Genomic DNA, 288,358 nt, shown 5'->3' with positions numbered 1-288,358 from the left:
TTCATACTTTGACTTCTATCGATGATTATGTCTTCTTATCTTCTTTGATCTCAAGGCCTAAATATACTAGTTCTACAATCATAAGCTTTGTGTTCAAAATTGTTGCACTTGAAACATCCAACATAATCTCAAAAGGCATGAAAATGAATTGTAATCTTTGATATCATTCTCATCAAAAATTATTTGATTACTTCTCATAAAATCATTCATTGAGATCTTATATGATCCCATGCTTCCATTCCTCATATAGTCATTTCTCACATAGGACCTACAATTTATTTCCTTATGACCGAAATTATTGCATGAAAAGAAACACCCATAAAATAAATTTTGATACGTGGATGTGATGATCCTTCTTCGTGGAGAATTTTTTTTGAATCCATTGCTAGGTCTTGGTTGGTCTTCACTTCCTTGCTTAGTGCTACTTTCTTCCATTTAAGGATTACATCTTTGTTGGTCCTCTCTTTCTTTCCTCTTGATGTTTATGTTGTTGATAGGGCCATGTCTCTACTGATCCTTAGCTTAATTTCTGATTATGTTTGTGTTGCTACTTGAAACTTTTAGCACAATGGTATAGCTTTTAGATTCTTCTTCTTATGGTGTATTTTAGATTGATTCTCCTTTGAATGTCTAATGATCTTCTCTAAGACCAAGTCATGTTTTGATGGTTGGTGATCTTTGCGAACTGAGAACGTTATCTAATGATTCAATTCCTTTTTCAAACTTTAAGTTCATATTCAATTGAACATTTGCCTTCTCTAGATTCTTTCTTAATGATACAACCTATGCTTCTAATATTTTACAATTTTTCCTTTTCTTCCATTTGGCTTGTCACAACTTATTTCATTATCCTTGCTTCTTCTATTTGACTTTTAAGGATACAACCATTTTCTCTATTTCATAATTATCATGATCCTTGTATCCATACTTCTGCGATAACTCCTTCTGAATTTTGTTTATTATTGTGAGTATCTTTATCTCTTCTAAGGCTGTAAAGGGTTCACCGTGAAATATTTTCTTATCTTCAATTTCCTCCTCTACATTTAGCTTCTCTTCCTAGTTATCTTTATTTTTTTTATCAACAGTTTGAGCATTCATGACTAGAAAATCATATTCATCATCATTGCCTTCATATTATGCATATGGACATCTAGAAGGAAAATTACCTTCATTGCCACAACTAAAACAGAATGGAAGATTACCTTTGCCTCTATTGATTTCTTTTGAGATAGAGTGCATTGCATTTGATTTCTCTTAATCATTTCCCAAGGCCATGAGTGGGCATTATTCTTAATCATCATCAGATGCATCTTCATCACAATATTATAATGAGTTGTTATATTCATTGGATTATAATTTTTTCTTCGTGAGAGACCTTCCCTTTCTATGAAATATACCTTTGTTTCTATGTTATTGTTCATCATCATTGTCTTATGATTTTCCATACAAACATTTTGAAGCATAATGACCTATTCCACTACACTCGAAACATCTGAATGGTAGCTTACCTTTATGTTTTCCAAATCCTCTCTTTAGTTTTCTCATGAGTTTAGCTTCTTCTTCATTTTATCTAGGGCTGGAATGGTCATGGTCTTTGTGTTATTTTGTTTTCTTTAATACTTTGAAGGTTGTTTCCTTTAGTCTGAACTTCTCTTTTCCTATTCTCATCTAATATGTAGTGAGTATTCCATGTAGTTCATCCATAATCAAGTTTTCAAGATCTTTCATTTCTTCAATAGCCAAAACCTTTAGATTGAACCTCAATGGGATAGATTTTAGGACTTTATGAACACTTTTCGATTGTTCAATATTTTCATCCAATCCTTAATATCATCCACAAATTCATCTACTCGAATGAAGAAATACGTAATGTCTTATTTTTCATTCATCTTTAAACTTTAAAATTGTATCCTATGATTTTGAAGTTTAGCCCTTTTTAGCTTATCATCTCCTTCATAGATCCGTTGAAGCTTGTCCCAAACTTCTTCAATAGAGTCACAATGCATTAACTTGACAAAAACCAATGTACCAAGACCATTCAAAATGGCATTTGTTGCTTTGTAAATATTTACACAAATTTTCTTCTCATCCACATTTGTTGCAGGAATTTATGGAACTTTATAACCTTCTATAACTAAACGCCAAACATCAACATCAATCGATAATAAATGTGCCCTCATTCTTATCTTCTAGAAAGCATAATTTGATTCATTAAATAATGGAACTCTATTTGTGTAATATCCATCTTGGATAACCATGATTCCTTTGAGGTCTACCTTCTAGTCGTTAGATTGCTTATGAAGGATCCCACTCTAAAACCAATTATTGGAATTCACAATTACACTGAGAGGGGGCGTGAATTAATATAATGGCATTTTTTACTTATTTAATTCCATTCAAGCAACACAAAATATAAATCTCATAAATTGAACAAGTAACATAAGATATACCTAGAAACCATTACAAGAGAAAACCAAAAAACTCCTTAATATGAAATATTTTGTAGGCACCAACCTACTATTACATCACTAACCTACAAGAGACACCAATCCCCTTTATTGCTTAGTAGGTACTAGCCTACAGGAGACACCAATCTCCTTTGTTGCTTCATAGACACCAACCTACAGGACACAACAATCCCCTTTGCTTCTTTGTAGAAACCAACCTACAAGATACACCAATCCGCTATGTTTATTTGTAGGCACAAAACTACAAGAGAACCAATCCCCTCTGCTACAGTATTTGTACGCACCAACGTACTTGATTTCTTCTTCATAATGTTTGTTAGTTTCTTATATTTTTGCCAAATTTGCTTGTTGTTTTTGGCTTTACCGTATGTATTAGTCTCTTCTACATTAACCAAGACTACTTGTTGCTTATTCCTTCAACAAGTCTACTTCTCCTAAAACTTGTTGTTTTTGGTTGTTTGAAGAATATTTTAGGAGGATTCGGGAAGCATAACTTTATTCAGCCATATCTCCAAAATTATAGTGAATGAAGGTTTGAAACTTGAACCATAGGTACTTTAATATCTTCTCCATAATTCTCTAGGTCTCATGATTTGAAACATCACATAAAAAAAGTTATAGCGAAACTATCTAGCTCACTTGTTTGAAGAAGATTTCAAGAGCATTTAGGAAGCCTAACTTCCTTCGGCAATATCTCTGAAAATATAGTGAACCAAGATTTGAAAATTGAACGACAAGATATACTTATTATTGTACTAAAATATCTGACTTTTCTCAACTTAAGGAGGAGGTGCTCTATCACTTTATTGATTTGTACAGTGCCACGACCCTAGGTAGCTCTGAACTGGAATTGTAAATGTTGGAATAGATTACATAATTTGTATCTCGGGAGCATAACATTACTTTGATAAAAGAGCCCACCAAAGAAGAAATTCATCAGGTAATATTCTCCTTCAGCCTGAACAAAGTTCAAAGACTAGATGGATTTTCTACCCACTTCTATCATCAATTTTGGGAGGTGATGAAATTTTATTCTTGCCAAATGGTGGTTTACATTTAAGAGTAATTCCACGGGGGATAAAATGAACTCTTCCTTTTTAGAGTTGATTCCAAAATAATTAAGCCCTCCTTCTTTTTCAAGATTTAGGCGCTTTGTAATGTTTCATGTAAAGTGATTTCTAATATTTTAACCAAAAGACTTGATCCCCTTGATGGTGTAATTATATGTTATTGATCTTAATTAGGGTTTGAGATACACTCTGCATTTTGTTTGTTACACCAGGGCCAATAAGCTTGTGAGGCACTCCGTTCAATATACACAAGTATTACCATTTCCTAAATGATGTATACTACATAAAGGAAATCCTAATGTGACACAGAGTCTATGTGTAAGACATTTCTACAAGTTAGCCCCAAAGAACGACTATGTGGCACCCAACACATCCAAAGTTAAGATGTTTAACTCAGTTTCACCGTGGAATTAAACTTGGACAATTCTCCACTTGATAGCTACTACAAAGGTCTGTAGCAGCTCGATTCCATAGCAAAATAAACACACACTTTCAAGATAAAGTACAACTATGATATGAAACATCAAAAAGGAACTAATCAAGCACACAATAACTGAGTCATGAAATAAAATGTAACAATATACACTAACCAAACATAAAACTACAACATTCACTTAATATAAACAAAGGGCGTACACAATGCCTTCGCCTTGGAGTGGCCCCCTCAAAGACTTTAGCATGTGTGCCCAACTATGAAATTGATAGCACGAACTTCAATAAATAACAAAAAAATTCATGACCAAGACTATATTAAATTGGAATGTAGAAATTATTGAGGGGCACACAATGATAAATTCACCCTCTTTAAACAGAGAGTGATGCCTTGTTTATATAACATATGAAGGTATATTTTCTATCCATAATTATAAATAACAACACTCTTATATTCTTGGCTGGTTTGTTGTTGGTTACGAACTAAAATTTGTGCTGAAAAAATAGTAATGATTATGCCCAAAATAGTAATGCTATGCCTCTAAAATAAATATTTCAATAATTAAAATTAAAGCTTGTTGTTACATGTTGTGCAAAGTCGTGTTGATCCATAAATTCCACATCGGGCCCTTTCTTTGTGACTGGAAAAGCAAACCGATAAATAAGCTATAGGGTTCCTCGAGAATTCCTTCCATGCACTAGCTGTTAAAACAAACTTTCCTTCAATTCTTGTTGGTACGATAGTGCAATAATAACGGAATCTAGCTAATGCTATTGCAATTGTTTTGTTGAATGGGATCACACATGGCATATTTCATTAATTACACAACAGTTCACAATTCCTTATTTTTGTACATTAAATGCACCCAAGAGAACATTGTCATTGCTCTATTTCATGTGTTGAAGGTGCCTTTGTCACTAGATGTGAGAACCATGAGTCAAATTCAATAATAATTTGCTATAGGCCCGATTTCATATCAAACAAGCTGCTATAGGAACAATTTTGCAACAAACAGACCGTTACAGGTTTTCGTAGCAAACAATCACAATTTTGTAGCAAACAACCTGATATGGGTTTTCGGACCAAACAATCTCAGTTTCATAGCAAATTGTTACAAGAAATTTCCCAGCAGTTTGTTTCAAACATAAGAACCTTGTAGCTATAGCAAGAGATTTTAAATCTATTTCAAAGATGTGCAATGACCATGATTCAAGAATTCATAACATGTGAACGTTCAAAGAAGAACCCTATAAAAACTTGTCCACGTGTGAGTTGATACTTCAAAAGTAAATACATAGTACACTACTTCTCCTAATGTTAATTAGAAATTCACAAAAATACTAAGAAATATAAATGGAAGGAACTTTGAGTATAATTGTTGGAAATGAGCACTAAATGGCTAATTAGGCTTACAGGAAAATGAAAATGGATTAAAGATATGGAAAAGAAAGAGGTTAAATGATGGTAATTTTGTGGCTCATCATCTCTCCCAAACTCAATATGTTGAATGTCCACATGCAATCTTGTACCTCTATATCAACCAAGTTGTAAGGACGGATACTAAATGAAATTTCATAATGCATATTGCTTAATAAAATGGCTCCATCTTTGAAACATAGATCAAGTCATGGAGTCTTCTTCGAATTTGTTCAAGTGAATAAGGTGAGTGAACATAACAATACAATGTTGCCCTTGTAATCATTTATATTGCATGATGATCTTCAAAACACTGCGGGCTCTATACTTATGTGTTAGGCGAAGCACGAGTATTATGTTGATATAAGCTACCATGGAATACCCTTGATGGATATGAAACAAATGATAAATGGCTTATTTCTCGTTAGAACGTGCCAAAAGGAAATTTGAAACATGGGTGTTGTAATCTTTGTAGTTGTAGCCGCTAATGAAGATGTTGGCAACATAATTGATTTTTTTATTTTATTTTTTCTAAGACATTATCTGTAGTGCATAACACTTCTTATGAACTTATGAATTTCACAACCCATCAAGCTCCTTTGTAACATGTATACAATATATGAAATGATTTTCAATCCACATACCAAATGTAATACAACCTCCAATGAATATCAACTTGATTTTTTTCTTGATGGAAGCATGTTCCTCTTTCGATCATTTCCTTGGCTTGTCCATATTGGTTGCTTCTTTTATGTTGTTGGTTCTTGTGGAGCAACAACATTGTTTGATTAACAACACTCGTGTCTACTTTTTCCCTTGCTATTGGTTCTTGTGTGGTAGTAGCAAGAACTTCTATTGTTGGTTCTTATGGAGCAACAATAGGGCTTCCTTGATGTTGGTTCTTGTGTAGCAACATCAATGCTTGATGTAGCAATACTAGTTTCTTTCCTTGAGCAACTTCTAGTCCTTCTCATTGCTTAGATAAATAGGGAGGTGTTGGGATGGACATGAACCATGGAAATAAGGTAAGATGATGTCATGGTTTGGATGGTGTGGTGAAGGCTTTGGATTTTAACAAGGGTAATAATGGCATGATGATTTGCGGTGAATGATAAAGGTGAAAGTGTTCCCTCTCCCACAAACTCAAGAATGTTTTCATCCTAGAAAAATATAACAAATGGTGGGGAAGTGTGATAGAAAAGAAAAGAGGCTTAAGTGTTTTCCAGATACAAATCTAAAGTATTCAATGAATTTGATAACAAATAGAAAGGAGAAGCATACTTGTACCTACCTAAGAAGTTCATAAAATTTGCAGTAGGCATATGATCTTCTATGGAAAGTTCTTTGTAGGTTCTCATGGCGGAGAACAAACATATTTGAGCATGTGGGGCAAGGACTATTGACAAAGTTTCCTCCTGGTTCTGAAATATATTTCTTTAAAGCTTTGAGGGTAAGACTACTTCTACAAAAACTTGTTTTGCCACACGTTCTTATGAGGCAATAGTTTTTTCCTATTAGAGAATTTATTCAACTGATTTTTCTCTCTATTGTTGGTACTTCTGGAGCAACAATAGGGTTTTTTTAGGTTGGTAGGTGTTAGTTCTTGTCTGACAACACCTATTTCTTTATCAATCAAGTGGTTGGTTTTTGTGTGACAACCATTGAAATAATTGGTACTAGTTCTTATGTGACAATACCAATGTTCTCCTTAGAACTTTTGTTAATTTTTTTGCTTCTATAGCAATGGTAGACCCGTGAAGTGATAATGACAATAGAAACATACTTCAAGATATGTAGCAGATTATTAGACGTTTGAAGTTAAAGGAATTCTGTTAGACATGTTTAGTAGAGGTAGAAGGCACATTTGATGGATTGGTAGTAGCAAGCTCTCTTTATTCAACAACTAATGAAACTAGTAGGGTAACTTAGCATTGTAAGTGAACCAAGTTACTTTATTGGGTGGGTTAGGAGTGAGTGGAGTAGGAGGTTATGGAGGTGTTATGGAGAAAAGAAGAAATCCATAGTTGTGATGTTATAATAGTAGTTATATAAATGATATTTTGAGGCTTTAAAGTTAACCACATAGGCAAAGAAAACTTCATGAACTTCAATGAGCAATTTGAACTTGGGAAGATGTATGGGCATACCATGGTACTTCAAATATTTTTGAAGATGCCTTGTGCACCAATGGGATCAATAGTTTAGGCATGGGGCTAGACTTCTATTCAATATTCCATTTTTCTTGTATTATCTCCATTTGAAACTTTATTGAATGTCCTTGTAGGCCGATAGCTGGAACAATTCTGAAATGCATCCCTAGGAACTTGAACATTTTTGGCATGGCTTATCCAAGTAATCAACATCACATGGTAGCACACTTGTTTCAATGTCATGGTGACATGCCCATTTCGTCGAATTTAGCCTTCAAAAATCACTTGTTCATGGATTAACCTCCATGATCCTTCTTTAACATGCAAAAACTAACATTTTCCTTCCAACACATGGTGAAATTATGAAGGAAAAGAGCTATGAGGACTTCCCCCTCAAATAAACATCAAAATGTTTACAATAATGCATATAAAATAATTTTTCTGAAGGATTTATTGAAAAAAATTTGTTGTTACCTGCTAGGGAATGGTGGCTAGCCTTGACTACCTGATGGTATTTTGATGATACGTTTTTCCGTATGATGTTTGACTGGAGTGATTCCAAAGATAAATTGAATTATATTCAAAGGGATATATCCAGTATAAACAAGTTTTAGAAATGATTTGAAACAATATGTCAAACATTTTGAGAAACAAGTTGCAGGGTATGTTGTTTTCAATTTCTAGCCTAGTCCAACAGTCATGGGTTTTTCCATAACGTTCTCATTTCATGAAATATTGAATTGATTCCAATTGGAAATGAAATTATATTCATTTAAGCACCCTTGATAGAAGAAATTTTTGAAAAAAAATGAATAATTGATGACTCGAGCATACCAATGATCAACCTAGAAAACAAAGTTTTCTTAGTGCAAATTTATGATAGACAATGAGTAATTGAAGCATAAATTTTTCGTTTTGCAACAAATTGACTTGATTCCAAATGGATATGAAATAGATTCATTTAGGTATCTCCAATAGAAATAGGTTTTGCAAACTTGGGGAACTTATGGGTCAAGTACACCAATGAACAACGTAGGAAACACAATTTTTCTTAATGTAGATTTACGACAAACAACCAACAATAAGGGTGTAACTTTCTTGTATGATATCATAATAAAATGATTCAAGTTGCCTTATGATGCAGGAGCATCATCTCCGAAAAATACCTTGTATTTTACCTAAGATAGGGGGTTTCATGTTTTGAAGAAATATTAAAATTCCATGTAAATATTAATATTATTTTGAGTGATTAATTAATTGTTTGAGAGAAATTAGTTTCTAGGGAGCCTAAGTGGGAATTAGTTTCTAAGTTTTAGGGATGAGAATCTATCTTTTAGGGATGTTGAGAGATTTAAGGGTTTGTTGAGGAATTGAAGGGATAAAGCATTAAATTAGATTATTTTTAAAATTGTATAAATAGGATTGAGAATAGGAGAGGAGAGAGAGCTGGTTTGGAACAACCAAGGCTGTAAGCCTTTGGTAAATTGTAAGGGTCATCAATTTGGAATATCAGGCCAAATAAAATTTGTAAGTAATCTTGTTTTGATCTCAGATTATATATATATACATTTGGTGATTGGTTGTGAAAGTTATAGTTATTTCTGGTTAAATGTTTATATATGAGGAAATGATTGTTGGAAAATCGACCTAAGGAAACCCGAATGAAAGAAATTGTGAGATGTCCAAGCTAAAAGGGATTAATATAACATTTGTTATCTGTGCATGAATGATTTTGTTATATCGATCTGAATTCGATTAATTGCAAATGAAAAGAGGAGAGCACCAGCGTTTTAATACATTTTAAGTCTGCAGTGTCAAGCTTGTGTAATCTTGAGGGGTCAATAGCAGAATTGCTATTCGTTAGTGCGTTGAGAGTGCCCAGTAAATATAAAAAATCATAAGCTGATAAGCAATCAAAGGGAGTTCGATTTAAAGAACTGTGTGTTCAATTGACAGTGAATGCGTTGATGCAATGAACTGATTGCCGGAATAGTCTTATGTAAAAACTGAATTCAATATGTAGGAGGATCGATATTATCAGAGTTTGGAGGTGCTAACTGGTAAATCGATTAAGTGTTTAATCTGCAGTTTGTAAGGCGCAGGTTTGATTCAATGAGTGGAACAGAGACTCCAATGAAATTCGGTCTACTTTGCAGTGTTTGAGCTTGAGGTTACATCCAGAAGTTTTTATGTTGAAATCGATTGGTGAATTGGAGCGGAATGTTGATAATGTAATGCAGAAAGCGTTGAGTTAATAATGGACAGCGCTGAGCTAATAATGCAGTGCAGGAAGCGTTAAACACTGATTCGGTATATGGACAACGTTGAAGGCGTTAAGCACTGGAGATTCGTTGTTCTATCCAGGAATGTGTTAATGTTGAATGAGATTGCCGGATCGATTCTCATTTCTGTTATGAAATGACGGAGCACTATTCTTATGGTATTTTGTCTGCAAAGTAAGTATTAATTTGTGAATGAATTGCAGGGATTACGTAGCCCAGGACTGCGTTTTGGATAGTGCTGGAAGTGATCAGTGGATCGAAGTCTGAAATGATCAAGTGGAGTTGGGTCTTATTGCTGGGTCAGTCGATTTGAATATCGATTTGTTTTGCATAAATTTTTGATACAAATCTTGAGTGTTGTTGTGGTGATCGATTGTAATTACCAGAAATTTCTAAATTCCAGATCTATTTAGATGTGTGTTAAACGTTTGACATTGACTTTGTGTGAAAGTGCTGAGGATTTGATAATAGTATGTCAAAACGTAGTACAGCAAATGAAAGTAAAGGCAGAACGATGGCACGGCAATTGGTAACCATTGCAGATAAATTAACGCAGGTAAACAGAGTTTTGCATTAAAATTTGAATTGAGACCGCTAGTACACTGAAATGGAAGAGGCGCACATATATTTGGTGCTTTGGCTGGTTGAAACAGGTAATTTTGTGCATGCAAATGATATTAGTGTTGTTTGAGGTTGAAAAGCATAAGTTCATTCTTTTGACTGAACTCAGTTATAAGCCATATTGGAACATTGGTGTTAAATGGAATTGATGAGAAGAGATTTAATATGGAGATTGAAATGGTAGCAGGGCGCATCTTTTTATTGAGTTTGATGACAGTGTTAAAGCAGAGTTTGGACAACGCTTAATAACACAGGTATGTTTAAACCGAATGGAATTTGAACAGCGCTGGTATAATAAGTTGTGACTGAGGTTTATATTAGGTTCAAAAGTAGAACTTTGTTATAATGCAAATTGGTTTTTATTCAAATATTGAACTCACACTATGATCGGATCCTATATACTCATGTTTTTGAATTGAAACAAATAATGGAAGTAATGGGTGAGTAGTATGGGATTTATGTTGGAAGGATTCCGCAATTAAATGGTATTGTATGAATTTGCCAACTGTTGAGGTTTTGACTTGGGTATATAATGATGAATTCTTTGGATAAGAATAGAGTTGAAGTTCCTGGGTGTTGCAAGCTTTAGGTTTGCGTCATTTTTGGTATCAGAGCTTGGCTCTGTTGAAATATTTATTTTCTGAATGAGAACTGAAATGTATTTTTGACTGTATGATGAATGATGAAAGGAAGATCAGAGTTTTAAATTTGATATGCAAACTACACAAGTGAACAGGATTACAGTGAAGGAAATTACAGAGGCGAATGAAGGACAAAATCAGGCAGGTGAGATGATTTTCTGATTTGAAATTTATGATTGAGGTTTATGGTTGCAGAGAAGATGATGGCATTGAACCTGGCATTCAGCTAAAGGCTAAATAAGGAGGACAATTGCAGTGTCCTGAAGAAGAAGGCGAGTTGAAGAGATAACCTAAAGAGAGCAGAGAGAGTGCTCAAAGAGGTTCCAGAGGCAGTGAACCAGTACTTACCAAAAGACTGAGTGAGGAGGGCTTGGTGAGGTAAGTGACAGCAGAAGAGATTGTTGTCGTAGAGGCTAGTACAACTCATAGTGAGTGAACAACTCATGGAGAAAGTGATCATGGAGGATTAAAGAAGAGGTTCAGAGGAATGCCACAGCGATGAGATGACTGCAGAAGTCAGAGAAAGAGAGATTGCAGTAATGAAAGTGCAATTGCAGGTACTAGAGGAATGGCTGCAAGAGCAGGAAAACCAGAATAGAGGATGGATCTTTCCACTGAAGGGAAAGAAAGTGAAGTGGCAGAAGCTACAACAGAAAAGAGATCGACAGATAAACATGCAGTTAATGGAAGAGCTGAAGAAGCTCGAGCAGATGATGGATGTACAGTTGAAGTGTACGCAACTCAGAGCAGCTGAGTTGGAAGAGGAGGTTTCGATTGATCAAATAGAAGAGGAGATCATTGGCGGTTTCTTTAATTATTGGGCAGATCCAGATCAGCTGGATAATATGAACTCTTGTGTTTTTATAGCTGACAGTTGTGATGTGATTGCAGGTTTTGTTGAAGAGGAAGTTCATGTGAATGAAGAAGAGGATCAGCTGGAAGAGCTGTTATATGAACCAACGGTTAAGGTTGTTGAAACTTGTAGTTTTCAAATTGACAAGTTGTATATGAATGCAGGGATTGTAAGTGATGGTGATGTTATGCTTCAGCAATGTCACAAAGAAATTGCATTGCTAGAATATTTGTTGGAAAATTCGGAGTATGACAGGGAGATAGTTGAAGAAAGAGTTCAGTACAGTGAACAAGTGCAGAAAGATACCATGGAAGCAGATGATGTGGGAGAAAGACTGGTTGACAGTCTTGAGAATTCTTCAGAGGATTAGCTGCAACAACACTTGTTAGCTCGTGCATTCATCAACCATTCAAATACTTATCAAATCATGAACAAGATCCATAGCTAGAGCACATTATAGAACCATGCTTATAACCAACATATAACCATAATATTAACCTTGACAAAGCAACAATCAAATTAACATAATAGCAAGTATAAGTGCTCATAGATTACAATAGAAAAATAACTCTTATTAACTTATGCAAAAGCCAAACAAAGTTAGGGACTTCCATGTACCTCTCGACCATAGATTGAGTTGAACCAAATATTTCTTTCAGTCAATCACCCCCGTGTCATAGTCAATGCGTGAATGTGGGATCTCATGGGATAAACCAAGACATAATCAACCAAGGACTCCAGAGGTTAAACCTCCTCCACCCTCAAACTACCGTGATCTCACTTACATTGGTATTGAGATCACGAAACCAAACCGAGCATGGATGCCTCAGAGTTTCTTCAACTTACCTCGAGGAATTTGCCTCTCCACCCACCTGTCGAGGGCTTCCCATAGAAAACAAAAACCTTCTGGCAATGCAAAACTCAAGTAATAATGAATCCCATCACACCATGGCTATCCAGGAAATGGGAAGGCAAGATTGAAACCACTATCAAACCAGGAAAAACCCATGCCAAAGACAACAAAAGAACCAAATAAGCAAATGCTTGTACCATGCATTCACAGCTCGGTTAGGAAATCACACATGCAACCTGTTACCTGCAAAGTCTTCCTGGTGAAGTTTCTAGTCCAACCTTCTCCTTTCTCTCCTTGTTTGTCATTTTCCTTCCTTTGCTTCCCTTTTCTTGCTTGCTTGCTTTCTCCTCTTGGTGGTCTCTCTCTCTAACACTATTCTCAAGCCAAAATTTGACAAAAGTTGTAACCAAAGTATGAAAAGTTGTGAATTGATTCTTTGGTGCCTTTTTATTATTGATGTATCGTTTTTCTTCATTTTCCTTAATTTTCCTTCTAATTTCCTTAGCATACAAATTTGTGTCTCTTCACCTTCCTTTTCTCCTATTTTCCTTATTTCTCATAACTAAATGTCAATTAGTTCCTCTTTGCCTTTGCTAATTTCCATAGCCATAAATAACCAAAAGTGATGCCCACTATAGTGCTTGCCCATCATTCAACTTAGAATACGTGTCCTGTGAATTTGATCTTATTTTTCCTTTATTATCCTTTATTACATGAACTTTAATGTAGGGTTGTTACAATAGTGTACAATTGTATCTCAAAATTTGACTAATTTAGTTAGTCAATTTTGTGTAGTCGGTTATGCCATGGTTGAACTGAATCCGACTACATTCCTCAGTAGCAATTATCCTCTTTTACAATTGAAAATCCAATATTTTCTTGACTATATACACAACTCCAAGGGAAACATGGGAAACCACACTTTTTAGAGAGATAATGGGTATGGTGGGAAACACGTACTGACATACTGATGGATGATTTCCTTCTCAAGATAGTCAAGGGATTGTCGATGTACGACTTGGTAAATATGTTGAATATAAAATCCATTGCATATTTGAAAATGATGCATAACATTATCCTTTCTCAAAAGACTTTCTCGCATGCACTGTGTCAATGAAACTTTTGGTGTCCACAATAGATGCTACGAAGGATATCAATAGACAAGATTGTGTGATTACCCTGAGAAAGGCTAAATCCCCTAAGAACAACCTTAGCAAACCTGAGTTTGAAGCTCTCAAAGCTTTGGATAATAACATGGACAATGTTGTTCTTAAAGTTGATAAGGGGGGAGTTGTTGTTATCTTCGATAAGGAATATTACCAGAGAAAAATGCTAGATCACTTTTTTAATAATGGGAGCTACAAAAAAATCAATAAGAATCCCTTAAATAAGATTTCTAAAATAGTTTCTCTAGCCATAAAATCTAGTAGCACTGTTAGCTCCCTCAGCCATAAACTTATTGAGAGTAGCCCTCTCACTCCTAGGATTTATGGTCTTCCAAAGATCCATAAGGAAGGGGCTCCCCTACATCCCATTTTCAACACCATAGGAGGGTCGATCTATACTCTGGTTAAGTTTTTAGCCAATAAGCTAAAACCTCTTGTTGGTAGACCTGAATCCTTTGTCAAAGATTCGTCTTCAATTCTCAACGAGTTAAAGGGTATAACGCAGGATCTTGGAGATAATCTAGTGAGTTTAGATGTGGTCTCCTTGTACACTAATATCCCCATTAATGAGGTCGTTGAAGTCATCAAACGCATTATGGATCCATATACAACTTATTTGGTTGAAATCTGTCTTACATATACTTTCTTCAGTTTTGAAGGGGAATTTTATGAATTGTGGTGTTGCCATGGGTTCCCCCTTTTCCCCGTAGTGGTTAATTCGTTCATGGAGGATTTTGAATCTAAGGCCTTATCCTCAAATCTATTGCAACCTAAGTTTTGGAAAAGGTTTGTGGATGACACTTGCATCATCTGGTCTCGTGGCTAGGAAAAGTTGGAGCTCATTTTCCAGCATCTTAACAATCAATCTAGTTCCATAAAATTTACTATGGAATGTGAAATCAATGGTAGCTTTCCTTTCCTCAACGTTCTTATTTCAAAAAGAGATGATGGTTCTTTCTCCCACCAAGTTTTTTGGAGTAAAACTCACACTGAACAGTGTCTTCATGCTAATTCAAATCATTTTCGTACTCAAAAGCTAGGTGTTCTCAACACCTTAGCCACTTGGGTATTAGGAGTTTCTCATGAAAACCACCTTAATGATGAAAGAACCCATATCCTTAATGTTTTTAATAAAAATGGTTATAATCCTTAATGTTTTTAATAAAAATGGTTATAGTAGACGCCAGTGTCTTAGAGTTTTCCTCAAATATGTAAAAGGTCCTAGGATTAAAAAATATATTCAAGATCGGTTTTCAGGGATGCATCTTTTGTTTATCCAAAGGACCATAGACAAGATTGCCAAGATCCTAAAGAAGCATAAGGTTCCTTTCACATTTAGGCCCCTAAACATTATCTAAGGCTCCTTAAGATCAATGAAAGACCCTGTGAATCCTAAGGATGGGAAAGGTGTTTACGTAATCCCACTCTCCTGCGGGACTCCGTACATTGGTGAAACTCGCCACTCGATAAATCAGAGGATTCATGAGCACAAATCTGACATCAAACATGGAAGGTCCCTCTCCTCCGCTTTGGCAGAACATGCGGAAAAGACAAAACATTACATCTACATTGAAAGACCATGGTTATTACAAGGGTTGATCATTTTCATCACCATAAGTTTAGGGAGGTATTGGAAATTGAAAGGAGGCCTATCAATTTGAATGGAGACGATGGTTTGAGTATTAACATGTGTTGGATCCCTACCTTGTCTTCCTAGTTTATATATATATATATATATATATATATAGTTAAATTATTATTATTATTATTATTTCCATTCAGAATTTCTAGTATTTATTTATTTATTTTCTTATTATCTAATTGTAGTGTTTTTTTCATCCAAAGGTGGGAAAACCTATCATAACTTAGTTATCAAACCAATAGTGAGGACATCCATCTCTGGCTTCTATCCGCGAATGCAGGCTGACTCATCACCGTTATTTAAGGAAAACCACGCCACCTGGAATAACCCGCTGGTGGTCTGTAAGAGAGCAAACTTTCACTACTGCCAAATGCCTCTAGGTCTTGGGGCGTCAACCTGTTTTCTTACGTCTAAGGAAGACGAGCTCTTAGCTGAGCAAAAGCAGTTTTAGGGCATATTTCTATAGGACCTTCCTTTTGATTTAAATAATATAATTAATTTAATTCATTATTTTTATTTATTGTATATTTTATAATTTATTTATTTTCTTATTATTATTTATTTTATTTACTAGTTTTATTGTTTGGAATAATTAAGTTTAACCATAATATAATAATAATAGTCATAATAATAGAATTAATTTAATTCATTATTTACAACTATTTGTCATTTGTTACTTCATTTATATTGAAAAATTGTTTTTTAATAAATAATAATTCTTTAGTCAAAACTAGTTGTTAAATTATTACGGCTAGAAAACATCTCTCTACATCTATTTAATTTGATGCCAAGATCTTGCTCTTCATCTTGTCATGAAGATGAACCACACTAGATGGTTCAAACTCATTGACTAAAAGTTTATTATTTGATTTTTACTGAAAGATCTCTCAATATTCATAATATCAATCACAAAAGCCTGAATTCAGGTATGTCCACAATATTGTTAACATTAAGAAAACCCATCTCTCTCTGCAATGATTTAACATAAGCCCTTGTCGCTCTTGTACAATGCCATTTCCCTTCAACTTCAAATCAATAACACGTTGACCACTATCATTTTTCAGGAACTTCCAAGGAAGCAATTGGTAGTCTAATCGAGTAAGTTGACTCCTTCATATGTCGGTTTGAGCACATCGTTGACTTATGTTTTCCTTTGACCAAATATTCAGAAGTATTAAAAAAAATTATGTGAACAACACATCGATTATAAGTACAGCATAGCCAAGAATTCAAATCACGATTATTGCTCTTTACTGAAAGAATTTGCAAATCCTCCATAAGCGTTTTCATTGGACTCAAAGCATGAGCAAAAAAAATATTTTTTCATGCAATAGTAAAATTCCTTGATAAATATTGTAAGCACCTTCTCTTTTCTTCATGTAAGTTCTTTCACTTTCACTTCTTACATGTTCACACCGTCCTCTTTCAATGTTACTACAGCCTCAGACTCAAGTACTAACGACAACATAACCAAGATGTTGAAATCCTACCCTTCTAGCAACCAAATGGAATATATGATGAACAACACGAACATACACAAGAATACACAAAGGAGAATAGATTTTTGGGAGGAATTCCAACCAAGTTTCTATTAGACTTTATGCATATTTATACATGTATGATATGGTTGGAACAATTGTACCCGCTCTCAACCAACCCTTCATTCATGATCTGGATTGGATCATTATATTGTAAGTCATCCATCTCGATGCTTTCAAAGTGGAAAAAGTGGAGGAATCAACTCACAGGACCCTTTTTACTAACATGACCCAGTTTAGAAAATTGGGGTTTGAAACCCTTTCGGGAGCGTTTTGAGGAATCAAAAGATGTTTTTTGGGGTAAATAGTTGTTGCTTTAGCATCACACCTTCCTTTCATAATATACAAACAAATACATTTCCAAAGGCGCAATAATCACATCAATTAGAGTCTGTATGTGAAAGTTATTCCACTAAAGTTGACCTTCTTGTTTTCACCACCATAATTCAGAGGAAGCCGCATTAGCCCCCATTGTTCGTGAAACAAAGGGGCTAGACATGTGATTATGACGAAGAAGACTCTAGAAGAGTATATATTGTAATTGTGGTTAAAAATTGAGGTATTCAAACCTAACCACTAGTAGGCTAATGAGTTGTGTTATTATCGGGTCATTGGGAGGAAAAGGGGTTCCATTCTTTCGAGTGCATTTGTTCCATAATTAAGCAAAAATAACTGAGAGGAATAGGAGATAGAGAACAGAGAGAGGATTTGTGCACTATAGTAGCCCACATGCCACAAGCCTTACTTTTTTGTACTCGTAGACATTTTCTATTCAAAGAAAGAGAGCAAAGCAACCTCAGCTTTGAGATGTTTTTTTCTCCTTGAAGGGTTTCCCAGGTCATATCTTGTGTCAATATGTGTGAGAGCTTTTATATCATTATTTTATATTTTATACATAGTTTTAATTTGCATGCATATGTTATTAACAATTATATGCATATTTATAAATCTAAAGAGAAATAGAACTGTAATATTATAGATTTTGGATTTTTAAGTATAGTTTTATCAGTTATGTTGCGACAAACTATCAAGTGGAATGTCTATAGAAGTTTATAGATCATTTTACTTTACATTACATATTTACTAAGTGTTATTCACATTTATATAGAATAATATATATGATGACAAACATAGACTTGGGAGGCCCTCAACAATCCCTAATTAGAGTTAGATGTTTCCTGGAATTCACAATTATATTGAGAGGGGGGTCGAATTCGTATAATGCCACTTTTACTTATTTAAAAACATTCAAACATCTTAAAACATCATTCTCATAAACTAAACAAGTAACATAAGATATACATGGAAACCCTACGAGAGAAAATGACAAAACTTCTTAATATGAAAGAATTTGTAGGCACCAACCTACTATTACATCAATTCGTAGGCACCAACCTTCTCTTACATCAATTTGTAGGCACTAACCTACATGAGACACCAATACCCTCTTCTACTTTGTAGGCACCAATCTATAGGAGACACCAATCCCCTATGTTGCTTTGTAGGCACTAACCTATAGGAGACACCAATCCCCTCTGCTACTTTGTAGGCACCAACCTACATGATACACCAATCCCCTATGCTACTTTGTAGGCACCAACTTACAAGACACAACAATCCCATCTGCTAAAAGATTTGTAGACACCAACCTACTTGCTTGCTTCTTCACATTGTATTTTAGTTGTTTTTAAATTCACCAAGTTTACTTGTTGCTTCTATATTCACCAACTCTGTTAGTTGGTTATGCCTTCACTAGCTTTACCTATTGCTTCTTCCTTTACCTTGTTTACTTCTCCCAAAACTTGTTGCTTTTGGCTGTTTGAAGAAGATTTTAGGAACATTCAAGAAGACAAACATTCTTCAATCATATCTCCAAAATTATGACAAATCAAGATATGAAACTCTAACTACATGTATATGAAGATCTGCAAAGTAAGTATTAATTTGTGAATGAATTGCAGGGATTACGTAGCCCCGGACTGCGTTTTGGATAGTGCTGGAAGTGATCAGTGGATCGAAGTCTGAAATGATCAAGTGGAGTTGGGTCTTATTGCTGGGTCAGTCGATTTGAATATCGATTTGTTTTGCATAAATTTTTGATACAAATCTTGAGTGTTGCTGTGGTGATCGATTGTAATTACCAGAAATTTCTAGATTCCAGATCTATTTAGATGTGTGTTAAACGTTTGACATTGACTTTGTGTGAAAGTGCTGAGGATTTGATAACAGTATGTCAAAACGTAGTACAGCAAATGAAAGTAAAGGCAGAACGATGGCACGGCAATTGGTAACCATTGCAGATAAATTAACGCAGGTAAACAGAGTTTTGTATTAAAATTTGAAGTGAGACCGCTAGTACACTGAAATGGAAGAGGCGCACATATATTTGGTGCTTTGGCTGGTTGAAACAGGTAATTTTGTGCATGCAAATGATATTAGTGTTGTTTGAGGTTGAAAAGCATAAGTTCATTCTTTTGACTGAACTCAGTTATAAGCCATATTGGAACATTGGTGTTAAATGGAATTGATGAGAAGAGATTTAATATGGAGATTGAAATGGTAGCAGGGCGCATCTTTTTATTGAGTTTGATGACAGTGTTAAAGCAGAGTTTGGACAACGCTTAATAACACAGGTATGTTTAAACCGAATGGAATTTGAACAGCGCTGGTATAATAAGTTGTGACTGAGGTTTATATTGGGTTCAAAAGTAGAACTTTGTTATAATGCAAATTGGTTTTTATTCAAATATTGAACTCACACTATGATCGGATCCTATATACTCATGTTGTTGAATTGAAACAAATAATGGAAGTAATGGGTGAGTAGTATGGGATTTATGTTGGAAGGATTCCGCAATTAAATGGTATTGTATGAATTTGCCAACTGTTGAGGTTTTGACTTGGGTATATAATGATGAATTCTTTGGATAAGAATAGAGTTGAAGTTCCTGGGTGTTGCAAGCTTTAGGTTTGCGTCACCTTATAAACTAGATTCATAAGAAAGTATGACATGGAAACAATTTCGACTTATACTTCCATTTGGTTTCCCAAAAAATAGTTGTCCCAACTCTGTACCGAGTAGGATCATTGGCACAAAAATCCAATAACCAAGATATTTTTCTAAATAATGACCAAATTCTGTGAGAATTTTCATAGGTATATAGTTTTTAATACAAGGAATCCCAATGCCAAAACTTTAAAACACCCAATTTTCAAGTTTTGTGATATGCGATACCCGAAATGCAAAATCTACACTTGCAAGCACTCCATGGCAACCTGTCGCAGAATGTTGTATCTCTTAAAGTGTTAGTTGAGTATCATTGGATTTTTATGAGTGAATTTTTTCGATGTAATCCTATCTTTTACTAGACTCGTAATTTGTAAGATATGAATAAATTACTATGGGATAATTCCAATGTGCAAGCTTAATTATGAGAATTGTAGTTACAAATCTATAGGGATTTTTTCATGAACCGAATAATGTAAAAATAACCTCAATGAAGTAGAAGAAGCTTTATGATGCATCATGAACTTGTTATTTCAACCCATGGACCTTCAAGATTAAAGAGACTAGGGGCGTGGAAGATTTACTCAATGGTTAAGAGTAGAGGGTTATGGAGGGCATAAAGATGAAGGAAATAGATATGGATCAATGGGTGAAAAAGTGATCAAAACAATTAGGTAGATCATTGACAGCACAAGTTTTGAATGGAATGATTGTGGCGAGATATTTTAGCAACCCAAGCTAACAATAGAATGAATGCACAACCAGGTTATACCCATGTTCCTTTCACTTCTAGTATATCAAAGAAGATGAATTGAAAGAGGAATCAATAGAGGTTTGCTTACCAAAGAATTTGGTTCAAGTGTGGTACGAGAGGATGAGATCTTGACATAACCACTATGGGAACCCTAGAGAGTCCACATAGTGCCTCGTCATGTAAAGTATGAAATTGATATAATGAGAACCTAACATAACCACCATGGGAACTCTAGAGAGTCCATGGAGTGTGTCGTTATCCATGTAATTTTTCCACACAATATTTCAAAGAATGAAAATAGATATTCTTCACTACATACCAAAACTAATGGAAGGCTTAAATTTTTTTATGAAACATATCTTCTTGAAGTAACCTCTCCTTAACTTTTTATTCCAATGGAATCTTTATTGACCAAAACTTCTTCCTCCTATTGAGATTCCTACAAAAGCAATCAATATTATGGGTGGCTCTTAATGCACCACAAATGATACTTACAATTTGACTTAATTCATGCATCTATATGACTGTAACATACCCCCTTACATAACTAGGGATGATCACTATGTTAACCCAATATTCTTTGTGTGGTTCAGAGAGCGATCTCTTTTTCTTTGCTTAAGGATTTTCTTGATCATAACATTTCAAGAGTATTTACATTTCCTTGTGATAAAGTTATAACTTTCGTTCAATTTTTACATTTCAGCTAACATGTTCCTATTGTGTTGAACTTCTCTTTAATCAATATGTCTCCATGGAAGGTTGAGTTGTCATGTGCCAAAGAAGAATCTTGTGAAGGGGAGGTAATTGAAATTTGAATATCAAACTACATAAGTTAGATGCATTTAGTTGTACTTAAAAAATTAAATTTGCAACTTGATTCCAATTGAGCCCACACTTCAACATTATGAACAATGGTGTTTACTATTGGGGAGAAATAAATCAGTCATCAAAAAATATGCAATATAAATTAGCATCCTTGCCAATAGATGGTATTAATTGCACCTCTACAACAAGCATACAGTGATTGTGGGATTTTTTTCAATAAGGGTTACCTTTCCACAAAATGGGTACCATTAAATTCCCTTATCTTGGACAAAATTCGAGGTCAGGAAACATCCTAATGTGCAACATGATTAGAAAATAGTAGCTTAAGGAGCATATGACTTGAACCACATTAAGCTTAACATGCTCCCTTTTGTCCATTGTTGTTCTACCATGAGCACGACAAACAACTTAGAAATGGTCAACACCATTAGTTATGTTCCAATAAGGGTACTTTTGAACATTAATTTTGGGATCAGGCCTCAATGGCATGGATCAACTCAAACTATTGCAAGTAGGTTTTAACCCTGTATAAAAATTACCTGCATATGAATTCTAAAAATAGAAAATAAACAATGGTGAGAGCATAAAACATAAAACAGATATACACAAAGATTTTCCCCTGTATCCCAAAACCGGGACTACCAGATTGATAGTTCATTATGTTCCTTTTAATGTTACAATACATATATATAGATGCTAATACATCCATAAACCCCAATCCATTAACCCTGGATTAGAACATAAGCGTATCTCCCTTGACCGGATCTACAAAATACCATGGACAAAAAACCATAATGCCCAAAACTATGTGCGAAATACATGCACAAAGCCATAGGTAGGTCCGCCCACCTAATATAGTGTCAAAAAAAAATTACTGCAGCGCTGCACTGGACCCTCTTTAGGGGGGCAACCCCCCCCCTGTGACCCCCGCTAGTGCCCGACACAATGTACAGGGGGGGCTACCAACCCCCCTGTGACTAGTCATGGAAAGAATATAACACAACCCAACATTCTCCCACTTGTTGTTTTCTTTCCACACGGGGCCACATGAGAGCTTAGTCATTGATCCAACCCCTACAACGCCCATTGTTTCTCTACACCAAGAGAACTTCTCAATGCTCACAAACTTTATCAATGCATTTGCAGTATTATTCAAAGTGACCTCCTTTACCAGCAACACCTTTTTGTCCTCAACCATATCCCTCACAAAGTGATATTGAACATCAATATGCTTTGTATTTGAATGATAAGTAGGGTTCTTTGCTAAGAAAATTGCACTTTGGTTGTCACAATCTATCCTTATAGCTCGTTGTATTATCCCCATACTTGAACATAATCTTTGCAACCAAACTGTTCCTTGCTTGTATGAATGGCTGCTATGTATTATGCCTCTGTAGTTGAAAGTGCCACTAAAGACTGTCTCTTACTCATCCAATTGACTGCACCTCCAAATAGGTTAAACACATACCCACTTGTAGATCTTCTCTGATCCAGATCTCCAGCCCAGTTTGCATGAACAAAGCCATGGATGTCCAAAACTCTATCCAATCTTGGTCTTCCTTGGTAGCACAAACCATAATCGTTAGTGGTACGCAAATACCTGAAAACCTGCTTCATTGTTGTCCAATGCTCCTTCCCTAGTTTTGACATAAACATGTTCAATAATCCCACTGCATGTGCAATTTATCGTCTAGTACAGACCATTGCATACAATAGGCCACCGACTACACTTGCATATGGAACACGGGACATGTCCTCTTCCTTGCCTTGTGTCTTGGGACACTTTTCAACAGATAACTTTACACCTACAGGAATAAGAACCTTCACCGGTTTACTATTCTGCATATTAAACCTCTACAGTATTGTCTCGACATACTTCCTCTGGTTTAACCAGAGCTTCCTCTTTGCCCGATCTCGTTTAATTTCCATGCCCAAAATATAGTTTGCAACACCAAGATCTTTCATATTGAATTTGGAGGACAACTGGGTCTTCAAATCCTAGATAATTTTTGTCATTTCCAACCAACAACATATCATCCACATACAAGACCAGATAAATAACATGGTCACCAATTAATTTAAAATACACACAATGATCTGCTTTGCTTCTAGAGATGTCAAGTCCCCGTATAAATGTATCAAATTTCTGATACCACATCCTTGGTGACTGTTTTAACTATAGAGACTTTTTTAACTTGCATACTAGTTCTTTCTTACCCTTCACTGCAAATCCTTCAAGTTGTTTCATGTAGATATCTTCTTCTAGATCCCTGTGAAGAAATGTTGCCTTCACATCCATCTGCTCTACCTCAAAATCAAAATCAGCAGCAACAGATAACAGTAATCTAATATAAGCTACCTTGACATCAGGATAAAAAAAATATCACTAAAATCAATTCCCGACACCTGGGAATAACCTTTTGCTACCCACTAAGCTTTGTATTTCTCCACCTTTCCTTTTGCATTCATATTTTTCTTGAACACCCATTTGATGCCAATGGGTTTCCTTCCATCTGGCAACTCCACCAAATCCCAAGCCTCATTTTTGTGTAAATATGCCATTTCATCAACCATGGCCTCTTTCCAGAGTTTGCCATCCTCTGAATCTACTGCTTCCATCACAGTTCTCGGATCATAATCAGTAATAGATAAGGAAAAAATTGAACAAAAAGCAGATGGACGGTACCTTTCTAGCTGCCTCCTTTCTCGAACTGATATTCTCACAGCCAGAGTTTGTGGTTCTTCATCTTCTGATTCCTCTTCTGCTGTAGAGTTTGATTCTTTCTCCTTTAGCTCAAACTCTATCTTCTCAAGTTCTTTTGGTAGGGCTTCATGTTTAATAACATCTTTCACCTCTCTAAACACCACATCTCGGCTATACACAACCTTCCTTGTTTCTGGGTTCCAAATATTATAACCTTTTAAACCATCCTTATACCCAATAAAGATGCACTTTTCAGATTTACTATCCAACTTTGTTATTTTCTCCTTTGGAACATGTACATATGCTTCACATCCAAATACCCTTATATGTGAAAGAGAAGGTTTCTTACCATTCCATATCACTTGTAGAGTCTTATCCTCCAATGCTGATGAAGGTGATTTATTGACTAGGTAACATGCAGTCTCCACTACCTCTGCCCACAATTCATGTCCTAACCCGGCACCATTGAGCATGCTTCTTGCCCTTTCCATCAACGTCTTGTTCATTCTTTCTACAACTCCATTTTTCTCAAGTGTGTATGGTGTAGTCTTTTGTTGTGCTATACCACACTTCTTAGAGAACTCTTCAAATTCCTTCTTGCAAAACTCTCCACCATTATCTATCCTCAGCACGTTTATCTTCTTCTCTGTCTGGTTTTCCACCAGAGCCTTAAATTCTTTAAACATGTCAAAGACTTTAGATTTCTTCCTGAGGAAATATATCCATGTATTCCCTGACAAGTCATATATAAATGATACATAGTACATAGACTTTCCTAGTGAGGGAACCGACACAGGTCCAAACACATCACTATGCACAAGCTCTAATATCTGTTTTGCCCTCTTACCACCAGAGGGGAAACTCACCCAATTCTGCTCCCCATATACACAATTTTCACAGAAATCAAAATCCAAAGAGCTATTAGACATAACTTATACCATACCATTACCATGAAGTATTTGAAGGCACTTCTCTCCAATATGTCCAAGCCTTTGATTCCATAACATGGTCTTTTCTCCAGAGACCACTAGATTTTCTGCTCCACTTTCAGGAACCATAGAACTGTTATACCCATCCATAATAGTGCTAACTTGAAGCTTGTACAGATTTCCAATCTGAACCCCCCGCATCAATACCAATGCTCCTCGAACCATCTTGCAAGTATCTTTCTCAAACACTGTTTTTACACCTGCATCATCCATCTTGCTTATAGAAATCAGATTTCTGGCCAATGCAGGAATAGGCAGAACACCCGGAAGTGTTATAATCCTTCCACCTTGCAACTTCAACTCGACTTTTCCGCGACCAATGATTCTAGCCTTCCTTTCATCCCCTAAGAAGACATCACCACCATGATATTTCTCCTACTCACAGAACCACTCTCTATGGGGAGCGAAGTGAAAGGATGCACCGGAGTAAATCAACCATGCCTCATGATCTACATGTGTCCTTGAAGAAGAATCAAAGTACACATCCCTACCTTCATCTGAGGTGGTTTTCACCTCTGCAGAAGGAGCATCATCGGATCCCTTTCCTTTCTCAGGAGCTTTAGATTAACATTCCCTTTTGAAGTGCCCTTCCTTTCCGCATTTCCAACACGCCTTTATAGGTTTTCCTAGAGATTTAGATCTCCCACTCGAGGACTTATTTTTGTTTATGTTCTAGGATCGTCCTCGTACAAACAAGGCATCACCATTCTGATCCTCCATATTTTTTCGTCTCATCTCCTCTGACAACAAGGATGAGACTATTTCATCAAACTGCAAGGAAGTTGCATTGCTACCTATTGCAACAACTAGATTTTCCCACGAATCTGGTAGAGAGCACAACAATCTGATGCACTTATCTTCGTTTGAAATTTTAATATAAACAGATAATAGCTGGCTTACCACAATATTAAATGCGTTTAGATGCTCTGTCACCGAGTCTCCATCTTTCATCCTCAGGTTATACAACTTTTTTCATAGGAACAATTTATTCACTAAAGACTTAGATTGGTACAAAGTCCCTAACTTGTCCCACAAAGCCTTTGTCGAAGCTTCCCGTGATATATTCAACAATACTAAATTTGAGACACAATCATATTGTGCTCTTTGCCTTCCGATCCAACTTCGCCTAGTCTTCAGCTGACATTGATGTTGGTTTAGTACCCGGATCTACCATGATCCACCAGCAAATCCTCCATCTTGAGTTTCCACAACTCAAAAATTTGACCATTAAATTTCTCAATCTCTATCTTTCCACTACTCGCCATCTTCTTTCACCACAAGAATTGATCCCGCATATCTCCCACTGAATAGGATCTACCCTAGGCCCGAGAAAAAACCCCTCAGCAGCAAAGGCATCCCCTTGAAGCCAAAACAAATTTGATACCAAATGTAGGTTTTAACCCTGTACAGAAATTACCAGCATACAAATTCTAAAAACAAAAAAAATAAAAATTGGCGAGAGCATAAAACATAAAACATATATGCACAGAGATTTTCCCTTAGATCCCAAACTGGGACTACCAGATTGATTTTTCGTTATGTTCCTTTCAATGTTATAATACATATATATATGCGTCGAAACATCCATAAACCCCAATCCATTAACCCTAGATTAGAACATAACCGTAGTTCCCTTGACCGGATCTACAAAATACCATGGATAGAAAACCATCATGCTCAAAACCATGTGCGAAATCCATGCACAAAAGCATAGTTAGGTCCGCCCACCTAATATAGGATCCAAAAAAAAAATCGCAGGGCTCTGCCCCAGACCCAGTGCAAGGGGGCTACCACCCCCCCAGTGACTCCTCGACGCAATGTACAAGGGGAGCTACCACCCCCCATGTCAGTAGTCGTGGAAAGAATAAAACACAACCCAACATTGCAATGGTAATAAAAAATCATCAGGCAATAGTATTGGGCTAAAGCTTGCCAAAATGAGGGGTAATAGGATTAACAACGTGGTACAAGTTTGGAAGCTCTTGATACATATGTCTTTGTTATTATAGAAGATCAACAAACCATTTATGCAGATGAAAAACTTAGCAAGATCATTGGACTTACCAATAAGATGAATTCTAGTATTTCTCCCTAGGTAAGTAACAAGTATGATAGAGTTATTTATGATGATATTTTCCCATATTCAAATTCGAATTGATAAAAGCGAGACAGGTCTCTCGGACTACACTTTGATCACTTTCTTTTGCAAATGTCATGGATATGGGATAGTTATGTTTTAATGGGAGAAGGTGAAATACAAATGGAAGAACACATACAACTCTCTACAATTTTTTTGTGCCAAAAGAACAGTCAAATAACACTGAATATGATGAAGTTCTACCTGTAGATAAAAATACTAGTTTTTTATCTTCCTAATCCCTTTAAACTAGGGTTAGAATGTGAATAGGTTTTTGAAATTGAAAGGCCACTTTCTGACCATTCTAGTTGGGCGCAAAATGAATATGACAACAACCTTGGTGGTTGGGATAATATATTACTCAACTCAGACAGTCACAAGTCCTATGTATTATATCTTAACGACTCCCCCATCTTTGTTGACGATGACCATGACCAAATTGAATAAATGGTTGATCTTGCTCAAGATTCATTTCATGAGCCTAGAATAATACAACCAAAAAGTTGACAAGAGGATTGTTGCAATCATGGAACAAATGTTTCTATTGTTCAAACTATGAAAGATGCCTTGTTTGTGATGTGCCAAAAGAAAACCTCATTTCCCAATAGAGATATTTATGGACAAGGTTGAAGTAGTGCAATATATGGGTATACTTTTCGTATGACTGACATAAACCAAAGACATCAAATATAAGGTGACATAATTCTATATTCGGGTTACCTCACTATTCCAAGTACTAACCCCAAGTTCTTTATTAAGGGATGGAGTTGGTGTTGGCAATTTGACATGGTTGTTTGGAGAGACCCAGATATGAGCATTACAAGCTAGAAGGCCCTCATTAAAATCAAAGCAAAATCCAATTATAGTTTTCCTTTAGTTCACTAAATTCCAAGTTTGTCTTCAAACCAACTTCATTCTTTCTAATTACAACTAATCATCACGATTTCTTCAGAATAACTTCATTCTTTCTAATTCCAAACAATCATCATGATTGGGCTTCTCGAGTTTGAAAAAAACTATAGGTCTTCTAATACCAAACAAAGGTTTCACTAATATTACAAGGGAAGTACTTGCCTAGGCAATTTTAATTACAAATCAAACACTTAGGCGCCAACAAATGCGAGGTGCGCTTCAACCCGTGTGGGGTTGAAGTCCCTTATGGGTAATGGAGTACATAATCTATATAATGCAATGGGTACGTTCTTGCATGTGAACACTAGCATAAATCCATCTAAACCCATATTTTATAAGGACATTAGAGTTGTGAAGTTCCACATGTATATCATATCTCAATAATCTAACTTACCATATACTTTGGAATCCAGCAGCCAACCTACCCAATATTGGCATTCAAAATATGCAAGCATAAAAAGGATAAACAAGCTAGTATGCAACTTCGAAGCTGTAATTTGTGATGTACCTACTACACCATACACCAAGATAACCCAAAATTCGCTATATCCTTCAACCGTGTATCCAAATCACCTCAAACCTTGACACTACAACGCATAATCCTTTCTCTCTCGTAAGTCGAGATTATCCATTTACTGTACTAGGGAAGGATCTGGGTAAAAGGAATTATAAAAGTATGAAGGACAGACTGTCATTTAGCATGTCAGAAGCACATATAAATTGGCTTCTATGTCTCTGTGGAAGAATCTCTTCCGCTTCAGCAATGTGTTAACAACACCTAGGAGTTTGTCTATCTATAGTAGCACAAAAGATAGGTATTGAGGTGTGTGTGTTAGCTAATCCACAAGTCTAAAGGTGTAAGGAATTATGAAAACATATACCTATGCCTATTAATAGGTTGTCATTGTAGTACATGGATTAAACTGCAAGTTGCTCACATAAGAAGAGCCCCGCTATGCTTAGGATTTAGTTCCACGGGTCTATGATCGTCTTCCTTCATGGTGCAAGGGTATATACCTAAGCACCCATAATTTATAATCCAGGAAATTTCAGTTTTGTTCAAATCTCATATTCATTTAAGACAATATGAAACTACACACAATACCTTTAAAAATAGCAACCATGATACATATGCAACCACATTACATAATACAATTAACACCCTAATGGCATTAATACAATTCAATTAGAACAAGTAAGAAGGTCACTATTCATAATAATGTGAGAGGTACTTATCTCCAATGAGGATGGGAAATTAGCCGAGGACTAAAGCTCTCCTCCCAACCTTAGGCAAACTGTAAATAAAACACTATCATTCAACTGCCACCCCCGAGCCAGACTGCAGGGTGTAAGGACAGGGACCAACAACTACTATTAACCAAAACCCAGAATCTTAGAGGCACCATGAAACTAATAGAGATCCTCCTTCTTAGTTGAATGCTTCCTTCCCTCTTCCTCTGTTGGATTCCCCCAACATTACCTTCGGGGGGGAAATATATATGCCCTGTCCTCCCTCTCTCCCAATCAAATTTTGCACATGCTATCCTTTTCTAGCCTAACCAAAACATGTGAGAAAATCAATGCTACTCATTTGTCCATTCTATTCCCAAATGTTTGTGTAGTTGGCCTCATTGTTTTGTTTTTTTTGTTTTGTGTTTGCCTATCAAGTCTTGCTAGTCAATCACATTGTACCACTTAACTTTTTTGCCCCCTTATTTGCTAATTGTTACAAGAAGTAGGTCCACCACAACCCTGGAGTGAGTTATCCGTTTGACTCAACCCACAAGCATATATTTTATTTATTTATATATATATTTTTAAACGACCGAGGCTATCACAAACCCCTCCCCCTTAGGGGAACACCATCCTCGGTGTTCAATGACCACATATAATAAGAATAATTGTTTAAAATTACTAAACACAATTGATATGGACGTTTATATGTACAACTTGTTTCAGTATTTACAATGGGATTTATATACATAATGGCTCACCCAGCTGTAGAGCCTCAAACTTGCACTGGATTATCCATCATTACCTACAACTTTTCTTCACTTATCCATCTCTTTTGCTCTATTTTCCGCCCAGATCATTACATTTGATGTCGCTAAGCATAATTAGTTAACTTTGCTTATGTTTTACTGTTGGTTTAGATTTTTGACATATAAACAGAGTTTCCGCAGCTGTTCAGCAATTCCGCAACTGTTCAGCAATTCCGCAGCTGTTCAGAGATTCCGCAGCCTTTTTGTTGTTTGATATGCTCCACGTGTCTTCTCAAGGAACGAGCCACATGGGCATGTTGGGTTGGATGTACACATGGATCGTATGCTATTGGTTGAGCCAAACCAGTCACGTATGCCCTTGGTCAACGCAGGTACTCCCTCGGTCAAACGGTCAAGTTCTAAACGGTGGCATGAGAGCCGTGAACAGTTGGGACACGGAACCGTAGCTGGCACCTCCTCCACGCCACGAGGACAGCTAAAGACAGGATCCAAGCATAGATTTGTCTCCCATGATGACTGTTTCCCTTAAAAGTGCACGGAGTTACCTACGTGTTTGCTGCACAAGCTAATTAGCTAAGACTGCGTGTTGCTGCGAAGTTAATAGGTTAGGCTGTAGTTGCTTAGTTCACGCAGAGAGTAGTTGCCTCTGTGCTTATAAATAAAGCGTGTGCCAACGCTTATAGATTAGCTTTTTGAGTATTGTAATTGCTGCGCTGATTTTGTTATAAAAACTCTGTTTTAGAAGGCTGTTCCTACAGCACTTTTCACTGTATTTTGACATGCTGGTTTTATAAAAAGAAGACTGTTCTGTTCACCTTTTCGTAGCTGATCTTTTAAGTTGGTTGCGTGGATGGAGGGCCCCCATCTATGACAGCCCGTGTACATAGTGTTTGGTTTCATTTTCATGCTTTCAACAATCTTTATTTCTTTCATCATGTATGATAGTGTACCATTTGATCTTATGTCATTTCATTTCCAGCCTTTATTTTAAACTGATCAGTATTGTTCTTTTGCAGGTTTTTAACCCGGGATTGTTTTTGTCTTTGCGTATTTGCTTTATATCTGATGGTATTTTCAGTTGACAGATTCAAAGTTGCTGCCTTTACTCTATTTTCATAGCTGATTTCTAGTTTAGTTTCTCAAAGTTGTATGTTAACACCTGGATGGTCTCTTTATCATAAATTGTTCATCTTTAAGAGATCAGATTACTAATAAATTACAGCTGGATTTGAGTACTTTTTAGACTAATCTTTAACTACTTTCTAATCGTGCTTCACATAATTCCATGTGCTGAAAGCAGAGAGTTAGGAAGAGCTGAACATTATAACTAGTCTTTAAAGTAGATTTTTCTTATTTTTGATCACTTTTTAAACTCATCTCTAACTACTTCCTAATCGTGTTTTACATAGTACCATATGTTGGAAGCAGAGAGTTAGGAAGAGATAAACATTATCATTGGTTTTTAAAGTGATTTTCTTACCTTTTTATTTGCAGCAGCATGAATGGTGTCTAGTGCCATTAGAAAGTGGTTATTTGCTTTCAGTTCATTTCAAGTTATTTATTTCTTTCAAGCTTTTTCTTTGCAAGTTTAGAAGGTAGTTAGAAATCACCTGTAACACACACTCACTCATCTGTTTATAAAAACTCCATTCCATCTTAGGAAGATAAATTGACCACAAACAACACCCCCAAACGACAAAAAGATCTAAGAGGTTGCTTAAGTACATATAGTACACCTTCACTTCATCAGCTTACGAGCCCCGGGTTGACAATTAATGACATCAATTTAGAAACACTAAATTGACTAAACATTTTGGCGCCGTTGCCGGGGAAGTGAAATTAAGTAGCCATATTCTTAGAAAAAAAAACATAAAAATTTCAAGGAAAGAAGTTGATAACCTATCAAAGTATGCTCTCCTCTTGCACTTCAAGGTGATCTAGAGGATCAGAAAAGAGAAAGTTATTGATTTGGTAGTTTCTTGAGTATGCTCTCTTCTTTCACCTAGAGTGAACTGGAAGATCAGAAAAAGAACTATTAACTTGACTTGAAGAAAAATAATAAAAAATGACATGCATAGAGCTAGATATTCTAGGGGAAGGTTTTTAGCTAGAGCTCGAAGTTCAATTTTTACAAGTCCATCTGCTCCAAGGGATAGACAAGAGACACCTCCCTTATCTCCAACCGACACTCCTAGTCCTAGAATTTCTGGAATTCAAGAGCCAAGAGTTGACTCTCCTACACCTTCTATTGAATTTGAACCAGGAAGAGATTCTTCTCTTTCTCCTACAGAAAGACCAATTGTAATTGAGGAAGTGGAATCATCTGAAGAAGAAGGAGAAATCTCTTCTCATTCACCTTTTGTAGAGGAACCAGAAGATTTTGAAATCCCTAGGAGAACCATCATGGCAGAGGAAGAAGGAGGTGGTAGAGGTAGAGGTAGAGGAGGAGGAGGAAACAACAACAACAATAATGGAGGTAGAGGTCCCGTTGGAGGAGGAAATAGAGATGGGGATAATTCATTTGGGTTTCCCATTGTTAATGAGGATTCCCGAGCCACTATGAAAAACATATCACCATCTGTCCTCCCAAATTTCCATGGGTTAAGGACTGAGGACCCTGAAACATTTTTATTTGAGTTTGAAGTGGTGTGTCGAACTTATGACTACCTGGATGACTCTCAGAAACTCAAATTGTTCCCTTCAACACTGAAGGATCAAGCCTTGAAATGGTTCATGGGGTTACTCGCTCAATCCATTAGGTCTTGGGATGAAATGAAACAGACATTTTTGGATAGGTATTTGGACTATTGTATGCCTACTAATCACAAGGACGAGGTTTTTAAAATGATACAAAGAGAAGATGAGAGCTTAGAAGATTTACTTGAAAGATTTCAATATAACTTGAAAAGAGCAAAAATGAGTAGCTTGGATGAAGAGACCTTAAAAGCCCTCTTATTAAAAGCCATTAGGGATGAATGGATAGATATCTTAAACATGATGGGGAAAGGGGATTATTTTCAACTTTCACTCAATGATATAGCAGAACTTTGTATCCATCTCTCAAGAGGCAAATCAAAAACTCAAAAAGGGCCTAGAGATCCTTCTCTCCTTAGAGCAAATAAATCTGCAACAGGATCAGTAAGTAGGGCTGAAATCGGCAATATGCTTGATGAATTCAAAACTTACATCTTAGGGAGTCTTAGTGAACAACTAGATACCCTTAAGATTCACAATAAACAAAAAGCAGAAGCTGAGGCTTTGGCCATTTTTTGCCCGAAATGTAGAAAGAAACATGCTTTAAGGGAATGTCCCTTGGACACACACGTTGTAGAAACATGTGTAATTTGCTCAAAAACTCATGAGACTAAGGATTGTCCTTCAATACCTGGCCTCAAAGCAGTCTTTCAAGAGGATCCAGATACACTTGAATCTCTCTGTTTTATTGCAAGGAGACCTTGGCAAGGGCAACAGAATCAAGGGTTTAACAACTCTATGAATTCTCAATCCCAACCAAATTGGAATCCTTGGCAACAACCTTGGCCTCAACCTCAAAATGCTTTTCAAGCATGAATGCAAAGCATGCAAAATCCTTATGGGAGATTTGCTCAATTCTATCAATATCCTCCATCATTTCAGAATCAGCAGGCTCCACAACTTCCAAATCAAGGTCAACAACTATCATTGCCATACCCTCAACAACAACAACCTCCTCCACAAAATCAAAATTCTCAACTATCGCTTCAATCCCAGCAGAAATCAAATCAACTTCCCTCTCAGCCATTACCAAATCCAAATAATAGGAACCCTCAAAATGCTTACATGATGGAAGGTCAACCATTCCCTACCTATATGGTTGTTCCTCTCAATGAAGTACAACTCAGATCAGGTAAAATCTTAGATCAACCTTCTACAAGTGTTCAACAACCAAGCATTTCTGAGGAAGAATCTCTCAAAGTCAATAAGGGTTCTTAAGTATCACTTCAAAACCAAAATATCCAAAAAGAAAAAGAAAAAGAATCAACCTCTACAACTCCCATAGTTGAGCAACCTACACCTTTAGCTACACCTCCTTTTCCTGAAAGATTACAAATTGACAAAGGAGTGGAAAAGCAAATATGGGTGCCTAACTATAGTTTTCTAGATGAATTGAAGAATGTTTGTATCAAGATCCCCTTGTTACAAGCCATTAAGGAAATTCCCATTCTAGCGAAGACAATAAAGGAGTTGAGTTTGAAGAAAACAGGAAAGAGAACCAGAGATACCAAAAGGATACATCTAGTTGGAAAAATTGCAGACATTATGATGGGTAAGATTACCATGCAAAAGTATGTGGATCCCGGTAGCCCTATTGTCAAAACTCATATTAATGGGGTTGAAATCCCAAATACTTTGATTGACTTAGGAGCCGCGATCAACATCATGAGTAGACAGACCATGGATCAGTTAAAGCTTCCTAACCTTCTCTTTACACCTACTTTACTGCAGCTTGCAGATAGATCAATCATTAAACCTGATGGTGTATTGGAAGACATTCCAGTCTCCCTAGACTCTTGGGAATATCCAGTTGATTTTATGATTTTAACTCCCAAGAACAATCTAGGAGGACATCCTCTTATCTTAGGAAGACCTTGGTTAGCAACAGCTGATGCTTTTATCAGTTGTAGGTCTGGGGACATGTATATATCAGATGGTAATTCCACCAAGAAATTCAACTTGTATCCTCCAGCAAAGGCAATAACAGAAATAGGAGAAGATGAGTGGCTTGATGATGAGGATACTATTCAACCTGTTCTAACCATCTCTGAGATCAGTGAGGATAGTCAAATTCTAAATACATTAGAAAATTTTGAAATACCTTTAGAATATGACTCTACACAGTTTCAGTTAGATGCAGACATTGAATATCTCTCCTCTAGACAGATGTCTCTCTTCTCAATGGAAGAGTTTGGTAGTTCTACAGTTGAAATCCTTCCAGGAAAAACATTGAACATTAACAAAAACTTGGAAAGACCACAACAACAAGAATTAACTAAACTTTTGCAAAAACATTCCACTGCATTTGCATGGGAATACACTGACATGAAAGGAATCGATCCTAAGACTTGTATTCATCACATCTATATTGAAGAAAACAGCAGACCTATTAGGCAACCACAAAGAAGGATGAATCCAAACCTTAGGGAAATCGTGAAAGAAGAACTCCAGAAATTGCTCAAGGTAAACTTCATTTACCCCATTTCAGATAGCCAATGGGTCTCTCCCTTGGTTATAGTGCCCAAAAAGAATGGTAAATGGAGAGTTTGCATTGATTACCGAGAATTGAACAAGGCAACCTTAAAGGATCATTTCCCTCTACCTTTTATTGATCAGGTACTAGACACTTTAGCAGGTAAAAAGTATTTCTCATTCTTGGATGGTTTTAGTGGGTATAATCAAATTCAGGTAGCACCTGAAGATCAAGACAAAAGCACATTTACTTGTCCTTGGGGAACTTTTGCCTACCGAGTACTCCCTTTTGGATTGTGCAATGCACCCGCTACATTTCAAAGGGCTGTACTAGGAATCTTTTCAGATCTGATTCATGATTGTGTAGAGGTATACATGGACGATTTCACAGTTTGTGGTAATACATTTGAAGAAGCTTTGGAAAATTTGGAAAAAGTACTGATAAGATGTAAGGAAACAAATCTTTCTTTAAGTCATGAAGAGTGTTTTATGATGTTTACTGAAGGGATTGTTTTAGGACATCATATTTCAGGAGATGGGATTAAGGTTGATAGATCTAAAGTTGAAGTCATCTCTAAGTTACCTGTTCCAAATTGCCAGAAAGATGTTAGAAGTTTTCTTGGGTTTACTGGATACTACAGAAGATTTATTGAAAACTTCACTAAGATAGCATCTCCTCTTTTCAAATTACTTACCAAAGACTGTGAGTTCAAATGGGATCCTGAATGTCAATCTGCCTTTGAAGCTTTAAAGACTAGAATATCTAAAGCACCCATCTTAAGGGGGCCAAATTGGAAACTCCCTTTCCACATTTCTACTGATGCTTCAGATACAGCTCTAGGAGCTGTTTTGGGACAAAAGGATTTGATCCCTTATGTCATTTATTACACAAGTAAGAATTTGACTCCCACTGAGTTAAATTATACTGTTACAGAAAAAGAGTTCTTAGCTGTGGTACATGCGATCAATAAGTTTAGACACTACATAACCGGCTATGAAACCTTTGTCCATACTGATCACTCTGCCATAAGATATTTAATGAACAAACATGTTACCAATGATAGAGTTACAAGATGGCTTTTACTCTTACAAGAATTCAACATTACTGTGTTAGATAGACCTGGAAAACAAAACACAGTAGCTGATTTCTTGTCTAGAATCCAGAACACTAATGAGGATTCTCCAGTAGAATATAAGTTTCTAGATGAATACTTGTTTGCAGTAACTACCAAGACTCCTTGGTATGCAGATATGGCTAATTATCTAGTTACAGGGAAGCTACCTCTACACTTATTTCCTAATGAGAAAAGGAAAATCATTCAGGAGAGTTCACATTATTCTTGGATTTCTAATGAATTGTTCAAAACAGGGCCAGATTGTATAATCAGAAGGTGTGTTCGGGAAGATGAAATGCCTGACATCCTTAAGGCATGTCATGATGAACCATGCGGCGGGCACTTTGCTGACAAGAGGACAGCCTATAAAATCCTTTCTCTAGGATATTATTGGCCTTCTCTCTTTAAAGATGCAAAGCAGTATGTTAGAAGGTGTGACAGCTGCCAAAGAGTTGGGAGACCAACTCCTTCAAATGAAATGCCACTACAGCCTCAGATATGCATCGAACCCTTTGAGAAATGGGCTCTAGATTTCGTTGGACCAATTAATCCACCATCAAAGCAAAAGAAGTATATACTGGTTTGTACTGATTATGTTACTAAGTGGGTAGAAGCCAAGGCATTGCCTTCTGCCACTGAAAATTCAGTTGTTCAATTTCTTTTTGAGGATATTTTCACTCGTTTTGGTGTCCCAAGGGAAATTGTAACAGATCAGGGCAGCCAATTTACATCTAAATTGATGGAGAAGCTGATGGAGGAATATAAGATCAAGCACAGAACATCTACTCCCTACCATCCGCAATCCAATGGCCAAGTGGAATCTACCAATAAAGTTCTTGAAGGCATTATCACCAAGACTGTTCATCTTCATAGAAGAGATTGGGCGGAAAGGCTTCCTGAAGCCTTATGGGCCTATAGAACTACATGGAGGAACACAACAGGACATTCTCCCTATGAACTTGTTTATGGGAAGGAAGTCCTGTTCCCCATTGAGTTCCAAATCAAGACCTTCAAGATGGCAGTCCAATTGGGGATGAGCCTCACAGAAGCCCAAAGACACAGAATGGACCAGCTAAATGAGCTAGATGAAATAAGACAAGATGCAATTCTAAGGATCGATCTAGTTCAGCACCAAAGATCTAAATGGCATGATCGTCATATCAAAGAAAGAAAGTTTCAGAAAGGAGATTGGGCACTATTGTTTGATTCAAAGTTTAAGGACTTCAAAGGAAAATTTCAAACTCATTGGCTTGGGCCATATGAGGTTGATGAAGTCTTTAGTAATGGAGCAGTTCGAGTGAAAACTATTGATGAATTTCATACTCCTCTTATTGTGAATGGCCATAGATTGAAAGTCTACCAGAGGCCACTCTCAAAAGAGGAATTTGTCAAGTTGTTTAAAGAAGATTCTGCAATCAGGTTGGTGGAGAAGGATTCTTCTCCTCCATCAGCCTAATCTTTGGTTTTTGAAAAAAAAAAAAAAAGAATAAATGTATAAGCCTGAAAACCAATCTCTGATTGGCAGTCTTATGCAGAAAACCTGAGGTGAAAATCAGGGTCACCTGACACCTCATGTTTTCCAAAAAATATCTCTCTCTTCCATCTCATTTCGCCATTTCATCCACTTCATTCACCATCTCATTCATTCAATCACTCTCACTCCACCTCATTTCTTTTCATTCATCCATCCATTACATTCCATTCCACCAATAAAGTCATTGTCAGATTTATTTTTACACAGCTAAAGTTGTTTTGTGCAGTCAGAAGGGTATTTCTGCAGTTTCTGCAGCTGAGGAGCAATTCCGCAGCCAATATCCCAATTCCGCAGCCAATACACTTTCTGCACCTGCATAAAAAAAAACACAGTCTGTTTAAAGAAGGAATCTGCAGTCCAAAGGTCATCAGCAAAAATTGAAAGGTCATGTAGCAGCAACAAACAATGAAAGGTTGATTTCAGATAAGCAAAAGGAATCAAAACGCGGACACCTAAGGTATGATTTAATTTCTAAACCTACGGTTATAACATTTTGCATAGTTTACGGGTTGTGTTTTTTGCCATTCAATGTAATGATTGCCAATTCCTCTCCATTACTCGACCAGAATCCCCGTATCTCTCAACCTTAACAGCCACCATTCATCACGATTTAAAAGCCCACACACGGCTGCGTTTCCATTTAAATTTTCGTACCTAAGTGACGTAGACAATTGTACTACGACTCTCTGCGTTATGATTCCGCAGCCAAATGTACACTCATGACCGAAGTTGAAGGACTTAACCGTTTCTTTCCATCATTCATAACCCTCCTACGCATGTAGTATCTCACTCACGCAGTTGTTTCACTTCCGCATTTTCCTTGCTTTCCACTGCTCTGCCTTATTCACCATTCTGTCATCGTAACCATACTCTGTTTCGTTTCTCTCCTCTGCTAAACTTTGACCACTGTTGTGAATGTATTACGGCTGTTGTGTTGAAGCTGTAAGTCTACTGTGTGGAAACCACTTTTGAAGCCGTAAATCTGTTGAGTTAAAGCCACTGTTGAAACCGTATAACCCTTCCTCAAGAGTATTAAAACAGAGCCAAAGAATCAATGGGTAAACTTCTGAGGGCAGAGCCAGAGGGCTCCGAATTTCTGGAAGGATATCCCCAAGTCAAAGACCCTTTGCAAAAGGCAAATTGGCTCCAGTGCATTCAAAAATTCAAGGGTTATCATAGAGAGGTCACAAAGACTTTTGCACGTTCTTTCAAAGAGAAAGACAACCAAGTGGAGATAGGAGATCTGAAATTCACAATCACCGAGAGCAGTTTGGCACAGCCCACTTCACTACCACAAACTGGAGAGAGATGGTTCAAAAACCGATCAGTACAAGACCAGCAATGGAAGCAAATTCTGAAGAATCCAGGTATGGACACTAGCATCTTTACAAAAGGAATCCCTGTTAATCTTGTCAAAGAAGAATGGACAGCTCTGCTTCTACTAGTACAAAAATTCTTTACATGTGAGGGAAGGTTTGGAGTTCTATATGTTTATCATGCCAAAATTATGATGCATTTCTTAGGAGAGCATGACATTAACCTTCCATACTTTTTACTCTCAAGCCTTAGAAAAATGTGCTCAATAGTCCAAAGAAACCCAAGAAACATTGAGCCACATTTATACCATCATGGGCTTGTCAAAATACTAGTTGAAGAACAGTTAAAGGCCAAAAGGGATACCTGGGAAAGATTTCTTGTGAGAAACCACTTCGAAGAGGCAGGAGAAGCCTCTGTGCCTAGAAAGAGTAGAAGAAAAAGAGAAGAGGTTACCCCTGAAACTGCTGTCCAAGAAGAAACTGTCCAAGACCTTGTTGAAGAAGAAAATGTTGGCCATCATTCTGAACATGAAATTGACCCTGAACCTGCTGTAGACATTGATCAAACAGCCCAAGGAATCATTACAGAAACCCTGCAAGAAATTGTACAAGAAGCTGCTCAAAAGAAAAAGGAGAGTAGGAAGAAACAAAAGAAAGATAAAGGAAAAGCCATAGCCCAAGAAACCTACCTTACTCCTGAGAATTCTAGTGAAGAGGACACTCAGCCATTGGCACATAGGTTGGCCCAACTTCATGAGGCTACCCTTTCCAAGAAGATGCAAAAACAAAAACAGAAGCAACAAAAAGAAAAACAGAGCATCACCACCGTGAGAAGGAGCAGCAGGTTACAAAGCAAAATGGGGAACAAAGAGTCATTCTTTATTGACTTGAGCACACCTACAAAGGTTGCTACAAGACTTGACTTTGAGAAAAGCTCTCCACATGTTGAGCAGGTTGAGACTAGCCCTCCACGTGAGGAAAGTCCTTTTGAGCATGAGCCTAAATTTGAACATGAACCTGAATTTGAGCATGAGCCTAGTCCAAAGAGGTCACCAGAGATTGACCCAGATCAGCAAAGAGTATATAACTACTTGGAAACATTAGAACAAGCTGTTGCTGGTCCAAGCACTGTTCTACCTCTTGAACAGCAAGTTCAATCACTGAAGCAAGAAGTATTTGAGCTAGAGGTACTAAATCGCCACATCAAACAAGAAAATGAAAGACTGAAGGAACAGAGCAATGTGGACAAGATGGTCCAAGATAATACCATGCTTCATATGGGCCTTTGGCAAAAGGAAAACAAAAAGCTCAAGAAGAGATGCAGGAAGTTGAACAGAGCTTTGATCAATTTAAAATTCAGGTGTTTGATGAAAAGACCAAGAGTCAATGTGGCCACACAGAGGAAGAAGAGAAGACTAGATGTCTTAGCAGAGGCATCTCAGCAGGTGGATTGAACAATGTTTTCGTTGCATGAGGACATGCAACACCCTCGTAGTGGGGGTATGTAGAGCCTCAAACTTGCACTTGATTATCCATCATTACCTACAGCTTTTCTTCACTTATCCCTCTCTTTTGCTCTATTTTCCGTCCAGATCATTACATTTGATGTCGCTAAGCATAATTAGTTAACTTTGCTTATGTTTTACTGTTGATTTAGATTTTTGACATATAAACAGAGTTTCCGCAGCTGTTCAGCAATTCCGCAGCTGTTCAGCAATTCCGCAGCCTTTTTGTTGTTTGATATGCTCCACATGTCTTCTCAAGGAATGAGCCACATGGGCATGTTGGGTTGGATGTACACATGGACCGTATACTATTGGTTGAGCCAAACCAGTCACGTATGCCCTTGGTCAACGCAGGTACTCCCTCGGTCAAACGGTCAAGTTCTAAACGGTGGCATGAGAGCCGTGAACAGTTGGGACACAGAACCGTAGCTGGCACCTCCTCCACGCCACGAGGACAGCTAAAGACAGGATCCAAGCATAGATTTGTCTCCCATGATGACCGTTTCCCTTAAAAGTGCACGGAGTTACCTACGTGTTTGCTGCACAAGCTAATTAGCTAAGACTGCGTGTTGCTGCGAAGTTAATAGGTTAGGCTGTAGTTGCTTAGTTCACGCAGAGAGTAGTTGCCTCTGTGCTTATAAATAAAGTGTGTGCCAATGCTTATAGATTAGCTTTTTGAGTATTGTAATTGTTGCGCTGATTCTGTTATAAAAACTCTGTTTTAGAAGGCTGTTCCTACAGCACTTTTCACTGTATTTTGACATGCTGGTTTTATAAAAAGAAGACTGTTCTGTTCACCTTTTCGTAGCTGATCTTTTAAGTTGGTTGCGTGGATGGAGGGCCCCCATCTATGACAGCCCGTGTACATAGTGTTTGGTTTCATTTTCATGCTTTCAGCAATCTTTATTTCTTTCATCATGTATGATAGTGTACCATTTGATCTTATGTCATTTCATTTCCAGCCTTTATTTTAAACTAATCAGTATTGTTCTTTTGCAGGTTTTTAACCCGGGATTGTTTTTGTCTTTGTGTATTTGCTTTATATCTGATGGTATTTTCAGTTGACAGATTCAAAGTTGCTGCCTTTACTCTATTTTCATAGCTGATTTCTAGTTTAGTTTCTCAAAGTTGTATGTTAACACCTGGATGGTCTCTTTATCATAAATTGTTCATCTTTAAGAGATCAGATTACTAATAAATTACAGCTGGCTTTGAGTACTTTTTAGACTAATCTTTAACTACTTTCTAATCGTGCTTCACATAATTCCATGTGCTGAAAGCAGAGAGTTAGGAAGAGCTGAACATTATAACTAGTCTTTAAAGTAGATTTTTCTTATTTTTGATCACTTTTTAAACTCATCTCTAACTACTTCCTAATCGTGTTTTACATAGTACCATATGTTGGAAGCAGAGAGTTAGGAAGAGATAAACATTATCATTGGTTTTTAAAGTGATTTTCTTACCTTTTTATTTGCAGCAGCATGAATGGTGTCTAGTGCCATTAGAAAGTGGTTATTTGCTTTCAGTTCATTTCAAGTTATTTATTTCTTTCAAGCTTTTTCTTTGCAAGTTTAGAAGGTAGTTAGAAATCACCTGTAACACACACTCACTCATCTAGAAATCACCTTACACACGCACTCACTCATCTGTTTATAAAAACTCCATTCCATCTTAGGAAGATAAATTGACCACAAACAACACCCCTAAACGACAAAAAGATCTAAGAGGTTGCTTAAGTACATATAGTACACCTTCACTTCATCAGCTTACGAGCCCCGGGTTGACAATTAATGACATCAATTTAGAAACACTAAATTGACTAAACACCAGCCACTCGGTAATCATTACCTTATAAATTTAGGAATTTAGAAATCATCTTTTGCTTCAATCCAATCCTTGATTTGTTCTCTTTTCTTGGAGTTGCATGTCTCCAATATCCAACGTTGTTATCCTTATGTTCCCTATTCCTTCAGTGAATAGCTCTTGGCTCATTTTTTCTAGGCACACCACCAATGTGCTTCTGATCCCATCCTGCTATGCTCATGACCAAAAACTAATTCATTTTCTCGCCTTCCCTTCTCTTCTTCCTAGTCCCTCGGGCAATCCGGTCACCCCTTCTTCCGTGCTTCCTCACATCGGGGGGATCTAAAAAACAAGGCATATCCCTACCTCAAATACCATCAACCAGTCACTGCATGCTTATGGAAATCAATTGGCACCATTGATCTGAATTGGATCCTAAACACTCTCTAAGTTTTCATAAAATCTTTTAAGTTATGCCAAATGATTGAAGTCTTAGAAAGATCGAGCTATCAGAAGGAATCCTCGTGAGTGTTGCAATTTGTGATCAGCGCGAAGCAACGAGGACCCTCGGTTTAGCGCGCAGATCGTTGGCCCTTGGTAACGCGCGCTGGCTCAAACTGGTAAAACCAGAGGCTAATTCAAGAAACAGGGGTAGTTTCTGATATGTGATTAATACTAAAGCGCTAATCGCATATCGCAGGGCATCCCCCTCAATGAAGGAAAGGCCTGAGCGCTCAGACCCGAAATGACTATGAAATGCGGAAAAGTAATTAATTCAATTCCGTAGAGCTGGATTCCACAAAACCGACAGAATATCGGAAGGCCTCGAGGCAGTAAGCAGTTTCAACCGAGTCACGCCCGATGCCACACATTGAGTGACACGCATCCGGTGGAAGAGAGAGAGAACCGCTCACATCGGACGGGTAAACGTCATGCTACTTACCCGCGCGATATGAATGACGACCGTAGGATTTCGGGGCCCATGTCAATGGCGGAGGCACGTCTCGATAAATGACCGCATTTGACAAGGTTATAAAGCAAGATTACATGGGATTTGAAGTCCGACGTGGACGATGAGTTGGCAAAAGAAATGTGTTTCGCGGGAAACCTTGGAGCAAACGGAAATAACAGTCGTTCAAATGGGTCCAATGAACCTAACACACTCACCCGTTGTAGAATAAGTGGCCACCTCCCTATGAAGCGTTACACAATGATGATGACGCAAAACAGGGGAATTCAAACAGACAACGACAGAAGAACCAGAACGACAGGAAGCGGAAACAAACTGACAGAAAGCAGACTGGCTTTAAAGCCATGAAATGGCAGAAGCAAAAAACACACAGAGGAGAGTTAGTTAGACGTAGAAGCTAAGAGCAGAGAATGGAGAGAAGAAGTCGAGCTGACCTGAAGGCAGCATCGAGCCAGACAGAGCCAGAGAGAGTCAAAGAGTCTGGGTACTCCAGAGAAAGCTTGAGAGGTTCAAGCGAGCTCCTCGGCATAGGCCTGTCATGTATGAGTCTCATATTGGGCTCATACTATTGTGACCAGTGGAGGTCAAGTTTCAGTAAGGAGAGTCTGTGTACTCCAATACTACTGATTCATATCTATTGAGTGAGACTCAAATTGAGCTCACTGTTGTAAAAACTCTGCTTTGAAAACATAATATAGAGACCACCACTAAAGGCTGGACCAGGAGACGTAGCCTAGGAGCATCGGGTCAACTCCTTATTAAACTTGTTGTGTTTATATGTTTGCCTGTTATGTTTTCTCTAACTGCCTCAGTGTCTATGTATTTCGCAATATTATCGATCCATTGCATAAAGTAACACAGGCACATCCATGCACATGAGTCTATAGTACCTTTAATTCTTTGTCCTGGATAAATTCCAGATCAACCATTGGTGTTGGTGTCCCACAATGGCGTTGTTATTGAAACCTTTAGCTTTTGCATGTTGTAGTGATTCCATCTTGTCTAGGCAATTCCCATACTTTCTTGTAACATGACATACAATCTCTCATGAGATTCATCATAGGAAATTATCAAGGGAGTCTTGAGGTGTCCCACCTCCACCCTTTCCAAAACAAGGGAAACCAAAGGCTTTCACCTCCATCCTGAATCAATCATCTGAATTAGCAATAATAGAATCCAGAGGTTGACACCACTACCCTCAAAATTAGCAATGAGGGAATCCAGAGGTTGACACCTCCACCTTCAAGGGAATCTAGAGACTTCTGTCTCCACCCTGAAATTGTCAATAAGGGAATCCAAAGGTTGATACCTCCACCCTCAAGGGAATTTAGAGACTTATGTATCCACCTTGAAATCAAAAATAAGGCAATCCATAGGTTGATACATCCATCCTTAAGGGAATCCAAAGACTCATGTCTCCACTTTGAAATCAACAATAAGGGGATCCAAAGGTTGATACCTCCACCCTCAAGGGAATCCAGAGACTTATGTCTCCACCTTGAAATCAATAATAATGGAATCCAGAGATTGATACCTCCATCGTGAAGGGAATCTAGAGACTTATGTCTCAAAATTCCAAAACATAAGTACCTATATCAACATGATTGCTCATAATCAAATTATCATTGACACTTCCTGCCCTGACCTAATTACCTGAGTCACATTATATAATTGCTTTTACCACCATGCTAGAAGAATACTCCATACAGACCATGGGATTCCATAGAGACACAAGAATACTATACATATGCTCCTCATTCACTGAGTCAAGTAGTGTTATGCAGAACACATTACCCGAGATTGTTCCCAAAATCCTTAAATCACATGAACATCCTTATACATGATTTCCTAAATATACAATATCACATCACCCAACTAATGGTGATAACATACTACAACTAACCTTACTCGCCACCGTATATGCAGTCCTGTGCAAAATTAAAGAAAAGACAAACTTCCCAGGTCATAACCATAGGTTAGCAGACCTCCAAAATGTCAGGTAACACACACCTGCATTGTCAAGATATTTATCAAATAATATGTTGTACATCATTGTAGTTAATATGCAATCTGACCCACTGCCATGAGTAGGATACCACCATACTCATGGTCAATGGTTACACTCAGAGTGAGCTCCACCCCTAAGCCAGGGACCCAGGCATATTTACCATACCACATGCTTCACAATTTCAGACAATTGCATTAATTGATTACTTCTATCGAACTACAAGGATCATGCAGACATAAAATTACAAACACGATGCTAGTTGTATGGACAAGAATGGTCACTCTAAGAAAATGCTGACTGGTAACCCCAAGGTAGTACAACTATCGAAGGATTCAATATTGCTTCATAGTATTGTGTAGTGAAAGATAGAGATCTAGAAGACTTCCTCACAATGTTGGCATGGTTTTGATACATGGATAGATATGATCCACCTTCCAGACTCCTAACATTTGTTGTTATTTCAACTTTCACGAAGGAAATATTATGAGAAAACACGAACAACATTCAACAACGAGGAGTTGTGATTGAAATATGCACCATAGTCCACTGCAACTTAGCATTGACATCAATTACAATGGCTTAAACGTTTCCAGGTACATCTTTCATCCTTTAACACAAGGACCAACATGTCTTGACTAATAACTAGTTTTACTTGAAATGCGTACTCCATGAGGAATTTCAATATTATTGCATTCCATACTTGGCATTTTCCTAAAGCATGCAGAGAAAATTACAACATGAGTCCTAATAATAGATAATATTTCGACACTAAAGGTGGAAGACCTTTGTTAGATGAAACTGGTTACCGTACACCCTGATGTTGATTATAATATATTATAATAGCCTCATGGAAGTTATTGTCCTATATTATTATGAACAAATGTGAGTTAAACACTAGATGAGATTATGACTATAAGATACATTTACCTATGCAGATTTGACTTCATAATTTATATATTAGACAAAACAATCAAATGGGATTGACATGTAATTATTAGAAAGAATTATATAGCAATATACGACAGTAACCAAAGAAAGGGGCTATTTAGAAACATGGGAAAAAGAATAGATTACAAATGAATGAAAAATATATATATATTATTTGAGTGAGAAGTTAAGAATGATTAAGTGTTGCAACCCCAAAACCTCAACCAATATTAAATTGACATCATCAAGTGAGAAGAGGTAGCATATCACATCTAGAAAAGCATAAAATATTACATAAGAAAGACACGTTATCCAAGATAAGAAAGGATATCTTAGACCCAAAATACAACTTGCAATGAATGATGATCAAGGTTGGCATAAAATCATAGTGCTGAAATTGAGATTGACTAGGGAAGATGTTCCAGTTCGTGGATAGTGTAAACACATGTCGAAAAACCATGAATGCAACTTCTAAAGTGAAGGTGATTGGAATACTTTTCCACAACATATGTTTATGGACACCCAACTGCTAGAGTGATACTATTAGATCATGAAAACATGAAATTTGGAGAAGTAATTTCTCTCAAAAGTTTGTGTTTGTGCATTATATTAAAACACATTTAATAATAGAGACTAGAAGAAAATAGTTTGATTTGGTAGCAGGTAGTTCAAGTTTTTTTTTCCCCTATAGAATAATCCAATTGTCTCCCTCTTGCAAGTCAATCATGTTCCTTTTGATGCATTTCCTTTCAAAAACATTCTCAATGTTCTTCTTTTTCCTTTCTTTTCCAATGCATTCTTCAGTGGCATGGGAAACCTCCATGTTTCTAGTTCTTCATAGTACCAACCCATTTATAAGTTTTAAATCTCATTTAATAACTATTATTAAGCCCTAGAATGTGGTATATTAATGCTTTTCCCTTCAACCAAACCCAAAAGAAAACTTGAGATTGGACTATCTCATGATTTAATAAGGAGAAACACATGGTTAGGTTATGACATATAAGTGTAAGAAGACTTATGAGAAAAATCCTTCTCTAGAATGTTCCTATGAGGTAGATAGAACTATATAAATAAGTATAAATGATGTAATAAGGTGTCTTGTGAAGTGCATTGTAATAAGAACTTTGCTAATTGGAGGTTGCCCCCTTGAAGAGGTAAGCAAACATTTCTCTCACCAATAAAGGTAAAACATTTTATGGTATTTTGGTTCTTTTATTATTTATTGTTGTTGTAAGCTACCATTCTGCAGTTAATATGGATAAATTTTATTATTTTTGCTTCATGAATTCCAATGTACTAATAAAGAACACCATAGACATGGATCTGTATAGAGTAAAATTGCCACAAGTGGAAGAAATTAATGCCACCAATATTTGCAATGGATCAAAGAGCGTCCTTTAAAGTTATTAGAAATTTACTCGCTTACTTTTGAGCTTTACATGAGAAAACAAGACAATTTTTTCTCACTTTGTAGGCTTTGGAGAGACAACTTAATGTAGAGGTAGATCACTAAGATAGTTCATCGATGTTTGATAAGAGATTTCATAAAAGTTTGTAATCTACCTCCACCCAAGTCACCTTTGGAAAAGCTTGTCTGGAGAGTGAATAATACAGAGGACAAGACTTCGTGTGCCCTAGATTTCAACATACCATGGTCAGATCTTTCAGACATGGAGGATAGGAAAGTTGGATTGCTTATTGTTTTTTATGGTCACAATGTTGCTAAAGCAAGTGAACTAGCAACAAAATTCCTTCATGATTATTTTCCCCTCCACGTGCACTTCCTTATTTATAGGTTTCATTTTGGTGAATTTTCTGTTAGATTAAAGGATATTTATGAAGGGTTTCCATAAGCAGGGAAAATTCCTATAATGGGCCCAAATGTTATTATAAACATCTAAAATTATGCACATTCACCCAATGAAACTGGAAAAATCATTATTTTTCATAACAATGGTTGCCTCGTTGTTTGTACTTCACCAGTATGTGGATAGGAAGGCCATAATGTCTGAGTTGATCATACATGTTGTGTTAGAGGAAGAGAGAAAATGATGGAAATTGTATTCCAAGGAAAATCTCAGAAAATATTGATCCATTTAGTAGGCAAAACCACATCAAGTTGAGAGCATGATGGTTCAACTAAATGGCATTGGTGTAAATGCTCCAAAGAATGTTCATGACCAGAGGTTGTTCGCTCTAATACCAAAAGAACAATGTATAGAAAATTTATTTGGGAGAAGTGGTCAGTAATTTGTTCAAGCCAATGAATCCCTCTGCTAATATATATTAACAAGAAAAAAATGGGTAACATAAGTTGGCCCAGATTTATATTTAAATTTAAAGTTAGCACAAGGAAATTCAACATGCACCCACATAACAAGAATGAACCTCTTGCTGAAATGATATGTTAAATTTTCTATTCCGTAAGAAAATATTATTGAACTTTGGTAACTGAAGGATTCATGTTGTAATTAACGCAGAGGCATGTGAAATGCAAAAAAAAGGAATGTACACTCGTTATAGCAAGCAAAGGGTGGGCAGATACTGTAATATATTATGGGAGCGTATGTGTCTCTCTTTCTTAACAATAACTAGAACTAATTTTCAAAGAGGAAAGAACAAAAAAAAGGCCGCTAGTTAGAGAGTGACTTGAAATTCTTTTCCAATAGATTTGCTAGATACATCCACTATTTCTCCCTCCTTGAACAATGCCTAGAACTTCAATCTTTGATTTAGTTCAAATCCATCCACAAAAGTTAACCTCAATCCCTATAAATTCCTTGTACGAATGGTCCCCACCTTATTGAGATGGCCCATCTCAAGCTTAGTGAGCTTCTTGGCCCTAACTCACCTGTAACCTATGTGAACAACTTAGTACCCATCTGTTGATTCTGTCTTAATTTGTACAACAATATTTCCCTCATGAAAACCCACCACAGTCATAGGTACATACTTACCACCAGACTTGAAATATGACATCATCCCCAATTTGGTGCCCATTACTCCAACCCCTTCTTCATATGAGACCATTGAAATGAATCATCTGCAACCTATTGATGAATATGATGCCTTGTATTCTCTTATTGGAAGGGTAACTGTAGATTTGATATATGGTGACTGCCAAAGGGAAATCCAACCTTCAAACCTCACTGAAATGAATGAATGGCTACCTCCTTGGAACAAAACTATGCTCAATTCTCGTTGGTAATTACCAATGATAAAACCATCATCGTCTTAACTCATTGGTATGATTTTGACCCTCCCATCATTCTAGTAGTTAGGGAAGATTGTTAACTTTTAGGTTGTGCACACATCAGATGTTTAAGCCCTTAATCTTAATTCCTCTTGTGATAGAGCCCAATAGATCCAAGTGTTGAACCTGGAAGCTATGACACCACTTGTAACACACCCCCTTACATAATTAGGGATGGTCACTATGTTAACCCGAGATTATTTTTGTGGTTCAAAGAGCAATCTCTTTCCATTTGCTTGAGGATTTTCTTGACCATAACATTTCAAGAGTATTTACATTTCCTTGTGATAAAGTTATAACTTTGGTTCAATTTTTGCATTTCAACAAACATGCTCCTGTTGTGTTGACCTTCTCTTTAATCAGTATGTCTCCATGAAAGGCTGAGCTCTCATGTGCCAAAGAAGAATCTTGTGAAGGGTAGGTAATTGAAATTTGAATATCAAACTACATAAGTTAGCTACATTTAGTTGTACTTAAATATTTCAATTTGCAACTTGATTCCAATTGAGCCCACACTTCATCATTATGATCATGGTGTATAATATTGGGGACAAATAGATCAGTGATCAAAACAATATGTAGTACAAATCAACAGTCCAGTCTATATATGGTATTAATTGTACCTCTACAACAAGCATACATTGATTGTGGGATATTTTGCAATCAGGGTTATGTTTCTAGAGAATGGGTAACATTAAATTCCCTTATCTTGGGAAAAATTTAAGGTAAGGAAACATCCTTTTGTACAACATGACTAGAAAATAATAGCTTAAGGAGCGTACTACTTGAACCACATTAAGTTGAACATACTCCACTTTGTCCACTATTGTTCTACCAACAACACAACAAGCAACTTAGAAATTGTCAACACCATTAGTTATGTTCCAATAAGGGTACTTTTGACAATTAACTCTTGGATCATGGCTCAAAGGCATGGATTAGCTCAGACTATTGTAGTGGTCATAAAAAATCATCAAGAAAAAGTATTAGGTCAATGCCTGCCAAAATGAGTAATAGGATGAACAACATGGTACAAGGTTGGAAGCTCCCGATACAGATGTCTTTGTTATTACATAAGACAAACAAACCATTTATGTAGATGAAAATCTTGGCAAGATCATTGGACTTACCAGAAAGATGAATTATGGTATTTCTGCCTAGGTAAGTAACAAGTATGATAGAGTTATTTATGATGATATTTTCCCATATTCAAATGCAGAATTGACAAAAGCGAGATAGGTCTTTCAGACTACACTTTGATCACTTTCTTTTGACGAATGTCATAGATATGAGGATAGCTATGTTTTCATGGGAGAAGGTGAAATACAAATGGAAGAACACATACAACTCTCTACAATTTTGTTGTGTCAACATAATAGTCAAATAACATTGAATATGATGAAGACCTACATGTAGATAAAAATACTAATTTTTTATCTTCCTGATCCCTTTAAACTAGGGTTAGAATGTGAATAGGTTTCTGAAATTGAAAGACCACTTTCTGACCATTCTAGTTGGGCGCAAAATGAATATGACAACAACCCTAGTGGTTGGGATAGTATACTACTCAACACAAATAGTCACAAGTCCTGTGTATTATACCTTAACAGCTCCGCCATCTTTTATGACAATGACTGTGACCAAATTGAACATATGGTTGACCTTGCTCAAGATTCATTTCATGAGCCTGGAAGAATACAACCAAAAAGTTGGCAAGAGGACTATTGCAAGCATGGAACAAATGGTTCTACTATTAAAACTATGAAGGATGCCTTGTTCGTGATGTGCCAGAAGGAAACCTCATTCTCGAGCAGAGATATTTATGGACAAGGTTGGAGTAGTGCAATTTATCAGTATACTTTTGGTATGACTGACATATACCAAAGATATCAAATACCAGATGACATAATTCCATTTTCATGCTACCTTACTATTCCAGGTATTGACCTCGAGTTCTTTATTATGGGTTGGAGTTGGTGTCAGCAATTCAACAAGGTTGTTTGGAGAGAACCATTTATGAGCATTACACACTAGAATGCCCTCATTAAAATCAAAGCAAAACCACTCAAATTTTTCCTTTAGTTCACTAAATTACAATTTCGTCTTCAAACCAACTTCATTCTTCCCAATTACAATTAATCACCATGATTTCTTCAGAGCAGTTTAATTCTTTCCCATTACAAACAATCATCATGATCGGGCTTCTCAAATTTGAAAAAAACTATAGTACTTCTAGTACCAGGCAAAGATTTCACTAATATTATAAAGTAAGGACTTGCCTAGAAACATGGGCAATTGCGATTACAAATCAAACGCTTAGGCACCAACAAAAGCCAGGTGTGCTTCAACCCTTGTGGGGTTTGAAGTCCCTTGTGGGTAATGAAGTACGAAATCTATACAGTGCAATGGGTACATTCTTGAATGTGAACACTAGCACAAATCATTCTAAACCTAGATTTTATAAGGACATTGGAGTTGTAAAGTTCCACATGCATACCATATCTTGTTAAGCCAACTTACCATATATTTTAGAATCCAACAACCAACCTACCTAATATTGGCATTCGAAATATGCAAGGATACAAAGGATAAACAAGCCACTAGGTAGCTTTGAAGTTGTAAGCTCTAACGTACCTACCACACCATACACCAAGATAACTCAAAACCGTTTATATCCTTCAGCCCCTTATCCAAATCACCTAAAACTTGGACATTAAAACACAAAATCCTTTCTATCCCCTAAGTCGAGATTATCCGTTTACTATACTGGTGAAGGAGCTTAGAAAAAAAGAAGTATAAAAGTATGAAGGATTGATGGTCAGTTACCATGTCAGAAGCACACAAGAATTGGCTTCTATGCCTTTGTGGAAGAATCTTTTCTACTTCAGCAACGTGTTAACAACACCTAGGAGTTTGTCTATTTGTAGTAGTGCAAAAGATAGGTATTAAGGCGTGTGTGTCAGCTAATCAACAAGTCTAAAGGTGCAAGGAATTATGAAAACATATACATATGCTCGTTGATAGGTTGTCATTGTAATACATGGATTGAACCGAAAGTTGCTCACATAGGAAGAGCTTCGGTATGCTTAGAATTTAGTTCCATAGGTCTATGACCATCTTCCTCTATGGTGCGAGGATATATACCTAAGCACACATAATTTATAATCTAGGAAAGTTCAATTATGTTCAAATCTCATATTCATTTACAACAATATGAAACTACACACAATACCTTAAAAACCAAGAACTATGATATAGACGCATCCACATTACATAATACAATTAACAGCCTAATGGCACTAATACAGTTCAATTAGAATAGGTAAGAAGGTCACTATTTAGAATAACGCAAGAGGTACTTATCTTCACTGAGGATGGGCAATTGAGCCAAGGATTAAAGCTCTCCTCCCAATGTTAGGCAAACTGAAAAATAGACCCCTGTCATGCAAATGCCACCCCCAAGCTAGACTGCAGGGCGTAAGGGCAAGGACCAAAAGCTACTATCAATTGAAACCCAAAATCTCAAAGGCACTACGAAACCAGTAGAGCTCCTCCTTCTTAGTTGAATGCTTCCTTTCCTCTTCCTCCATTCGCTCCCCCTTACACTACCTTCAAGAGGAAAATATATTTTCCTTGTACTCCCTCTCTCCCCATCGAATTCTTCACATGCTATCATTTTCTTGCCTGGCCAAAACGTGTGAGAAAATCAATAACACCCATATGTCCATTTTGGTCCTAGATTTTTGTGTTGTTGGCCTCATTGGTTTTTTTTTGTGTTTGCCTATCAAGTCTTGCTAGCCAATCACATGGTGCCACTTAAATTTTTTGCTCCCTTATTTGCTAGTTGTCCCAAGCAGCAGGTTCACCTTAGATATGGAGTCAGTTATCCCTTTTACTCAGCCCAAGAGCATATATTTTATTTATTTATATATTTTTTTAAATGATCAAGGCAATCATAATGACCTAATGCAGAGTGTTAGGGACAAGGGTTATCAATGGGTAATCGACTTTTCCCTAGGTCTACTAGTTATCCATAACACTTTCTCTAAATTATAAGGCAAGAAACCCTAATTCTTTTGAGTGCCTCTCTCATAATGATGCTAAAGATGACAATGTTTTTATATGTTATTGATTTTAATCAGGGTTTGAGATACACTGCATTTTATTTATCACATCAGGGTTAGTAAGCTTGGGAGCCACTCCGTGCAATATATACAAGAAATTGAGTCTTACCATTTCTAAATGACCTACACTACAGAAAGAAAATTCTAATGTGACACAGGGTTTGCGTGGAGGATGTTTCTACAAGTTAGCCCTAAAACACAACTATGTGGCACCCCACACATCCAAAGATAGGGTGTTTAGCTCTATTTCACTGGTGGAATTAAACTTGGACAATTATCCATCTTTTAGATCCTGTTACAACTACTACAAAGATCTATAGCAGCTGGATTCCATAGGAATCATCACCTCAGACGAAAATAAGAAACAAAATACACACACACTTGTAGGATAAAGTAACAACTATGATATGCTACATAAGAAAGTAACTAATCAAGCACACAATAATTGAGTCATGAAATAAAATGTAACAACCTACACTAATCAAACACAAAACTACAACATACACTTAATATGAACAAAGGGTGTACATAGTGACTTGACCTTGGAGTGGGCCACCTCCAATACTTTTGCTTGTGTGCCCAACTATAAAACTGTCAACACGAACTTTAGTAAATAACATAGGATATTCATGGTCAAGTTTATATTAAACTGGAATACGTAAATTATAAAGGGGCACACAATAGCGAATTCACCCTCTCTAAATAGAGAGTGTTGCCTTGTTTATATAACATATGAAGGTACCTTTTCTTCCCAGAATTTGAAATAACAACACTCTTATATTTCTGGGTGGTTTGTTGTTGGCTATGAAGTAAAATTCAGAGCATTGTGCAATGAGGTTGCACTCACGCTCATGTGAAACACCAAAATAGTAATGTTCTGCTTCTAAAGTAAAGATTTTAATAATTAGAAATAAAACTTGTTATGTAATGTAAGAACTCATGTCGATCCCTAAATTTCCACGTTGGATCCTTTATTCGCGACAGGAAAAACAAACCAATAAATAACGCTACAAGGTTCCTCGTGAATTCGTTCCATATTTTGGTTGTTAAAATAGATTCCCTTTCAATTATTGCCAGTGTGATAATGCAATAATTCGGGAATCTAGCTAATTCTATTGCAATTGTTCTGTTGAACGGGCTGACATGTGGCATCTTTCGTTAATTACACAATTCTTACACAATTCCTTATTTATGTGCATTAAATGCGCCCAAAATAATACTATCATTGCTCTATTTCATGTGCTAAAGGTGCCTTGGTCAATGGATGGGAGCTCCATGAGTCATATTCTGTAATAATCCGCTATAAATCTGATTTCATAGCAAACAAACTATTAGAGGAACAATTTCATAACAAACAGGCTCTTATAGGTTTTTGTAGCAAACAGGCTATGACAAGTTTTCGTAGCAAATCGTCACAATTTCGTAGCAGACTGTTACATGCAAATTTTCAGTAGACTGTTTCGAACATAAGAACCTTATACCTATAGTAAGAAAGATTAAATATGTGGCAAGAGATGTGCAATGACCATGATTCAAGAATCCATAACATGTGAACCTTTAAAGGAGAACCCTGTAACAACTTGTCCACGTGTGAGTTAATACTTGAAAAGTAAATACATAGTACACTACTTCCCCTAACGTTAACCATAAATTTAATGAAATATTAAGAAATGTAAATGGAAAATACTTTGAGCATAATTCTCAAAGATGAGCATTAAAATGGCTAATCGGGGTTACCGGTAAAGGAAAATGGAGTAAATATAGGGAAAATAAGATGTTAAATGATGGTAATTTCATGGCTCAGCGCCTCTTCTTCCAAAAATAATATAAAAAATCAAGGAAGTTTGGTGCATGAGAGGCAAATATTTGATAAAATCATTCGTATTCAAGAGGCTATCAATTCCGGTCAAAACCAAGAAGACAAAGGCCTCCTTGTTAAGCATGATATGGCAAATGGCTTTGACAGAATGAGACATGAATGCTTATTTAAGGTGATGACAAAAATTGTCTTTGATGTTAAATTCATTCATTGACTTTCTCTTTGCATAAAATCACCTTGGGTTGTCCCCATGGTTACTAGGAGAGAAATTGGATTTTTCCGTGCCTTATGAGTCCTTCGCTAAGGTTATCCCTTGTCTCCCTCTTTGTATATCATTATGGAAAATTCCATCAAGCACATATTGGAATTTGAAAGAAGATGTGAACACCTCCTAGGAATCAAGTTTGTCAGAGGTATCAAGAGCATCAATCACTCTCAATTTGTTGATGATATGCTTTTGATGGGTGGAGCTTCCTCAATAATAGCAAGAAGATTCAAAAGGGTTATGGATAATTTTCTTGAAGCTTCAGGAGGTCAAACAAGTTATCAGAAATATAAGATTTATACATGGAATATTTCAATTAGAAAGCAAAGACCAAACGGGAGAATAAGGGGCTTTGAGTTATTGGAAACATGGAAAGAATTTAAGTATTTAGGCATTCCTATTTGCCTAAAATCACACTCAACCCAAGCTTGGGAAGGTGTTCTTTCAAAATTAAAAGGAAAATTTGTTGCTCGGGGGGTTAGATGGCTCAATCTTCTAGGGTGTGTTGTTCATATCAAAGTAGTCCTCTCCACCTTACCACTTTATCAATTCTTGACGCTTCTTGCTCCACAAAGCATTCTCTTCATTTTGGCAAAAGAAATTCACTAGTTTCTATGTGAAGGAGGCAAAGCAACTCTAAATATATTCCATCTCATTAAATGGGCTACTGTGAAACATCCTAAAATTCATGGAGGGCTTGACATTAGGGACTATATTCTAATGAATAAAGCAATAGGGAAAAACTGGTTTGGAGATTCGTCACCCAAGAAGAAGACTGGTGGAATGCATTTCTCAAGGCAAAGTACCTTCAAGGAGAATGAATAAAGAGTATAGATTCAATTCAAGCCTAAATAGGGTGCTCCTCGATATGGAAATAATTTGTATCAATGGGCCTTCTCATTTGTTTAAGTTTATATTGGAACTTAAGAAGTGGGGAAAATATAAACTTGTGGATTAATAAAATAATGGATCAGTAGCCCCTAGAACATTTCAAGGAGTTTCTTCCTCTAAGAGAATTCTCTTGTGCTCAAATAAAATTCACCCTAATTAATATTTCTAGACGAAACGAGGAAGGTAATTGGACTAGATGTAACCTTAGAAATATTCCATGGAATCTTTAACACTTAGTCTTCATGCTTCGTGATCGACTAGTGGGATGTGCACCATGGATATGAGAGGAAGAAAATCAAGTAGGATGGAATGCCTCTATTTATTCAGTGAAGGAGGGATATATTTCTTTGATCTTTTAGTCTCAAGTTCCCCCAATGCTCAATACTTGGAAAACAAATATGGAAGTTTAACGCCAATCCAAAGATAACATATTTTTGTTGGCTTCTTGCTCATAAAAAATTTATGACAATTGAGAATTTAAGAAAGAGAGGCATTCATGGCCCCTATTGGTGTCCTTTTTACTTGCATAAAGCAAAATACATCTCCCATATCTTTCTGGACTGTGATTATACTAGAGTGGTTTGGATGGAAGCAATTGCCCCACTCTTTAGTAGAGTGAAATGGCCCTTTAATTTTCAATTATTCTCTTCATTGACAAAAAAATATGCTAAAATCTTTATGAGGAAACCTCTCATAAAAAATTATTGGGAAGCTCTCCCAAAATTTATATGTTGGAAAGTATGGTTAGCAAGGAATAATGCAATATTTAATAACATGAATACTCCTCCCCACAAAAAAACGATATGTAATCTCATTGTGTGTTGAGTTTGGAGCTCAAAAGATAGACCACAACTCTTCTCAACAAACCTTAGACCAAATGGAATGGGATTGGCTTAGAAATTTTATATTTTTGGACAAATTGTGCTAAAACACAGGTGAAATAAGCCTAAAATAGATGAGCGTCAGAAGAAAAAACTGACAAAGGTAGAAATAAGAGCGTGGAAGAGCTCGCGACAAGGCTAGATTCTCTATTTTGATGGGGCATCCTAATTAAACCACAGGGTGGAGGGGGAAGGGTACTCTATGGCCTCAAGGAGGACGAAGTGTTCAATTACCCATGGGGTATTGGTCATATGATAAATAATAAAGCAAAGATATATGTTCTCTACCAGGGACTTCTGTTAGGTAAATAATATCAGGTGGACACAGTTATGGTTATGAAAGATTCTCTCAAAATTTTGCATCATATGGTCAAAGGATCCTTTCCAAAGGAGAAATCTATGGAAAACATTATGAAAATAATTAGGAAAATTTAGGAAGATATCCCAGGCAGAGCATATTTCCATGTCCTAAGAGACTTCAATAGAGAAGCATACAAGTATGCTAATGAGGTGTGTAAATTGAGATAGGCGAATTAAAGATTGACGGCCAAATCAGGTTTGTTATAATTCCCTAATGGTGGATGAAGTCTATAAAAAAAAATCCCTAGCAGTGTTCTGTGTTGCAACTTTTGTGTTTTGTTGGGGCAGTTTGTAATGTATTCACTTACAAAACCCCTTTTTTGTTGCTAAGATATTTTCTTTTTAGGAAATTAATGTATTCCTATTAGAATGGAGAAAAAAATGATAAATTAGCTTTGTAATGCCTAATGTATTTCATGTCAACCACACACATAATTATATAATACAAATACTCTTTCTGGGTCTCTCTTTTTTTTTCTTTTTTTCTTTTTTTTTTAAGTTTGATCGCAAAATAGAAAGGGTTAACTTGTACATACTAGATTTTTCCCGTTTGAATTTGCCTGAGCTTGACCTCCAATTTTGTGTAACAGCCAATGGATCCTCATTCTCTTTGGCAAAATGTTCAAGGAAATATTTATCAAAGAGCTTTTGAGGCTCTTGTAGATGGTACATTTGACGCAAATTATCTAGCGTGAAAGACCCCATGACCTCATGTCTTGCATTTCTGAAAGTTATGTCTGACATATTCACATTATCAATCACTAATTTCACCATATCTGTGTATGGTAATATCTTGGGACTTGCAACTATTCTGTGTAAAAATGTACACACTGACTCAAAGTAGGAAGCATCAGATGATTCTTCAGCATCAACTGTTGCCTTAGTTTCCAGTGGCCTCAGTTTCTCTTCTTCTAGTAAGTTATACATGGCTTCCCACGATATGGTTCCTCTGTCTTTGTTGCAGGTGGTATCAGAGAAGAGTGGTGTCATCTTTGATTTCTCAGATGTAGTAGCTTTTCCCTTCATCGCCATCTTTTCAAACATTGTTTTCTTCATATGCATATATTTTGTTCTAACATTACCTTACTATAAATATACCCGAGAATAAACTAAAATTTGTGATCTACAGAGATGTCTCAAAGCAACTAGTAATAAAGATTATTCAACTGCTAAGAGAAATGAAATTGTGAATGATAATTGTTTTGGCTAAATAGTTAGACAAAACAATTGAGAAAACTTTATCGCATATAGTAATTGTTCATGTATTCAAAAAGGAATCAGAGCTGAAACATCATGCAAAAGTGTAATAATGTAGAACTATAACTCAAATTTTCACACATAAGACAATCAAAGAAGAGTATTGCTAATGCATAAATAAAAAACGATCATAAGATAAAAGTACCATATATGAAAGGTCCTGCTCATGGGCTCGACAATATTGATCCTCTTTCATCCAATCAAATACACTCTAAGAGTACAAAAGTGTAATTTCAGTAGATTATGATTCGATATTCAAAAAATAGATCATGTTCAAATAATTTCATCAAAACCTTCACAAAAGTACAAAAGTGTAATGTCTTGCAAAGTGTTTTTGATAAAATCCCGAACCCTTCTCTAAATGCATGAGAGGGGTTTAAATACTATAATACATGCCTCAAAAATAGATTATTACAAACAAAAAAATGAGGAGGTTTCAAACAACCTTCCTCAGAGTAAGCAAAAATAAAACTAAAAATAGAACTAAACTAATGACAAGCTTCCTTCAACTCGAATTATCTTAGTCGACTACTTGATCTTTGAGATTGCAAATGTCAATCATTGGTTTGACCTGGGGCGGCTAGCCGATTGTGGATTTTAACTATCCTGCAAATATGGCATCTGATAGAGCTGGCACCATTTTTTGTGAAGAGCTAGTTAAGCATCGCAGAGTCATCCATTGGCTATGTGGTTTTACCAAATAGTACCAGTATGTCTCCCAATCTAGTTTGGTCAGCTGCCTGATTGCTTCCTCTTTGGTTTGAGTTGTTTGTTTCCACTGTTGCTCCAGTTGTTTGATATCTGGGAGAGCCCCTAGTATGCATTCTTTGACAAGGTTGGCACTGTGGAGGTTTTCATTAACGACCTCAATTATGTTGTTTGTTGCACCTGTTGTTGTCGTTGTCGCCCTTTATGCATGCTTTAACTGTGTATCCCAATATGCAAATAGAATGTCTTTATGGGTTCTTCTATTCTTGGTATAACCTTTCTTCCCTCATCTGATTCCTGCCAGGTAATAAATTCATAAATCTTTTTATGGATTTCTTCATATTCAAACCTTAGATCAATCACTTGATTTGTTAATTTATTACTTGTTTCACAGTAAGGATTGATCTGTGAGATTTTCCAGTAGAACATCTCTTGTTGTTGTATCAATAGGGAATTTAGCTCTATTGCTTCTTTGATGAACTCATCTATCTGAGGGTTATCTTTGAATCTATCTACCATGGCCTGCATTTGGCAAATCTGTAAGTCTTTTTTTCTTATGTGCCTGCCTGGCATTGTAACCTCATTTACTTGAATTCCCTCTGAAGTTGAGCTACCTATTATTCTGCTTGTTGATTGATACTATGTTTCTCTTGTTCTAATTATTGTTCAAGCAGAAGAATTCTCTGTTCTTTTTCTTTTAGCAACGGTCAGACTTTTGTTGCTTTATCAATGGTCGTTATGGCATAGGCGCCTGTAAACTGTGACAACTTCATAAGGTTCTCTGATGGGTCAGCAGGAATGTCTTTCCACACAACTTCAATCGATTCATTCTCTAGAGTTGCAACAGCCGTGGTTTCTAATTTCCTCTTCTTTCTTTGTCTTTTTAGCACAGCCTTATGTGTAGGGCTGTAGAATATGTCTTTTTTTTGTAAGTCAGAAATTTATATTAAGAAAAGGTAAATGTGGTACAAAAAATTTGCATTAGTAGATCGAGGGCCGCCAGATTGCAGGCCTACCTTCAAAATTGACCAAAAAGGGCTAACCAAAACTGTCATAAGCACACCACGCAGGGTGGCACCGTCACATATCTTAACATAGAATAAATACTTAAACTTCTGTCTACATGAGGCAGCAGCCAAATTACAGAAACCACAGACACACTTATCAGAATAATAGAAGGGAACAGCAACAGACCTACTAACCAACTTAACAGCCGAGCACCTAGAGAATTAACCAACCACAAACCGCACGATTCCCTTACATTTTGAGCACCACATAGTTTCTTGAGGTCTCCGGAGTAGGTTCAGAAATTGATATGCCAGCCTGCGCCGGCTTGGGATGCTGGCCTGAAGCTCTCCCATCGGTTCGTTCTTCGGATGCTCGGCTTGCCTCGATTCTTGACCAATAGTGTGCCTGAGGAGTTTGATGAGCACTGAGAGTTTCTCGGAGATGTTGTCGACCTCCTGCTCCAACGCACTAACCTTAAAGTCCAGGCTCTCTAAGATTGCGATGTGTTCCTCCAACTTGGCTTCAGAAATAGGCTGGTCTCTTTGCAGTTCATCGGCGTTGTTTGCCTGCATGCTCAAGGCTTGAGCAAGCAATTTTTTCATGCGCCAGCTCTCTGCCTGAGTTCTGACAAACTGAGTTGCCCGTTTGGTCATAGTGCCAGCGTCCTGCAGCCAATCCACTTCCTTTTCAATGTCCTGTTCCGATCGCTTCTTTTCCTCCTCCTGGACCATGGCTTCCAGGTCAATCATCTTATGTTTGTTCTTTAGCGAATCGCTTCTCATACATTTCTCTGGCATTCTTGAGATCTTTATTTGCTGACGTGTTGCGACTTCCTTCCCCTTCCATTATCGTGCTAACGCTCACGGAGAAATTCTGGAAGCTTACAGTAGAATGGATGGGCTCAGGTCTGCTACACGATAAAACATTAATTTTCCCTCTGCCTCTGGTTGTAGTTAAATAGCGGTTGTTGGGGATGTTACCGGTTGCATACCATCTAGCTCGATGCAACTTGCAAGTCCTTTCATAATAATTTTTGCGTGATGCTAGATTTTTTGTGTAATGGCACACAATCTTTTCATTACGGTCACCTCTTCTCACTCGCTCCAGAGTCTTCCAAGTGTCCTCCTTCTTGGTTTGGTCTCGGCGGCGCTTATCCTTACTTATCATATTTGGTTTCATTCCCTTATTCCTCTGCTCGTGCCAAATTGCGTCGAACTCGCATGTCCTTCTACCCCCTGCCACTTTTTAATGGCATCTGCCGTGCCAACGTGTCCCATCATAGAGTGACATAGTTGTGATCTCCCTCCCACTCATTCCCGATTGTCGTCACCCAGATCTTGCCTGGAGAGCTGGATGCACTTCTCTTTTAATTCCGGGCAGTTTATATTCTGCCAACAGCTGTCCCACATGGTGTTTGGGTGCTCGATTCCATAGTTCGCCAGGTGGTCCGCCACCGTATTAGCTCTTCGTCTCACCGCCTGGAAAACCATACCTTTCATTACTCCCAACATACCTGCTATGTTATCTGTAACCTTGGCAAGTCTCCAATGTTTGGTGACTTTGCTCGCTTTCGTTCCTCCGTAGAGCTTCCTTGCCGCTGTAATTGCTAACTCTGAGTCTCCCTCAACCACCGCAGTGCCACCCTGGATGCCTTTGAGAATCCGGAGCCCCTGTTCCATGGCCGCAAACTCCATCTCGTTATTCGTCCCTTCTCCCAAGGCTTTACTGTAAATGTGAATAATTTCCCCTGCGTGGTTCCTTATGATGCCTCCTATGCCCGCCAAACCAGGATTGCCTCTGGAGGCTCCGTCGAAATTCAGCTTCAGAAATCCTGCAGGGGGACGCTTCCAGCCACAGGACGCTGTGTTGGGGTTTTGCTGGCAATTTGTTGTGCTCAAACTTTGGCTGTTATCCAGTTTGAAGATTTTTAAAATGTGTAAGTCTTTAGCCGAAGGTTGTTCGTCTGTTTCCACTCTGCATTTGACTAGAATTAATTGTCTTATATTTTGGATTATAGTATCTAGCGAATTCTCTATATCTCTGTATTCATTTTGGAAGATTCTTCTATTTCGTTCCTTCCATATGGTCCAGGTTATAAAGCCCGACAAGGTTTTCCATATACCGTTAATTCTTAAATTATTTGAGTAATTGCTCTACCAATTCTGTATAGTATCTTGGATGGAGTCCCTGGTGCGATCTGTTTTTTGCATGATGTTTTCTGCCCATATCCACAGGTGACAAGCCCACTCACAGGTGTTGAAGAGATGGTTCATTGTCTCTTCATCTGAATTGCACATGGGGCATTGAGAAGGGCCATGGAACCCTTTTTTGCGAAGATTCTCCCACGTAAGGGTTTTTCTTCGCATTAGGAGCCATAGGAATGTTTTGATTTTTGGCCAAAACAGAGTGTCCCAGACCTTATTACTCCATTGAATCTCCTCCATTTGCTCTGCATTCTTGAGCTGTTCCCTGGCTTGCTTGAGCGTAAAATTACCACTTCCTTTCATGCCCCATCTTAGCTGGTCCTTTTCTTTAGCGTTTCTTATCTTCCTTTTGTTTAGTTGATCGAGCATAATTCTTGTATTGTTGTTTTCCTCACTTGGGCTTTCAGTGGTATTGATTAACCATTCTCTCCATTCCTGGTCCCTGCCGCTGTGGTTCCAGTATTGATGTACCGTGTATCTACCCCTGTCCTGGCATTGTCGCTTGAGGTCTGCGAGATCTGGTGTTTCAAGCTTCGGGAGTTGCTGCCAAGCATCTTCCCAAAATAATGTCGTTTCCCCATTTCGGATTTCCCAAAAACTGTGATCCTGCACAATGTCACGGTTCTTTCTTGCTAAATTCCATATAGGAGACCCTTCAGGAACCTCCTGCAGCCTTATTAATTCCTGATTGTTGCAGTCAGGGGTATATTTTTCTTTCCAATGTCTGGCCCATGGGAGATTGGGTTCCTTCAACCATCTCCACCAAAGTTTGGCTCCACATGTCATGTTGATGATGGAGGGATCGACAAGATTTAGGCCTCCTAAAACTTTCAATTTGCAGAGTTTGTTCCAAGCGACAAGTGCCCATTTTTTCTTTTCCGCATTGCCATTCCAAGCAAAGGATCTCTAGATCGCTCTTATCTACTGAAGGATTCCTTTAGGGGCAGGGATGATAGAGAGCAGGTACCTGAGGGATAGCCTGCAATACTGCTTTGGTGAGGACTAATCTTCCAGCAAAATTGAGTGCTCTGTGTGTCAAGTGCTGACATATTTTCTTCATGTTGGCCAGGATTTTCTCCTAGTGTATCTTTCGCAAGGGTTTGTCTATTAGAGGGGCTCCTAAATATCTTGAGGGTAGGCTGCCTCTTCAAAATCCAAGAATACTAGATAGATGCTTCTGAATGGCAAGATGAGTATTAAAGAAAAAAATAGTGGATTTTGAAAGATTAATTTCCATACTTGAGGCCTTGCTGAAGAGATCTAGGATTTTCTTGAAAGCCATGGCTTCTTTCATAGTTGGCGTTCCATGCAGCATTGTGTCATCCACAAATTGCTGGTGCGTTGTTGCAGGTATTGAGTGAAAGGGTTGAAGTCCTTTGATTTTCCCCTCGTTTTTTGCTTTGCTGATGAGTCTGCTCAGTCCTTCCATGAGGATTACAAAAAGGAAGGGAGACAGAGGGTCTCCTTGCCTGATGCCTCGGGAGGGAGAGAAAGGGTCGGAGGAGAGCCATTGACAAGGATGGAAAACTTAGTGGATTTAACCAGGGCGAGGATCCATTTAGTCCACTGCTCATCAAAGCCAAAAGCGTTTAGAATAGCCTCAAGGTAGTTCCAGCTGACCTTATCATAGGCTTTAGAGAGATCAAGTTGCATTAACATCCCTGCTATTTTCCTGGTTTGAAGAGTATGAACCATCTCCTGGGCTAGAAGAATATTATCCAAGATATGTCTGCCTTCAACATACCCCGACTGCTCTTCCGAATGAGGCCAGGAAGAATGGGCTTTAGTATGTTGGCTATGACTTTAGATATGATTTTATATATAACATTACACAGGGCTATAGGTCTAAATTTCTCAGGAGAGTTGGCCTCTTCTACCTTGGGAATTAGAGCGAGGAAGGTGGAATTTAGTGATTTAAGGATAGAACAGGATTGTCTAGAATCTTCTACTACTTCCCAAACTTCATTTTTCACAAGGCTCCAACAGGCTTTGTAAAAATTGATGGTAAAACCATCAGGCCCAGGTGCCTTATCATTTGGCATACTTCTAACCGCTTCTTCCACCTCCTCCAAAGAGATTTCTCTACTGAGAGCTAGGTTCTGTTCATTTGTGATGATTTTAGGAATAGCTTAAGTAAGCTCCTCAATAGCTTCTGTTCTGTTTGCTGGCGGCTCCTGTGCTATATGATTGAAGTGTCGTGTGAGCAAAGCTGCTATTTCTTGGTGACTTTGTAAAGTTTCCCCCCTTTCATTGTTGAGGCAGAGTATCTTATTAGCTCCTCTGTAGTCTAGCGCAGACCTATGGAAGAACTTGGTGTTTAGTTCCCCCTCCTTAAGCCATTGTATTCGGGATTTTTGTTTCCATAAGGTCTCTTCCTGTTGACAGCGTGCTTGCCATTGTTGCATCAGGACTTTTTCCTGCTCTACTGAGTCCTCACTATTGTGCCCTGTTGCCCAATCTTTGTGAATCTGTTCTAACCTTCCCTCTATGATAGCTTTCTCCTTAAAAATGTTCCCAAATTCCATTACATTCCATTCTTTTATTTTGTTTTTGATGTGCCTTAATTTGCTCTGAAGTTTAAACATTCTTTTTCCTCTGATGTCCCTTGGCTCGTTCCACCATTTCTCCACCAGTTGAATGAAATTAGGGTGATTCAGCCAGAACTTCTCGAATCTAAAAGGCTTGTTTCTGGGGGTTCCTTGAATGGCCGCTATCAAAGATATTGGCCAGTGATCCGATCCTCCACTAGGAAGGATGTCGGATTCCACTATTATTCCTTCAAGTATAAGGCTTTCAAAAATAAGGAATCTATCCAAACGAGAGGCTATCCGCCTCTCGCCTCCTCTCCTGTTATTCCATGTAAAAGTTCCACTTTTGGTTGGATGTCCACTAGTTTGGCAGAATCAATGAATTCAGCGAAGAGCTCAGCATCCTTATTGAGTTTTCTAATTCCTCCTTTCTTCTCCAAAAGAGAGGTTATAATATTAAAGTCTCCCCCCATGATGAACTTTGAGTTGGGATGTCTAGTCTTTAAACTTAAAATAGAGCACAGAAAGGAGAATTTATCTTCTAGCTTTTGCGGTCCATAAACATTTGTGCATAAGTAAGTTTCAGAATTACCTATCAATTGAGTCTCCATGGCTATGAAAGCTTTGGTGGCTTCTGCTGAGAGGATTTGAATCACTCGGGAGTCCCAAAAAGTGACTAAACATCCTTCCCATCCTTGACTGGTTACTTCCATAAATTCTATATGTTTTCCAATCCTTTTACAAATATTCGCCATGTTGCTGTTAGCACATTTGGTTTCCTGTATGAACATGATATCTAGTTTCTCTTTCTGGAATTTTCTCTTTAGAAGTCTTTGTTTCGCTTGGCTATTAAGTCCTCTTGCATTCCACGATATAACTTTCATTTTTAACTAGATAGATTGTTGGTAAGACGGGAAGGCATTCAAAGCCTTCATCTTGCCCGAGTTTAACATTAGAATCCCTAGTTCCTGCAATACTTCACCGTTTGTTCTTCGGCCTCTCTTCCTTTTCTGCTTCGAACTGGTTGAGTTGCATAGTAGGCTCTTTGAATGGCTACTTAATCCCTTTGCTATGCCTAACTTCCTACTTTTCCTATCCATCTCCGCCTTCTGCCTTGCAATGAATAGATTGTTGATTTTTCTGAGCTCCTCTTCCGGAATATTCTCTATACCTTGAGCTTTCCAGATCTCAGCCATGACTGGTAAGTTCATTCCTTCGTGCTCTAGAACCTCGTTTAGCTCCATTTCCTCACTGCCACCATCACTATTGAGCATGTCTGCATCTTCCTCTTGCTCTTCTATTGGTTCCTGCATTAGGACTACTGTGCTGAGGGGGTATTCCTCCCCTTCTTTTGTTACATGACCTGCCCCTTCTTTGTTCCCTTCACTTGTAATTGATACCTTATTCGGTTCTTCTGAGTCTGTATCTGTCTCCAAGATTCCAAAGGTGTTGCTGGTGTTTCCTTGTGCTGTCTCTATTCCGTTGGTTCTTTTTCTGTTAGCCCTTTGTCTTGCTTTTGGCTTTATAAAGGCATCCCTACTCTTTGCTGCTTGCTCTGGCTTAGGTTCTTCCCCTATATTGCTTAATGGGAACTCTCTTACTAAATGTCCATGCTCGTGACATTTTCGACAGCGAAGGGGGATTTGCTCATAGTCTATGGCCTGGAAATAGTCTTCATCGCTGTACTCCAGCCATATTCCTTCATGTAAAGCGCCTGATACATCCATTTCCACACAAATTCTCACACAGGACGTATATTTCCTTTGCATCGTTGCTTTTGAGGCTTTGATGAAAGTGCCTAGATGATCTCCTATTTGCTTAAGAGCCGCCAGGCCCCAGTAATCTATGGGAAGAGAGAAAAGACGGATCCACACAGGGACCTGTGTGAATGTCTCTTTTTCTGGTACAAATTTGGGTTTCCAGGGCCTCATGTAGAGCCCCGCCGAAGCGAAGAAGTAAGGACCCCCATCAAAAACTCTATCCTTGTCCTCTAAATTCGTAAAAACAACAGTGAAGAAACCTTTTGCTCCTAGGTGCAGTTTGACATCACCTTTGGGTTTCCATTGTTGCCTAATCCATTGGCATAGCGCTCTTTCAGTTGGCCACAGTCCCATGAATTTGCATATTACCGCATGTTCCGACATGTGTTCTCTATAGGCTTGTATCTCCGGATCTGTTATAACCACTCTTAGGGTTTCAGCTTTTTTTGGTTTGCATGCGCCTCTTGTTGCTGTGTTGTTGCTGGGGTTCGATACAGTCTCTTGCTTCTCTTCTTCTTTCGACTGAGTTCCTTCCTCCCGTTCCCCATCTTCCCTTACTTGTTTCTCTTTCTGGGCTGTGTGTTTTTGCCCTGTATTATCCTTCTTCTCACTGTTCTCCTTTCCATCGCTTTCTTTTTCTTTCATTTTTGGGTTTCTGTTTGTTTCTTTGAGTCCTTTTTGTTTCTTCTCTTTGCTTTTTTCGCTATCCTCCTTAAGCTTACCATATCCTGATATCTTTACTCCCTCCCACGCTGCTTGTTTTTGCATAACTATTTGTTTAAAGGATGGGGTCCCAATGGACCCCCCGTTTACCATTTGATGGGTCAGCCCTTGTCCTCTTATGAGCGGATCCTCTATTTTAATCCTGTGCGCTTCCAGAGCTGAGCCTGGTTCAGCAGGTCTGAAACAACTAAACCCTAAACCTCGAACCCGCAGCCTCCGACCAAGCTTCGAATCGATTATGGCTGTAGAATATGTTAAGTGGAGGTATCTCTTCAATTTTTAAGACAATTTGAGAAGTGGGAAATGTCGAAATAACCTCAATATCTTGAGTGTTTGTGGCCTCTTACTCTGTTGTCTCTAGATTTGCTCTTTGTGGACTCTATTTGGGGGTTTGAAATACAGATGTCTCCTCTAGACTTGTGCATGTTTCGAGCTTCTGATTGAATTACTCCCATTCCTTGTCTAGGTCAACGACTAGATTCTTCCTTGTTTGAGCTGAAGTGGAGCTGACCTTCGTATGTTTCTTGGCCAAAGCCTGCTCAGTCATTTCCTCAGCATTTCCTTTTGTATCTTTCTGAGAACCTCTCTTAGGACAGTCTTCTCCATTCTGAGATTGTTGCTCTGAATGTTCCAACTCGTGAGTTGATTTTTCTTGCGTTTCTTCATTAAAATTTTACTTAGAACTTCCCTCGAGGCTGACGCTAGGAGAAGGTTCTCTTATCTGTTCAATTTGTAATAGGTCCAATGGGACCTTTAACAATATTTTATTCCTATATACATGAAAAGCATTAATATCATCTGGGCTTAACTGTAGTGATGCTAAATGTAGGACCTATGCAAATGATTCGGCTCCTTGAAAGAGGTCATCAAATGGATCCTCTTCATGAGTAAACTGTCTGACTTTAACCATGGTGGTGAAGTCTTTAGCAACTTGATTTGGGTCATACTATCGCCCTGGAATCGTGGCCAATTTTAGAGATGTAATATTCTCTATTTATTTTACTGTGTGCCCATAATCATGTAGTGCGAAAGTGCCACACTACAACGGAAAGGTTGGCCAAATAAGATTTTTCATTTCCTTTAGGGATTTGGTTAAACCATCCCCTGCTCTCTGGTAAGTTATCTCTCTTGCTAATAACTTGTCTGGAACATAATATGGGAGGACATGTGGAGTTGAAATGCTCCCAAAAACTCTGATATAAGTGAATGTTTCTTCACCAAACCATATTGCGACTGGAAATATGTCTATCTTGGCTTCTTCGGAAAGCCTAGGGGTCATTTTATCAAAAATGGTTTTATAAATAGGTAACATAATACCATGGCAGATTTTGTAAAATGGGAACTGAATTGGGATTCCCACAAGATTTTATGATACACATGGATGGGGAGAGGGTTCTGTACAGTCCACTTCCAACCCATATTTGGAAATTGAGAGCAAAAACAAATGGCATCCATTACATAAGCGCTCATATAAAAAGGGGGAATAGTTATTGAGGAGATATTTCTCTTTTTCCTATATTCCCTAATAGCGATAGCTAAATTGTCTGATAAAATATGACTCCAATTCATAATCATTGTGTTAACCGCTGCATCAATCAATGGAAGCCATTCTATATAAAATTTGGTACTATCAACGTTCCCAAATAATATACACATCATCGCATCTGTGAAATTATGCGGAGCCGGGAGGGATGAAATTGGGTACATACCAGATTTCTCTCGTTTGAATTTGCCTAAGCCTGACCTCCAATTCTGTGTACTGTCCAATGGATCTTCATTCTCTTTGGAAAAATGTTCAAGGAAATATTTATCACAGAGCTTTTGAGGCTCTGGTAGATGGTACATTTGAAGCAAATTATCTAGAATGAAAGATCCCATGACCTCATGTCTTGCATTTCTGAAAGTTATTTCTGAAATATTCACATTATCAATCACTCATTTCACCATATCTATGTATGGTAATATCTTGGGCCTTGCAGCTATTCTGTGCAAAAATGAACACGCTGCCTCAAAGTAGGAAGCATCAGATGTTTCTTCAGCATCATCTGTTGCCTTAGTTTCTAGTGGCCTCTGTTTCTCTTCTTCCAGTAAGTTATACATGGCTTCCCACGAGGTGGTTCCTCCGTCTTTGCTGCAGGTGGTATCGGAGAAGAGTGGTATCATGTCTGATTTCTCAAATGTAGTAGCTTTTGCCTTCTTCGCCATCTTTTCAAACATTGTTTCCTTCGTATGCATCTATTTTATTCTAACATTACCTTACTATAAATATACCTGGGAATAAACTAAGATATGTGATCTACAGAGATGTCTCAAAGCAACTAGTAATAAAGATTATTCAACTGCTAAAAGAAAAGAAATTTCGAATGATAATTGTTTTGGCTAAATAGTTAGACAAAACAATTGAGAAAACTTTATCGCATATAGTAATTGTTCATGTATTCAATAAGGAATTAGAGCTGAAACATCATACAAAAGTGCAATAATGTAGAACTATAACTCAGATTTTCATACATAAGACAATCAAAGAAAGAGTATTGCTAATGCATAAATAAAACATGATCATAAGATAAAAGTACCATATATGAAAGGTCCTGCTCATGGGCTCAACAATATTGATCCACTTTCATCTAATCAAATACACTCTAAGAGTACAGAAGTGTAATTTCATAGGAGTATGCTTCGATATTCAAAAAATAGATCATGTTCCAATAATTTCATCAAAACCTTCACAAAAATACAGAAGTGTAATGTCTTGCAAAGTGTTCTTGATAAAATCCTGGACCCTTCTCTAAATGCATGAGAGGGGTTTAAATATTATAATACATGCCTCAAAAATAGATTATTACAAAAAAGAAATGAGGAGGTTTCAAACAATCTTCCTCAGCGTAAGCAAAAATAGAACTAAAATAGAACTAAACTAATGACAAGCTTCTTTCAACTTGAACTATCTTAGTCGACTACTTGATCTTTGAGATTGCAAATATCGATCATTGATTTGACCTCGGGCGGCTTGCCGATTGTGGATTTTAACTGCCCTACAAATATGGCATCTGATAGAGCTGGCACCATTTTTTGTGAAGAGCTAATTAAGCATCGCAGAGTCATCCACTTGCTATGTGGTTTTACCAAATACTGCCAGTATGTCTCCCAATCCAATTTGGTCAGCTGTCTGGTTGCTTTGTTTGTTTCCATTGTTGTTCTAGTTGTTTGATATCTAGGAGAACCCCTCGTATGCATTCTTTGACAAGGTTGGCATTGTGGAGGTTTTCATTAACAACCTCAATTATGTTGTTTGTTGCACCTGTTGCTGTCATTGTAGTCCTTTCTACCTACTTTAACGGTGTATCCCAATCTGCAAATAGAATGTTTTTATGGGATTCTTCTAATTTTGGTATATCAACCTTTCTTCCCTCATCAGATTCCTCGCAGGTAATAAATTCATAAATCCTTTTATGGATTTCTTCATATTCAAACCTTAGATTATCACTTGATTTGTCAATTTATTACTTGTTTCATAGTGAGGATTGATTTGTGAGATTTTCCGGCAGAACATCTCTTGTTGTTGTATCAATAGGGAATTTAGCTTGATTGCTTCTTTGATGAACTCATTTTTCTAAGGGTTATATTTGAATCTTTCTACCATGGCCTGTATCTGAAAATCTATGAGTCTTTTTCTAATATGCTTGCCTGGTGTTGTAACCTCATTTGTTTGAATTCCCTCTGAAGTTGAGCTACCTGTTGTTCTTCTTGCTGATTGGGACTCTGATTCTCTTATTCTAATTGTTGTTCAAGCAGAAGAATTCTCTGTTCTTTTTCTTTTAGGAGCACTTAGGCTTTTGTTGCTTTATCAATCGTCGTTGTGGCATAGGCGTCTGTCAACTGTGACAACTTTGTAAGGTTCTCTGATGGGTCAACAGGAATGTCTTTCCACATAATTTCCATTGATTCGTTCTCTAGAGTTGCAACAATCGTGGTTTATAATTTCCTCTTCTTTCTTTGTATCTTTACCACAACCTTATGTGTAGACCTATAGAATATGTCGAGTGGAGATATCTCTTTAATTTTTAAGACAATTTCAAAAGTGGGAAAAGTTGGAATAACCTCAATATCTTGAGTGTTTGTGGCCTCTTTCTCTGTTGTCTCTAGATTTGCTCTGTGTTGAGTCTGTTTGGGGGTCTGAAATCCAGATGTCTCCTCAAGACTTGTGCCTGTTTGGAGCTTCTGATTGAATTGCTCCCATTCCTTGTCTAGGTCAATGACTGGAATCTTCCCTGTTTGAGCTGAAGTGGAGCCAACCTCTATATGTTTCTTGGCCAAAGCTTGCTCGGTCGTTTCCTCAGTATTTCCTTCAATATCTTTCTCAAAACCTTTATTAGGATCGCCTTCTCCATTATGAGATTGTTGCTCTGAATGTTCCAACTCGTGAATTTATTTTTCTTGTGTTTCTTCATCAAAATTTTCCTTAGAACTTCCCTCTAGGCTCACGCTAGGAGTAGGTTCTCTTATTTGTTCAATTTGTAATAGGTCCAATGGGACCTTTAACAATATTTTATTCCTATATACATGAAAAGCATTAATATCATCTGGGCTTAACTGTAGTGATGCTAAATGTAGGACCTGTGCAAATGATTCGGCTCCTTGAAAGAGGTCATCAAATGGATCCTCTTCATGAGTAAACTGTTTGACTTTAACCGTGGTGGTGAAGTCTTTAGCAACCTGATTTGGGTCATACTATCGCCCTGGAATGGTGGCCAATTTTAGAGATTTAATATTCTCTATTTATTTTACTATGTGCCCATAATCATGTAGTGCGAAGTGCCAAACTGCAACGGAAAGGTTGGCCAAATAAGATTTTTCATTTCCTTCAGGGCTTTGGTCAAACCATCCGCTGTTGTCTGGTAAGTTGTCTATCTTGTTAATAGCTTGTCTGGAACATAATATGGGAGGACATGTGGAACTACAATGCTCCCAAAAACTCTGATATAAATGAAGGTTTCTTCACCGAACCATCTTACGACTGGAAAAATATCTATCTTGGCTTCTTCGGAAAGCCTGGGGGCCGTTTTATCAAAAATGGCTTTATAAATAGGCAACATAATACCATGGCAGATTTTGTAAAATGGAAATTGAATTGGGATTCCCACAAGATTTTATGATACACATGGATGGGGAGAGGGTTATGTACAGTCCACTTCCAACCCATGTTTGGAAATTGAGAGCAAAAACAAATGGCGTCCATTACATAAGCGCTCATATAAAAAGGGGGAATAGTTCTTGAGGAGATATTTCTCTTTTTCCTATATTCCCTAATAGCCATAGCTAAATTGTCTGATAAAACATGACTCTAATTCACAATCATTGTGTTAACTGCTGCATCAATCAATGGAAGCCATTCTATAGAAAATTTGGTACTATTATCCTTCCCAAATAATCTACACATCATCACAGCTGCGAAATTATGTGGAGCCGAGAGGGATGAAATTGGGTACATACCGGATTTCTCCCGTTTGAATTTGCTTGAGCCTAACCTCCAATTCTGTGTAACATCCAATGGGTCCTCGTTCTCTTTGGAAAAATGTTCAAGGAAATATTTATCATAGAGATTTTGAGGCTCTGGTAGATGGTACATTTGATGCAAATTATCTGGCGTGAAAGACCCCATGACCTCATGTCTTGCATTTCTGAAAGTTCTGTCTGAAATATTCACATTATCAATCACCCATTTCACCATATCTGTGTATGGTAATATCTTGGGCCTTGCAGCTATTCTGTGTAAAAATGAACACGCTGCCTCAAAGTAGGAAGCATCAGATGATTCTTCAGCATCAGTTGTTGCCTTAGTTTCCAGTGGCCTCGGTTTCCCTTATTCTTGTAATTTATACATGGCTTCCCATGATGTGGTTCCTCCGTCTTTGCTGTAGGTGGTATCAGAGAAGAGTGGTGTCATGTCTGACTTCTCAGATGTAGTAGCTTTTCCCTTCTTCACCATCTTTTCAAACGTTGTTTCCTTCATATGCATCTATTTTATTTTAACATTACCTTACTATAAATATACCTGGGAATAAATTAAGATATGCGATCTATAGAGATGTCTCAAAGCAACTAGTAATAAAGATTATTCAACGGCTAAAAGAAATGAAACCGTGAACAATAATTGTTTTGGTTAAATAGTTAGACAAAACAATTGAGAAAACTTTATCACATATAGTAATTGTTCATGTATTCAATAAGGAATAAGAGCTGAAACATCATACAGAAGTGCAATAATGTAGAATGATAACTTAGATTTTCACACATAAGACAATCAAATAAAGAGTATTGTTAATGCATAAATAAAACATGATCATAAGATAAAAGTACCATATATGAAAGGTCCTGCTCATGGGCTCAACAATATTGATCCACTTTCATCCAATCAAATACACTCTGAGAGTACAGAAGTGTAGTTTTAGTAGAGTATGCTTCGATATTCAAAAAATATATATCATGTTCCAATAATTTCATCAAAACCTTCACAAAAATACAGAAGTGTAATGTCTTGCAAAGTGTTTTTGATAAAATCCTGGACCCCTCTCTAAATGCATGAGAGCGGTTTAAATACTATAATACATGCCTCAAAAATAGATTATTACAAAAAAAATGAGGAGGTTTCAAACAACCTTCCTCAGAGTAAGAAAAAATAAAACTAAAAATAGAATTAAACTAATGACAATCTTATTTCAACTTGAATTATCTTAGTTGGCTACTTGATCTTTAAGATTGCAAATATCAATCATTGGTTTGCCCTAGGGCGATTGGTTGATTGTGGATTTTAACTGTCCTGCAAATATGGCATCTGATAGAGCTGGCACCATTTTTTGTGCAGAGCTAGTTAAGCATCACAGAGTCATCCACTAGCTATGTGGTTTTACCAAATACTGCTAGTATGTCTCCCAATCCAGTTTGGTCAGCTGTTTGATTGCTTCCTCTTTGGTTTGAGCTGTTTGTTTCCACTGTTGTTCCAATTGTTTGATATCTGGGAGAGTCCCTAGTATGCATTCTTTGACAAGGTTGGCACTTTGGAGGATTTCATTAACGACCTCAATTATGTTGTTTGTTGCACTTGTCGTCCTTTCTGTCTGCTTTAACTGTGTATCCCAATGTGCAAATAGAATGTCTTTATGGGATTCTTCTATTTTTGGTAGATCAACCTTTCTTCCCTCATCAGATTCCTGCCAGGTAATAAATTCAGAAATATTTTTATGGATTTCTTCATATTCAAACCTTAGATCAATCACTTGATTTGTCAATTTATTACTTGTTTCTCAGTAAGGATTGATCTGTGAGATTTTCAGGCAGATCATCTCTTGTTGTTGTATCAATAAGGAATTTAGCTTGATTGCTTCTTTCATGAACTCATCTATCTGAGGGTTATCTTTGAATTTGTCTACCATGGCCTGCATTTGGTATATCCATGAGTCCTTTTCTAATGTGCCTGCTTGGTGTTGTAACCTCATTTGCTCGAATTCCCTCTGAAGTTGAGCTACCTGTTGTTCTGCTTGCTGATTGGTACTTTGTTTCTCTTGTTCTAATTGTTGTTCAAGAAGAAGAATTCTCTGTACTTTTTCTTTTAGCAGTAGTCAGACTTTTGTTGCTTTATCAATGGTCGTTGTGGCATAGGTGCCTGTAAAGTGTGACACCTTCGTAATGTTCTCTGATGGGTTAGCAAGAATGTCTTTCCACACAACTTCCATTGATTCATTCTCTAGAGTTGCAATAGCCGCGATTTCTAATTTCCTCTTCTTTATTTGTCTTTTTCCCACAACCTTATGTTTAGGCCTATAGAATATGTCAAGTGGAGGTATCTCTTCAATTTTTAAGACAATTTCAAAAGTGGGAAAAGTTGGAATAACCTCAATATCTTGAGTTTTTGTGGGCTCTTGCTCTGTTATCTCTAGATTTGCTCTGTGTGGAGTCTATTTGGGGGTCTGAAATCCATGTCTCCTGAAGACATGTGTCTGTTTGGAACTTTTGATTGAATTTCTCCCATTCCTTGTCTAGGTCAATGACTGAAATCTTCCCTGTTTGAGCTAAAGTGGAGCTGACCTCTGTATGTTTCTTGGCCAAAGCCTACTTGGTCGTTTCCTCAGTATTTCCTTATGTATCTTTCTCAGAACCTTTATTAGGACTGTCTTCTCCATTCTGAGATTGTTGCTCTGAATGTTTTGACTCGCGAGTTGATTTTTCTTGCATTTCTTCATTAGAATTTTTCTTAGAACTTCCCTCCAGGCTCATGATAGGAGTAATTTCTCTTATCTGTTCAATTTGTAATAGGTCTAATGGGACCTTTAACAATATTTTATTCCTATATACATGAAAAGCATTAATATCATCTTGGCTTAACAGTAGTGATGCTAAATGTAGGACCTGTGCAAATTATTCATCTTCTCGAAAGAGGTCATCAAATGGATCCTCTTCATGAGTAAACTGTCTGACTTTAACCGTGGTGGTGAAGTCTTTAGCAACTTGATTTGGGTCATACTATCGCCCTGGAATAGTGGCCAATTTTAGAGATGTAATATTCTCTATTTCTTTTACTGTGTGCCCATAATCATGTAGTGTGAAAGCGCCACACTGCAACGGAAAGGTTGGCCAAATAAGCTTTTTCATTTCCTTCAGGGCTTTGGTTAAACCATCTCCATGCTGTCTAGTAAGCTATCTCTCTTTACTAAAAACTTGTCTGGAACATGATATGGGAGGACACGTGGAGCTGCAATGCTCCCAAAAACTCTGATATAAATGAATGTTTCTTCACCGAACCATCTTGTGACTGGAAAGATGTCTATCTTGGCTTCTTCGGAAAGCCTGGGGGCCATTTTATCAAAAATGGTTTTATAAATAGGCAACATAATACCATGGCAAATTTTGTAAAATGGGAGCTGAATTGGGATTCCCATGAGATTTTATGATACACATGGATGGGGAGAGGCTTCTGTACAATCCACTTCCAACCCATGTTTGGAAATTGAGAGCAAAAAAAATGGCGCCCATTACATAAGCACTCATATAAAAAGGGGGAATAGTTATTGAGGAGATATTTCTCTTTTTCCTATATTCCCTAATAGCCATAACTAAATTGTTTGATAAAATATGACTCCAATTCATAATCATTGTGTTAATCGTTGCATCAATCAATGGAAGCCATTCTATAGATAATTTGGTACTATCAATGTTCCCAATTAATCTACACATCATTGCAGTTGCAAAATTATGTGGAGCCAAGAGGGATGAAATTGGGTACATACAAGATTTCTCCCATTTGAAATTTCCTGAGCCTAACCTCCAATTTTGTGTAACATCCAGTGGATCCTCATTCTCTTTGGCAAAATGTTCAAGGAAATATTTATCACATAGCTTTTGAGGCTCTGGTAGATTGTACATTTGTCGCAAATCATCTAGCGTGAAAGACCCCATGACCTCATGTCTTGCATTTTTGAAAGTTATGTCTGAAATATTCACATTATCAATCACTCATTTCACCATATCTGTGTATGGTAATATCCTGGGCCTTGCAGCTATTCCGTGTAAAATTGAACACGTTGCCTCAAAGTAGGAAGCATCAGATGATTCTTCAGCATTAGTTGTTGCCTTAGTTTCCATCGGCCTCGGTTTCTCTTCTTCTAGTAAGTTATACATGGCTTCCCACAATGTGGTTCCCCTGTCTTTGCTGCAGGTGGTATCGGAGAAGAGTGGTGTCAGGTATGATTTCTTAGATGTAGTAGCTTTTCCCTTCTTCGCCATCTTTTCAAACGTTGTTTCCTTCGAAGGTTCCCTGAAATTGAGCAATGGAGATTATCGGATAAATACAAAGCAAAAATGATTGTGACAATACAATGATACATTTAATTCTGAAAGATGAAAAGGAAGAAGCTTTTATTTGAAAATGGAGGTGAAAGATATCAAATCATGTCGAGTTGTTTCAAACATAAATGCCATTAAAACTCGGTAAATATGCACTAAGATATTTTCATTATTTCCTTTATTATTCATTTAAGTCATCACATCGCAAATGTGTAAGAAATACTTCAAATTGATGAGTTAAGCGCGCAATGCCAATTATGCGATTGCGATAAAGATTATCGCAACATCGCACTTTCGGTTATGTGTTATTTCGAAGTTATTTAGTATTTTGCGACATGCAATGTAAGCGACATACCTTTTATTATTTTGAGCGCATTTCGTTTGAATGAATGATTATTGCATAAAGTGACTTTTTCGCATATTTCCATCAAGTCCGGGTCATATCGCATTTCGCAACTTTTCATGGTTCACAAGTTTGGCCTTTGTGTAAAAGTCACGATGCAATGAGTGTTCGACTTGTTATGTCACAATATCGCAAATCGCGTATTCTAAAGGTTTTGCTTATTTGTGCTTTTATGAATGCCGCTATGCGATTGCGATAGGTACTTTATTTTGTAAGAAATGCTTTAAGCCTTAGTTTTAATGAAAAGTTTAATGATACCATAAGTCTATTACAGTGGTCCCTCTTATCGCAATTCGTAGATTCTGATTGTTAATTAACCTCTGACACACAAGGTCTAGTGATATGCGATAAAGCGAGAATAGCTAGTCATAAAGGGATTTTGGCTCGATATCCTATGTTTATTAGAAATTTTATTTCTAGTAATTCAAAAAGGAAGCTCTTATGTGCTAAGTTTTTGGAGAATTTTTATAAAGGGTCCCCATTTATCAATAGAATATTAACTATTAAATCAATAAATGGGGGGGTTGTTGAATAGTACAACAGTGACCAACACTGCAAACCTTAACCGTTAGCATTTTATGCTAACTTCCATATTAATGCACTAAGCGAGATTAGTGATAATTAATCCGTGTTTATTAGTTAATTAATTTCATATTAGTTTGGCGAAGCTTTTGGCAGATTCGACAAATCCGGAGCTAACTCCAAATCTGGTGGAGTTAACTGGAGTTTCTCCAGATTTAGTGGAGATTTCCTAGGAAAAACTGAAGAAGCCATAAATTTTGCAGTTTTTGACAAATTTTGTCTCAGAAAGAGTCATTCTGAGATGATTTGGATGCTATGAACACAATGGAACAAGTTGCAAATGTAGAAAGACACTTTTGTATGTGATTTTGCTACGTTGAAGTTTAAGGAAGCCTAGGGCGAACAAGAGAGGAGGTCAAGCCTACATCAACTGAAGTCCAATTACAAAGCTTGGAAAGTCATTTTTAGGGTTTTTGGGTTTTCTGAATCCAATGGAGCCGGTTGCAAAGTCATTGGAGCACTGCAAGTGCATGTAATCATAGAATTGACCATTAATCCAAAGAGAGCCTAGCCATTGAAGCAGGTCCAAGGAGATGTAGCCCAGGAGGGGTGAACTCCTTTATCAGCTTTATGTTATGAGTTTGTTGTATTTTACTTCTTGTATATGTTTTTTTAAATAGCTAATTAACCTCACGAATTGCTCATAAAAGACTCTCAACTCTTAACACATAATCCTTCACATTTTGCTTAAATGAGACGATCCTAAACACATTTTTTTAATACTTATGAGGGAGCTTGCATAGCATTAACAAGTTTCCCAATATTCATATCAGAATCGGTGTCTCCCACAAGTGGGTGCTTGCAAACAATGTAATGGTAGGTTGGTTCCTATATTCAATTGTAAAGAAGAAGTTGTTTTGTGGTTTTCTCCCATATGGGTTTCCTCGTTAAATCTCTTGTGTTATGTGTTCTAATTTAATTCTATATGGTACTTATTTGCTCATTTAAGTTGTTAAACAAATTCAATAATGAATGTGAATGTGTCAAATAATGGACAAAATATGAATACTCATTCATATTTTAGCATCTATCATAGATGAATGACACATGGCATCCCCAATATTATACTCATTAGCCTCAATTTCTTGAGGGGAATCTAAAGGCACATTGAAAATTGATAAGCAAGTACCCATGCCTCGTATTGTTGAAACACATCTCTCTATCTATATAACTTGTCTCTAGAAAAGGATAAGATCAATCATATGACCTTGTGCCTAGAACTTCGGAATGCAAATAAATTTTTACGCATATACCAATGCTTGAAATCAATCACTATTCACTAATGAGATGATGCAAACTTGCCTTTAATCCTCTAGATTTCATAGGAAGTAGATCTAGGGGTTAACAAGAGCCCTATTGATTATGAAGAAAGATATGAATTATGCTAACTATGAAGAGAATTTGACCAACAATTTTAAGTAATACCCACTTATCATGTCGGTTGCTCAAACAAATATTTTTTTTGTAAGTCAATAATTATATTACTTCATAAAAGCAAAAAAAGCATACATCATAGTGCTTATAGGTTGGTCTGAATGAAAGCTAGATCATCTGTAGAATTGCTCATTCTATGAAGTTTTATATTTTTTGAAGTTTAAAAGCCTACTCGACCTAATAATAGACATAGATACATGATTAGAGGCAAAACACTCCACCGGGGAGTTGCCCAAGGTGCCTCTCTATATTTGAAAACTAGGGTATGTAACAACCAAGACCTCTCTAAACTCTTGAAGCATGCAATTGAGGGACCTCAGGAAAAAAGTTACAAAAAGGAGGAAAAAATTCCAACAATTGCTTATTGTGAAGAGAAGGACCGATAATTTTAAGCAAGACCTACTCATCATGTCGGTTGTTAAGACACATATTTTTGTAAGTAATTCGGGAATTATATTACTTCATAAAAGCAAAAAAGGCATACATCGTAGTGTTTGCAGGTCAACCTGACTGAAAGCCATAAGATTTGCAGAATTACTCATTCTGTGAAGTTCTATATTGTCAGAAGTTTAAAATCCTACCAGACCTAATAATAGACATAGATACATGATTAGGAGCAAAACACTCCACAAGGGAGCTGCCCAAGGTGCCTTTGTATATTTGACAACCAAGGTAGGCATCAACCAAGCCCTTTCTAAACTCTTGAAGCATGCAATGGAGGGACCTTGGGACAAAAGTTACAAAAAGGAGACAAAAATTCCAAAACATTTCACTTAGTTGAGAAAAGGCTTATCTTTCCCAGCAGAGATGGGTTCAACAAGCGACCCTCTTGCTTGAGTACCTTCCTTCTTCAATTGAGTGGGAATATGGAGAGTGACTCCTTCATCCGCGTACTGCTGGCCAATGTTTCCTTTGTGTCGCTCATCCTCAAGCGAACCTTTGGTGATGAACTCTTTTGTGGTGCACTTTCTCCACGAACACAATAAATTTCACATTCAACAGATCTATTTTATACTCCAACATCTTTCTGGAATTTTTATTGTCTTGCATGGCTAGGCCCATTAGAGTTTTCATACTTTAGGCGATCTTAATGGTGCGACTATAGATATTTTCACGGGTTCTGGTTAAGCTCGAGATTTGGGATCCATTTGAATTCATCGTCTACCTCATCAGAGTTGGTATTTCGCCTCATTTCTGTAAATTTCTCCTCAAGCTACTCAATGTCTACTTTAGTCTCAGGCATGATTAAGCTATGAAAGTTAAGTGTAGCTTATCAGGTCGTGGTCTTAAATGTATTTCGAGGGCGCATGTTGGCTTGCATCCAACAGTCCATACTGTGACCTCTAGTTTGACGGCCCAAGGAGGAAGCCTTGATAGAATGGGGAGTCCTGACCATCAGGAGGGTGAAAACAATGGGGATTGAGGGGTGGGTGGGGATAAGCGGTCAAGGCCTAGGTTCGAGGATATCAAGAAACAAACCATAAGAAAGGAGAAGGGGCAGAGAAAAGAAACAAGGGGAGTTGAGTCGAGCCGAAATGGGGAAAAATCAAAGCTTCGATGCCCATAAAAGACCTAGAATAATTATGGAGACTTCAATGTGATTATCCATTGTGCGTATGACAAGATCTTCCCCTAAATTTTGTTGATTCAAGCTGTAAATGGATGGATGAGGTAGGTGACGACTCCCATCATGCATCTTATTAGTGTTTGAGAACTCATTAAGAGCTTTAGGAGGGAAGGTGCGAGCGAGGGATTTTGGAGCACCTTCTTCATAATTCACGTCTTTTTTCATCATGAAGAGGCTTGTTGGTTGGAGAGAGGGACAAGACGCTCTTGGTAACCATTACTCTCCTTGTCATTTTGGCTTATATCCTCACAATCCTAATGCATTTTTTCGGTTAGTGTAACTTTTCAAGCATGAGAGTGTCAGATTTCGATGCCATATGTCCTTTCAATTGTGAGTCTATAGCAAGGGAATTCACTTTTCGCTTGATAGCTTAGAAGTAGACCCCAACTAAACCTGTGATGTGTTCCCATATGCATTAAAGCGTTTTGGAGAGGCGCTAGTTGACAGTCATCTTGTTGACCTAGGTGCCATTTTATAGTTTCTAGGCAACAAGTATTGCCAACGCAAAATCTCCTTATACGATCAACAAAAAAAGTGACAAGACTTTGCAATGTTGAATCCTTGATCCAAGGCCTGCAACTCAAGCACGTTATTCGAATTGAACCCCAATGTTCCATAGTATGTCTATATTATTTATCCATCATGGTTCTTAAAAACCCCTCTAAAGCCATCTTGACTTGGGTTGCTACGAGAGGCCCCATCAAAATTTAGCTTAAAGACATTGATATTGGGAGGAGACCATAGTTATGGGATGTTGAGGTTTGCAAAGGGATTTCTCGTAATAATGATTAATATTTTCTCAAGATCAAGGTGCTGGAGGATGCGAGTGTCTGAGGATCGAGGTGGACCTTATTGCGGTAGAAGCTTGGAAACCAAGATTGATAACCTGATGATCTTCTTCACCATGGTAAGGAGAATATATTGTGTAACCTGCACGTTTTTAAAGATTTACATTTCGTTCTTTCCATAGGACCCAACAGAGAACTCTCATAAACATTCCCTAAGCTCTATTGACGATAAGATGTGTAGAAATTTGAGGTCTCGATGCTTCGAGGGTGTTTTGAATTGATGCTTTGTTCCTGTCCAAGGTTCTGAAAACCTTCACACCCCAGTCCCATATTGTGGAAGCATTTTTTCAATTGTTTAAAACGTGGTACTTTGTTTCCTCTTGGTCGTCGCACAAGCTACATTTGAAAGGGCCAAAGAAGTCACGCTTTAGGAGATTGTCCCAAGTAAGGATGTTTCCTTATAGGACTAGCCATATGAATACAATTATCTTACACCATTTTTTTTTACCAAAGTGAAGTCCATCGGGGGTGATAATCAAGTTGACTGTGTTTGACCAAGTATCCATAAGCCTCTTTAAGGAGGAAAACACCCCCTAAGTTTCTTCCCCATCTTAATTTGTCCTCATCCTGATCTGAGAGGATTTGATGATCTTGGAGGAGCTTCTACAAAGCTTCCCAGTCAAGGTTTTATGGGAGAGGTTGTCATTCCTATTTATCGATCAAGATTCTCCATTTTCTTTCTTGAGGGATGTTTTTCCAGTAGTTGGAACCAAGGTTTTTCCCTTGGCATGCCTTTGATCCTACATGGAATCATAAGCTCCACCATTCAATTTTGGGAGTTGGTTGCAGGCATCCTCCTAAAATAGAGAGCTCTGACCATTCCTTACCTCCCAGAAACTGTGTTGTTGAATAGCCGATTTGTTTTTCCCAAGGCCGATTCCAAATGGTTGAGCCCTTGATAAGTCCTGCAAGACGGATGAGATCCTCCTGTTATTGATTGAGGGAATACTTCACTTTCCATAGTTTTGCTTAGGGATTTTTTGGAGAATCCAACCATTTCCACCAGGTCTTAGCTTCGAGGGCATTTCCCATGATTTATGGGTCTCAAAGGCTCAGACCTCCCACTGAATTATGCATGTAGAGTTTTTCCCAGCTTACGAGAGCCCATTTCCTTCTTTCCTCTGAGCTTCTCCAAAAGAAGTTCCTTGGATGTTACGTATGTTGTTCAGAACCATTTTTGGGGTAGCCACAACTGAGAAAAGTTAGAGGGGCATTGCCTGAAGGACGAATATGACTAAGAACAAACTTCTAACAAGATTAAGGGAACGAAAGGTCCAATTACTGAGTTTATCTTGGAGCCTTGAGAGTAAATTCTCCCAGGTGGATTTCTCGAGGACTTTTTGTGTGAAAGGAACGCTTAGATGGAAGGGAACAATTTTGGAACCCCTGGATTTTGGTTATGTTTCTTTGGATAGGACAAGGGTATTGAAAAAGAAAACCTTGGATTTTAGAAGGTTGATCAAGAAGCCAAAGGCTTCAAACAAAAGACAGAGGATTTGCTTGAGTCTCGATCTTCAACAATTGTGGGGATACCCATAAGGAGGGTAAATTACTGAGTTTATCTTGGAGCCTTGAGAGTAAATTCTCCCAGGTGGATTTCTCGAGGACTTTTTGTGTGAAAGGAACACTTAGATGGAAGGGAACAATTTTGGAACCCCTGGATTTTGGTTATGTTTCTTTGGATAGGACAAGGGTATTGAAAAAGAAAACCTTGGATTTTAGAAGGTTGATCAAGAAGCCAAAGGCTTCAAACAAAAGACAGAGGATTTGCTTGAGTCTCGATCTTCAACAATTGTGGGGATACCCATAAGGAGGGTATCATCCACAAATTACTGATGGGTGGAGGCAGTTGAGTTGGCATGGAAATTGAGCCTAGTCAACTGATTGTTGTCCTTAGCTACTGAGATTGTTCTCCCCATACTCTTTTCCACTAGGATAAATAAGAAGGGGGGTAAGGGATCACCCTATCTGATTCCTCGAGAGGGAGAGAAGGGTTGAGCATGGGTTCCATTGACAAGAATAGAGAATAAGACACCAATTTCTAGAGCCATTATCCAAGCTATCCAGTCATGGTGAAACCCAAAGGCCTTGAGAACTTGTTTCATGTATTGCCAGCTAATATTGTCAAAGGTTTTTGACATGTCAAGTTGCGTCATCATCCCTGGTTGTTTGGAAGTTTTGAGAGAGTGAATCGTTTCATGAGATAGAATTATGTTGTTCGAAATTTGCCTTCCCTCAACAAAACTAGATCAACTTGGTGAAGTAAGGATAGGAAGCAAAGGTTTGAGTCTGCTAGTTATGACCTTTGATATGATTCCGTAAATGAAATTGCATAGGGAGATACCTTTAAGAGGAGTTTGCTCCTTCTTTTGGGACTAGAGTGAGAAAAGTGGTGTTGAGAACCCCCTGAATTGACTTATATTCTCTCGAGTCTTCCATGATGGCATGGACCTCTCCTTTTAGCATAGGCCAAAAGGCTTTGAAGAAGTTCAAAATGAAACCATTAGGTCCTAGGGCTTTGCCTAAAGGCATGAACATGATGGCTTCTTCTACCTCTTGTTTGGTGATTTCTTTGAGCAACATGGTGTGGTGCTCATAATTCAGGATTTTGGGGATGCCTTGAACAATCTTTTGAATTGTTGGGCTCCTATCCCTATTAGGTTTCGTCAGGATGTTTCCAAAGAAGGCATTGAGCTCTATGAAAATGTCTCGTGGGAGTTGATCACATTACCATAAGCTTGCTTTTGGGAGAGGATCCTATTAGCCTTCATGTGTTGAATCACCGACTTGTGGAAGAATTTTGTGTTCGTTCCCCACATTTTAACCATTGTACACATGATTTTTGCTTTGATAATTTTCCTTCATGTTTGGCTCTCATCTCTCATATCTGTTGCAGATCCTTTTCCATTTGTCTGGGTTGGTCCGTGGTCCTCTGGGGATGATGTTTTGTTGAAGCTCCTCCATATGTTTTTCTAGGTCTTTTTTATCCCTTAAGATATCCCCAAAGGCCTCCTTGTTCGATTTCCTAATTTTGTTTTGATGTGCTTGTGATTTTACTAGAAGCAGTACATTTTGGAGCCTCACAAGAGAAGGTCCTCATTCCACCATTCTTTTATTTTGGATTGGAATTTGGGGTGATCTAACCAGAAAGCCTCAAACCTGAAGGGTGGGAGTATTTAGAATATGAATCTCCAAAATGATTGGTGAGTGATTTGAACCAACAGAGGGGAAGATTCTTCCTTCTATTTCATGATTGGTCAAGAGGACTTCATTTTGAGTTTTCACATGAAGACTTCGTTTTGAGTTTCCACATCTACCATCTCCAAATTGTCAATTGTTTCTTTGAAGGATTTCACTTCTTTGTCTAACCTTCTTAGACCCCCCTTTTTATCTGATAGATTGATGATTATGTTGAAGTCTCCTCCAATGATGTTATGGCTACTTGGAAGAGCCTCATGTATCTTTTTTAGAGTCTCCAATATGTTAATCCTTTCATCAGTGAGATGAGGGCCATAGACATTGGTGACACATAAGGTATATGGAGTTCCTATAAGCTGGAAGATGACTATGAGAATATTGGGAGCTAAGATGGATGTTTTGAGGTCCATCAATTTGCCATTCCATAGGATTATTTGCCCTTCGTATATGCCTCTTGTAGCATTGGCAATACTATCATATCCCTTCCAACATTGCTTCTGAAGGGAGGGAATCATTTCAAAACCTACTTTCATTTCTTGTATGAAAACAATTTTCGGCTTGCTTGCCATGATCTTCTATGTGAGGAGTCTTCTTTTTTGCGGGTTCATTCAGACCTCGTATGTTCCATGAAATCAACTTCATTGGGAAATTTTTTGGGTTAGGACTAGAGCTCTTACCTTATCTTCATTAATCAACCTTGCACCGAGCTCTTGCAAGGTTTGATTGGTGGGTATTCTACCTCGCTTCCTTCCAACGCCTTTGGGATTGTACTGATTTGTCAGGATATTAGCTTTGATGCCAATCTTGTTAAGTTCCCCATATTTCCTTTTAGCCGTAACTTGCTTGAACTCCTCTTGATAGAGATATGCCTCCTCTATCTACTGAAGGTACTCCTTCGGGATTACTGCCATTCCTTTCTTCTCTCAAACTTCAACAATTTTGTTAAGGTCCATATCCCCTAAGAATTCTTCAATCTCCTTTCCCTCTGCTAAATCATTGTTGTTTTCATGCTCCATTTCGATGTCCTTTATTTCTTTCCTGATTGAGCTTGGGATTTTTGAGGTGGTGTTTCTTTATCGTGTGAAGAGGGTGGAGGGTGATTCTGCTTGATTGTTGTCATTGTCCTCTTCATTGTATTCTTTATCTTGGTCCTCTTGATCTTCTCCTAGTATTTAAAACTTGTTCTTATTGACTTGGCTTGATGATGCTGGCTTGCCCTGAGCTTTCCAATTGTTCTTGTTCCTAGAGGTTATCTTGGTAAAGCCTTGTTTGTCTGGATTCTGCTGAGCTTGGGGACTAGCTTCTTGAGAGGTATTATGTGGGCAGTCATGAAGAAAATGTCCATGCTCATGGCATTTGTGGCACTAGAATGGAATGTGCTCGTAGTCTATGCTCTGCACCCAGGTTTTGCCTCAGAAGACAAGCTTTATGGCTCCAGGGAGAGCCCTTTAGTAATCCATTTAAACACAAATTCAGGCATAGGAAACATAGTGCCCTGACCAAGTTCCTTCCGACATCTTAATGTATTCTCTTAGCTTGTCTCCTATTCCCTTGAGGATAGAAGGTGCCTAGTAGTCTGTTGGCAAGGAATAAAGCCAGATCCATATCGACACTCTTGGGAAATCCTCCTTCTCCATGGTGAAGTTTTCTTTCCAATATCGCATGTATAGTCTAGCTGAGTTTAATAAGTAAGGACCTCATTCAAAGATGAGGTTTCTGTCTTCCAACATATCAAATATTATTGTAAAGAAGTCCTTCGAGCCAAGATGAAGCTTGATGCCTCCTTTAGGGTACCATTTATGCTGTATCCACTAATTGAGCGCCTTCTTCTCATGCTAGAAGCCCCTGAACTTGCAGATAATCGTATGCTCCTGCATGTATTACTTGTAGGCCATGATTTTTGGATTTGCAATTCCCAAGGTTGGTATTTTCTTGGTTTTCAGTTTGCACAAATTGGCTGCTTGTGGTTGAGTCGAGGTCTTTCCACTGGAACTTGTAGAGTTGTTGATTAGCTGATGGTTTGCACCTTTTCCTATCCCTCCCTCTCCCACGTGATTGATTGAAGGCTTCTTAAAGGCATTGAAGTTGGTGAGCTTTGTGAAGAAGGAAGCTTCTAGCTCTTTCCCTTTGCTAATGACCACCACACTGAAGGAAGGGGTGCCAAAGTCCCCTCTTGACACTACCATGGCAGAGATCGGAACAAAACCCTAGGTTGTAGATGCAACAACTCAGTTCCTAGTCTGGGTTGGAACTGTTCTCAGACAAATATTAGGCTATTTATGAGTTTGAAAATGCTAAATGCTTTAAATTCAAAGATCAGTGTAAATAATTTCAGATTTGTAATAATCACATTCAAATTTCATGCTTTATTTGTTAATATAAGTTGTATTTCAAAAAAAAAAAAAATTAAAATAAAGAAGGCAAAATACAAATGCTTAACTAATATCAGATGCAAAAATAGAGTTCTACCATTTTATTTTATAGTAATAATGTTAGCAGGGATAAATGATTCGTTCGAGTTGAAAGATGGAAGGGTCCATTCTGATTACTCACACATTGACAATTCTTTGGATTTTCTTTAGTATCATGAGTCCCTCAATCTCACAACAATAATCGAATCTATGTGGAATGAGAAGATAAACAACTAGATGTAATAAGAAAACTTTTCTGACAATTGTATGGTAAAAATGTAGACACTCAACATCACTCTCTTCTATCATTTGCTTGGGCTCAACTACTTTCTAACTCACATTAGGCTCGTTCCATCTTTTTAAATTGCATATCAATTCTGCTATGACTCGCTCTATTATCATCACTGCGGTGTCACTCTCGTCTTCAAATGTTGCAAAGCCAAAGAAGAATTCAATATTCAATACATATTGTAACAAATATATTTATACTTGTACAAATATTGAAATAACACTTATTAACATCATTGAGAACACACATTTTATACTTAAAATTGTAATATTGTATAAATATACATAATGTTATATTATGGAAATGTTACACTAAGACTTTAAAATTTTTAAATAAAAACTTTTGTGAATAAAATTATACCTCTCTCTTCCAATAATACATCTCTGTTTTCCAAATCCATCCCATAATTATTTATTTATTTATTTATATATATAACTTAAAATATATAAGTATTTTCAAAATTTTTTTTCAGAAAAAAAAACCAGATAAATTATATTAAGAAAATATAATAAAACAATTGCATACAAAATACAAATTGCCGTATATAAGTATTTTCAAAGTTAAACATCATGCAATGCGTACACCAAAGGTGAAGTAATAACAGGCAAATCGAATGCTTGGATAAATTTGGATTGATTGGTGATTAAAGGTGGGCAACTTTTAAAATGCGTGACGACCTTGTGAAGTAATAACAGGCAAATCGAATGCTGGGATAAATTATAATATCTTTGGATTGATTAGTGCAGAACGGTGGGCAACTTTTAAAATGCGTGACTGACAAGGGCCACTTGGTCCGGATCATATATAAGATCAAGTGAGAGTGCGGTCGGAGTCTGTCATCGACAATGCTGAATATCAGAACTACATAAATCAAAGAGGCCATCCACAACACTGTTCTCTGAAGGCAAAGATATGGCAATGGAAGAAAAGAAGAACAACCGTCGATTAATAGTGCGTTTGGGAGCTCTGCTCATCCGCTACGCCGTTCCCATCAGGTGAGACCTTTCAAATAAATAAATTGCAGTATGTGAGGGTAGGAGAGGAGCAATTGAAAAAAAAGAAACCCTAATCTGACAAACGTAGAAAACAGCGTTGTGTGTTGCTTGGCAGGGTTTCTCACCCTTATGCTGTTGCCTGTGCTCGCCAAGAATACGTACATTTCGGAGAATGCGCTTATGCCCGGTAAGATCTTCTGCAAATTACGTGTTTATAAAAATCTATGCTAGATTCTTTTATTTCTCTCTTTTAATAAATAAAATGCAACTAATGATGATTGAAAGATGTTAAAAGGTGTGCTGCAAGGGCATGCTCCACAATCTAAATTTCTCTGGACTGAAATTCAAAATGGACCTAAATCAAAATACAAAATTGCCATCCAGGCCAAGAAACGCAACAAAAACATTAAGAGTCATTAGAAACAAAAAGACGCGCCAGTTGGCAAACGCACTCAGAGGAGTCCAGAAATCAAGAGGCAATTTATGCTACCGAGAGAATCTTTACTCAAAATTTAAGTATTCAGTCCTTGCTTGAATGTTCAATTAGTGGGCAGGTTCTTTATAATCTTCACTGAAAATGGGCCAAAAAACTTGCCCTAAAAGATGCCTTCTGGCCAGCCAAAAAAATTAACTCACTAAAGCAGCCCCGAAAACTTCTCCAAATGGTCTTCTTCTGGATATGGACACGGCTTGAAAATGTGCCAGTGAGATCAAGAAGAAACCTGACAGCAAGAGGTAGTAAGGATGTTGAGATTACAAATAGAAAAGGGATTGAGCGGAACCAAAAACCAACCTAAAATCTGCAGTAAGAAAGAAAAAGCTCTCTCTAAGAGAAAAATATGTCAATCAGAAGAAGAGGCCAAACCAGTCATAGCAGTGCAAGAGAAAATATGACAACAATGAAAAAGGAGACACAAGATGTGTGTGTTTGTTGGCTTTACACTTATTGTGCCGAGAGGTGCTTTCCAACCCAGTATGGGGGAGATATTGTAATGTTTAACATTTTCACTCAGTCAAAATAAAACAAAATAAAATTAAAGTAAAAATAAAATAAAATAAAATAAAATTTTCTAGCCCATGTTTTTTCCCATGGTATTCTTCTCTAATGTGGCCTATTTAAAAGTAACAATTAAACCTGCCTAGATCCATCGTAACTCGGGATCTACCAAGTGCTGTGAGGGATCAAATCTCTCTCTTGAGGTGCAAACGTCTTTTACAATGAAAAATATGACGATAATAAAAAAAAGAGACACAAGATGTGTGCATCTGTTGGCTTTACACTATCAGATTAAAGAATGATGCCCGTAGGCTAAAGAATGGTCTCTTGCCTTTACAAGATCACATAAGATTGTTTACAAATGAACTTGAGGATCCATTTATATGCTTCAAGAAGGTAGGGCGCTTACACAAAGGGGGTTTATTCGTCCACGACAAATTGAACTAGGTTGGCCTTAACCATAACCAAGTTATTACAATAAATGTACACAAGGGGTGTTTAGCCTAGGTTGGCTTTAGGCTAATAAGTTATAAACACCAAAAATTTTGGGTTGTAGTCCTATGTGAAGATTACACCATTCTCAACATACTTAGGCATAGGCCTTGACTTGTCTGAAGGAAGAGTAGCTAAAGTAGATGAATCACTCAAGAAGTCTTCATTATCATCGTCTAGTGGATGAATGCCTTTACAAAATTGCTTATCAACTATTGAAATGCCATCACTAAATGACTCCTCTAGTGGAGGAGTGTTGGAAGGATCATCTTGTATAAGAAAATATACCTTTGTGGGGTTGGAGCTGGTCAAGTCATGACTCATCACTAATGTTCTCATTAGTGCCAATTCTTTGATTAGTTGTGGTAGGAGGAGCATTGGAGGAAACACTCTTGCACGTAGAAAAAGAACCAACCTCTTGATGTAAAAGAAATAGATCCACTAAATGATGTTGAGACTCATTCAAAGAATCATTTGTAAGAAGTTTAGGAAAATATCTTTATAGCATGAGTAGGAGCTTCATCAAAGACAACATATCTATGTTCAATCACTTGGTGAAAGGAGGGATCATAACATTAGTGCCAATTCTTTGATTAGTTGTGGTAGGAGGAGCATTGGAGGAAACACTCTTGCACGTAGAAAAAGAACCAACCTCTTGATGTAAAAGAAATAGATCCACTAAATGATGTTGAGACTCATTCAAAGAATCATTTGTAAGAAGTTTAGGAAAATATCTTTATAGCATGAGTAGGAGCTTCATCAAAGACAACATATCTATGTTCAATCACTTGGTGAAAGGAGGGATCATAGAGGCAATATCCTTGGAATGTTTATCTGAGTATTGCAAGGTTTTGGCTACTTTGAGATGTTTTAAATTTTGCTCTTTATGAGGGGTATGGGGCCATTCACTTGATCCAAAAATTTTGAAATGAGAAACTTAAGGTTTATTTCCATTTCATTTCTCATTGGGAGTTATACCTTGAACATCACAAGTAGGCATTCAATTGATAACGTGTGTTGCAAATGCAACTGCTTTCCCCCATAATGTAAGGTTCACTTCCTTGGTGTGAATCACGCTTCAAGCCATCTCCTTGAAAGCCCTATTTTTCCATTAAACCACTTTATTTTGCCATGGAGTGTAGGAAACAACACGTTGCCAAGAAATGCCATGACAAATGACAAATGATGGAAACCTTGCTATCTTACTCTTCTTCACCATCAATCCTGATACACTTAATATTTCTCTTCCTTTGATTTTCTACTAAAGATTTAAATTCTTAGAAAATTTCAAGCACTCAATACTTGCATCAATAAACGTGAGGAAACTTAGCTCCACGAAGAGAACAATGGTTATGGGCCCACAAATATGACTATGAATTAGCTAAAGAGGCTAAGAAGGTCACCTTGCTTTGACTTTAGGGAAGGATTGTTATGATATTCTCCTAATAGGTACCCTTCACAGAGATTGATAGAGGGGCCAATTTGTGGAAGGTCATCGACCATATGCAAATGGCTCACGTGTTGCAAAGATCTGAAATTGGCATGACCTAAACATTGATGCCATATCATGTCATTGTCATGGGTATTGACTTCCATGGGGGTGAACCCTTTTTGTCTCGAGGAAGATGGTGTCTTCCTTAGTTTATATATATGATCATATTCATCACAATATTATATGGCAACCACTTTAAAATGATCACTTATGTCCTTTACAATCCATTGATCCAACCAAAATTCAACCTTTTTATTGGTGTGTGTGACGTGCTAGATAAAAAGAAGATTTAGTCTAACTCTTGGAACATGAAGAACATTTCCAAATTTGGTGGTGAGATAAGATAAGATAATTATATTAATGTCTAACAAATGACCACAAAAATAGGTCAATGGGATTGCTTAGTGCTATGATGTGGATACAAGCAAAAGCACCAAAAGCTATTCTATATAAAAAACACAGAATAAACTAGAAACATAATGTCTATATGCGAAAACATGGGAAACACTCGAATCCAAGTGCGGGTGACTGTAGAAAGGAGCCAAGGACTAGGTCACGATCCACTAGATTTATCTTTCTTAACACTCTAGGCCAAATGAACTCAAGATAGAATGGTGCCTTGAGGGAGATCTAGGGGAAGATTTGAATCCTCTGCTGTGCTGTTGCTAGGAAGAAGTAACTTGTTGTTGGTGTCTAGGTGACCTTGACTACTCGCTGGTAGAAGATTTGGTTTGGTGATGTCTTCAAGGTCTCCGGGGAAGGGGAATGGTCCCTCAGTCCACATTGATCTGGTTTTAGAGGCAATGTTGCTAATAGTATCAAAAATCTCATAACCATAGCTTGGAACTAGTAAGGTGGAGTTATCACCAATAACTATTTTCTCACCTGTTATGCAACCAAATCACAAAACAGAAGAAAAGATAGATCAATGACTTGAAAATTAGCCTCTTCGATGGGGCAACCTCCTTTACATCACATAAATGAACAATTCTTGGATGATACAAATGGCAAGACCTCCTTGGTATATATAGGAGTCTAAGGGGTCACAATATAATCAAAGCTTACATAACAATACTAATGTAAGGGCACAACAATAACAATAGTGGGTTTCTATGGGGCACAACAATAACAATAAGGGGCTACACTAACAATAACAATAAGGGGGCTATACTAGTATTATAGGGACCTAACATGCCCCTCTCCTTAAAAAAAATGTTGTCTCAATGCTTGAGTAGTTGTGGATGCTTCTATATAAAATTCTCATCCTCCCATGTGGAATCTTTAGTGGGTAAGTTCTCCCAGTTAATGAAATACTCTGAAATTGATCGATTCCATAGTTGTCGGTTTCTTGTTTCCGTGACAGCTTTAGGTTTCAATATGATTTTTCCTTCCTCGTCAAGTTCTGGCAATATTGTTTGAACTCGGAGCTTGTCACCGATAATCTTCTTTAAGCATGAAACATAGAAAACTTGGTGTACTCCAGAAGATGCAGGTAGCTCCAATTTGTATGCCATAGAAGCAATATTTTGCAACACCTTGTAAGGACCATAGTACTTGGGTGATAATTTGTTATCATTCTTAGCTTGCTTGTGGGACATTTGTTTGTGTGGTTGTAGCCATAAAAATACCCAGTCGCTTGTTGAGAATTCAATAGGGCAATGAAAATCAAACCCCAGAACATCCAACGCAGAAAAACCCTAACTTCGATCTTCCCAGAAGAATAGATAAGGCCCAGAAACTTCGACTTCTTTGACTTCCTCTTCTTCACACTTCCTTCTTGACTTCTTCTTCTTCTGCTTCTTCGCATAAGAGATGAGTGAGTGAGTGATCCAAATGGAGGATGAGTTCCTCTTATATATAGGGTTCTTCAAGGGTGGATGTGGCTTAGGCTGACTTGATCTTGGAGGTATTTTGACACTTTAAAGACAAAATAATTTTTTCTTTACAATTTACATTGTGCCCATAGGGTCTTCAATATATGGCAATGACTCTTATACCTAGGACAAACCCTAGAAGCACTCAATGGGTGCTTGACCTATAAAATGAAAGAACTTGAGCATGAAACCCATGCTCCAATAATAATATTAGTTTCTTTTTTCACTTTATATTTATAAGAATACATTTCATACTTATGAAGGCCGAAGAACCTAGTTACACATTTTTCAACACTCCCTCTTAACTAGGGAGGTATTCATAAGAGGTACATGGTCATTCTCAATCTTCTTATGAGAGATCTCATAAGAAGAGTCGGATTGGTAACCCATCTGTCTAGCATCATATTAACCAACATTGTCACATAGCAAGGCCTTGACTAACAACTTTATCTCTCCACAAGATCAAAGCACAGTGCTGGTGAGACCAATGATGTGTAGACACCATCATCATTGTCTCCCAGGGTACATAACCCACCTGGGTGTTCATAGAGTATGACCTCCCATTGGACTATGTTAAATTATGGTATGTTCTATGCTTAGAGCAGTTTACTTATTTTTCTTCTTATTACCCATAGATTAGCAATCACATATACATAAAGTAAAGTGCAGATAGAACATTAAATGATTGACAGAAAACAAGCCAAGACAAGAGACACAAGATGTTGCGCCTAGCCAGGGACAAACCCCAATGTGGGGAAACCCTTTGATCAAATCTTCTTTCATCTTCAATAGTTCAACAGAGAGAAATAGTACAAAATCAGAATTCTGTAGTTTTATATCAGCAACAACAAACCCTAGATCAACAAAGTCAAACTTGGTCAAACGAGTGGAAATTGACCTCTAATATGTTTGGTCAATTTCTGGTCAGCTAACCCTTGAACAGCCTAAAGAAACAGCCCTGAAAACGCAGTCAAACTGCAGTTGACTGAAGTCAACTTGCTACCCCAAACTAGAGCAGTCAACACCAGTCAAACCAGAGGTCAGATCACCTCGGTTTTTGTGCCAAAATCTGTGGCCTGCCTAAGAGAGGCAGCCACACCAAATCCGCACTCCTAGATGGTCAACGCTTGGTCAACGATGGTCAGAGAGATGATCTGTAGCCCATGCGTCCTTCTTCCTGTGTCTACCTTGCCCTACTATGTCTTCTTTTCCAGCCACACGTGTGAGAGAGAGAGGCTCCTTTGATGCGTAGGAGAGAGAGAAGATGAGTGATTGAATGAGTTCCAAATGACTCAACCTCTCTTCTATTTATATGAAACGCTGGGCATGTGTGCCACACACTTAGCTGCTGGCCGACCTTGACAATTTGTCAAGTAATTAGAAATAAATTCATATCTCCATAAATACTTGTCGGAATCGGATGATCTTTATATCAATCCTACACCTATTGATGAGAGGAATCTAGGAAAAATATTAGCAGCCATAAATAAGGTGACCCACATGGAGTTTGGCCCTAGTTGCCAATTTTAACACTCCCTCTCAACTAGGGAGAACTCCATCTGCAATTTGTCTAATCGTCGCTACTATCCATTCATCAAATGCACTGCCCTGCACAGCTTGACCCCTATTCTGCTCTGCTTTGCTCGAACTATGAAGAAGAAGAAATGATCGAGGATGTATCATACCATCCTACATTGACCCGAAGTCAGTCTCAGAGTGTGTACCACTCTCATTGATCCCAGATGAGGTCATCCTAGCATAGGGAGTACGGTAGATACAATGATGCGTCCATCGATAGTACTACTATGGTCCCTAACCTCATTTCCCTGCTCATTGATCAGATGAGAGGTACTTCCCATGAGTCATAGACTGCGTGGGTAGGATGCCTCGACATGAGAACTAATCATCCTATCCACAAGAGAACGAATCATCCTAGCCCACAGGAGAACTAATCATTCTGTTCCACAGTCGCCACGGAGAAAGAATCATCCTGGCCCACAAGAGAACTAATCATCCTGTTCCACAGTCGCCACGGAGAACTAATCATCCTGGCCCACAGGAGAACTAATCATCCTGCTCCACAGGAGAACTAATCATCCTGTTCCACAATCGCCACGGGGTGTCATAGGGGAAGGTTGAACCTTTTACCCTATACATAGTGCACCAGCAGGGGATGGTGAGTCGCCCTGTGGTCACATGTCGCTCCAAGAAGTACCTCGCGCCCCCTTGGAGCTCCCAGAGCTCAATACATCATATTCGACCCTCATAAGAGGGTCTCTGAACGACACCAAGTCGTTCTCGGAAAGTTAAGAATTTGACCTTTTCCAAGGGCTTTGTCAAAATGTTGGCGACCTATTCATCTATACCAATATGTTAGAGCCTTATTGCTCCTCGCTGCACCATATCTCGAATATAGTGGTACCTGATATCGATATGCTTGGAGTGATCATGGAATACGGGATTCTCTAATAAACGAATCTCACTCTGGTTGTCAATGTTAAATAAAGTGAAAAGTGACTTTATAAGTGGTAAAGTCAATGTTAAATTATAAAGTGAAAAGTAACTTTAGACATAAAATACATTGTGGGTACTTTATTTAATGGGTGAGTTAAAAAATAGAAAGTGAGAATTAAATGCACATTTATTCTCATCCCTTGATCTAAATGAATCTGAGCCATTAGATCTCAGGGTTGCCTAAAAGTCATTTAAAGAAACAAAAGGGGGAAAAGAAAAGAGAGACTACATTCATTCTTCATGAGCAGATTGGAGAAAGGACGTTGAGCGCTGGAGAAAAGTTCTGAAGGCGAAATTTGTTGCATCAAGCTGAAGGAGTGATTTCTGGGCAACGCTAGGTATGGAAATCAAGGCTTAGAAGACAACAGAAGGTACAGTACGAACAACATTGAATGCTGTGAGCTGCATGCCATTCGAGAGAAGTTTTGAAAAAAATAATCCGTACAGTCCGTATAGCGATACGGAAATCTGTATAGTCCGTACAGTGGTATCTGTATAGTACATATTTCAGCTTCAAGTGGGCACGGAAATCAAGGCAAAGTGGGCATGGTTTACAAGGAGTTTTGGGCTGAAGAAATAAATTGTATTTTGTTGTTTTGTTTTGTCTGCAAATGTATTTTCCTGAACTTGAAAGATAAAAAAATTTAAAGAGCTCTCTAACAGGTTTTCCTCGGAGAAAATTGAAGGGGTTTTGCTTGGATCTAAGTTGACCAAAAATCTGTGTGTATTTTTATGTGTATTGCTGGTCTGGTTATGTCTATATTTATTTTCAGCATGTGTTGACAGTCCCATGTGTTTTAATCTGAAAATTTCATTTCCAGAATTCTATATGTTGAATGTATGTTTATGGGAAAAAGCATTTAACTGAATGAGAGTGATAAGGTGAAATTAAAACCGGGTTGGAATTGTTGGAAACTCTTTTTTGGTCATCAAATTTCAACAATGCTTCCTTATTCTATGAGCAATGCGAATATATCTTTAACCATATTATGATGTGCAATACAATTAGACATCATTGAATTTCAGGGTGCACCATTAATGTACTTTGATGACAGTCTATCATTTCTAGTTTTTTGACAGTGGGAATGTATTGCAATTTGCAACAACTGTGAAGTCAAAATTGCTCATGGATTCCTCATCCATCATTGGAAGTTTAGCATTTATCCCCACAGCATGACAATGGTTTTGATTTTGATTTTGAGCTGGTGAGGCATGGGGCTGAAACTTAGTTCTGCATAGTCAACATCACTGGACTTTACTGGGTTCTTGAAGAATATTTATTTTGTCCATTATGTGTAAATATTAAGAGCAAGTGCATATCCTCTAAGGCTGCCTACTTAAAATGATACATTGCAAGTATGTTGCAATTGAAAGATAAGTTAAACATACAATATGAAAGATCTGTAGCAGTAGTTGGGTTACGTGGCGTTAATGATTGAGCAACTGGATATTGAATTATTTTCAATGTAAAATTTGAAGTGTTAGTTTTTGGTCAAATGACTGTTTGTTCCTTAAATGTAATTATTTGAATGCTTGGCCAAACGCTGATGGACCACACAACATAGGTTTAATCTTTATCCCAAAATACATGCTTTAGAATTTGTGGATGTGCTAAGATTTAATATGAATGCCTCATCTCCTTTATTTTTTGTAGCATCAGGTTTCCTTATTAACTAATTCGTTTGCTTCAGGATCTGCAAATCCAAGGTATTCAGAGCAGAATACAAAGGATGCAAGTGAACTAACCAAAGAGATTATGAACTTGAAGATTGCATCAACTGCAAATCACATGTAAGTAATTCTTTTAATTTGGAGGATTATAACTCAATATTAAATGTCTGGCAATGATACTTATTTACAGGTTTGCTACTTATAGGTCCTATGGCACATCAAAATTCACAATTCGAAATTTCTTGATCTCATATTATGCCTTTAATTTTAAATTGAACTCAATGTTTCTCCATGACTAATTTGCAATATGTTTGAAATATATGTGAAATGTTTGAAATATTCTCTCAAATAATAATATTATTATGCAATGAAGTTGTGCAAACATATGTAAAGATGGTTATTAGAGATAAACAAATTTCACTATATTTCCGATGAAACGGTCTCTAAATTTCAGTAAAGTCTTGACTGTAATCTTCTATGATTAATGAGTATCTTATTCGAGAAGATTCCATTGAAAAATTTAAAACAGCTATGTATGAGCACAAGCTTGAAATTCCCTATTTGTCATTTTCTAATGGTTGAGAAAGCCAGTTGAATATTTCCCTGTTTAGCAGGGAAATATAGATGAATTTGATATTTTTCCATTCTGCTTTACTTTGCAGTTTCAATATGCATCATGTGCTTCTCCTTTTTCTATTTTTATCTCTTTCTGGAAAATGGTTCTTATATTGCACATTGTATGACAACAATTTTACATTCAATAATACATCATTGGGCCTCTTAAATTATTCAGTTATCCATTGTTATGAATTTCTTGTTATGTGTCAATGTCATGGAAAGATTATGTGCTACCATGACGCCTTCATGTTGCACAATGGGTAGAAAAGAATACATGAACGAAAAAACAACTGAGTATTTCTTGTGAGGCATTTATTGGGTACAAAATTTGGAGTTGCTCATCTGCTTTGGTACTTTTGAAATGGATATTGTTGGCTTAGAAAAATTTCTGAGGTTGAAAGTGATAAGAAAGTTCCACCAACCTCCAGATGTTTTTTGACCTGCAAATTGTGACCAAATTGTGACAACATATGATATGTAGTCAAGTATATGATTGCATTGGTCAAAATCCAAAATTAGGACTGGAATTTGTTTTTGGTTTTCTGGAACTATGAAGGGGCAGAACTTGGAAGGCTTGGGGCATAATTTGCTAGAGCTTGTGTATGATCAAAATAATAGATTCAAAATCCTCTGTACGATGATGAAACTATTTTTGTTCCTGTCGTGGTAAATGTTTGGAGCACAACTAGTGTTTGGATTTTATCCTTTTACAGTTTGAGTCTTCCACTTTTGCTGATGAAAACTTGAGAGCATTCTGTGGCCAGGGATTTCAGCCCATGCTTGGCCATACAGGTAGCTCCCACAGCAGCTCGCACTGAATCTGCAAGTGTTCCCAACTTCTGTGCATTTGGCCATATTCATGTTATGAAGGATCACCTCAAGTCTTGACACCTAGAACAAAGTAGTTGACATTAATACTGTGGATGAACCCACTACAGTTCATCAGATCAGACTAAATGATTAACAGATCACAGCTCTTAATGTTGTTGACCATACTTTGAATGAATCGGGCCATTTTGATTCGAAAGAGGAGATGTGGAGAGAGAAATGCAGGATGTGATCCCAAATTTTGGTGCCTTTAGTCTCTATCAGAATGCTAATGTCCAAAATATGTGGGAAGCGTGATCTTGCTGTGCATGCTTTAGATCAGGTCATCTCTGACTGATATTAGGAAAAGGATCACTTGCTTGGTGGTGGGAACATTGTGATGCCCTCAATTCAACCCTTGACATCAGGCAGTTTTATGGATCGTGGCATCATTACCTCAGATTTGGGTGATGGAAAATGAAATTTGGTGTCAGATCCAACATCTGAAGAGGATTTTAATTTTTATATGGTCAGTGTTAACATCCAAAATTGTATCCATGCAATTCTCATGTTAACTTCCATACTTGTTCATCAGACTAGTTCATTGTGGAAAGCCTTTGCCAGATTGTGGGTATATCAGTTTCAGACTGTTCATTTCAGATATCAATTCACCCAGGGAGACCGTTTATAGTTTTGCAGTTTCAGATTTGGACGTGTTTCATGGCACATTTAGGGTTCGTGTTCGTATGAAGGGGTTAATAGTAGTTTGCATGTGTAGGAATTTACAAGGTAAGTTCCTCAGATAGAACACCAAAGGACACCGCTCACAAACAAATCACAGATCAGTACACCAGTATTTTTGACGTGGTTAAAACCCTCAAAGAGGGAAACAGTCCACGGCCTGAGCCAACGCGGCCACTTCAGAGAATTTGTTAATGTAAAAGAAAGAAAATTTACATAAGCTTCTCTCATGAACGATCACCTTACAAATGACCCTCCATGCTCTTTAAATAGAGATCATGGACTAATTGAGTGTTAAGCCACAAATCAAGTGTCGGTAATACCAAGGAGAGAATGAACCATCGGATCACTTCATGTCTAGAACATATCGTGACCGTTGGATTGTAATTTACAAAAGTACATAGTAAAGAAACACACTTTTACCTAACTCTACACCAGACCAAGTTATACTTAACTATTTCCTATGTGTCGGAATATCCTAACATCCCCTCTTAAGAACAACTTGGGATAGGATTGAAGGATGTACAAATTTGACACAATAGAAGAAGGAAGGAGGCATTAGAGCCTATCCCCCCTTAGTGACAACTTCCTGAACTCCAACCATAAATCGAAGTTTAGTAAACTTCGCCTCTGTGAGAGCCTTTGTAAAGATGTCTGCAACTTGATCATCGGTTGAACAATATTACACTTCAAGAACATGGTCATGAATGAGCTTTCCGATAAAGTGCATGTGTAGTTCAATGTGTTTGCTGCGTTTATGTTGGACGAAATCTTTTCATAGTTGAATGGCACTTTGATTATCACACCAAAGTGTAGTCGGATGCTGCTGCTAAAAGCCAAACTCTGACAGGATCTGATGAAGCCACAAGGCTTCCTTACTAGCTTCATCGACGCCACGATACTTTGCTTTTGCTGAAGAAAGAGAAATGGCACTTTGTTTCTTGCAAGCCCATGTAATAGGTCCAAAACCAAGAGTGAAGACATAACCTGCAGTGGACTTTCGATCATCAGGGTCACCAGCCTAATCGGAATCAGTGAAACCAACCAATAAAGGAGATGCTTCTGCACTGTAATGAATCCCAAACTGAATTGTACCTCGAACATAACAAAGTATTCTTTTAGCTGCTTTCCAATGACTTTCATGTGGGTTTTGCATAAAACGAGCAATAAGGCCAACAACAAAGGAAAGGTTAGGACGAGAATGGGTCAGATACAAAAGTTTTCCTACAAGCTAAAGATATAAGGTAGCATCAACCTCAGGGGAAGTACACGTGATTGAAAGTTTGGCTCCCAGACTGAAAGTGGCGTAGTAGATCACAGACATACTTGGATTGGGAAAGGGAAATACCTTCCTTGGATTGCAAGACTCGAAGACCAAGAAAATAATGCAAGTGTCGTAAGTCTATCATTTCAAACTGCTTTTTAAGGCTGGACTTCACATGGTTTATAAGGTTGGGATCACTACCAGTAAGGATAAGATCATCAACATAAAGAACAAGAATGATAAGAGACTTACCCACTTTCTTGGTGTAGACAGTATTGTCAGAATGACACCTAGAAAAGCCAATATCTAAAAGAAAGTTATCCATTTTGGCATACCAAGCCCGATGGGCTTGCTTGAGACCATAAAGGGATTTCTTAAGCTGACATACAAGGCTGGAGTCTGTTTGTATAAAGCCAGGAGGTTTTTCCATATAGATTTCTTCATGCAAGTCCCCATGCAAGAAGGCAGATTTAACATCCGTCTGATGGACTTCCCATTTGAAAGAGCAACAAGGGAAAGAACAAGGCAGATAGAGTTCATTTTGGCAACAGGGGAGAAGGTTTCAGTATAGTCAATGCCTTCAACTTGTGAAAAACCCTTAGCAACAAGATGAGCTTTATGTTTATCAACTTTTCCATTTGGTCCAAACTTGGTTTTGTAAACCCATTTACATCTAACGAGTTTTCGTCCCTTTGGAAGAGCAACAAGATTGCATTTATCATTTGCCAATAATGAACGATATTCTTCATTCATAGCTGCGTCCCAATCTGGATGGCCTCAAGCTTCTGCAAAGGTATCAGGATCATAATTCGCTGAAGCTTGAGCCAATAAGGAAGAGGCTATCAAACTGAAAATGTGTGCGATGCTGTTCTGTAGGATCACCTGCAAGAGCACCTACTGCATCTCGAGTAGCGTGGACCCATTTTGGAAGCTGAGGCGCTGAAGGAGGATCCCGAGAAGGTGGGGGAGGATTGTCATCCTCGCTGTCATCATCTGAAGAAGAAATATTTTCAGAAGTAGAAGGGATAGAGAGAGGTGGCACATCCGTTGAACTAGGCTCGTAGGCCGATATATTTTTAGCAAACTTTACATCTCTTCTAATGATAACATTTTTGGATTTAGGTGGAAGAAGTCTATATCCTTTGACATCTTCAGAATATCCAACAAAAATACATTTTTCACTCTTAGGTTCTAAGGCTTTATGTTTCTCATTGGGAATATGGGCCCATGCTTCACTTCCAAAAACACGAAAGTGACTTACATCTGGTTTAATTGAGCTCCATGCTTTTTCTGGAGTGATATTCTTTAAAACCTTAGTAGGAGTGTGATTTACTATGTAATTTGCACAGTTAATTGCTTCTGCCCAAAAAGGAAGCTAAGTCTTTTAGATTGAAACATACAATTAGCCATTTCCTTTAAGGTGTGATTCTTCCTTTCAGCTACACCATTTTGTTGTGGAGCATATGGAACAATATGTTGCATTTGAATTCCATGCTCAGTGCAAAAGTTGATGAATTTGTTGTTAACATATTCTCTGCGATTATCAGATCTTAACTTAAGAATTTGATGTTCAGATTGTTTCTCAACAAAGGCCTTAAAGGCCAAGAACATGTTAAATACTTTACTCTTGAGTTTTAAGAAGTATACCCAAGTGCGTCTGGAGAAATCATCAATGAAAGTTAAGAAATACTTGTAGCTAGAGAATGAAACAACTGGAAGTGGACCACATAAATCACTATGCACAAGTTGTAAAGGCGCTGAGGCGTGCCAAGAGGCACATTTTTCAAAACTATCCCGATGATGTTTTCCGAGTACACATTCAGAACAAATACCATCTCTGCAAGATACCATAGGAAGACTTGTCATCATATTTTCTTTACGTAGATTTTGAAGGGAGTGATAGTTTAAGTGACCAAATCGATCTGCACATTTTTCAAAACCATCCCGATGAAGTTTTCCGAGTACACATCCGGAACACACAATCTCTGCAAGATACCATAGGAAGATCTGTCACCATATTTTCTTTACATAGTTTAAGTGACCAAATCGCTCTTGCCAAAGTTGGCTCACTTTATCGTTATGAGCCACAAATACCAAGGGAAGAGTTGATGACCCAAAATTATTAAACTTATACAACCTTGTAGAATCATCAGCAATGCCAGTAGCCAAAATCTATCTAGGATCTCTTAGGTCCTTAATTACAACATCATGAGGTGAAAATTCAACGATTTTACCTTCACCTGAGTGAGTTATCTGATATACAGATAGAAAGTTGCAGGATAAGATTGGAACACATAATACATCATTAAATTGACCATTGTCTAGATGAATAGTTCCAGTCCCTACAACACTAAGAGATCTATCATCACCAACATATATATTTTTGGTGTTACAATCATTTAAAGAAGAAAACATGGCTTTGTTTTTGGCCATGTGATAAGAAGCTCCAAAATCAATGAGCCACTCATGAGAATGAGAAGAAGAAGATACATTTAGTGCATAACCAGACCGAGATGCTTGACAACCACATGCAGAAAGTGCTATTCTTGAAGATGAAGTTGAAGTTGAAGGGTGTTCCAAATGGATGTTATGCTTCTTCATTGCTGCTTCCAAGGCTTCCATCTTCTTAAAGCATTTGGATTCTAAGTGGCCATCTCGATTACAAAATTTGCAATGTGTATCAGTTTTTTTCCCTTTGTTTTTATTTGCCTTATCATTTTGTTGAATTGATTTTTCATTTTGAGACTGAAAGTGCTTAGGACCCTTGGTTGGTTTAGGACCATTCTTTTTAGGATACTGCTTCTTAGGATTCTTTGAACTTGGTTGTTGCTGGGCGGCTAAGGCTTTCTTAGAATAGTTTCCAAGATTAAGAAGACCGAGATGTAAGAGTTTTTCTTGTTCTCTTATTAAAGAGTCACAAAAGGCATCAAAAGAGGGGGACTTGTAGGCTTGTCCTTGAGAAATAAAGGCTTCTCTAGTAGAATGGAAGGTGGAAACAAACACAGAGTAGGCTGGTCCTAACTTAGTAAGAATGGAATAGATAAAGCTACCATCTTCTTTCTTAACCTTAACACCTTCCAAGAGAAGTCTAAGGGTCTTAAAGTTGGACAAAAAATCTTCAATGGAAGAAAAATTATTGGGGTCCAACGTAAGCAACTCATTTTCGAGTTGATGGGCTCTAATTTCATTTTTAATTCCAAAAACTTTATTGAGCTGTTTCATTGCTTCATCAGGGGTATCAAGTTCTGCTATATGGAATCTAAGTTCTTTGTAGACATCTCTATCAACCCACGTGCTTGATCTTGCTTATTTTCCCATTTGACTGCCTTATCTTCATCTTTCAGTTTAGACTCTTAGCCTAAGGCTATTCTATAAATACCTTTACTTCTAAGTAAGTCCTCCATGTAGGACACCCATTGGAAGTAGTTGGCACTGTCAAGAATAACTTGGCATGGATTTTCCATTTTAACAGAAATTGAAGCTGTAGATGCTGAAACTAAGTGTTCCAATGGAAAGATTTCGAAAAATTAGGCCGATTAAAAAAAACGGCTTTGAAAATGGCTTCTGGATGAAGAAGTTATGGCTTTTTGAAGAAAAGTTGTTGAAGATGCTGATGAAGTACATGAATGTGCGGAAGTGAATAATAATGTTATATTTAAAAAAAACCTCTCTCTTTCCAAACTTAATCTAATTAGCTCACTTTTAAAAAAAATTATGTGAACCACCTTTATAAATAAGTGAAAGTCACTTTTACAATGGTACTTTATGAACAACCCACTAAATTGTAATTTAAATAAAAGATAAAGAGACTTTAGAATTATAAGTGACTCACTTTTTATAATGGGTGAAAACACTTTTACATAAAGTAACTTTTAAACATAAGTTACATGTGCTTTTGAAAAAGTAACTCAATAAAAGGAAAGACTTGAACCCAAGACCTCTATTCTCATAAAGTAACTTTGGACCAAGTGAGCTAGTTTAAAAGGTTAGTAATTTTTGGAAAAGAGGAAGGGTTTTTTTTTTAGTCATTGAAGCTTTGGAGTGTGTGTTTACTTGAGAAATCCCTTTTTGCCTACAAAACAAAAAACCACACAACCCAAAACGGACATGCAAAAAAAACCAAACCTTACGACTTGAAGTTAGATTTCGCCGGAAACTAAATATTTTCCTCAATGTTTCTGATTTTCCGAGATCACACTAAGGCGTGGCGGAAAAGAGCATACGCATGAGAAAAATCCTTCCTTTCTGTTTTTGATTTGCCCAGATTGCACAGAGTTGCGGGGAAAAGAGCATACGCAGAAATGAAAGGTATAGATCCAGTAATAAAAAACAAAGAGATAAATAAACCGAAATAAACAGAGAGATAAATAACTAAAACTGCAAATAAAGACTGTATACCTCCAAATCTTAAAAATGACATAGCTAGGGTTACCGGAAACCTTTTCGCGTGAAATGAAAGGGGTTCCTCATTGGAACAGACGCGTTCCTAACACAATAGAGCAACCCTCTTAGCCCGAAAGCGGTCAGAAATAGTAGATCTAGGAAACGACAACTAGATGCAGTTATACCAGCGACGGATTTGGATCACCAACGGATGCGACCTTCAAATAGCTCTGATACCATGTAGGAATTTACAAGGTAAGTTCCTTAGATGGAACACCAAAGGAAACTGCTCACAAATAGATCATAGATCAATACACCAATATTCTTGACGTGGTTAAAACCCTCAAAGAGGGAAACAGTTCACAACCTGAGCCAACGCGCCACTTCAGGCAATTTATTAATGTGAAAGAAAGAAAATTTACATAAGCTTCTCTCATGAACGATCACCTTACAAATGACCCTCCATGCTCTTTAAATAGAGATCCTGAAGTTCTGAACACACGTTTGAACTTTGAACACACGGTCCTGAACAATAGCAATGCGTGAGCCAGAGCCTTGAACAACACAACGTTGATGCGTCAATGCACACAACACAACATTGATGCGTCGATGCTTGAGCCTTGAACAACATCCCTCGGTGCTCAGTTCTCACCCACGATAGCGGCAACGTCCCTCAATGTTCAATGGCTCACCCACGATAGCAGCAGGGTCCCTTAGTGCAGCGTCCACAACACAAAGAAACTTAGAAATTGTTGGCTTGACTCACTTGAGCAGGACATTGATTATATAGGAAAGGGAAGGCAAAGAATTGGCGCGAAATGGAAAAACAGAGAATTTTCCCGCAAAGATTGAAGCGTATTTTCCCCAACGACGGGTACTTGTGGATCGGGAATGTGTGGGGGATCACATCCATCGAGGAGTGTCTAGATGCTCCTCGATGGATGGGAGCCCCCACACGTTCGCGATCCAAGTTCTCAGTCGAAACCAATACAGGAAACCCCTCATTCTGGACCGCAAAGCTCCCGTAAAGCTTCAATGTTCCTGCAAAAGCTCCTGATTGTTTTGGAGCGTTTTGTACCAGCTCCCAAGCTCCCAGGAGCGCCAGAGCGTGGGGTAATTTCTCTCCAAGGGCTGGGAGCGGTACCTGTGCAACTTAGGAAATCTTGCATGTTTTCTTGTAAGTGCACCTAACCGTTGAAAATTTATTTCTCTGTCTAATGTATGGAATGATTGATTCTAGGTTATGCTAAATTGTGCCTTCATTTGTTGAAAATAAATTGAATGCTATCGAGGTGAATATTGCATGCATCGTTGATACATAACATGTAATGAATGTTCTAGTGGTGGACTCCTAGAAGCTTTCCCATGAAAAAAACCATTTCTCCATTCCATATGTAAATGTTTGAAATCTTGTTGCTAGGGCATCAAATTTTGGCCTTGTTGGAAACTTATTCGTTGATCTATTTCATCCTAGACTCCATTCTCCCAAGGGACTAGTTTACTTGGTGATCACATACTTTCCTTATCCATATTATTTCTCTTCTAAATTTTGGCCACTTAAGGCTAAGGTTGAAAAACTAGGGCTTGGTGCGACTCCTAGGCAAGAGGAGTTTTAAGGATTGGAGAGCCTAAACATCAAGGGGATAGTATTTGCCACACAATCTATTCTTTTGGTGGGCATCCACTTCAATTTTGTCCATAAAGTTTCTTGCCCTAGTTGTTTTCCCTAAAAGGGCAACCCTAGTTGGGTCTTTTTTCAACTTGGGGGTTTTCTTGAAGGTTTCATGAGCCTTGGTCTTGTTGATTTGCATCATTGGAAACGTTTTCTTCCGGTCTTGACTTGTGGATACTCCAACGCTCTTCAAATCTACAAAACCCTAGGTCTTGTACCTTTTCTTGTAGGTGCTTTCATAGCAAGTGGATTGCTTTCGTTGGAGCCTTGTACCATTGTTGTGCCTTTCTTGTTGAAGATCTAGTTAAGTCACTTTGTATTACACTTAAAAGTTAGAACATTTACCTTAGGTGACCTTTAGTAGAAACTCCAACCATCGGTGGAAATCCATAAAGAGCAGGGGGTTTAGAGTGTAGTGACAGTGGGCCAGTACCCCATTGTTGGTCTAGTTTATACCTTGTAGGATTTCCCTCTCCAAGACTCGCTAGATTTTGTGGCAACATTTTTGGCACTGTTGTCGAGGACGAAGTGTTGGAAAATCGATTAGAGCGGCATGAGGGTAACTTTTAATATAATTTTCCTTACTTGACAGTTATTTGTGATATTATGATCTTCTTCTTGATTATACTTATGTTCTTTATCATCAAACAAATGCCAAAATGATGAAGATCACAACCATACTAAAATGAACACAAAATATAGCCTCCAAGTAAGGGCAAAATCCCTCCAAGGGGAAAACCTAGAAAGAAGTTCTCTTCTTATAGAATGAATTCAAAGGAGAGTTCCAAGGCCAAACCAAAGCATAGGGCTACCACCAAGAACTAAGTCAACCAACCAATTTTCCTTTTACAATGAATGCAAAAGTATATAAGGGAAACGAAGCATAATTTATCCAAAAGGTGGCCTGTCTAGCCTTTCGTTCTTACAAGTAAGGTTTGCAATATCTTCCTATAATTTTGGACTTTAGGTAACCCTAGAAACCTTAGGGTTTTCGCACATGTGAATTGTAAGAGGTAGATTTCAGAGATACGATTCCTTCAAGGGCTTTTCCTTCTCTTTTGCTAGGCTCTTCTAGCCTAGATCAGACCTTCACATCCTTTTCTAATCGCAGATCAAGAGATGAGATGTGTGTGCTTGCTTGTGTCACAATTGAGGTTGAAGTCTTTCCTTTTTGTAGCCTTCTAAGAGGCTCCATAAGCCCTCTCTAGGCTGACTTATGTCCGTACGGGCCCCGTTTCCCCAAAAAAATCACTTGTTTTTAATTTTTTTTTTTTCTAATTTGTTTTTAATTTTTTTTAGGGTTTCTAAGCTGTTCTAGAAACCATTTCTAAAGTTATAAAAGAGCAGTGTCTCTCATTCTCTCATCACACTATTCAGCAAGGAGTTTCTCTTGGAGATTGGCAGTTGTTTCAGCTAGGGTGTTTTGAGCAGTGAGCAAAGTAGATTTCAGCAGCGGGAGAAAGAGATTTCAGCAGCAAGAGAAGGAGATTTCAGCAGGAGATTTCTGTAGCAGCAGATTTGGCTCAGCTACAGCCATATTTCTCTTCTCTTTTCTGGCATTTCCGGGTAGTTTCAACCACAGAAAATTAATTTGGGTAAGCCACATTCATTTTGTTAGTTTTTTCTTACTATTTCTTCAATTTTTCTAGGGTTTATGCAGCTAAAAATATGAAAAACGTTTTTTATTTATAGATTTGTTTTTTAAATTTATTTTTGCAGCAGATTTGGCTCAGCTACAGCCATATTTCTCCTATTTTCTGGCATTTTAGGGTAGATTCAGCCACAGAAAATTAATTTGGGTAAGCCACATTCATTTCTTAGTTTTTTTCTTACTATTTCTTTAATTTTTCTAGGGTTTATACAGCCAAAAATATGAAAAACGTTTTTATTATTTACAGATTTGTTTTTTTAATTTATTTTTGCAAATTTGCAGCAATGGCTTCCAGCCAATGTGCAGCTGCAACTTCAAACCCTAGGGCCAACCCAAGGGCTGAATATTATCCTCTTTGGAGGCATGTGACGAAGCTTCAAAAATGTGGAGGTGGTGGCTCATGGGAATGGCGATGCACTCTTTGCAATAATACGTACAAGGGCTCCTACCCAAGAGTGAAGGCGCATCTATTGCATGGAGGAGGACAGGGGATTGTGGGTTGCACAAAAACATCAGATCCGTTGGTAAGGAGGGCATATCAAAGAGAGCAAGATGAGGCGGATGGTACTAAGAGAAGGCATGATGACCTTACTCAAGCTCCATCTAACATTAAGCCAAGGATTGTAGCTGAAGCAAGAAAGAGGAGAGCTGGTCACACTCAAGAACATGAACAACCAGCACCCAAACATACCAGAGGCTCAGGGGCATCCCATTCAGTTCAGGATAGCAGAATTGCTAGATTGGTGAATGTGCAAGCAAGAGAAGAAGCTGATTCCAGAGTGGCCAGGTGCATTTATGCATGTGGTATCCCATTCAATGTTGTTCGCTCTCCTTACTGGCAAGATATGATAAGGGCAGTTAACAAAGCTCCTCAAGGGTACAAGGGGCCCAACTATGAGAAAGTCAGAACCCAGCTTCTCAAAAATGAGAAGGAACTTGTGGAGGACATTTTAGCTCCAATTTGTTCTTCCTGGAGTAGCTCTGGGGTTACCATAGTCTCAGATGGTTGGACAGATATGAGGCGCAGACCATTGATAAATATCATTGCCACTTCCCCCAAAGGAGCAATGTTTATCAAGGCAGAAGACTGCTCAGGAGAGGTGAAAGATGCACAGTTCATTGCTGATGTTATTATAAAAGCTATTGAACAAATAGGGCCTAACAGGGTGGTGCAAGTTATCACGGATAATGCACCAGTTTGCAAAGCTGCAAGTTTAATTATTGAGGGGAGGTATGACCACATCTTTTGGACACCATGCATTGTCCATAATCTGAATCTGATCTTAGAGGAGATCGACAACAAAGTTTCCTGGATAAAGGAAGTCACAGGGGAAGCAAGGGAGATTATCAAATTTGTCACCAACCACCACCAGTCTCAGGCCATATTTCGAGAGTACTCCAAATTGGAGTTGTTAAAAGTTGCTGAGACAAGATATGCCTCAAACTTCGTGATGTTGCGCCGCCTTGTTGAGGTTAAGCATGCATTAGTTTCTATGGTGGTGAGTCAACTTTGGATTGAGTGGAGACAAGCAGATTCAGAGCGGGGATCTATGGTGCGTAGATTGTGCCTTGATGAGGATTGGTGGAGCAAGGTAGATTTCTTGCTAAAGTTCACAACCCCTGCATTTGAGCTTCTCCGGAGTGCTGACACTGACCAACCTTTCTTGGGAGAGGTATATGATGGCATGGATTCCATGGTTGAGAAAACTATGGAAATCATTTCGCAGGAGTCTCCACAACTTCTGTTTGTTGATGATCATTTTGTTGGTTTGATCAAGAAAATCATTGTTGACAGGTGGAACAATTTCAATACACCATTGCACACTTTAGCACATGCTTTGAACCCCAAATTTTATGATGAGGAGCTTATTGCTAAAAGCAATGGGAAGAGGAAGGCACCCCATAAGGATAGAGAGGTGGCTACTGGGGTGAAAAAAGCACTTATGAGAATGTTTCCTTCTCATCTACATAGGGAGGTAAAGGAGGAATTTGCCAGTTTTGCTGCAGGAATAGATGATTATGCAGATATATCAGCTTTGGAGGAGAGAAGCACCATGAATCCAGTTAGGTGGTGGATTTGTCATGGAGCAAATGGTGTACATTTGCAAAGCCTTGCCATTCGTATTCTTTCACAAGTGGCAAGCTCTTCATCAGCAGAAAGGAATTGGAGCACTTATGGTTTTATTCATTCTGTGAAGCGCAATAGGTTGGGCTCACAGAAAGCAGAGGATCTTGTTTATGTGCACTCCAACCTTCGCCTTGCATCTCGTAGGGGTCCAGAATACAACAGTGGTCCTTCTAAAGAATGGGATGTGGATGCAGAAAATCCTGATTTGGATCTCTCTCTTGCTGCCCTGAATATTGAGGACGATTCTGGAAGTGGAATTGGTGCATCATCTTCTTCAGCACCACCATCCACTGTTGAGCATTCTGCTGCTTCTATTTTTGATGAGGATTGTTATGATGAGGATTAGTCTTTTGTGACTTGTCTCTATAGTTCTTGCAGCCTTATAGTCTTTATTGTACTTGCAGCCTCATATACTAATATAAATAAAGGCTGATTTTGGATTTTCCAGTTCCTATATTTTTATTTTCATTATGTGTTGACTCATGAGTAAATGTGATGTAAATTTAATCTTAATGTTAAAATGTTTAAGTAAATGTATCATTAATGCTTTATGATTGCACATATATATATTAATAATTTTTAAATATTTTTTATATATATATATATATATATATATATATTCGTGTTTCCCCGTTTCCAAAATTTGGGGAGGTCGCGTTTCGTTTCGCTTCCCGTTTCCGAAACTCGTTTCCGTTTCCCCGTTTCGTGCAACTTAGTTTCCTTGGTACAAGAGCCCGAATGGGACTTTTACAATTTGACAAGAATACTTGACTCATGACAAACCCATGCTTTACAAAAATAATTTTGTATTGTTCTTTACATTATTTTCTTTCTTCTTTTGATAGATACATAAGAATTACATCATGGCATTAGTCAAATGACAATTATGAACACTGAAACTAATTACATTCTTCAACACTCCCTCTTAACTAGGGGGTATTCATAATTGTCCAACTGGTACAAGGACAATGCTCACTTTGAAAAGTTCTCATAAGAAGAGTCACAACCAAGGTGCCAATCCAACAAACATTCTTTTATAGGATTTAGGTGCTAAGACACCATTCCAAAAGACATGTTCATCTAGGTACCATCTAGGCTATTGCCAACATATATTATTCTAGGGATCTAGATGCCATCTAGGCTAATTGCCAAGGTATCAACCCATCAATGGATTTGGGTATCATCTAGGCTACTTGCCAAGATATACCAATAGAGATCTAGGTACCATCTAGGCTACCTGCAAAAGTACCAATTCAACAAAGATCTAGGTACCATCTAGGCTACTGGCCAAGGCACCAACTCAATAGGTATCATCTAGGCTACCTGCCAAGCCACCAATTTGATAGAGAGCTAGGTACCATCTAGGATTCCTGCCAAGGTAACAATTCAATAGAGATCTAGGTACCATCTAGGCTTCTTGCCAAGGTGTTGTACCATCTAGGCTTCCTGCTAAGGTACCAACTCTATGCACCATCAAATGGGCTATTCAACCTAAGGTACAATAATTAGTCACCATGAATTGGTTGGTGCCTCAACCTCATGCTAAATAGACGAGTACAGGGTTGCCATCACCAAGGTCAAACCTTCAGGAACATCCATGTTCCAACTACACAGGGTTGGCCAAACCCTAGAGGATATACAATTCCTCAAACTGCGGGGTCAAAACCCTAAAGGACCCATACATCAAAGGATTGATATTACCTTGAACAAAATTCTAACATTATAGACCACAATCAAAAGCGTCCACTCTTATACAGGGTCAACACAGAAAGGCACCTACTCTCTTGAGTGACTGGGCCTTAAGGACCATTTTTCTTAAACTAGGAGAATGTTTGCCTTCAATAAAAGTCTGGACCATTATTCCCATATTGTTACAATATTAATGCTCTCTCTTACTGAGAGAAATTTATCTTTAACAAATCCTTGCTTGTCCTTGAACTACATGTACTCCATCTAGAACAGAGTCTTGTCTGCAGGTTTAGCCATTAAATGAAACTCAAAGATAATACTTTGAGGCATACCTTAAAACTTGAGAGTTAAATTGTTCCCTTGAAATCCACAACCCTTTTAAAATTCAATGCTCCCTCTGAAGTGATCATTTCTTTGCACATTCTATCTTCATATTGCAATAAGGTTCAACTTTAACTCTCAATCATCAATTTTGCTCATTAGACGAAAACTTCAATATTATCAGGGTTTCTACAGCTCCCTCTTTCCATCATGCTTATCATTATCACGAAGTCATCCTCAAGCACGAGTTTTGCTTTGTTTTGTTCTTACATCTTTCTCATCTTGCTTTCCCTCTTTAGTACCTGCAATTTTTATCAACAAGTACAACCAAGCAAAATATACATATACAAGAGCATGATGTCAATTCTGTCAATCTAGGGTTTCCATGGATTCTCAGAAGGTTTACTTCTACGGTTTTGGTTTAAAACCCTAGATATCCCATGACCTAACCCTTATTAGTTTGTTTTTAGTTTAAACACAAACATCTGTCCTAGGGTTTTGTCTTTCAAGCTCTAGGTTTTATTCTTACTTCAACCCTCGCTAGGGTTTACCATATACCCTAAATTATTTGCAAACTCTAGATGTTTTTATTTCAATGGCTAGGGTTTTGTTAGAAGGAATGATCAAAATAGGGTTAGGGTTTTTCACCTTTTCTAGGGATTTCTAATTCGAATCCTATCTATGGTTTACAAATCCTAGATACCAAAAATGAAAGATCTATAATCGTAGATACACAATACACTTGCAAAAACCCTAATTACTTTTCAGACCCTTTTTAAAGATGATTACCATAATCTAAAAAATGAAATGCACATAAAAATTGTACATACCTTTGCAATATTACCATACCTCTAATGATTCAGTGGTTTCTTCATGAGCAAAACTTCTTTAACAAATGTCTCAACTTCTCTTATGTTGAGTTGCCAAGCTTGTCTTTATGTAGAGCTATGCCATTCTTTAGATGTCATTCCTTTCCATCTTCAAAAGAGGTAGAATTATTCTGCCAGTGTCATCGTACCTTTTGGAGATGATTCAAACCACTGCCCATTAACCATGAAGGTCATCCAATTATAGTCATGCCTCTATTATTGTCATCGTGGATCATGATTTTCAACTATATTGTTGGGCATGGCAATTCTTGTTTCATTGTCAACATTCATACGTCAAGAGATAGTCACAATTTTGAGCTAATCAGGAGCAAAATCATCGTCGCATGGGTTCATGCTATGTACTGTCAACTATTCATCGAATTTTGACTGTCATATCCGTCACTTTGCATTGTTGTTTTAGCTTTTATTTTGTCCTTGAAGTATTTGTTCCAATTCATTCTATTGATTTTATTTGGTTCTGCAATTTTTATCTTATAGTCGAAGACATCATTCCCTATGATAATGAGGGTTGATTTAGGTGATGTTTTCAAGGTTTCTTCCACAAGCTGGTCCTAGTATATTTGATACTTCCTTCAAAAATGCCATCAAGAGAAGCTTCTAAAAATGCCAAGACAAGATGCTCTTCTCAAGGGAATAACTCTTGCTCTTCTTTAATTCTGGTTAGGGTATGTAGCAAATGGTACTACAGATCCTCAAACTAGACTTCTATTACAACTCCTTGCTTCAAACGAACTGTGAATGGGATATCACAATCCTTCCTTCACTATATTTTAGCAAGAGGTCTGGTACCTCTATCAATTCTTTGGAACTTCTGAAGTTTATACATCACCTCAGGCTCTCTCTGTTAGGGCTTCTAGCAGTCATTGAAATGCTTTTATAATAGGCCTAAAATGCCTCTAATTATTGCGGTCTAGATCCCTCTACAGGGTGATTTCCTTCGTTGGCTAGAAAGGCTACTACTAGTCCACAAAACTTGTAATTGCAGGTCTTGTTCTTTCTTGTACATATGCATAGGACCGTCGGCCTAGAATGGGTCTCTCTCTGTGTACCTCAGGCCTCCTGAAAGATGATGTGTCTGCTCGAAGTGTGCTTATCTGACCGTTCTAGACACCTCAGAAACCTCAGATCCCAAGCCCAGGACTGCGACCTTATTTCAGAGGTATGAACTTATTATTATTTGCACAAAATTAGCCCATAAAATATCTTTTCTAGTTCGGCTCTTGATCTAGCGATCTCGGCCTTCAAGACTAATGCAAACAATTCCTTGTGATCACTTTAAAAATATGTAAATCTTGGAGCCGTGAGTGATCTTCAAGCTGCCAGTAATCTTGACCTTGGCTCTGCTACCATGTTAGAAAATCAATTAGAGCAACATGAGTGTAACTTTAAATTTCAATTTTCCTTACTTGACAGTTATTTGTGATATTATGATCTGCTTCTTGATTATACTTATGTTCTTTATCATCAAATAAATGCCAAAAAAATGAAGATCACAACCATACAATGATGAACACAAAATGTAGGCTCCAAGCCAGGGCAAAACCCCTCCAAGTGGAAAACCCAGAAATAACTTCTCTTCTTATAGAATTAATTCAAAGGAGACTTACAAGACCAAACCAAAGCATAAGGCTACCACCAAGAACCAAGTCAACCAACTGATTTTCCATTTGCAAATGTATGACAAAATTCTACAAGGGTAGCGAAGTAGAACCTATCCAAAAGGAGGGTCGTACAAGTAAGGTTTGCAATCACTTCCTACAATTTTGGACTTGAGGTAACCCTCTAAACCTAGGGTTTTTGCACGTGTGAACTGCAAGAGGTATATTTCAAAAATCTGAATCCTTCAAGAGCTTTTCCTTCTCCTTCGCTGGGCTCTTCTAGCCTAGATCAAACCTTTGCATCCTTTTCTAACTGTAGATCAAAAGATGAGATGTGTGTGATTGCTTGTGTCACAAGTGAGGTTGAACTCTTGCGTTTTTATAGCCTTCTAAGAGGCTCCAACCCTTTCTAGGCCGACTTGGTCTTGGGAACCTACTAGACAATATAAAATAATTTTTCTTTCTTTGATACAAGAGCCCGAATGGAACTTTTATAATTTGACAAGAATACTTGACTCATGAAAAACCCTAAGAGCATTCATGGATGCTTGGCCTAATGATAAAATGACTTGAGCATGAAACCCATGCTTTACAAAAATAACTTTCTTTTGTTCTTTACATCATTTTCTTTCTTCTTTTGATAGATACATAAGAATTACATCATTACACGAGTCAAATGACAATTATGAAGATCGAAACTAGTTACATTCTTCAACGGGAAGCGAGTCTACCTTCCCCTATATTGAAGCATCAAAGCTTCTCCCCATTTGAAGAGGTTATTTCTCCGACGAAAAAAAAAATCCCCTTCTGGTGACTCCTGTAAGTTCTTACCATGGAGGTTGGTACCCAAACCCTCTTAACATATCACAGGAGGGATGAGGGATCCCCTAGTACTCCTTTCTTGGATATGTTAGCACGCAGGAGAAGGATCCCCCATGGGTACAATGTGTCTTTATCCCCTAAACTTTGAAACATTCTAGGAGCCTCTCATCTTCCCTCATGAATATGGTAGGGTCCCATGCTTTTATGGTAGAAAGGATGAAGACCCTAGAAAACACATATCATCATTTCATGAATTTTGTTCTGGTAGGCTATTCGAAGATGTGGCCATGTCTTTGTTAGCCCTTTTGTTCAAAGATAATGCCCAAGATTGGTTCCTATCGCTCCCTTTTAAGTCTTTAGGTTCTTGGGATGAGTTTATCATTGCCTTCTCGACAAGTTGGGTGGAAGAAATAAGTGTGGTCGAATTGTACAAAGATGCCCTCTTAACAGAAAAAGAGGAGGATTAGTCTGTCAAGAAATTCAACCAAAGATTTAAAACCATTGTAGAGTTGATCCCTGAAAAACTCAAACCCCTAGATGAGTTGGTGCTTGCAACTTACCTGCAAGCATTCGTTGTAGAGAGCTTATGCAACGAGAGATAAGAAGCCAACTAATATCCTCCGTGCCCAAGATATGGCCCTTGAAGCTAGTCAGGCCCTTAAAGAGGTGCAGTTGAATCTATGCAAGCCATAGTTGAAGAATATGATGACCCTATTCCAAAACTTCAAAGAAAAGTTTAAAATGAGATCTATATTGTGTCACACATTTAAAACATCATCCCTTCCCAAATTGATAAAATAAAGGAAAAACAAGATCTTGAAAGGTCGTCTAATGGGGCTAATATGGATCCCTTAATTGTCATATACACTAGGCAATACAAATCAGGATACGCCCCATTTTACATAACCCTTAGATTTGGTACTGCATCCTACGAGAGTACTTGCTTGATTCCGGATCTGTAGCCAATGTTATGCCTTTTAAGATAATGCAAAGCTTGGGCTTGCACATATCTAGGTGTTATATGAATACATGTGAAATTGATTCTAAGGAAGTTGAGGTATGTGGGATCATAGAAAAGTAAAGGGTCTCCTTAGAAGGGTATTACTCAGAGGGAAATGACTGTGGGCATAATAGTAATAGGCCTTCTTGACAAGTGTTGAATGGGGGATGCTCTTGTCTAAGTGATGGGCATCTGAACTGGGAAACATTCAAATAGATATGTCTTACATCAAAGTTCCCATGGGAGAAAACTCTTATGCTATCATATGCAGGCAACCTTCCACTCGACCGTTGGTCGTTCCCTCCTATGTTTCTGAGGAAGAATTACTCGACCAAGATTATGAGTTTGGTGAGTGGAAGATATATAAGAATGAGCCTTTTCCTAACCCTGAGCCCAAGGGAGTTTGGACCATGTACTTTGATGGAGCTTGTTCAAAAATAGGGTCTAGGGTAGGTATAGTTCTAATATTTCCTTCAATGAATTACACATTGTTTTCCTTAAAACTTGAGTTCACTTGTATTACCAATGTTGTTGAATATGAAGCATTAATGTTAGGATTAGATGCCGCCTTATCTAAGAAAATACACCAGTTAGTAACTATAGGGGACTCTAATTTAATTGTTTTCCAAGTTAAGGGATCTTTTAGCACTAAAAATGAAAAACTGATGCAATATAAAGAGTGGGTCTTAAGCACCATGAAGGAGTTTGAGAAATTTTCCATAAAAGCTTTGCCTAGAGATGATAATTCTCTTGTCGATGCCCTCGCAGTGGTAGCCTCAAACTCTCAATTCCCCGATGAGGAGATTTCTAAATTAGGAAGATGTGTGGTGGATACTATATATTGTTTGGCTGTCCCTGACTATTCTGAGCATTGCCCTGTCTTTGATGATGACAAAGATATAGTATGTTTTCTCTAAAACAATGAAGACCCAAGTACTAAAGAAAGAAATTTGGTTAGGGAAAGGCAGTTTGATAGGGACGACAAAAGTTGAGTCAAAGAAGAAATCCAAGACTTATCAGGTATTATAGAAGTCAATTTGGGTTGTTCCTCATCCCCTCAAATAGTCAAGATAGGTAAAGGGCTGTCAAAACAAGAAAGGAATGCCTTAGAGAGGTTATTAAGGGAATTCAAGGATGTTTTTGCTTTGTCCTATAGGATTTAAAAGCCTACAATCCTGAGATTATTAAACGCGCAATTCCCCTCCAAGAAGGAGCCAAGCCTGTTAAACAAAAATTCAGAAGGATGAATCCAAAGCTGGCCCCTTTGGTTAAAGAAGAGCTCTAAAAGATGGTGGATGTTGGTATCATTGCTCCTAATAGGCATTCTTCATAGTTATCTAAACTTGTGGTCACACGAAAGAAAACTAGAAACATTAGAATGTGCATTGACTTTAGGGACCTCAAACATTCTTCATAGTTATCTAAACTCGTGGTCACACGAAAGAAAACTAGAAACATTAGAATGTGCATTGACTTTAGGGACCTCAATCAAGTTTGTCTAAAGGACAACTACCCTTTGCCTAATATGGAGAACCTTTTACAACATATAACTAGGTTGAAAATGGCATCTTTTCTTGATGGTTTTTCTGAATACAAGCAAGTAGTGGTAAAAGAGGAAGTTCAATTAAAAATTACATTTACCATCCCTTGGGGAATGTAATGTCCCCAAATATTGTATTACCTTGTGTGGTGATTAGGAGGGATTTCCAGAACTTGTGTCAGCCTTGTCATAGGAGCGAGGTTACTCCATTGGTGGGCCTAGAGGGTTTTAGAGGAGTTTTATGGGTCCGATTAGTATTGCTCACCACATTTCATCATCATGATCAATTCTGCATGGTTCGCCCTTGGTTTTGTTGCATTCCGACGATTCCTATAAAACAAAGTTTTTAATGGGCATATTTTAATTAATTCCATGTAAGGTGTTGTTTCGGGCTAATTACTTGGAGAAACACCTTAGTGTAATAGCTCGTTGGAATTGGGGTGAAAATATCTATAGGACAGGATGATGAAAAGGGGCTTTGGGTGGCTAGTGTGACCATGGAGGCAAATCAAGCATTTTTCGACATTAAAAGTGGCTTTAATTAGTTAATAAAAGTCACTTTATTAAATAAGAAAGGAAAAATGCTTTTATTATTTAATTGGAGGGAAAAAGTAAAAGGGTGGCAAAAGAGTCAAGTGAGTTATAAAAAAGGGAAATGAGGGGTTCTATTCTCATTCTTGCATTTGTTCACTTGAGAAAAAGACATTTGGAGAACTCTTGAGGAAGAGTTTAGGGCTTTTGGAAACCCTCATTCTAGTTGCTCGTTTCGGTGTTGGAACTATACACCATAGCTAGTGTGAGGAACGAGATCACTCAGATTTCGTCATTGGGCTTCAATGTTTTCAAAGTAGAAGATGATAATGGCAGAGAGGAGGTGAATACAAGGTATTATCAGTTAATTTTATCTTCTACCTTTTTTGGTATTCTAATATTATCTATGTAGGCTGAATCTTGAACCATATTGGGAGCAAAGCTTGTATCCTTTAAGAGGTCAAGTTTCCTCTTCATATCAGGCCATGGGTATCATTTAAAGAGGCAGAGGGCTTTTTCCTTATATGCTGGTTGAGTTGTGGGTCAATTTTATTTTCTTGTTGAGGGCCAAGTTTCACATCAAAGGGGACCTAGTTCATATCTTCGTTGTTGGCTGAGTCTGATGGTTTGAAGAGGGCCGAGTTCAACCTTCTTGAAGGGGCTGAGTACCACTTTCCTTGTTGGTCAAGTTGACTATCATAGACAGCTAGTTCGTGGGACTGAGTTTATTAAATTTGTGGGTTGAGTTACATTGCTTTGTAGCTGAGCTGGACTACTGTACATGGAAGATAAATTTCTGAGCCATATATATCAGATTTGGAGTTGAGTTTGTGTTACTGTTTGGAGACAAATATTTATGGTTTGTTATCAGTCATCTACAACCAAGTGTTCACCCACAAAATCAAAGGAAATATTGTACGACGCCCTTGCTCCTTCAGTGAAAGAAGCCTCACAGAAATTAAAAAAAACCAGCGAATAGGACTTCTCGTCTAATCCTTCACGAAACCTACAAGATAGATAAGCGAAACCCTTTCCGAAGATTTCATGGATATTAGCTTCGAGCCGCAAATCATCCACACTTTATTTTTGAGATGTGAGTGCTACTTTATATAGATTTAAATGGTGCCAATTAGGGGAGAGATGACTTTGAAAAATAGGAGGGAATTATCTTATTTTAAATTTAAATTGAAATAAATCTTAATTTGATATTTAAATTGTATTGGAGCCGAAAACTATTTGAAATTTGACTAAAACCCTAGCTGATTAGGGTTTCCATTTTTATATCATGCCTGCTAGCTGGAAGAGGAAAAGTTGCCATGTCATAATCAACCACGCTGAATGTAAGATGCCACATCATCTTATGGTGCCATCTCAGCTGCCCCAGGGGTTTTAGACCATTGATTTGGGTCTTCAACTTTGACTGGGCTTATCTCACAAACCATGAGGGCCCACGAGACATTCCACATACCACCGTAAGTAGTTCGATGAGTAGAATCTGATGAGGAGGGTCTCCGCCGCAATCACACTGATTTGTTGCTCCAAAAATGCCAACAAAAACGAGGTATGTCCATCCTTCAAGAACCTAAACCCTAGAGCTAGGTTTTCTTTCCTACAACTTCTCATCTACCTAATACATGCTCCTGCTCTTGCTTTAACGTCAATGACCTGCTGCACATCTATTCAATCATCCTACAACTGCTCCTGCTTTGACATCAATGACAACCTATTCAACAATCTCCCCCTCTGTCATTGATGTCAACGCACCAAGTATATTAAGGTATGTTGCATCATGAATCTCTTTTTTCCTTGTTCCTTCCAAGTTGCTCTCCCTCTTTGACATCAATGGTAAAGGGTGATGAGCTTGTCCTTGATGAAATCTTCATGTGATATGGCTCCTTTAGTTCATTAGCAATTTGACTGAGCCACTGTGAGAATTGATTTTATTCTTTAGATCAGGAGCCCAACATCAGTCAAGTCATGGAAAAGAGGTGTCTGCATTTTCACCAGTTAACATTCCCCTGCTATAAATGTTTGATGTGTATAGTGCTCAACCCAAAAATTTGACTAGTGGATGTTGTTGTCATAAGAACAAGCCCTGCTTTCAGGATTGTTGGTAAGGATTTCATAAGGACCTTCCCTAGCAAAAAGTTCAGGGGTGGATAATAAATTGTCTCAAGAGAATCTCAGAGTTCAACTTTTGAGCCTCCTCTTCTTTTTGTATTTGCTTCTCGTTGATCTACGCAACATCAAAAGTTATTGTGTCGATTGTTTCATGAGCATAGTTATGGCTTGAGATTCCAATGCCTCCTACTGACATGCTAATCACAACACATGATTTTAAGGGTATCATAAATACCTTTGATGCTATTCCAATAATTCCAAGATGAAGATAACATTTATTTCAGAAAGAGCCCATTTGAATTGTAGTATGGATTTGAAAAACACAGAAGAAGTGATAAGATGTTAGCCTTTTCTCCTTGTAAGAGAGCCAGATAAGTAGGAACTTCCATATATTGGCGACAATAGTTGAATGAGCATTAGGCAAATTCGGCCATTATTGAAGGAAGCAACTATTTAGATGAAATTTAAAGATTATTTGCTCATTCCACCCAGAGGTATTTTTGCGCATATCTGTTATCCTCAATATGGAATAGGATTCGCTGTACCTGGCTACCTTTTGAAACTATTATGAATATAATTCATATAAAAATAATATAATAATAATTAATTAACTAATAGTTAGTTAGTTAGTAATGAAGAGGCATGTCTTAGAGACATGACCATTCATGAAAGAGCACCTGCCTAGGGTATACAAGCAGGTCCCCATTCTCATTTCTAATCATGTCATATCTTACATCAATTCAATATACAATAGTCAATATACAGTTACATGTCTTATAATGGACATTTTTGTCTTTGAAGTATTTTAAAGATTTCCTCTGTGTATACGACTTTTGGTCGTTACATTGGTATTAGAGCATTCATCTGAGTATACGAAACTTGTTTATTACATTGGTACCAAAGCATTCCAATGAGTGGATGAACTTTGTTCGTTCATCACCGGGCCTTTGGCCATCAACATCCTGTCAACCTTGTTGTCATGTAATTGAAGCGTTTCGCTCAAGTTTTGAAGAAGTCATTACTCACACGAAGAATATAAAGTTTCATAAATCATTCGACGAAATTATCAACAAAGGCAAAATGGAACTTAATTCGAAAATAAAAGAAGGAAGATTATCCTATAAAGGTATTCCAGTTGTAGATTTTAGATTATTTACATTAAAAGGGTGTATCCAAAGGAAAGAGATTAGTATCGCTATTAATCCAAACATCGAGGATAGTTACATTAATATTAATTCTAGAGCCAAATATAGGCTAATGAGAAGGTCTTTTTGACAGAAAAGGGTATGAAATTAATGATTTACAAGTGACATCTGATCATTATGAGTACACATCTCAATTTCGTGTCGTAGCTATGCTTGACAAAGAGGTTGACATAATTCTCGGTTGACCTTGGTTCAAGGAATTAGGTACGTTCATTCTAAACACAGAAAACAAATTCTTGATGTTCCCTTACAAGAAGATGGTCACGTTCCAAGACATGTCAATGAAATCAAAACTGATAATGCCTTCAACAAAAGATCTTAAGGATATTTCGAAACTGATGTTTCAAGAGAATCCAGAAACAATATCAAAGAAGCAAAATGAGCTTGAAGAAGTCATATCTAACAAAAATAAGGAAAATTCATGTTTGAAGGAGCATAATCAGAAGCTACTTACACAAGTAAGAAAATGTAGAGCTAAGAAACACCAGCTAGAACAAGAAACTCATAGAAAGTCTATCAGGAAAAGAGGAAACTTTATCCTTAACCAAAGTTTATTAGAACAAATCAAGTGTTTAAAAGATGAGAAGCTTGAATACCAAAATAAATTTGACTCAGAAAATGAGGAAATTTTACGTCTCAAAAACCATAATTGAAGTCTACTCACTCAAATTAAGAAACTTAAGGATGATAGGAAATTATTGGAAAACAAGTTAGAAGAACTTATCACAAAAGAAGTGTCGAAGTCGTTAGTCCAAGCTGAAGATAAAGGAAAAAATACCAGTCCAGTTAATATCACAACTCAAGAGGATGAGAAACCAAAACAAGTTAAAACATATTCAAAAATTGCATTTCAAACAACGAACATTCCAAATGATGATGCCACCTCAACAACAACAAACCCTGAAAGAAATCAGGGAACTGCCACTAACATGATAAGGGAAAGTCTAACTAGAAGAACTCCTTATCGACATTTGAATCACAAGAGAAGTCTTTCCAATCAATCTACGTACCAACATCACTCAGAACGAAAACAACAGATTTATGTTCCCAAGAATACTGAAGTTTGCAGAATCTAGTTCGATGTTAACATTTCAATGCAAATTTCCAGTGATCGAAAGATTTCATAGAGGATTAATCTAGGATGGTCAAATCCATTTTCGATTCGACAATTTTATTTATCGCTCCAAGGATCATATTGTTTTGTAACAACGAAGATGACAGTTTCGCGACAAGTAGAAAAAGGGATTCAACCTTTCATCAGTAAGCTTTGAGGACAAAGCTTTTTGAAGAGAGGGGCAACGTTATGAATATAATTGATATAAAAATAATAAATATAAATATAAATATAAATAATAATTAATTAACTAATAGTTAGTTAGTTAGTAAGTAATGAAGAGGCATGTCATGGCCATTCATGAAAGGGCACCTGCCTAGGGTATATAAGCAGACCCTCATTCTCATTTGTAATCATCTCATATCTTACATCAATTCAATATACAATAATCAATATATAGTTACATGTCTTACAATGGACATTTATGTCTTTGAAGTATTTTAAAGATTTCCGCTGTGTATATGACTTTTGGTCGTTACAGAAACATAAATTTTTCCTTATCAATTGATTGCTGGAAGAGATATTTCCATGGCAGCTAACTTGTATAATTTTTTTTCAGCTTGCATAATCTTTTTCCCTTGACATCATAATCTTGTGGCTGCATAAAACAAGCGAAGATTGTGTATTAATCTCCTTTGCTGCTATAATTCTTCTATGTTTCATCATGAAGCTCAGCTGAGCTATATATATTATTTTTTTAATGAAACAGGGAGTAGCGCTTTTCAAAAAAAAAAAAAAAAACCAAACTTTTGTTATTCCCACGCAGCAGACTCATTGGGATGCTATCCAAAAAGAATATCAGTGCCTAAAGTGACTGCAACAATTGTGGAATTTCTCGGTTGAGAACATCTATCATTATGCTCCATATTGAATGTAGAAGGTGTATAATATCATTCAGATTGTTCCTAGAGCAGGATAAATTAAGCTAATTAGGGCCTAGGAGTTTCAGCATTAAACAAGTTGGAGATGCACAGGTAAACCAATGCTGTGATAAGTCTTGACAGTAGATTCAATGTTATCCTTGTGGAAACCCTCAACAACATATGTTGAAGCCCCTCCACAACAACCCGTTCAATCAAGTAGGACCTCTCCAAAGTCTAGAAGCCAAAGCAGCCATATTAAAAACCCCTTATCATAAATTGTTTTGTTGTCCAACCAAGCAACACATCATCTGCTATGAGCATACATATATTTTATCGCCTTTGACAACATGCTTACCGGCTATGTAACGAACAAAGTTCGTATATGCAATAATCTTCAGAATACTTCGAAGACAAAGACCTCCATTGTAGGACAAGTAATTGTATATTGAATATTATATAAAAGAATTGATGTGAGATGAATATAAGGAGGGTGAGGGTCTGCTTATATACTTAGGTAGGTACCTCTTCACAAATGGTCATGTCCTTAGAGACATGCCTCTTCACTACAAATTATTAGTTAATTAATCATTAATCATTATTATTGTTATTTACATTATTTGTATTATTTTTTATATATTCTTTTATTTATAACATTGCCTTCCTCTTTGGAAAGCTTTGTCCTCAAAGCTTACTGATGAGAAAGCATGCCCTCTGTTTCTTGGTCTTGTAATTTGTTCGCATTCTTGGAGTTGTCATCTTTGTTGATACCAGATGATAGGATCCTCTCTGATGCCACTGTAACGAACAAAGTTCGTATATGCAATAATCATCAAAATAATTTGAAGACAAAGACATCCATTGTAGGACAAGTAATTGTATATTGAATATTATATAAAAGAATTGATGTGAGATGATTACAATGAGGGTGAGGACCTGCTTATATACCTAGGCAAGTACCTCTTCACAAACGGTCATGTCCCTAGAGACATGCCTCTTCACTACTAATTATTAGTTAATGAATCATTAATCATTAATATTGTTATTTACATTATTTGCATTATTTTTTATATATTTTTTATTCATAACAGGTTACATCATCTCTCCAAGCTCCCCCTGACAATATGTTCGCCATATTTTTGATCTTCGACTCGTGCAAGCAATCATTTTGAAACTTGTTTTCTCTGCCAGACCTTGGTGGTCTTGTCTTCTTGCCTGGTAAATGTCCTACCTTCCTGGTTTTGTGGAGTCCATATCAAGCCGCTTCTACAATCTCGTGCAAAATGACCACTGTTCTGATATAGATAACATTCCGCATTCCTTCTTTCCTACTTCCGCGGGGTCCACTTCAAGCTAGATTTACAATCTCGTGCAACATGGCCAAGATTGTGACATACTCAATATCTGATCAAGGGTATGAGTAAAAGTGTTGTAATTTCTGTTGTCAAGGGTATGAGTAACTCTGTCTTGCCTTCCAGTGAACCTGCCTGTAGGGTTTTGATAAAACCATCTATCCATATTCCTGCAATCTCTAGCTCTGTGTCCATAGTTACAACATGTGTAACAATAGCCATAAAATTTGGTAGCATACCTAGGTGTGTGGGGTGAAGATTTGCTGAAGGTGCCTCGCCCAAGGCTCTATTGTTCTCCATTTCTGAATGGTCTGCTATGAATTGGTGTCTTAAATGGATCATCTTGACTTCTTGAGGTCTTCCAACTTTCGGTGTTGGTTGATTTGTGCAAGACTTTGACTTTGGGGTTTCTACATTTTTGGCACGGGGCTTCCTGTCATGAGACTTCTCTTCCTCGACATGTGGCTGATCTTCATCTCTGGAGTGAGATTTTTCTTCATGTGGCTGCTCTTCGTCATTCGGATGAGGCTTCTCTTCTTCTTTGACATGTGGTTGCTCTGCATTATTGGAGCATGAAGACTCACTGATATATCCAAGACCTGTCTTGATGAGTGGTGATCTCTGGCAATTGATAATGGCATCCATCCTCCTCAACATGCATTCATGCAGAATATGTCAATTGCCACATAAGATACTACCTCCATAAGAAGTGTGTCTCCTCTAGCTTGTATTTCAAGGACAAGCATCCATCTATAGTAAGCTCACCAAATGTTAATCAATTAAAAACAACATAAGATACGGTAAAGGGGTTGGCATTTGTCCATGGACCCGACATCACATCCTTAGCATGATGTAAACACTTTTGAGGCAACCCAAAAACTAATAGGATGGTCACTTGGATCATTTGATGAACTCTTAGAGGTCGTGGGTATTGTGGAGATGGTTGAGAACTGAGCTATAGTCTTTTGATGGTAACCAGAAGGGTCTATGAGATGCCAAGGCCGTGGAACTTTTGAGGCACAACCTCTCATAGGGCCGAGTGAAAGGCTTTTTGAAATTATACAAAGTAAGAGAAGAATTTCAAAGAGTGATGATAAATCTCCTCAGTAATGGTTGGGAGCATGAATATATGATCAATGGTCAGATACTCCAGCTGGAAATGTGCTTGCCGTTCAGCCCTGGAGTGTCTCCACACAAGCTCATTGGAAAGCCACAAAATGGTAGACAGTAGCATAAATCTTGTTGAAGGGGTGTCCAATCATGATGGTCTTGTAAATTTTCATATCAAAACAAACTCCCGATTTGAAATCCGGGTGGATGGTGTGGCAGGACCATGCCAGAGTGAACGAATATCAGCAATACTTAGAGACGGTTGCATGTTGTTGCATATGATCAATGGTCAGATACTCCAGCTGGAAATGTGCTTACTGTTCAGCCCTGGGGTATCTCAGACTCTCCACACAAGCTCATTGGAAAGCCACAAAATGGTGGACAGTAGCATAAATCTTGGTGAAGGGGTGTCCAATCATGATGGTCTTGTAAATTTTCATATCGAAACAAACTCCCGATTTGAAATCCAGGTGGATGATGTGGCAGGACCATGCCAGAGTGAATGAATACCAGCAATGCTTAGAGACAGTTGCATGTTGTTGTATATGATCAATGGTCAGATACTCCAGCTGGAAATGTGCTTGCCGTTCAGCCCTGGAGTGTCTCCACACAAGCTCATTGGAAAGCCACAAAATGGTGGACCGTAGCATAAATCTTGGTGAAGGGGTGTCCAATCATGATGGTCTTGTAAATTTTCATATTGAAACAAACTCCCGATTTGAAATCCGGGTGGATGATGTGGCAGGACCATGCCAGAGTGAACGAATACCAGCAATACTTAGAGACGGTTGCATGTTGTTGTATATGATCAATGGTCAGATACTCCAGCTGGAAATGTGCTTGCCGTTCAGCCCTGGGGTCTCTCCCCCACAAGCTCATTGGAAAGCCACAAAATGGTGGACAGTAGCATAAAATTTGGGGAAGGGGTGTCCAACATGATGGTCTTGTAAATTTTCATATCGAAATAAACTCCCGATTTGAAATCCGGGTGGATGATGTGGTAGGACCATGCCAGAGTGAACGAATACCAGCAATACTTAGAGAGGGTTGCATGTTGTTGTTGCTCATTTTGTGTGCATGATGGTGGGTGAATGAGTACCTATGAAGCAATCTGTGTATATGAGTGCTGGCTGAGTGAGTAGGTTGGAGACATGCAAAGTTTATTATGTGTCATGATTTTCCTGTTTTTGTGGAGGGATAGAAGTTATGGGCAGAAACAGAGTGAGCTGCATTAGTGGTTTAATGATGTCCTGTCCTTGCACATTAGCGAGCAGGATATGGATTCTTTTCCAGTGAGAAGGCTAGCAAGTGGTTTTTCTGTTATTATCTGTTGAAAACTTGAGATGAAGCCTCTGAGTTTCCGCATAAGATGCCCCTTGTCCTTGTCAGTTCATAGCCTTGGTTTGGAGGTGTTGTTTGCAGTTTCGATGACTGGGTGGTAAATTGTCATGTGTGTGTGTGTGTGTGTGTTTTTTTCCAGAGACTTGCAAATTGTTATGCTTATATGACATAATGCTTCCACTCGAGTTTCTCGCTATACAGCATGGAGATGGCTCTCGGTTATTGTAAGATTTTAACAGATGAGTCTTGAAAGTCAGTACATCTGGGCAGAGAAGTGTGCTAACATCTAAGTTTATAACTGAGTCAGAGCTGCTGAACCCTAACATGGGCTGTTGTGTGAAGGTTTTGTGCCTCACTGCCCTACGGAGGTGGCTGGGTACACAGAAATTGGTATCTACTCAGAGGCTCAGGTAGTTTTGTTGGGACTGTGTCTCCTTTAAAGCTATATGGTTTGCCTTGGTATACTGGGATGAATTCGATATATTGTGCATTTGAACCGTTGAGCTTAATTGACCTTAGCTTATTCAAAGAAATGATCATGATCATGATCTGATATTTTCCGTGCTTTGGGTCATTAGTCTTTCACCTTTTATTTCTTAATCATCATTGGTGTTGCCCCTTGTTGGACAATTCTATTAATGTTCATTATAATTGCATTGTATTCTTGTATAGAATTTACATTGAATTATTTCACTGTGGGTGTATATTTTGTGGTCATCCACTGCTTCTGCACCCATGTAAAAGCACATCCTTTTATGATGTTGACTGCATTACTTTCACAACTGGTTAGTTGAAGATCATGGCATTCAGCTCTAAGCTTTCCAACAAAGTTATTCAGGTATACTTAAAAATGAGTTAGAATGCGGAGACATTGCTATGCTTTTCCCAGTTGATTGAGGGTTTCCCTTGTTAGTGGGAAGGTCTATGTGATAGTCCAGATCTCCATGTTGTATTTTGTTAGTCCCCATTTATCTTAAGTCTAGAACGTTATCATGTAGCTTTATTATGATGTTTATGATTTGCTTGTCTAGGCTTTCCATCTCATCGTAAAGGTGTGTACTTGTCTTGTTTGCTTCAAAGTGTCAACTTGATTTCATTTCTGCTTGTTAGAGATGAGTGCAATGGTAATGTCTGATAGAGTGATTTTAGAATATGATCTGTCTATGATTACCTTTTGTTGCTTAACTACAAATGATGTTTGAGCTTCTTTCAAGAATGCTAAGATTTATTGCCAAAGCAATTTGGGATCATTCATATTTTACAAGTATTCCAAAGGAATAATGTATTAATTAGCTTATCAATGAAAAATATTATAAGGGCTCACAAAGAATGGAGGACTGCTTTACAATTAACTCCAAATATCAAATCTCCTGTAACATTTTGCTTTGACACTTGTACTTATAATTGTTGGATTTTATGCTCATGGGTTTAAAGCCCCCTTGAATAAAGCAGAATGATTGCAGTATTTTATAGCACACTAGGATGCATCCCTGTCGGATGATGCATTGCTCTCGGTTTACATCTTTCATTGGGATGGCAACAGTATGATATATTAGTTTCACAGATGATGCTATAATGTTTGCGAGAGCTGAAGTTTGCTTCTTAGTTCTTACATTAGCAGTAGCTGTACTTCTAGCAGAGCTTGTCCACTGGTTGCAGTCTAAAATATGTTTGGTGCTGTTATTTCTTCTGTTAGTGCACTTATTGCAATCTTAGAAATACTATTGGAAATTTTATACAGTGGCTGAAAATTGTGAACTTGTGCAAGGTTCAAATTGTATCCAACTCCCTTTTTTTGTTCATGTTGATCATCTTGAAAGAAATTGTCAGTAAATGTTGGGTGCATATTTTAACCATGATTGCATCTCTAAGAATGATAAGTTATTACTGCATCTGTATCCCTTCCTTTTGTAAACAACATTGGTGGTGATATTTTTTTCCCTCTGCTCATTTATAAATGCATATATGGAGTGAATTATCTGGATGATCCTTTAATGCCTTCGTACATTGTCTGGGTTTTGTGGATATTTTAGTTGTTTAGTCTTTGATCTGTGGTTTTTTTTATCTCATGCAGGGGTGTTCAGAGTTTATTGTTTGAGCATATGTCTGAAGCTGGTGGAGATGTATATTTTCACAAATTTCTTCCTCCAGATAAGTCTTTCAAGCCATCACGTTTTTTCGTAGATCCTCAGCAGCAGTACAAAAGCAACTTTGAAGAGTACAGCAAAAACAGCTCAGTTGTTCCAGGTGTAAATGTAGTTGGGATAATAAGAGCACCTCATGGTGATGGGAAAGAAGCAATTGTGTTGGTCACACCTTTTCTGTCAGACAACATTTGTATAGGGGATGCGTTTTCTTTAGGTCTGGGCTATTCACTATTCTATTTATTCAGCAGAACTATTTGGCTGGCCAAAGATTTTGTGTGGTTGGCTGCAGACTCAAAATATGGCACTCATGCTGCTGTTGCAGCATGGCTAAAGGACTATCATGAACCTATATTTTATCACACATCTTCGTTTCTGAAGTCTGAATCACTTGTTGATGGCCTACATCCTACAGAGGAAAAAGGACCTTCTTATAAACAGATTGATTATAACACACTAGATGACTTTCAACGTGCAGGGACTATTGCTGCTGCTTTAGTCTTTAAAGTTCAGGAAAATCAGATCCAAACTGATAAAGATAGTCTGAATATTTATGCAGAAGCATCCAATGGACAAATGCCAAATTTAGACCTGATTAATGTTGTGAATTTTTTGGCAGTTCACAGACAAGGGTTACATACAAGAGTGGAATCATTGTTTTTCATGCTCAGTTGGAAATGGCTGTCTGTTTTAGGTGGGATATTGGAATGGTTGGGAAAAATAGCATTTACCCTAAACCCAGAGTGGAAATTTGGTCTTCCTTCTGAAGAGTATGTTCAGGGAGCTGCAGGTCTTGCTAGCTCTATATATCACCAGGTTAAGCTTTTGCTCCGTTCTTTTCCCCCTGTATCTGATTTTTCTGTTCTGAATTTTCCTCTGAAGATATGGTAGGTTATTTTTATTTGCTGTTTCATTTTTAGAGAAAAGATTCAGACTTCGTTCATGGATCTCTCTTGTCGTTTCTTAAGAACATCAGGAAATGATCAGTATAGTCACAATGCTTGGGGTGTCTAGCTGCTGGTCATGACAGAAGGAACTTTATCTTCATATATAGCTATTTTCAATTTTGTTTTATTTTGTGTCGGAGTTTTTCTTCATATGCAATATACATCATGTTTGTTTGGTATAGTAGTTTAAGTAAAGCTCTATTAATTTTCAAAGGCCTTGTACTTTGTTAAAATGTTACAGGCATTGGGTATACCTACAGGTGCACATGGTTCTTTTCGGGATTACCAAGTGGATGCAATAACTCTTGAAGTGTCTCTGCGTTTCTCTCTTGAAAATGAAATGACTCGCGTATCATATCTTTTAAAGATTGGCAGGTTAGGGATGTTGGATTTTCTACCCTCGTGTTTGTCTTGGTTTTATAATTTGTAAAATTATTTTCATGCAGAAAAGGATTTTAATTTTTATTCTGTCTTTTCTGTATCCCTTTCTGTGAATACATCCTATTCCAGATTTTGCAACTTCATGTGGTGTTAATTCCTACAGAATTTGCTGCTATTATTAAATAAGCAAGGTGCCTATTATTTCAGATCAGTAGTTTACAAATTAAAAAATCATTTTACTTTAAAGAAGAATGTAAGATGGATACGTTCTTGTACATTGGTGAAAATGCATTCGGAAGTGTGCCCTAGTGCTCTCATCATATTTATTTTTAAAACCAAATTAGATATTGGTAACCCCAAACTTGCATTTCAAATGTTACAAAGTCCCTTCACGAAGTGCTACCTTAGGGGAACTTTGGAAGATTTCGCATTGTCACCACAGCAATCCTTCCTCTTGCTTTAGACTGACTCTCTACTGGCATGGGCAAAAAGTCTCGAGAAGAAAGTTTAAGATGTTCTTTAGAAATAAAGGGATGGTGGACCAAAACCATTGTCTATCCAATTGGGTGATGGAGTCAATACAAAAGAGCAAGAGGGTTTGATTATTACAGAGAGAACATAACTAAGCCATTCACTGATGTGCTATAATTATTAATTAGTCCCAAACAAATTTTCAGATTTTGCAATATCAAGTGAGAGCCCCTATACAATATGCACCATCACAGCCATGAAATTACAACCAAGCAATAATATGCAACCATGAACACTAAAGAAATGACAACATATGAAACCATAGATGAAGGAGACAAGGTGGGACAACCTCTTATTATTGAATTAATAGTACTCTTCAATTCTGATTTCATCATAAGATCAAGAAAGCCATAATGTGCCACAATTAATCTTCTTCACTAGCTAAAACAGCCCTCAAACATGGAGTGAACAGCTTGTTACTGCTCAAACTAGAAGGGGTCCTAGGAGGGGGATCCTATAGAATAACTACTAGTTCAAGTGGCAACAATGGAGCGATAGCCCACTGTCACCTTGTTGGGTTGCGTTATATTCTTTCCACGACTAGTCTACGTAGTTAACTGGGGGGTTAGAAGGGGGGTGGAGCCCCCTCTTTGTTGCGCCGATTGCGCAGTGGGGGTGTCACAGGGGGGTTTGAGGGTGGCGGGTAGCCCCCCTCTACGGGGTCCGGGGCAATGGCTCGAGAATTTTTTTTTTGGACCCTATATTAGGTTTGGCGGACCTACCTATGGTTTTGGATGCGATAGTTTTCGGTCCATGGTTTTGAACGCGATAGTTTTCGGTCCATGGTTTTGAACGCGATGGTTTTCGGTCCATGATATTAGATGCTTCGACATGTATCAATATATATTGTAACATTGAAAGGAACATAATGAAAAATCAAGTTGCTAGTATCGGTTTTGGGATCTAGGGGAAAATATCTGTGTATATCTGTTTTATGTGTTATTTTTTCGCATTGTTTATTTTCTGTGTTTTAGAATTCGTATGCAGGTAATTTCTGTACGAGGTTAAAACCTACATTTGGTATCAGAGCTGTTTTGGCTTCAAGGGGATGCCTTTGTTGCTGAGGGGTTTCACTCGGGCCTGTGGTAGACCCCGTTCAGTGGGAGATCTGCGGGATCGATTCTAGTGGTGAAAGAAGATGGCGAGCAGTGGAAAGATAGAGATCGAGAAATTTAATGGTCAGAGTTTTAAGTTGTGGAAATTCAAGATGGAGGATCTGTTGGTGGATAAAGATTAGTGGATCGCGGTAGACCCGAGTACTAAACCAATGGGAGTGTCCGATGAAGAATGGAAGAAGTTGGATCAGAAGGCAAAGAGCACAATACGATTGTGTGTCTCAGATTCAGTATTGCTGAATGTATCAGGGGAAGCTACGGCTAAGGCTTTGTGGGACAACTTAGGTACTTTGTACCAATCTAAGTCTCTGGTGAATAAACCGTTCCTACGAAAAAAGCTGTATAACCTGAGGATGAAAGATGGAGACTTAGTGACAGAGCATCTGAACGCATTTAATACTGTGGTAAGTCAGTTATTATCTATTGATATTAAAATTTTAGATGAAGATAAGTGCATCAGTTTGTTATGTTCTCTACCAGATACGTGGGATAGTCTGGTTATTGCAATAGGTAGCAATGCAACTGCCTTGCAGTTTGATGAAATAGTCTCATCCTTGCTGATGGAGGAGATGAAACGGAAAAATATGGAGAGCTAGAATGGTGATGCCTTGTCTGTACGAGGACGGTTCCAGAACAGAAATAAAAATAAGTCATCGAGTGGGAGATCTAAATCTAGAGGGAGATCTAAATCTCCGGGAAAACCTATAAAGGTGGTTTGCTGGAAATGTGAAAAGGAAGGGCACTACAAAAGGGACTGTAAATATAAAGCTCCTGACAAAGGAAAGGGCTCTGATGATGCTCCTTCTGCAGAGGCGAAAACCACTTCAGATGAAGGTGGGGATGTGTACTTGGCTTCTTCAAGTACACATGTAGATCATGAGGCATGGTTGATTGACTCAGATGCATCTTTTCACTTCACTCCACATAGAGAGTGGTTCTGCGAGTATGATAAATATGATAGTGGTGATGTTTTCTTGGGGGATGACAGGAATACTAGAATCATTGGTCGTGGAAAAGTAAAGTTGAAGTTGCAAGGTGGAAGGGTTAGAACACTTTTGGGTGTTCTGCATATTCCTGCATTAGCCAGAAATTTGATTTCTGTAAGCAAAATGGATGATGCAGGTGTAAAAACAGTGTTCAAGAAGGATACCTGCAAGATGGTTTGGGGAGCACTGGTATTGATGCAGGGAGTTCGAATTGGAACTCTGTACAAGCTGCAAGGTAGCACTGTTGTTGATGGGTGCAATGGTTCTGTGGTTTCTGAAAGTGGAGTAGAAAATCTAGTGGTCTCTAGAGAGAAGACCATGCTGTGGCATCAAAAGCTTGGACATATTGGAGAGAAGGGCCTTCGAATACTTCATGGTAAAGGTATGGTAGAAGGTATGAGTAATAACTCTCTGGATTTTGATTTCTGTGAAAATTGTGTATATGGGAAGTAGAATCGGGTGAGTTTCCCCTCTGGTGGTAAGAGGGTGAAACATATATTAGAGCTTGTGCATAGTGATGTTGTTGGACCTGTGAAGGTTCCATCACTGGGTAAGTCTGTGTACTATGTATCATTTGTAGATGACTTCTTAAGGAATACATGGATATTTCCTTAAGAAGAAATCTGAAGTCTTTGACATGTTTAAAGAATTTAAGGCTTAGGTGGAAAATCAGTCAGAGAAGAAGATAAAGGTGTTGAGGTCAGATAATGGTGGAGAGTTTTGCAGCAAGGAATTTGAAGGATTCTGTAAGAAGTGTGGTATAGGATGACAAAAGACTACTCCATACACACTTGAGCAAAATAGAGTTGCAGAAAGAATGAACAAGACGTTGATGGAAAGGGCAAGAAGCATGCTCAGTGGTGCCGGGTTAGGACAAGAATTCTGGGCAGAGGCAGTGGAGATAGCATATTACCTGGTCAACAGATCACCTTCATCAGCGTTGGAGGATAAAACTCCACAAGAGGTATGGACTGATAAGAAACCCTCTCTTTCACATCTGAGGGTATTTGGATGTGATGCATATATGTACATGTTCCAAAGGAGAAAAGAACCAAGTTGGATAATAAATCTGAAAAGTGCATTTTTATTGGGTATAAGGATGGTTTAAAGGGTTATGAGCTTTGGAACCCAGTAACAAGGAAGGTTGTGTACAACCGAGATGTGGTGTTCAAAGAGGTGAAATATGTTATTAAACATGAAGTCCAACCAAAGGAACTTGAGAAGATGGAGTTTGAGCTTAAGGAGGACGAATCAGAGTCTACAGCAGAGGAGGAACCAGAAGATGAAGAGCCACAAACTCCAGGTGTGAGAAGATCAGTTCAAGAAAGAAGACAACTAGAAAGGTATAGTCCATCTGCTTTCTGTTCAAATTTTGCTTTATCAGTTATTGATGATGATCCCAGAACTGTGAAGGAAGCAATAGATTTAGAGGATGGAAAACTCTGGAAAGAGGTCATGGTTGATGAAATGGCATCTTTGCACAAAAATGAGGCTTGAAATCTAGTGGAGTTGTCGGCTGGAAGGAAACCCATTAGCAGCAAATGGATGTTCAAGAAGAAAACAAATGCAGAAGGAAAGGTGGAGAAATACAAAGCTCGATTGGTAGCAAAAGGTTATTACCAGGTGTCGGGAATTGATTTTGGTGATATTTTTTCTCCTGTTGCCAAGGTAGCTTCTATTAGATTACATTTATCTGCTGCTGTTGCTGCTTTTGATTTTGAGGTAGAACAGATGGATGTGAAGACAACATTTCTTCATCGGGATCTGGAAGAGGAGATCTACATGAAGCAACCTGAAGGTTTTGTGGTGAAGGGTAAGAAAGAACTGGTATGCAAGTTAAAGAAGTCTCTGTATGGTTTAAAACAGTCACCAAGGATGTGGTATCATAAATTTGATACATTTATACGGGGACTTGGCTTCACCAGAAGCAAAGCAGATCACTGTGTGTATTTTAAATTAACTGGTGACCGTGTTATTTATCTGGTCTTGTATGTGGATGATATGTTGCTGGTTGGAAATGACAAGGAAATTATCCAGGATTTGAAGACCCAATTGTCCTCCAAATTTGACATGAAAGATCTTGGTGCTGCAAACTATATTTTGGGCATGGAAATTAAAAGAGATCGGGCAAAGAGGAAGCTCTGGTTAAACTAGAGGAAGTATGTCGAGACAATATTGCAGAGGTTTAAAATGCAGGATAGTAAACCAATGAAGGTTCCTATTTCTGTAGGTGTAAAGTTATCTGTTGAACAGTGTTCCAAGACACAAGAAGAGGAAGAGGGCATGTCCCATGTTCCATATGCAAGTGCAGTCGGTAGCCTGATGTATGCAATGGTCTGTACTAGACCAGACATTGCACATGCAGTGGGAGTATTGAGCAGGTTTATGTCAAAAGCAGGAAATGAGCATTGGACAGCAGTGAAGCGGGTTTTCAAGTATTTGCGTGGCACTAGTGATTATGGTTTGTGCTACCAAGGAAGACCAGGATTGGATACAATGTTGGATATTCGTGGCTTTGTTGATGCAGACTGGGCTGGAGATTTGTATCAGAGAAGATCTACAAGTGGACATGAAAGTTCTTGGTGCTGCAAACTATATTTTGGGCATGGAAATTAAAAGAGATCGGGCAAAGAGGAAGCTCTGGTTAAACCAGAGGAAGTATGTCGAGACAATATTGTAGAGGTTTAATATGCAGGATAGTAAACCGGTGAAGGTTCCTATTCCTGTAGGTGTAATGTTATCTGCTGAACAGTGTCCCAAGACACAAGGAGAGGAAGAGGACATGTCCCGTGTTCCATATGCAAGTGCAGTCGGTAGCTTGATGTATGCAATGGTTTGTACTAGACCAGACATTGCACATGCAGTGGGAGTATTGAGCAGGTTTATGTCAAAAGCAAGAAAGGAGCATTGGACAACAATGAAGCGGGTTTTTAGGTATTTGTGTGGCACTAGTGATTATGGTTTGTGCTACCAAGGAAGACTAGGATTGGACAGAGTGTTCGATATTCGTGGCTTTGTTGATGCAGACTGGGCTGGAGATCTGGATCAGAGAAGATCTATAAGTGGGGATGTGTTTAACCTATTTGGAGGTGCAGTCAGTTGGATGAGTAAGAAACAATCTTTAGTGGCACTATCAACTGCAGAGGCATAATACATGCTAGCCACTCATGCAAGCAAGGAAGCAGTTTGGTTGCAGAGATTGTGTTCAAATATGGGGTTAGTACAGGGAGCTATAAGGATAGACTGTGACAGCCAAATTGCAATTTCTTTGCAAGGAACCCTGCTTATCATTCAAAGACAAAGCACATTGATGTTCATTATCACTTTGTGAGGGATATGATAGAAGACAAAAAGGTGTTGCTGGTAAAGGTGGACACTTGAATAATACTGCAGATGCATTGACAAAATCAGTGAGCTCTGAGAAGTTCTCTTGGTGTAGAGAAAGAATGTGCGTTTCAGAGCTGGATAAATGACTAAGTTCTCATGTGGAAAGAAAACAACAAGTGGGAGAATGTTGGGTTGTGTTATATTCTTTCCACGACTAGCCTGCGTAGTTAACTGGGGGGTTAGAGGGGGGGCGGAGCCCCCCCTTTGTTGCGCCGATTGCGCAGAGGGGGTGTCACAGGGGGTGTCTTAGGTTGGGTGGACCTACCTATGGTTTTGTGCATGGTTTTCGCACATTGTTTTGGATGCGATGGTTTTCGGTCCATGGTTTTGTACGCGATGGTTTTCGTCCAATGGTATTGGATGCTTCAGCATGTATAAATATGTATTGTAACATTGAAAGGAACATAATGAAAAATCAAGCTGGTAGTCTCGGTTTTGGGATCCAGGGGAAAATATCTGTGTATATGTGTTTTATGTGTTATTCTCTTGCATTGTTTATTTTCTGCGTTTTAGAATTCATATGCAGGTAATTTCTGTATGGGGTTAAAACCTACACCTCAGCTAAAGCTCCCTGCTCTTTACAAACTTTCATCGATGGGAGGAGTCCCAGTATGAGAGGAATCACTAAAATTGATGGATTAATGATAGGATGTGGGGTGATTCCTAAAGCCTATTCATGAGAGAGGCTTAGATAATGGGCTCATTTGTTATAGAAGCAAGATGGATGGCTCTCTTAGAAGAGCTAAGAGGATGCTTAGACCTAGGGTTTGAGGAGTGTTACTTGAAGAGGAGTACCCAAGATCGAGGAATCCTAGAAGCCTAGGTTTTTTAATTGATCTTCGTGAAATTGAAGTTATAATGTAGCAGGACAATAAAGAATCCCACGTGGGCCTAAATGAGGTTAAGGGTTTGGATTGGATCAACAAATGGATGATCTTGGCCAAATTAAGGAGGAGAATAGGATCGAAAGAATTGAATTTCTCTTGGAATTTGAGTACAATGATACTAATGAAGCCACCAACCAAAAGGAACCTAGGGATGAGAACGGTCCTCAAGCTAGGGCTTGAAATATCTTGAGATTCCACCATGGGATCGACCTCAAATTTGGAGGACCTCGCAAGAAGAACCCAACACAACCAGGCAATGGTGCTTGTTGGAGCATGATAAATGGGACAGCTAGGCAAGGCCCAAGGGTGCTTAGTACAACATGGTAAATGGGACAACTAGGTAATGGTGCATGTTGGAGCATGGTAAATGGGACAGCTAGGCAAGGGTGCTTAGTACAACATGGTAAATGGGATAACTAGGCAATGGTGCTTGGTGCAGCAAGCAAATGGGACAACAAGGCTATGATGTTTGATGGAGCATAGCAAATGGGACAATAAGGACATGGTGCTTAGTGGAGTGTGGTACATGGGACAACAAGCAATCACGGTGCAACAATGAGATGCAACATGATGGGCACGATGAGGTACAGGATGAGGCAACACTGGTGAGTGCACCAAGATGATAAGGTACAACAAGTTGTTGCAGTACTGAAAGGTGCAGCGTAAGGTGCAACAATATGATAATGAGGTCCAACATAGTGATGATGGGTGCAACATGGTGTAGCGCAGTGAGGTGCAACACTATGATGGGTGATGAAGTCATCTGGGAGAATCAGTTGAAGCAACATGTCTTCAACTGAGTTTAGCTACCTCATGTATCATCTTCTTAGAGATGATCTATGCTATTATCTAGATAAGTCAAAGTGTTGACTTCTGTTGTAAATGTACTATCTCTCTCTCTCTTTGCTGAACTATTGAAGAACATATAAGAAGAATTGATCAAGGGTTTCCCCACATTGGGGTTTGTCCCTGGCTAGCGCAACATCTTGTGTCCTCTTGTCTTGGCTTGTCTTCTGTAATCTATGTTTATGTTCTATCTGCAATTTACTTTAATGCTGATGTGATTGCTAATCTGGAAAAAATATTGAGCTAACTGTAAAATTGAAATAAATTGCTCTAAGCATAGAACATACCTAAATTAACATGGTATGAGAGCTGAGGTGAAGACAAAGCCCAAGTAAGAGTGAAAGAGCAATCACCGAAGACAATTGGGAAAGGACAAAAGGATCAATGGATTCCTGATCCCTCTTGAAATTCACCAAGGGTGAAGTCGAAGCAGAGAACATTATTAGAATGGCGCAGCAGAAGCCTCTGATGGCCTACCTAAAGATCACTTCAATGGGAAGTCCAGGTCTAAGAGTGGAAGGAAAGGCAGATGCCTTGTTTGTAATAAGTTAGGCTATTATGCGAAGGAGTGTTCGAATAGCAGGGACACATCACTTGATGAAGATAACAATCATTCCAGGGACATCTTCAATGATCGAAGGAATGACAGGTAATGCAGGTCATCAAGGAAATAGTTGACTCTTCAAAGAAAGCAAGGAACCCCAGGTATGAAGAATCAAATATTGTTTTTGATAAGATAAAGAAGCGCTATCTTGTATTGGCCCTCCTTCAGACTTTTTGGGAATCTGGCTTATTGATTGTAGTGCTTCAAGGCACTTCATCGGATAGAAGGGTGCTCTCTCTAATTTGGTAGAGATGGAAACAATCATGGGATTATACTTGGAGTCGGTGCCACCTATCTCGGAAAGGGTGTAGGGAATGTCACCCCTCAATTGAATGAGGGTAACTCGATCCATTTACAAGAATCTCTTATGTACTTGATCGCAAGAAGAACTTGGTGTCCATTTTGGCAATGGAAGTCAAAGATTACACTCATCGGTGTTTGAAAATGGAATATTCAATGATGCTTTTGAGTTCAGGGTTGGCAGTTTGTATCAAGTTGCAGGATGGTCCATTGGGGACCATGTCAGTTGTCACATCTCATCTATAGCACTGGAGGTCTACTTATTATGGGGCCCTACCTGATGTGAGTCAGATGGTGACAGGGATGCTTGAATTCAAAAGGGGCATGAAGGGTACATGTCTGAGATGTACTGAAGGAAAATATTACAAGGGGACCATTCCCCTCATGTAGCAGGTCCACAGGATTGGAACAACCCGAGGGGTTTGAGATTCATAATCGGGAATCTCATGTATGCAAGGGGAAGAAAGCCCTCTATGGCTTGAAGCAAAACACCCCGGGCTTAATATGAGAGGATTGATAATTGTATGATGAAGCCGAGATTCACTATTAAGAGGGAGTTGGATTCCGGATTTGGAATGGTAAACTGCAAGCCCGTGGCTACCTCGAGGATCTTAACTTTCAGAAGTTATGTGGTAGTAATACCGGACCAGATTTGGGAAATGCCTCTGAGTTTCATAAACTCATTTGCGCTGATGTTCTTGGTGAACTTCCGTCCGGATATATGTTTTGCAGTTAGCATGTTGGGTTCATATTTGTTTGAGCCTCACTGGATTGGTGCCAAGAATCATTTGAGATATCTTCAGGGTACAATCTCTCATGGATTGAGATACACTGCCAGAAATATGAAGCTGCATGATTATTTGAATGCTGACTGGGTAGGCAGTGTGAAGGATTGCAAGAGCACTTCTGGGTGCTAGTTCTCTTTGGGTTCTGCTCGATATATTGGATGAGTAGGAAGCAGAAGACGGTTACTTTGAGCACCACTAAGACCGAATACATAGCTACGAGTATGATCTCTTGTGAAGCTGCCTGGTTGTGGAAGTTCTTCAGTGAGCTGTTTGTAAACATGATGGATTCCACCGTGATCTTTTGTGTCAACCAGGGGGGATTCGATTGTTGAGGAATCTCGTATTCTATGATTGCTCCAACATATAGACATCAGATACTACCTTATCTGGGATATGGTACATCGATGGGCGAGAAGGCTCTATCGCATTCAAACTGGTGTACAGGTCGCAGATATTTTGTCAATGCCCCAGGGAAATGTCAAATTTGTGACTTTCCCAAATGACTTGGAGTCGTTGAGAGACCCTCTTATGAGGGTCCTGCATGATGCATGCATTGAGCTCTGGGAGCTCCGGGGGGCTTGGGGTACTTCTTGGAGCAACAAGCGACCATAGGGCGACTCACACTCCCCTAATGGTGCGCTGTGTTTAGGGTGAATTGTTCAACCTTACCTTGTGATACTCCGTGGCGACTTATGGACAGGATGAGTGGTTCTCGTGTCGAGGCATCCTACCCATGCAATCTAGGACTCATGGGAAGTACCTCTCGTCTGGCCAATGAGTAGGGAAATGGGGTTAGGGACCATAGTAGTACTATCAATGGACGCATCGTTGTATCTACCGTACTCCCTATGCTAGGATGACCTCCATTGATCTGGGATCAATGAAACTGATATGGGATCCGTATGTGTGGTTTGAGACACTCTCTTTTGATATTGATCTGGGATCAATGAAGCTAACTTCGGGTCAGTAAGAGTGACATAAATCACTCTCTTTTGGAACTAATCTGGGATCAGTAAGAGTGGTATGACACACTCTCTTCATATGGAACTGATTTCGCGTCAGTATAGAATGGTAATGGATCCTCGATCAATTCTTCTTCTTCATGATTCAGCAGAGTAGAGCAAAGCAGTACAAGGCGCTGATGGCAGAGATAGTACAATCTGGCAGATGAATCAGCAGATGGAGTTCTCCCTAATTGAGAGGGAGTGTTAAAATTGGCAACTAGGGCCAAACTCCATGTGGGTCATCTTATTTATGGCAGCTGATATTTTTCTTGGATCCCTCTCATCGAGAGGTATAGGATTGATCTAAAGACCATCTGATTCTGATAAGTATTCATGGAGTTATGAATTTATTTGTGTTATAAGACAATTCATCAAGTTTGGCTAGCAACTAAATAACACCCACATGTGCTTAACGTTTTAGTATAAAAGGAGATGACTTGAGAGTCATTTCACACATACTTCTGTCTTGATTTCTCTCCACTCGCTTTGGGTTTTAGTGGAAGAGAAATCTAGGAGTGGAAGCACTAGACGTTGGAGGAAAGGAGGCTGCCCTAGCCGCAACGAAGAAGACAGGCCATCGAAGCTATGGAAGGGATCTAGACGTAGTCCTAAAGAAGCCTGAGACGTTGTCCTAAAGAAGCCCTAGACACAGTCCTGAGGAAGCCCTAGCCATAGTCGTAAGGATGCCCTAGCCGCAGTCCATTGTGCAACACACAAGGAGGAAGAGAGCTTGTTGAAGGAGGATAATTCTCTGTGGTAGCTGCATCAAGAAGAGGCCAAGGTAGCGAGGGAGTTAAGGTCTATTTCATGGCTAACCAAGCTGCTGTTAGAGGGTCGAGGAGCTGAGCTTGGAGGCCGAGTTGAAGAAGGGTGAATGCAGGTTTGTTTGGGGCAGTGAAAAGGTAAGTGAAGTTTGTTTTGAGTGGGCTGTAGGTGACAACGTGAGAATGTGGTAGGCCGCAGACCTAACCACTTCAAAACAGGGACAACGTGGAGAGGTTTTGGTTCAGATTTGTGCCCAGAATAACAACACGTATGTGGAGGACTCTTCCTTAGTAGGGCCGCAGAGATTAAGAGTTGTTTTGGTTAATGGTTAAGGGCTGTTGCTGCATGACTAGATGCCCTAACCCGTCAGTATAAACAACAGTGAAGGCAATGACGAACAATGGGACAGCTAGGCAAGGGTGCTTAGTACAACATGGTAAATGGGACAACTAGGCAATGGTGCTTGTTGGAGCATGGTAAATGGGACAACTAGGCAAGGGTGCTTAGTACAACATGGTAAATGGGATAGCTAGGCAATGGTGCTTGTTGGAGCATGGTAAATGGGTCAGCTAGGCAAGGGTGCTTAGTACAACATGGTAAATGGGACAACTAGGCAATGGTCCTTGGTGCAACAAGCAAATGGGACAACAAGTCTATGATGTTTGATGGAGCATAGCAAATGGGACAACAAGGACATGGTGCTTAGTGGAGCATGTTACATGGGACAACAAGCAATCACGGTGCAACAATGAGATGTAGCATGATGGGCACGGTGAGGTACAGGATGAAGCATCACTGGTGAATGCAGCAAGATGTTGCTGTACCGAAAGATGCAGCAGTATGATGTGTGCAACAGTATGATAATGAGGTCCAACATAGTGATGATGGGTGCAGCATGGTGCAGCATGATGACGAGGTGCAACACTATGATGGGTGATGAAGTCACCTGGGAGAATCAATTGAAGCAACATGTCTTCAACTGAGTTCAACTACCTCATGTATCATCTTCTTAGAGATGATCTATGCTATTATTTAGATAAGTCAAAGTGTTGACTTATGTTGTAAATGTACTATCTCTCTCTCTCTAATGAACTATTGAAGAACATATAAGAAGAATTGATCAAGGGTTTCCCCACATTGGGATTTGTCCCTGGCTAGTGCCACATTTTGTGTCCTCTTGTCTTGACTTGTCTTCTGCGATCTATGTTTATGTTCTATCTGCAATTTACTTGAATGCTGATGTGATTGTTAATCTGGAAAAGATATTGAGCTAACTGTAAAATTGAAATAAATTGCTCTAAGCATAGAACATACCTAAAATTAACACCCAACAACTTCGTATAGCCCAAGCAAGAACTAGGTTACTAAAGGAAATTTATACTTCTTTTATGTTGCAAATGATGACTTATCAAGGTAAATCATGAACAATCATGTACCCCTAGGACAATAATTCACCATACTTCACAATGATCATATGAAAAATCCCTCACAAAGACAAGACCAACAACTTCGCATAAGCCAAAGAGCAGCTACACCAGCTTCATGAACGAAAATATTTCATAGACAATTTCATGAGACAAAATTACAAAATAAGCATGAAAAGGTACTCACAAGTATAGCGAAATTATTCCAATCATCAAGATGCAAGAAAATCGAAGCTCCAAGACAAGAAATTAAGCTCTTCCAAACATCGAAATGCATTAGATCTCCAATTCATCCATCAAAAGGCCCAACAAAATTTCCAGAAGAAACAAATGATCCAAATCCAAGTGATGATGAGATTCAAATGAGCTCTCATCAATTTATATCCTTCCTAAAGAGTTTGATTTGCCTAATTAGGCCTAATTAAGCCCCAAATAATAAAATAATGTACAATAATGACATGACTTGGTGACAAGCCCACCAAGATAGCTCCATAATACAAAGATAAGCCACTCAAGAGGGAAATATAGTAAAGACAATGAGTCGTTGGGCCCTTGAAGAGGCCTAGTGTAGTCTAAATTGTGCCAAGGTGAGAGAATAGGCTCCAAACATAGTAACCAAGGGTGTGGCCCCTTGATATCCAAGAAAATCATGTGGTGTCCCCTAGTGGGTGTGGGGGCACAATGACATCCTCATGGGTGTCCAAGTGGATCGATAATGGCTTTATACCATCTGTAAGGGCTAGAATGATGACATAAGCCCTCCCTCTGTCTCCCATGGTGAGACACATGCTCATCTGGGCCCTAGAACATCTGCCAAGTGTGTGGTGCAAGTGTTAAGCCGACTCAGCATGGTGGTCCAAGTGCATCATCCTCATCCAAAAAAGTGGAACACGAGCAATGAATGAATGGTGCTTAGGGATCCATGAAGTGGCAATCTGGTCTCTGCTATGGTGGAGGCCCATGGCTCTCAACGCTCACCTTACAAGAGCCAGTATGACCCTCTGGAGGGATTCGATTCCATATAGGGAGACCAAACCCCAAATGGAAACCCACCTGCAATCCTGTATAAGATCCAATGCGTCCCCTTGCCTTCCAGTACAACAAATCATTAAAGCAGTTGAGCAAATAAGCTTACAAATCATGAAACCAAGTGGACATTTCACGATGGCATGCCCTTCCATAATGGGCTTTAGAACGTACAAGTGTCTCCAAGTTCAAGAAGAAGGTTAACCAAGGGCCATATTAGGTGGTTTAAGCCTCCCAGGGGGTGACATGTCCATGGTACATCCATCAAATGGCAGGTGGCACGTGATATAATGATGGAATGGAATAGAGATGAGGGGAAGGCTCCAGCCAACATGCCATAGTACAAGGGTAGCTATGATAAGGGAAGCCCACACTTGGGTATATAGATATAGGAGGGAACAATCGTGGTACATGGGTTACCCCGACCTTTGTTTTTCCACCCTTCTTCATATGCCTTTTACCTTTTATTGATTTTTCCTTTATAATTGCTCAGGGCTCGAGGGGATGAGATCATGATGTGTAAGATATAGCAGTGGATACCCCCTTTAAGGTGGGGCAGTTCATCGCCCACCAGGGATTGGGACAATCATGGGTTCCTTAATGATGCAAGGGGTCATTATGAGGGACCCTAGGAACCAGGGTGATGGCCATGATGAAAGGGGTAGAGCTAATGTTTGGCTTTGCCCATGTGCTAAATATCTATGTCCTAGCCATCTTTTGCATTTTATGGTACTTTTCCTGTTGAGAGTGGCCAAATTATGCTTTTTCTTTTTCTTTTTAGCTACATCAACCTCTGGGGCATCGTTCCAGGCCCGACCCAAAGTGTGGACAATGGGAGGGGGAAGCTAACTCCTTATGGACCCAATGGACATATGTGGACCCAGATGGGAAATATGGTGAATGGGGTTATATTGAGCGGAAGGGGTATGATGATATGGTGTCAGGAAGTGGGACCACGCACCGAAAATCAGGGTTTCCCATGTAGTGTCACTCCTAAAGCTAATAGCTAGTAAAGGAGATCCCAAGGGACTAGGATACAAGGTTAACAAGGAGAACAAGGGGGCAACCCCTTGTCCACTACTTTTGGGAGTCCTATTCATCATTGTGGCATTCATGAACTTCATCAGGCTTTTTAGAAGGCCCAACGACATGTATTGTTGATCATTCGACAACTTGAGGGGCTTATTATTTTGTTTATGAGCTAGTTTGGTGGGCTTGTCACCAAAAATTAGTTATTTTGCACATTATTTTATTTTAGGGGCTGATGTTTGCCCAAGTAGCTAAATTGAACTCATTAGAAGTGTATAAATAGAAGTGATGTGAATTCATTTAGGATCATCACTTGGTTTGGACTTGTATCTCTGTAGAGATTTTCGCTATTCCTTATTGGTCGACGAAATTTTGTAGCATGGATGAATTTTGATGTTTGGAATCTGGGTTATCTTTTCTTATCTTGGAGCTTCTTGATTGGCAAGTTTATTGATGGTTGTATATATTCTCTTACATGTAAGTACAAATTTAATGCTATTTCTTCTTTTACTTTGTCGCATGCATTGATGATGAGATTTTCGCTATACTTTGTCAATTTTAGTTAGATGCCTAGTCTAGGTGAATCCTTCCTCTCAATTATTTTGAAGCTAGTCTTGAAAACAAGTTGTAGAGAGAAGTCCAGGGGAAGGATACTAAGGCCTCATTAACGTACCTCCCTTAGAGTTCTAACCACCCAAATTACTCCGTTCCTACAAGGGATTGCCCACAAAAGAACTGCAAGGTCACTTGTGTTAATAGCGAATGAGGGTCTAGACTTCTCAAATTGTGTGAAGAAGGTGGTCCTATCTCTCTTACAACCAAGCTTATACTTGGAGGTGAATTTTAAACATGCACTTCTAAGTTCTAACATAAAATGAAGATGCAATTAGATTTGCTTCAATGAGATTACAAATGTGTAAAATACTCCAATATGATTGTGGTTGTTGAGAAATCTATAGGGCAGTAGTTAGGATGACTTCTCTTTCTATGATAACTGCTTGTGTTATCTTTTTACTTTTTATTACTTGTTAACTTCTTCTCTTATTATTATGTTTGTTTATCATCAAACAACTACCAAGAACAAGAAGAACAATAATACACAAGTACACAGGATATAGGCTGCAAGCCAGGGCCAAAACCTCTCCACTTGAGAGGAAAACCCGCAAATCTCTTCTCTTGTTGATTCTTCAATTGACGAATTCCAAGACCTTTAGACCAAGACCAATACCCTTGCAAGGCCAAGTCCGACCTCTCCTGATGATGTGCTTCCTTTGTCCAAGTCAAAGCCAGTGAAATCTCTTCTAGCAGCACAACTTCGACCCCTAGCTTCAGAATTTCGGCCTCTACTGCAGGACTAAAATTTTCAACCCCCAACAATTGTTTCTGCATCCACACGTGTGAGAGAAAATTAGCCTTCCAAGGCCTCCCAACAACTTCGCTTGCTTTGCTTTCTTGTCTAGCGCCAGAAGGTGACCTAGTAGGCCCTTCTTCCAACAACTTTGATCCTCTTCCAGCAGATAGAGAATTTCGATCTTGAAGCAAACCCTAGCCATCCTTCTTCGCACGTGTGAGATAGATTTAGCCCAAAAACTTCTTCCTTCGTTCTCTTCCTTCTTCGCTAGTTTTTTGTTTTTTTGTTTCTGTTTTCCTTCGATTGAATGAGATGAGAAGTGAGTGTGTCCAAAGGAGGTCGAGTTCCCTCATTTATATAGGCTTCTCAAGGTGGACGTGGCTCCACAAATTAGGTTGACTTCTCAACTTCTAGGCCGACTTGGTCTTGAAGGGTATTTTGACACTTTTAATTACAAAAATAATTTTCGTTACAAGTTATAATGTGCCCTGTTACGGTCATTAGTTTTCATCGTCAAATGTATTTTCCATGTCCTTTAATTTTCAGTTTTTGAATAAGTTGAGCCTATGACCACTGCTGCTATCATAGTCTCAAAGGTCACTATCTGTCATTGTCAAGTTTTTGTCATCAAGGGTTCACCAAAAGTAGGAAGGAGTTTCAAGTTAATGGGAGTCATGGTCGTTGCGTAGGTGGGTATCAACCATTTAGGAGGTTTGCAAGAGTTGGAGAAACTACTTCAAGAGTTCTACACCATCACATAGCATTTCAAGCCTACCCATTTGATCCATTTTTCTAGAGGAGGTGTGCAACCATACAGAGCATGGAGTGCTACTTAGATTGTTCGCTGCCCAGTGCTGCACAAATACTCTGTTTTAGTCATCCTTTTGCAGAACAATTTTCGATCACATGGAGGCGAATTTTGGGAAACTGAAAGAGGTTTTTCTCAAGGACGAGCCAAATAACAATAACCTCTTCCAGTTTTTGCACAGGTGTCATGGATCAGGAGATTCAAATGCATCTTCAAAGCATATTTTTCAGACTGTGCAAATTTCCTGTTTTAGTCATTGTTTTGCAGAGGATTTTCTGAGGAGATGGGGAAGAATTTGAAGAAAATAAGAGGTTTTTCTTCAAAACAAACTCATCTACAAAAATCTATCTCAGATTTTACACAGTGCTACCGTTTGGGAGTTACAGGTGTTACTTGGAGACCCATTTTTACAATTTCTTGCTGCCAGAATTATGAAGTTTTTTGAAATTTGATTTGTGAATTCGAATTTTTGAAAGGTTTGAGACATCAGATGGGTCCTACTCCAACTCATCAAATTTCGACCTTGCTATTGTGATGCTAGCGATAAAGATAAAATGAATGGATAGGCCATTAGCTAGGAGATAGGATAAAGTACTTTGTGTTTTTTTAAGGATAAAAACTGCAGTTTTTATGTTAGCTTTGTTTAGTTTTTCTTGTTAAAAAAATGATGTTGCTAAGTTAGTTTGATTCGATCCACTCAGTGGATAAGTGATGCAATGTATCTGTCTATTGTGTTGAAAATGTATTTAAGACCACCAAAAACTATGAAGAAGGGATTGATCGGCAAATACAAGAGACATAATTTAGTGTATGTTGTGATTTTTTCAGTGATTAATGAAGAAGACCAGAGTTATTTCTTTCAAGGATTCCTGTGTCAACATATGTTGGTGACATGTTTTCCTCTGTTCTTATATGTCCTTTAGCTCTCAGTTACTCATACACCATTTCTTCCAGTTATTCATAAATCGACTTTCTTTATTGTTTGAAAGAGGTTAATGAAAGCAAATTTCATCTAAGATAGGTGCTTTGTTTTCCTCTCAAATAATCTTCATGTTTTTCATCTAAAATTGAGTATAAAATTCATCCCTAGATGCTTTATGCTTAGTGGACTGTAATATTGTTTTCCTCCACCATATACTACAACCGATTTTAAAGATCCAAAGTGTTGGCTATCTTGCCCTTAGTAAAGAACTTCTCACTATCCCATTTTAATCACTGAGATTTTCTAAACAAGGATGCCCAATGCATGTCTCTATCACTTTGTCATTAAATTATTAAAAACATAAAACAAATTCATTTCTCTTGTGCTTAAGAGCTAGTCTAAAATCTGGAAAACTTAGTTGTTTAATTGACTGAAAGACCCTATAGAGAGAGCCCTCTTTAGACCAGAAGGGCTAGATTCTGGTCCAAAATAGGTATGTGGTTACCTCTGGGATTTCTCTTCTCTGGGACAATGACTCTTTTGATTTCTTGACCTAGGACAAACCCTAGAAGCACTCAATGGGTGCTTGACCTCTAAAATAAAAGATATTGAGCATGAAACATGTTAACGCACCATTTTGTGGGTGATATCCCTAGGATAATTTTTTTCTGAGATGGTTCGCAATCGGCAACCAACAACCCCTTGCAACCACCAACTAGTTCGTTGTGCCACTTCTCCACCACTTGAGCTAGCCATGTGGTCCCTCACCCATCTGTCATGATCGTATGTTTGAAGGTGGGCCTCCCAAACCTAAAGGTATGCCTTGTCATTTGGTGATTGAGTATTGTAGTTTGCTTATCATGGATACTTTTGGGCAGAAATTAATGGGGGGATTCGACATAAAGAGTGGGCTAGGTTTGTGCTCTTATCCCCCAGACCTCTTTTGATGTTAACCTTGGACCCTAGTCCTGTGGGATCTCTCTCACTGACCTTTGGGCTTCAGCGATGGTACTACAAGGAAAACCCTGATTTTGGTTGCGTGGTCCCGCTCTCTCATCCACATATATCACTCCCCTCCAACTCATTATAACCCCGTTCATCATTTCTCCCACTTGGGTCCACATTCTTCCACTGGGTCCACATGTGGTTAGCCTTTGCTCTCCCCTTAACCCACACCTTGGGTCGGGCTTGGAATGATCCCTCGAAGGTTGATGCAGCTTAAAAGAAAAGTAAAAGCATAATTGGCCACATTCAACAGGGAAATGTACCACAAAATGCAAAGATGGTTGGGACAAACACATGTAGCACGTGAGCAAAATCCAATACATGAGCCATACCCCATTATCGTGGCCATCACCCTAGTTCCTATAGGCCCTAGATGAGCCTCTTTTATCATTCAGGAACACATGATTGTCCCAATCCCTGGTGGGCAATGAACTACCGTACCTTAAAGGGGGTATTGTTAGAAAATCAGAAAGGCAAAAATATTTTCTTATACTTGATAATTACTTGTGATGTTCTTGACTTCTTAAGAAATTTTCTTTATATCTTCTTTCTCTTAGTTCATCAAGCAATTACCAAAGCGAAAGCACATAAAACAATGTACACGAGATATAGGCAATATGCCAGGGAAAAATCCCCCTCGAGGGAAAACCCAGTCAAAATTCTCTTCCTTTCAATAGTATTCTTTGAGACTCTTCGCCCTATACAAAGATCAAACCTTCCCTCCACACCAAGTCAGCCTCCCAGACCTTTGACCTCTCTTCCAGCAACTTCAACTATGTAGCAACTTCCGACATTAGGCAATTTTTGGCATCAGACAACTTTCAGCGTCAACGAAACTTGGAAGACTTCAATCTCCCAAACTAGGGCATGAAACAAAGAGAGAGAGGCACCAAAATTTTGCTTTTCTTCTTCTCCTTAGACTCCACCCAACTCGCACTTCCTTTGGCTTCCTTAGACCCACTTCTCACTTTTTCGACTTCCTTAGAGATATCGAACTTGCTTGAGATGAGATACTCCAAATGGATTCGACTTGCTTCTATTTATAGGCTTCAAGGGAGGTCGAATTGATGTCCTTAGGTTGACTTGATCTTTTCTTGGCCGACTTGATGTGGAGGATACATAAATTATATTTGACTCAATACTAAACCTTTTTACATGATTCAAAATCCCAAGAAAGGTCTCTTTAAAAGTACAATGACTATATTGACTTAGAATAAATCATAGAAGTCTTTAATGGGGACTTTGACCTAAAATATGGTGACCCAAGCATGAAATCCATGCTTTAATAAGTACATTACAAGGTGACTCAAATACATTTAATGAAGACCAAACCTAGTTACATTTTCCAACAGGTATCCACTACTATACCTTACACATCATGCTCTTATCCCTTGAGCCCCGAGCAATTGATCAAAGAAAAATCATAAAAGGCAAAAGGCATATAAAGAAGAGTGGAAAAATCAAGGCCGAAGCACCTCATGTACCACGATTGCTTCGTCCTATACATTATATACCCAAGTGTGGCCTTCCCTTTTACTAGCTACCCTTGTACCCCAACATGTCGTCCAGGGCTCCCCCTTTCACTCCGTACTCCGTTCATGTCTTTATCACATGCCACCACCCTTTTAAGGATGTACCTTAGACATACTATCCCCTTTAAAATTAGAGACCACCCAATAGGATACTTGGTTAACCCCGTTTGTATTAGAAAATCAGAAAGGCATAAATATTTTATTGTACTTGATAATTACTTGTGATGTTCTTGATTTCTTATTAGATTTCTTTATATCTTCTTTCTCTTAGTTAATTAAGAGAAAAACCCCTTTCTAGGGGAAAACCTAGTTAGTAGTTCTTCCTTCAATAGTTTTCCTAAGATATGCCAAGACTCTAGACCTTGACACAAACTTTCCTCCACACCAAGTCAACCTTTTTCTTCCTTTGTAGATGATCCTACTTGACCTAGCTACAACAACAACAGTAGCATCACTTTCTTGGATCCAATAACTTCGACATTGCTTTGGAGACTTCAATCTTCACTGAAAGACTTCGATCTTGACTTAGAAACTTCGATCTTGGCCCAATACAACTTCCTGAGGTAGCAACACCCAATAATAACAACTTCGACCTATACTTGATCTAGCAGTAGCAACATGCAGCAATTGGCAGCGACATCAACAAGAGAACTTCGGTCTTCCAAACTAGGGCACGAGGGAGAGAGAGAGAGAGAGAGAGGCACCAAAACTTCGATTTTCCTTCCTTCTTTCTTCTAGACCAAACTCGCACTCCTTTTGCCTTCTTCCTTTACTTCACACTTTTCCCAACTTCAAAGAGATATCGAACTTGCTTGAGTTGATGTCCTCCAAATGGAATTCGAACTGCTTCATTTATAGCCTTTAGGTGAGGTCGAATAGCCTTCCTTGAGGCCGACTTGATCATCTTAAGGCCGACTTGGTGTGGAGGCAACATAATTCATTTTTGACTCAATACTTAACCTTTTTACATGATTCAAAAGCCCAAGAAGGGTCTCTTTAAAGTACAATGACTTTAGTAACTCAGAATAAATCCTAGAAGTCCTTAATGGGGACTTTGGCCTAAAACCTGATGACCCAAGCATGAAACCCATGCTTTATTAAGTCATAATAATAATAATAAAAATTATTTTCTTTATTCTTTTGACAGTTCATTACATGTTGACTCAAATACATTAATGAAGATTGAACCTAGTTACATTTTTCCAACACTCCCTCTTAACTAGGGAGCTATTCGTCATATACAAGTACAAGGAAGATCTCAACTATATGAACCATGGAGAATTTTATGCACCACAATGCCATGGACTCGATTTCCGACCAGGGAAATCTATCCATTGGTCTCTGAATAGTTTAGGGACCGTAATGCCATGGACTAGATTCCTGACCAGGGCAATCTATTGAAGTGGGACTAAGATGGACTCAATATTTCAGCCTCTCTAGGTACCATCAGGGTTACTTACTAACCATCAACCCAGGGAACCAGGTACGTGTCAAAGCTCAATGACCAACACCACCTTTTCTACTTCGGGAACTAGACATCAACACAAAGTGCCAGCCAAATGTCTTCTTAGGCAATGCTTCACTCACAAAGCCTCAACACTCCTTGATCAACTGATCAAGAACAACAAATCTCTCCCGATCAAATTGATCGGTAACCAACATGCTATCAAAACCTTCGAGAGATTTACTTGTACAAGCACAACCCCAATCAATAATATACCTTCACATGTACATAATCAAATACAAACTTTCGGGGTCTTTCAGACAACAAATATTGCTTCTGAATACAGTAGGACTATCAACTGAATCTTTGACAGAAGATTCCTCAATCATACACTTTCCTTTCCTACTTCATATGCGGCAACATATCCTTCAAAATGCATTCTACAAACAAAACTATGATATGCCCTCCCTCTCAACCAGGGAGCTTTCCTCTATCTAGGTTCCCTCTTAATCTCGGGGAGATCTCTTCTATCTGGCTCCCTCTTAACCCAGGGAGATCAACTTCTTTTCGACATCGAAGAATCTTTCTTGGCTTCCATTTATCTCATCAGAGTTATCATTACCATCACCATTTTCTTCATTCTTATCACATCATCAACATTTTCACCATTTCGAAGATGATGTACCTGAACAACTTAGATAGCAAGTGCAACCAAAACTATAGAAGCATGAGGTTAGCCATATCAAAAGTTTATAATATTGGAAGCATTAGACTTTACAAACATAATCAACAAGAGACTATACTTCAATACTTCAACTTCTTGCCTGGTTTAATTACAAATTGTAAATCACATCCATAGCTCATCAAAATATCAAACTTATTATATCTAGGGTTTCAATATTCTTTTAATGACATGACACGATATTTCATATAGCAAAACCTTAAAACAAATTAGATTAATGTATCGAACAATTTTCAAATTTCATATGTTAGACTTCCTACTAGGATTTCATATAAACCCTAGATTTTATACATGAGCTCCAACAATCAAAACAAATCATAGCTCAATCAACATCATGACTAGGATATACTAGGTTTGATGTAAACCCTAGATTTCCATCTACAAATTCTCAACAATCACTATATATATTATAGATACATAGATTTCAGATTGCCATACACATACTAGAGAAATTAACTACTACTAGGGTTTAGCTGCAGAACCCTAGATTTACCAAACAACATCATCCTAGACCATCAAACTTTGACTAGGGATTGTTTCCAAACCCTAGGGCTTATGACCATTAATAATTAGGTCAACACATATATCTAGGAATTCATCATCAATCATAAGCATAACATATGCCAGACAATATTACCATATTAGACATATACCGACCTAGACTAAGCTAGGGTTTCAATCAAATGAACACATACCTAGGGTTTCATTCCTAGGACCTTATTCTAAGGACATAACAAGGGTTTTGCTTATAGGCCCAACCAAACCCTAAAGATCTAGGGTTACACAACATAGCAACACAAACCCTACTATACCAAAATTTCAAAGGTTCGAGATTTCAGACAACATCATTCAACCCTAACAAGTTAGGTTTTCATGATCATACCGAAATCCCAAACATGACATCATCAACAAAAACTTCAAATAGCATTTCCCAATAACCCTAAGCAGTTTTAGGGTTTCAAACATTAACATTATCATACCCTTAGGTTAGGGTTTTCCAGAGAACCTATCTAGGGTTCTATAAAATCAATTAAGAATATGAGGAGGGTAGATTTATCAAGTGATGAATCACCCAAAACAAGAATCATTATGATTCAATATAGCTAGACATAACAATGTTAGTAATGAATAAACATTTATTATAAAGAAATCAATGTTTTGTAGTTTAAGGCATACGTTTGTTCCTTGACAAACCTTGTTTTGGGAGTTCTTCTTCTATACTCCTTGAGGATATAGCAGATGTTTTTCTAATCAAGACAATAGAGGGAGAATGGTGATTAGTATTTAATATAATCAAAACTTAAATGAGTACATGAAACCAAAAACTGAAAAGGAAATGAGATACTTATCTTTGGGAGATGTTGAGGGCTTCCTCCAAAGCTTGAGGGATACCTATAAAATTATAAAAACAAAAGAAAGAGTCTTTTCCAAAAACATGTTAAAACCTATAAATACAAAATAGAATATCTAAGACTAGAAACAAAGGACTTAGTAGTGTAAATCCCTTATATCATATTCTTCGGGTTTGGCTTTCTTTAGGTCTTCTTCTTCAACAATATTGGCTTGATCTCTTTCTCTCTTCTTATTCCTTGGATTATCGGGACAGTCACTCCTGTAGTGACCCTTCTTATGACATTGATAGCATTCTACTTTGGACATGTCTACCTTCTTTCTCTATCCTTTCAATTTCTTGAAGTTTCCTTTGTGTTGAGCAGTGTAGGCATTTGAAACTCCATTAGGATTGGCAACTAATGAGATCCTTAATTCTTCTTGACTACAAGCAGTCCATAGTTCTTCAAAAGTGGGAGCTTCCTTCCAAATGTTAAGTCATGTAGCAAATGCACCCCAATTAGGTGGCAATCCTAAAAGGGTAGTGATCACAAGTTCTTTGTCTGGAACAATTCATCAATGGCCAAAAGATCATCTCTGATTCTTGCTATCTTCACAAAGGAGGAGGCCATTATGTTTTCTTTAGTCATCTTTGTGGTCCTTAGTTCATTCTTCAAACTTGCTACTTGACTAATGTTCTTAATAGTGAATAACTTTGCTAAGACCTCATACATTTCTTGAGCATGATTAATGTTGGCTATAAATGGGACAAGGTTGTCCTTTATTCTTTCTACCATTAGAGTCATGGCCACTAATTCTAATTTTCTGAACTTCACTTTATCAACATCATTGGAGTCATCTGTAGGCTTCTTTACTTTTCCTTTGACCAAGTCTAGTACCTTGTGTTGAAAAGTGTAACTAGGTTCGGTCTTCATAATGACATGTAATTATGATTTTATGTAATGAGATGTAAAGAAGGAAAAAAATTATTGTATTGATTTGCTTCATGGGTTTCATGAGCAAGGGATTTTATTTTTGAGTCAAGACTCCCATTGAGAGTCTTTAGGATTTATTTGTCATCTAGTCATAAAATGTTAGAGTCATTGTCATGTAACGAAGTCATGTTACACTTTGTAAAAGGTCAATCTTGTCTAGGTAAAGTATCCTCCAAGATCTTGTCACTTATCCTTTTCAAGTCAGTGTACAATGATGGAAGAACATTGTAGATGAAGTCAGCCTAAATACAAGTAATCATGTTGGCCTAAAGGACATGAGGGGAAGTGTATATATAGCTTAACTCGGCCTCACTTGAAGGCAAGCAACTCAACAAGCTTTCGGTCAAGTAGAAGTGCGAAGAAAGGGTGGAGAAGGAGTGCGAATAAGGGGCTGCAAAGAGAAGTGCGAAGGAAGGACAAGAAGGTTTCTTTTGGGCAAGCGACGGAGAGGTTTCTTTTGGGCAACGAAAGAAGGATTCTTTTGGGTGATCGAGATAGAGATCTAGAGACCGAGTTTCTCTAGAGAAGATCAGTGAAAGCCTGGAGACCAAGATTCTCTAGAGGCAGTCGAGAAAAAGCAGTGTGAAGAATAGAGACCGAGTTTTCTCTAGAAGGAGCCGAGAAGAGCAGTTCGAGATCAAGAAGGAAGTCGAGAGAAGGAAGAGGCAGAGCATCAAGGTTAGTGACAAGGTTCTTGGGAGGATACTAGAGTCAAGGGTCTGTGTCATGGTCTTGGTTTTCGTCAATTGAAGATTTAGAAGAAGAATTTTGATCGGGTTTTCCTCTCTAGAGGTGAGAGGTTTTGGCCCTGGTTGATTAGCCTACATACTGTCACTTGTCTTTTATTGTGCATATTGGTAATTGTCTTGATGAAAAGAACACAATAATAACATAACAAAGAAAACACTATAAGCTAAGAAGTAAAAGTATATTACAAGCAATTAGCAAGCAGTGAAATCTTCTAGCTATCCATGCCCTAGATTTCTCAACATGGTTTCAGAGCTTAGTTGTTGAAGTAAGAAAGGGGCATTCAAAGCAAGTTGACACATGAGAATCAAGCTTCATAGAAAGATCAAAGCAATTCAAAGAACTCCAAGCCATCCAATAAAGAAGACATCAAGCATCGAAGAAGGATCGTAGCAAATTCAAGGGCTACCAAAGTCAAGATCTTCAAAAACCCTAGATCGAAGAAATCTAGACCAACGAGAGTCTTGAAACCATCTTCAAGAAAGAAGGAAGACAAAATCATTCAAGGAGGATCGTGAATCAATCTCCCTCTCATAAATCTCTCAAGAAACAAATCCTCTATCAAAATCAAGATTAAGGAGGAAGCAAGCATCACTCTCTCAAGTAAGTCTATGACTATATTTGATAATAACAAAATGTTTTTTGCAAGGAAAGCAATAATTTATTTGGGGCTGCAAATCTCCTTGCATGGAAGAAATGGACAAACCTAAATCTTATTGAGAATGGGGTCATGGATCACATCAAGGGATCAATAACCTAGCCTCCAAAGGAAGATACTCAAGCACATGCTAGATTCATGAAGGGAGAAGTGAGAGCCCAGAGGCTTCTTATAGAATCTATAAAAGACTCTCTAATCCCATATGTATCAAAGTTGGAGATTGCAAAAGCCATATATGACAAATTGGTAGAATTGTTTTCCATAAGTACTATAGGAGAAATAATCTCATTAAGGCAAGAACTCTACAAAATGAAGATATCCAAGTAAGATGGAATAACCTCATACTTTATGAGGATATCAGAAATTCGAGATCAACTACAAGAGTGGGAGAAGTTATGTCTGATAGAGAGATGACCACAATAGTACTAAATGCACTATCGGAAGAATGGGGTAACTTCACTTCAAGTTTATATGGAAAGAAAGAAATTACTCCATTTCAAGATCTATGGTCACTCTGTAAGATCAAAGAAACTAGATTGGAGGCAAAGGTTGATGTCGGACCAAATGAGCAGAATCAAGCATACGTTGCTATGGCAAGAAAGAAAGGGAAATTTGGAAAGTTTGGTCCTCAAAAGAAAAGGAGGAACATGGATAAGGTAAGATGCTATGGATGTCAAGAACTTGGGCACTATAGAAGAGATTGTCCTAGACGTAGTAGGGACAAGAGGAATAGGGAAGAAGCCCACATTACTGAAGAAGTGAAAGACCCCGAGTCAAAGAAGTATAAGAATGAAGAAGTAAAAGATCTCTATTATGAATGAGATGATCTTCTTCACTAGAAGGTACTTTTCACTTGTAATTTATAGATAGGAAGCAATGTAAATAATCAGATTAGAAAGTGGCATAGTGATAGAAGCATTAGAAGTAAGAGCTCTTGACATGGAAAGTAGAAAGAATGTCTCAAATAAAATCTGTTGATTATAAAGAGTAAGGGCTCTTGGAAACCTCATTGAAACCTCCAATGATACTTATAGAAAGTAGTAGAGGTCATCATCGAAGGGGATCATCATAAGAAAACATCTGCCGGGTGAGGATGTGAAAGATCCTTAAGTTTCTTTGATGGAATCCTCTTCAAAGGATTCACCGATCTAAAAAGAAGGCAAGAGTGTTCATCAGGAATTCCAACTCGTGGGATTCAAGAGATGATAGTATGATGACATAACAAGAAAGAAGGTCTAAAAGGATAAAGTTCTTTCATTCAAATGAAGCTACTACATGAAGTTTGGATGACCAAAAGGAAATATGAGGTATGTATGTGATCTGATAATCACCCTATGAGTGACCTCAGTTGAAGATTTATTAAACAAAAGGTATTACAGACTCATGTGATGGTGTGTTTTGTGTTATTTAAGCAACGGATCGATCAGATTGCCAATACACAGAAAATAAGTGGAAAGACAGCAGAGAAATACAATAAGCAACACAAAGTCACAAACAGTTTTTAATAAGGAGTTCACCCTATTCTCCAGGGCTACATCTCTGGTTCAGCTTTAGTGGTGGCCTTGTTTTATTGTGTCTTACAGCAGAGAAATTACAATACAGGGACTCAATGTGAGTTCTCCTGAAGCAGATTTTGCTTGGTAGGGTGGTTCTTGGATTCCCCAAGCCACTCGGAGTTCACAGACTCTTTTTCTTCCTACCAGCTCTGTGACCCTTGGTCTACAGTGGAAAGAGCCAAATGTGATGCTCAGTCCGGACAGATTCCTCTAGGGAAAGGCTTGAATCTTCAAGCTCTCTGGTGCTCGACGCTGCCTGTGGTCAGCTCGGCCCTCTGTCTCCTCTGCTTGGCTTTACTGTTCTCTGTGTTCAGTCCTCCTCTCAGGGTTCACTGTTCACTGTCTCTCTTGGTCGCTTGGACTCCTCTCTATTCCTCCTCTCTCTGAATCTGAATTTGACTGTCTCTGTTCATGGCTTTAGTCATTCGATCCCTATGCTTGTTTGGTTCCTCTCCCGCCTGCGGCGATTCACCTTCTGCCGCTGCACTTGGAGTTCTCTGTTCAGCGTCAGCATGAACGCTCGGGAAGTAGCCACGCGTCCCCATCGGAACAGTGCCAGCCTGCTCGTCGATTTGTTTCTTCGGTTATGTCATGGATACGTTCTTTCTCCATCGTGGCGGTCAAACGGATTCCAAATCCCCTTAAATCACGGCTTAATTCCCTGTCGATTCCGCTTCTTTCTATCGGGCGCAATCTCAGCCGTCTGATCTGGGCTCCTCCAGATCCGACGTCATACGCACGTTGAGCGCGGTTGACTTGCTTGACCGATAGCGCACGATCACGGTGGTTTTTCTCTCACCTCCGTTGCCACGCGTCGATCGCTGAGTGGGATCGCTCCGCTCTCTTCCAAAACCTCTTACCATTCAAGGGCGCCTCGATCAAAACTGCCGGTTTCCAGGTCGTGGGTCCCACCTTCGTACATTGGCGCTTTTTGTTTCTCCGCCTGCGGTCCTCTGGTCCCCCCCCACGCCACCAGGTGCTCAGGCTTTCCCATTTTGGCCCTGTTCGCCCAGCGATGCGCGATTAAATCAGCTCCTTTTCCCGATCCGGGGCTCCCAGGGGCTATTTTGGCATCCCGCGCAGTCCCCATGGGCCTTGGTCAGCGCGCTTTGCCCGAGGTCCTCGTCGTTCCATGCCGGCTGCCATGGCCACTGGTTCAGGGTGTTTTCGATCGCTGTTTTGGAATTTTCAAGGATTTGTTTAACTTGATACAGTCAAGGTTCTTGACAGTCTTTTGTGGATCCGATTCAGATCACGGCCTCCCTAGTGAAAAAGCTTTTGGACCACCAAAAGTTGGTTTTCTTCAAGCATCGACTAAGTGAGGAAACTGCTGTCTCACTTGTCCAATCTCAATCCACTTCGCACTGCTCGGCTTCGAACCTTTAAGCCCAATCCTGAGGTATTCCACTTGTCCACTGCGCGTCGTCCTTACCTTCCTGTCCAGCACTGTATCTTCCTGCAACTCATTAAGATATTCAGGTAGCAAGTCGTCAACAGAAGGTAATTGACTCTGCTCTTCAGGGTCCTCAATCATTGAAGGTTCAAACAACCTCAAGCAATTTGCGTTCACAACTGAGTAGATGTGCATGTAAGCTGGCAGGTCAAGGCGAAAAGCATTTTCACCAATCTTTTCAAGTATCCTGAAGGGTCCATACCTGATAGGTTTTAGCTTTTTACCTTCACCTTGCATCCTGTCCTTGCTGATATACAGCTAGACTTGGTCTCCAAGTTGAAAACTATGCTCCATTCGATGCTTATCATGCCTAGCCTTGTACTTGGCCTGGCTCTTTTCCAGTTGTTCCTTTACTGCCTGGTGGATCTCCTGGATCTGTTCAATGAACCTAGTTACCTTGTCCATATCATTGTGTCTATCACCCATGGTATCTTTACCAAAGACAAAATCCAAAGGAGACCTTGGTATGAAACCAAAACATGTCTCAAAAGGAGATCTCTGTGTAGAAGAGTGTTTGGCTCTATTGTAAGCATGCTGCACATAACACAAGTGTTCATCCCAAAGCTTAAGGTGTTTGCTACAATATCCTCTCAGTAACTGGATCACTGTCCTATTAACTACTTCTGTCTGGCCATCTGTTTGTGGATGAAAAGGTGTGCTTTTCTTTAACTTGGTGTCCATTAGTTCCCATAGACTTGACCAAAACTTCCCCACAAATCGGGTGTCTCGATCAGATACAATAGAAGTGGGTAATCCGAAATGAACCCATACATGTGCAAAGAATAATTTTGTAGTTTGTTCAGCTGTAATCTATTTACTAAAAGGTATCAAAATACACATTTTGCTGAATCTATCCACAACAACATACAGATAATCATGACCTTTGCTAGATTTAGGTAGTCCTCCCACGAAATCCATGGAAATGCTTTCCCAAGGGTGAGAAGGAACTGGCAAGGGAGTGTATAAGCCTAGTTTTCTGTTGCTGGGCTTGTTTTTAGCACACACAGCACACTCCTTTACATATCTAGAAACTGTCTCATTCATTTTCGGCCAATAGCAGAACCTTTGCAGCTGTGCAACTGTTTTACTTACCCCAAAGTGACCTGATATCAGAGAAGTATGTGTTTCCCTAATTATCTTTACTCTCTCAGTTTGTGGAATGCAGAGTTTCCCACAATGATATAAGAGTCGATCCTTCACATGATAGTCCAATTCTTTTACTCTTTTGCCTTGACTCAAAGTTGCATATACACATTTAAAGTCCATATCCTGAGCATACTGTTCTATGTAGCTTTCATGCAGCGCAAAATTATGCTTAAGTATGGTAGATGCATTTATAATGGGTCTCGATAACATATCTGCAACCTTGTTATGTATGCCCTTTTTATATCTGATGACTAAATGAAATTGTTGTAGAAAACCCATCCATCTGTAATGTCTTGATTGTTGCAACTTAGTTTGGGAGTGTAGATATTGAAGTGGCTGATGATCAGTATGTATTACTGTTTCTTTGCCCATTAAGTAATGTTTCCACTTTTTCACACTCTGAACTAATGCATACAATTCTTTATCATATGTAGGATAGTTAACTACTGCAGGATTAAAAGTCTCAGAATGATAACATATGGGTTTACTGTGCTGTGTCAACACTGCTCCCATGGCATGGTCATTGGCATCAGTTTGGATCTCAAATGGTCTTTGTAGATCTGGCAATGCTAGTACAGGTGCTGTACTAATCTTGTCTTTCAAGGTGTCGAAGGCTTTCTGCTGTTTGCCTCCCCACTGAAACACCTTGTTCAATCCTGTCAAAGCATGTAAGGGAGCTACAATTGAGGAAAAATTTGAAATGAACTTCCTCTAATACTGTGCTGCTCCTAAGAAGCTTCTCACTTTTGTCGCAGACTTGGGTTTAGGCCAGTTTATGATGACTGCCACTTTAGAGGGATCTATTTTCAATTCACCTCCCCCTACTATATGACCCAAATAATTTAGAGAGGTTTTGCCAAATTCACATTTGGAGAGTTTAGCATAAAGTTTTTCTCTTCTTAAAACATCTAATGTCTGCTTAACATGCTTTAAATGTTCTTCCCACGTTTTACTAAAAATTAGAATGTCATCCAGATACACAATAACAAAATCATCAAGAAAAGGTCTGAGTACATCATTCATTAATCTCATGAAAGTAGCAGGGGCATTGGTCAAGCCAAAAAGCATAACCAGCCATTCATACAATCCCTGCTTTGTTTTGAAAGCAGTCTTCCATGCATCTTGCTCTGCAACTCTGACTTGATGGTATCCACTGTGCAAATCCAGCTTGGTGAAATAAACAACTTCCTTCAATTGATCTAAAAGATCATCTATGCGAGGAAGGGGATAATGATTTTTGTTTGTTATCTTATTTAGTGCTCGGTAGTCAATGCACATTCTCCACGAGTCATCTTTCTTTCTCACCAAAACGATTGGTGACCCACATGGTGATGTGCTAGGCCTGATGAACCCTTTCTCGAGCAACTCCTGCACTTGCTTCTTGATTTCAGCATTCTCTAAAGCAGATAACCTGTACATCTCAATGTTAGGCAAAGGAACATCTTGCTGCAAAATAATATCATGTACTATTCCCTTTTTGGGTGGCAGACCTTGAGGTTCTTGAAACAAGACATCATACTCGGAAACAATCTTTTCTATATCAGCTTGCTGATCAGAATTACAACCCTCAAATACATTGGTTTTATCAGTTTTCCTTTCCTTTACAACCATTAGTAAGAATTGTTTGTAGGAATTTATCATTCTTTTTATCTGTCCTAAGTTTATGAGAGTATAATTATTCTTGAGCCTATGAGCTCTTACAAAGTATTCGATTCCTTCCTTAACAAGTAGATACTTGTTCTCAGCTCTATAGAAAATAGATTTTCTATCATACAAGTAAGGACTTCCTAAAACAATTCCACATATAACTAAAGAAATTACATCTAACTCAACCTCATCTACAAATGCTGACCCAAAAGAAAACTTGAGTTTGCACTGTCTAGTCACTTGTAGTTGCGCTTTATCATTCAACCATCCTAATGGGTATGGCTTCTTATGAGGTGTAGTTGCTAATCTCAATTTCTTTACAATTGCTTCAGAAATCAGATTTACTTGTGAGCCACTATCAAACAAAGTATCAATCTTTTGATTTTTGGAAACAACTCGAATATGGAAAAGCTCATGTCTTTTTCTCTCATGTTCTTCATCAATAACAGATTGAACAGAATTATTAGTAGATGCTTTAGAATTCTTACCTTTTATACCTGTGGCTGCAATGATTGTTTCATCTCCCGAGTCTGACCCCAAATCTTTTTGAATCGCTGCAACAGTCTTCTTCTTTCCCTCGGACTTCTTAGGTCTCAGCTCTGGATGCAGAATCCAACAGTGCTCATCATCATGCCCCTCCTTTTTACAGTGAGTGCATGAAGCTTTGCCTTTTTGTGCAGTGTTAGCCTTCCTTGCTTTCCACTTCTGCTTCCTTTTCTCCTTGCTCTTGCTTACAGTGGGTTGGGATGGTCCCCCAACTTCTGGATTTCCATTCTTTCCTCTAGCTTCTAGATGAGTAGCTTGTACAGATACTTCATCTATACTAGTGGGATTAAATATGAGGATGGTATGCCTCATGTAGCTATGTAGACCACCAATGTACTTCAAAAGAGTCTCTGGCAAGTCTAATGAGATACCCAACATCAATGCTCTCTTTCTGAATTCTTGAGTATACCCTTGTACACTTTTCCCTTTCAACTGCCGAAGAGTTTGCCAACTCATCATGGCTTGTTGCATGTAGGCCAATGGATAGAACTGCTTTTTGATTGTAGCAATAAATTCACTCCAGACAGAGATGGTCTTACCATGCTTCTTCATCTCAGCTTGGGTTCTGCCTTCCCACCAAACCAAGGCAGTGCCTCCTAGGCGTAGGCTTGCCAGCTGAATCTTACTCTTCTTTGAGTCTATATTTTGTACCCTGCAATACACATCAATTTGTCTTATCCAATTGTCCAACTTTTCAGCATTTAGCTCTCCATCATATATAGGCAAATCAAATTTAACATCTAACTTAATCAGAGATGCTTTCTTATTATGCACAGGGCTATTAGGAGGTGTGAGAAAGCTTTCCTCTTTCCCCTTTCCTTTGGAGTGGTCATGGGAATGAGATTCATCTTCTTCTTTATCTTGCTTAGTGCCTGATAAATCTTCATCGTTATTCTTTCTAAAGTCCCTATACATTTCTTCTACCATAGACTTTATAGTTAGGAAACTTTCTATGAATTGAGGGTCTGGCCCTATAGAACCTTCCTCTGACATTGTCTTCCGAGAATAGACTCTCCCAATTTCAGGATTAGTTTCCACCAACTCTCCTTCTCCTAATTTGAGCTTTGATCTAGTGAGCATTCATAGCTAAACCAACACAAGCTTGTCTAACCTTACAGCCTAGAGCTCTGATACCACTTGATCTGATAATCACCCTATGAGTGACCTCAGTTGAAGATTTATTAAACAAAAGGTATTACAGACTCATGTGCTGGTGTGTGTTCTGTGTTATTTAAGCAATGGATCGATTAGATTGCCAATACACAGAAAATAAGTGGAAAGACATCAGAGAAATACAGTAAGCAACACAGAGACACAAACAATTTTTAATAAGGAGTTCACCCTATTCTCCAGGGCTACGTCTCCGGTCCAGCTTCAGTGGTGGCTTTGTTTTATTGTGTTTTACAGCAGAGAAATTACAATACAGGGACTCAATGTGAGTTCTCCTGAAGCAGATTTTGCTTGGTAGGGTGGTTCTTGGATTCCCCAAGCCACTCGGAGTTCACACTCTTTTTTTCCTACCAGCTCTGTGACCCTTGGTCTACAGTGGAAAGAGCCAAATGTGATGCTCAGTCCGGACAGATTCCTCTAGGGAAAGGCTTGAATCCTCAAGCTCTCTGGTGCTCGACGTTGCCTGTGGTCAGCTCGGCCCTCTGTCTCCTCTGCTTGGCTTTACTGTTCTCTGTGTTCAGTCCTCCTCTCAGGGTTCACTGTTCACTGTCTCTCTTGGTCGCTTGGACTCCTCTCTATTCCTCCTCTCTCTGAATCTGAATTCGACTGTCTCTGTTCATGGCTTTAGTCATTTGATCCCTATGCCTGTCGGTTCCTCTCCCGCTTGCGGCGATTCACCTTTTGTAGCTGCGCTTGGAGTTCCATGTTCGGCGTCAGCATGAACGCTCGGGAAGTAGCCATGCGTCCCCATCGGAACAACGCCAACCTGCTCATTGATTCGTTTCTTCGATTATGTCATGGATACGTTCTTTCTCCATCGCGGCGGTCAAACGGATTCCAAATCCCCTTAAATCGCGGCTTAATTCCTTGTCGATTCTGCTTCTTTCTATCGGGCGCAATCTCAGTCGCCCGATCTGGGCTCCTCAAGATCTGACGTCATACGCACGTCGAGTGCGGTTGACTTGCTCGACCTATAGTGCGCGATCACGACGGTTTTTCTCTCACCTTCGCTGCCACGTGTCGATCGCTGAGTGGGATCGCTCCGCTCTCTTCCAAAACCTCTTACCGTTCAAGGGCGCCCCGATCAAAACCGCCAGTTCCAGGTCGTGGGTCCCACCTTCGTACGTTGGCGCTTTTTGTTTCTCCGCCCGCGGTCCTCTGGTCCCCCCCCACGCGACTGCGTGCTCAGGCTTTCCCATTTTGGCCCTGTTCGCCCAGCGATGCGAGATTAAATCATCTCCTTTTCCCGATCCGGGGCTCCCAGGGGCTATTTTGGCATCCCGCGCAGTCTCCATGGGCCTCGGTCAACGCGCTTTGATCGAGGTCCTCGTTGTTCCACGCCGGCTGCCATGGCCACTGGTTCAGGGTGTTTTCGATTGCTGTTTTGGAATTTTCAAGGATTTGTTCAACTCAATACAGTCAAGGTTCTTGACAGTGTTTTGTGGATTCGATTCGGATCAGTATGCTTACATAGGTTGTTATGAAAGTCATGTCATATGGTTGCAGATAATATGGATCACTATTTCCATCTTAGGAAATATGATCAAGAGAAGAAGGGATCTCCTCCTCTGAAAGATTGCAGAAAAGCATAAGTCACACTAGATGAAATCAACATAATATGTTCTCATATAAATCATGAGGAAGCTGACTACAATTAAGGAACTCTGATTGGAAGTTCCTGGGAATGAAGTGTGTGAAAAGAAAGGAAGAGATCGTGAAAGTATGCAACAAAGGTAGAAGGCATTCAACATCCAAAGTCCAAGAATATTTGACTAGAATATCTCCCAAAAAGATATGAAGACTCTGATCGAAGTCAGAAAAAGATGGAGACCCTTGATAAAGGATATCTTTGGGAAATGTGTCAATTTGCATGCAGGACGCTGATGCCTACAGGAAGATGGCATGATGAAAGACCATCACAAAGGTAATGTTTGATTTAAGTGTTCATTTAATTTTTGAACTAATATCTGGATGGGTTTATGTAGGGCTGCCAAAGGGAAGATCTGGGGATGACTTCCAAGAGGACCATATTGAAAGACGTAAGATCGTTTCGGAAAATATGGCAAGAAGGCAGAATAACATAAAGCAAAGGCCAGATGGAAAATTTGATGGATCACTTGATGTGATGAGGACATGGTTGACTCATGGATGAAAGTGATGGATGGTCTGTGCCCTATAAAGGTGACCCAAAAGATGAAGACTCCATGACAAAATAAATTGATGACATCGAAGAAAAGAGGAGTTCTTCAGGCAGCTGGTTGTTCCACATGAGGAGCTGCTATAGGTCCCTAGTTAAGAGGGAGCCTGAAAGAGAAGTTTCTTACTTGGAAGAAACTTGGAAATTCCTAAGCCAAGAGGGAGCTTAGGTACATTCCTTTTGGTAGGAATGAGTACATTCCTTATTGGAATATGTCCTCCCTATGTGAGAGGGAGAGATAGACATGACATTTTGGTCTTCACCTGGGAAGACAGAATGGAGGATTGGGTAATCATTTGGCATCCGATACTCTTTGGGGATGAGATAGGGCATCCAATGGAAGAGTAGTCGTGGAGGACCGATATTCTTTGAGGGCTAGGGAGTCCAAGATGAGAATAGTCCTCATGGCACATATCACGAGAGAACCTGGGTGGGGTATGTTTTGAGAGAGACAATGATGAGGGTGTCTATAAATCATTGGTCTCGCCAGCATTGAATTCGACTCTTGTGGAGTTAAGGAGTTGTTAGTCAAGGCCTTGTTATATAACAATGCTGGTTGATATGATACTATACAAATGAGTTACCATTCCGAATTCTTCTTATGAGAAATTCTTTAGATTGAGAAAGTCCAAGTACCATTATGAATACCTCCCTAGTTAAGAGGGAGTGTTGAAAAGTTTAACTAGGTTCGGTCTTCATAATGACATGTAATTATGATTTTATGTAATGAGATGTAAAGAAGAAAAATAAATTATTGTATTGACTTGCTTCATGGGTTTCATGAGCAAGGGATTTTATTTTTGAGTCAAGACTCCCATTGAGTGTCTTTAGGATTTATTTGTCATCTAGTCATAAAATGTTAGAGTCATTGTCATGTAATGAAGTCATGTTACACTTTGTAAAAGATCAATCTTGTCTATGTAAAGTATCCTCTAAAACCTTGTCACTTATCCTCTTCAAGTTGGCCTACAACGATGGAAGAACATGCTATATGAAGTCGACCTCACTACAAGTAATCATGTTGGCCTAAAGGACATGAGGGGAAATATATTTATAGCCGAACTCGGCCTCACTTGAAAGCAAGCAACTTGACAAGATTTCGGTCAAGTAGAAGTGCAAAGAAAGGGCTGCAAAGAGAAGTGCGAAGGAAGGACAGGAAGGTTTCTTCTGGGCATAGCAAAGAGAGATTCTTCTGGATCAACGAAGAAAGAGATTCTTTTGGGCAGTGCGAAGGAAAGGTTTCTTCTGGGGCAACGAAGGAAGTTTCTTCTGGGGCAACGAAGAAGAAGGTTTCTTCTGGGCAAGCGAAGGAGAGGTTTCTTCTGGGCAACAAAAGAAGGATTCTTTTGGGTGATCGAGATAGAGATATAGAGACCAAGTTTCTCTAGAGAAGATCAGTGAAAGCCTAGAGACCGAGATTCTCTAGAGGAAGCCGAGAAAGAGCAGTGTGAAGAATAGAGACCGAGTTTCTCTAGAAGGAGCCGAGAAGAGCAGTTCAAGATCAAGAAAGAAGTCGAGAGAAGGAAGAGGCAGAGCATCAAAGTTAGTGACAAGGTTCTTGGGAGGATTCTAGAGTCAAGGGTCTGTGTCATGGTCTTGATAGTCGTCAATTGAAGATCTAGAAGAAGAATTTTTATCGGGTTTTCCTCTCAAGAGGTGAGAGGTTTTGGCCCTCGCTGATTAGCTTAGATACTGTGTTACTTGTCTTTTATTGTGCATATTGGTAATTGTCTTGATGAAAAAAACACAATAATAACTTAACGAAGAAAACACTAAGCTAAGAAGTAAAAGTATATCACAAGCAATTATCAAGCAGAGAATTCTTTTAACTATCCATGCCTTAGATTTGTCAACACCTTGTTCTTTTCAAGGATGAGGTAAATCCTCTTCTTCCAAGACCTGTAGTTTGAGGCTCTTTTAAGTTTGTTCTATACCTTGATTGTGTTAGACATTGTCCTTGAAGATATTAGATTTCTTCCCTTGAATAATCCTTTTGAATGATTCCTTGATCAGGTGCTTGAGGCTGCCTTTTTCTTCTTTCTTCACCAAAGCTCTGATACCATGTCAGAAAATCAGAAAGTTAGAAAGATTTTCTTGTACTTGATAATTACTTGTGATGTTCTTGATTTCTTATTAGGTTTCCTTATATCTTCTTTCTCTTAGTTCATCAAGCAATTACCAAAACAATAACACATAAATCAATGGACACCAGATATAGGCACACAGCCAAGGCAAAACCCCTCTCTAGGGGAAAACCGAGTCAATAATTCTTCATTCAATAGTTTTCCTGAGATATTCCAAGACTCTAGACCTTGACACAAACTTTCCTCCACATTAAATCGACCTTCTTTTTCCTTTGCTGATGATCCTACTTGACCTGGCAGCAACAATAGTAGTAGCAACACTTTCTTGGACCCAACAACTTTGACCTTGCTTTGGAGACTTCGATCTTCATTGAAAGACTTCAATCTTCACTTAGAAACTTCTATCTTAGCCCATTACACCTTCCTAAGGCAGCAACGCCCAATAATAGCAACTTCGACCTATACATGATCTAGCAACAGCAACACGCAGCAACTGGGAGCGACATCAACAAGAGAACTTCGATCTTCCAAACTAGGACACGAGAGAGAGAGAGAGATGCACCAAAACTTCGATTTTCCTTCCTTCTTTCTCCTAGACCAAACTCACACTCCTTTTTCCTTCTTCCTTTACTTTGCACTTTTCCCAGCTTCAAAGAGATATCGAACTTGCTTGAGTTGATGTCTTCCAAATGGAATTCAAACTGCTTCATTTATAGCCTTTTGGTGAGGTCAAATAGGCTTCCTTGAGGCCGACTTGATCATCTTAAGGCCGACTTGGTGAGGAGGTAACATAATTCATTTTTGACTCAATACTTAACCTTTTTACATGATTCAAAAGCCTAAGAAGTATCTTTAAAAGTACGACTCTATTAACTCAAAATAAATCCTAGAAGTCCTCAATGGGGACTTTGACCTAAAACATGATGAACTAAGCATGAAACTCATGCTTTAATAAGTCATAATAATAATAATAATAATAATAATAATAATTCTTTTCTTTATTCTTTGAACAAGTTCATTACTTGTTGACTCAAATATATTAAGGAAGATTGAACCTAGTTACATTTTCCAACAATTTGGAGCTTGGAGACATTAGCACATGCCAAAGACCATTATGGAAGGGCATGCCATTATGAAGTGCCCACCTGTTGTTCATGGTTTGTAAGCTCTTTAACTTGATTTCCTTAAATGACTTGTCGTACTGTAGGGTTAAGGGATGCATTGAATCTTATGTAGGATTGCAGATGGTCTCCATTTTGGGTTTGGTCTCCCTATACGGGGTCTTAACCCTCCAAAGGGCTACAATGGCACATATAGGGTGTGTGTTGAAAGCCATGGGCCTCCATAGCTGTAGAGAACACTCCATGGATCCCCAGAGATGTTCAGAGATTGCTCGAGATTCACCTATTGGACGAGGAAGATGCACCTGGTTCACCATGCCCAACTGACCCCACAAATTTTACCATGCACTTGACAGATGACCTAGGACTTATATGCTGATGTGAGATCACTCATACAATCATTTGAGCCCTTACAAATGGTCTAAAAGCATCTTCGACCTACTTGGAGACTCATGAGGTTACGTGTGTGCCCTCACGCCAATTGAGAGCACCACATGTTTATTATTTGAATTTTGGAGAACAAGGGCCAACCCCTTGTCCACTACTTTTGGGAGTTCTAATCATCATTGTGGAACTTATGGACTTCATCAGGCCTCTTAGGAGGCCCAACGACATGTATTGTTGATCATTCAACCCCTTGAGAGGGTTATTCTTTTGTTTATGAGCTAGTTTGGTGGGCTTATTACCAAAAGTTAGTTATTTTGAACATTATTTTTATTTTAGGGGCTAATGTAGGCCCAAGCTGCTAAATCAAACTCATTAAAAGTGTATAAATAGAAGTGATGAGGATTTATTTGATCATCATCACTTGGTTTGGACTTGTATCTCTCTAGAGATTTTCGCTATTCTTTCCTGGTGGACAAATTTTTGGAGCATGGAATGAACTTTTATGTTTGGATTATCTATTCTTGTCTTGGAGCTTCTTGATTGGCAATTTGTTGATGGTTGGATATATTCTCTTACATGTAAGTACAAATTTAATGCTATTCTTTCTTTTACTTTGTCACATGCATTGATAATGGGATTTTTGCTATATATTGTTATATTCATTTTTGCGAAATTGTGGAATTATTATTTCTAGATAGCATCTCTCTATGTATGGGTCATGTATGTTGAACAGATTTTCCTAGGGATAATTCTATGGTTGAATTCACCTTGAGAAGCCATCTCAAAGTATAAAGCTTTAAGGTCACTCTCTTTTGTCCTAATGCTAAGTGAAGTAGTCCTTGAAGCCTCCTTGACCTAGAAATGAAGTCAATTCTCATTATTCTTCTTGACTCTAATCTCCCCAAAGGATTAGGCACTGGTCTACCATAAGGTGATAATTTTGAGAACCATTTTTCTTCACCTTTTCTTCCTTATTCTAGGTCTAGCCACATTGGGCATACTAGGGCATCATTTACCTGAAAAACTACGCATAGAAAAACTTCGATCTCTTAGGCATTTTTGCGCTAGTGTGTTTCCTTAGGTCTCCTCCAAATTTGAAGAAATTTTGATGGTGGGATTGTGAGATATCCCAAGCCCTAGCTTTGAGACCAATTTTTTCTGTAGGTTTCCCTAGGCTAGTACCTTATAGGGATCATTTTAGCACGTCTAAGTGAAGATCCTTTCTTTGATCCCTTTCTCTTCCCTGTTTAGGTCAAGCTCATCATTGGTTGCTAAACTCCCTCCTTTTGACCTAACTTGGGTCCACTTGGTCCTGTGTGATCCCATATCTAATCAAAATCATCTCTTCAAAAACCACTTGGGAAACTGAGTTCCACTAGGATTTTAGTGTTTAGGAAGCTCCATTGCAAGTCACATTCCCTAAGCTAATCCCCCAAATCCCTATTCCCCTATCCTAGAGAACCTTGCACCTTGCTTAAGAAGCAAGCAAGTCCCACTCTTAAGTCTCTCCTAGGAAAGGATCATCGAGATCACTTCACATCCATCTTAGTCGATCTATCCTTCGTAAGTGATTCTCTATATATTGGGTCTCTTCCCATTGGTGAAAGTCTGTAAAGAGTAGGAAGCTTTAGCTGTGGTGATAGTGGGCTTTAGCTTCATTATTGCTCTTGACCTAGCAGGTGCCCCTCTAGGATCCATGCTAGTTTGAGCGGTAACAAAACCCATGTTCCAAAAATAGCAATAATATTTTTTCTTTTATTTTCAAAATACAAGAGTCAAAAGTACATTTCATATTTATGAAGGCTGAACCTAATTACATATTTTCTACAGTGGTCACCCAAATTGTACAGGCTAGATGCGACAATGCTCAGGACAGGGGCTGTCACTCTGATTCCTGCCCTCTCTGTTCTAGTTGTCTCCCAACAATAGGCTATGGGGAGTAGTCCCTATGAAATGTGAAAATGAGAGACTTGTTGGCAACCAACAAGTCCAGGAGACAACTAAATGGCCTAACAACTTGGTTGAATTAGCAAGTTTAAAGATTAGATTAGATTATCGTGAAAGACCAGTGCTTTAATGGAGTCAAATACTTGCTTTATGTTAATTATATACCAAATGACCGGATGTATAATTGTTGTTTTAGGATGCTTCGCTATCCTATATGAAATGCGACATCTAAGATCTAAGTGAGATGCAAAATCTTGGTTTATTTTAAATTATATGCCTACCTAGGCGAGTCCTTTCTCTCAACTATTTTGAAGCTAGTCTCTAGAGTAGGTTGTGAGAGAGAAACCAAGGGGAAGCAAGCTATGGTTTGATTAACGATCCCTCCCCTTGAGTTCTAACCCCCTGATGCCTCCGGCGCTGCAGCGCTGCAGAAACCATGGCTCTAACGACTGCAAGGTCACTGTGTTAACCACTTAAGAGGTTCTAGACTTCATAAGCTAGATGAGGAAGGTGATCCTATCTCTCTATCGACCAAGCTTATGCTTGGAAGTAAGTTAATTAATGCAAAACTAGGCCTAAGATGCAAGTGCAAAATATGGGTGATTAATCTTAAGGTGAGATTGTTTAAGGTTCTTTGAGTACTTAGAGACAAATGATGATTTTCAACTTGAAACAATGAAGTGCTTAAACAATGAATAAATGTCAATCTTCACCACAAGAGAAAGTGGTCAAAATAAACGGTGCCAGAAAATGTTGCCAAGGTTACAAATAGACAACTGCTTAAGAGATAGACAAGATCAATGCTCTAACAATTAAATACAATTCTTTATGCACAAGTAGCAAATCTTCAAGATCATAACAATGGAAAACCAATATGCCAATTAGATACAAGAAAGAATTCCTTATGGACACAATTAGATCTCTTATCACAATTATGATTAAACTTGATTAAGTGCTTTAAGAGTGACTTAGATTGCAAATTTACAACAACTATTTATTCAATAATATTAATGAAAAACGATGTATCCACTTATCCAATAACAATGATAGCAATGAGAAACAAGATCATTAATCACAATGTATTCTTAGAGCGAATCTTATCAAACAATTACCAATCCAATCAGAGCACTTGTGTTTATTAATGCAGATTAGAAATATGCTCATGCAAGAGTGCAAAATGGATGCCAATGATGCAAGAGATGCAAAAATGCAATGGAATGCAAAATGGAGCAGCCAAGAGACCAATGATTGCAACAGTAAGAAAATCACCCAATTCCACTAGAAAACACTTATCCAAGATGCACAAGAGGCAAAGAACAAATGCCAAATGAAATTAGATAACTTCTAACACCTTTTGCCACCACTGTAAATTTTATATCAGACCTTTATGCAAGATATATCAGACCTCAAATTATTATGACAACCTTTAATAAATGATCAAATATGCCAAGAGATGCAAGCTTAAACAATGCCAATGATAAAATATGCTTGTAAATTGATTATTAGGCCAAGACTATGTGATTTTATCCTTGCTGTAGGTGAATTTATATGGTTGTAGCAAACATATCAGATCTGGAAATTAACCCACAGTCCACAAAAATTCACTTATATGCACCCAATTTGATTTTAGGTTAACTCTTAATGCTTTAGGTGGATTTAGGCTTGTCTTAAATGCACTTAAGCCCTAAATATATTGCTGTCATAAAATGTTTCAGAATTGAAGATGATGACAATGAGGGCTAGAGAGGCTTCCACCGAACTTGACTACTTGCAACCACCGAGTTAGCTTTAAAATCGCTGGAAAACCCAATGTTAGAGATGAAATACTAATGCCAATTAAATCAATCACTGAAAAAGGGCCAAATGAGGGCTATAAAAAGGCCAAGGATAGACCTAAGAGGCAAATAAAAGGGCAACGATGAGGGGAAGGAGGCCTAAGGAGACCATGACCAACGAAAACAACTCCCAAGGGGCTGACATCAAGCTCAAAAGGGCCGACCCAGGGCTAGGAAAAGCCCCAGAGGGCTTGCAGCTAAGGGCTAAGCCCCTTTTGGGGCTGCGGCTAGGCTTAGAAGGGGGGCCGAGGGCTAAAGGAAGCAGCCCAAGGCTGAGGCCAAGGCAAATGAAAGGGGATGAGGCACCTTATGCCCTACGGCCTATGGTAACGACCCTAAAAGGGCTGCTGCTAAGCCTAAAGGCTAGCGGCCTAGGGTAAATCCCTTTAGGGGGCTGTGGCCAATCAAAGGAGGGGGCCGAGGGCCTTAGAAGGCCTCTAGGGTTCACAACTAGGGTAAAAGAGTAGGACGACAAAACCTTAGGGCCAAAACAGATTTGAAATCCCCTTGCAAACATAGAAATTTCGCCCCACAATGCCAATATTGAGCTCAAATTGCTGGACAACTTCCCTTCTTCAGCTAGACGTTGAGTTGTTGGAAGCTGGGGAGGCTAGATCTTACCCTCAAGGGCCTAGATCAACCTTCCTTGCTTGGATGAATAGCCCAGAAAATTTTGTTGCTTCAAACCCTTGAGCTATCACCTGCAAAAATGAATAAAAGAATTCCAAACCCCAAATATATATACAAAATTATAAAACCCCAAATGCCCAAGTGATGCAAAATAACAAGGTTAGAAAAAATAATTTACAAATATTTACAAATAAAATTTACAAGTTCTCATGAGCAAATTAATTCTTTTTAGCCCAAGAACAAATAGTATACTTTTTTTTGAATAAATGCCAATGGATGAATGATTTCGAAAGATAGATATTGGCCAAAACTTTGCAAAATTAATTACCACAACGAAATCTCATAGCCCAAACATAGTCTGCTCTTCCCCACTATCTGTGAACTTGGAGCCTAAGGGTTAGCGTACTTGTAAATCTCTATAATGTTCTCAAAATAAAATTGTTAGATCATTTGGTGAATCAGATCACCTAAGATAGCATGTACCAATAGAATGTTCTTATCACCGAGAAATGAAATAACAATTCATAAAATATTCAACACAATATGTTAACGCAGATCTCAATTCAGTAGAAGAAGAAATCTGTGAACTGAACCCCAAAGTTTTTCTATTATGATAAAAAATGTTCCTTGCAAAGCAACAACTCAATACCAGCGTTACAAATTTTTTATTATCTAGAGACCATCCAAAGATATCAAATATAAGCTCAATAACTTATATATATAAAGAAATCCCTTCAAGTGGAAAATAACGACTCGTTGGCTTGTTCCTCGTCAAAATAATCTCGACTGTTGAAAATAACTTAATCATCTTTTAATCTCCACCATCGAATTTTTTATTTTGAGGAAAAAATTAAATTTATCTTAAAAACCACTTTTAATTAATCAAAAAATTAATATTTTGGATTATCTTTTCAAGTGGAAAATAACGGCTAGTTGACTTGATCCTCGTCAAAATAATTTCGACTGTTGAAAATAACTTGATCATCTTTTAATTTCTATTGTGGAATTTTTAATTTTGAGGAAAAATTCGAATTTCTCTTAAAAATCACTTTTAATTAATTCAAAAGTTAATATTTTGGATTAATTTCCTCAAAAATTTGACTTTGACTTAACGACCAAGGTCCAAGGGCTCAAATTTTCTTAAAATATCCATTTTTCCCTTGGTGGAGGACCTGCAAAAATTAACTTCTCTTTGACCCACGAATTTTTGATTATTTTCCACTTGGAGAGAAATTAATTTCTCTATAATTTTTTTTTGACTCAAAATTGATAATGTCTCTTCCTAAATTAATTTGGAACAATCACCATGTTTTGGGGCCAATTTTGGAGGTAATGGGGCTCATTCGATTTTATTAGGAGGCTTAGACTTTAGAAGACGTTATTTTGGTGTGGTTAAGTTACATGTGGGGGCCACCCACACTAAGAGAATACACACTCCTTAGTTCGAATTGTATGAGAGGGGAAGTTGATGGTTAAGTGAGGGGCTCACGATGATGGGAAAATGGAGGGAAAAGTGCTCCACGGAATCTATAAAAGGAAAGAAACTCTCTTCATTTCATCATCTTTGGCATATCAAATTTCTCTTTGGTTGCTCAAGCTACTTATCCGAGTCACTTATTCTTTCGAAGGAGGTTTTCATTGTGATTTCCAGCGGTTGCATCCATCATCTCCAGGTGGTGCTTATTTCTGGAGGACGTATTGAAGGGAGGCCGAGTTGTGCTTGTGACATCTTCCAAAGGAGCTTTGGCCGAGAGAAATTCTAGAAAGGAGACAGGTGTTTGGCTGCCATTTTGGTGAGTTTTGGAGCTAGAGGAGAGAGCTCCTATTCAGTGTGACTTTCGCACTTCTGGACCAGCGCAGAGGAAGCATATTGTGCACACTTGGGAGGTGGAGTCTCAACCATTGAGGCTGATTTTTGATGAGAGAGTTAAGGGAAGCACTTGTGGAATAGGTTGCTACTTTTCTGGAGCCTTGGAGGAGGATTTTGTTGGTATCTTTGTAGGCCGTGTGCTTTAGTAGTCTTGGAGGGAGTAGGGCCTCTTGGAGGTCGATTTTGGGAGGTTGGAATCAGACCAAACCCTTTCTGGGTTTTTGTGGGTTTTGGTCAAGGAGCTTGGGGTTAATTTTGCAGCATTTTCTAAGCAACAGAGGTGGGGTTTCTAGCAGTTCCTTTCTAGCCAACAGTGTAGTTTTCTGGGCAGCGCAGAGCATTAGAGGAGCAGTCATTATCAACATTTGATATCATTGTCTTATCACCTGGGTTCTGTCACGCTTGCCATTGAGGCAAGCCCAGGTGCATTTCTCCATACTATTGTACTTGCTCCATTGGATTAATAAAATGGCTCAGCTGGTTCTTACTTCTGGAGTTTTTATGAGTATTTGTTGAATGTTTAAAATTTTGTGTTGTAAATCGATTTTGCTTTATATATCATTGTTTATCCAAGTTTGGAACATTACAAAGTTAATTAATTTTTTGTTTTAGGATTTTATTTAATTTAGCCAGAAAAATTAATTAATTGAATTGACTATAGAGGGGATTAATAATTTTTTCCACCCTCAAATATTTTAGCCATAGTTTCTCATTGCGAGGGACCATCCACCAAAATATTTTTTACATCAAAATGATTACAATATCAACCAGTAGAAGGGGTAAACACTTTTACACCTAGATCCTCAATAATTTACCCAATTCTGTGGCACAATATGATCTAGTATGAAACCAAGTGTGCTTGTAATAAATAATTTAGCGAATGTGCTAAAATTATTCCTTCAACACATTTTTACAATAGACTTGATATAACACTATGACTCACCTAAGACCTTGTCAACGAATTCCACTCTAGCTTTGGGGTTTAAGCTAGAAGAAAAACTTTGCTTATTATGCGTGTTTACAAACACACATAGGGGAGGTTAAAAAACTTTCTAGTATGATATCCTTTGCCAAAATCAGAGGCTTACCTAGGTGTTATTACATAATTAAATGGTCATACTAATATAATTTTGTTGAAATTTCTAAGTCCGACACGTCAGAAATTCCTACTGCATTATCTGGTTTATTTAACCTACTTGTTTATTCCTTAACAAGTTATTTAACCATATAAATACTGAAAATAAACACAAATGCATTTTCAACTCATATACAGATCATCAATTGAAATAATAGACAAACACACAAGAGACACCGTTATTTTTGGACAATCATCCCCGAAAAAACCCAACTTGGGAAAACCAGTGCAATAGTTCTGAGGGTTCTATTATCAAGCAACTTTCTTGAGTACAACTAGGGTGCCAAACTAGCTCACCCAACAGAGATTTGTACATGGCAGTAATACCTGTTCTCGGAAGCAGATATTCAACTTCTCAGCACTAGTCTGCCCCACAAAAATTCTTTCGACACTTCTCCAAGGCTCTGCATCAGTCTAGCTAGCCTCTGCGTAGCTCTGAACCCCTCTACGTTAGCCTTCTGCCTCTCTGCGTTAGCTCTCTGGCCTTCTGCGTCACCCATGCAGGCTCCTCAACCTCTGCGCAGTCTTTCGCTGCCTTTGCGTGGCTCCCGCTGCCTCTGCATAGCCTCCTCAATCACTGCGCTGAACCTTTGGCACTATCTCTGCCTCTCTGCTATGTACTCACTGCGCCTCGCTGCAACTCAGATCACTTGTATGAATTTTTTCAGCACACCTCGCTCCAGAAAATCGAACTAATTGATCAATCTTGGTGTATCTCCAACTGACCCTCAAGCCTTCTCTTATACTTTTCCTGTTGAGTCTTCACCGATCGAGATTAAGTCTCTAATCAACAACTAAGATTAGATTTGGCTTGATCCATGTCATTTAGAACATTCTCACCTAGTTTTATATTAATACCCATTAATATTTTAATTTTCCTAAGTTTAGACTTAGGAACTCTATTATAAATATTAATTATTTTAATATCTCTCTAATTGGGTGGAATTTTCCCAAACCATTTATGGGTCTTGGAGATCTCATGTTTTTTAGTCTCTCCACCAATTTTCATGGTTGGAGCACATCTGATGCTACCACAAATCAACACTCCCTCTTAGCCAGGAATGTGCTCTAGTAAAGCTTCACCACTGAATATTACACTTGCGCTGATGCTGGGCCTATTGCCCAACATCCACTGCATTGTTGCCTCTTGTACTGCTGCCCATAGCTCTGCCACTACCACTACTACATGTGTATTGCAATTCCCTCTCAACATGCTGCGTCATGCTGGCCATAGCACTAACACTGCTAACTGGTGCACTGCAACTCAGTTACCGAGAAGTAAGTAACTGATCTACCCAAGTCTTGACATCCTTGTCGGTCTAGAAGCCAACTGATGCTGAAGCTACCTCTGCTGCTATTTGGTGCTCCCTCAGTTGCCTCTGCGTTGTTGCAACCACCTTTGTGCCTCTTGCACTGCTGCAACCTCCATTGTGCATCTCGCACTGCTGCAAACACCTCTGTGCATCTCGGATTGCTGCAACCTCCACTGTGCATCTTGCATTGCTGCAAACACCTATGTGCATCTCGCACTGCTGCAAACACCTATGTGCATCTCGCACTGCTACAACCCCCACTGCGTTGCTACAGACCCCCATTGCGTTGCTACAGACCCCAACACTCTAGCACTGTCTTGTCGCTCCATCCGCATTTTGCTTCTACCGACATTCGTCATCTTGCTACTGTCATTCAGGGCTCCCATAGCCGGATATGATCCAAGAGTTTGGGTACCTCAAGGATCCCGCCCCTCATCTTCTGTAGTCCTCCCGTGAAGCGAACAAAGTTCCTTCTACAGATTAATTACTCCAAATGACTTGAAATATCAAGATATCCATGAGGATACAAATATTATATATTAAATATATGAATAAGAAATGATGTTACAATGAGAGTGAGAGGCTTGCTTATATACTAAGCATGTGTCTCTTCGTAGAAAGTCATGTCTCATTTAAACATGACTCTTTAACCTAATTTACTAATTAACTAATCATTATAAATGATTATTATTATTTACATTATTTCTTATACATTTATTCATAACATTGCTTTCCTCCTCAAAGAGCTTTGTTTTCAAAGCTTGTCGATGAAAAAGGCTCGATCTCTTTTTCGGTTTCGAATGCCTTCTCGTCTCTGAACAGTCATCTTCGTTGATACAAGTTGATATGATCTTCTAAGTGACAAACAAAACTGTCGCACTGAGAAGGGATTAGACCATCCTAGATTAATCTTCTGTGGAATATTCTGATCACTGGTATTTTGTAACGAATTGTCATTGTAGGACTGGATTGAGGTTATTTCAATATTCTTCGAAACATCAGCGTGTTGTTTCTGTTCTGAATGGTACATATACGTAGCTTGATTGAGTTGTCTACTCTCGTGATTCAGATGTCGATATGGAACATTTTTGGTTTGACTTTCCCTTATTGGGCGTGTGGCAATTTTTTGATTTTCTTCTGGCGAAGATGTTGTTGAGTTGGTTATGGAACATTCACTTGGGATGTTCATTGTTTGAACTGCAACATCTAAGTTTGTATTTTCTTCAACTTGCTTGTCTTCTTCTTGAGTTGTGACATTCACTGGATCGGTATCTGTTGTTTTTTCTTCGAATAGAATTCCTACATTTGATGCTTCCTTCTTGATAAGTTGTTGTACCTTGTTTTCTAATGACTTCTTATCCTTCTTAAGTTTCTTAATTTGTGTCAGTAATTTTTCACTATGGTTTTTAAGCCGAGAAACTTCTTCATTTTTGTCAGCAGTGATCTTGTCAACTTCTCCTTGCATATTTTGTAGAACTTTTTTACCTTCTTGAAAAATTACTTTTGAAATATCTTGTATGTCATCTGGCGTTACTGAATTTGGCTTCAATGTAACATCTTGAAATGTTATTTTTTTCTTTTTGTATGAAAATGTCAAAAACTTCTTTTTCATATTCAGGATGAAGGAACCTAGGGTTTCCATCCATGGGGATCCCAGAATAATGTCACTTGGGTCAGTCCATAGGGATTGAACTGAGAATTGCGATATAAATGTATAATTGCCAATGTTTAACTATAAATCAATTATTTTGTATTTTTTTTTAAACAATTTAATTTTTCGATTATATTTGATTCCGGAACTACTAATTGGTTTGCGATTTTAGGCGTTATATAATTTTTATCTTCGGCAGGAGAGATAGCAATAGTGACATCTTTTCCTACGAGAGTTCCTTTAATTTTAAATAGTACTTTAGCATAACTGATTAAGGTTTCTGGAAATCTTCCTTCTTTTATCTTTGATTTAAACTCCATTTTGTGTTGATATTTTTACGTCAACAATATGTCGACTTGAACTTTTAAAAATATCCCTTTATTACCTTTTCACCTTTTTTTTTAATATACATTTGATATATTTTTTTCCAATATTATAATTATAATTACAGCTTGAGCATGTATGTCTATAAAGGACTCTTGATATAATGTGAAAATTCTATCATTGCAGCGACTGATTTATTTTTCCTATTTATTCCACAATAAGTTATTTATGAAATTACTTCAATAAACATTAAAATAAATACTGCTGCAGATATCACACCGTAATACAGAAATACATATGCACAAGCATTAAAACATTGACACAGATATTTTTGACAACAGTCCCCGGAAAAACCCAATGTGGGAAAACTGGTGCAACAAGGGAGGATTTTATTATTCAGTAATTCGTCAGTATAACAGGTTGACAAACAGGCTTACCCACAGAGAGAAATAATTCTCCAGCACTTCTCCCAATTCCAGCGTCAGCTCAGCTGACTTCTGCGTGGCTCTCAAACCCTCAGCGCCAGCCCCTGCTTGACTACGTCAGTCCTGGGCCTCTCTGCGTCACCCACACAGGCCCAGTTAGTGACTGTGCAGTCTTCTGCTGCCTCTGTGTCTGCCTAAAAAACCTTGCGTCTGCCTCTCCTACCTTAGTGCTGATCTCCAGTGGCTGATCCCCCTTCTCTGCTCCGTACTTGTTGCTTTCTGACTGTTCACCAGACTACTGTTTCAATTTCTCAGCTAACCCCACTCCAAAAGTTGAACTGATTGGTCTCTCTTAGTGCGTTCTCCAAGTGACCCTCAAGCCTCCTCTTATACTTTTTTTGTTGACAAATCAACGGTCGAGATTAAGTCCCTAATCAATGGCTAAGATAAGATATGGCTTGATCCATGATTTTTGGACCATTCTAACACAATTTTATATTAGTTCACATTAATATTTTATTTTCTCTAAGTTTAGACTTAGGGATTTCATTAAAAATATTAATTATTTTAATATCTCCCAAATTGTTTAGAATCTGCCCAAACCCTTTCTGGGTATTGGAGATCTCATGTGCCTTAGTCTCTCCACCAATTTTTGTTGTTAGAGCATATCCGATGCTACTCCAAATCAATATATAACCCCTTTACTTTATAAAATATAACTTCATTACATTGTTTTTTTTTTTTTAAATAAACTTTCACCTATTAACTTCAATAATTCACTTCACCTCAATAATTCTTTTTGTAAATACCTTTAATTATTAAATATCCACTTTAATATTCTTCTTAGTCACTTTATCTTATATAAAGATAACTTCCTCATATAAAAAATACCTTATGCTCTCTTTTTTAATTATGAGCCTTCTCCTTTTATATTTAAACAATGTGAATACTTTTTATATGTTGGCCTTTTTATATTCTTATGAATCCTAATCAAATCGTTCAAATCTTTTTTCTTTTTTATTTCTTCCTCCTAAATATTGAAGACTTTTTTAGTTTTTTCACACTTTTATAAAGTACTCACTTAGGGTTTTTATCACTTATACCCACCGGCTCACTTTCGAAAAAGAATTTAACATTAATTTTACAAAATTTCGCAAATACTTTTTAACTAAATCATTTTCCTCCTTTAAATTATCTTGGTATAATGTTTCCTCTTAAACACCCTTTTAAATAAGTTTGACTTTATAACCTTAAACGAAAGCTTTCGATGAATCGTTGTCCCCTTTTTTTCCTCATCACATTATTCACTTAATTGCCACTTTCCCGTCAAAGTTTTTTTTTTTTTTGGTGTGTACGATGGATGGATGGATGGATTGTAAAGACATGCAAACACATCAGATTAATTAAAATATATGTTGGTTGTTGTAATTTATACAACAGCGAATGGGTCTATACATTGGCAATAAAGAGTGTTGGAGGCGGCTGTGTACAGATACCGTTGGTATATGTTGGTTGTTGTAATTTATACAACAGCGAATGGGTCTATACAGTGGCAATAAAGAGTGTTGGAGGCGGCTGTGTACAGATACCGTTGGTCTTGTTGGCTATTCGAAGTGTCAATGCCTAATAATTTAACGATGTATGGACTAATTAATTGGCTGTGTGAAACAATGGCTGTACGAATTTATTAGTGTTGGCAGTAATTTTGTTGTTTGTTTGTAAACAATAGCCCTTAGAACGGAGTTGTACGGATTATCAATTATTTATTTTTAATGGCAACTATGGAACGATGGCGTATGTATGGAAACAATCAATGGATTGCATGTGCAGACTGTATGGATAGTCAATTTGATCTACAGTAACTTCTCTTGCTATTTTTTTAATATTGTTCCTTTTTTCAAAAACTCTTGTTTTTTTAACTATATTTTTTTTAGAAACTGTTTATATATATATATATATATTGAATAATTTTAATATTTTATATTCTCATTTTTAATTTTTTTTTCTTTTATTTGTTTTTTTTGAAGGTTATTTTTTCAATATTTTTATTTTATTTTTTTTCTCTCTCTCTCTCTATATATATATATAATTTTTTTTAAATTTCTATATATACTATTTTTTTAGTTTTTTTTTATTTGATTTTTTATTAAATATTTGTTTTTTGTTGTTTTTTTTTTTATTTTTTTTATTATATAACTATTTTTCCTTTTTTTTGTATATATTTTTAAATGGCCAAAGGCTTGATTGGTGATATGGAGAAACTCCAACTTTTTGTAGCGAAACGCTTCACTTGACAACAACAATGTTGACGAAACCTTGATGGCCAAGGGGACTGGAGAGCGTGGCTCTATGCAACGGTGAAGTAGCCACAAGATCGAACTGCTCTGATACCAAATGAAGCGAACAAAGTTCCTTCTACAAATTAATTACTCGAAAATACTTGGAATATCAAGATATCCATGAGGATACAAATATTATATATTAAATATATGAATAAGAAATGATGTTACAATGAGAGTGAGAGGCTTGCTTATATACTAAGCAGGTGTCTCTTCATGGAGAGTCATGTCTCATTTAGACATGACTCTTCAACCTAATTACTAATTAATTAATCATGATTTATGATTATTATCATTTGCATTATTTTACATTATTTCCTATATATTTATTCATAACATCCTCACTACAGCGCGATGTCTCCCCACCTCTTCTCTAGAGGTGAGCACTCATGGCACAATCGTCATCCGTCTCGACTTCTTTCTCCGCCTTAGCCGAAGCTGCCTTGGAGTCAGAAGCCTCTCCCTTATTCTTCTTCTTGGGACACTGGGTTGCATAATGGCCCAACGCCCCACAATGGAAGCACTTTACCTTGGAGATGTCCTTCTTCTTCGTCTTCCCTTGTTGTCCCGTAGATGCCAGAGCTGCATCCTCTTCCTCTTCTTTTTTGATTCAACCTCCTTTGCTGCTACTTCCTGCCTTGGTCAACCATATGATCTCTTCTTGGCGAAGAGCTGCCCACAACTCTTCCCATCCTGGAAGATCAACTCTGCCCAAAATGCTCTGGACAAATGTCTCCCAATCCTTGGAGACTGCATTCATGGCAGTCCTCACCATGAACACCTGATCTGGTGTGGCCCCTATGGAAGTAAGTTGGTCTCGAATCTCTTGCAACCTGCTGAGGTATAGATCTATCTGCTCCCCCTTCTGCATCTGATATGACCGCAGTTGATTCTCCAACGACATCTTCCTCTGCACGGAAGTGCCCTGATACATTGTCGTCAAGGTATCCCACATCTCCTTTGCCTTGTTCTTCTCGGCAATATGCGATAGTACATGATCCTTGACCCCATCAAGGATTATGCACTTTTCCTTTGCCATTGCATTCTCATACCTTTCATTATCAGCTGGGTCGAAAGGGATAGCCACGGTTCTCAAGGCGAAGCCCTTGATGCGATGTCTATCTAGAATAGACAGGATCTTGGCCTTCCAAATGAGAAAGTTGGAGGCCCCGTCCAACCTATCCTGATCCCTCAGTTTGTTCATTGCTATCTCCCCTCCTTTTCTGGACTCCCTCTGAGTCTCGACTTCCCTCTTGGAAGTTTTCTCGTAGACTCCCTCTGAGTCTCGACTTCCCTCCTAGAAATCTTCCTGCCAACTGTCGATCCGCTCCTCTTTGCAACTGCAATTCGGATCTAGATTTCTTGGCTAGAAATCCGCCAAGGTAGCGACTCCCTTTACCTTGGTTCTGTCCCGTTAAGTACTGTTCTGCTTCAACAACAATAACACCCCACCAACTTCCCAATCCACAATCTGCCCACAACTCCCTAGGCCCCATCAACTGAAGAAACTGAGCTTCTCAGCTCTGCGCAATCCCGACAAGGCTAAATCACTCCTCTGGCCAACTGCGTCAAGCCTACCTAGCTGAGTAGGATGACTGGCTCTTCGTGAGCCTCTTCTACCTCTACGTTGGCCCTCTCTCTGGCTCGAAATGATAACGCAGGCCCTTTGCGTAACTCTTTCTCTGCTGCTTTATGCTTAGGAGCAACTCTGTCTCTCGGGACAATTGTTATTGCTGCAAACATTTCTGATTACGCTGGTGCCTTCAATCCTCCTGTGATCTGCAATGCTCTGATACCATGTTGAAATTTCTAAGTCTGACACATCAGAAATTCCTATTGCATTATCTGGTTTATTTCACCTACTCGTTTATTTCTTAACAAGTTATTTAACCATATAAATATTGAAAATAAACACAAGTGCATTTTCAACTCATATACAAATCATCAACTGAAATAATAGACAAACACATAAGGGACATCGTTATTTTTGGACAATCGTCCATGGAAAAACCCAACTTGGGAAAACCAGTGCAACAGTTCTGAAGGTTTTATTATTAAGCAACTTTCTTGAGTACAACTAGGGTGCCAAATTGGCTCACCCAACAGAGATTTCTACACGACAGTAATACCTCTTCTCGGAAGCAGATATTCAGCTTCTCAGCACTAGTCTGCCCCACGAAAATCCTTCCGGCGCTTCTCCAAGGCTTTGCGTCAACCCTACTAGCCTCTGCGTAGCTCTAAACCCCTCTGCGTCAGCCTTCTGCCTCTTTGCGTCAGCTCTCTGGCCTTCTGCATCACCCACGCAGGCCCCTTAGCCTCTGCGCAGTCTCTGGCTACCTCTGCGTGGCTCCTGCTGCCTCTGCGTAGCCTCCTCAATCACTGCGCTGACCCTCTGGCACTATCTCTGCCTCTCTGCTATGTACTCACTGCCCCTCACTGCAACTCATACCACTTGTTCGAATTTTCTCAGCACATCTCGCTCCAGAAAATCGAATTGACTGATCAATCTTGGTGTATCTCCAACTGACCCTCAAGCCTCCTCTTATACTTTTCCCGTTGAGTCTTCAACAACTGAGATTGAGTTTCTAATCAACGGCTAAGATTAGATTTGGCTTGATCCATGTCATTTAGAACATTCTCACCCAGTTTTATATTAATACCCAATAATTTTAATTTTCCTAAGTTTAGACTTAGGAACTCCATTAAAAATATTAATTATTTTAATATCTATCTAACTGGGTGGAATTTCCCTAAATTATTTCTGGGTCTTGGAGATCTCATGTGCTTTAGCTTCTCCACCAATTTTCATGGCTAGAGCACATCCGATGCTACCACAAATCAACACATTTACAATACAACTTGCAGAAATTGGGTTTACAATGATATAATCATGCTGGCTGATTACTTTGATGTCTTAAAAATTTTCTTCAGTTCTTTGTACACTGCTTCCTTGGACTATTGACAAAGTGTGGTTAACAATTATAAAATTAAATCACTTGTAACCAGATAACTTATGAAGCACTTTAGAAATTATCCCAATGAAACATGATTAGCAATGAGAGTTACTCAATGTGTTAATTAGAATGATTCCAATGTGCTTATGAGAGATCTCTTTATCTCATGTTATTCCAATTAGGAACAAGAGCAATTTTAAATGTTTCTCTAAGCACAATAGAGCGAACACAATGATATAAGAACAATGAGATTGCTTATAGGAAAATCACTGCTTGGATTAACCAATGTGCATTCAAATGAAACAAGACCAAGAGCGATTCAAGCTAGGGAATATGGTTAGGTTACTTCAATCTAGTGATTCAACATAAACAATGTAACTGACTTGCAACCATATTTATGAAGCATGCTTGAAACACAAGATTACTAGATCTTTTCCAAAGATAGACTAGTGAAACAATGTCATATCATAGACCTTTAGTTATGTTACTTCTCTTAGGATGCTCTTCACTTTGCAAAGTAACAATTAGTAACCAGTGAAATGTAAAAAGATATCAGCACCAATAACCAAAGACAATGAGATGCCACAGTGAGTTGTGTGAGCAGCATACTAGAAATCAGATTTAGCAAACCAATGCAAATGAAATCTGAACCAATGGGAAAAAATGATCAGGGAGGTAGTATCCTTAAGAAAATCACCAAGAACACTAGCAGTTAATCACCAATAGTTTTTTATAGCACAAAGAGATTAGCAGTGAATATCAATTATGCATGAGTCTTTAAAATAAACCAATGTTAGTCCACTGCCAAGAGATCACATTGCTGCAGCTTATTGCCAAGAATATATCAGTCCCTAATGTGATTGAGATCTGACCTTAGATCTTGTGCAAGATGCCGGGAATAATGCAAATGCTCAAAATCCAAGTTTAGTATTAGAGGCAATGCAAAGATGGCACCGTAAAACAAGATCGGAGCTCTGTAATTTTATATCGTACCTCTGCAACGACCCAAGTCAGTCACAAGATTGCATAAAATGAAAGACAAATACTTGTAATTTTTCTTGCAATTGATTTGTGTTATTTATTAATGTTTTTAGGCTTGATTAGTGTGTGTTTCTCTTGAGATTAGGGTCTGCAACAAGTGGCTTCAAATCAGATTGTATTATGACAGTCAACCAAGGATGAATGATAGGATCAAAACAAACCCACAAGGCCTTGCAGCCTTTCTCCAATCACTGCTATGCCAATTTGCGATACCGAGTAGTGTATAGACTTCAAAATTGCAATGCAGCTCTTCCAAACACGTACACCCACAAATGATTAACGTAGCAATGAAATGTGACAAAAAACACCATGAAATGCTTGCGGCCTAGGGAAAAGGAAGCTTCTAGGCCTGTGGCTAGGCTTAGATAGCAAACTTTGATGGAGAATGAGTACCCAAGCCAAACAAAAATATATAGAACTCCTTCCCCAAGTCTGCAACAAAGATTTGTCAATAAATGCAATGGATTAGGGCTTGTATTTGCTATTTTCTCAATGAAAATCACACCCAAATCCCGATAAAATCTATGACTAGGCTTGCAAACACCACAATTTAGTGCCCAAATTGAATTTGTGGAGTCTACAATGCCTTGCTTTAGGGTTATATGCCAAAAATAGGACTGCGTTAGTGTTCTATAGCCCAAAAATGGTCCACGACTAGGGCTTTTTAGTCTTTTAGGCCCGCGGCTAGGGCTTCAGGCCTTTCAATCCCTTGTGGCCAGCTAGATAGGCTTTAAAATTCAACTTTCTCGTCCTCCAAACTTGATCAATGAGTTCTGCAATGAAAATGAGTGAATATGATGCCAAAAATGCAACTTATAGCCACAAAATTTTGCAAATAAATTTTTAAATAGCAAAACCTTGTGTGAAACCCTTGATTACGATGAGATCCAGCCCTATAGGGTTTGCGGCCTTCTTAATGCTTGCAATATTAGTCCCACACCGTGGCCTTTTAGGCTGGGTGAGGGCTAGGGCCTTCAGAAAATGGGTTTCTTTCTCGATTTGAAAATAACCAACCCACAAAAATGGGCTCGAAAACCCTAGACGTCTTACAAGAAAATGGAAAATAAAATCCTAACTGGCTATATATACAATCAAAAATAATTACAAGGGCTAGTAAAAAATGTTTACAAATTCATTTACAATATTCACAGATAAAATTACAAGTAGATCTAAATTAATTTGTACAATTAAATTTTGAAAATAATTTGAGTGGAGAAATAAATTTAATTGAGTTCCATGGCCAAGTTACTGCATAACAATCGTTAGATAAGCCAAGGAGCCAAACAAAGTGAAATCACTTCAAGGTCTATGTACTTGAGGCTTCCAAGGGCTGAATAATCTGATGATTTCTTTGTACACCTAAAAGATAAATTGTTAGTTTCAAAAGGGGTTTAGATACACATTGAAAACCCTCAAGATCTAGAGATACCTACTAGATCGAGTGAGTATAAAATGTTTCTCTAGAAACCAACACCTAAAGCAAGGTATCTGTGCTAATAGATGATCCAACTATTGGCTATTAAAACAACAATATTCGTTATTACCCAATTAGAGCGTTAAAGACTATTTAACAGGTAACATAGATCATTGAATGAGAGACACCATGAATTGAACCCCAAAGACTTTTTATTATTGCAAAATAAAATACATCCAACAACTTGACTCGTAGCTTACTTCAGATTTTTTGTTACAGTACCTTATACAATGAGGAGCTCAATAACTTTCTTATATAGATAATGAGAGGATCAAACCACTCCAAGTGGTAAATAACAACTAGTTGCTTGATCTATGGCTTGATCCTCATCAAAATAATCTGATTCGTTGATCTTGTTGAAAAAATTCGATCTCCTTAGTTGATGGAGAATTTTATTTTGATCCCAGTGAAAATTCATTCCTTGATTTGGATGAAAAATTTGCATTCCATGATAAATCCCTTTTTTTCTGGCCCAAAAAGTAATATTTTGAACTTTTAGCCTAAAAACGCCCCTTTGACCTAACCACCATGGTCCAAATGGTCAAATTTTCTTAAAAAATTGATTTTTCCCTTGATGGCTGACCCTAGAAAAGTTATTTCTTTTGGAACCACGAATTTTTAATGATTTTCCACTTGGAGAGAATTTAATTTCTCTCAAATAATTTTTTTGACACATTTTAATTAATTTTCTAGCTAATTATTTTCTTTTATTTTTCTAGAAAAATCAATCAAAAGACTCTAGAGTGGAATTACACATTTTCCACCCTCAAAGTGGGCCTAAGAAATATTTCGGTAATGGTGTTCTAATTATGAGGAACCATTCACCAAAAATATTTCTAGACACGCTTTTACATCAATATTTTACAAATAAAAATAAAAGGGGAATTTACAAATAGACACATACCCCTTAAGACTCAACCAAATTCTGCCACACAAGGCACGTGATCTAGTATGATAAAAATACATAGACTCAATAACACTAGGACTCACCTAAGACCTTATCAACGAGTTCCACCTTAGCTTTGGGGTATGTCTGGGAGAAAAACTTTGTTAATTATTCGTGTCTAAAAACACAAATAATTAGGGAGGTTAAAAAAATCCTTAGTGTGAAACCCTTTGATAAACAGAATAGGCTTACCTAGATGTTCTAACATGGCTTAATAATCAGACTAGAATCATTTTTACAATACAATAGCAGAATTTGGGATTACATTGACTAACTGGAACCTTCATTATGATAATGACTCATGACAATTGACACGTGTGTTCAACATTTGGCTCTACTTGGGGACATGTTGCTTCAATGAAGGAATGTGAGAAACCAGACTCTGCATCCAAGAAAACAAAGTAACATCACGTAGACATCTATTCAAATACAAACCAACATCATCACATAATGTCAAGCATTGGAATAGAAAGTTTTACTCTAAGCAATACATAATGAAATCTAAATCTAATAAACATAAATGCTGAAATCTAAATCTAAATCTAAACGACAGAAATGAAACCTCATCTAGGAGAATAGGGTTAGAAATACTATACAAAATATGCTTGTGGCATCTTATGTCTTCAATGAAGTTCATGCTAAGAACCTGCCGAATTTTGGGCAGATCCATGGGTTGCTTCTCTGATGTGCCATGCTAAATTATGAATTATGAATATCATGTTGTTCTCGACCATCAAATGCATCAAACTTCTTCCTTTCTCTTTTCTGCTTTTTTTTTCCTGGAAGGCTGTGACGTTGATGATGATGCGATCGACATATAACTTTCTACCTGATCTTGAAAATGTTTACATGGAAAATTTGAAACATCCAAGATTTTAGTGACATGTTTCTCTTCATTTTCCTAATTCTGTCTTGTAATGGGTGAATGATCACTCTCACATATATCAAGCTGATTCCCCCTAGTTTCCTTTCAATCCATGTCAAATTCATTTAGCCACTTCTCGATGGAATTGAGGACCTCATAATAAGAAGAAGTTTGCTTCAGTGCCCTGAGAGGCTTATGATTTGTCAAAAGTTATTTGTTCCTGTTGTTGAAAAATCAATGCTTATATGAATTAGGGTTTGATTCCTCTTTCTTGATAATTACTTGTGAGTTATATTGGATTTTTTTACTTCTTTAATAGTTTATCTTTCATCAAGTAATTACCAAATTAAATGTATATGAAGACCACAAGAACAAGAGACACAAGATGTTGGCACTCAGCGAGGGAAAAACCTCTCCAAGGGGAAACCTAGTCTAACTCTTCCACTAGTAGATTCAATTCAAGATGAGCCAATCCAGGACCCTTTAGACTTAGACAAAGACCTCATCCAATCATCAAGTCAACCCTTCCTCCTTATAGATGACCCCTGCCAAAGTCTCCAATTGTCAGCTTCCCAGTTGCAGCTTCAATCTTGAATTTTGGCTCACAACAACATATTTTCGGTCACTAGCAACAAAATTTTGGCTTGAGCTATAGCCCAGAAACTTCGCACGTGTGAGAGAAAGATTACCCAAGAACTCAATTTAGCTCTTCCTAGCTACTTCGCTCTTCTTTTATGCTTCTATCTCTTGTAGATCGAACTTGATGAGTGAGTGCTCCACATAGGTCGAATTGCCTCTCTCTATATAGCCTTTCTGCTAGGTCGAATAGCCCTAATCTAGACCGACTTCATGAGGACAAGGTCGACTTGGTGTGGAGGTGACAAATGACCTTTTTGACTAAAAAATAATTCATTTTACATGATGCAAAAGCCCAACATTAGAGAATTTTTCGACTCAAAAATAGCCACCTAAGAAAAAATTAAGAATCTAATAGAATAATGCCATGTTGACAATTTTTTAATATATCATTTTTATTATTCGTTTACCAAAATTACCCAAATAAATGTCACATTTATCAAAATAATTGTATATATACTTTATATTTAAATTAATATATTAAGACAAGATTTAATAAAATTTAAATTAAAAAAAGTAAATTTAGATTTTAAATTTAAATTAAAAAAGCAAAGTCAAAATTTAAAGGTAACTTAAATTTAAATTTAAATTACCCAAATAAACGTCACTTTTATAAAAAATAACCGTCTACATATACTTTATATTGAAATTAATTTATTAACACGAGATTTAATAAAATTTAAATTAAAGGAAAATTTAAAATTTAAAACAAATTTAAATTTAAATTTAAGTTACTCAAATAAATACACTTTTATCAAAATAACCATATATTTATGTTTTATATTTAAATTAATTTATCAATACAAGATTTAATATAATTTAAAATAAAAAATTAAATTTAAAATTTAAGATTTAGGATTTTATATTTAAATTTATTTATTTAACATGCCATGATTTACCCTTCATTAAAAATATTCTCGATATTCTAACTTTTATAGATTAAGATATTTATTTTATTTTTAATATTTAATATAGTTTTGGGTCACTTGGGCACCATTCACACTTAGAGTAGGTAAGTTATATTATTAAAAATATTTCCAGTGCCTAGTCACACCTATATCTCTTTTAAATTTTAAAGGATTTTGATTGGCTTACAGATTATGACATGGAAATTCAATGTTAACATTTTAAAATGAAAATTCCTCTAATGGAAGGGTCTAATAAAATTGACAATGACTCTATTGACTCAAGATAAAACCAAGAAGCTTTCAATGGAGTCTTTGACCTAGAAATCATTGGCCCAAGCGTGAAACCCATGTTTTAATAAGTCATTTTCTTTAATAATATTTTTTTTTTGACAAATACAATGATGAAGACCGACACTAGTTACATTCTTCAACACTCCTTCTTAACTAGGAAGGTATTCATAATTACATACATATACAACTACATGGAAGATCTCAAAATGATATGAACTATGAAGAGTTCTAGCACACACAGTGCTACAGATTAGATACTTGACTAGTGTACTCTAATTGGGGGGACTAAAATGTACTCAAGTTTTAACCTCTCTAGGTACAATCAGGCAGTTAAGCTCTAACACCAACCCAGGGATCTAGGTGCGTATCCAAGGTTAGAACTCCATGACCAATGCCACCCCCTACTTCGGGATCTAGACATCAACACATAGGCCAACCAGATGTCCTCACATGCATCTTGTTGCCACATGATGCTTCATCTCTCCTTATCAACTAAATCTGTAACATCAACCAATCCAAGCATGCTTCTGAAATAGTCAAACTTCTTATTTGGAAGAGATTTCGTCAACACATCAACTACCTGTTCATCCGCCGGAAGATATTGTAGATTCACGACCCCATCTTATACGAAACTCCTAATGTTAATGTACTTGTTATTGATATGCTTCATCCTGGCATGGAATATGGGGTCTTCCGACATCTTGATGCCGCTTTGATTATCACAATTTATCACTGTAGGATCTAGAGGGTTTCCAAACAAATCTTACAAGAGTTTTCTTAACCAAACAACTCCTTTTCCTTCTTCACATGCAGCAACATATTTTGCTTCAATGCTACTTAACACAACAAGATCGTGTTATCTACTCTTCCATGAAATCATTGCAGATCCCAAACTGAGACAACGACTGGTAGCGCGTTTTCCATTAGTCTCACTGCCACCCCAATTGGAATCGGTAAAACCAATTAACTTAACTTCCTTTCTATCATACTTTCAAGATATGCTTGGTAGCTATCCAATGGTCATGACGAGGCTCCAATTGAATTTGACTAAGAACTTTTACAACAAAGCATATATCAGGTGTTGTATTCACCAAGTACATCAAAGAGCCCACCAACTTACTATATCTTCTTGGATCGACAAGACTAGAGTCGGAGCTTCTCAACTTCTTAAGATTTGTGATCATGGGAGTAGTAATAGGCTTGGAATCCATCATGCGAAACTTTTGTAGCATCTTGATTATGTACTTACCTTGACCAAGATATATCTCACCGAGTTTTTGCCAAACTTCCAAGCCTGAGTAATAGTGCATGAGTCTCAAATCTTTCATTTCAAATTCTACTACCAACATTTTCTTGCATTCTAGAATTTTGCGCTCCACACCTGTAATAAACAAATCATCCACATATAGTAGTATAATGACTGGTTCATTCTTCACTATCTTGATGTAGAGGTTTGCATCGACAAAACTTTTGACGAACCCAATTCTTAAGAGATATGCATCCATTCTTGCATACCAAGCCCTAAGAGCTTGCTTCAAGCCATATAGAGCTTTCTTGAGTCTGCAAGCACGAGTATCCCTTCTATTTATCTCAAAGCCTTCTGGTTGTTCAATATATACTTCTTCGTCAATGGTTCCATTTAGAAATGCTATTTTGACATCCATTTGATGGATATTCCATCCCATAGTAGCAGCTAGTGAAACCAAAGATCTAATAGTAGTATACCTGGTAGTAGGAGCAAAGGTTTTTTCATAATCTATTCCTTCCTTTTGTGAGAAACCCCTTGCAACAAATTTGGCTTTATATTTGTCTATACTTCCATCAACGACATGTTTGATTTTGTAAATCCATTTGGAAGTGACAACTGATTTGTCACTAGGTCTAGGAACGATTTCCCAAACCCCATTCTTCATGATGGATTGATATTCTTCCTGCATCGCTTTCTTCCTTTCTTCTTGATGGGCAACTTCTTCGAAGGTAGTTGGATCTGCTTCGATTAACTTTGTCATGTATACTACATATCCTAAGTATGTCTTTGGTCTTTTGCTTTCTCTGAAAGTTCCTTTAGTTGATCCATGTCCTTTGGCATCTTCCACTGTAACTTTTAACCAATTTGGACTCTTATTTGTTTTGGGAATGATTATAGGTTGAATAGGCTCATTTGGTCCTTCTTCTTCTTCTTCTTCTTGGTTTGCAGCTGCCTTGTCATGTTGCTCTTCTTCTTCAAATAACGGTACATCTTCTTCATTGGATTCGATTGGTATATCCTTGGATCTTTTGTAAGCATGGTTTTCATCAAATATAACATCCTTGCTAACTTCAATTTGTCTTCCTTCCTTGATGTAGATTCGATAAGCCTTTGATGAAAGGCTATAACCAATGAAGATACCTTTTATACTCGTAGAGTTTAACTTCTTTCACTAGTCTTTAGGAACATGGATATATGTGGGACACCCAAAGATTCGCGGATGGTCTACACATGGCTTCTTCCCAGTGAATGCTTCTGCCAATGTCATATTATCAAGGATTCTATGAGGACTTATATTTTGTATATATACTGCTGTCATGGCTGCTTCTCCCCATAGAAATTTTGGTAGGTCTTGATCAAATATCATAGTCCTTATGCATTCTTCAATGGTTCTATTCTTTCTTTTTGCTACTCCATTTTGCTAAGGGTTGTAGGGAACAATGAGATTCCTCTTAATACCTGCTTCTTTATAATATGCAATCAGTTCTTTTGAAGTGTAGTCCCTGCCATTATCGGACCTCAAAGTCTTTATATTTCTTTCAATTAAGGTCTTAACTTTGGATCTAAATTCCTCGAACTTTTCAAAAACTTCGTCCTTTGTCTTGAGAAGATAGAGCCATGTCTTTCTAGCATGATCATCAATGAAGGTCACATAGTAAAGATGACCTCCAAGAGATTTATTAGACATTGGCCCACACATCTCGGAAATGAATGAGGTCTAATGTCCCCTTAAATCTTGTATCACTGCTTGTAAAAGGTTTCCTAGTATTCTTTCCCGAAGCACATTCCTTGTATATTCCTTCATGATCTTCCTTGATGTTGGGGATGCCCTTTTACATTTGACTAAGAGAGGGTATTATCTTGTAGTGAATATGCCCATATCTTCTTTGCCAAAGTTTGATAGGGTTGATCTCCATGTGAACAAGGGCTTGAGGAGATGGTGTTATAACTCTATATAGTTTTCATTTACAAACTCCAATAACTTTTGCCTTTTCAATACTTGAATCCTTTCCCCAAACCAAAACTTTTCCATCTACAAAAGCAACCCTATCTCCTTTATCTTCTAAACATCAATTGGAAAGTAAATTCTTTTTCAAACCTGGGACATAAAGGATGTTGTTGAGGTGTAGCTTTGCTCCACTTTCCAACTTCAATGATGTTGATCCAAGGCCCTTGCCTGCATAGCTATTGTTGTCTCCTAACTCCACTGCATGTGATGATGGTTCCCTTGATAGAGTATGAAGTTGTCCACTTTCTCCCGTCATATGTTTTGAGGCTCCACTATTAATGATCCATGCATTGTCATCATCAAGTGTACCTGTAAGTGCAACCAAGAATCCTTCACTCTTGACGCTCCTAGATAGATTGTAGATGATCCTTCCAATCCAACTTCTTGCAATTTTGATGATATTGAGACCAATATTCAAATAAATTTCCATTGAGCGAGTAACCTTTCCTTCCAAGACTGCTTTTTCCTTTTTCAAATGATAGCCAACAAAGTGATCTTCAACCTTCTTGCACCTTAGCTTCAATACCATGTAGAGAAATCAATGCTTATAGGAATTAAGGTTTGGTTCCTCTTTCTTGATAATTACTTGTGTGTTATTTTGGTTGCTTTTACTTATTTATTAGTTTATCTTTCATCAAGCAATTACCATATTAAATGTATATGAAGACCACAAGAACAAGAGACACATGATGTAGGCACTTAACCAGGGAAAAACCCATCCAAGGGGAAAACCCAGTGCAACTCTTCCACTAGTAGATTCAAATCAAGATGAGATAATCCAAGACCCTTTAAACTTAGACAAAGACCTCCTACAATCACCAAGTCAACCCTTCCTCCTTGTAGATGATCCCTGCCAACGTCTCCAAGTGTTAGCGTCTCAGTTGCAGCTTCAATCCAGAATTTTGGCCCCCAACAACAAAATTTTGGACCCACAGTAGATTCAGAATTTAAGTCCCAGCTACAGCCCAAAAACTTTGCACGTGTGAGAGATAGATTGCCCAAGAACTCGATTGAGGTCTTCCCAACTTCTTCCTTCCTTCACTTGCTACTTCGCTCTTCTTGTTTGCTTCTATCTCTTGTAGATCTAAGTTGATGAGTGAGTGCTCCAAATAGGTCAAGCTGCCTCTCTCTATATATCCTTTCTGTTGGGTCGAATAAGCCTAATCCAGGCCAACTTCATGAGCAAAGCGCCGACTTGGTGTGGAGGTGACAAATGACCCTTTTGACTAAAAAATAATTATTTTTACATGATATAAAAGCCCAAGAAGGGTCTAATAAAATTGACAATGATTTTATTGACTCAAGACAAAACCTAGAAGCCTTTAATGGAGGCTTTGACCTAGAAATCATTGACTCAAGCATGAAACCAATGCTTTAATAAGTCATTTTCTTTAATAATAAAATTTCTTTTGACAAATACAATTATGAAGACTGACACTAGTTACTTTCTTCAACACCTTTTACATTTGTCATCTGGTCTATGCTGAAATCCCTGCACCTATGATTATTCCATTTTTTCAACCTATTTTGAAGAGTGATTTGATTAGGTTCCATAGTTTTCATATGCTGTGTGTGATTAACCTCCATGGTATCTATCATGTTCTGAAAAGTGATCATCTGATTATAATGAGCAATTTCCATAGTTGTTAACTTGTTTTCCATGGTACTCATTTGCTTAGCATGATCCATTATTAATTTCTCTTGATTGAGTTCCATGGTTTTCATTAAATGATTTTGCATGGTGGTCATCTGACTAGAGTGATTAATTTCCATGATTTGCAACCTTTTCTGCATGGACCTCATTTCCTTCTCATGATTTGCTTCCATGTTCTTAATGAGTTGAGCTTGGTTGAGTTGCATATCCTTAATCATTTGAGTCAATTCCTTGATGAGATCATTCATTTCAACTTTCGCTTTGACTTTTCCTTCATCTCCATATTTATCTTCAAAGGCATCAATAATTGATTGTAAAGAGTAAAAGGTTTTATCAAGGAACTCTAAGAACCAATTCATAGCATCTTCGCCTAAGGTGAGAATGAAAATCGTCATCTTCATGTCCTCATAATCAACAGATGAGTGCCACTTGCTCACAAAAAGACTAAAATTCTCAAGGTGTGTCTTTGCACTAAAAGCATTGTCTCCTCTTAAAATAGGCAACTCATCAATGACTTCATACGGAATATCATGAGGATAACCCTGAATGTTAGTAAAATCACAAGGGGCGAACAAGTCCATGATGTCTTGCTCATGAGCAAATGGATATTAGAGAGTCTCCTGTTCAAGATTAGCAAGAAGTTTACAAGAAGAAAGCTTCATGTAGAAATCCTTGCAAAATGATGAGATAAGGGGAGTCGCCACTTGAACAAGAATCTAACTCCAAAACCCAAAATGCAAAAGCCAAAATGTTAGTCGTGAAAATCGAGAACAAAAAAACTATACCTCGACAACAACACTAGAAAATGTTGGGGCGATGCCAGGTCAAAGATGAAAAATGGAAATGTTAGTTGAAAACCAAGAACCAAAGATGGTCTTGGAAAATTTTGAAGCGTCCAGAACAAAATGAACTCGCCCTTGATAATGGCACCAAAAAATGTTGTCACCCGGATTGTACACCTTATGCGACAGCGCTTGGGGCAGGGGTTGTCACTTGATCCTTGTCCTCTTCGTTTAAGCTATCTCCTAAATGCAAGCTAAGGGGGGTAGTACCTATGGATGAAATGATGAGAAACTTGTTGGGAACCAACAAGTCAAGAGGATACAACTGAATGTCCTAGAAACTTGAGTTACGATTAAATGGCAAGTAAGATTAGTAAGCACAATTAGATTAGATTCTTTGAGATCTGAGTGGTCGACAAGTGCCTTGAAGATTAATTACTTGCACATAAAAGATTGATTCATCAAGTTACCGGATGAACGGTTGCTACAAGATGCAAAATCTATGCTAAATGAAGTGCAGAACCTAATCTAAATTGGGATGCAAGATCTCAGTCAATTTTAGTTAGATGCCTAGTGTAGGTGAATCCTTCCTCTCAATTATTTTAAAGCTAGTCTCGAACACAAGTTGTAGAGAGAAGTCCATGGGAAAGAGGCTAAGGCCTCATTAATGATACCTCCCTTGGAGTTCTAACCCTTCGGATGCCTCTGTTCCTGTTGAATTTTTGTAGCTTGGGAGGTACTACAAGCCCTAGGGGTTCATGGGTTGGAGGACAAAGCGCCACAAGGGCAGCTTGTGGGCTTGGAACCCAAGAAAGGGGTTTTTGCACCAATCGTGTTTTTGGGGCAAAACCATGATGGTTACATGACATGTGATGGATGAGGATGATAGTGCTCGGAAAGACGATTCCAACGCATCGAAAATCGTCCGAATCTGAGTTGTTGTTTGAGAGATATTAATTTTTGAAGTTGACATATGAATTATGAATTTCTTCATGTAGGTCGACATGAGTTTATCAAACAGGCCGATGTGAGAAATTCAAAAGACATGTCGGTTCAATATGATTTCGTGGAGGCTCCTTTTAGTATAAAAGGAGGTCGAATGGGAGGCTATTTTGGCATCCATTTTGGTGCAATACACTCCAAGATAAGCTCTGAAATTTTGGTGGAGAAAAGAAACCTAAAGAACAACGTGGAGAAGCCCTAGGAACAGTGTGAGGGTTTCAGGATTGCTGTAGGTGACAACGTGGGAATCTAGGGCTGTTTGGGTGTTGTTCTTGGGCTAGGTTTATAGGATAGAAGTGGAGCTAAACCGTAGTGAAAAGGAGACCTAAAGACAATGTGAAAGAGGCTTGAAAGAGCAGTGTGGATTCTCTGTTTGTTGTGTTGATTTTGGGTAGCATCGGATGTGCTCTAGCCCCAAAATTTTGTGGAGGGGCTAGAATACATGAGATCTCTAAGACCTAGAAATCGTTTCGGGAAATTCCACTCAGATAAGGAGTTATTAAAATAATTAATATTTTTAATGGGTTCCTAAGTCTAAACTTAAGAAAATAAAAATATTAATGTATATTAATAAAGATAAGGGCGAGAAGCTTCTAAGAGACGAGGATCAAGTCTATTTTAATCTTAGCCGTTGATTAGTGACTTAATCTCGGCCATTGATTCATCAATAGGAAAAGTATAAGAGAAGACTTGAGGATCATTTGGAGACACACCAATGGATACTCAGTATCCCAAGGAAAATCGATTCTCAAAGAGAAGGAGATCGATTTTAGAGGGAGAGTTGCAGGGTGGAGGAAGAGGAGGGCATAAAAAACAGTCAGTGACCAAGGAGGAGGTGACACAGGGGTATTGAGAGACAACGCAGATGGAAGACGCAGTCCTCACGCAGGCCGACGTAAAGGGACGCAGAACCATGCAGAGTGACGCAGAAGTGGGAGAAGGGTCTCTAGGGTGTCAAAAAGTTTCCAGGACAGGAATGAACCTTGTCTCAGGTGTTTTCTCTCAGTAGTGTTTCAGTTTCTCTGTAAAATCATTCCTTGTAAATCGATTATTGCTGAAGATTAATAAACCCCCCATCTGTTGCACCGGTCTGCACGGTGTACTTGGGCTGATCCAATCTACTCCTCTAGGCTGTCCAATACTCGAGCTCCAATCTACCAGGCTAGCAACAACTTTCGTCCATCAAAGTGCTACACTTTGGCACCGTCCTTCACCCAATCTTTAGCTGCTCTTTGTCCTTCAAGATAGCTTGTCAAGGGCTCCTTTGGGTGGTCAACTCGCTGCCCTCCAATAGCTTTATGACACCCAATCCTCCACTGCAGAATCTGCTCCTTATTGAAGTCTTCCAGACACCCTTGTCCACTCCAATACTTGGCTTCCACAGTCACATCACCAAACTTGTCAAATACCTTGACCCAACACTCCTCCAACGCTGTTGTTGCTTCACACTTGTCTGCAGTACCTGCAACTCTGGTTAGGGCACAACCTTCAACCCTTAACCCTTTACACAGTCAGCCTCCAAGCACATTTTGGACTGTGGTTCTCCTTGGTGAGACCCTTCCACCACCACGTTGCTCCTCGCTGGTTGTATAACCCTCAACGCAACACTTAGAACAACCTCAAGTTATTGGCTATGGCCTGCGGCCTAGCCCAACGACTTCTTATAGCTTTTGTCTCCACAACAGACCTAAACAACACCCTCAAATAACAACATTATTCCTGTATTCTCCTCGGTCTTGACATCCCTTCACGTTGGCACTAATCCGCACTTAAGACAACCCTATTCACACCTTAAAACAACCCTTCTCCTCCATGTTGTTACCTACAACATGTGAAAATTTCTAACCCGAAATTCTACTGCAGTAACTACTTTATTTCACCTAATAAGTTATTTACGAAATCCCTTCAACATTAAAATAAATTCTACTGCAGTTATCACATAATTACATAGATAAAATAACAAGCACAAGAACCAATCACATCAACGTAGTTGTTTTTGGACAATTGTCCCCGGAAAAACCCAATGTGGGAAACTTAACACCCATAACCTCCTATCGCATCTTTATCCCCCTTTTAACTCCTCACAAGGGAAGTGCTTCACAAAACACGTTTAACATACCTGTTTATCACTTATCGCACGTCGCCTTCATCAAGGGCAAAGGCTTGTTAATCATGAATAATTGCGATGCGATTAAGTCCTCAATCGCATTGCAAATTGCAATCGGCAAGACCCAAGGGTTATTGATAACGCAACCACAATGCACCGGACCCGTCGGCATTATCGACCACAACACATATTCATTTCGGGTCTGGGACCTATCGCATATCGACGGAGGTCGGGATCATATACAAAACGCAATGTGAGATAGCAGACTTGCCGCGTTATTAAACACATCCTATATATATATCCGGTCCGACTGAATCGCATATCGCAATCGGCGGGGTCCTAGGCCTGCGCACATTGCGATATGTGATTTGGCGGACCCGCCGATCTTATTAAACATAATATATATGTTATTGGGTCCGCCTCCCCCATCGCTAAATCGCTATCGGTGAGGTCTAGCGCTTATGCATAAGGTCCAATTCGATGAAGCGGACCTGCCAATAACTATGCGTCTGGGCTTATAAATTTTGAAATCCGGCCTTGTGGTCAAATGCAGTCTTTTCCGTGTATTCCTGTGTTTTCTATAAGAGGTCATGATCCGGGTTCTCAAAGGAAATTCGGTAGGGGTGATGTGGCACATGATTGCCCGTTGAGATGTGCGATTGCGACTCGGTCACAGCGTGACGTTGGCTTAAGCCAGGGGCCGATTCTTCATGCTCTCTCCTTTTGATTTCATTGCGCCTTATCATTTGAAGTTTCAATGATGACGAGAGCTATTCTTGGGCGTTTTTATCATATTTTCATAATCACTGCTAATATGAATTATCTCTGCAGGCAAATTCAAGTGGATCCGGTAGCAAATAAAGGCGGTGTATGTCAAGATGACACCTCTGCACCCCCGGTGTCAATACTGCAAAAACATAGTTTGCAGAAAGGGGGATGAACCGCCACAATGCATAATGGAGGCACGCTCTGTGTCGAAAGGGAAACACAACGCTGATCCACCAAGATGTCACTCCCTTCAGATAGATCTCAAGGCATGCCACATGGAATAATAGCCATCCCACACAAGGGCAATGAAATGATACGCAGTCATTCTCTGTCCCTCCCCTGGGAAGTAGAACGCTCCAGCAAAGATGATATCGACGTGTCAACAACCTCATAGACCATTCTCCTCTATATGTTCGGATCTGTGTAATGAAAAGAAAGGAGGTGAAAAGTCAGTGGGGGAGGGTCATTTTGAGCTGTATAAATATTACCTTCGGAGAGGAGATTAGGGCTTTTTGGATTGAGAAGAACAACTTTGATTATTGTGAATAAAAAGAGATTGTTTAGCTCAATAAAGGGCCGATGTTTTAGATTGATTTTCCTCTTCTTTATATGTTAAGAATCAGGATGTTGTTGTGAGCATAAATATGAATGTGATTTGTGTTTGTGCCCATTGATGACTTACAATTTATGATTAGCTTTGGTTGTTTGAATGTGATTCTTCATCATAGTTAATTCATGAGCAGTCCCTGATTTGAAACTATGTTAAACATTAGTTGCAAGCTTTAATTCCATAAAAGGAATGTGTATTCCTGTATGAGTGATTGGATTGCAATTTAGAATTGACGCAACCTTGTTCTTATGTGAACCAGTAATTGATTCATTTAGACTTGGGATTCATATATGATGCTTAACCTCTTTTTCGTCATGCTCCTGCAGGATAGGTTAGGATAGCTAGAACTAGATTAGAGTAGTTAGAAGTAGTGTAGATAGGATTTAATACATAGAGGTTAGCTGTTTTATTTTGTTGATTTAATTGAAGTCTTCCTCCCGGAAGCAATCTATCAACGCATTTAACAGTTTATGGGGTCCCTTAAAACCCGTTGGAACTAGCCATTCCAAATGAAAGCAGGTCTAATTGGGGCTTGCGATCGGGTTAGTTCCCCTTGTTGGTATAGCGAACATTCGCCATGTCAACAACTGGCAGAAACCTAAGTGAGACTACGTCAATTTACCTGGAACAAATCTCTTCGTTCCGGCAACTGGACTGATTGTCCCCGGCTATAACTGCGCTGCCCCTTCGCAGTAGCTGCGTGGGCCTGCGTGGAGCACACTGGGACACTGCGTCAGCATTGCGCTGCCTCCTTCTGCCTCCTGGAGCTCTAATGTCAGCCTTCTCGGCTGATCTTGCTACTCCTCGACTGATTTCGGATTTCTGCTGGAGGGTGGTTCTACCCTTGTGCTGGCACTACGTCAAGCAATGTGTGGGCCCCTCCTGGCCCAAGTTCAGCCTCCCTGTGTCTGCACTGCCTACTCTGGTGTCTCTCTACCTCCCTCTCCTGTGTATTTGAGGTCCCGGAGAAGATCCTCCAACCTCAACTATCCCTGACCCTCTGCTACAACAAATCACTTGTTCGATTCTTTCAGCGAACCTTGCCCCAGAAAAATCGAACTGACTGATCTCTCAAGTGTATCTCCAACTAACCCTCAAGCCTCCTCTTATATTTTTCCTGTTGATGAATCCACAGCCGAGATTAAGTCCTTACTCACCGATTAAGATTAAAACAGGCTTGATCCTCGTCACTTAGAAGTTTCTCACCCATATTCTTATTTTTTTTTTTTTTTTTTCTAGTTAAGACTAACCTAAGTACCCACGGGGGATTTGAACCGGTGACCTATCGCAAGGAGTGCCTTAACAGAGCACCCATTCACCATCAATCCAAAGCCCCATGGGCCACCCATATTCTTATTAATGCCCATTAATATTTTTATTTTCCTAAGTTTAGACTTAGGAACCCATTAAAAATATTAATTATTTTAATAACTCCTCATCTGGGTGGAATTTCTCCAAACGATTTCTAGGTCTTAGAGATCTCATGTGTTCTGGCCCCTCCACAAAATTTCGGAGCTAGAGCACATCCGATGCTACCCAAAATCAACAGATTAGTCAAGAAATGCAATGGATTAGGGCTTGTATTTGCTAATTTCTCAATGAAAATCACACCCAAATCCCAAGAAAATTTTTGACTAGGCCTGCAAACACAAGAAGTTAGTGCCCAAATTGAATTTGTGGAGTCTACAATGCCTTGCATTAGGGCTATACGCCAAAAATAGGACTGCGTTAGGGTTCTATGGCCCAAAAATGACCCGCGACGAGGGCTTTTTATCCTTGTAGTCCTGTGGCTAGGGCTTCAGGCCCTCCAACACCTTGCATCCAGTTAGATAGGCTTGAAATTTCAACTTTCTTGGCCTCCAAACTTGATCAATTAGTTCTGCAATGAAAGCAAGTGAATTTGATGCCAAAAATGCAACTTATAACCACAAAATTTTGCAAATAAATTTTTAAATACCAAACCCTTGTGTGAAACCCTTGATTGCGATGAGATCTAGTCCTAAAGGGCTTGCGACCTTCTTAATGCTTGCAATATTAGTCCCGAAACCTAGCCTTTTAGGTTGAGTAAGGGATAAGGCCTTTAGAAAATGGCTTTCTTCCTCGATTTGAAAATAGCCAACTTGGAAAAGTGGGCTCAAAAACCCTAGACGTCTCACAAGAAAATGGAAAATAAAATCCTAAATGACTATATATACAATGAGAAATAATTACAAGGGTTATTAAAAAATATTATTTAGAAATTTATTTACAATATTCACAAATAAAATTACAAGCTGTAATAAGTAGATCTAACTTTATTTGTACAATTAAATTTTGAAAATAATTTGAGTGGAGAAATAAATTTATTTTAGTGCCATGGCCAAGTTACTGCATAACAATCGTTAGATAAGCCAAGGAGCCAAACAAAGTGAAATCACTTCAAAGTCTATGTACTTTGGGCTTCCAAGGGTTGAATAATCTGTAGATTTCTCTGCACATCGAAAAGATAAATTGTTAGTTTCAAAAGGGGTTTAGATACACATTTTAAACCCTTTTGAGTTGAGAAATAAATTTAATTTAGTGCCATGGCCAAGTTACTGCATAAGAATTGTTAGATAAGCCAAGGAGCTAAACAAAGTGAAATCACTCCAAAATCTATGTACTTGGGGCTTCCAGGGCTGAATATTCTATTGATTTCTCTGCACACCGAAAAGATAAATAGTTAGTTTCAAAAGGGGTTTAGATACACATTTTAAACCCTGAAGATCCAGAGATACCGACTAAATCGAGTGAGCAGAAATGGCCAAGTTACTGTATAACAATCGTTAGATAAGCCAAGGAGTCAAACAAAGTGAAATCACTTCAAAGTCTATGTACTTGGGGCTTCCAAGGGTTGAATAATCTGTTGATTTCTTTGCACATCGAAAAGATAAATTGTTAGTTTTGAAAGGGGTTTAGATACACATTTTAAACCCTTTTGAGTGGAGAAATAAATTTAATTTAGTGCCATGGCCAAGTTACTGCATAACAATTGTTAGATAAGCCAAGGAGCTAAACAAAGTGAAATCACTCCAAAATATATGTACTTGGGGCTTCCAAGGGCTGAATATTCTATTGATTTCTTTGCACACCAAAAAGATAAATTGTTAGTTTCAAAAGGGGTTTAGATACACATTTTAAACCCTCAAGATCTAGAGATACCTGCTAGAGCTTCCAAGGGCTGAATATTCTATTGATTTATTTGCACACCGAAAAGATAAATTGTTAGTTTCAAAAGGGGTTTAGATACACATTTTAAACCCTCAAGATCTAGAGCTACCTGCCAAATCGAGTGAGCAAAAAATGTTTCTCTAGAACCCAACACGTAAAGCAAGATACCTGTGCTAATAGATGGTCCAACTACTGGCTATTGAAACAACAATATTCATTATTACACAATTAGAGCATTAAAACATATTCAACACATACCATAGATCATTGAACGAGAGACACCATGAATTGAACCCCAAAGAATTTTTATTATTGCAAAATAAAATACATCCAACAACTTGACTCACAACTTGCTTTAGATTTTTCATTATAGTACCTTATACAATGAGGAGCTCAATACCTTCCTTATATAAATAATGAGAGGATCAAACCCCTCCAAGTTGAAAATAATGACTAGTTGCTTGATCCATGGCTTGATCCTCATCAAAATAATCTGATTTGTTGATCTTCTTGAAAAAAATTCGATCTCCTTAGTTGATGGGGAAAAATTCCTTGATCACAGTCAAAATCTGGATTTCGTCCCTTGATTTGGAGGAAAAAATCACATTCCATGATAAAGCGTTTTTTTCTGGTGCAAAAAATAATCTGTTGAACTTTTAACCTCAAAAGATCCCCTTTGACTTAACCACCATGGTCCAAAGGGTCAATTTTTCCCTTGATAGATGACCCTAGATAATTTATTTCTTTTGGACCCATGAATTTTTGATGATTTTCCACTTGGAGAGAATTTAATTTCTCTCAAACAATTTTGTTGACACAATTTAATTGATTTTTTGGCTAATTATTTTCTTTTATTTTTTCCTAGAAAAATCAATTAAAAGACTCTGAGCGGAATTGCACATTTTCCACCCTTAAAGTTGGTCTAAGAAATATTTTGGTAATGGTGTTCTAATTATGAGGAATCTTTCACCAAAAATATTTCTAGACAAACTTTTACATCAAGATTTTACAAATAAAATAGAAGGGGAATTTACAAATAGACACCCACCCCTTAAGAATCGACAAAATTCTGCAACACAAGACACATGATCTAGTATGATAAAAATACATAGACTCGATCACACTAGGACTCACCTAAGACTTTATCAAAGATTCCACCCTAGCTTTGGAGTATGACTGGGAGAAAAACTCTCTGCTAATTATTGTGTCTAAAAACACAAATAATTAGGGAGGTTAAAAAACTCCCTAAAGTGAAACCCTTTGATAAAAATCATAGGCTTACCTAGGTGTTGTTACATGGAGCAATAGTCATACTAGAATAATTTTTATAATACAATCACAGAATTTGGGATTACATTGACCAACTGGAAGCTTCATGATGATAATGACTTCAAATTTTTTTATCTTTCTGATAGGAACTCTGCTTGTTGGAACAATTGACACGTGTGGTCAACACCACCCATCTAGCCAATGGGTGAGGAGACTTGGGACGTGCCTGATCCTTACCTCTCATGGTAAGTGGTATCTCCCCCAAGTTAGTGGATGCAAGTGTTCTACTCCTTGATTCTTGAGGATCGAGGTGGAAGATCAACAGACAATGGGATGTGCCTGATCCTTGTCATGGTAAGTGGTATCTCCCCTATTGTCATTAGGTATGGGGTGGTAGATTAATCTCCCCTATGATGATTCTTCTTCTTTAGATCGAGACATCATTGTTTAGCAAATGAGGAGAGATGAGCAAAAACGAGGTATGATATGATGCAACGATGATAATAACACATTTACATCCGAGATGAGACTTATGATTCTGTCGAAAATTGCTACCTAGTTGAGAGGGAGTGTTGAGGATTGGTATCTGAGGGGGAAATTCCCTCCATGGAGAAGCCCAGCAAACCCTAAGGTGACCCCTCTTTCACTTGGAAAAATATTATTTTTAACGCTGGTCGAGGTAAACTTGAAAAGTACAACTTGGCTTAGAGAGAAATTTGACCCCCAAGATCACATATAAATTGAACTAAGTTGACTTCAATTGGAGGCATCTCATCACACATCAAATCTTATTCATTTAGATTGATCACTTATGAAATTGCAGGGCTGAGTTCACACGTGCGAAGAAGAGAGAGGAGACTTCTGTTGACTGCATTGACTTTTTATTTTTTATTTTATTTTTGGTCTCCTTTGACCAACGTTGACTTGGGGTGACTTTGACTTGGGTTGACCAAAATTATGATGTCTTGGAAGGTTGCATTGACTGGGATATTAACTGAATTTTTCTTGGCACTTTGACCATCTTTGACTCTAGATGCGAAGCTAGGGTTGACTGCAGGTTGATTATTGACTTTGACTGATTTGTTGGAAGAATTATTACACTGTTTTGATTGAGTTTGACCAAGCAAGGAAGGCCAAATTTATTGTTTCTTTGACCTAAGTTTTTTGAGCACTTTGGACTGTTGACTTTGGCTGTTTAGGGCTGCTGTTGACTGAACTTTGATAGGGTCAAAAATTGTAGGACTTGTATTTTGACCAGATTTGACTATATCTCTAATATTTGATTGGATATTGGATTGGTTGACCTGAAAGTCAAGGTTTTGACCTTTGATTTATTGCTAGATGTACTTGGATTATGTATCTCTGCTGAACATTTGATGAACATCTAGTAGAAGAAGAATCTGGTTGGGTTTTCCCCTTAGCGATGTTTTTCCATGGCCTTTGGCCTAAATCTCCGTGTCTCATTGATCTTGGTTTTCTTCTATTCTGCATATTGTCTACTGTTCTATCTACAATTGCTTGCTGTTATTGGGTTATTGAAATTAAATTGGAAAAGTGATTGCTATTGAAAGAAGAAATTGTTAAAGTGATTGTTATGACATAGAACATTGAAAAATTAACACTTGCAAAGTGGTTGACGAAAAAATTCAATGAAATGATGGTTTCATTGGTGAGATGCAACCGTCGAAGTTAGCTTTGGAGAGGAGAGTGTGTCAAGGCAAGAGGATGGTAGCATAAACGCTGGAAAAAAAAAATTGTTTTCTGAGAACCCATCAGCAAGGGAGCCAGGAGGTAATCGAAGCAACTCTGGAGTGATAGAGCAACTTGTACAACGTCAATGGTGCCCCAACTAGCCTAAATGTGATGGAGCTCTACGCAGATGTGGTGTCGAAGACGATTGCGAAGCTCAGCGTGTTGTGCACTTGGGAGAGAGAGGCATTGGCTACTTGAGTGGGAAGTCGATATAAGGTGAGAAGGATGCATGGCCAAGAGAATCGCCACATTCGTGATGGCCAAACTCCTGGATTTCTTGGGGGCCGACTCACATTGTTGATGAGAAAGGTAAAGCTTTATAGCCTAAAAGTGAGAAGTGTATTTTGTTGGATATTTTGAAGATGTGAAAGGCTATATGCTTCTTTAGCCTCATTCCGATGAAATAATCATTAGAGGAGATGCTAAATTTGATGAAATATCTCCGCTTGCAAGCCTAATTGAATATTTGTACTATCTTTGGCTTGCTAGCCATCTTCGACATTTGCACCACCTTGTGTTCCTATATTGGTTTCTTATTCAAATGATACAGTGAGGATGAAAATCCACCTTCACATGCTTACCTTCCTCTAGATGAATCCATTGGACATGAACTTGCACTAGTGCCACAACTTCCCATGTGGGTCTATTCAACACGAGAAATAGCTAGTGATCTTGCTATTGATCCTATAGATCAACGTTATACGTTTTAATGAGCCTCCTCTCCTTTGGCTCAATTTTCAGAGACATATGATCAGGAAACATTTGTAGAAGCTTTAAGCCATCTAGATTGGGATACAATGGGTAAGAATATAAACCCTTATTGGTGAATGATTGAGAACTTGTACATCTTCCAAAAGGAATAAAACTTATCAGCTGTAAATGAGTGTATAGAACTGTTAAAATTGGCAACTAGGGCCAAACTCCATTAAAACAGTGCGAACAACGCATATGGATTTCCAATCAAATTAATTAATCATGAGCAAGCTGAAGCTCAATAATAATACAGAGATATTTACAATAATAGAAACATCAAGTTTCTATGTAGAATATGGAAACAATCAGTTTCATCTAAGAAACTGCTAAAAGAATAAAAAATAGCAACAGCTAAAAGAATGAGCATTAAATACTAAAAAGGAATATTCTAATACCCTCCCTTAATGCTCAATCTATTTACAACACCAATAGACCCTCTGAATTTTACAAATTTCTCAGGACCAAGAGGCTTGGTGAAAATGTCGGCGGGCTGCTCTGTTGTGGGAACATATTTCAACTGAACTGAGCCGTCTTCAACAAGCTGGCGAATGTAGTGGCAATGAGTTTCCACATGCTTTGTTCGTTCATGAAACACTGGATTCTTGGCAAGTTTGAGCACTCCCTGATTATCACAAAACAAAGAAGTAGGCCCGGTCTGGGAAACATGCATATCTGCCAACATACGTCGAAGCCAAACTGCCTCACATGATGCCTTAACTGCTCCCCGATATTCTGCTTCTGTTGAGGAGAGAGCCACTGCCTGTTGCTTCTTACTAGTCCAAGTAACAGCACCAGATCCTAGATTAAACACATACCCAGCTGTAGATTTACGGTCATCAACCGAACCGGCCCAGTCAGAATCAGTGTAACCACTGAGTATAGGAATGGAACTTCGAGTGTATAGGAGGCCATAATCAAAAGTGCCATGCACATATCGTAGCACACGCTTTGCTGCGTTCCAATGATCAGCTTTAGGAGCTGACATGAAGCGGGAAATGTAGCTTACTGCAAAACTGATGTCAGGTCTGGTAGCAGTAAGATAGATGAGACTGCCCACTAATTGCCTGAATAAAGTTTCATCCACAAGGGGAGAGGATGACTGAGCTGAAAGTTTGAGCCCTGGTTCCATAGGAGTCGTGGCCGGTTTGCAATCCTGCATTCTGAACCTGTCCACAAGATTTTTGGCATACTTGGACTGAGAGAGAAAGATCTGATTTTCAGTCTGCCAAACTTCAACCCCCAGACAGTAATGAAGAAGTCCCAAGTCTGTCATCTCAAAAGTTTTGCATAAATCTTGTTTGATCCCATGGATCAAATGTGCAGAGCTGCCAGTAATGATAAGGTCATTCACATAGACAACCACAAACAAGATATCATCACCAGTATGCTTGATGTACAGGTTTGCATCGGATGGGCTCCGCTGAAACCTTGATCTGTCAGGTACTGATCAATTTTCATGTACCAAGCCCGAGGAGCTTGTTTCAATCCATAGATTGCTTTAGCTAACCGACACACTTTCTGTTCTTGACCAGCAACCTTGAATCCTGGAGGCTGCGTCATGTAGACTTCTTCTTGGAGATCACCATTTAGGAAAGCACTTTTTACATCCATCTGATGAACTTTCCATTTGAACTAAGTTGCTAGGGCAAGGACAAGCCTTATGGTACTCATCTTGGCTGTAGGAGCAAAAGTCTCCTCATAGTCGATGCCTTCCTTCTGTGAGAACCCTCGAGCCACAAGCCGAGCTTTATACTTGTCTATGGTTCCATCAGCTTTGTATTTCACTTTATACACCCATTTGCAGCCTATGGGCTTTTTTTCTGCAGGAAGATCAGAAAGTGTCCATGTGTGATTCTTCTGAAGACTCTGGAATTCGGCTTCCATAGCCTGTTCCCACTCAGATGTACCCTTAGCCTCTGAATAGGTTTCAGGCTCAAAAATACTGTGTAGGTTAGCCATAAGAGCAAAATTGACTGTAGACTGTTGTCTGTTCTTATGTCTAGAAGTTCTACCTTCAAGGAGCTCATCATCCCGGAGATCACCAATGGTTTTAGCCCACCATTTAGGCCGAAGAGTAGAAGAACCAATATCAGGAGTAGAGGAACCAATATCAGGAAGAGGTGGAGAAGACTCAAGAGCAATAGGGACCGCAAGAGGAGGGTTATTTTCTGGAGGAAGCTCAGATAGAGTATTATCAAATACTGATGCTACATCATCCCTCCCATCAGGTGGACCGACCGGAAGAAGAACACTGTGAGGCTGATCCTCAGAACACTGCTCAGAAGAAGACTGAAAGAATCCTCTGTCTTCATCAAATACTACATCCCGACTGAAACTAAGACGACCAGTGGCTATATCTATCAGCCTATAGGCCTTGTGATGATCACTGTACCCTGTCATCATGAGTTTCTGGCTTTTGGAATCCAACTTAGAGCGCTTAGCAGCTGGAATCCAAACATATGCAACTGAGCCAAATACTTTGAGATGACTGATCTTAGGCTTACGGCCAGACCAAACCTCTTCAGGAGTCTTCCCTGTAACAGCCTGAGTGGGTGATCGGTTAAGCAGGTAAACAACAGTAAATACTGCTTCAGCCCAGAATCTATTTGGAACACTCCTGTGTTGTAACATGGAACGAGCCATTTCAACAACCGTGCGGTTGCGACGCTCGACAACACTGTTCTGCTGAGGAGTGTAGGGTGTGGTTAACTGACGTTTGATGCCATGAATATCACAGAAGTTGGCAAAAGCTGAAGAACAAAATTCCCCCCCATTGTCGGTCCTAAGAGTCATGATGTTACAGCCCGACTCTTTTTCAACTAAGGTTTTAAACTTCTGAAAGGTACTAATTGCATCAGATTTATTTTTTAGAAAATACACCCACATCTTTCTACTGAAATCATCTACAATAAGTAAAAAATATTTGCAAGAAGTGATAGAGGTGTATTCATAGGACCACAAATATCAGCATGAAGTAACTGAAGTACCTTAGATGCTCGCCAAGATTCTCCATCCTTGAATGGAGACCGATGTTGCTTTCCCGCTTGACAGGCGCCGCATACCCCCAATTGCTGAGTCTGAATATCAGGTAATCCTGACACAAGTCCCTCCCGAGAGAGCTGAGAGAGATACTGCATATTTAGATGCCCATATCGCTGATGCCATAGAGTACTGATGGGAGAGACACGTGCTGCTAGAGCCACTTCTGGAGAGTCACCGGTGTCAAGTAGCCTATATAGACCATGGTCCTCTAGGCCAACAGCAATTGTTAGACTAGTCTCCCTGTCAATAATGGAGCACTTGTGCGCACTGAACATTACATCAAGCTGAGGAGAATTCCTCATAATCTCGCTGACAGACAGTAGATTAATTTCCATACCAGGAACATAGTATACATTCAAGAAGATGAGTGTGCGCCTACCAGACTGGATCTGAACGGTACCTCTGCCAACCACTGTGTATTTTTCACCTCCACCAAATACCACGGAATCACTGAAAGGTGAGAAGTCAATAAACCAGTCACGCCTGTGAGAGAAATGGCGTGATGCACCAGAGTCAATGTACCAAGCAGAAGACGGTACATGATCTGACGACCTTTTAGCCATAAAGGCGTAAAAGGCAGATTCTGTCTGCTTGGAATATTCCTGACTGCCTTCCAACATGAGATTGGTTAACGAAGCCATCTGCACGTTTCCCAAGATATGGAAAAATACAAAAAATCCTGCACGGATTTCAACGAGGATGCTGGCTGATCCAGACAAAAATTGACAGATGCTGATATAAATATGAAATGATTCCCAAAGGAAACTGATTTACTGTAAGAAGCACAATTTTCTTAAACAAACACTAGATAGGAAGAATCAACAAATTGTGGAGATCTCACAAGACAGAGAAGAATCCATTTCTGTATCGAGATAGACGACTGTAAGCTTTTATCACAGTGAGCAAAGCCGAGGCTAAGACTCAGTGAAGGCTACCTGGCTTACAGAGGGCTCGACCTTAGAAAGAAATGAAAGAACTCAAGAGATTAGGATGCGAAGAAGCTAGCTGATCAAGAAATCTCCCTGAGCGCAGTTTCGAAATGAACTACTGAATTTTTCAAACTATGAAAAATTATTTCGAAATCAAATATCAGTTCTTAGAAAAGCCACTGATAGTAATGACTGCCGCTGAGTCCAAGCCGACAGTGCCAGACTATTCTGTTCAAAACCTTCCAACACGCAGAATCACTGAAATCTGCAGTGATCCAAGAGCTTCCGGACTGAAATCAGGTTGATTTAGCGCTAAAAATCAATCGATTTACCCTTGGCAAAACAGAACCGACACGCTTACGCCAATCAGAAGTCGTAAGTGCCCTTTTTCAACACACAGGTGCCACGGCAAAAATTCTATGTTTGACCACGAAATGAACGAAGCGGATGAAACGAAAGGGTCTGCGGAATAAAATGAGCGCAGGTAGATGACCTCTTCCTTCGGCTGATCAGACAAAGTCTCTGTTTCTCTATGCGAGACAACTCCTGCTCTGGCTAATAATATAATAGCAGATTTGGCAGCACTTAGATAACGACCACACTGTTTTGATAACGGTAGAACACACACCGTCGTCGTTCACCACCAGCACCACGGAGGCCTCACGCTGGAACTGCCGGCACCCAATCTCCCGGCGGCGACACTGGCGGCCAACTCCTGAAATATAACCAACGAAGAAGAATTACGTCTGATGTAATGTCTTTGCGTCTATACGCTGATTCACTGAGCCTTTCGAGAAGATTGAAATGACGCGGGTCACGATCTTAGGCTTTACGTTGCTGATGGAAGCCAAGACAGAAGACGGTGGAATTAAAAAAATCGAATAACCTCGGCTTCTGGTCCAGCGGCTAAGATGCGATGATCAACAATTCCACGCTTATGGTATTGCGATAGCAGCGGAGATTCTGGTGCTTATACCCACCAGTAACACTAACCGCATTGATTGACAGCGCGAGGAAGCATCTGAATGAGACGGACCTCTGTCGGCCTGGAGATAACAGTCGACTGCCCGACGGTTCGTATAAGACACACCTGAAAAATCGTCCGCTGGAGGAATTTAAATTTTCTCTCGACGTCTGAGGTTGCAGTCACGTCAGAACCTGTAGCGTTTGAACTATCGCATTCAGTCGACAACATCCACGCAGAGATTCGAACCCGTAGCCGGACAGAGAGAAAAATATAAAAATAGCTTTCAGATCTCAGACCAATCAGAACATGAACAAGCGTTCTTTGTAAATGGAGACGCTAACCCTTGGAGAGAAAAAAATTTCGAATGTGGCCACGATAACAAAAAATCCAGACCCCTAAAGAGCAATTTCGAAATGAAACAAAATTTTTCAAACAGTGAAAAATTATTTCGAAAGAAACCTGTGCTCCGATACCATAAAACAGTGCGAACAACGCATATGGATTTCCAATCAAATTAATTAATCATGAGCAAGCTGAAGCTCAATAATAATACAGAGATATTTACAATAATAGAAACATCAAGTTTCTATGTAGAATATGGAAACAATCTGTTTCATCTAAGAAACTGCTAAAAGAATAAAAAATAGCAACAGCTAAAAGAATGAGCATTAAATACTAAAAAAGGAATATTCTAATATCCATGTGGGTCATCTTACTAATGGCAACTGATATTTTTTTTTTGGATCCCTCTCATCGAGAGGTGTAGGATTGATCTAAAGATCATCCGAGTCCGATAAGTATTCATGGAGATATGAATTTATTTGTGTTATGGGACAATTCGTCAAGGTCGGCCAGCGACCAAATAAACCCCACATGTGCTCAACGTTTTAGTATAAATAGAGGTGCCTTGAAAGTCATTTGGACACACTTACTTGGGATCTCTTCCTATCTACTTGTCTTTGGGTTTTAGTAGGAGGAGAGATTGTTAAGTTATGGTATGTTCTATGCTTATAACAGTTTACTTCTTTTTCTTATTATATTCCACTGATTAGCAATCATATGTACATAAAGTAAAGTGCAGATAGAACATTAAACGATCGACAGAAAACAAGCCAAGACACGAGACACAAGATGTGGCGGCTAGCCAGGGACAAACCCCACAATGTGTGGGGAAACCTTTTGATCAAATCTTCTTTTATCTTCAATAATTCAACAGAGAGAAATAGTACAATAAATCTGATTCATATCAGCAGTAGCAAACCCTAGATCAGCAGCATCAGCATTAGCGGCTTCATTATCAAACTAGGGCAAACCATATCTCACAAACCGATAGTCGGATTGACTTCATTCCACCACCAAAAGTTTCGGCTTCCAGAGGAGGTTCAGATGAACCTACAGCGCAGTTCATATGAGGAGATCTTCTAGGCCACACAAGTCAATCTTTACTTCTGTAGTTGCAGCTTCAGTTTCAGCTGTTTCCGGCTTCAAACTAGGGCAGTCGATATCTTGCAAACCGTTCGTCGGATTGACTTCATTCCACCACCAAAAGTTGTGGCTTTCAAAGGAGGTTCAGATGAACCTACAGCGCAGTTCCAAAGAGGAGATCTTCTAGGCCACGCAAGTCAATCTTTACTTCTGCAGTTGCAGCTTCAGTTTCAGCAGTTTCCGGCTTCAAACTAGGGCAGTCGATATCTTGCAAACCGTTCGTCGAATTGACTTCATTCCACCACCAAAAGTTGCGGCTTTCAAAGGAGGTTCAGATGAACCTACAGCGCAGTTCCAAAGAGGAGATCTTCTAGGCCATGCAAGTCAATCTTTACTTCTGCAGTTGCAGCTTCAAATTCAACAGTTTCCGGCTTCACATGTGTGAGAGAGAGAGACCCATTTCAGCGCAGTAGAGAAGAGACTCATATCTGCGCAGTAGAGAGAGAGAGATGTGATGAGATGAGTGAGTCTAAATGAGGAAAAGTCCTCTTATATTTATACACAACGTTGGTGGGTGAATAGATGCGACTTTTGGGCTTCTGAGCCTACATGAGTTGTAGGTCGGCTTGATAATAATTCCATAATCAAAATAAATTCATATCTCCATGAATACTTATCGGAATTGGATGATCTTTATATCAATCCTACACCTCTCGACGAGAGGAATCTAATAAAAATATTATTAGCCATGAATAAGATGACCCACATGAAGTTTTGCCCTGGTTGCCAATTTTAACAGAGATCCTAAGGGATAACGCTGCCCTAATGGAGAAAGGTTCTACGCTATCTAGAGGGAGTGCCCTAGGCTCTACGCTGCCCTAATGAAGAAGCCCTAATAAGCCTTAACTTAGTCATGGAGGAAACTACTATAGCGAAGCAAGGAGAAGTTCTAAACTGCCCTCAACGCTGGTCTAGAAGAGACCTAAGCTGCTGTCCTAAAGAAGAGACCTAGCCCTAGCCGCAGATTTAATGGAGCGACAAACAAGCCCTAGCCACAGTCATGATAAAAGCCCTAGCTGCAGGTGGAAAGGAGACTCAGCCTCAAATGGAGGAGAGCTCTAGCAGCAGTTAAGGTAGAGGTCTGGCCGCGTATAAAGGAGGCCTAAATCCGCAGTTAGAGGAGGCTTAAGTCCGCAGTAAAGAGAGGCCAGATTCATAGCAATTGAGGAGACCTATACGCAGCTAGAAAAGGAGACCTAGCCACGTAAGAAGGACCCTATATGTGCTGTAGGTGACAACATGTAATCTATATGTGCTGTAGGTGACAACATGGAAATCTATGTGTGCTGTAGGTGTTACAGTGGGACAACAGTATAGCTGTACATGGAGCAACAAGGTACATCATGTCTAGATGGGACAACTAGTACATAGAGCAGCAAGGTACAACATGTAAAGATGCAACGATGCATGGACAACAAGGCTAAATAGTGCTGCAAAGATGCATGGACAACAAGGCTAAATAGTGCTGCAAAGATGCATGGACAACAAGGATACATAGTGCTGCAAAGTCACATGGGACAGCAGCAAAGGTATAGCAAGCTGTAAGGGGACAACAGCGACTGGTAGGGCCAGCAGCAAGCATGGACAACAGAATGATGGGACAACAATTATATAGTGCAACAATGTTTAATGGGACAACAATATGATGAGACAGAACAATATTGGGACAGCAAGCATGGACAACAAGCACAGGCAACAGTGGCAAGCATGGTGCTGCAAGCACATGAGACATGCTATATGGCACATGGGACAACAGTGCAGCAGTCATGATGTCCAACAATGTGATGATGGGTGCAACATGGTGCAACACGGTGAGGGATGTCGAGATGTAGCACAATGATATGAAGGAGTCACCTTGGAGAATCAGCTGAAGTAGCATGTCTTCAACTGATCTCATGTAGAGATGATCTATTCTCTTATCTAGAAAGTCTAAGTGTTGACTTCTGTTGTAAATGTACTCTCTTTCTCTCTCTCTGCTGAACTATTAAAGAACATATAAGAAGAATTGATCAAGGGTTTCCCCGCATTGGGGTTTGTCCCTGGCTAGCGCCACATCTTGTGTCCTCTTGTCTTGGCTTGTCTTCTGCGATTTATGTTTATGTTCTATCTGCAGTTTACTTTAATATTGATGTGATTGCTAATTTGGAAAAGATATTGAGCTAACTATGAAAATTGAAATAAATTGCTCTAAGCATAGAACATACCTAAAATTAACATGGTATCAGAGTTGAGGTGAAGACAAAGCACAAGCAAGAGTGAAAGAGCAATTACCGAAGACAGTTGGGAAAGGACAAAAGGCTCAATGGATTCCTCATCCCTATCCAAATTCACCAAGGGTGAAGTCGAAGTAGAGAATATTATCAGAATGGATCAGCAGAAACTTCTGATGGCCTACCTAAAGATCACTTCAATGGGAAGTCCGGATCTAAGGGTGGAAGGAAAGACAAATGCCTTGTTTATAATAAGTTTGGCCATTATGCGAAGGAGTGTCTGAGGCAGGGATACATCATTTGATGATGATAACAATCATTCTAGGGACATCTTCAATGATCAAGGGAATGACAGGGAATGCAGGTCATTAAGGAAACAACCGACTCTTCAAGAAAGCAAGGAACCCCAGGTATGAAGAATCAAATGTTGTTTCTGATAAGATAAAGAAGCGTTATCTTGTATTGGCCCTCTTCTTCAGACTCTTTGGGAATCTGTCTTATTGATTGTAGTGCTTCAAGACATTTCATCGGATAGAAGGGTGCTCTCTCTAATTTGGTAGAGATGGAAACAATTATGGGATTATACTTGGAGTCGATGCCACCTATCTCGGAAAGGGTGTAGGGAATGTTACCCCTCAATTGAATGAGGGTAACTCGATTCATTTACGAGAATCTCTTTTGTGTCCTTGATCGCAAGAAGAACTTGCTGACCATTTTGGAAATGGAAGTCAAAGGTTTCAGGGTGGCATTCATCGATGGAAAGGTATGTGTTTGAAAGTAGAATTTTCGAAGATGCTTTTACTCATGGGTTCAGGGTTGGCAATTTCAAGTTGTAGGAAGTCCATTGGGGACCACGTCAATTGACATATCTTATCTATAACACTGGAGGTCTACTTATGGGGCCCTACCCGCTGTGAGTTAGATGGTGACAGGGATGCCCGAATTCAAGAAGAGCATGAAGGTACATGTCTGAGATGTGCCGAAGGAAAATCCTAGAAGGGGACCATTCCCCTCATGTAGCAGGTCCACAGGTTTGGAACAACTCGAGGGGTTTGAGATTCATAATTGGGAATCTCATGTATGCAGGTGGAAGAAAGGCCTCTATGGCTTGAAGCAAAACATCCCAGGCATAGTATGAGAGGATTGATAGCTGTATGATGAAGCTGAGATTCACTAGGAGTGAAGCCGATCCAAACCATTGCTCGAAGGTTGTGGATGATAGACCTCTCATACCGGCACCTTCTAAGGACAACCTATTTTTGACAGGTGCAGACCCTTTCATTTGCAGAAATAAGAGGCAGTTGGATTCCGGATCTGGAATGGTAAACTGCAAGCCCGTGACCACCTCGAGGATCTTAACTTTCAGAAGTTATATGGTAGTGTTGCTGGACCAGATTTGGGAAATGCCTCTGAGTTTCATAAACTCACTCGCGTTGATGTTCTTGGTGAACTTCTGTTCGATCATATGATTTTCAATTAGCATGATGAGCTCATATATGGTTGAGCCTCACTGGATTGATGCCAACAATCTTCTGAGATATCTTCGGGGCACAATCTCTCATGGATTGAGATACACTGCCGGAAATATGAAGCTGCATGATTATTTGAATGTTGACTAGGCACGCAGTGTGGAGGATCTCAAGAGCACTTTTGAGTGCTGATTCTCTTTGGGTTTTGCTCGATATCCTGGATGAGCGGGAAGCAGAAGACGATTGCTTTGAGCACCGCTGAGATTGAATACATAGCTACGGGTATGACCTCATGTGAAGCTGCCTGGTTGTGGGAGCTCTTTAGTGAGCTGTTTGTACACATGATGGATACCACCGTGATCCTCCGTGTCAAATAGGGTGCGATTCTATTGTTGAGGAATCCCGTATTTTATGATTTCTTTAGCAAATAGACATCAGATACTACCTTACCAGGGATATGGTACATCGATGAGTGAGGAGGCTCCTTCGCATTGAGACTGATGTATAGGTCGCAGACATTCTGTCAAAGCCCCGGGGAAAGGTCAAATTTGTGACTTTCCCGAACAACTTGGAGTCGTTGAGAGACCCTATTATGAGGGTCCTGCATGTTGCATGCATTGAGCTCTGGGAGCTTTGAGGGGCTTGGGGTACTTACTGGAGCAACACGCGACCATAGGGCGACCCACCCTCCCCTAATGGTGCGCTGTGTACAGGGTAAATGGCTCAGCCTTCCCCAGTGATACCCCAAGGCGACTTAGGGACAGGATGATTAGTTCTTCTGTCGAGGCATCCTACCCATGTAGTCTGGGACTCATGGGAAGTACTTCTCATCTGATCAATGAGTAGGGAAATGGGGTTAGGGACGATAGTAGTGCTATCGATGGATGCATCATTGTATCTACAGTACTCCCTATGCTAGGATGACCTCCATTGATCTGGGATCAATGAAACTGATTTGGGATCAATATGAGTGGTTTGAGACACTCTCTTGTGATATTGATCTAGGATCAATAAAATTGACTTCGGGTCAGTGGAGAATGGTACGAGACATTCTAGATCACCACTTCTTCTTCATGGTTCAGCAGAGCAGAGTAGAATGATAGGTGAAAGAGTCACCTTGGAGAATCAGTTGAAGCAACATGTCTTCAACTGATCTCATGTAGAGATGATCTATTCTCTTATCTAGAAAGTCTAAGTGTTGACTTATGTTGTAAATGTACTATCTCTCTCTCTCTCTCTCTCTCTCTGTGCTGAACTATTGAAGAACATATAAGAAGAATTGATCAAGGGTTTCCCCACATTGGGGTTTGTCCCTGGCTAGCGCCACATCTTGTGTCCTCTTGTCTTGGCTTGTCTTCTGCGATCTATGTTTATGTTCTATCTACAGTTTACTTTAATATTGATGTGATTGCTAATCTGGAAAAGATATTGAGCTAACTGTGAAAATTGAAATAAATTGCTCTAAGCATAGAACATACCTAAAATTAACAAGAACTAAGTATGCATAAGATGGAAGTGTTGAATGACATAAGGCTTGATTAGCTGCTAAAGGATTCTCACAAGTTGAAGGAATTGACTACAATGAAACCTTTGTCTCTACTGCCAAAATGAATTCCATTTGCTTTGTTCTAGCCCTTGTTGCCTCACAAGGATGGGAGGTTGATCAAATGGATGTCAAATCCACCTTCTTGCATGGGGATCAAGAAATATACATGGAATAACCTCTTGGCTATGTTTAGAGTGACTCCAACCTTGTTTGTTGCCTTAAGAAATATCTTTATGGTCTTTATCAACCTCCTTGAGCTTGTTATGCTGAGATGATAGCTTTCTTCTTAACATCGACATTCCTAGATGTCATTTTGACCCCAATGTCTAAACCAAGAACATGGAAGTCATCTCATAATCCTTGTTCTTTATGTCATGACGATACCCTCACTAGTAGTGACCCTAAACTTTTCACCCATGTGAAATCAAGCCTTAAGAAGAAGTTTGAAATGATGGAATTAGACTAATTGCATTATTTCTTTGGCCTCCAAGTATTGCAAACCTGGGATGGGATCTCTCTTTCCCAATCTAAATATGCATGTGACTTTTTTCACAACTTTCAAATGGAAGATTGTAAACCAATCCCTTCTCCCTTTTAGTCTAGAGTCAAGCTTTCTGCCACCTATACGACACCCAAAGTTGATGCCACTTTGTATTGTCAACTAGTTAGTAACACCTTATATTTGACTCGTAACCGTCCTCATATTTCCTTTGCTACAGGTGTTGTTGCCTAGTATATAAAAAAAACCTCATGAAACTCATTAGGAAGTAGCAAGAAGGATGCTTAGGATATTCAAGGTAGAATTCAGTTTGGGATACATTTTAGTTCAAGGGGGACTCCTTGGCTGGTTTCATTGATCTACACTGGAATGGCGACCGTGATGATCGAGACTCTACTGCAGTTTATGTTTTCAATCTTGGTTCCTGACTTGTCACTTGGGCTTGTATTAAGCACAAGGTTTTGCTCTTTCTTCAATAGAAGGAGAATACCAAGCAACGGTTAATGCAAGTCAAAAAGCCTTACGGCTTCGTTAGATCCTTTTAGAGTCTCAGCGACAACATCCAACCACCCTTTGGAGTGACAATTAGAGTGCCATCAAGCTTGCCAAAGATTTGGTTTAGCATCAACACAACAAACACATAGAGCTACAAATGCACTTGATCAAAAAGCTCATTCACAATTGAGTTATTGAAGTGCTCTTTTGCTAATAGATGATCAAGTTGTAGACATTTTCACAAAGTCTCTTATAGAAGCGGAGTTTTTTAAACTTCAATTTATGTTAGGAGTTCAAGAAGTTGTCATTAAGGGGGGCAGGTTTTGATCTTTCCGTTATTCTCCTATTGTGTCACCTTTGTAAATCCTTCAATTCTACCCCAAATTGTTCTTAAGGGGGGATGTTAGGATATTTAAACGCTTAGGAGTTAGTGAAGATCAATTTGTTCTAATTTGTCTTTAGGTAAAATTGTGTTTCTTGAGTATGCATTAGTTGCATTGTTATTTGATGGTCGTGATATGTTCTAGACATAGAGTGATCCGACGATTGATATTCTTCTCGATACTAATGGCTATTGATCTGTGGCTTAACATTTGATTGTTCCATGATCTCTATTAAAAGAGCATGGAGGGTCATTGTTGATGATCAATTGTGAGAAACTCTTTTATGTACAAACTTTCTTTTGCATTAATAAATTTGCCTCAAGTGGACTGGTTGGTTGGGGTTGTGGATTGTTTCCCTCTTAAAGGGGTTTTAACCTTGTGAAAAACACTGGTGTGAAATATTTGATTGGTTGTTTGAATGGTTACTTAAGGCGTTCATCCCTTTTGGAATACCCTGTTTTTCCAAAGAAAAAGTAGTTTGAGAATGATTGTGATCGTTCAAGCTGAATTACCTTTTCCACGTCCAATATGCACCCAAGTATCCTCAACTAAATTGTATGGTTTCACATAACTTCAAATGCATGGTCACACTTGACTGCGGAAGGGATGATGCTATGCATTCTTCTTTCTAGGTTGTTGACAATCCATCTGACATGTATTGGCCATAATACTTGGGCATGTGAATATAAGCTTTTCGGGCAGTAGACTATATTATTAGTTCTTAGATTGCTATTTGTCACTTGATTCTTTCCATGCAAGACATCTTTATACCTTAACCCTCACCCCATGAAGAATAAATTAGTATGCTTCGTCTTCAGGTCAAGTGCCCCGTTGGGGAGTAGATTCAGCTCATTGATGTCTAATGATATGCTGACACAAACAAAGTAACCGATTTTTAAAATATGTTTTTGCTGTTGTAATTATATAATTTTTGCTTGTTTTTCCTGGAAAATAAGATCAACACCCTAACCCATCCCAATAAGTGTGTCTGTTGATGAAATTTTGGAGGCAAATAAATGAGCAGATTTTACCATCTACTTTGGGTGACTCCTGAGGTAGTGCATTTGCTGATATATTTTGGGAAGCGAGTAAGGTCCTAAACCAAACCCTGGTTGCATGCTATGTTATATACCCTGTTCGTAAAATTTCAGTAGTACCTTGAAAGGGTGGCACTTCTGACTGCCCTTTGTACGAATTTTGGAGACATTTAACGTGTTTCATATTGTAGTTACTCATGGATCTTTTCTTGACCACATTGATATGAATGGTTTGGTTTGTCAATTAGATTTGAGTTATAATCTGTTAAACCAATTTCTAACGTCTTGTGATTTATTAAAGATGACTTTAATTGCAAATGCTTAATCCCAATATTTTACAGCATTTCTGCAATTTTCGTTGTTAGTATCCTATTAAATCAGACTCCAGAGTTATCTTTCTGAAATTCCAACTTTTGCTCGCTGTTGCTTCTTAGTACAAAACTATCCAGTTTTATTTTTCTTTGATCAGTGGGAACATGTGAAAGTGAATAGCTGCAGCAGTCTTAGGATATTTATGATGCTAGCCTTCTGTTTGTTGAATATGTTGGTTGGTTGGGCATATTGCATGTAGTTATAATTTTCATATACTAGAAATAAGTTGTTCTTTGCTTATTGCTAACTCTACCATACTGGCGGTGGTTGTTTTGGTGCAGGCTTCTTGAAGGGGTTGTACGTTCAGTAAATAACTTGCTCGAAAAGTTTCACCAGTCTTTCTTTTTGTATTTCTTAACCTCTTCTAGTAGATTCATTTCTATTGGAGTCTATATGATACCCTTTGCCCTCCTTCTTGTTCCCCTGGTAATCCTTGCTGCAGCCCTGTGCTCATATAAAATTGGTGGTCTGAAGCCATTAGCCAAGTCCTATGATGGATCTGTCCCCCGAGATTATAATGAATCAGAGTTAACTCATACAAATATACTGAAGTCAGCATCAGGCACTCGTACTTCAGGTCAAGAAACAGATGCCATTAATTTAGGTCTCAGCCTTCATTCACAAGAATGGTTTAATGCGGCAAAAGATGTTCTCTTTGTTCACTTGTGGGCAGCTGTAGTGGCCATGTTTCCTTCTGTGATATGTAGATTTTCAGTGGAGGCATCCGAGATGAAGTTACTGATTTGGGCTGCCTTATCCTGTTTAACCTTATTTGTGGGACGTGGCATTTTAGGTGTATTTTATCCCAAGTTTGACATATGGCAAGAAGCAGAAGCAGACAAGGAACCCCATATTGAAGGTTGGGTTGCTTTAAAAGCATTTACCCTCGGAATTACTACTATTGGCTTGGTGATTATGTCAGTTATTAATTTTGCTGCTGCGCTACTGGGAGTTATTGTTCTTGTCCCGATGTGCCTTAGTGTTTATCCTTTGAAATATATTCTGAAAGCAAGTATCAGGAAGGGAACTTTGTTAATGCTCTTGAGCATATCCTTTATCATATTAGCTTTCCCTCCTTTTATGGTGGTAGCTCTAAGAGGTTTTTTTGATGGATTTTCCAAGGCCAGTTTTACCGACTTCTGGGATTCGACTGAGATGTTATGGTCTTGGGGTAGTGCAACTTACCCTTACTTGTTTTTGGTACATGTTCCCTGTTGGGTTCTATGTTTTCAAGTTCTGCTATATATCTAATTTGAGTTCAATTTATTATCGAACTCTACTAAAGAGAATCAAAATGTTCAAAGATTCATATGCAACATTCGTAGCTTTTTTCCAGAGCGTGATATTTCAGTACTTGAAGTAATATTTTTCTTTTGGTGCTGCCTGATTTAAATGATCGTAACAGTACTTTTAAGATGCCACGGGAATTAATAATTCGTAACCCTCACAGCACAAGGCTTACTGCTTTCATTGAAGAGTGATGGTTTTTTCAAAACTAGAAAGTTTGACCTTATAGCGAATGTACTCGCAACAATGAAATTAAGACAACAGAACAAATTCAATTGCCCCGGTATTCGCTGTCATCCTTTTCAAGGTCTTCAAATCAAAGAACTATGAAGGCATTCCTGGCGTTTGAGATTCTGATTGGCTCAAGCGTTGAAATTGTTGACTTGGTAGTTTAGAGGACCATTTAAGTAAAGATATTAGGCTGTGTTGTTCATTAAGTTTCTCTTAGCATTATTCAATTGGAAACTAGATTGCCTCGTCCACCAGCATAGATCTATTTTTAACTCCAACTCCAGATCTATCATGTGCTGAGAGGGATCAAATCCCTAGAGGGGCAAACTTTTTTTAAAGTGCAAAATTTAAGAAAAGGTTTGCACCTCAAAGATTTGATCCCTCTCAGTGCATGATAAATCTAGAGTTAAAAATGGATTTACAATACATGCAACTATTTCGAAGTTTAAAAAAGTTTGACAATCTTATTAAAATGTTTCCTTTGATAATGTGTTCATTATATATTCACCTCTAAAAACATTTGTTCATTTTATTGGCATATGTTCATTTAATTTTTGTTTTCTATTCCTATTTTTATTCCTATTTTAATTATACTGATTTTATTGCATTTTATTATTTTTTGGGTTGTTTGGAATTATGTTTATCATATTTTTATTCCACATTTTATCTCATTATGTAATATAATTCACTCTCACTTTTAGCATGCAAATATTGATGCATTCACCAAATAGTTGCTTAAATTGATGTGATGACTTTATTTTGAGTGTATTGCCACTGAAATCAATCCACTAAATGGTTAAAAATCAATTAAATTTTTCCTATATAGTTGAAATCAATGTACCAAATATTGTGCGTTGTAATTGACATCAATGCATCTTTCACAATATCAATTTCATTGTTGTTGATTTTATATCTAACTAAATAATATAATTTGCTGTGTGTTGTTGTGAGACTTAATACACCAAAACATTTTGCATTCTATCAATGTCATTGCAAATATGAATGCATGGTGCTAAAATTAATGCACATGATCATTTTGCATTATAGAATTGATGAAGCACATCACATCATTTCATAGTGTACCATTGTTGAAATCCATGTAGAAAATCACTTTGCAATGTATCATTATTGATGTCAATCCACTTAGCATTAGATCATTTTGCATCACAAAAATATATGCAACTGTCTAAGAAATCAAATTGTTAAATCTAATTGTATAAAAAAATAACGTGTATATTGGTCAGATAACAATTTATAATGTGTCTTGCTGGAAAAGTAACTAGGTTCAATCTTCATATTTATCTTTGTACTTGTATCCATTTGTATTTTATGTAAAAGAAGAAAAATAAATTTATATTATTATTTCTTTAGTCAGGCATGTTCTTCATGCTTCTAGGATTTGTTGAGTCAAATATTTGAAATTGAGTCAAAGTCCATTTGGACTCTTTGTAAAGAATTTTTTTTTTTTTTTGTTTATTTAAATGATAAAATCAAAGAGCGTCAAATAGTCCTCCACAATGCCAAATCAACCCTCCAAATGGTTAGGTCGACCTCTTGAATAGATGCGACCCTTCATAGTGATGAACAACTATATATTGGCGTGAATCCTCCACAAAAGAAGTTTGTTCAAGTTCTGCGGTGATATATGTGAGATTTTGTTGCAGGGTTACATGAGTTTCCTTCAAGGCATAGTAGTGATAAAAGAATGCAAGCTGTCTGTGATAAGAGACCTGAAAGAAGTGTGAATTCCTGAAGAGACATGCAAATTGTTTTTGTGATGACATGCAAGCTGATAATGGCTATGATGTGCATGTTGATGAAAGACCTTAATGGCTGTGATTTGTGAGTTAAAAGACTACTAAGTCTGTAAAATACAACCTACAGGAAGGACGAAGGATCATTGGGGGCCAGACATCTTGTGACAGATTAGCTATCTTATTGAAGATGAATCATGATAGAGGGAGGGTTGACTTGGGGCACTTGTGGAGGTATTTGTCTTGGGTCTTGATATCTCATTTGATATGATTCTATAAGAAGAAGATTGTTCAGGTTTTCCCCATTGTGGGGTTTTTCCCTGGCGTGGAGCCTATATCTTGTGTTTATTGTTTATTGTGATCTTCATGTTTATATTTTGGTAATTGCTTGATGAAAAAAAGGAACATGAAGAATTTAAAAAGAAGCCAACAAAGTTCAAAAATAATTATCAAGTAAAGAAAATTAGCCTCTACCTTGATTTTCCAACATGGATACAGAGCTAAGGTTGGCAAAAGGAGGCTAGAAGGTCATTTCCATTGACATAATTGAAGATATCTCTACAACAGTTTTACCATCGAGGACCTTAACATCTTGAAGGTAACTCTCTTAACAAATCTTGACAAATGCGAAATTCTGTGGGTAAGTAGGCAAGTTTCATTATTGAATAGTACCTATGATGTTGGGCACAAAACAAGATCCGAATTCTTCCTCTTGAGATCCAAATTCTATTTATACAAGTATTCCAAGTAATGCACGAATTGTTATAAGAATTATTATAGTAATGATACAAATTTCAATTGTTAAGGTATAATACTATGACATGATCCAAGTTACAAAGGTGTGATCTGAAGAACACTATAGTTGCCAAGGCTATAAAGTATGCCAATAATTTGAGATATGCTACAATATGCTATAATTATCCTAGCATACAACACTATGTTTGTGATCCAAGTCATAGTATTGATAATGTGTGTAAAACTTCAGAAGGTATTTGATTCAAGCTACTACAGTGTGCCACCTTGAAGTATGGACAATGATCTATGACAATATGACAACAAATGATATGTAGTCCTAAGACAATATGCTCGATAAGCATAACAGTGATCCATGGAAAATAATAAAGAAGGTCCTTTTGACATATGACATTTCCCTTTCTAAATGACTATGAGGTTTCACTGTGATACGTGACAGTGACACTGATCATAAAGATCATTGTGACAAATCCAAGAAAAGGTTGCAGACCCCCAAGGAGCTAAGTCAACTAGGATATGAAGATACATTTAGTTGCTTTATCTCAGGTTATGAATGGCCAAGTTTGTAGGTCGACTGACCAAGTCTTATGTGGTTTTGAGCATATGGTTGTGTAATTCTCTGTGTACAAGGCCGAGTTATTACCTATGCTTTGAAGGAGGGCTGAGCCCCTGAAGGTATGTTGGACAGAGGTCTTGTGACCTATGCAAAAGCTGTGATTAAGGGATGAAGTTCCTTCTGGACTAGTGCAAGAGACAAGGGCCTTGTGGAGAGGATTATCACTAGTTTTTGGAGGTCTGTTAGGGCTGAGATTAGGGCAGGTCTATGGAGCCCTAAAAAGGTCGCAACTTCAGGATAAATGCACAGAACCAAGTTCTTAGAACTTTTGGTGTAAACATCTTAAAAAGGTATGTTGGCTTGTCTTTTCAAGTGATGAATGCTAGGTGATGAAAAGCTATTCCAAGGATTTTGGACAACTTTTTGTTGCCCTAGTTTATGGCTACTTTAGTGTATGATCAGTCAACCAAGTTTGACATAAAGTTTGTTGAAGTTTGCTCAAGCCCTGTCCACACAAAAGAAGGTTGAGACCCTAGATTGGTTGGATGAAAGTTTGGACTGAACCTGTGATCAAGACTGTAGAATTACAGAGTGTAGAATGGTATGCCGAGGAATAAAAAATGTCATGAAGTGAAGCAGAACACTGGTAGTATGAGGTCTGTTCAAAGGTGTGAATAATAGTCATACTAGCCTAAGAACAATACCTTTGTGGATTGTTAGTGGCCATGAAAGTGAGCCTTAAGTTTTCTCATGTTTGATAGTGACAAATAAAACACTGATTAGTGAAGCTGCAAAAAGGCATAACATTTACGTGGGTTGATTGCAAATCTTAAGAAACAATCTTTCATAACAATTGCGAGGTTGTTTGAGGTTGTTTAGAGGGTTGACTATGCAATCTCTAGATTTGTCATTCTTGGAGTAGCCAAGAAAGAGTACGAGGGCAGATTGAAGAACTATTGTACAATCATCTTTGAGGCATCAAAGTGACTAAGAGAAGGCAACATAAGAAGACCCTAAGAGCAGAGATAGTGGAGTAGCCCTATCTATGCTAGAGGGCAGTTTGGTGAAGTCCCTAAGAGTTAGCTATCTTGAAGGAACATGAGAAGCAAGTAGAGGGCATAATTATTTGAGTCTTCAGAGCTGCGCTGAAGGTTGATTGAAGAATTGTAGTTTGGAAAGGTCAGCCAAGTTGTTCAAAGTTGACTGAACAATAGATTGGCTAACCTTGCACTGTGATAATCAGTCAGTTAAAGGAACTGTGTAATGGCTTATCTTCAAGGCAGGAAATAGTGCAGTGCAAGAAGTAGTGTTGGACACAGTTCATGATGCAGTTAGTGAAGACCTCAAGTACATGATTATAGATGTTAGGAGGCAAATTTGGAGCCCTAGTTCAAGAAGTTACCATATGAGCAATCTTAGTGATAAGAGGGCTAGTTGAGGAAGTTACAACTATAACAAGTAGCTGATGTAAGGGAAGTATGAGTACTTCCGACACAAACTGAGGCTTGTTGATGAATTCTCCCTGTTTGAGAGGGAGTGAGCATGAATTTCTCCTCTCAGGTTGAGAGGGAGTAAGGTTGGACACTGGTTCTCCCTGTGACATGTACTAGGCCATGACTAATCGTCACAAGTCTAGTGCATGCATCGCATATAGGGAGAATGAATTGAATAAGAATGGTTATGCTTATGTTAGGTGTTATGATGGATTATGATTGATATCCTATATCAACTACATGGACATGGATAAGGAGAATGGTGGATTGGATAAGCATCTTGGAAAAACATTCTTGAGTCATGTATTGTGATGGATATCTGAAGTCAAGTACATGGAATTGGATAAAGAATGGTCTGACAGACACACATTTCTTAGAGGGAAATGGTCTGGTGGAGGACATATTTCAGTTATCCTAGGTGAGGCGGTGTGGTTTCCCATGGAATGCCTCCCAACATTGTGTTATGATTTTGTGGAGATATAGAGTATACTTGACAAGGCCTTGATAATGTGACAATGTTAGCTATAATGATAATATCATTATTGATGCTTATTAATGTAGGTCCCTTTTTATGAGAATATTTCAACTTGAGATAGAACTGTTGAGTCAGTATGAATACCTCCTAGTTAAGAGGGTGCGTTGGAAAAATAACTAGGTTCACTCTTCATATTTATATTTATACTTGTATCAATTTGTATTTTATGTAAAAGAAGAAAAATAATTTTATATTATTATTATTTCTTTAGTCAAACATGTTCTTCATGATTCTAGGATTTGTTGAGTCAAAGGTTTGAAATTGAGTCAAATTCCATTTGGACTCTTTGTAAAGAAAAAGTAAGTTTTTTTTTTTTTTTTTTGAGTCAAAGAGAGTCAAATAGTCCTCCACAAGGCTAAGTCGGCCCTCTAGATGGTCAGGTTGACTTGTTGAACAGACGTGACACTTCATGGTGACAAACAACTATATATTGGCATGGAGCCTCCACAAAAGATGTTCATTCAAATTCTGTAGTGATATGTGAGTATTTGAGGTAGGGATATGCGAGATTTTGTGGTAGGGATATGTGAGTTTCCTTAAAGGCATAAAAGTGATAAAATAATGCAAGTTGTTTTTGATAAGAGACCTGAAAATAGTGTGAATTCTTGAAGAGACATGTACACTGATTTTGTGATGACATGTGAGCTGATAATGGCTATGATGTGAGCTTATGAAGGACCTTTGTTATGTAACCAACTAACAAAATAGAAGAAAAGATAGATCAACGCCTTCAAAATCAGCCTCTTCTAGGGGGCAACCTCCTTTACATTACACAAATGAACAATTATTGGATGATACAAATGACAAAACCTCCTTTCTATATATAAGAGTTCAAGGGGTCACAATATAATCAAAGCCGACATAACAATAATAATATAAGGGCACAATGATAACAATAGTGGGCTTTTATGGGGCACAATAATAACAATATGGGGACAATAGGGGCACAACAATAACAATAAGGGCTACAATGAGAATAGTAATGGGGGAATCACTAGTATTATAAGGACCTAACATGCCCCTTTCATTCAAAAAAGTGTTGTTCTTAATGTTTGAGTAGTTTTGGATGCTTCTGTATAAAATTCTCACCCTCCCATGTGGAATCCTCAGTGGGTAAGTTCTTCCACTTGATGAGATAATCCGAAATTGATCGATTTTGTAGTTGTCGAGTTCTTGTTTCTGTGACTGCTTCAGGCTCCAATATGATTTTTCCTTCCTTGTCAAGTTCTGACAGTATTGTTTGAACTGGGAGTTTGTCACCTATAACCTTTTTTAAGCATGAGACATGGAAAACTAGGTGCACTCGGGACGCTGCAGGGAGCTCCAATTTGTATGCCATAGTACCAATCTTTTGCAACACCTTGTACGGACCATAATACTTTGGTGATAATTTATCATCCTTCTTAGCTTGCTTGAGGAACAATTGTTTATATGGTTGTAGTCGTAGGAATACCTAGTCACCTACATCAAAACTTCTTTCACTGCAATGTTGATCTGCCTATTGTTTCATTCTATTCTACGCCAAAGTGAGGTTATCTTTTAAGAGTTGGAGAACTTGTTGTTGATACTCGATGTGATCTTCCACAGCTTGAACCTTATAATTTGCTCTTAAATATGATGTGATGGACGATGGATGATATCCATAAAGTGCCATAAATGGGGTCATTTTTGTTGCAGTATGGAAGGAAGTGTTATACCACCATTTAGCCAGAGGCAACCATTTGACCCATTGTGTCTATTTATCGGATACAAAGCAATGAAGATATCCTTCCAAACATTTGTTTACTATCTCAGTTTTCCCTTCAGATTGAGGATGATAAGATGAGCTATGAGCTAACTGAATACCAAGGCAAGAAAATAATTCTGTCCAATTTTTTTTCTCGTGAAAATGGGATCTCTGTCGCTTACAATAATCTTTGGTTTTACATGTAGCTTTTGAATTGTTTCCATAAATGCAGTAGAAACTGTACTGGTTTTAAATGGATGTGACAGCGCACAAAAGTGTGCATACTTGGTAAGTCTGTCAACTACCACCATGATGACAGTCTTTCTTTCGGACTTGGGTAAGCCTGTGATAAATCCATTGAAACCTCCTCCCAACGTTGGCTTGGAATGGATAAAGGTTGTAATAGACTTGGGGTCTTAATTGTTTCAACTTTATTTTGTTGGCAAACCAAACGTTCCACCACAAACTTTTGAATATTCGATTTAAGGCCATCCCAAAAAAATTCCTTCTTAACCTTGTGGTAAGTTTTTAAAAATCCCGAGTGCCCTCCTAAGGGAGAGGTGTGCAATTCCATAAGAATACTTTGTTTGAGTTGGGAATTATTACATAGGTATAAGCGATCTTTGTACCATAACGAATCATTTTTCCAGGTAAATTTATCAGATGTACTGGAATCTTGTTGTAACTTCTGAATGAGTGCCCACACTTCTTTGTCATTCTTCCATTCATCCCTTGCTTCATTTATCCAATCTGGTTGGATAATAGAAATGGCGCAAAGCAATGCTTCCAGATCATCATCCTTTCTTTAGAGTGCATCTACCACAACATTTTGCTTTCCTTTTTTGTAGATGATTTCAAAGTCATAACCCAACATCTTTGTGACCCATTTTCGCTGCTCTTTTGAAGATAATATTTGTTCTAAAAAGTATTTAAGACTATCATGATCTATTTTTACCTTGAAGTGTCTTCCAATTAGGTAGGGTCGCCATTTCTTAAGTGCATGTAATATTGCCAACATTTCCTTCGCATAAATAGATTTGTGTAAATACTTTCCTTTGATTGGATGACTTTCGAAAGAAATGGGTCTTTCTTCTTGCATTAAAACAACACCAATTCCATTTCTCGAGGCATCACGTTCCACAATAAAGGTTTTTGTGACGTCCGATGTAGCTAAGGTCGGTTCTTGGCACATTGCTTCTTTAAGATGTTCAAAGGCTTTCATTGTTTCCAGAGTCCATGGAAATGCATCTTTCTTCCATAATGTTGTTAGAGGCGCTGCTATTCGCCCATAATTATTAACAAACTTGCGATAATACTCTGTCAACCTGAGAAATCCTCACAGATGCTTTATGGATGTGGGGATCTTCCATTCCTTAATGGCTTTAATTTTGCTAGGGTCTACCTTCACACCTTCATGAGATACAACATGACCCAGATATTCCACCTTTTGTACTCCAAATAAACATTTGGAGCTTTTTGCATATAATTGTTTCTCCTCCAATAGTTTGAGCACCCTATCAACATGTTGAACATGATCTCTCCAAGACTTGCTATAGATTAGTATATCATCAAAAAATACTAACACAAATTTTCTAAGGAAGGGTTTGAAAATGGAATTCATCAAACCTTGAAATGTAGAAGGTGCATTGGTAAGGCCAAAAGGCATGACCAAAAATTCATAATGGCCCTCATGAGTTCTAAACGTTGTTTTTGGAATGTCTTCAGTCTTCATTATGATTTGATCATAACCTGAACGAAGATCCAACTTGGTGAAGTAAATTGATCCATGCAATTCATCCAATAATTCATCAATGACAGGAATGGGAAATTTATCTTTAATAGTGAGCTTGTTGAGCTCCCTATAATCCGGACACGTGCCATGACCCATCCTTCTTGTGCACTAATACTACTGGAGCAGAGAAAGAACTTTGACTAGGTTGAATTATACTAGCCTCTAGCATTTCTGCAACCATACATTCAATTTCACTCTTTTGGGCATAAAGATATATGTAAGACCTGATGTTTGGAGGAACACTTCTTGGAATCAAATGAATAACATGATCATGATCACGAATAGGTGGGAGGCCTTTGGGAGCCTCAAATACCTTGGAATGATTGTCCAAGACTTTTGGAGATTTGGAGAAATAAATGATTTCGATGTGGGGACCTCTAGAGAACATAATTGTGAAATTACGTCTCGTTGTTATTTCTTTAGAAGCTTTGTTATTCCATTAGAGATGATTATCTTTCTTGCTTTCCTTGTGATACCCTTAATTCAACTTCCTTTCCTTTCGAAGAAAATTTCATGAAAAATTCTTGAAATTTAAACGTTATTGTACCCAAGGATTGTAGCCATTGGACTCCTATTACAACATCAACAACACCCATTGGAATGGAAATCATTGGGCTATTCAATACATATTCTACCATGGATAACTTGATATTATGGCACTTTCCCAAGCAATTTATGGTCCTACACTTGCAACCATCACTCATTAGGGGATTTTTGAGGTCTAAAACGGGTCTCCTAAGAAAAATGTACAACCAAAATAAACTTTATAAGAACCAACAGGATTCAAGATGATGATGTCAACCATGGGGCATGATTTACCATTTTTGTAGTTAAAAAGTACAAAGACTAAAAACTAATAAAATAATAAAACTACTTTTTCAGCTCGTATTTTCAACTTATCTCCTTAAGTGTTTACTCAAATTTCGAGCGGGAGAACTTGTTGGATGCCAAATTTAATTCCTCATCCAAGGAGTACCCATGTTGCATACTTTTGATGGATATCACGTTTTTCATGTATTTCTCATTTTTCGTGTAGTAGGGTTCATCAAAAGTATGCAACATGGGTACTTCTTGCATGAGGAGTCAAATTCTACATCCAACGAGTGTTTCCGCTCGAAATTTCAATAAACCCATACAGAGATGAGTTGAAAATACGAGTTGTCTTTTTTCCCTCTAAAATTTGATGATGTAATCTAATCTTATTTTATTATCTCCACTATTATTTATAATTTCCTTAGGAGGCCCATTTTAGACCTCAAAAATCCCCTAATGTGACACTTTGGTGCTGGATATAAGAAGCAATTCAATTCCTTGGCTATCTAAAATTATGGGTACTTCCCGAATCAATCAACACTATTACCTTTTTCTTCTTGACATGTCTTTCTATCTTGATAGTTTGAGGAGTGGTAATTCCGGCCAATGCATTACAAGATATGGTTGGATTCGTTTCTTCTTTCTCTAGGGTTTGTTCTTGGTGTATATCCTCTTTTTTTGATGTTTCATGTTCCTTTTCTTCCTCCTCAGAGAATGTGGGAGCACCCACATCACAACACAGGTAGAGGAGGTCATCAGAGAGATACATTAGCTACATGGCTCTAATGAATGAATGTGTAGAGACCGAGCTATCCTTTTTTGAGGAAGCAGTGCAACAACCAATTTGGGTTGATGCCATGGTTGAGGAGTATGACTCCATTGTTAGGAACAATGTTTGGGATGTGGTCCCAAGACCGTAAGACAAGTTAGTGGTGAGTTCCCAATGTCTACAAGGTAAAGAAAGCAACAGATGGTAGTGTGGAGAAACACAAGGCCAGGTTTGTGGCCAAAGGTTTTTCTAAGTTGGAGGAGATTGATTACGATGAGAATTTTTCTCTTGTTGCAAGGTACTCATCAATCAGATCCTTAGTGCAAATGGGATGGAAGATACATCAGATGGATGTAAAGGTAACATTCCTCATTGACATGATTGAGGAATAGGTGTATATTGAGCAGCCTGAAGGATTTGATACCTTCAACGGAGAGTCACATGTGTGTAGACACAAGCGAGTGCTATATGCACTGAAACAAGTACCCCATGCTTGGTACACTAGGATCAATAGCTATTTCACCAAGTTGGGCTTTACCAAATGTGAAGCAGATGCGAACCTTTACCATATTGTGGTTGAAGGTAAATTGTTGATTATTGTTTTATATGTTGACGATTTGATTCTGACAGGTGATGATAAGTTGATCAAGTCTTGCAAAGAGGATTTTTCAGGAGACTTCAAAATGAAGGACTTGGGGCTCATGCACTACTTTCTAGGTATGGAAGTATGGCAAGGTGACAATGAACTTTTTTCCTCTTAGGGAAAGTATGCCAACGAGATACTCAAAAGGTTCCACATGGAGAGCAGTAAACCTATGGTGACTCCTCTAGCAGGTAATTGGAGGAAGGAGGATGATACTTTCGGTGAAGTAGTGGAGGCTACTATTTGCAGGAATCTTGTGGGTACACTGATGTATTTTATGAAGTCGACCAAGCTGTATTGGAAGGCAACCAAACATGTGTTGAGATACCTCAGAGGCACTACTCAATATGGTTTATGGTACAGATGGACAAAGGGAGTGAAGCTTCAAAGCTTTACCGATGCAAATTGGGCAGGGAGTGCATCTAACAGGAAGAGCACATTAGGTGGGATCTTCAATATTAGGTCAACCATTGTTTCTTGTTACAACATGAAACAAATATTAGTTGCACTAAGTTCAGTAGAAGCAAAGCTCGTCGCTGCTAGTCAAGCAACTTGTAAGGCTATCTGGATGAGGAATATTCTTGTTGGTTTGTTTGGTCAATAGATGGATCCAACTGTGATTTACTGTGACAATCAGAGTTGTATCAAACTCTATGAAAATCCATTTTTTCATGATCGGTCCAAGAATATTGATACCTAGTATCATCATCTTCGAGATTGTGTGCAGAGGAGAATTATGTTGTTAGAGTACATTCCCACAGAGGAGTAGGATGAAAATATTTTGACAAAGGCCTTGTCAAGATGCAAATTTGAGTTTCACAGACGCAGGATCGGGGTAGCAGATAATCCCTTTCTTGTTTAGAGGGAGTATTAAAAATAACAATAAGAAATTCCAATTTAATTTGTCCTTGAATTAAATTGTTAATTAAATTGAAATTCTATTCTCATAGAAACTTGTAATAGTTAATTAAGTTAAATTGACTTAATTGACTTAGGAAATTTGAGTTGCAAGTTTATCTAGAGTCATGTAGAGTGATCCCTAAATTTTAGGGGCTGAGGTTGAGTTCTTTTGAGTTGTAATTAATTAACTATGTCTAACTGATTTATAGTCAGTTAAACTAGTTCTAACTGTTGGAGGAACTAGTAGGAGGTCTAGTGGTGGGGACAAGAACCACTGCATCCTCGGTGCCAAACTATTTAACTAAAGATTCAATCATAAATAACTCATGCATGTCAGTTCAGAGAACCCAGTTGAGATTAGAGTTCAAGGACAATGTACTATCAATTGTATAATTGTTCCAAGTTGTGCAGATGGTGCATGCAATCAGTTGAGGGCCTATGGATGGATTGCACAGTCATTGGTGGAGAATTTCCCAATTAAATATGGGCTAATTCTCTCAGGAATTGTGCAAGGAAGTAGGGGCTTGGCAGGCAACATAATTGGCTAAGTGTTGGCTTGAGCTTGTTTGTGAAGCATAGAGATAGATTGTATTAGTGCAAGAATTGTTTGGGTTGAAAAAGAATTGTATTTTCTTCTCAGACCTTCTGGTTAATGCAATATAGATAGTCAGGGTTTTGAGAAGTTGCTTTCCCCAGAGAAATTTTTTTGTTTTGTTTATGCTTTCTTTTTTTCTTATTGTTTTCATCGATCACTTTTGGTTTCTGCTGAAGAGTAGAGTAGATTATTGTCTTGTGTTTTATCATATCACATAAGCTATTGAATCTACAAGAAAAATCTACATATCATGCCACTGGAAAGTAGGGGGTATTCATGTCTTACCATTGACTTAAGGAATGCGATAAGTCAATTGTCAGCATTTGCAAGGTATGTGGTATGGAATGTTCATGTGTGAGAGACATAAAAATATTGTATTTCATTTTAATTTTTGCCTAAAGTTTCATACTAATTTACTAGTCTTATATTAGGTGGGTGACATCCAAGGAGATCATGAATGTGAAGTGCCAAAAGGAAAGAAGAAAATTGTAGAAATTGTATGTGTATTTGAGAAGGAGCTCCCTAAAAGTTTCATGGACCTACAAGTCCATTTACTTATAAACCTAGTCGATGACATTGAATTTGTGAGTGTCGTATTGACGAGGCGGATTTTTTACTTTGAGAGTTATATGAAAACTCTAAACAGATATTTTTGACAAAAGGCACATCTAGAGGGTTGCATGGCTGAAGGGTATGTATTGAATGCATAATTTTTCTTCCTAAGTGAATTCCTTGGTAAGTATTTTGAAGATGGGCCACGCTTCTGGGATGAAGAACAAGCATCATATATTATTGATGGAGAAAAACCACAATCTAATGGTGTTGAAGTATAAATTAGTAAGTAAATTCATGATCAGTGTGGTGATTGTTTTCTTTGCCATTATTAATTTGCTCTCTAATTTATTTGTCAAATTAACATGTCCTTTGGAGTTTGAAATAATCATGTTGACATGTAATAGGTGTAGACAAAAGTGCTATACTCGACAAGTTCATTCTGTACCACATGGAATTTATGAACATCTGGATTGATTTGTATGATAGAAAGAGAGAAGAAGTGTTCGAAGAAACCCAATGAAGACCCATTTTCCTATTGATCTACAAGGGGAATGGGCCAAAGATTGAACACTAGAATGAGTTATTGAACAAATTAAAAATCAAATAGAAGATGTAGGTATAGATTCAAAAATAATTGTTATCCCTCTGTAATTTTCCCTAGGCTCAGGAGAGAAATTTAGAGGAAACCACGAAACCACTTGTAATCTAGAATCTAGCCCTTCTAGCTCTAGAGAGGGCTCTCTTTGTCTAGGAAGTTCAATTTCTCAGATTTTAGGCTAGATATAGTGCTCAGTAGGGTATGGATTTAAAATGTTTGCTGGTAGGTAAGGAGACCAATCCATTGGGTATACGATCATGTCTACTTGATTATGTTTGCAGTGATGAAATGAAGAGAAAATGGAGATTCCACAAGGGAAATAAAGGTAGTCTGAAGACCCATTTTCCTATTGATCTGCAAGGGGAATGGGCCAAAGATTGAACACTAGAATGAGTTATTGAACAAATTCAAAATCAAATAGAAGATGCAGGTATAGATTCAAAAATAATTGTTATCCCTCTGTAATTTCCTTAGGCTCAGGAGAGAAATTTAGAGGTAACCACAAAACCACTTGTAATCTAGAATCTAGCCCTTCTAGCTTTAGAGAGGACTCTCTCTGTCTAGGAAGTTCAATTTCTCAGATTTTAGGCTAGATATAGTGCTCAGTAGGGTATGGATTTAAAAGGTTTGCTGGTAGGTAAGGAGACCAATCCATTAGGTATACGATCATGTCTACCTGATTATGTTTGCAGTGATGAAATGAAGAGAAAATGGAGATTCCACAAGGGAAATATAGGTAGTCTCTTTAGATATTTTAAGTCTGATTTCATTGTAGAAAGGTGAGTGAATAAAAAATGGAAAATGACAAAACAACATCAAGCATCAAGATGAATTCTAATTCTCATTTTAGCAGAAAACATAGATGTCTAGTAAACCTAAAGCAGAGCACTGTTTAGAGTGAATTTTGAATCAAATATTTCTTTTAACTAAACAAGAAGATATATATTCAAAGAATGATTTGCCGTTGAAGATAAATTGCAAAGAAAGGAAGCACATCTCCAAAGAAAACTAACTCAAGAATCACTGCAAATTCCACCTTTGTATTTCATTCACTGTAAAAATGTCTCAAAAAATAAGTGCAATATAAGGTCTCTTTCTCCTTAACCTGACCAACACTTTTATCCTTTACAATCATATCATAAATAAGAAACAATGAGTCAGTTTCTACCTCTAGGGGTCAAATTCCTCATTAGGATTTTAATTTCTAACTTCTACAATGAAAATAGAACTGGTTGCTAAAGACTAGGGACTACATAACTAGATAGTTTCTAAGAATTTCACATTATTTTCTTAGCCCCAAATCAAGCTTGTGAGTTACTAAATGATTTATTACAATTAATAAAACCATAAATAAAAATTACATCAAATTTTGACTAAGTAAACTTGTGCAAAAAGAAGTCTCTTTGGAAGCACATCGTTTGGCACTACGCAACTAATCCAAACTTAAATAGGAATACCATAAATACAGAGATGAAATAGAAATAACAATTCATTTAATTAATATCAAAATTTGAAATAAGCTTACAAATAGAATGGAAATAAGACTAGCTTGGGCGATGGTAGGTTATCTCTAGGAAGAGATCTGGAGGCTACATGCCTTTGAACTGTGTTAAAATGAGGCTCGAAGGACTATTTATTTTTGAGAAACAATGGAAAACCCTAAACATCCAAAAAAATAACACTAGGAGATGCAACACCAAAACTATGGGCCCTGTTTGGGTAAATTGGTACATCAACTTCCCAGGTTCGTTACTTTGGCATACGATCTCTATTTGATGCGCACAATACCTCACTAGAAAGATCTATTCGAGGATTAAAATTTAGAGTGGAAAACATTAGTTAAAGACCAATGACCAATGTTTTCTCCATTTTTCCAAAAAAACATCATTTAAAGCCTCAAAACAACTTCGAAAGTTTAGGACCCGAAAAACTACCAAAAAATAGTAAAATTTGCTATAATTAAGGACACTGAAAAAATAAAAGAGACAATGGTGGGGGTCCAAGTGGAATAGGTGGGTGGCCACAAAAATCCACTTGGATCAGTCCTCCCCCGTTAGAAAGCAATGGTCCCCATTCCATTGAGTGCCTCCATGAGATGGGGAAACTTCTGCTGAACTTGGTCCCTGGTGAGCCACTTGACTTGGTGTAGGAGTTGGAAAGCTTTGACAACCCGATATAGTTGGATCTTCTACTGGTGAGTGTTCTTGATCTTTGTGTCCATAATCCAATCAGTGGTGTTCTGTTCCATGTAGTCTGGGTTTAAATCTGTTGGTGCGAGCTGCTCTGCAATGTCTTATGTGTCTAGTAATGGTGGGAAGTATGGTCGAAGGTGGTCCACATTGCACACTAGGTGCAAGCCAAGGAATGGGGGGATGCTAAGCTCAAAATAATTTTCTCCCACAACCTTGGTAATGGTGTAAGGACCATGTCAGAGTGGTTTGAGCTTCTGATGGGATACGGTAAGGCGTTCTTGCTGCAAATGCAACCAAACTTTGTTGCCCACAAGAAAATTTTGTGGCACCCGATGTTGATCATGCCGCTGCTTGTACTTGGCATTTGACTTCTATAAGATGTCACGAACCTTCTGGAGGATAAGTTGGATGCGTTCAATAAAACTGGTTGGTTTATCAACCTAAGACAATACATGTGTGGATTCTCTCTATGTAGTCGCATGAGGCATGACAACATCAATCAGACACAATGGTTGAAATATTAGACCCACTTGAAAGGGACTGCGACTAGTCGGGCTATGAAGAGATCTTTTATAACTGTGTTGCACATAGGGAAGACTCATCTAAGGTTCGTGGATGCTTGGAGTTGTACATGCACAGTATGTGCACTATCATCCTATTGACGACCTCCGTTTGGCCATCAGTCGGGGGATGGAAGGCAGGCGACTTGGTGAGCTTGGTGTCCAATAATGTCCAGAGGCTTGACCAGATTGTGCTCAGGAACCTGCTATCCTGATTTGATATAATGGTCTACGAGATCCAAAAATGTACCCACACTCATTCAAAGAAGAGTTTGGTAGTGTCCTATGTTGTGATACTCTACTTGTAGGTTGCCAATATAGCCATCTTAGAAACTTTGTCCCCAAGCACAAATACACAGTCACTACCATGCTTGGTAAAAAGGAGGCCAAACATATAGTCCATGGAGATGGATTCCCACGGCTGGCTGGGAGTAGGCAGAGGAGTGTAAAGGCCTTACTTCTTAATGGTTGGCTTGTTGATGGCGCATGTAGAGAAACTCTCTAATATATTTCCCAACATCCTCCATCTGGCCATCAATCGTGGGATGGAAGGCAGTCGAACATGATAGAGAAACTCTCTGACTCATCGAACATGATAAGGTCGAACCACTCATCAAACATTCGACCTTATCATGTTATATCACAGTGGACGCATCAAACATGATAAGGTCAAAACACTCCTTCTCAGGGTTCGTTGAAAATACTCAAAAGGATTCAGCCGAAGGATGAAATTATAGATCAAGCATATGTTATCCTCCTCAGCCTTGTCAAAATTAAAGAGGTACTGGCTAGAAATGGTTGGGAAATTGGGAAAAAGGGTATTTTACCTATTAATGGTAGTGAGTCACCCTTGAACATGACACTCTTTCACTTCATCTCTGTGACTTTTGGGTAGGTAAATATTCTTACCTCTTTGGTTAATCACATCATGTTGAAAACCTTCGTAATCAGTTTTGAGTCAATGCTTCCAACTACATAAAGTGTCATCGATATGTTCAAGAGAAGTACTTCAGTTGTGATTTGCTACAATACTCCTAAGCCTTCTTTGATGTCTTCCATGCCTAAAACATATTTGCATCAACATCATTCTGTCTCAAATCTTGATACTCATTTCGTGTCGTTAATGAGGGATACGTCGAGGCCCTCCTCCAACAGGGCGCTCCCTGTCGACATCAGCTCATTATCCAAGAAGTTGACCTAGAAACTCCCTTCAGTACCATGGAGTTTGCATACCTCAATGGAAAATTTTCTCGCTCTCGGTGACAAGTCCTCATCATTGGCCTTTGACCAGAAGATTTTGTGTGGTGTTCAACTTTAGCTCATTCATTCACACCACATAGATTGTATTATAGTACCTTGAGAGCCATTATCACTTTTGGTGGTTTCTGTCGCGTCTATTAATGGCTTACATCATTGGTTGGTGATCAGATGGTGTCTACCATGTTCAACTCCAACTCATTTATTCGCATGGCTAGATTCATACTATCGAGTGACAATGTAGAAGACCCCGGATCTAGTTCCATCCATCCAAGTTGTGATTTCAAGATTCATAAAATATTACAAAGTATGATTGATATGATAATTCAGACATACATCCAAGCATGGGTCCACACTCTATCATTAGTGGACAAGACTTTCTTAATCATTGTACATGTATAATGGCTTATCTTTTTAGTATGGATATGCCTACATCAACAATGATATCATGATGATAATATGTATTATAGAAAATGATGATATCGACCAATTTGTTCTAGATCTGAACTTGTCACAAGGTAAATCTCTTCTATCCTTATCCATTGCTTTTGACTTTGAACTTTAGGGGGAAATATGTTACAGGTCATATTATCACATTCACTCAAAAGGCCTGAAAACCTAGATCAATCAACATCCTTAACACTTTGTCATTATCCCTTTGCAAAGCCCTAAGTATTACTTCTCCAAAAAGTATGAGTTTTTGGGTCAATCAGATCAAAAATTATGTTTTTCCCCCAGCGCACCCTTCACTTCAGTCCACCTGCAATGGTTTCAATTTGCGTAACTGAGCACCTCCTCTGACCAGCACATGTTTCTCTACTTTGAGGGTGCAATGATTCTTGAATTTTAGGGAAAATAAAAAATATTTATGAAAATTATCCTTTCAGGATCTTTTAAGGTGGTTTTAACTATTTACCATGGATAGAGATCTTAAATTCCTACTCTAGAGGTCTTATCTCTTATCCTTAGAGCTTATCCTACTTCATATATGGATCTCAAGCCTAGATTGGCATATCCTAAACTATCACTTTTACCCTATAAATCCATTGCTTCCCATAGATTTTGGCTTGGCTTTTGGAGATTACTAGTGCCCCCATGATGCTACTTTCACCTTAAGGAATCATCCTCCATTAATGCATTAGGGTCAAGTTTGAAGGTTTGCTTTCTAGCAAGGAAGGACAAGATAATTGAGGAGACATCTACAAAGTCAAGCATCTATAAATGGTTATAACTCTCTCCTTAATTTATTGACACAAGAAGCACCATGTTTTCCTATACATGTGTCATATTGATGCATATGTATTTCAATGCCATGTGACTCATTGATTAGAGACATTGGTTTATTCTATGTGGATATTGTAGTTCTCTTGATTTTTTTAGTCATTTTGCAGGTTCCATTTATATATCTTGGAGATAGAGTTGGAGTTTACAAGCAAGGAGAAGAGGAGGGCTTAATATAGATTCTAGGTAGGTCTATTTTCTGTATTCTAATCTCTCTAAGGAAAACATAGATTTTTTTCCTTGCTGTTTATGGACTAGGCCACTAGATCTAGGGAGTTCATTTTTTTCCCGCAGGAAGTGAATTATCCACATAACAACTTGGTGACTCCATTGGGGATAGGGTAAACCTTTGACTTGTAAGGCTAATGATCAATCTTCCGGCTCCACTCAATCTACCTCAGATCATTCTCCAAATGTAATACCGACTGTATTTGTTATCACTCCTCCGGATCTCCAAGGCTGAGGAGGAGTTTAGCTAAGGTAACAACAGACCAATCTTTTGACTTGGTAGCTAGCCCTACCAAGCCGGAGAGAGCTCTCTCCAAAGAATCACATCCAAGCGGGCTGGATGGATTAGGGTTTTAGGCTAGGTATAAAGTGCAAAGGGTTGTTTTGATTTGATTTGATTGGGTTATTGCTGGATGAGGAGATTAGTTCAAAGAGGCTAGGTCAGGGCAAATCAGATATGATTGCAAACATTCAAAGGGGCAAGGTAGGCAAGAGGCTTAGCACTTAAAAGGTGATTTTGTGAGATGGTTTAAGACTGATGAGGAGTTAGGAAGAGCATATGGGATGTATTCTTCCTAAACTGAAGAGAAATGGACAAATTATGATAACTTTCCCAAAATAGAGCATGAGCAAACATGTATTCTGCCTATCAACTTGAAAGTTACCATATAACATAAATGAAATGGTTTATGAACTTGCAAAACATTCATACAAATGATAACAAAGAAGAAACAATGCTAAAAATCCATACCACGTGTATCCCAATGAAATAGCTTGAACTCATCTATTAATACTGGCCAAAATATGATACAATAGTGTCTCCGATCACTAGTACAACATCCAACTAAGTCCAAACTATGAAAAGAGTGAAGAAATGGAAGATATAGACATAAAAACAAACTCCTCCCAACATTAGGGGTTGAATCCCTGAGAGGAGGAGTAGTTGCACTAAATCTGAACTGATAGCTAGAGTGTAGGGTGGTCAAAGTGACTCATCCCTAGTTACATTGAAACTGATTCATTTTACTTGATGAAATCAATTTAGCTAATGTATTTAGCCCTAGGTAATAGTAAAAGACCATAATTACATCTACAATATCAATTACATTAGTAAAAATTTGATTTCCATAGGTGAAAATCAAATCTGGAGAAGAACAGTGAAAAATCAGGCCTCATACTTGCTGGAATGACCTTCCTTAGGCCTCCTATTCTCAATTGTCTCTGATTCCATAGCCAACCCTAGCTCAGTGGTAGAGGAAATTAATGTTTAGTGCTTGTGGAAAATGATGATTTGGACACCCTTGGGAAAAGACAACTCCCTTTGGAATTCACTTAACTTTTTGAAACATTACCCTTTCATTTGACTATTTCCTTTGAAAAATTGATCTTTTGATGGTCTTTGAGAACTCTTTGAATTTGAATTTTCTTTAACGAAGTTGGCATATAGAGATTGAGGTGGTAGCTTAGGAACAATACTTATTACATTTAGTGAACATAAAATTACATGAAAAAATAAGCATTTCTCTTTACAAATCATCTTCACATGGTGAAGAGTTTTTATTTTATCACCCTTTACTTGCTGGTCTTATGCAATCGAGTGGAGTTTTATTGGAACCTTGGAAACCCTAATGACCTAATGAAACCTTGAAAAACCCTAAAAGAGCTAATGAGACCTTGAAGGACTGAAGTTCAAGATGACATGACTGATGTGATGGCATGATGTCATTAACTTATGGACAATGTATACTCAGTAAGGTTGAAATGAGCCAGCAAGGGATAAATTTCTAAAAGGAGTAAAGGAAACCCTAATTCAACCTTCAGTGACCAAATTTTTGTATGACGACCTAGTGGAATCACAAAAATTTCAAAATAGGACCCTAATATGATATGAAAAGAGGATTTTTGATCACTGATGGAAATGTGCAAATACTGACACTAACAGTATTAACCTTCAAATATACTAAAGGTTTTATTCACAAATCAACATTTAATCCTCGCACGAGAGCTGCACAAAATAACAACATAGTTCAGGGCTTATCTAAAGCTCCTTCTGCTATGTCAACTCTCAAGGTATTGTAGAATTTTCCTTCCAAAAAGAGCTCTTTACTTGCAAAAATTGGAGGGATAGTTCCTTCGGATTCAAATCTTATTGTCTTCAATTAAGAGAACCATACTTCTAAACATCCACCCCAATTGGCCTTCATGATTCAATTTGTCGTTAAGAGTAAAACTATCCATCAAAAAATTATAGATAAAGGTGCTTCGACTTGTATCATGTCACTTTCATGTTGGAAATTATTGGTTCTCCACAGCTTAATCAACCACCCACCACTCTTAAGGATTTTGATGGAAGAGGTTTAAAACCTTATGGGATTTTGAATTCATTGTAAGTAGAATTCGCTGAAAAAATAGTCTTCGTAGAGGTTGAAGTCATAGATGGACCTTTGTATTATAACCTCTTATTGGGTTGGACATGGATTTATGCCATGAAATTTATGGTCTCAACCTATTTTAGGATGATTTCTTTCCCTCACCAAAGGGGCATCGTGGTCATGGATCAACTTACCTTTTTTTCTAGTAATTCTCAAACTACTTGAAACATTCCATTTGTGGGTGAATCCCCACAATCTTATCAACATGTCGGGGTAGGATTGCTTAAGGATTCCTTCTTAAGGGAACTTTTTCACTCCCTCCTCCTGAAATTCCTAATCTAGTTTTCTTTGTTAATATGATTTTATCTTGTACTATTACATCTAATCCCTAGATAGTACTATAAATTTCTAATGTTGATACATTTGGTGACCATATGCCGCTCAGTTTTGTTGAGCTTGAATATGAAGCAGTTAATTCATCCTGTTCAGAAAATTATGATATCAATTCCTAAATAAATTAGGTTGATCATTCCCAAGATTTTGGTTCATCTTCTGACCCTTTCACCGGTACATTCTCTACCAATGAAAGCATCATGGAAATCATGATGTCAGATGAAGCACCATGGGACGATAATCATCATCGTTCCTTGTTACCTAAAACCCTTGAGAATAATATTAGAGATGTTTACTCACCCAATATTACTGAGAAATTTTAGGATTTTGTATCAATTCATGATGTCAATTCCATTAAGAACTTAGCAAATATTGAAGAGACCATTCCTCACGATATTTCAATTAAACCTAGAGTTATCGAAGATGTCCATATTGGCACATCTAGTTCTCTTGATCAGATCAAGATTATAAAGGCCCATTTTTTAAGAATTTCATGATGTTTTCGCTTGGACATATGAAGAGATGTCAGGTATCGATCTAAATATCGTGGTACATGAGATTTAAACTTATATGGATGCTAAGGCATTTCGACAACGCCTACGTTTGTTTCACTATAAGAAAGTTGTTGCGATCAAGGCCGAAGTTGAAAAATTTTTGCGTGCTGGTTTTATTTATCCAGTTCCTCTCACTAATTGGGTTTCAAACATAGTCCCTATGATGAAGAAACAAGGAACGATTCAAGTATGTTTCGACTATCAAGATATTAACCGTGCGTGTCCTAAAGACAACTACCCATCCTCGTTCATTGACCAAATTGTTGATGACTATGCTAGAAGTGAAATTATTTCATTTATGGATGGTTTTTCTACTTACAGTCAAATCAATGTACTCCCATTAGAACAATATAACACTACATTTATCTATCCATGGGGCACATTTTCCTGTCATAAAATCCTTTTCGATTTGAAAAACGTTGGTGCAACTCTCCAGAGGGCCATGAATTATGCCTTCCATGGTATTAACCACATAGTACAACCTTATTTGTATGATTTACCTACCCATTCCAAACATCGTGAGGATCATCCAATGCATCTGAGAGTGATTTTCATACGTTGTCGACATTACAACATAAGATTAAATCCTTTACTCACCCAAAAGGAGTTTGATACCTTGAAAGATGTCCTAGTTTGAGCATTATTATTTTATCCCCCTAACTATCAATGAGACTATTTCTTGTATCTCACTGCAGCTTTTACCACCATTACCATGGTGTTGGTCCAAGAAGATGACCTAGGAGATGAACATCCTATATATTATTTGAGTCAAAATTTAAATGACACTGAATTTAAATACACTCACGTCGTAAAGTTAGCTTTGGAAGTTGTGCAAGTTGTCTAGATATTTTTCCACTATATTATGCTTGGGAAGACGATGCTAGTTTTTGATTGTAACTCGATGACTTACATTCTATGATATCAATTTTTTGGGGGGCAAGTAATCTAAATGGATCGTTATTCTCCTGGAGTTTGATTTGGAATTCGTCAAATCCAAATCTAAAAAGCCCTTAGTCTTCGTTGAACTAATATGTGACCTTCCCTCATCTAAAATTGAGTCGACATCTGATGATTCCATTTCTGATGAGATGTTGTTTCTAATTGATTCATATAATCCCTAGTATGGAGATATCACTATCTATATCTAGACCCAAACCTTCCATCCTAATACTTCTCGCTCTGATCAGCAACGCATTTGATACTAGGCTCGCAATTACATTATACTTGGTGACACTTTATATCGCCATGGTGTTGATATGATATTTAGACGGTGCCTCACTCATGAAGATGCTGAGAAATATTTGAATGAATGTCACATGCTGGAGCATGTGGTAGACATATGTCTGGCTATGGCACTGGCCAAAATATTTTGCGAGATGGTTATTTTTGGCCAACCATAATTCGAGATTGCATTCTCGCAGTCCAAAAGTCTCTCACCTAAATTTATAATCATAAAGCTCATACTCCACCTAATACTATCCATCTTATTATTTTTGTTGGATCCTTTGTGAAATGGATCATTGACTTCCTGATTTGTAACCCTCATTCGATTGGGGGGCATGGCTACATTATCGTGGCTATGGAATATTTTACTAAACGGGTCGAAGGAATACCTACATACAACAACAATAGCGAAATAACTGCATTATTTCTTTTCAACCATATCATTGCCAAATTTGGTGTGCTACAAGCACATCGTTATAGACCATGGTAAACATTTTCGAAATTACATGATGTTTGAACTTACTGCCAAGTTGGGCCTTCAGCATGACAACTCAACTCCCTATTACCCACAAACCAATGGCCAAGTATAAGCCATTAATAAGGTTTAAAAAAAAATGCTACAATGCATGATAGGGATTCATAAGATGAATTGGCACCTCATTGTTTTTTCCACTTTGTGGGCATACCAAACATCTGTCTGAACTGTGACTAGATTCACACCCTTTCAGTTAATGTATGGTCTAGAAGCACTCCTTCTGATTGAATGTGAGATTCCATATTTAAAACTTTTCGTTGAGCTTCTTCTCGTAAGTTCCGCAAAAGAAGAGCATTTTTTGCATCTAACTTGCATAGATGAGACCCAGCACAATGCCGCAATGGCCAATGAAGCCCACACGAAATGCATCAAAGCACAGTATGACAAAAATGTTAAACCTTGTGCCTTCTCAAAAGTTGATATGGTCCTTTTATATGAGCAGGAAGCTGGAAAGCTCGAATCGATGTGGCTGAGCTCATATACAGTCAAACGTGTACCTGCAAAAGTGGATTATGAGCTCATTGATTTTGATGGAAACCCTTTGGCGCAACCCAAAAATGGGTTATACCTGAAAAAATATTATGCCTAGATTATCATTGCATAGTCACTGTATACATACTATATAGGTGTGTTAGTGTGTTTGTAGTGTGTTTCCTTCAGAGTTTCCTACTATATTCTATTAATATTGAGTTGAATTTTATTTGTAGATGTTGGCGTTCCTTCAGCCATATGTTTGTTATGTTGATGGCGCTAGTCGTAAAACTCAGAACCTTTCCTCCGCAACATGGGATATTTATGCTCCTAGTGGAAACTTAGTAAGCTTACAAGGAATTTGTATCAATCGCTGATCTAATAATATCGCTAATTATAGCACAATGATCAAACTATTGTCTAACGTTACTGATCATGGAATTCGTGGTCAAATTGATTCACAATTCGTAGTACTACATCTGAACAATGTTTATCCAGTACAAAGTCCAACTATGTTACGCATATTTTTAAATGTCCACCTTCTGGAATGACATTTCGATTACATTCAATATCAACATATTCCTAGAAGTCTAAATACATTAACTGATGCATTATCCAATTATGTTTTAGACAAACATTTGAAATGCATATAAATAACTCAATCAACATCAGACATTGAACAAGAGAATAGAGCAGAAAGAAAACATCGATATATGACTGTATATAGAGTTTTGTTTTACAAAAACCATGTTCGAGACACATATGGCCACACGACCTATAATATCAAAATACATGTAGAAAAAATATGACTCAAAAACCTCATATTCAACTAAGCTCGATGATGATCCCGATAACACACAATTGTGTAGGCAAATTTTCACAATAGATGACTCATGCAATCTGACACTCCAATAGTTTACTGTTGTAGTTGCATAGGGATGTAATTCACTCTGGTCTTCGTCACACTATGGGTGAAACCCTCAACATGATGCTCAAGCTCGACAAGAGTCTCAGTTGTTTTGAGATCCTCCATCTCCATCATTAAAAATATGACAATCCTATTGGTCAAACAGGTCCAATATATGCATGTGAAACATATGGCCACATATGGCCACACGACCTATAATATCAAAATATAGGATTGAAACATATTTCTGCGCCCCATTGTACACCCCACACCTACCCCATATTTTTGCGCCCCATTGTACACCCTGCACCTCCCGCATCCCTTCATCCAGGCCTCCTCCCCTCATTAATCCTGCCCTCTCAAGTACAACCCTAAACCCAGGAGGTTCAAACCCTAATACCCCCATCCGCTCCGGCTGCTTCAACTCCCCAATCCCTAATCCTAAATCTACCCCGTCCACCCCCCAAACAGTTAATCAGGGCTGTCATGGTCTTCTCAAGGATTACCCGACTGCTCGCCGCTCAGACAAACCCAAGAAAGGTAGGTGCCTTAAAACAGTGGACAGGGACATCAACCTAACTCTTGGCGAGGACATTTCGATGGGCGAAGTTGCAGAGACTGCAAAGAAGGTTCTGGTGGGTCGAGTGCGGGGCAGGAACTACTCAGTAGATCGTCTTCAACTCTGGACCTCAGAGATTTGGGGCTCCTTGCTCAAAGAATTGCCCATCATCAGGGTACTGGCTCGTGGGTGGTTTGCCCTGCGTTTCCATAGGGAAGAATACACCGACTGGATATTATCCTGATTCTAGCACATCGAGCTAGCTCTAGTACTGTTAAAAAGATGGGATCCTTTATTTGATCCAGAGAGGGAACAAATGGGTGCTGGGCCGATCTGGGTCTGTTTGCCGAGCCTTCTGATGCAGTTCTGGACCCCTGTAGTCTTCAAGCGCATTGGAGATGCTCTGGGCACCTACTTAGAACATGATCAATCGTTTGAAAAGACAGGAATCATGACAATGGCGCGTATCCTGGTACATCTGGATACCAGGGAGGGGCTGGAGGAAAAGATAACCCTCCATTGGAGACATTTCTCGTGTCGTCAAAATCTGGACTATGAAGGTGTGCCTTTTCGGTGCAGAAGATGCCACAAGGTCAGCCATCTATTCAAGGACTGTCCGCTGCTCACTCCTACTTCACAGGCGGCCACAAGGGGAACGAAGCACCACCAGTCGGAAGACCCGATTGTGGATGAGCAACCCTCAGGTCAGGATCACTCAAAGGATGCGGATGGAGTCACTGCCCAGCCAACCAGTGCTCCACTGATACCACCTATATCCCCTCCACTGACTCGATCCCGGTCTATTATGGAGGCTACTCCTACAATGGGTACTGCTCCTCTTTCTTTTCCCTCTGCTCTGCTTTTTAATCAAATAAATGCATCTTTAATTCAATCTGCATCCCTCTTGTGCATGAATACCACCATTAATTATGAGATCGAGCCCCCCTCCCCTATTTTCTCTACCACCATGCTGATAATACAAGATCTGAGCCCTCTCCTTCACCCCTCCCACTCCCCCTCTGCCTTAGGCTCGCACTCCTACAATCTCCGATCTCAGCAATTGATCAACCCCAACCAGCTAGGTCTCGGCATCCCCCCCTCCCCTCTGAGCAAAAACCCTCCAGAGGCATGCCTTCAAAGATCTCCAAAGCCATCAAATATATGGGGGCATATGTGGCACATGGATGCCAGAACACCATTGAAAGGGAACTTAAAGCATCTGAAATCCTTGAATCTATTCCCTGATGATTTGGCTCTCTTTCAATTCTAGGGGCTTGGCCAACCCCCCAAAAAAATTGGCCCTCAAGCAAATCTTGCAATTTACTCCCCGTGACATGATTCTTCTTCAGGAAACCCTTGGGCCATCTGAATAGATTATTAAGATCCTGCAAGCCATCTTACCCGGCTGGCACTTCCAAGTCTTGGATGCAGTTGGAAAATTTGGGGGTTTAGCCATTGGGATAAATCCTCAAACAATAAGGATGATATCTTCTTGGGGAGGCCAGGGCTTCCTGGGCATGGAAATCTTCTCAGCTGAATTAGGCAAACAACTTCTCATCATTAATATCTATGTCCCAAACCAAAACAGACTTACTTTTTGGCAATCCTTTCTAGAAAATCCCTTAATCAACAATGCCACAATTCTAGGGGAGACCTGAATTTCTCCATTTGACATGAGGAATCCTGGGGACATCACACGTAGCTAGACCCACTCTTTGATCAGCTGAGCTCCCTCCTGGAACAATATGGGCTTATAGATGTGCCCATGAATAAGAAGATGCCAACATGGCATAATAGACATATTGGCGAAGCTACCCTTGATAGAAGGCTGGACAAATATATCATTCAAGAAGACCTACTCCATACTCTCGCCATCTACAGGCAATGGGTTGGATCGGGGGGTATTTCGGATCACTCTCCCATCTTCTTGGAAGTGGCTGGGCTCTTCTAGGATGTTGAAAATAGCAACAAGAAATGATAAAAATAGAAATGCTATGTATAAATTTCACCGTAGATTAAACTGATTATGCAATGTACTAAAGCAAAATACTTAATCTACTTCTACAATCAAACTTGCAGAAGCTTAATCGTTTTTGAGCAAGATCAAATAGAACAAATATAACAGAGAAGAAGATTCAATCACACACGAAACACAAAAGAATACTCCGGGGAAAGCCTTTGACTGTCTACGAGCATTAGAAGGATTGTACTGAGAGATGGATAGCTTGTGAGCTAAATCTTTGTGTAATCCGGGCTATTTTCCACTTGCATGATAATACAGAGATCAGGGCTTTTAGCTGAGGCTTTCCCCAGAGTATTCTTCTGTGTTTCATGTGCTATTGGTTTCTCTTCATCTGTTATATGTGTTCTATTTGATCTTGCTCATAATCGATTAAGCTTCCGCAAGTTTGTTTGTAGAAGTAAATCAAGTATTTTGCTTTAGTATATTGCATTATCAAGTGATCTACAGTGGGAATTTCTACATGGTATCAGAGCAAAGGTGATCAAAGCGAAGAACAATATAAAAAGAAGGGAGAAGTTCGAAGTTTGAAGTTCCTGATTATAGAATTCGAATTCTTATGACATCTCAAATTTCCCCAATGGTGTTCAACGGTTTAAGACTTGAGTATGCCCTTGATGGCAGCTCGAATTATATATCCTGTAAGGATCGCATGGAAGCAATATTAGAGGACAAGGGTCTAAAGGACTTCATTGATCAAGAAGTCCCCAAGCTAGCAGCAGCTAATGCTACAGAATTCGCAGAATGGAAGAAATGTGTGGCCAGAGCGAGGAGAATCCTCTTGGAGGGAGTTTGAGACCACATTGTCTCAAGCCTCCATGGGAAGGAGACATTGTTTTCGATGTGGAAAACATTGAAAGATCTATATCAAAACAACAACGATTAGAGGAAGCCGGCGCTGAAAGACAAGCTTCGGAAAATCAAGTGTGAAAAGGGCGACACGATCTCTACATATCTGAACAAGCTCACCACCTGCAGGGATGAGCTTGGAAGTGTAGGGATCATGACAGTCGATGATGACATGGTGAGTCTTGCTCTCCTCGGTCTTCTTAAGAGCTAGCATAGCTACCAAGACTCAGTTAATGGAAGAGACAAACTGCCAGATTGGGAACGACTTTGGTCTGATATGATGCAGGAGGAGATAAGAAGAAGCCCCAGAGATGGTTCTTCATCCGAGGAGGATGAAGAAAATTGTGCCTTAGTGAGTAAGGAAAAGAAAGGGAAGGAGAAGTTTTCTCATCCCTAATCAAGTTCTTCCCATGGTGGGAAGAAGTTTGAGAAATTGAAAGTGTGATGCTTTCATTGTCATGAGGTGGGCCATTTTGCAACAAATTGTCTGTTGAAGAAATCCAAGATGGGATCCAAGGAAGGATTTGAAGGTGAGGCATTGGCCTCACAGTTCGAGTTGGATTTCACCCTCTTCACATGCATGGTTTCATCCATGGTGGGATGTGGTTGGTTTCTTGACAGTGGAGCTTCATTCCACATGACTGGCGATAAGAGTTTGTTCAGTACCTTGGAGGAGAAAGATCTCTAGATACTCATAGCGATGGGTAATGATGAAAAGTATAGTGTCTTAGGAGTAGGCACGATTGTTTTTCAGAGGGAGCATGGAGCTCACATTACCTTGACTGATGTGAAGTATGTGCCAGGACTGAAGAAAAACTTGGTATCGATCACAATGCTGGAAGACAAAGGCTATGATGTAGTCTTCAATAAGGGAAAGGTTTTCCTTAGACACGTCACCACGAGACAGGTGAAGCAGATCGGTTCACGAGTCAAGAACCTGTATGCTCTTGAGGTTCAAGATGCATGCAAAGCCTTGAGGAGCAAGGCAACTGTTGGAGACTTGGTGGTTGAGAGGGAGAGTACATTACCTCTCAACATGCAATGCTAAAAGAAGTCTCAGACAATTGTGGAGGAGCCATAATTGGTGAAGTAGCTTCAGGAGGTTGTGGAGTAGCCACAACTGGAGAAGCTGAGAGGAGATCGAGTGGAGGCATCCACTCATGCAGAGACCTCCAGTAGGGGGAAATTTCGAGCCAAGTGGGCAGAGGGAGCACATGCATCCATACCTCTAGGTAGGAGGTGGGGCGATGTGGAGTGACAGTCCCAAGAAGGTTGGAATAGGGGCAGGATCATTGAGGTACCCAACCTCTTTGATTAGACCTTGCTACGGGAGCCCCGACGAGGAGTAGTAGGACTAGTTGAGTGGGTAGAGACAGATGCGGATGGAGCGATAGAGAGAGCTACAGTGCAGGAATCCCAAGACAGTGCAGAGCTAGCAGGCTGCAACAATGCGAGAGGCACAGGAGTGTTGCACCAGTGCAAGATGGCACAGAGAGGTGTGTAACGGTGCGAGATGCATGGAGTGTTGTAGCAGCTCAGAGGTCACAAAGGGAGCACTTGTCAGTGGTAGAGGGAGCTTCAGCATCAGAGGGTGTTTCTAGCCCAACAGGGAGGTCAGTTGGGAGATTTTTTGTTTCTAGAGTTGTTGGAGCAACAACACTTGGGAGAAGTGTTGCATGCAGAACATTCCAAAGGTTCAGGATCGGGTTCAAGTTGAATGCCTTTCTTGTTGAGAGGGAGTGTTGAAAATGGCAACAAGAAATGCTAAAAATAGAAATGCTATAAATAACATTGTTATAAATAGCATCTTAGGTACCAGTGTTGGATATAGCAACAAGGAATGAAAAAATGTAAGTGCTAAAAATAGAATTGCTATAAATAACATTTCGGGATAGATTCCAGTTTTAGTTAGTCCCTGAACTAAAATTGAGAAGTAAAATTCGAATTTGATCTTAGCATCTATTTGTAAAATAAATAATTAATTCATCTTGAGTTAATTAGTTGGAGAAAATCAAACATGAAGTCTATGTGAGGACATGCAACAGTTATCCCATTGACTGAGGAATTTATCCCTTAGTTAAAGAGATAAGGGTGAGTTGTAATTAGTTAGCTTAGTTAACTAAGTTAAGTCCAGTTAGATTAGTTCAAATAGTTTGTTGAACTAATACTGAGTTCAGTTAGTTAATGCATGCATGCATGTAATTGTTGCACTTCAGATAACTGAATATTCTCTCATAAATAACTCATGCATGCCAGTTCAAATAGAGACCCCGTTGAGATTAGAGGAAGGGACAGTGTACTATCAGTTGGAGGATTTTTCCTATATAGGAAACTCATCCATGCAGAAGGAATTATCTCCTTCAGGATTGCGCAATTACTTCTAAGTTTGGTGAGTTGCATGAGAGGTGAATTCACACAGGTGGCAGCATTGGACCCCAGGAGAAACTACATAAGGAAATAGGAGGCTTGGAGGGCATAGGAGAAGGTTTGTGAGAAGCCTTTGTTTATCTATGAGTAGCAGAGGGATTGTACTGAGAGCTGGATAGCTTGTGAGCTAAATATTTGTGTAATCTGGACTATTTTCCACTTGTATGATAATACAAAGATCGGGGTTTTTAGCTAAGGCTTTCCCCAAAGTATTCTTCTGTGTTTCATGTGCTATTGATTTCTCTTCATCTATTATATTTGTAGAAATTCCCACTGTAGATAAATAGATTATGCAATATACTAAAGCAAAATACAAGATCTACTTCTACAATAAACTTTGCGGAAGCTTAATCGAATATGAGCAAGATCAAATAGAACACATATAACTGAGAATGAAAAATAAATCAAATATAATGTAGAAGCAATAACCCAGGGAAAGCCTCAGCCTAAAACCCCAATATCTGTATTATCATACAAGTGGAAATATGTTCAAGTTACAAAAAGAAATAGCTCACAAGGTATCTTGCTCTCTCTGCAATCAAACAATACTGCTTATAGAAAGTCAAAGGCTCTCACAACCTTCTCGTCTACGCTCCAAGTCTCCTATTTCTTTGTGCAGTTTCTCCTGGGTCCTCAAGCTGCCACCTGTGTGTAATAATCCCTCACACACTCCTCTGACCTCTGAAATAACTGCACAAACATGAAGGAGATAAATCCTTCTGCATGGATGAGTTTCCTTTATAGGAAAAATTCATCCAACTGATAGTACACTGTCCCTCCTCTGATCTCAACTGGGTCTCTGACAGAACTGACATGCATGAGTTATTTATGATAGAATATTCAGTTATCTGAAGTGCAGCAGTTACATGCATGTAAGCATTAACTAACTGAACTCACAATTAATTCAACAAACTGTTGGAACTAATCTAACTGGACTTAACTCAGTTAACTAAGCCAACTAATTACAACTCATCATTATCTCTTTAACTGATGGATAAATTCCTCAATCAAATGGAGAAACTGTTGCATGTCCCCACATAGACTTCATGTTTGATTTTCTACAACTAATTAACTCATGGTGAATTAATTAATTATTTTACAAACAGCTGCTAAGATCAAATTCGAATTTTACTTCACTATTTTAGTTCAGGGACTAACTAAAATAGGAATCTATCCCGAACTGCTATTTTTAGCAATGATATTTATAGCACTTCCATTTTTCATTCCTTGCTGCTATGTCCAATGCTGGTACTCGAACTACTATTTATAGCAATGCTATTTTTAGCACTTATATTTTTAGCATTTCTTGCTGCCATTTTCGACACTCCCTCTCAACAAGAAAGGAATTCAACTCGAACATGATCCTGAACCTTTGGAATGTTCTGCATGCAACACTTCTCCCAAGTGTGGTTGCTGCAACAACTCTAGAAACAAATCTTCCAATTGACCTCTCTATTGGGCTAGAAACATCCTCTGATGCTGAAGCTCCATCTGTTGCTGACAAGTGCTTCCTCTCTAACCTCTGAGCTGGTGCAACACTCCATGCATCTCGCACCGTTGCACACCTCTCTGTGTGATCCTGTACTGGTGCAACAATCCTGTGCCTCTCGCATTGTTGCAACCTACTAGCTCTGCACTGTCTTGGGATTCCTGCACTGTAGCTCTCTCTGCCGCTCCATTCGCATCTGTCTCTACCCACTTAGCCAGTCCTGCTACTTTTCTTCGGGGCTCCCGTAGCAAGGTCTAATCAAAGAGGTTGGGTACCTCAATGATCCTACCCCTATTCCATCCTTCTTGGGACTATCACTCCACATCGCTGCACCTCCTACCTGGAGGTATGGATGCATGTGCTCCCTCTGCCCACTTGGCTAGAAATTTCCCCCTATTGGAGGTCTCTGCATGAGTGGATGCCTCCACTCAGTCTCCTCTCGGCTTCTCCAGTTGTGGCTGCTCCACAACCTCCTGAAGTGGCTCCTCCACAATTATCTGAGACTTCTTCTAGCGCTGCATGTTGAGAGGTAATTTACTCTCCCTCTCAACCACCAAGTATCTAACCTTTGCATTGCTCCTCAAGGCTTTCCATGCATCTTGTACCTCAAGTGCATACAGGTTCTTGGCTAGCACACCAATTTGTTTCATCTTTCTTGTCACGAAATTTTCTGGAAAAATCGCTGATTTTAAATCAACGATATCTCCCTCATCCGAACTTTGATTCAGACGATTTCTTTTTTGAATTTGGGTCTTTTTCCGCAAGGAATCCAGATCGACTATTTATTTATTTATTTATTTTATTTTTCTAAAAATTTTGCACAAAATTTTTCATATATTCTCTGAAAACTCGCGGCCCAAAACTCAAAACTTCGAAATCTCCTCTATTCTATTGTTCACTGCTCTGATAAACTCAGCTCTGATACCATGTAGAAATTCCCACTGTAGATCAACAAATAATGCAATATACTAAATAAAAATACAAGATCTACTTCTACAACAAACTTTAAGGAAGCTTAATCGAATATGAGAAAGATCAAATAGAACACATATAACTGAGAATGAGAAATCAATCACATATAACACTGAAGAAATAACTTGGGGAAAGCCTCAACCTAAAACCCCAATCTCTGTATTATCATACAAGTGGAAATATGTTCAAGTTACAAAAAGAATCATCTCACAAGCTATCCTGCTCTCTCTGCAATCAAACAATATTGCTCATAGACAGTCAAAGGATCTCACAACCTTCTCCTATGCCCTCCAAGCCTCCTATTTTGCTTGCGCAGTTTCTCCTGGGTCCTCAAGCTGCCACCTGTGTGTAATAATCCCTCACACATTGCTCTGACCTCTGAAATAACTGCACAAACCTGAAGGAGACAAATCCTTCTGCATGGATGAGTTTCCTTTAGAGGAAAAATTCATCCAACTAATAGTACACTATCCCTCGTCTGATCTCAGCTGGGTCTCTAACAAAACTGACATGCATGAGTTACTTATGAGAGAATATTCAATTATCTGAAGTGCAACAGTTACATGCATGCAAGCATTAACTAATTGAACTCACAATTAATTCAACAAACTGTTGGAACTAATCTAACTAGACTTAACTCAGTTAACTGAGCCAACTAATTACAACTCATCCTTATCTATTTAACTAATGGATAAATTCCTCAATTAAATGGAAAAACTGTTGCATGTCCCCACATAGAATTCATGTTTGATTTTCTACAACTAATTAACTCATGGTGAATTAATTAATTATTTTACAAACAACTGCTAAGATCAAATTCGAATTTTACTTCACTGTTTTAGTTCAGGGGCTAACTAAAATAGGAATCGATCCTGAACTGCTATTTTTAGCAATGCTATTTATAGCACTTCCATTTTTCATTCCTTGCTGCTATGTCCAACACTGGTACTTGGACTGCTATTTATAGCAGTGCTATTTTTAGCATTTCTTGTTGCCATTTTCAACAATATGTGTTCTATTTGATCTTGCTCATAATCGATTAAGCTTCCACAAGTTTGTTTGTAGAAGTAGATCAAGTATTTTGCTTTAGTATATTGCATTATCAAGTGATCTACAGTGGGAATTTCTACATAGAAATCCCAGGGCACCTTTCAAATTTAACTCTACTTGGCTAAAGGACCCTGATTATATTAAGCTAGTTACGGATTTTTGGCAAGCCCGACCACCTTCTAGGGATTAGAGGAAGGCTGCAGACTTTTGCAGCAACCTAAAATAGCTCAAGAGATTAATTATTGAATGGAAAAAAAGGAAAAAATCTAGGGATGACCAAACACTTGTGGGCATCGAAGCTCAGTTGGCCTCCTTAACGGATGATAGTGGGCTTGGCTACTTATCCACCGAAGAAAAGCTACATCTTGTTGATTTGGAGACTCAGAGATCCAAGATCCTCCTTACTCGAGAAGAATTGTGGAGACTCAAAAGTAGAGCAATCTGGCTCCAAGCGGGGGATGGTAACATAAAATTCTTCCATAAATTTTCCAATGGAAGAAAAGCCATCAATACTATCTGGTAGATGCCGTTGGATCAGGACCAGATAGCCAACACTCACTCTCAGCTTGCCCTTCTTGGTATCTCTCACTTCAAGCAACTCTTCAAAGCCCCCCTTGCCACCTCTATTGCTGAAATCATTAACATTGCTGGCCATTTCCCCGAGTTTGTGGAACTGGATGGGATGGAGGATCTTATAAAATCGGTATCCATGGGGGAATTAGAAAGCACTCTCAAGTGGTTCAAGAAAGACAAAATTCTGGGGTCGGATGGTTGGCTTGTGGAATTCTTTATTGCTTTCTTTGATATCATTGGACCAGATCTGCTTGGAGTGGTGGAAGAGAGTCGGACTCTAAGACGCATATATGCCCCCATAAATTCCATATTTATTTCCCTCATTCCCAAGACTGATTCCCCTACCTCCTTCAATGACTTTCGCCCTATATCCCTCAGCAAATGTCTCTACAAAATTATTTCCAAGATTATAGCAAATCACATCAAGTCGATCCTTTATGAACACATTACTCAGGAACAATTCGCCTTTCTCCAAAATAGACATATTCATGAAGCCATAGGTTCTGCCCAAGAGGCCCTCCACTCCATAAAATTGAAAAATCTAAAAGGGGTGGCACTCAAAATCGACCTCTCAAAGGCCTTTGACAAGGTGAGATGGTTATATCTAAGGATGATACTCACTCACCTGGGCTTCCCTCCGGATTTCATCAAATGGATTATGGGATGTATAACATTAGTTTCTTTTGCAATCCTTATAAATGGGTCAGCTTCCCATTCCTTTCAAGCAAAGAGGGGAATCAGGCAGGGATGCCCCTTATCCCCCCTGCTATTCCTTCTGGTTATGGAAGGCCTGAGCAGACTGATTGCTACTGAGAAGTGAGCTAGGAGAATCCAGGGCCTCAAGATTACTGACCATTTCCTTTTAACACATCTACCTTTTGTTGATGATATAGTCATTTCCCTTAATGGGGGTATTTAGGACATCATCACTCTCACAGAGATATTAAAACTTTTCAGTGTTGCTATAGGAATGGAAATCAATAGGGAAAAATCCACTATATCCTTCTTTTATTGTACTCAACAAGAAACTCAACTAGCCCTTCAAAATTTCCCCTACCAGATTTTGGCTCTACAGGATGGTTTGAAGTATTTTGGATTCAGGATTAAAGTAGATAGCTACAAGATAGTAGATTGGACTTGGCTGATCTCAAAGGTGGAAAAAAGATTAAATATCTGGAGTCCTAGTCTACTATATAGAGCCGGAACACTGGTACTCATAAAAGAAGTACTAGAAGCAACCCCAGTCTTTTGGATGTCCTTAGCCTGGATCCCCTTGGGGATTCTGCATAGGATCCAACGAGTCTGCAGCCATTTCCTATGGAAGGGATAGAAAGAAGGAAAGCCTTTTGCGTGGGTAAAATGGAGACGGATTATGATCCCCAAAAAATGGGGTGGTTGGGGTCTAAAGCATCTCTCGGCTTTCGCACATGCTCTGGCTACTAAACTAGGCTGGCTCCTCCTGAAGCACAATAGTCTCTGGTTGGAGGTGGTCATCCACAAATACAATTAGCCTAGTACTGTACTAGACTGGGTAAGGTGACCTACATGGAACAGGAAAGGTATTTCAGTTATCTGGAGGGCAGTAATCAACACCCTTCCCATCATTAAAAGGGGCATTATTTGGAGGATTGGGAATGGGGAGTCAGTCTGAATCGGGATTGACCCATGGATTGGCAATGGGAATGCCTACCAACTCCCACAGGAACTAATCACACTTCTAAACCACATTGGTGTCCTGTTCATATCACCTCGGAGACCCTCGTAACTCTACCATCTTCCAGCAAGCTTGGCACACAGGCAAGGCATGGAATATCCCGGATCAATGGAAAAGACAGGGGAGATTTTTTCTACAGACTTTATCAGAATCCCATGTGTGCCTAAAAGAATAGGAGGATGAATTGATCTTGGGATTTACTAAGAATGGGCACTACTCCTCCAAGCAAGGGTATGATATCATACATGTTGAGCATAAGCCGGATAGACCGATGAGCTAGTGGAGCCATCGTTGGAAGTTAAAAGCCCCTCCGTGCACAAAATTACTGATGTGGAACATCATAATGGATAAAACACCTACAGGACAAAATATAAAAAAACGGGCTTTCCCAAGTTCGACTTGGTGTGTTTTATGCCATGCCGAGGAGGAATCATATCATCATTTATTCCTCACTTTCCCCACTTCCCAACTACTCTGGTCTCAAGTCCTGCACACACTAAATATCAATCATTCCTGGAGTGGGGTCGATATCCCAAATGCCTGGGATAGATGGTGGGAAGCTGCAACTGAACCGAGACCTAGGAATCTGCCGCTTTTGGTCAATTGGCACATATGGATGTACCGCAATAACATCATTTCTAGGGGTCAGAATATAATCTGGTCCCTGATTCCTCCAAAAATCTGTTCGAGCTATGGGGATCTCCCAGCTGAGGAACAAGAACATCACATAGGATCAGATTGACAAAGCCCACCCCTGGGCATACTTTGATGGGGCTACACAAGAACAGGGATGTGGAGGAGGCATTATACTTCATTTATCAGACACTCATTACTTTCGCATTTGCATGGGGTTGGGTGAGGGTACAAATAATTATGCAAAGCTGATTACTCTCCGAAATTTTTTACATTTTACCATCCTCAAACAGTGCAGACACACAAATTTTTGGAGATTCCAAAATAGTCATAAACTGGTTCAACAACACAACTTGCCATACATATACTCTCAGAACTATTTTGGATGATATTGTTATACTCAAAACACATTTTGATCACATTTCATGCACTCATATTTACTAGGAGCGTAATGAAGGTGCGGACAAGCTATCAGAAGAGGCAACGCATAGTCCTCAAGGAGAATGGATGATCACATAGTACACACCTGAGCGGAACTACCAGTTCTTCCACAGACCATATATGGATCAGGAACTTCGGAGGGTAGATAGGCCCTAATATCAACAATATTTATTTGTCTTTTTTCACAATTTTTCTATTATGTAATTATCATATTTTAGCAATAGAACAACCATCACCAATGGTGAATTTTTGAACATGTAATTATTTATATATGTACAACAAACACTAGCACACCCAACAAGGTCTTTTTTGTAGAACTTATAGTTCATAACTTCAAACAGCTGACTACGGTCACAATATTTGCATATGCCTATGGCATTTACTGCATGTAATTTTCAACAAATTAATGGAAATTACGATATTTTCTCCTTGGGAAAAAATTGTTGCGGTTTGTAGTGTTGTGATCACATGGGACTATTGCAGTGCTGGTGTGGATAGATGATGGATCATAAACTATAACCGTTGCGTTCACATGGGGGTGAGGGTTGGCCCTCCCCTAACCGCCCAACTCCATAACATTTAACTTTAAATATATGTGGAGTTGTTACATGGTAATATCCATGGTGTAGAGGAGTTGGTAAAGTCGTGGGGATGGTAGGCCGGAGGTCATGGGTTTGACCTGAAATCCAACTAAAATTTTTCTCCAATGTATATTCCTCCAACCCGACCTTTGGGAGGTGCCATGTGGTGGCCTCTGGGCTTGCAACGTGGCATTCTTCCATTGATCCATAATTAAACCAATAGAAATGCACCAACACATCACCTGTACAACCCAACCAAACATTGCCACTTTTCCATTCCTCATTCTCTGTTGACCAACGTTGACCATGCCTAGTCACCTACCACGTCAGTAGTATGGAATGATCACTGTGCAGTGACTGGGCATTTTTTTTTGCAAATTTCCCCTGTTTAGTAAAGCGATCAGAACACAATAAATTTCTCATACGAACTCAGTTTTTGACGAAACGAGTTGCGTTAGGATCATTTTTCTAAGACGGACGAGGTTGTTCAGGTTTTGAGCCATTCTGAGAACTTTTATTTTTTAGCTAAACACTGAGCACCTGATCATTCCTCTCAAATAGAAGCCTTTTGGACCCCAAAAGATACTATCAATTGTTCAGCAGGTGAGGGTACAACTCCCTCAACTTTTTGGTTTGCAACCATTTGGCTTAAGAAGGATTTTGTCCCTTGAGTCCCACTCTAAGGTATTCGACATCCCTTGTCTTTGAAGTCCTAGTTCTTTTGTCAAGTATGAGATCTTGTTGAAGCTCAGCTAGATATTCTGGTGAGAAATCATCTGTTGATGGCAACTGAACATGCTCTCCTTGATCATAAATCAAAGGAGGCTCAAACAATCTCAAATTCTCAACATTAACAACAGAGTATATTTGCATATAAGGAGGCAAATCAAGCTTAAATGCATTGTTACCAATCTTTTCCAGAATTTTAAAAGGACCATAGCGGATTGGCTGAATATTTTTACCTTCCCCTTGAAGTCTCTCTTTGCTAATATATAACCAAATTTTGTCACCAACTTGAAACTTGTGATCAAGTATGGTGTTTTCCATGCCTTGACTTGTAGCTGCTTTGACTTTTCTCAAGTTGTTCCTGCACTGTATGATGTATCAACTGAATTTTCTCTATGAACTTCCTTTCCTTATCGATGTCACTGTGACCATGAATGGTGACATATTTATCAAATATGAAGTCCAATGGTGATCTTGGCAAGTACCCATAACATGCCTCAAATGGTGATGTGTTTGTGGAAGACTGCTTTGCCCTATTGTATGCATGTTGTATATAATGCAATTGTTCATCCCACAACTTAGGATGTTTGATGCAATATCCTCTAGGAAGATGAATAATTGTTCGATTGACCACCTCGGTTTGTACATCTGTTTTTGGATGAAACGTTGTGCTCTTCTTCAACTTTGTGTCCATCATGTCCCACAAATTTGACCAAAAATTGCCAACAAATAGAGAAACTTGATCAGTTACAATAGAAGTAGGAAGACCAAAATGAACCCAAATGTTTTGGAAGAAAGGATGAGTTGTTTTTTCAAATGTAATTTTCTTTTTACATGGTGTTAGTATGCACATCTTACTAAACCTATCTAAAACTACATACAAGTAACCTTTCCTTGACAAAGGAAGACCTCCTACAAAATCCATTGAGATGCTCTCCCATGGACGTGAAGGTAACGAAAGTGGAGTATATAAACCAAGTTTCATATTGCTAGGCTTACTTGTAGCACATAAATAACCTCCTCTTATGAAACGAGAAACATTATCCAACATGTGTGGCCAGTAACAATACCTTTGAATATTCGCTATTGTCCCGCCTACACCAAAGTGTCCAGCAATCAATGAAGTGTGCACCTACCTTATGATATTGTTTCTTTCTCCCTGTGGAATACACAAATTTCCCAAGTGATACAAAAAACTTTTATGTACATGATAATCTAACTCTTCAATTTGGTTTCCTTGACTCAAGCTTGCATATACTTCTTGAAAGTCACTATCATTTGCATATTGTTCTATGTAACTTTCATGCAAAACATAATTATGCTTGAGTATAACAGATGAATTTACAATAGGCCTTGAAATCATATCATCTACCTTATTGTATATTCCCTTTTTATACCCGATAACCTGTAGAAAACCCATCCATCTGAAATGTCGTGACTGCTGCAACTTTGACTGTTACTGTAAGTACTGCAATGGTTGATGGTCGGTATGGATGATGGTCTCCTTCCCCATCAAATAGTGCTTCCATTTCTTAACAATTTGTACCAATTCATAAAGTTCTTTGTCATATGTGGAATAGTTAGTTATGTCTCCATTAAAGATTTCAGAATGAAATGAAATGGGCTTACCATGCTGCAATAGAACTGCTCCCATGGTATGATCGTTTGCATCCGTTTGAATCTCGAATGGTTATCTATAATCTAGAAGTGCCAATATCGGTGATGAACTTATCTTTTTCTTCAAAGCATCAATTTCTTTCTGTTGTACATCTCCCCAATGTAATACTTTCTTGACACTTGTCAATGCATGTAATGGAGTTGCACTGGAAGAAAAATTAGCAATAAGCTTTCTCTAGTATTGTGTTGCCCCTAAAAAAATTCTTACCTTTGTAATTGTATTGGGATTGGGCCAATTCAGAATGACCTCAACCTTAGAGGGGACTATCTTTAGCTCACCTCCTCCAACAATGTGTCCAAAATACACTAAAGAAGTCTTGCCAAATTCACACTTCGACATCTTTGAAAACAACTGTTCTTTTCTCAAGACATCAAGTAATTTGTTTACATGCATGACATGTTCATTTGTTGACTTGATATCTAAGTAGACAATGAAAAAATCATCTAGAAATGGTCTCAATACATCATTCATTACCCTCATGAAAATAGTTGGAGCATTTGTAAGACTGAAAGGCATAACTAACCACTCAAACAATCCTTGTGTAGTTTTAAATGCAGTTTTCCAAATGTCTTCTTCAGCTATCCTAACTTGATGATAACCACTTCGTAAGTTAACGTAGTGAAATACTTTGCATACCTCAACTGATCAAGAAAATCATCAATTCTTGGTAGTGGATAATGATTCTTTACTGTGATTTTGTTCAGTGCACAAAAATCCACACACATGCGCCAAGTTCCATCCTTATTTGGCACCAAGACAATGGGTGAACCACATGGTGAAGTAGATGGGCATATGATACCTTTGTTCAACAATTCTTGAATTTGCTTTTTGATTTCCAAGCTCTCCATAATAGACATGCGATACATGCCAATGTTCGGAAGTGGAACATCCTGTTGCAACTGAATCTCATGCTGAATTCCCCTCTTGGGAGGTAACCCCTTTGGTTCTTGAAACATCTCGCCATGCTTGCTTACCACATCAAACAAATCAGATTTCAATTTATCATCACAACCTTCAAAATATTCATAATCAATATCATTCTTTTTCTTGATCATGAGAAGCACAAAATTTTTACTTGCATTTACTAGTCTCTTCATCTGCCATACATTAACCAAACAAATGTTCAGATTTTTGCGATGGGCTCTCACTATGTACTCCACCCCATTCTTGAGAAATATGTATTTGTTGTCATGGTGATAAAATATTGCTTTCCTATCATACAAATAAGGACTACCCAAAATGATTCTTGAGATTTCAAGTGGAAATACATCTAACTCAACTTCATCAATGAACTTTTCAGTAATGGTGAACTTGAATAAACATAGCCTTTTAACCTGTAAGTTTGCATTGTTAACTATCCAACCCAATGGATATGGTTATGATGAGGTACAATTTCAAGGTTTAGTTTTTTAACCAAGTATTTTGAAATCAAGTTTGATTGTGACCCACTATCAAATAATGCATCAATCTTTGTATGGTTTGAAATCACTCTTACATGAAACAACTCTATTCTTGGCTCTTCATTTGGAGTGTTGTTTTGACTATGTAATGAACTAGTACTTGCAACAATTTCTTTTCCTTTTGTAACCATGGCTGAAATATTGGTCTCATTACCAAAGTTTGAACCATGGTCATGTTTTGTGGTAGCGGTCGTCTTTTTTTTTCCCTTATTGTTTTGTTTCTTAGGCCCTAATTCTGGATGCAATTTCCAGCAGTGGGCTTCATCATGCCCGTCTTTGGAACAATGTTTGCATGTGATTTTCTCCCCTTTTTTCTTCACACTTGCATTCTCTTTTCCCTTACATTTTCCACCTTTCTCTTTCTCCTTCCCCTTGAATGGATTCCTCTTACTACCCTCTTCCTGAATGTTCTTTTCTCTAGATTCAAGGTGTGTGGCTTGCACACATACCTCATCTAAATTGTTTGGATTGAACATAGGGATAGTATGTTTCAAATAGGAATGTAAACCCCTAATATATTTCAGAAGTTTATCTTGGGAATTCAAATTCACTCCTAATGACAAAGCCATTTTCCTAAACTCTTGTGTATAATCTTGGACTATTTGGCCTTTAAGCTGCCTAAAATTCTGCCAACTCATAATGGCTTTTTGCATATAGGCTAAAGGATAAAATTGTCTTTTAATCGCAGAAACAAATTCAACCTAAGTGATGGATATCTTACCATGGATTCACATTTCCTATTGAGTCTTTGCTTCCCAAAAAACTAGTACAACTCCATCTAGCCTCAATGAAGCCAACTGGATCTTTATGTTGTCTTCTTGAAGGTTTTAAATTCTGCAGTATACCTCCAATTGTCGAATCCAGTTGTCCAAATTTTCTGCATTCACCTCTCCATTGTACATGGGAAGTTCAAATTTTATGTCCAATTTAAGTAATGGAGTCTTTCCTTTTGGGGTTTTTGAATGAGTATGGGCAGTTTCAGTGGTGGTAGTGGAAGATGATGTTGTGTGAGATGATGGAGATGATGAGGATGGTGGAGATGGAGGTGGATTTCCACCATTCCCTTTGGAATCCTTCTTCTCATATTTTTTATCCTCTGAGATTCCTTCTCCATGTGGAGGTTTAGAACTCTCTCCAACCATTCTAGTGTTCCTCTCTTCATAGAGGACTTTAACCATCTCAGTTAAAGTGAAGAAATATTTCTTGAATTCTTCCTCTTCTGAAGAGGGACCTTCAGGCTCTCTTTCTCCAGACATAATGGCTATGGATTTAGGCTCAAAAATTGGTACTGCTTGTACCTCTTCAATCTTAGTTGAAGGAAAAACTTGAGGAGTTTCAAGTGCAACTGGAATTGGAATTTTGGGTGGTGGAGATTGTGGCCTTGTGGCTCTCCTTCTTTTGGGCATTACCTCAAGAGTTGCAACCAATAGCTTCCCTTCTCCTTTATGCAACTTTAACCTTGTAATCATCACAATTTTGCAACCCTTAAAACCATAATTGCACAAATTCAAGAAATCAAGAAATTCAACCTTTGCTCTGATACCAACTTGATCTGTTTTTGTATGATTAGTTTTGTTGTGCTAATAACAATTATAGATTTATAAACATGTGCTTTCTTATTTCTTCTTGTGCTGAGGTTTCCTTAGTTGTTTGTGCATGTAAACACGTAAATTCCCTTAAGTTTAAATTTACATTCATGAGAAAAATAGCTTCAAACACAAACACTGAACAACAGACATTCAAAGTACAACAAACCATCAAAGAGACACTTTAACACAATGTTTTGATGAAGGAGCTCACCCCTCTTGGGCTACATCTCCTTGATCCATCTTCCATGGCTTGGACCTCTATATTAGCTCAATGTGGAAAAATGTTGTTTACAAATCTCTATGGATCTTGATACCTGCGCCAATGTTTCTAGAATGAACAAATTAGCCAAGGGCACCTATTTCTGAGCTCAATTTGGTCAAAAATTGACTTCTCTATGGCTCAGTCAGCGTTTTCCTACATTTTCTCCTCTAATTCTGGAACATCTCCAGTTAGCCCCGCTAAATTTGGAGGCAGACCCAAATTTGGGGGCTCTGCCAAACTTACCGCTAAACTAAACTCAGAGTTAAACTTCACTTAAGTGCTTTAAACTTGGATTAATTAATTTAAATCTACGATTAGTGTTAACAATAACCGTTATATCTAGCGGTTTTAATGGGTTGTTCACATGAAATACTAATATCGCATTAAACGTTGGAGCGGAACCGTCGGAGTTACCTGACCATTTGAGGTTGCGGTGATAACATTCACATGCGGAAACTTAAACTGTCGCGAAGTTGGTTTGGTTAGCTGACCGCTAGGTTATATAAATGTTGCAGTTTGTAATGTTGTGATCACATGGGACCATTGCAGTGCTAGTTTGGATAGCCGTCGGATCATAACCTGTAACCGTTACGATTTGTAGTGTTACGTTCACATGGGGGGAGGGCTGGCCCTCCCCTAACTACCCAACTCCATAACATTTAACTTTAAATATATGCGGAGTTGTTACATGGTAAGAACCACGGTGTAGGGGAGTTGGTAAAGTCGCGGGGACAGTACGCCGGAGGTCACGGGTTCAACCCGACCTCCAACCAAAATTTTACTCCAATGTATATACCTCCAAGTCAGCCTTTGGGAGGTGCCACGTGGCAGCCTCCGGGCTTGCCACGTGGCATTCTTCCATTGGTCCATAATTAAACCAATAGAAACGCGCCAACACATCACCTGTAAAACCCAACCAAACATTGCCACTTGTCCATCCCTGATTCATCATTGACCAGCGTTGACCATGCCTAGTCACCTACCATGTAAGCAGTATGGGTTGCTAACTGTGCAGTTACTGTGCTTTTAATTTTTGCAAATTTCACTTGTTTAGCAAAGTGATTAGAAAACAATAACTTTCTCATACGAACTCAGTTTTTGATGAAACGAGTTGCATTAGGATTGTTTTTCCAAGACAGACTCAGTTGTTTAGGTTTTGATCCATTCTGAGAACTTTATTTTTTTAGCTAAACACTGAGCACTTGATCAAATGTGGGTTGGAAACCTATGAGCATGATGACTTCAAACAAGTCGAAATGGCTTATGGGATAAAACAAGCAGTAGGACCTAGTGTTAACTAATGTCAGATGAACCTCAGGGTGTGTACAACTAAGTTGAAGGCATATGTCATAGAATTGGGGATGTATGATGTAATCATCGGAATGGACTAGCTAGAAGCTCAGAAAGCTTTGGTAAATTGTTTAAAAAAGAAGGTGATTTGTTTGGATGTGTTACAGATCCATTTGGGCACATCAAATCCCAACATTCAGATCAGTGTTTTAGGGCTCATCAAACCCTAAATTTAGTTGTTTCATGCCCTAAACAAGTCACCCCTTTGAATGCCTCCTTCCCAGACAGTTTCATGACTTGAAGACATCTAGAAATTGCCTCTAGAGGGACCAGTGCAGGTAAGCCCTTATGAAGGTGCATTGCAGAGCAGTTAAGTCCATTGCCAGGGTGCTCTGCAAAGCACTTAGGCTTCCTTTCACCTGCGCTAGGCGAGAATGAGCGAAATTCACATAGGGTTTGGGGAAAATTCTTATCTTTTGGAGTCATCTATAAGTTTCCTTGTCTTATCAACTCCTATGAGCTTGAAAATGAATGAGGAATGAGTTAAGGAGCATCCTATCCTCTCACCCCTTCCTCCATGGAAATAATTCTAAGTATGGAAGGCCATTCAATGTCACCATTAATGACAAAACCTCCTTCATCTTCCTATAAATTGACCACTCATCTAAGTGATCAGGGGCTGGATTATATTGAATTGTAAGGAGATAATGCTGCTATGAGACTTGACTTTGGAGCAAATGATGTGATGCCACAAGCTTGTCTTGCTTTTGATGTGATGTGGATGGGATCCAAGCTGAAGGAATGACTTTGAATCAGACACTGATGGTTGTAATTCCTTCTTCTATCTAATAAAGTGTTTGAACCTTTTTCCATATGTTGTGTTCTTTCATAATGCTTATATGTATGAATTGCTTCTGATTCCTTTCATTTATATTCAATGGATCGTATGCTTTGATCGGTTTTTTGTCTTCTGTTGTGTTTACAGGGTACTTCTCAAGTGGATTAAGTATGGGAAGGAGCGACAGAATCGATACAAGGGAGACGAGAGGAAAGCGGAACTACAGGTAGGCCTTCTATCTTCTCATCTTATCTATTGCTTATAGGAAAAGTTTAAAACACTTTAAACTGTTATTCTAGGCACAACTACTTGTCTAGTGAATTAGTGTTTATCCGTAGATGATAAATTCTCCAAAACAAATTAGCAACCATACTGGGGAGACTATCACCTTTCCTAGTAGCTTATTCACCTCCTAAGACATTCTTGTAGACCCTAATTGTGTTCATTCACTGTATTTGAGCTCTTTTGCATTCAATTTTGGTCAAAAATTGAGGTTCGATGACTCTTGAGTGGCCTCTCAGAAATCAACGTAGGCTTGGTCACAAGACAGTGCTCTGCAGATCACCCTTGAGTAAGAGACAGTGCTCTGCAGCGCAATTAGGCCCTCTTTGACCTGTGCTGATCAACCTTAGGTCAAATTCCCACCTTTGGAAAGTGTTTTTGCCAACTTTTCTCTGTTTGTTTGCTTGCTGATTGATCAATGAATGTCATGTCTCAGAGAACAAATTTTTATCTCCTTTGCCAGCCCTACTTTGATTTGATTGATTAATGTTTCTTTAATGTTTTATTTTTCATTATCAGTCTATAGTCAAAGTTAGAATATAGTTGATTAATCTTCATTTGAAAGAAAGTGTCGTAAAGTCTTCTCTTCCTTCGAATTAGAACTGTCGTAAAAGTCTTCGTTCTTATTAAAGATTGATTGATTGTATGTGCATAGTTTCCTTTTTTGTTCATCATAACATTAAGGGATTTGAAAAGAAAAATTTGCATTGTTCATATTGTAGTTTGTGAATGCTTGAAAGGAATAGCTAGGGAAATTGCATTAGATGTGCTCTTTGCTCTTTGTCAAAAATCTGATTGCTCTATCCCTACTAGCTAAGGATTTTCATTATTCAATTGAATGGAAAGAATGCTTATCATATTAGTTGCATTTTAGGAATTGCAAACATACATCACGTGGTGAACCTTGAAAGGAAAATTCTAAAGAAGATCAACTTAAAATTTATTTGAATTTACCTAATGGAGCATTGTCACCTAACGAAAAACATTTAGAGGTCTAGGCTAGAGACGTGTTCCGACATCGTAAAACAAAGCAGTTGTCGCTAACTTGTCTATAATACATCCCAAGTGTGATACCTCATTCCATGTATGTGAGTATATCGTAGCTCGTCCATGTACCTTCGGGTATATAGGGCGGTGTTACAGTATGTAAAGTATATGGGAATGCTCTCACTGTGTGGTTTTGCATTAGACAACGCTTATACGGATTGGGCCTCCACGTACTTTTGGGTATATATGGGAGGACAACACTAGGTTGCTATCCATCCTTAGGTAACTGAGTCAGCCGCCTTGTACATTTTGATACACCGAACATAGCATTTGGGGAGATTGCCTTCCCGTACTTCTTGGTTCGCCAGGAGGCATTCTGTTGTTCACAGTTGCTTGGTAAACCTTTTGACTAGATCATCCCTCTTTTGTTTTGTTATGTTACTTTGATTTAAATAAAATTAGTTGATCGTGGATAACATCCTCCATGCTCACTCCTTAGTTGATCCTAGGTTGAAACATATGACGACAAATCCAGAGTCCACTGATCAAGGAATTCCTTTTGATGGGAATCCTAGTCCTTTTCCTCCTTTTGGAAATATTGGTGCTCCTTATATGGCTACATTGTCCCTTCCGGGATTTACCATTGGCTTGCCAGTATGGTTTTTTTCAACCTCCTTGGTTCAAAATGTCGTGACTTCTCTGCAATAGAGTACACCTTCAACTGGACAAAATCAACCTCTAGTTTATCTTAAAGTTGACCCTTTGCCTTCTTTCTCGGTTTTTATTCCTCCCCTTCTTCCTCTTCGCCTGGTGAAAGTATTGGTACTAGTAACCAGGTGGTTAAGAAGAAGAAGAAGCAAATTCAGCAGAGGGGCAACCAAGCAACCATTGCTTTGAATGCAACATCTGATGAGAAACCATCCGTCAAGCCTCACAAAGTTTGATATCCATGCAAACTTTGTGCGGGAGACCATTTTCTTCGAAATTGTCTTGATATTCCTAACATTTTAGAAGAATGGTCTTCTCGTTCACATCATCCTCTGTCATCAACTTTGCGAGATCATGCTGGTGACACACCATCAACTAGTGGTAGTAAAGTTCATGGAAAGAAGGGCAAAGTCAAGTTTCCCTGTAGGTTATGTGAAGGGAATCACCCCATTCACCTTTGTCCCTATCTGGATGAAGCCAAAAAAGTGTTGGATAACCGTCTTGTTTCACCGCAACGACTTCCATCTGGTTACAAGAAACTCTCCCTAAATCCTTCACTAGTTGATGAATTGACTGACCAAAATCAATTGTCGGTCAAACCCACTATCTCTGAAAGTGAATCCTATGAGTCTATACCCGACCCAAATCAACAGGTCGAGGTAATAGTTGACCCGATTTCACCTTCAGCTATTCATACCTTTCCCGAATAGAGTGAATATGATACCACTCAAGTTCTTTTTGTTTCTTTAAATTCTGATGAGCTTGGGGGCAGTCCTCTTGTTCTATCAAGACAAGAGGAAAATCCTCCCACTCTCGTAACTCAAGGGGTTAATTCTCCCGTTTCTATGGTACCCACTCCAAGTAGTCTGGTCACTTCCTTTGATTGGAATCAACTGGAAGAAATGCATCTTCCTTCTTATGTGCCTTTCCAGATTATACTACAGGTTTGTAATATGATTGTATATGGCACTATTATAGATGAAGGTGCATATGTGAGTATCCTTTCCTCAACTGCTTGGCAAGCGCTCGGTTCGCCGCCGCTTGTGTCTGTTACCTAGAATCTCTTGGCTTTTAACAGAGGAACCATTCAACCATTAGGGATCCTTCCTCAGTTGCCTATTAGTTTGGGAGGAAAAATCATTTATCTAAATGTGATGGTAGTCCCAGGCCCTTTAGATTACAATTTACTTCTAGGGCGCAACTATGTTTATGACATGGGAGCTATTGTTTCAACACTCTTTCGAGTGATTTGTTTCCCACATGAAGTCAGAATTATCACCGTTGACCAGCTTTCATTTCCCGGTCCAAATATGGCTCCCAGTCAACCATCCTCCCTAAATGGTCCTTTTGTACCAATGGTATCATCCCTGCCACGGGTTAATTATGTGGCAACTCGTTCCATACCTACATCAACTGATGATCAATTCAGTGATGTTGTACATCATGTATTGGGGGAATTGGAACCAGATCTCTCCTTCATGACCACTTATGAGTTGTGATCAAAAGAATATGAGGATAGTTATTTTACTGTGTCAACCTCATTAAAAAATGAAACAGCTCCTATGAGGATAGTTCCTTGTCTTGTGTCAACCTCGTTAAAAAATGAAACAAGGAATATGAGGATAGTTATTTTACTGTGTCAACCTCATTAAAAAATGAAACAACTCCCATGAGGACAGTTCCTTGTCTTGTATCAACCTCGTTAAAAAATGAAACAAGGAGTATGAGCATAGTTCTTGTCTTGTGTCAAGCTTGTTAAAAAATGAAACAAGGAATCTGAGCAGAGTTCCTTGTCTTATGTCAAGTTCATTAAAAAATGAAACAAGGTATCCTAGAGCAAAGTTCCAATTCAAGTCTTTGATTAGATCTCGTAAAGTCCTAGTCGAGTTTTTCACTTGATCTCGTAAACAAACCTTCATTCCATTCACCTGATATCCACGAGTAGTCTACTTAGGTGAATGTAATGAAGCTCGGGGGGCATGCACCTAGTGGTAAAGTTAAGTTTCCCTGTAGGTTATGTGAAGGGAATCACCCCATTCACCTTTGTCCCTACCTGGATGAAGCCAAAAGGTGTTGGATAAACATCCTGCTTCACTGCAACGAATTCCATCTGGTTATAGGAGAATATCCCTTTCATCATGCTGGGGGCATGTAAACCAATTCCAAGCATAGTTTTTCATTTCGAGCTTGTGTAAAAATGAAACTAAATCCAAGCATAGTTTTTCGTTTCAAGCTTGTGTAAACATGAAACTGAATCCAAGCATAGTTCCCTATGGTTCAAGCTTGTGTAAAAATGAACCCATCTCCATTTTAACCATCGTGATTTCCATTCTATCAGATTTTTCCATCAGATGAGCCTTGATTATTTTCATCCCATCGTCACCATCCCTTTGGCCGATCATATGCTTTCACTTGGTTGTTTTACCCTTTTTGAGGAATAGTTGCAATGAGTGGTCTTATTAGCCAGCCTCTTCACATAAATCAACATGTTTTGAGAAGTTCCAACATCACCGGAACCAGTTGCTACCCTAGACACCACTCGTTCCTCAAAATGGAGTCCTCTTTAAACTCTTTTCAGGCTCTCGAAATATGAAAATATTGTAGAGCGCTTATCCTTTCCATCTCGTTAACAGATTGGAAACGATATCTCTCTTGTATTATTTTATGATTTTTTGGGCTTGAGAGATTAATTTACAAAAAGGAACTTTTGGAGTTTTCTTTTTGTACATTTTCAAACTCTCTAAACATGAAAAGGACCGAGTTCTTCTTTAAGCTCTTTTCAAACTCTCGAAATATGAAAAGATTGCCAAGCGCTTATCCTTTCTAGCTCGTTAACGGATTGGAAACAATATCTCTCTTGTATTATTTTACGCTTTTTTGAGCTTGAGAGATTAATTTACGAAAAATAACTTGTGGAGTTTTCTTTTTTTACCTTTTCAAACTATCTAAACATGAAAAGGATCAAGTTATATTTGTTGTTAAACTCGTTAAAACATCAAATAGCGATAAAATTTGTCCATCTAGACAAGACCGAATTTCACCTTCGCTAGACTCATTAAAACATAAAATAGTGATGGATTCGCCTGAAGGGTGAAATTATACAACAAGCATATGTTATCCTCCTCAAGCTTGATAAAAATAAAGAGGTACTGGTTAGCAATGACTGGGGAAAATGGAAAAAGGGGAAAACCACTTTATGGTAGCAGGTTGCTCTTGAACATGACACTTTCACTCCATCACTGTGACTATCTGGGTTGGGTTATTAGCTTGATGGTTATCATACCATTGGTCTATCATACCATCCATCACTTTGTTTTGGGTCAATGCTACCATGTCACTTTAGTTTCGCCGACATGTTCAAGAGAAGTCATCTAGTCAAAATCCATCTTTTGCAATATCATAAACCTTCATTTTTATGACCGCCATTCCTAAACCTTGTGTCGTCAGTCAATTTCCATCTCTAAAATCACTACACTCGTTTCTCATTGATGTGGGATACATCAAGGCCCTCCTGTGACGAGTCGCTTCTTGTTGACATCAACTCATTATCCAAGAAGTTTACTTAGAAACACTCATTCAGTACCTTGAAGCTTGCATGCATCAATGGAAGGTTTCTCGCTTTTGGCGATAGGCATACATCAATGGCCTTCGACCAAAAGAATTTGTATGGTGTTCGACATCAGATCATCCATTCACACCATGAAGAATGTACTGCAGTACCTTGAGGATCATTATCATTATCGGTGATTTCTCTCGCATCTGTTAACAACTTACATCATTGGCTGGTAATCAGATGGTGTCTTCCCATGTTCGACTTCATATCACATATTCACATGGTTAGACTCATATTTAAGCGAACATTTGAACGAGATTGAATACCCCGGATTTGTTTCATCCATTTGGGTTGTGATATCAGGAGTACTAAATCATATGTACAATGGATTTACATTGATTGTCATTACGATCATGGGTCTATATTTGTAGACGATTGTTTATGTACATGTAATGAAAGTTTATAAGCTGATCATGGGTATGCCTTCCCTCAGTGATTCATGTTAAATCAAATATCATGATATATGTATTGTAGTTTATGTAGGTCACCTTCCACTTCGATACCTCCTCATCACATCGTAAAGAATTTCATTCAACATTGGCATTTTTCCGACTTCATGCTTTAGGGGGCAGCTATTACAGATCCATTTGGGCACATCAAATCCCAACATTCAGATCAGTGTTTTAGGGCTCATCAAACCCTAAATTCAGTTGTTTCATGCCCTAAACAAGTCACCCCTTTCAATGCCTCCTTCCTAGACAATTTCATGACTTGAAGAAATATAGAAATTGCCTCTAGAGGGACTAGCGTAGGTAAGCCCTTATGAAGGTGCATTGCAGAGCAGTTAAGCCCACTGCGAGGGTGCTCTGAAGAGCACTTAGGCTTCCTTTCACCTACGCTAGCCAAGAATGAGCGAAATTCACATAGGGTTTGGGGAATATTCTTATCTTTTGGAGTCATCTAGAAGTTTCCTTGTCTTATCAACTCCTATGAGCTCGAAAAAGGATGAGGAATGAGTTAAGGAGCATCCTATCCTCTCATCCCTTCCTCCATGGAACTAATTCTAAGTATGGAAGGCCATTCAATGTCACCATTAATAACAAAACCTCCTTCATCTTCCTATAAATTGACCACTCATCTCAGTGATCAGGGGTTGGATTATATTGAATTGTAAGGAGATAATGCCGCTATGAGACTTGAATTTGGAGCAAATGATGTGATGCCACAAGCTTGTCTTGCATTTGGTGTGATGTGGATGGGATCCAAGCTAAAGGAATGACTTTGAATCAGACACTGATGGTTGTAATTCCTTCTTCTATCTAATAAAGTTTTTGAACCTTTTTCCATATGTTGTGTTCTTTCATAATGCTTATATGTATGAATTGCTTCTGATTCCTTTCATTTATACTCAATGGATCATTTGCTTTGATCGGTTTTTTGTCTTCTGTTGTGTTTACAGGGTACTTCTCAAGCGGATTAAGTATGGGAAGGAGCGATGGAATCGATACAAGGGAGACGAGAGGAAAGCGAAACTACAAGTAAGCCTTCTATCTTCTCATCTTATCTATTGCTTATAAGAAAAGTTTAAAACACTTTAAACTGTTGTTCTAGGCACAACTACTTGTCTAGTGAATTATTGTTTATCCATAGATGCTAAATTCTCCAAAACAGGATGATGAAGGTAGGTAAATTTAGATTTGTGGAATCAAAATAGGGGTGTCCCTATGATTCATCTCCATGATGAAGGTAAAACATTGTCTCCGACAAGGCTCTAAAATATATGTGGTCGAGGTTGTGGGTGGCCAAAAAGGACCATCCCTAGATCAACACCTAATTTTTTTAGAATTTGAGGATATAATCCCCAAGGAATTTCCTGGATTACCACCTGTGAGCGAGATCAATTTCATAAACGACCTAAAACCTAGTGCAGAACCAATATCTAAGATAGCCTACAAGATGACAACTCCAAAACTTTGTGAGTTGCAGATGCAGTTATAAGAGCTTTTAGACCTAGGATTTATTAAACTTAGTATTTCACCTTGGGGTGCACCAGTGATTTCATCAAGAAGAAGGATGGTTACCTAAGATTATGTGTAGATTATAGGGACTTGAATTAAGCCACATGAAAGAATAAGTACCCGATACTTAGAATAAATTACCAATTTGACCAAATGAAAGGAGCAACTTTTTTCTCAATGTTTGATCTATGATATGGATACCACCAATTGAGGATTAAGGAAGGTGACATCTCAAAAACTGCATTTCATACTCAGTTTTGGCACTACAAGTTCGTAGTTGTACCATTTGGTTTGACGAATGCACCAACAATATTCATGCGTCTCATGAATGGTGTGTTCATGAAGTATTTGGACCAATTTGTTCAAGTCTTTCTAGATTATATTATTGTGTATTCCAAGAATGAAACGGAGCATGAAGAGAACCTAATGGTTGTATTGACCTGCTTAAGGGAAAATCAATCAATGTATGGAAAATTGTCAAAATGTTCCTTATTTCAGAAGAAAAATCATTATCTTGGGCACATTTTTTTAGAAGAAGGTATTTTAGTTGGATGAGTATCTTCATGGAGATAGCAAGTTATTATTGCAGATTTGTGGAAGGGTTTTCAAATATTGCAAAACCCATCACCAAATTACAATGAAAAGGGGTTAGGTATGAATGGACATATGAATGTGACATTGCATTTGCCAAAATAAAGTGGTTACTAACTAGTGCACCAATCCTTCGAGTGCCTGACATGGTAAAGGACTTCATTGTCTTCACAGATGCTTCAAAGAGAGGATTGGGAGAAATATTGATCCAAGAAGGTGGAGTAATAGCTTACGCATCCAAAAAGTTGAAGAAACATCAAGAGTTGTATTCTACCTGTGACTTAGACTTATCATTAGTGATGCTGGCTTTGAAACTATGGAGACACTACCTCATTGGAAGAAGCTTTGAGCTAAGAACCGATCATCAAAGCTTCAAGCAGCTCTTCACTCACAGAGATATGAATACTAGGCAAAGGAAGTGGAGTGAATTCATGAGTGAATATGATTTTTGGATCTCATACATCAAGGGAAAGGAGAATGTGGTGGTCGATGCGTTAAGAAAGAGGCCACGAAACTTCTCCCTAGTACCCTTGAGGGTCAATTTGAGGGAATGTGTGTTGGAGAAACTCTTTGAATATAGTTAGTATCTAAAGGTTATATCAGCACTCCAGAGTGGGAAGAAGATAGAACCAAATTTTGAGGGTTTGTTAGGCCAAGAGGTAACTCCTCAAATGAAATATGTTTATTCATTTTGATTACTCATAGTTATATACATGAGGGAGTGACTCTTGAGTTTCATCTCATGATGACTCTTGTTTTTCCATTATTTATTATTTGCACTTTTTTACAAATATTCACCCAATCCCCATGATTAGGTGTCAACATTCCCCCCCATAATCTAAAGGGATGTTGGTGATTCCAAGCATTGTTATGAATCTTTCAAGATTTTCTCTTCCAAGTGATTTGGTGAAGATGTCTGCAATATGCTCATTAGTGGAACAATGGCATAGATGGATTGTCTTGGCCTCAACATGATGTCGAATCAGATGGTATTTTGTACTGATGTGCTTCGGTTGATCATGGAACTTTGGGTTCTTGGCCAACTTTTTTGTAGAGGTGTTGTCAATCATGAGTGGAGTCGAATGTACTTGTTTTACCTGCAAATATTCCAAGATTTTCCTGAGCCACACAATTTCTTTTTTTGCCTCAGCTGCTGCCACATATTTTTCCTCTGTTGTACAATAAACTGGAACTGATTGTTTGCGTGATCTCTAGGAGACAACTCCTCATCCAAGACTCATAGCATAACCATAAGTAGGTAACCCAATTTCTTTGTCTCCATCGAAGTCTGAATCAGAGTATCCAATCAAGCTGAAGTCGCCCACCTGTGTATACTTGAGTCAAAAGTCTTGAGTTCCCTTCAATTACTTTAGAACTTCTTTTACAGTAGACCAATGTCCCTCACAAGGATTTTTCATAAACCTAGAGAGGATTCCAACAACAAAGGAAATTTTTGGTCTGGTAGTAGTCACATAGTTGAGACTTCCTACAAGTTGTCCATACTTTATTGTTTCCTCAAATTCTTTTCCTTCAATGGATGTGAGCTTTAAGTTTTGTTCCATTGGAGTAGTTAGAGGATTGCATTTAGCCATGCTGAACCTGTTCAACAGATCTCCGATGTACTTCTTTTGAGAAAGGAATATGGACTTCGGAGGTTGAGTTACTTCAATACCAAGATAGTAATGAACATAGCCAAAATCAGTCATTTCAAAACCTTTCCTCAATTCCTTCTTTATGGATGTAATGTAGCTCTCATTGTTCCATGTCATCAAAAGATCATCTATGTATACCACAAGATATACAACTATTTTCCCAACTTTCTTGAAAAACAAAGTTGCATCATCAAGATCATAGTGTTTGAAATTGAGATTCAGATATGCTCAGTTAATTTTTCATATCAGGCTCGAGGTGCTTGCCTGAGGCCATACAAGGATTTCACAAGTTTGCATACTTTATGTTCACGTCTTTTCACATCAAATCCTTTAGGCTGGGACATAAAAAGGTTCTCATTTAGATATCCATTCAAGAAAGCATATTTTACATCCATTTGATGGACTTTCCAACCGTTCTAAGTTGCTAGGGAAAAGAGTGTCCAGATAGTAACCCATTTTGTTGTGGGGGAAAAAGTTTCCTCATAATCGACCCCTTCCTTCTATGCAAAACCTTTTGCCACAAGCCTGGCTTTGTGCTTGTCAAGTGAGCCATCAACTTTATACTTGTTCTTGTAGACCCACTGATGAGCCTAGGTATTGCAACAAGAATGTTGCAACTCCCAGGGCTACCAACTTTACTTATCAACCTGGGGTTTGTACAAACTTAGAGGTGACAGTGCTATATGCACAAGTAAAAGTGAAGGTACTGCCTGTTGTCACTGCTCATCTAGCAAGAGATCCCAGGGTTTCCAACCAAGAATTCTAAAGGGTCAGAAGAAGCTTAACTCTTTGATGGAAGAAGACCAAATCTATCCTAAAGGATAGCTACTTCTACTGCAACATTGAATAAAACATCATGTAATGATAAACCACACCATACCCTAACTAACCAACTAAATAGCTATGCTAAGCAAAATAAAACAATCACTAACCTAAGGCTACTATCTAAGTTGCAGAGGTAAAGAGCATTAAACTAGACTAAGGTGTAAGCAAAGAAACTTAGACTATATCGGGTTTCAAGTGGAAGAGAAATCAGAGGTCGAAATCAATGAAAGGAGGACATAAGGACACAGTCACGCATAGGGACCGTTGGATCGATCAACGAGCAGAAGATGGACGGTGGAGATCATATCGCGAGGAATTAAGTGAATGGGTGGACGAACAAGGTAACAAAGCAGATGAACGGCAGAGATCGTATCATGAGGGATTAAGCGAGTGGATGGACGAACGGGGTTAACAGGAGATGAATGGCCGAGATATAATCGCGGAGATCAAGTCAAGAGATGGATGGACGAGGTTAACACAACGATGAACGACTGAGATCATATCGCGTGGATGAAGTCAAGAAATGGATCGTGGAGATTGTATCGCAGGAAACAGAAACTTTTGGAAATGATAGAGTGGGTTTCTAAGGTGGTAAGTAGTTTCTCGTGTGACCTCAAGGTAGTAAGCGGAATTCTGAAATTTCATGCGATTAGCCTTACTGCGTGACACGTAGCACGAGAAAACCACTTTTGTCGCATTCTCTCGGGCGAATAATGGTCGTGCAATAATCCGCGCGAGATTGCGTGATAGCTGTTGGATTAGGTCGGGCTGATCAACGGTGGAGATCGACTGAGCTAGCTGGTGATCGGGTGAAGCGATAGCCGTCGGATCAGGCAAGGAAAATCGGCAGTGGGGGTTTAAAGCGCATAAAGTGAACGAGTGATGCGATAGCCATCAGATCAAGAGACAAATCGATGGTGGAGATTAAAGCTCATAAAGCAAGTGGTGGACTTCACGCGAGGTGGCAGTTGAATAAAACTAATGAATCAAATGGTGGTTGTGAAGGTTTGTTGTGGATTTGACGGTGAAGAAGTGATGCATGAAGAACGTGCTGAAGGAGGTTTTTAAATGAAAACGACAGAAAAACCAGTGCGGGTGAACAAATAACTGCATCAAACAACGAACTCCATAGCTCATGCGAGAACCAGAAACCTGTGTTTTTGGGGTTGCTGAAGGGTCTCTTCCTCAAGTCATGGTCCCAGAGGGAGGAGATGAGGTCGAGACACCTGTGCACAACCTGATAGTGATCTTTTTTTCCTAGCTAACTGTAAACTGGTAGAAGGCATAAATGGAAGTAAACTACAACACAACCGATCTACTATACGCTACTGTAATGAAAATGCAGCTACCTAAGTGGGTAACCAAAAAAACCATGAATCCTACTTAAGCAAATGAATAGAACCAGGAAGCTACTTAAGCAAATAAGTAGAACCAGAAAGCTACTAAGCAGATAAATAATGAAAAACCATGAATCTATTTAAGAAAATGAACAGAAATCTAAGCTAACAGATATGTACAATGAAGAGGAGCTTTGGCTGCTCAGGTCGGGACCTAACCCAAGAGCTTCAGCCCTCAAATTTAACTCAGAGCTGGCTTAAAAAAAAACTCATTCTCATTATGAAAACCATGGATTACAGAACAACTTGTCACAAGTCTTGTAGCTCAAAAATGAAATAGATTTTTTACAATAGATGTTTGAATCCTACTGAGGTCCTAAGCCTCTTAATTTATACATCTGAAGTCTCTACTGACTTCCTTCCAATTAGGGAGGCTTGGCTCCCAACTCAAGAAAACTGGTTTCTGTCCCTTTCACTTGCTCGACTGTCTTCTAGTCTTCAAAGTGATGGCTCTTTGCACTTCGAGCTAATGGAGGAATATTCAAATGGAGGGGTAGTAAATGAGGAGGATTTACCTCCTATAATTACTCTCCCTTGTCCCATTCGAGTTTTGAACAAGGTCTTTGCCATAGTTCCTTGCTTTTACCCTTTATTCCTTTATTCCTGTATTTTTCCTTGCTTTTATCCTTTATTCCTGCATTATGCCTCTCTCAACCTTTGAGTGGAGTGATATTCTCTCGTCTTCAAGCTGTGTGGCATATTTTTCCATCTCCTTCAGTAGGCATGTATATTATCATCTCTTAGCAACCTAAACATATCCTCAAAATGTGAAATTGCTTGCTCTTGGGCAGCAAGATATCTAAGTGCCAGCTGAGGATCATTTGCAATTAGATTATGGGTGTTGATTAGGGCCATGGGATTTGATTGTTCAGCTTTGATAAAAAGAGGTTTATTTTGCTCTCTGGCCAATATTCTTTTCATCTCTGTAGCCCTTGACTTCTCATGGTTCATCGATGATGCCAAAGCCATTAATTGTAG

At 38.5% G+C, this 288,358-nt stretch overlaps 1 protein-coding gene across 1 annotated transcript; it reads left to right on the top strand.

Annotated features, from left to right (window-relative positions):
* Positions 1-89,885: 89,885 nt before the first annotated feature.
* On the top strand, positions 89,886-228,622 carry LOC149148556 (GPI transamidase component family protein / Gaa1-like family protein). The gene is made up of 6 exons (XM_089438282.1): positions 89,886-90,279; positions 90,375-90,466; positions 99,340-99,439; positions 132,152-133,037; positions 133,410-133,543; positions 227,524-228,622. The coding sequence occupies exons 1-6, from the start codon at positions 90,197-90,199 to the stop codon at positions 228,491-228,493; spliced, it is 2,265 nt and encodes a 754-aa protein (XP_089294408.1). The 5' UTR covers positions 89,886-90,196; the 3' UTR covers positions 228,494-228,622.
* The last annotated feature ends 59,736 nt before the right edge of the window (positions 228,623-288,358 follow it).

This window comes from Pinus tabuliformis, chromosome 9, assembly GCF_031772625.1.
Source record: "Pinus tabuliformis cultivar Carrire ecotype Pingquan chromosome 9, CPIR1, whole genome shotgun sequence".
NCBI classification, from domain to species: Eukaryota; Viridiplantae; Streptophyta; class Pinopsida; order Pinales; family Pinaceae; genus Pinus; species Pinus tabuliformis.
This window is presented reverse-complemented; position numbering and strand designations above follow the sequence as displayed.

What these genes read in the sequence shown, in the direction of transcription:
- LOC149148556 (XM_089438282.1), top strand. Translation starts at nt 90,197, where the DNA reads ATGGCAATGGAAGAAAAGAAGAACAACCGTCGATTAATAGTGCGTTTG. An exon ending in CTAGCTCTATATATCACCAG is followed by an intron (nt 133,038 to 133,409) that starts GTTAAGCTTTTG and finishes AAAATGTTACAG; the next exon opens with GCATTGGGTATACCTACAGG. An exon ending in TATCTTTTAAAGATTGGCAG is followed by an intron (nt 133,544 to 227,523) that starts GTTAGGGATGTT and finishes GTTTTGGTGCAG; the next exon opens with GCTTCTTGAAGGGGTTGTAC.